Source organism: Macrotis lagotis, unplaced genomic scaffold, assembly GCF_037893015.1.
Source record: "Macrotis lagotis isolate mMagLag1 unplaced genomic scaffold, bilby.v1.9.chrom.fasta BILBYCTG135, whole genome shotgun sequence".
In the NCBI taxonomy this organism is placed as follows: Eukaryota; Metazoa; Chordata; class Mammalia; order Peramelemorphia; family Peramelidae; genus Macrotis; species Macrotis lagotis.
The window spans coordinates 90,297-347,864 of record NW_027422042.1 but is presented as its reverse complement, the minus strand read 5'-3'; the positions used below and the strand labels follow the sequence as shown (position 1 = coordinate 347,864).

Here is a 257,568-nt window from a genome sequence, read left to right as displayed (position 1 = left end):
CCCTCTGACCCTCCCTCCTTGTGTGTGCTGCTCTGCCCCTCCCTCTCGTGATGCTCTGCCCCTCCCCCTGACCCTCCCTGTGTGTTCGGCTCTGCCCCTCCCTCTGCGTACTGCTCTGCCCCTCCCGCTGCCCCTCCCTCTCTCTGGGTATTCCTCTGACCCTCCCCATGCCCCTCTCTCCCCTGGGTATTCGTCTGCCCCTCCCCATGACCCTCCCTCACTCCCCTTTGGTGCTACTCTGACCCTCCCTCTGCCCGCTGCTCTGCCCCTCCCCATGATCGTCCCTACCTGTGTGTGCTGCTCTGCCCCTCCCTGTGAGTGATGCTCTGCCCCTCCCCCTGACCCTCCCTCCCCTGGGTATTCGTCCGCCCCTCCCCTTGCCCCTCTCTCCCGGTTTGTGCTGCTCTGCCACTCCCTCTGCGTGATGATCTGCCCCTGCCCCTGGCCCTCCCTCACTCTGGTTCTTCCTCTGACACTCCCCATGCCCCTCCCTTCCTCCGGGTGTTCCTCTTCCCCTCCCCATCACCTCTCTTCCTCTGGGTGTTCCTCTGACCCTCCCCATGACCCTCCCTCACTCTGCGTGATGCTCTGCCCCTCCCCATTCCCCTCCCTCACTCTGGGTATTCGTCTGCCCCTTCCGTTGCCCCTCCCTCCCTGTATGTGCTGCTCTGCCCCTCCCTTTGCGTGCTGCACTGCCCCTCCCCCTGACCCTCCCTCTGGGTGTTCTTCTGCCCCACCCCATGCCCCTCCCTCTCTCTGGGTATTCCTCTGCCCCTCCCCATGCCCCTCCCTCCCTCTGGGTGTTCCTATGCCCCTCTCCATGCCCCTCCCTCCCTTTGGTGCTACTCTGACCCTCCCTCTGCCTGCTTCTCTGCCCCTCCCGCTGACCATCCCTCCCTCTGGGTGTTCCTCTGCCCCTCCCCATGCCCCTCCTTTCCCTTGGGTGTTCCTCTGACCCTCCCCATGCCCCTCCCTTCCTGCATGTGCTGCTCTGCCCCTCCCCCTGACCCTCCCTCCCTCTGGGTTTTCCTCTGCCCCTCCCTGTGCCCCTCCTTCACTGTGGGTATTCCTCTGCCCTTCCCACTAACCCCCCTCACTCTGGGAATTCCTCTGGCCCTCCCCATGCCCCTCCCTCCCTCTGGGTGTTCCTCTGACCATCCCCAGGTCCCTCCCTCAGCTGGGTATTGGTCTGCCCCACCCCTTGCACCTCCCTCTGTGTGCTGTTCTTCCCCTCCCTCTGCGTGCTGCTCTGCCCCTCCCGCTGCCCCTCCCTCTCTCTGGGTATTCCTGTGACCCTCCCCATGCCCCTCCCTCCCCTGGGTATTCGTCTGCCCCTCCCCTTGCCCCTCCCTCCCTGTACGTGCTGCTCTGCCCCTCCCTCTTCGTGCTGCCCTGCCCCTCCCCCTGCCCCTCCCTCTGGGTCTTCTTCTGCCCCTCCCCATGCCCCTCCCTCCCTCTGGGTGTTCCTCTGACCATCCCCAGGTCCCTCTCTCAGCTGGGTATTGGTCTGCCCCACCCCTTGCCCCTCCCTCTGTGTGCTGTTCTTCCCCTCCCTCTGCGTGCTGCTCTGCCCCTACCGCTGCCCCTCCCTCTCTCTGGGTATTCCTCTGACCCTCCCAATGCCCCTCCCTCCCCTGGGTATTCGTCTGCCCCTCCCCTTGCCCCTCCCTCTCTGTACGTGCTGCTCTGCCCCTCCCTTTGCGTGCTGCCCTGCCCCTCCCCCTGCCCCTCCCTACCTCTGGGTGTTCCTCTGCCCCTCCCCATGCCCCTCCCTCGCTTTGGTGCTACTGTGACCCTCCCTCTGCATGCTACTCTGCCCCTCCCCATGATCCTCCCTCCCTGTGTGTGCTGCACTGCCCCTCCCTGTGAGTGATGCTCTGCCCCTCCCACTGCCCCTCCCTCCCTCTGGGTGTTCCTCTGCCCCTCCCCATGCCCCTCCCTCCCTCTGGGTGTTTATCTACCTCTCCCCCAGCCTCTCCCTCCTTCTGGGTATTCCTCTGCCCTTCCCTCTGACCCTCCCTCCCTCTGCGTGCTGTTCTGCCCCTCCCCCTGACCCTCCCTCCCTGTGTGTTCGGCTCTGCCCCACCCTCTGCGTGCTGCTCTGCCCCTCCCGCTGCCCCTCCCTCCCTGTGTGTGCTGCTCTGCCCCTCCCTCTGCGTGCTGCTCTGCCCCTCCCGCTGCCCCTCCCTCCCTCTGGGTGTTCCTCTGCCCCTCCCCATGTCCGTCCCTCCTCTGGGTATTGGTCTGCCCCTCCCCTTGCACCTCCCTCCCTGTGTGTGCTGTACTTCCCCTCCCTCTGCGTGATGCTCTGCCCCGCCCCCTGACCCTCCCTCTCTCTGGGTGTTCCTCTGCCCCTCCCCATGCCCCTCCTTCTCTCTCCGTGATGCTCTGCTCCTCCCCATGCCCCTCCCTCATTCTGGGTATTCGTCTGCCCCTTCCGTTGCCACTCCCTCCCTGTGTGTTCTGCTTTGCTCCTCCCTCTGTGTGCTGCTCTGACCCTCCCCCTGACCCTCCCTCCCTGTGAGTGATGCTCTGCCCCTCCCACTACCCCTCCCTCTGAGTGTTCCTCTGCGCCTCCCCATGCCCCTCCCTCCCTCTGGGTGTTCCTCTGCCCTTCCCCATGCCCCTCCCTCCCTTTGGTGCTACTCTGACCCTCCCTCTGCGCACTGCTCTGCCCCTCCCCGTGATCCTCCCTAACTCTGCATGCTGCTCTGCCCCTCCCCGTGATCCTCCCTCCCTGTGTGTGCTGCTCTGCCCCTCCCTGTGAGTGATGCTCTGCCCCTCCCACTGGCCCTCCCACCTCGAGGTGTTCCTCTGCCCCTCCCCATGCCCCTCCCTCCCTCTGGGTATTCTTCTTCCCCTCCCCTTGTCCCTCCCTCCATGTGAGTGCTACTCTGCCCCTCCCTCTGCATGATGCTCTGCCCCTCTCCCTGACCCTGCCTCCCTCTGGGTCTTCCTCTGTCCCTCCCCGTGCCCCTCCCTCACTGTGTGTATTCCTCTTCCCTTCCCTCTGACCCTAGCTCCCTCTTAGTGCTGTTCTGCCCCTCCCGCTGCCCCTCCCTACCTCTGGGTTTTCCTGTGCCCCTGCCCATGCCCCTCCCTCTGGGTGTTCCTCTGCCCCTCCCGATGCCCCTCCCTCCCTTTGGTCCTACTCTGCCCCTCCCTGTGATCCACCCTCCCTGTGTGTGCTGCTCTGCCCCTCCCTGTGAGTGATGCTGTTCCCCTCCCATTGCCCCTCCCTCCTTCTGGGTGTTCCTCTGCCCCTCCCCATGCCCCTCCCTCCCTCTGGGTATTCTTCTGACCCTCCCCATATCCCTCCCTCCCTGTGAGTGCTACTCTGCCCCTCCCTCTGCATGATGCTCTGCCCCTCCCCATGACCCTCCCTCCCTCTGGGTGTTCCTCTACCTCTCCACCAGCCTCTCCCTCCTTCTGGGTATTTCTCTGCCCTTCCCTCTGCCACTGCCTCCCTCTGCTGCTGTTCTGCCCCTCCCCCTGACCCTCCCTACTTCTGGTGGTTACTCTGCCCTTCCCCCTGTCCTTCCCTCCCTGTGTGTGCTGCTCTGCCCCTCCCTCTCGTGATGCTCTGACCCTCCCCCTGACCCTCCCTCCCTGTGTGTTCGGCTCTGCCCCACCCTCTGCGTGCTGCTCTGCCCCTCCCGCTGCCCCTCCCTCTCTCTGGGTATTCGTCTGCCCCTCCCCTTGCCCCTCCCTCCCTGTACGTGCTGCTCTGTCCCTCCCTCTGTGTGCTGCCCTGCCCCTCCCCCTGCCCCTCCCTCTGGGTGTCCTTCTGCCCCTCCCCATGCCCCTCTCTCCCTCTGGGTGTTCCTCTGACCATCCCCAGGTCCCTCCTTCAGCTGGGTATTGCTCTGCCCCACCCCTTGCCCCTCCCTCTGTGTGCTGTTCTTCCGCTCACTCTCCGTGATGCTCTGACCCCGCCCCTGACCCTCCCTCCCTCTGGGTGTTCCTCTGCCCCTCCCCATGCCCCTCCCTCCCTCTGGGTGTTCCTCTGCCCCTCCCCATGCCCCTCCCTCCCTCTGGTGCTACTCTGACCCTCCCTCTGCGCACTGCTCTGCCCCTCCCAGTGATCCTCCCTACCTCTGTGTGCTCCTCTGCCTCTCGCTGTGAGTGATGCTCTGCCCCTCCCCCTGACCCTCCTTCCCTCTGGGTGTTCCTTTGCCCCTCCCCATGCCCCTCCCTCCCTCTGGGTGTTCCTGTGCCCCTCCCCATGCCATTCCCTCCCTTTGGTGCTACTCTGACCCTCCCTCTGCCTGCTGCTCTGCCCCTCCCTATGCCCTTCCCTCCCTCTGGGTATTCCTCTGCCCCTCCCCTTGTCCCTCCCTCCCTGTGAGTGCTACTCTGCCCCTCCCTCTGCGGGATGCTCTGCCCTTCCCCATGACCTTGCCTCCCTCTGGGTCTTCCTCTATCCCTCCCTGTGCCCCTCCATCACTGTGGGTATTCTTCTGCCCTTCCCTCTGACCCTCCCTCCCTCTGCGTGCTGTTCTGCCCCTCCCTCTGCGCCTCCCTCCCTGTGTGTTCTGCTCTGCCCCCCCTCTGCGTGCTGCTCTGCCCCTCCCCCTGACCCTCCCTCCCTGTGAGTGCTGCTCTGCCCCTCCCCCTGACCCTCCCTGCCTCTGGGTCTTCCTCTGCCCCTCCATGTGCCCCTACCTCACTGTGGGTATTCCTCTGCCATTCCCTCTGACCCTCCCTCCCTCTGCGTGCTGTTCTGCCCCTCCCCATGTCCCTCCCTCACTCTGGGTATTCGTCTGCCCCTTCCGTTGCCCCTCCCTCCCTGTATGTGCTGCTCTGCCCCTCCCTTTGTGTGCTGCACTGCCCCTCCCCCTGACCCTCCCTCTGGGTGTTTTTCTGCCCCACCCCATGCCCCTCCCTCCCTCTGGGTGTTCCTCTGACCCTCCCCATGTCCGTCCCTCCTCTGGGTATTGGTCTAACCCACCCCTTGCCCCTCCCGCCCTGTGTGTGCTGTTCTTTCCCTCCCTCTGCGTGATGCTCTGCCCCACCACTGACCCTCCCTCTCTCTGGGTATTCCTCTGCCCCTCCCCATGCCCCTCCCTCTCTCTGGGTGCTGCTCTGCCCCTCCCCATGCACTTCCCTCCCTTTGGTGCTACTCTGACCCTCCCTCTTCGTGCTGCTCTGCCCCTCCCACTGACCCTCCCTCCCTCTGGGTGTTCCTCTGACCATCCCCATGCCCCTCCCTCCCCTGGGTATTCCTCTGCCCCTCCCCATGCCCCTCCCTCACTCTGGGTCTTCCTCTGCCCCTCCCTGTGCCCCTCCCTCACTGTGGGTATTCCTCTGCCATTCCCTCTGACCCTCCCTCCCTCTGCGTGCTGTTCTGCCCCTCCCCATGCCCCTCCCTCACTCTGGGTATTCGTCTGCCCCTTCCGTTGCCCCTCCCTCCCTGTATGTGCTGCTCTGCCCCTCCCTTTGTGTGCTGCACTGCCCCTCCCCCTGCCCCTCCCTCTGGGTGTTTTTCCGCCCCACCCCATGCCCCTCCCTCCCTCTGGGTGTTCCTCTGACCCTCCCCATGTCCGTCCCTCCTCTGGGTATTGGTCTAACCCACCCCTTGCCCCTCCCGCCCTGTGTGTGCTGTTCTTTCCCTCCCTCTGCGTGATGCTCTGCCCCACCACTGACCCTCCCTCTCTCTGGGTATTCCTCTGCCCCTCCCCATGCCCCTCCCTCACTCTGGGTATTCGTCTGCCCCTCCCGTTGCCCCTCCCTCCCTGTATGTGCTGCTCTTCCCCTCCCTCTGGGTTTTCTTCTGCCCCTCCCCATGCCCCTCCCTCCCTCTGGGTGTTCCTCTGACCATCCTCAGGTCCCTCCCTCAGCTGGGTATTGGTCTGCCCCACCCCTTGCCCCTCCCTCTGTGTGCTGTTCTTCCCCTCCCTCTGCGTGCTCTTCTGCCCCTCCCCCTGACCCTCCCTCCCTCTGGGTGTTCCTCTGCCCCTCCCCATGCCCCTCCCTCACTTTGGTGCTACTCTGACCCTCCCTCTGCGCACTGCTCTGCCCCTCCCCGTGATCCTCCCTACCTCTGCATGCTGCTCTGCCCCTCCCCGTGATCCTCCCTCCCTGTGTGTGCTGCTCTGCCCCTCCCTGTGAGTGATGCTCTGCCCCTCCCACTGGCCCTCCCACCTCTGGGTGTTCCTCTGCCCCTCCCCATGCCCCTCCCTCCCTCTGGGTATTCCTCTTCCCCTCCCCTTGTCCCTCCCTCCCTGTGAGTGCTACTCTGCCCCTCCCTCTGCATGATGCTCTGCCCCTCTCCCTGACCCTGCCTCCCTCTGGGTCTTCCTCTGTCCCTCCCCGTGCCCCTCCCTCACTGTGTGTATTCCTCTTCCCTTCCCTCTGACCCTAGCTCCCTTTGCATGCTGCCCTGCCCCTCCCCCTGCCCCTCCCTCTGGGTGTTCTTCTGCCCCTCCCTATGCCCCTCCCTCCCTCTGGGTGTTCCTCTGACCATCCCCAGGTCCCACCCTCAGCTGGGTATTGGTCTGCCCCACCCCTTGCCCCTCCCTCTGTGTGCTGTTCTTCCCCTCCCTCTGCGTGATGCTCTGCCCCGCCCCCTGACCCTCCCTCCCTTTGGTGCTACTCTGACCCTCCCTCTGGGCGCTGCTCTGCCCCACCCCGTGAACCTCCCTACCTGTGTGTGCTGCTCTGCCCCTCCCTGTGAGTGATGCTCTGCCCCTCCCCCTGACCCTCCCTCCCTCTGGGTGTTCCTTTGCCCCTCCCCATGACCCTCCCTCTGGGTATTCCTCTTCCCCTCCCCTTTTCCCTCCATCCCTGTGAGTGCTACTCTGCTCCTCCCTCTGCATGATGCTCAACCCCTCCCCCTGACCCTCCTTCCCTCTGGGTCTTCCTCTGTCCCTTTCCTGCCTCTCTCTCACTGTGGGTATTCCTCTGCCCTTTCCTCCGACCCTCTCTCACTCTTCCTGCTGTTCTGCCCCTCCCCCGGCTCCCCCCTCCCTCTTGGATTTCCTCAGACCTACCCCAGTTCCCCTTCCCTGTGTGTGCTGCTTTACCCCTCCCTCAGCCCCTCCCTCCCTGTGTGTGCTGCTCTGCCCCTCCCTGTGAGTGATGCTCTGCCCCTCCCCCTGACCCTCCCTCACTCTGGGTGTTCCTCTTCCCCTCCCCATTCCCCTCCCTCACTCTGGGTGTTCCTCTGCCCTTCCCTCTGACCCTCCTTCCTTCTGAGTGCTGCTCTGCCCCTCCCCCTGCCCCTCCCTCCCTCTGAGTCTTCCTCTGTCCCTCACGGTGCCCGTCCCTCACTGTAGGTATTCCTCTGCCCCTCCCCTTGTCCCTCCCTCCCTGTGAGTGCTGCTCTGCCCCTCCCTCTGCATGATGCTCTGCCCCTCCCCCGACCCTCCCTCCCTCTGGGTGTTCCTCTGCCCCTCCCCATGCCCCTCTCTTCCTCTGGTTGTTCCTCTGACCCTCCCCATGCCCCTCCCATCCTCTGGGTGTTCCTCCGACCCTCCCCATGCCCCTCCCTCCCCTGGGTATTCATCTGCCTCTCCCCTTGCCCCTCCCTCACTGTGTGTGCTGCTCTGCCCGTCCCTCTGGGTGATGCTCTGCCCCTCCCCCTGACCTCACTTCCCTTGTGTGCTGTTCTGCCCCTCCACCTGCCCCTCCCTTCCTTTGGTGCTGCTCTGCCCCTCCCCGTGACACTACCTACCTCTGGGTGCTGCTCTGCCCCTCCCTCTGCGAGATGCTCTGCCCCTCCCCCTGCCCCTCCCTCCCTCTGGGTGTTCCTCTGCCCTTCCCCATTCCCCACCCTAACTCTGCTTGTTCCTCTGCCCTTCCCTCTGCCCCTCCCTCCCTCTGGGTTCTGCTCTGATTCCTACCCCTGACCCTCCCTCCCTCTGGGTGCATCTCTGTCCCTCCCCCGGCTCCCCCCTCCCTCTGGGAGTTCCTCAGCCCTCCCCCTGTTCCCCTTCCCTGTGTGTGCTGCTCATTCCCTCCCCCTGCCCCTCCCTCCCTGTGTGTCCTGCTCTGCCCCTCCCTCTGTGTGTTGCTGTGCCCCTTCCCCTGACCCTCCCTCCCCGTGTGTGCTGCTCTGTCCCTCCCTGTGCGTGCTGCTCTGCCCCTCCCCCTGCCCCTCCCTCCCTCTAGGTGTTCCTCTGCCCCTCCCCATTCCCCACCCTCACTCTGGGTGGTCCTCTGCTCTTCCCTCTGACCCTCCCTCCCTCTGTGTGTTGCTCTGCCGCTCCCCCTTACCCTCCCTCCCTCTGGGTGTTACTCTGCCCTTCCCTCTGTCCCTCCCTCCCTTTGCGTGCTGCTCTGCCCCTCCCCATGCCCCTACCTCCCTCTGACATGATAGGGCACCTTTGTTTCATGAGGAGGCAGCTGACAGGAGTTTCCTTTTGGAAACTCTTCTTCCCGGCTATTTCAAGGAAACAGTCGTTGTCTAGTGCCTGTGCCCCAAGTGTTTGGAGCTTTGATGAGAACAAACCTTCCCCAAAAGTCTGACCAAGTGGAATTCTCTTCATTGGCACCTTTGGGGAGTTCTCCATGCCCACTGCTTGATCAGTCTTGCTAGGGTCAACTTGCATAGGATGTGGAGGAGACAGTGATCCCAGATGGACCAGGAGAAGTGGGAGCCTCTGTCCAAATCGGCGAACAAGAAGCAGGGCTCCTGTCCAAGCCAGCCATGCAGTAAAGGGAGGCAGACTTCCATCCAGAAGGCAACTGGGATAATCTGTAGACCTCACTCTCATATAAAGATGGTTTCTCCATTGCTGGTGGAGTTGTGAATGGATCCAAACTTTCTGGAGAGCAATATGGAACTATGCCCAAAGAGCATTAAAACTGTCCATCACCTTTGAGCCAGCAATTTCAATTCTAGGTCTATATTTAGAAGAAATTGTAAAAAATGGGAAAAATCCTACATGTTCCAAAATATTCATAGCAGCCCTTTTTGTGGAGGCAAAGTATTGGAAATGAAGGGGATGCCCATCCATTGAGGAATGGCTCAAAATGTTGTGGTGCATGAATACTATGGAATATTGTTGTTCTATAAGAAACCATTCACGGTCGGTCTCTAGAGAAGCATGGAACGACTTAGCGGGTCTGATGCTGAGCAAAGTGGGCAAAACCGAGAGAACATCAACAACGTTATGAGATGGAAAACCTTGAAGGAGCAGCTCCTCTTGGCAGTTCAGAGAGCTAGCACAACTGTATTTGACTGGCTATGGACAATATTTTTCCCAACCAGAGAAAGAAATACACACACAAAGACACACACACACACACACACACACACACACACACACTCACACAAGGCTTAAGAATCTGATGAACACTTTATAAATATTATCTCTCATGTATCTCTTGCCCTGAATCCTAATTCCTCATGCCAAAATTACTAATTTGTAAATATGTTTTTCAAAGTAAATATGTATGTAAAATGCTAACCCGCCTGTTTCCAGCTGAATGGAGGGGGGAGGGGAGGAAGGGTGGAGGGAAATTTTGTAACTTGTAAATTTGCTTGTGCATATGGATGAAATTAAATAAATAAATTAAAAATAAATCAAACAATTAAAATAAAGGTGGCATCTCTGGGGACTTCCAGGACACACAAATCTCTTAGGCGGCTACAGTGAGTAAAGTGAGGTCACCCTGATTTCTGGACCTGTCACTGTCTTGGTTTAAAACAAACCTGCGTCTAGCCAACGTCAGGAAATGCACCTCATTAATTGTGACCGGATCCTCATCTCAAAATGGACATTCCTTTCTAAAATCTAGGACATCATTGACACATGAAGAGGATGTGACCAAAAAAAGGTCTGATGTTCAGCATAAAAATCACTACAATTAGTGAAGAAGTAATAGATGGGTTTTAATGCAGGGTTTCATCTGTTTACATTTTGTAAAATGAGATGTTTAGGGAAAAGACTGAAACAAAAATGAAAAGTAAATGTATTTCACCTGACTTTCCTATGGAAACTACAATCTTAAGATGACTAATTCCTCCAGTCCAGGGACCTCCATGACACCTTTGAAGAATTTTGTGAGTCCCTGGGAGGGAGGGATGAAAGGGTTTTCCCTTTTCTCCAAACCTCTCCTTTTGTTTTCCCAGATACTGGAGGGTGTTCTGGGGGTTGCATGTTGGTGATGTGATCAGCCAGCTCATGATCCTGGGAATTGCATCAAAGACTCCCCTTTCCCCCCATTCATGCCCCAGGGATTCTGTTTTCATTTCCAAACAGATGGCCTGCCACCCTGGAACCTCACTACCCTAAGGGAGGAAATGTTATTCCCTCAGTCCACTCTGGAAGGCTGCTCCCAGTTGGAGTTCCTGCCTTAGGGATGGAGAGATGCAGGCCCCAGGAGGATGGCGCTGTACTCTAGGGCCTTCTGTCTCACTCTGTTTCTATCTGTTTGTTCCTCTCTCTTTTTCTTTCTTCTTCCAGTCCAAAGCAGGAGAGTAAAGGGGTGGCACCTAGGTGGCTCAGTGAATAGAGTACAGACCCTCTAGTCAGGAAGGTCTGAGTTCAAATCCAATCTCAGACACTTAATAATTGTCCAGCTGTGTGACCTCAGACAAGTCACTTAAACCTATTCCCTTAAATAAAAAAAATTTTTAATTACAAAAAAAAAGTGTAAGGGGGAGGGCAGAGATGAAAGCAGCCTCAGGATGCTGAGCTCAGTCTTCTGGTCTAGAGGGGAAATCAAGGACAGAATGATGACTGGGAGCCAGGCAGGGACCCCTACAGGAGCATGGCAAGGGAGATCTTGAACTTATCAGGATGATTTCTGTGGCTGCCTCAGTTTCCCCTAGCATCACTTACGCTGCTTCCAGAATTCAGAATTGTTGATTTAAAGGCTTGGTGGGGAAGGAGGGGAGAGTCAGGGAAAGGACAGTGTACAGGAGAAGGGATGGGGGGGCTCCAGAATCCAGCATGTGTCTCCTCTTGAATTCATTCCATCAGGAATTCTGGGAAGGCTTAGTTGTGTTCAGGGGGCATGGATCCCCTAGGCCCCCCATGAGCACCTGGGGGTAGGCCCGCTGCCAGGGGCGAGGGGGAAATGGCTCTGACTGCAGATGTGGGGCGGGGAGGAATAACATGGAGGAGGAGGGAGATGGGAGCAGAATGGCATGGTGTCCCTTGGTGGTTCCAAACCTGTCCCTGGGCGGGGGGGGGATTAGAGTCGAGACCCGAGGTCCGGAGGACAGAATATCCCCGGAGAGGGGGATTCCAGGGGAGGAAGGAGCCTGAACCCACCTTGTATAGAAGTCCCCCGTCCACATTGCCACTGTCCCAGGGACAGATGCTCCATGACCTTGGGGTGCCCTGGCCTGCAAATCCTTAGAGCACAGGCAGGACTTGGGAGCTGACCATGTGTTAGGTGCTGGGGAGCCAGGGGAGCAGGTGGGGGAAGGGGGCGCAGGAGGAAATACCTTGGTGCCAGCAGGGACCCTCCAGCCGCACCTGGTACCAGATTGCAGAGCTATCTGAGCAGAAACAGAAGAAACAGAGGAAATGATTCTCCAGCTTTCCCCCATGGGAGACCAATCACCACCCATACCTCACTCATCTCCATTTCTAGGCTGTGCCCTTTAAGCGATAATGGAGAGGGGACAAGTCTGGGATTCCATTCTCCTTCTGATAAATGGGTATTCAACTGTGTGGAAGAATAGGGGCAAGAGCCAGTTCTGAGGGGAAGACCCCGCTCCTGCTCCGGGGCATTGGGGGCTGATCCCATGATTGGGCGGGAGGACAGGAGAGAGCAGTGATCTCCAGACAGCACCCAGTGCCTTTTTCTGAAGTGTCTTCTCATCTGCCAGCAACACTCCAGAGTCACAGCAGCCTGTGAGGGAGTCATCCACAGACCCAGAAAGAATCCCACCATTGTTCTCCTAGGGTTGGGGACCCAGAGAACCCTATAACAGGGGGCTGTCCAGATTCTGTGACCGGTCCAAGCAGTAGCAAAGGTTTGTGGGAGGACTCAGGGAGGAGGACCTCCCCCCACCTCCTGTTGAGATAACTTAGTACTGACCACATCTTCTAAGATGGGGCCTGACCCAGCGACTCCTGGGAGCTGTCCCTGTGGCATGGTATGGACAGCAGCCCCTGGGGGCCACCTGGAAGTGAGCAGCTGCACCCAGAACCAACCCTGGCATCACTTGCTGAGAGCAGGCAGGGCATTTCTGTATCTCTCATTACCCTCCCCCGAACTCATAGTTTTAGCTTGATCTTCATATAAAGTGATTGGAATTTTTGAGTGACCCAGTGTGTGTCTTCAGTGAATGACTGAAGGAATCAATAAAGGATGAATGAATGCAAGATTCCCTGATGGAGGTCAAAGGTAGAACTCTGGGGAAAGCAGTAAAGGTGACAGAAAGGCAGACTGTCCTGACACCAAAGAGTCGGAAATTGTCATGGGGTATCAAAAAATTAGGGGTGGTGACAGGAGTGACAGAGTTCCTGGGATCCTGAGGGGGGGACATGGTATACCAGAGGCCATTGACTCCTCTTTTGTGTCATTACTACTGTAAAATTATATCCGGGGCAGAGGCGGACCCATTTCACAGCATCAGCGACTTTGGGGCTAAAACCTTCCTTCACTGGGTCTTCAGTAGCTGTTTCTGGAGCATTTCTGATTGCAATAGAGGCAAGTCTCACCCACACCAAGACAGGAAATGATTGAACCCTTCCAGGCCCTTTATTTGGTCAGGAGAAGGGGCCCCACTACAGAAGTAGTTCATGCCAAACTGTTTAGTTGTCCTTCTAATTTGCTTCATCTCCTGTCCCTAAGAAGACAGAGTGACTCTCTTTGATAATGATGTGCATTGGCCTGCAATCACGGAGACTCCCAGCAGGACTTGGGCTCGCAGGATATCCTAGTTCCTGGGGTGGGTAATGGGGTAGCCAGGATATGAGGTAACGGATCACAACTCTCAGGGGGAAGAAGAGGGGACAATAAACACTGAACAGAAGAATTAACCAAAATGGTATGAAAGGAGACTTCGGGGCGAGGGAGATAGTAATATCCAGCATCACCAGGACAGTCTTCCAGATTCAGGAAGGTTGTACCTGAGCAGGTCTATGAAGTCCTGAATGAGTCTCTATCTCCATCATCATCACCATGTAGCCCAACTCACTTTAAGCATTTCTGTAGTAGTTGGTGTTAGGGAAGGGGGTATGAGGGAGAGTAGACTGAGAGGACTTTTCCTTCAGGCTTACCTAGGACTTCTGCTCTTCTTGAAAACAAGTTGTCTTTGCCAATCTCCTCACCTGCTTCCTCAATTGCAGGTGAGGCCCATTATGACCCTGAAGTGCTATGGCCTGCAACTGGGCAAAGCATCAGCCTCCTAGGTTGTGCCAGCTCTGGTACAGCCAGGAAAACTAGAAACACTTGGTGCCTATGCTATGAGAGCTATCACTTGATATGAGGAATGAAGAGAGGAAGGGGAGGAATTTGATAGAAACTGGCCTGATCCCCCAAGAGTCATGCATCATCATAAGCATGAAACCCTTTGCGTCCCCCTCTCCCCAGCATCTGTCAGTCCATAGGCCCAAACATGTAGTCTGGGGCTGTTGGGTTGCCTCCTGGTATTACCCACACAGTGGGAACTCGAGGTTGGTCCATCCTATTTCATGTGACCGTTCTGGGGATCTTCCAGAAAACCCAGGAATAAGAGCCATCATGTTTAGAGTCTAGGGGATGCTCAATCCCTAGAGAAACATTCCATTGCCACTATTGCCACTCCTCTGGGCTGGGGAACAAGCTCCAAAACGAATCCTTGTCCAATTCTGTCACCTAAAACAAAGCAGAGGGTGCTCACTGTCTACCCAGGATGTATGATCAGGGGCATCCTGGATCCCTGAGTGTCCAGTGAGGATGCCATCCTTAGGACCTGCACTCCTGCTGTCCCTCTGGCATTGTGACCTGCTCCCTAAGCAGCAGGTTGAAAAGAAGGAAGAAAATTAGAAAGAGGACTAAAAGGTAATAAAGGAGGAGAGAGATAATGGAAAAAAAATAAAAAAGGAAGAATGAAAGACAAAATGGAAGGGCAAAAGAAATGAATTCTTGGGTTCTTCCTCCATTATCTGAAGGACAAAAACCTAAATTGGACCCAGAATGGACAGATTGGACTAAGAGGGGGTTGTTTCCTCCATAAGGGGAGTGAATTCCAACTCTACAGAGGGACTCAGAAAACATCAATCCAATCCAGGCATAGCACAGACTCCCTGGGAGGTAGTGGAGGGTGAGGGGATGTGTGGGAGAGGTGGAGAAGCAGCCTGTCCCCAAACAGCTAGTGAAGACCCAGAAATGGAAGGTTTCAGACTCAAAATCTGACTGTGTGAAATGGACCCTCCTCTGTCCTGGGGATATTTTACCAGGAGATATGACACTTTGCAGTAGAAGAGGCCTCTCCTTAGGACCCCAGGAGCTCCCCTCGAACTGTAGCTGTCACTGCCCCAACTTATTCTCCATGAGAATTTCAGATTCTTTGGCACCAGGACAGTGACTTCTGCCACCCCACTGCCTGGCCCAGGACTCTTCCCATTGACCCACTTTAGTGATTCCTTCATTCATTCAGTCCTTTGTTGATTCCTTCACTCATTCAGTAAGACACACACACACACACACACACACACACACACACAAACACACACACACACACACACACACACACACACACACACACACACACACTCATGCAGAAATGCTGGAAAGTCATTTTTATTTGGTCATCATTAGATGAGGATCATCTGGAGGATGAAAATTACTGAAGGAAAGACCAAGGGATCTGAGGGTTACTTCGGCCATTGGCTAGTTCCACCTGGCCCCCATGGGCAGTTCACCTCACCCCTATTACAGCTCCCAGAAATCTCTGAAACAGGCCTCTTTCTCCTCCCTGGATCCTCTTTGCCACTAGTTGTTATCAGGGTTCTCTGACCCTCTCCTCCAGGCACTGGTCCCTTCAAGACTGATTTCGTTGGTTCCTCTTCTGGTTCTGTGGTGGCCTTCCTCATAGGGTGACTTGACTCCGGACTACAAGGAAAGGGAGAAAGTGAATGGCTGAACAAGGAACCTGGCTCTAATGTGGCCAAGAAGAGGCTATGCAGAGGGAAGAGGAAGATTCATACCTGGGCAGGAATATGAGCAGACCTTGCTCTGAAGAGAGCTCTCTATTCCCAGGGACATTCCAGGGATGTAGATGATGCTGGGATGGTAGTCAGGAGAGAAGTTGAAAACTCTCATAAATGCTCCTGTTGGAGTCCAGGATGGGAGTATGCCTGGCCTAGGCCAAATTCCTCTTTATATCTCCCCCAGTCAATCACTGAACAATAGGCCTGACCTTACAACATTCTGGGATGCCATTGGAGATTTGCATCTTCTCTCCTCACATCACTGGGTCCTTACTGTCCTCCTTGCCACCCTGGGGTCTATGGTGACCAGCCCCTGTAGAGGGTCTTTTAAATCCCTGGATCAGCTCATGTCCCTCCTTTCCCTTCAGTCAAAAGGTAGAATCTATTATTTTTAAAAGTCACTTGGCATTTTAATGTAGGCAACATAAGTCTACAAAGAGAGATTAAAAGCAATTGTGGTATTAAATTTATAGACAGATTTGGTTCTCAAATTCAATCGTGTTTGGTTGTCTATGCTGAATAAAAATGCAACCATTCATGATAAAGAATTAAAAAAGCAAAGGGATAGACATTTTGAAACCAACAGTCAACATTTTTTGCAATGAATAAGCATATGAAACATTCTAACTTAAAGAAACTACAAAAGGAGAATGTCCACTTTGCATTCTATTTGACATTATTCTAGAAATGTTACTTAAGGCATGATAGAAACAGTAAAGCAATGATCACTAAGACGGAATCATCACTAGTATCGCTTACCGTTGCAGAGTGTAAGATGTGTTGCTAGAAAATCCAAAAGTGCTGACCAAACCCACCCCCAAAACAGGGGAATGATGAAAATATAAAATAGAATATGTAATATCACCTAAATAATCTGTATTTTTATATATTGCCAATCAAGAATTCATGAAAAGATAAATATCATTTCAAGTAGTGACAAGACCATTTCATATACAGACACACACACACACACACACACACACACACACACGCACACACGCACATACACAAACGCTCATATAAAGGCCTGTGATGTCTTTGGTGAAAGGAACTCTGAGTAAGGAAACACCCCTCAACGACAGTGATTGGCAATGATTCTAGACTTTGTCGCTTTTATAGAGACCAAAATAGCCTATAGCAATCTACTAATGGTACATATCAATATTTTACCTTGTCAACTTCATAAAAAATATTTACAAAGATAATGAGAAAATGGTTGTGACCAAAATCTTTTAGAGGGGGTAGGATACGCCTGACAACTAGTGAAATAAAAAGTAAAGAATGTCTTGATGGAAAGATAAAAATAGATTGGAACATTTTGAATTTTCAGGTACTTGGAGGACATACAGGGCACAATTGTGAATCATATGTTTTTTCCCTATTAAAACAAAAAAGTAATAAATATTTGGAAATAATGCTAGCAAAGATGATAATTGAAACCACCAGAATGAAAGATACTTTCAAAAAAGGAGATAGAAGGGAGGAAAGGGAAAGTGGGGGGTAGGGGTGGGAGGAAGTAACAATAAAACAGCTAAGGGGGAAAGAGATAATGGAGAGCTTGGAAGCTGTGATAGTTTATACAATTTTCTCTATGTTCATCATACTTATGGTTTTTTAGAGGAAAAGAATTTTATATCACATTCATAGAACCCAATTTCTTTAGCCATTTTCCAGTTTCCCAGCTACTCTCATTTTTTAATCATCTTTGCCCATTTGTTATATATCAGGTAAAATGTCACATTGGTTTTACTTGCATTTCTCTTATTTGTGGTTTGGAACACTTCTTTCATGTGGTTGTTAATATTTTTCAGATCTTTTGAGAATTATTCATAGTTTGACCACTGAGAAAATGGCTTTCTGTTCTCCACTTCTGTTAGTTGGTTAGCAACCTTGAGTATCAAATGTTTATCAGCAAAATAAGATATAAAATATTTTCCTTGCTTTTATCATTGTTTCTTTCTCTTGCTTGGATTAAGAATGAATTACTATCTCTATCTCCAAATGGCAAATGATTGTCTTTCAATTCTTTTATGTCATGATTTATTTGCTTACATTGAGAGTAGAATTATAAAGGTGAATCAAGTTGGCATCTTTTTTAGAGGGCACTGAGTAAGAGTTAGAAAACTGATTCTATCCTTTTACCTAAACTCCCATTATCAAAGAATTAGGCAAATGTATAAAGGTCTATCTGTGCAATACTATTTTAATTGCTTATCTTTGCTATTGAAAAACTGGAAAGAATTTACGTTTGAAATGGTGGAGGAATGATTGAGCAATCTGTTCTGAGTGGAAAACGCTTTATCGAACACTTATTATGTGCTAGCAGGTTATGTGCCAGAGATACAAATACAAGAAGGAAGACAGTTCCTTCCCATAAAGAGTAGACAATTGATGAAGGGCCATGAAAGAGTGCAAGGGCCAGGCATATGGTTAGGAGAGTCGTGGCTCAAGTGATGTATGTGATGGTTTCAGAAACAAGGATGTAAATGAGAAGGGAGGAAGTGTGAATGCCAGTCAGATCCTGAACTGCCATATGGTATAAGGAAGTCAGCCTCATATTATTATGCTATTGCAAAGGGTAAAAAGAAGAAATAGAACACATATGGCTTCAAAATAAAACTCTATTGCGAAGAAAGCAGAAGCAGAGATGCATATACCCATACACACACCTACATAGACACACACAGACTTAGACACTTCTAGAGGATATATCTTTTCTGGTCAAATTTTTTCCCTGCTCTTATTCCTTTTTGTTTTCCACAGGGAAGCATGATCTCTTTCACTTGCTTCCATTTAAGGTGGACCAAAGGATAATTCTTGGCTTATTGATTGGTAAACTACTGTTATCTTCTGCTTACATTTTTCTAGAATTTTTGTGCCCTTATTCTGATTGGTTATCTCTCAGGAACAGAACCTGGCTAGGCTCTGTCCCAGTCCCGGGGCTAAACCAATGATCATGGTGAGGGGATTGGGGAGAAAAGTGACCCATTCTCTTGTTACTTACTGGGCCAGCCGTGGCAACCATTGTAGAAGAAAGTCCTGCAGATTGTGTGATGTTCTTACAAGGCATTTCATGGAGATCTTGGAGTCTATCCTGGACACCTGTTTTTTCTGAAGATGGCATAAGAGTAAAAGAGCCACTTGACATACTTTGAAAGACAGCATCTCGTAATTCTTCTCCAAGTTCCATAGACTCTTCTGACTGCCCCCCAGGGATTGCTCCTGTGCTGCCACGTGCCCCACTTGACTTGTTTTCATAGAAATAGTCACTCTGCTCATCATCAGCTTGTCTTCCCTGATCACTGGCAAACAAACCATCATCAGTGCTGCTGAGGCTGCTTATGTCACTGTCACTCAAGATGGCATCTGAACCTTTTTGTTCCGCATATTCCATGGTATCCTGATTGACTGGGACCAAGTCTTCCCTTTTACTCACCATTGCACCATCTTGGATTTTCAGTCTTGGTCTAGAGCTGTTTAATTTTCTTTTGCGTTTGTTGTTACTGAACTCCTGGTGTTGGTAAGATTTCCAGTCAATGTCCATTTCTTGTTCTCCATCTTCAGGTTGTTGAGTCAGAGTCAGTGGGGTAGATACTTCAGATGGTTGATCTATTTCCATGCAGGTTACCTTTCTTCTTCTACGATGAGCTCTTTTAGCTATATTATCTACAGCAGGATGTGACACATGCCAGAAAGAGCATTCACCTGTAATATTATCTAGGCTGAATGATGACCTTGGTTTTGGTATGAACATGTAGTCATCAGAATCACTGTGATCTTTCTGCTCCGTCTTCTTCTTCCTCTTTATCTTCTTCTTCTTCTTCTTTTTCTTCTTCTTCTTCTCCCTCTTGTTCTTCTTCTTCTTCACCCACTGAATCTTCTCCTTCTGGCTCTTTCCCAATTCCTCTAAAGTGGAATCGGAACCATCACTTAAACAGGGGCCTGTCTCCGACGGAGGATGTGTATTATCTGATCGCCGCGTTTTCCTCTTCCTTTTCCTTGGGGGGCTTTGTGGTGGACAAGCCATACTTTGGGAGTGATCTCCTGGGTCGGCTAATCCTCCTTCGGTTTGTTTCAAGCTTTCATGTAGGGCTGAGAGGAGATCAGGAACCAGTTCTTCCATGGTTCAGCTAAAATGGCAGCTGGGCGTGGCTGGAACTCTAATCCATTGTCTCCAGAAAGCCGGAAATTTAAAGAAATACCGGCACTTTAATGTGAGGCTCAGGCTCCAGCGAACTCTCCGGGTCCAACTCCGGCTCCAGGTTCTGGGATCTGGCAACAGAACAAGAAGACCTTCTGCCGTATAGGTGGAGCATTTATAGAGGGGTCTCCGGAAGCAGCGGCTTAACCTACGATTTAGTTTTTAAAATAGGTTCCCTAGGGCCCCCTTGTCCCTAAAACGAGGACAAGAAATAATAGTGGAACCAGTTGGGAAGCATGAACTAAAAGGCTGCCATCCTGAAATGTGAGCTTCTGTTCTGGGACAGGGCCCAGGGACGGGTCTCAAGTGGGTTCTACCTGAAAAAGACCAAGGGTCCCTAGAGACATTAACATCATCCTTTGAATGAATGAAGCAATTTCTCCGCGTAAATCCCTGGCAAGAATAGATGGGAGAGGAGATGAGAGAGAGAGGAGACAGAAAGACAGAGAGAGAGAGAGACAGACACATTGATATTCTCTTGAAACTTCCAGGTCATACTAACACAGCCTTCATTAATGGCAGACATGATGAGAGATGGTGTCCACATTCCTCACCACCACCATCATCATCATATCCTGCCTACCTGCCAACAAGCATAGAGTAAAAAGCTGTGGGACTGGCAGTAGACCCACGACCCCAGAACACAAGGCCTGCTTTCCTCGGAGTCCTCAGTCTTCATTCAAGAAATTAGAGCAGGGTCCAGCTGTCCCCACCAAGTGTCACCTAGAGAGAGGTCAGGGAAAAAGCCAGTCCACTTGAAAGGGCACAAACCCCTGTGTGGGACGGTAAGAGGGGCCAGTAGGTGACAGGACAGTCACGTTTCTACAACCCTAAATCCACCCCTGAGCAGCACAGCACAGGGTTATCCATTTTCATCCAAGGAAACTTGCCTGAAATAACTTGGAGCCATTATTTTAAGATATGGATTCCATCTCAAGGGCCTCAGACTTCCAGAGGACACTGATCCATAGGTGCTTGCAGAGCCTGGAGGCCTGCAGCCCTGACTTCAGCACTTGGGAGTGTCCAGACTTCAACCAACCCTGACGTCCTCCCTCTTCTCCAGATCATCCTCGATTATTGGGACCGACCTCTATCGAACATTGCATCTGACTAGCTCAAAATCCACGAAATCCATTGGTTTATGATGCCAGAGCAAAAGGATGAGGCTAGACCAAAATCCATGGAATCCATTTTTTATGATGCCAGAGCAAAAAGGATGAGCCAATTAATGAAAGGCAGTTGAACATTTCAGTGGAGAAAACACTATGCCTGGGGTCAGGAAGACCTGAATCTAAATCCATCTTCAGACCCTTCTTAGTTGTTTCACCTTGAATAAAAATTGTCATTTAACTTCCCTCTGCCTCAGTTCACTGGAGACAGAACTAGCAAAGCATTTCAATATCTTTGCCAAGGAAATTCCCTGTACTATGGTCCACAGGATTACAAAGAGATGGAAACAACATCAACACCACTCAGTTTAATGAATTATTCAAACACACAGACACAAACACAAACACACATACAAAACCAAAGTTAGCTTAGATTTCTTTTTATGTAAAATAGGGGATTCAATTTGTAAATGGTTTTAACCCTTATTAAAGCATTTTTAAACAATTAGAAATCAGGCAGAAAGAGTCCATGAACTTCTCTTTGTCTACCTTCCATTTTATCTTTGCAAAATGCCCAAAGACAGAAATTCATCAAGAAAGGAACTGTAAAGAGAAAGACAAAAGAGTTAAAGCATATAAGACTTTGTCTATGGTATCCATGACCTCAATACCATTTTCATCCCCAAGGTCTGGCCTCCACTTCAACTTTTAAGGATTCTACCAGCCTGTAATTGATTGGGAGAATATCAGTTACTCTTTAACTAAACCATGTCATTCTTGAAGGCTTACAGAAAGTAGAATGGTTCATCTGCCCGGGTTTTGCTAGCCACAAACTCCCTTTTTTATAGCTGTCCTGAGTGAGCCTGGAGCTTGTTGCTGTCCAGCAAGCCCCCTACTGAGCAAGGAGCTGCCTTGGTGAGCACACTGCTGTCCCTTGAATCTGTCCTGCCAGCCTGGCTGTTTTGGGGACTCATCCTTTGGGGGGATGGCATGCAGGTCCTAGAGACATAAAATATTTTAATTCATTCCTTGACTTTTATAGACCCTCTAGCAAAGGGGAAAAGGAAATCTCTGGGGCTGCTGGTCGCCTCCAGGAGGAAGAGTTTTGGTCCAAAAGCTCAGGAAGAGTCTGACACTGCTGAGTAACTGAACAAGAACTGTAAGAGAAGAAAGGGAAGTGCTGACATTGAAGCAGCTCAGCATCTGGACCCTCAATTTCTTATTCCTATAGTTGGGGAGAGGGGAATTGGGGAAGCCTACAGGACAGCTGGTAGGTGAACAGTGACCCCCCTGGTATGAATACTGAAAAAGGGGCAATGATGTCTCTGCCTCATGCACACCCTTTTGCAAGGACCCCTTACAAGTGAAGGTAGTGGGGAATAATTACTGGTTTCTATTCTTTCCTTGAATTCAGTGTCAGCAATTGTTGTTCCTTTGGGAGATGTGTGGAGGGGTCCTACTTGTTCCATGTGAATCAGGTGCAGAGTGGTCTCCTGGTCCAACCCCAGTGGGAATTTCTCCTTTGGAAGGTGGAAGAGCAAGATCAGAGGTAAGGTGGCAGGTAGAAGAGGGGAGTATCAGGATTCAAAATGTTGGAGCTGGGGAAAGCCTGGTCAGCCTGAAGGTGGTGGAGGAGGTGCCTGGGGTAGGTATTATGGAGGTGTGGGCATGCAGGGTAGGGGGATCAGAATGATCAGGGAGGGTTGGGGTTATGGGGTAGGGAGGTGGAGGCACTGAGGATAAAGATCTCTGGGATACATCTTGCCCACTTGCCTCCTGTGCCAGTCTACTCACCTGCTTCCACCATTTCAGATAAGGTCCATCTTTGTCCATTAGGTTCCATGCCCTGTATCCAGTGAGACTATTAGCCTGCAATGGGTCCCCAGCTTGTACCAGTCACTGCGCTAGGCTCTTGTACAGGCAGAAAAACCACAAATACTTAGTCCCTCTCCTATCGGTGGTATCACCTGATGTGACGAATGGAGTGATGATGGTAAAGAGAAGAATTAGATAGAACCCGCCCTGGTCCCCCACACCATAAACAAGAAGCACCTTAGACCCCCCCTCTCCCCCACAGCTGCCAGGCCATTGAATAGAACACGTAGCCTGGGGCTTTTAAGCTGTCCCCTTCTATTGCTCACACAGTGCAAACTCTTGTTTGATACGTTCTCTTTTATGTGACCATTCTGTGGATTTCCCAGAAAATCTGGAAATAATAGAGTCTAGTGAATATTTGACCAATAGAAAAAGCTTTCAGGCAGCACTTCTGATTCTGTGGCCTTCCTGTCACTCCTCTGAACTGCGGAACAAGCATCAAAATGAGTCCTTGTCCAATTTCAGGCACCCAGAACAAAGCAGAGGGAGCTCCTTGTTCACTCAGGCCATGTCATCAGGGACATCCTGGATTCCTGAGTCCAATGAGGAAGCCATCCCTAGGAACAGCTCTCCAGGTGACACTCAGTCCTTGTGACCTGCTGCCTGACCAGCAGTGGGAGCTGCTATGAACCTAAACATCCCTGATACTCCTTTTCTCCTGGGGCAAATCCTTACAACAAAACTACCTCTTTGACTTTTTTGCTAAAATAATCAATTCCAATATTTGTTTTATACCTTTGAACCCAAGGTAGGAAGAATTAAAGACATTTCATTTTCCTACATTCACTGGTATCAGATAAAAGGTGCTGTAGAACAAGGATTATTAGGGAAACAAATGGAAGAAAAGAGAAAATATAAAAAATTCGTAATTATTTTAACAGTGTTTTCCTGTAATAATCATGATCTAGAGATTACCATCCCCAAAATGTTATTCACTACTTTTTAACAAATTTCTCTTAGGGTTTCTCTGCATTGGAAGGCTTTCTCATTGGATCAAACCAAACACTCCTAATGTGAGAGAAAGCAATGTGTTCTGGGGGTCTCAGAGGTGGGTTGAACAAAGTTCTTCCATGGATTAACCCCCTCCCCCAAAGCAACATTACCCTCATCCCTGCCCGTGTCACATCTGCATAGATACTTTAATTTGCCACCTTACAATCAGCACCTCCTGTCCCAGCATTTGAAAGCTCCCTTCTCTGATGGAGAAGATGCCACCCCCACTTTCTCCCACCCTTTAAACTTTCCTGTCCAGCCTGACCCTAGTTTTCCTGCTGCTTCTTTGGCTGGTGAGAAGCTGGCCTCTCAGATTCTTTGTTTTTTATACTGGCTCTACTAGGAATGTTGGGGGAAGGCCTGGGATTTAAAAAGACTTTGGCCACCTGGCCGCCCCTACTATTATGATTATTTTATTTTATTTTGTGGTTTTTTCTTGGTTTTGTAGGGCAGTGGGGTTGGGGTGGCTTGCCCAGGGTCGCACAGCTGGGTGATTTTGGGGTTTCTGGGGCCAGATTTGGGCTTGGCTGCTCCTGACTCCAGGCCCGGTGCTCTGTCCAGTGTGCCACTCAGCTGCTTCTATTATTTATTATTATTATTATTATTATTATTATTTATTTTTTCCTCTTTCCTTTACTTTATTGCTCATGAGGTTCTATATTTGGGGGGAGGCAGTATTATGTTTACTCTTAAACAAGAATATTTTTATAATGTAATAATAAAAAAACATTTGTACAAAACTAAAATAAATATAAATTAAAAAGAAGTAGAAAAATAGAAGTCTGTGGTCTCTCAGTTTACTGTCCCTGCAGTTGGGGAGTGTGTGTGCGGGGGCATCAAGTAGGTTAGCTAGGGAGGGAAAGAGAGGCCTTGACCACCTACCTGGGTGCTCTGGGCGGTCTTTGACTGTCACATGGATGCTCGTGGTTCAGAATCCACTCACTGGTTTAACTTCAGGGAGAACAGTTTGTGGCCCTCAGAATTGGGGGTTTACTGGATTAATTCATTCTGTCATGAGCTCAGGGTAGCCTTTGCTCCACCCCAATGAGGAGTCTGGGTATTTCTCACCCCAGCCATGGGAATGCACAAGATTAAATGGATCCTTCAGCAAGTGAGGGACAAACCCCAGCAGAGAGATGGCAGGGATGGGTGGGGCATACGCAGGATTCAGAAAGGAAGAGGGGACCACTTCCTTGGTTTGGATTCACCAGGTTCAGGGTGATGGATGAGCAGATGCAACAGATGTTATATGGGCCTGGGGGTTCATGGGGTCAGGAGGCATGAACTGTATGGGGTGGTGGAGGTGGAGGCAGTGGAGAAGAAGGAAGGAGGAAGCCATCTGCCTCCTCATACTGCCTTGTGACCATCTCATTTCTATCCTCCTTAACCTTTTATCCTCTCCATCCTTGACTTGGATATACCTTAACTTGGAAGCAGTCAGACTGGGATACCCAGAAATCTAGAATCCCATTTACACTAAGGTGACTCTTTGCTTAATGGGGGGGGACGGAAGGGTAGATGGAATCACAGCTGATCCAGAAGGAGGAGATGAGAATTCCTCTTAGAGCAAAAGACCCTTTCAACCCTGGGCCAAATGGGCAGGGTTTCTGCTTCAGGAAGGTGGAGCCTGAGCAGAACCATGAAGGCAGGGAATGACTCTAGGCCAACATCATCAACATGCAACCCAACTCCCACACTGTGCCCAGCCAGGGCAAGTCCTATTTTGGGGCTTGGGAAGGACAGAGAGATCTCTTGCTTTCCACATTTGAAAAATGTTGTTTCAGTTTGCTGGGAGATCAGCAGACATGTCTGATTTGCAGGGAAGTCATGGCCGACCCTCCACCCCCCACGCATCATGGAGGCCCATAAACTGGTTGTAGGTGAGGTCTAGGAGAGCACATTCATCTCAATTGTCATTAAAAATTTGGTTTTCTGAAGATAAAAAAGGACTTATTGGGAGTTTGGAAATTAGACATTTGAGGAAATAGAGGCTTCTCTGAACTCTGACATCACTCTCTCTCTAGGGATGAGATAGTGGCAACGTCACCTGACTGTCCTCATGGATGGACCAAACTCAGACGGCAATCAGGGAAGGATGCCAAGTGTAGCCTGGATTTGGCCACTGGTCTGCCCTATGTGAGAGCAGGTCCTCACTGGTGTCGTGTCTGAGGAGGGGGAGGAGGGTGTGGATACAGAAGAGGGAGGGATTTCAGACAAGTCAGATCAAGCCCCTCCCTCCATAGAGGCCTAAGCATGAAGGATGGTTTGAGGGGTGGGTGTTTCACCAAAAAGATTGATCAGGTACCTCCTGGAGCTCTTAGTGTAAAGACCAAAGCCATCCCTAGGTCTGTTTCTCAAGTCCAAGGGATCATGGAATTTTTTCAGACAATGGAAATCTGCAGCATTGATTGCAGTTCTCCTGCCTAGATCTCCATCCATCCCAACACTAGCCCTGCCTTGACAAACATCCATGACATGACTAGAGAGGTGTCAGTCTGAAAGGAGAGGAGACGGGAAGTTTATTGAAGAATTTGTCCTTAATGCAACCAGAAATTGGGTTTTGACATAGTTTTATCATTTGTATCATTTCTGGTAAAGAAGGGGCAACAATTTCGATATGGAGTTTTTAACCCCTTACAAGAGGAATCCAAGGAATTTTGTTTCTCCTTTCAAGGCCAACAAAAGTCCAGAGAAATGGAGTTTTTGTAGAAATTGCTCAAATTACAGGGAAAAGGGATGATATTTTAAGGAAAAAAATATTTGAATCACCCTGTCCTATGATATGGAGTTTGCTGTCAGACATTGCTCACCTTCTCTCTCTGGGTGTCTCTCCGTGTCCCTCTGTGTGTCAGTATGCCCCTCTGGGTCTGACTGTGTGTTCCTCAATATGTCTGTCTGTGTGTCCCTGTTTCTCCCTGCATACACCTGGCATCTATGTGCCCAATACAGGCTGATGGTCTCACTGGTTGCTGGGCATGGCACCACATGGTCAAAGCTGGACCTTACCTAGACTTGTAGCAGCAGGTGAGAAGACTGGCAGAGCCTGCACAGGGACAAGACTTGATCCTGCTCCCTTCATCCTCACTGCCTCCTTCTCCCCACCCTCGTACCCCTATCTCTCCTTGATCATTCTGCTCTTCTGACCTGCCCCCAATACAAAATCTCCTCAAGGATCTCCTCTAGCCCTTTCAGACTTATGGACCCCAAATAAAATTCCCTACCCTCTAATCCTACCCACGGTCCACCCCTCGCCTCTAGCTCACATCTGCACTTCCCCCTCCTCTTCCTGAAATAGATCTTCTGTCTGGGACAGGTTCACAAATGGGGAGCCAGGATGTCCGCCCAAGTCTCCCCAGCAGAGGAACCCTAAATTCTTCTCACAATTAATTCCTGACAGAATGGATTGGAGAACAGAATCCAGCTTTTGTCTCCTCTTGGATTCATTCCATCTGGAATTCTGGAAAGGCTTCTTTGTGTCTCGTGGGGGAGGGGGTGGATCCCCTTGGCCCACCATGAGCACCTGCAGGGCAGATCCACTGCCTGGCAGTAGGAGGAAACAACTCTGAGAGGAGATGGGGTGGCCAAGGAGGAATATTGAGGGAGGGGGAGGGGGATAGGAACAGAATGTCGGGAGGGGGACTGTTGTTGTTTCTGAACCTGTGTCTTGAGGTTGAGGCACAATGGATGTGCAAGTTAGGGAAAACAGAATGGCCCTGGAGATAGGGATTCCGGGGGAGGAACGATCCTGAACCTGCCTTGCCCAAACACCCACCCTCCCACCCCTCCCCATCATCACAACCCCGGGCCAGATACTCTTTGACCTTGCAGTGTCATGGCCTGCAAGCCCTTAGAGCACAGGCATGACCTGGGAGCAGGTGGAAATACCTTGGTGCTCATCAGATCTAGGCTAACTGGCATGAAAAGCTATCTCAGGCCAGAGGAAGGTATTACTATTCAGCCACACCTGGGCAAGTAGGTGCCAGACTGAAGGGGCACCTGAGCAGAAATAGGGGGAAAAAAGCAGGAAATAATTCTCCAGCTTCCCTCCATCAAGTGACCCAACCACCTGCCCATATCTCCCGTCTCTTTCCTAGCTTGTGGCCTTAAAGTCCTAGTGAAGAGGGGGCAAGGCTGGCCTTCTGATGCATAGAAATGTGGGCATAGGCACATTATTGTAAAATTTTTTATTGGACACATCTCTTCATTTACCTGTGACACTATCTAAAACAATTAGCTAAACTTGCCGTGAGAACTTTTTGACCATCAAAGGGTCGACTGTGGAAAACATGGAGAAATATCATATTTTTTACGTCATCCCACGAAGGGGAGGCCTCCATGTCGTTTTTTTTTTTTTTAGGTTGTTGCAAGGCAAAGGGGGTTAAGCGGCTTGCCAAAGGCCACACAGCTAGGTAATTATTAAGTTTCTGAGACCCGATTTGAACCCAGGTACTCCTGACTCCAGGGCCTGTGCTTTATCCACTATGCCACCTAGCCTCCTGAGACCACCATGTCTTGAAGGCGTACTTTCATCTTTCCCTGTGGTTGTTGATATTGTTTTAGATTCTGTGTCTCATTGCTTGCTCTACAATCCAGCCCTTTTTTTGTGTCCTGCATGCTTTGCTGGTGTAAAATCAAATGGTCTTGATATGGATTACAGTCTGTGGGGAAATTAGTCTAATACTCAGAACCCCACTAAAGGAACCCCCTGCTGTGAAAAGGCCAGTGTTGTGTGAATTGTGTGTTTATGTATACTTCTCTGCACCCATGTAGTTTTGGACGGTGGTGGATCTCTCAGCCTTCATGCACTGTTTCTCCACCATGTTCCATTCCCTACTTTTAAAATTGGTTGTGTAAGGATGTTCAGGAACTTGTCATTGAACCCATGATTGGACACTCTGCTGTGAGCTGTTTTCCTTGACCACCATTTATGTTGCACATTCATTTCACTTCGCCTTGGTGTCCATATCATGTTCTTTGGGCCTTTTCCTTTCTTTCCTTTTGTCCCAAAGATAACTTTCTTGCCTTAGTTAAAATTGGCTGAGTCACAAATCCTCTTCTAACCATCTCCACCAAGTCACAGTTACTGTGAATATTTTTGATGCTTTATACCTTGAAATTGCTTTGAGGCTTTGGGTTTACCCTCCTTTTTGTCTACCCCATGTAGGAAAAGGAAAGTTAAGGAACCTATGGTGAAAGATTTCCCAGGTCTGACCCCAGTCCTGGACCAACCCCCTACCATGAGTGTATGTTCAAAATGGAATATTTGCTTCAGCTTTATCATGTCTACTTTCAACCCTATCAGGTCTTCTTTTCTAAAACCTTCCTTCCCCCAATCAAACATACAAATACATAGATAAATTTCCATGATTCCAGACTTGAAAGGTTTGTAGCCCTAATGCTGTGAAAATGCCCCAAGTTTGCAATGGGGGTATCAACTTCTTCCTTTGGGATTCTTTTTGGGGAGATTCAATCCTGTTGCTTCTGTTTGCTTTGGATTCCTGCTTGCATGTAGGATTCAAGACATCCATGGAACATTATCAGAGGTTCATATCCAATAGTTAATTTGCACATTCTTGGTATGACCACATTACTCCACAGTGAGATTTCTGATTGTACATCCCGCTCCTTTTCCCTGGGAATTCAATTTGGGCCATTAGGGCCTCTGGCTAAAAGAGCTTCTAGAACATGAACAGCTGAATGGGAAAAACCTGGTGAGAAGTAACAGATTTTGTACGTTATTCAGGGAAAGGGAGGCCTCTGGGTTTTGGGGGGATCCTTCCATTTTTGGTTTTTCTTGTGTGTGTTGTTGTAGCTATTGCTTCTCCTTGCTTAGTCTAAATGCCACTGCATTCAGGGCTCCCAAATGCTTTGCTAGTATACCATGGAACGGTTTTGGTCTGGAATATAGTGTATGGACAGATTAATCTGGTTCTATGGAACCCTTTAAAGGAACCCCCTGCTTTGAATGAGCAAAGGATGGGTGAATTGCATGTTTTTCGACCCTTATCTGGTAGTTATTTTTGAAGGTGGTGTATCTTTCAGCCTTCCTGCATTCTGTTTCCACCTTGCTCCATTCCCTGTTCTTCAGACTGCTTCTGTATGAATTTTCAGTAACTTGAACTCGAGTCTATGATTGGAGTCCCTAATCTTAATACTTGCTACAATGGGGGTTTGTGCCTTAGATTCATCCTGTTTTTGTTAGTTTCAGCCTGATCCGGTATTCTGTTCTAACACCTTCTTACTTCTAGGCCCAGAGCCAGGGCTCAGGGGGTGGAGCCAGGTTCAGGGTCAGGGTGTTGAACCAGAGCTTGGGGGGTGGCGAGTGGAGTTTAGGGCTGGGTGGGCGTGCCAGGGCTGGGGGCCAAGACAATAACTTCCTCTATTATTTTGTCTGATGAGTCAAAGACTATTTCACAAAGGCCCAGGAAGAGGCAGGTAGGGGGTGCTGCAGGGAATACAACTCTGGCCCCGTAGTCTGCAGGCCCTGATTTCAAATTCGCATTTGAATACTTAATCCTCATTGCCAGTGGGGGCCATGCACTTAGCACCTCGGCTTCGGAGGAGATCTCTCACCCCCAGAAGTGATCTGAATCTGCCCTGAGAGGTAGCACCGAGCTTTGCTAAACTATTTGCACTGATGAGCTTTAGGGTTTCAGTTGCCTCTAGATGGGTACCAAGTGCACCTGCTCAGCCTGTAAAATGGGTAATCCCTCCTTATTCTCAGATTCCAGATCTGCCCCTGCTGTCATTCCTTCAGAAGGCAGGTCCATGTTCTCCTCAACCATTCTCAGCATTTGGCTTTCCAAAGTAACACTGAGCACAGCCATGTCACTTCTAGCCACCCTCAGGGTCCCTCTGCTAATAAAAGAGACTTCAGCAAAGGACTGTGGGAAGACTATAGGCTTTGGGAGTTCCCAAAGGAAAAGGTTCAAAACCAGGCTTTTCAACAGACTATTTCCTCTCTTACAGTTTTTCTCCTCACATGTCAATGTGAAGATTTGGAATTGAAAGGGAGCATCCACCTAGGAGGTCATCAGATCTGACCTAATTTTACAGGTGAACACCAACTAGAACAATATCCTCCACTGATATTCTAGTACACATCAAAGGTTCAATGCTAATATTGGAGAGATCGTCTACCCTGGACATGCTAGAGAACCATTCTGCCACACTTTTCAAACTTTACCTTTTTCATTTTTTTAATGTTCCCAAAGGTTAGGGAATGGGAGTGATCCAAACCAGTGATTTTATCCCTACAGGCATCTCCCTATAGGGAAAATTTGCTTAAAGTAGTTGATCAGGAAATTGCATGCAATATCCTTAATTTTGATGAGTTTAGCTCTCAGAGAGGGTGCCATGCCTTGTTTGGAGTTGCAGAGACAGGATGGGCCAAAGTCACATTCCCCCGAGTTGTTCCTGATTCCAAAGCAGACCCTTTAGCTACTATAACAGACTCCTTAAATCATTTTATCAGAATGGAGGAACTGTAGATATTTCCTGCCTATGGCCCTTTTAGGAATCACATAGAAAGCTCATGTGAATGACGAGTCGTTTGTCATCAGCTGTTCCCTTGTTTAGATAACTCCCTCCAGATAAACTCCTTACCTCCTCAGCATCCTTAGTTACCTTTCCTCTCAAATTAGAGGGCTGGAGGGTGTAGCCTACTCTAGGAATATCAAGGAACCTATGGCAGTAGCTTTTCTTACCTTCTTTGCTCCCATTGCTTTCAGCATCCTTTTGTGTATTATCTTTCCTTATTAGACTGTAAGCTCCTCAAGGGCAGGGAATAACTCTCCTTTTCTTATTTTTATCCTCAGCACTCAGCACTGTCTCTGCCACATAGAAGAACCCTAAAACACCCATATGGATCGTTTACTATCATTCAGGCCTTGTGATCAGAATGATTCTGTAAAGGCAAGTGAGTAGGAGGCTTTGCACAGCATCCCCCTTATTACAATAAACATAATTGTGAAAGTCGTGCCCCCAATCAATGGGTTGGGTATGGTCCTCTCTGATACCAAAGGAAGGCTGGGAATGGGCTACTGACTAGAATTGACCCATATCCACATGTTTGTTATTTGCAGGATTAAAAAATCCATCTCTTTTCAAATCGGTATTAACTGAGAGAAATGGACTAAACCATAGGTACAGAATTCTGATCACAAAAGGCAAAGGATACTGAAATCTCAGTTTAGTCTCTCACACTATAGAGGAGGATTAACCTGGAGTCCATGAATTTGACTTTTAAAATATAGTTCAATGGCTCCATTTTAGTATAATTGACTTCCTTTATAATGCCAAGTATTAGATTTTACCCGCATAGCCATGACTCTGAGAAGGGCTCCATTAATCTCACCAGACTCCCCAGGGGTTTAGGACCCCCAAAAGGTACAGAATCTCTACTTTAGTAGATTGCTCAATAATTTAATATACTTGTGATCTCATCAATGTGAGAATTTCCTCCAGATCTCAACTCATAATGTGCTAATGACTCTTAGCCATTTTATAGAGCAGGTTTATTGTATGACCAAAAGCTAAAGTGGGACCATGGAATGGAGAGAAAAAGGAAGTGATTTGGAGTTGGAAGGATTTAAATTCTAGCTACAAAACATACATTGTGATTTGGGTTCAGGTGTTTTCTGTGTGCCTTAGTTTCCTCATTTGTAAAATGAAGAATTTAAACCAATTCAATAAGCATATGTTAATCCAGGAATTATGCTAGATGCCAGCTTTCGATGCCATTCTTCTCCCCTAGTTCTCTTGATACCTAGCATGCTACTCTTACACCATTTTATTTCAGGAACCTCACTGAGTATCTGTGAAGCTCTTATGTGCCAAGGTCCTGGGTGAGACTCTGGGATTTAAAGACAACAGTGACATTGGCTCTGCCTTCAAGGAACTTACATTGTGATATGGAGACAAATTGAATGTAAATTTATACCTAATAAAAACAAGATGACAAGAAGGCATTTGTATGCATTTTTGTCAACCTCTCCTTGGTTGAACTCTAGAAGGGAGGTAAGAACAATGAGAAGGGAGACCAAGTCACTAGGCTTAAGAATAAAGAGATTCTTAGGAAACATGGAGAGACCACTTTCAATTCAGTAGTAAAAGCAGATACTAGCTTGTAATGGGGTGAGAAGAGAATGATGAAGTGGGGGAAACCAGGGGTTAGAAGGGCCATCAAATTTTCTTTGAGCTTTCTTCATTGATGAGTGTGTATTTACAGATACTAATCTTATCTACCAGGGGTAGCCATTTAAATAAACATTTAGTAAGTGTCTACTAAGTTTCAGGCACTGGTCTTCAAGATGGGGGATACAAAAAAAGCAAAAGATATGATAGAATGCTATTCTGTGATAAGAAGTGAAGAACAGGATGCTTTCAGTAAAACCTGGGAAGACTTACATGAGCTGATACAATGGAAAATGTTCTATATACAAAGTAACAGCACTGTTGGATAATGATCAGCAGTGAATGACCTACCTTTTCTCAGCAGTACTATGACCCAAGGCAACTTGGAAGGACTTATGGTAAAGAATACTATCCATGACCAAATCAGAGCTGATGGTGTCTGAATACAGAGTGAAGTTTACCTTTTTAAATTTTATTTCTCTTGAGGTTTCTCTTTTTTGGGGGGGAGGGGAAGCTTGGGTTGCTTTCACAATATGACTTATGTTTTATATGACTACACATTTTTATTTATTTGTTTTTACTTAAAGATTTTGAGCTTTACAATTTTTTACCCTACTCTTAATTACCTCCCCCCACCCCACACAAGGCAATTTGTCAGTCTTTACATTGTTTTCATGCTATACATTGATCCAAACTGAATGTGATATTCTTTTTTTTTTAGATTTTTTTGCAAGGAAATGGGGTCAAGTAGCTTGCCCAAAGCCACATGGCTAGGTAATTATTAAGTGTCTGAGGCCAGATTTATTCAGGTACTCCTGACTCCAGGGTGCTCTATGCACTGTGTCACCTAACCACCCCTCAATGTGATATCCTTAAGGAAGAAACAAAGTATAAGATATATCAAGATCACACAATAAAATATCAGTATTTTTTTCTAAATTAAAGGGAAAAGTCCTTGGTCTTTTTTCCAACTCCACAGTTCTTTCTCTGGATACAAGTGGTATTCTCCATTGCAGACAGCCCCAAATTGTCCCTGATTGTTGCACTGATGATAGACTCGTTCATCCCAATATTGATCATCTCCCCAATGTTGCTATTAGGGTATACAAACTTTTTCTGGTTCTGCTCATCTCATTTAGCATCAGTTCATGCAAATCCCTCAAGACTTCCCTGAATTCCCATCCCTCCTGGTCTCTAATAGAACAGTAGTGGTCCATGACATACATATACCACAGTTTGTTCAGCCATTCCCCAACTGAAGGACATTTACTTGATTTCCCAACCTTTGCCACCACAAACAGGGCTGCTATGAATAAGTTTGTACAAGTGAGGTTTTTACCCTTTTTCATCATCTCTTCAGGGTACAGACTCAGTAGTGGTATTGCTGGATCAAAGGGTATGCACATTTTTGTTGCCCTTTGGGAGCACTTCTAAATTTCTCTCCAGACAGGCTGGTTGAGTTCACAGCTCCACCAGCAATGCAATAGTATGATTAGACATTTTTGATCTATATCAAATGCTAGCTTGCAATGGGGTGAGAAGAGAATGAGGGATGAGGAAGCGGAGGAAATCAGTGGTTAGAAGGGCCAAAGTTTCTTTGAGCTTTCTTCATTGTTGAGTGTGCATTTACAGACACTAATCTTATCTACTAGGACTAGTCATTTAAATAAACATTTATCAAGCACCTACTAAGTTGCTTTCTCAGTGAGGGAGAACAGGGAGGGGAGATGGGAGAGAATTCAGAACTCAAAGTTTGAAAAATGATTATTAAAACTTGTTCTTACGTGTAACTGGGGGTAAATAAAAAGACATAAAAAAGCACATGGTAGTCCAGGCCTTCATGGAACTCACAATCTAATGGAAGGGGGCGATATTCAAAGATAATTTTCTAACAAATCCATGGTATTAAACAACAGTGATGACAACAACCATATATCACAATGTCTCTATGAGCCACAGATTTTTACCACACATGTTCAAGGCTCTCTGTACCATAACTTTGGATTACTCTTCATTACATTGTGATTTCTCTCTTCTCTTACAATGGAGACTGTTTTTTGTAGAGAGTCACTTGTGCTGTTCTCATGGAATCAAAAGTGAGTTGTCAGCTCTGATTAAAGAAGGTGCTTCCTCTGAGTTTATATGTCCATTATAAACATATGATAGTGCACACATATGCACACACACATATCCAAATCCAAAGCAAGGATGGAAATGATATAAAATATGCATATACATATGGATGATTGTTGAAAAACTTTTATAACATATAATTGGAAAAAGAAAAATTCAAAAAGGAAAAAGATTCATGCTAGATATTCTGCTAACATTTGGGCAGATTCACCTGACTAGTGCTTAGTGGTCTCAGGGGAAATTCAGGATAGAGATCCAGCTAAGATTTGAGCTGATTCACCTGGCCAGGGCTTAATGGTCTTAAGACTGATCTTGAGGGGCAGTGATTATTGAGCTGCATCGGGAACTGGTGAACTTGGCTTCTCATGCCAGCTTCTGACCTGAGTGAACACAGACTAGTCTCTGAATCTCAGTTTCTTCCTCTGCAAAACAATGGTCTTAGACTGGAGGTTCTTCCTAATGAAAGCTGGGACATTTCCACCTCTAAGAGACACTCCCACCCATCTGAGCCTCTGTGATTCTTTGTCCATCATGCAAATCTGGATAAATGAAAGAGTGAAGAATGAACTTTAAATAAATGTAAATTCATACTTATTACCAAATCCTTCCTATGATGACTAACTATTTAACATCACTGTGTGCTTTCTACCTTGCCTTGTATCACCATAAAATCATTGTTAAAAAAAAACATAAAAAAATGTTTCATGTGATCCCAAAATGGCAAGGCCAGAACAAACAGAGCTCATCAGTGTTGTTTATGACTTCAGACCCAGCACTTTATATATAGCCCAGGTGCTTGGCCATATATTTATTGCTGCATGACCAGCCTCCAAGAGGTTGAACAGGGGATCATATTATTATACAGCTGGCTACAGGGTGGTTCATGTTATTATACAATTGTGCAATCATTGAATGACTTAATATGTTTCAGGCCTGATGCTAAGTGCTTTACCTAAGTCCATCCTCATAACAACCCCATGAGGTAAGTGGTTGTCCCTACTTCACAGGTAAAGAATTTGAGCCAAACAGAGATCAAGTGATTTGCTCAATTTGTGTCCATCTAAGGCCATATTTGAACTAAGGGCTTTGTCACTCCGAGTCCAGCATTCAGGCCACTGTGTTACCTCACTGCCTAGGATGACTTAGGCCAACAGTTCTCAAAGACTGGCTACACAGTCGTGGAGAGAGTGCCCTGCACTGATAAATGACAAAGGTCAAGCTGAGGTCTGACTTCCTCCCAACTATATCCCAAGGATGTCATTTAATCAATGTCTGGGAAAATTCTTAATGATCCTCAGAGGCCATCCTGTCTAATCTGACTTGGAGAAGAAACTCCTCTAAGTTATCCAGGACAAGGACTCCTGTAACCTTGATTTGAAGCTTTCTAACAAAGAGGATTCAGTATGGTACAGTGTCAAGAACACTGGCCTGAGAATCTGAGGTTTGGGGTTCAATTCCTTTTATATTTTCTACTTGTGTGGTCTTTTCTAAGTTATATAAAAATATAACTTTCAATCTCATCCATAAATCCCAATCCAATAAATATTAGGCCAGGCACCATGCTAATTGTTCTCCTGACTGGTCTCCTTCCAAACACAGTCCGAGGCATGCTTTCTAGAGAAGGCTCATCCCAGCCTACTACTAATGCCTTCCTGCTGAAATTACTCTTCCTCCATTTATACTGTACATGATTTGTATGGGCAATTATTTTCACACTGTCAACAGCATTGGCTTATGAGCTCCTTAAGGGCAGGGACTGTTATTGAATTTATTTGGGTCTCCAGGCCTTATCACAGTGCCTGGAAATGCTGGGGGACCAACTGACTTCACCTACAAAGGTCCCAGTTTCTTCATCTTTGAAATGATAGGACTGAACTAAATGTCTTCTAAACTAAATGTCTTCTAAGGTCGCTTTCAGTTCAAAGCCTTTGGCCCTACCAAGGCAGCCTACTCACCTAAATGTGAAGTGGGAAATCTTTGCTTTATGAAAAGCTCTCTCTCTTTACCTTCCACACAGGTTTTCTAGTTCTCCTCTTGATGGACAAGCAGAACAAAAGTAAGACATCTTCCACATGAGGGCCTTTTCAGTTCTTCAGACACAGGTCCATTAAGTCATCTATTCTCGACCCTTACCACCAGAAGCAATCTAACCACACACTGCATGAGAATGAGATCCATCATTGTTCTAGATGCTTGATTCCTTCCAAGATTATCAAAGTAACTCTTAAAATTGGTTTTAGAATCAAACACAATAGTCCAGAAAAGGGTCTGACAAGTTAGAGCATGATGAGGCCATCATCTGCCTTTCCTAAGAGAGTATAGGACAGCATTTGTTTTTCTAGTTACCAATTCATACTGTGGATTGACTCTGAGTTTACTGTGCCAGCTTTGTGGATCTATTTCCCTTCTTCCTACCTGTGTATTTCCAATAATATATGCTTCCATTTGCTCCCTTTTCTTGAGCTTCAATGAAATCCTCTCCACTGTGATGCCACAAACAAATTTATGTATCTCCTAATTAGCATATGAATTTCCTAACATAACTGAGCATCATAAATATACATATGTATGTGTATTTGTGTATATGCACAGCTAGGTGGTACAGTAGATAGAATACTGGCCTTGGAGTCAAGAGGATGGGAGCCTCAGCACTTGACACTTACTAACTGTGTGACCTTGGGCAAGTCACTTCACCCTAATTGCCTCACATCCAGGGCCATCTCCAGTCTTCCTGATTCATATGTGGCCAGTACACCCAGATGGTTCCACAGGAGAAAGTGAGGCCGGGGACTTAGCACAGTACCCCCTAACTCCAATCAAAATCATGTGCTTGTCCTGGCATCACCTCCCTTATGTCGGTCCTGTTCAGGTATGATGGACAAGCATCACCATCAAGTATGGATGTGTTTATGGGTATTGTATATGTGTATATATGTGTATTGTATATATAAACACATATGTATATATGCATAAATATATTTATGTGTGTTTATGTATATACATACATATATGTATATACATACATATATGTCTGTATATCTTGTTCCTGTTGTCTAGCTTGGTCCTTCCATAGCAATATTCTACTCCCTCAATGAGAGCCTAGGAAGCATCAGATTCAAACTGTTAGTCTTTGCACACACATGTGTGAAGTTGTAGGTTTTAATGCTGGTTCTCTGCCTTAACAAATTCTCAGGGCCCAATATAGTATTATGGATTCAGTTCTTAGCTTTCCAAATGGCTTTTAATGCATATGTCTGTGAATCCAAGGGACATTTTCTAAAGAAATGGAATAATTCAGGCAATTGATTCCGAGTTTATCATCAGTTAATGAGGAGAAAAGTCAAATTTTAGAAGACAACACTTCCCTTCTTAGTGTATTCATAACAGCCAAAGAAAAATGGGATCTTTCCACATTTGTCTCTTATTATTTCCCCCTACCCTACTCACATTTTGCTCAGGATTGATCATTTGATCAAAAGTACTATTGTTTTTATGAAAGGTATGACAATATACATATCATCATATCTCTCCATCTGTCTGTCTATATAAGGGCAGCTAGATGGTGTTGAAAAGGATAGAGTGCCCAGCCTAGAGTGCAGAATCTCATCTTCCTGAGTTCAAATCTGGCCTAAAACACTTATTCTGTGGGACTCTGGGCAAGGCACTTCACCCTATTTACCTGAGCTTCCTCATCTAAAATTGAGCTGGAGAAGGAAAAGGTAATGTATCTCTGCCAACAGCAACATACATACATAGATATGTATATGTCATACGTATATCTCTGAGGTAAGGAAGCCTCCCTTTGACCAGATTAGGAAGGAAATGAAAGTAAGCCTGAACAAGGTCTCCAAATTCAACCCTTCCATGGTCAAAAAGGTCTCAAAGCAAGAGGTACTAATCCATAAAATGAAGCCATAGGTAACAGAAGCTGAATGTAAATCATGAAATTCCACCATGGAGCTAAGTGGTTGGACTGAGTAGCCCCGATTAGTATTTCAGTCAAGAAACACTGATAATACCCCATGGCTGCCATTGACCCCCAGACCATATCTTATTCTAGAGGAAAAGCAAGCCATAGGCCTGAATTCTATAAAAAGGAGGCCTAGGAAAGCAAGGGCAAAAGTGCTACCACAATTGCAATCAAGGAACAGTCAGTCACAATAGGGGGCTACCTAGGTTCCCCAGTTCTCGACATCAGAAATTTAACCGTGGATTTTCTGTGGTGTTGGGAAAGTGTTTTGGATTAGAGGGATGAAGGTGTTAGAACAGAATACTCCAACAATAGGATACTAGCAAAAACAGGATGAATCTAAAGAAAAAATCCAGATGTCTAGCAAGAACTCACAGGAGGGTGTCTTCCCTGGACTGGAGTCTAAATCTGGAACATCTGTTACCAGATTGTCTTTTAACTTTAGATTGCTTTACTTGATATGATAAAGAGAAACACAACAAGGATGTGCCGATCTAAAACGAGAGAGAGAGAGAGAGAGAGAGAGAGAGAGAGAGAGAGAGAGAGAGAGAGAGATAGAGAGAGAATCAAAAATTACCAAAAGCACTGCACCTTGGTACAGATATTTCAAGAGCATCTCTGGATTGGGGAATGTGAAATGATCTAAGATATTGATCTTGACTATGGGATGGGAAAAAAGGACACCAAAGGAAATGAAAGAGAAATCTGCAAAGTAAAAAGGGCCCGACCAGGACCTCAATTTTATGTTCCTAAAATCCACGTACAAACAATCTGGAGACAGGAAATGAGACATGGAATAGAAGGGAGGCAAGAATTCTGGTAGATTCTCCAGCCTCAAAAATAGCCATGGTGCAGATAAATGTACAAAAAAAAAAATTCCCCCAGGATTGGATCTTTCACAGCAGGGGGTCCCTTAATAGGTTCCCCAAAGATCCCACACATTTGTCTTCAGACTGCAGGGCATGCCAAGGCCATTCCATTCTACACCAGCAAAGCAGGGGTACCTGAATGGACTGGAATGCAGATCAAGTAACAAAAAACAGACTTGACAACAACAAAAACCCAAACACAAAAGTATTTCTCCAAGACATGGAGGCCTCCATTGGAATGAATTAGATAGAAAAATACAGTAATCCTGAACAGGGTCTCCACATTCCACCCTTCCAAAGTCAAGAAGTTCTCACTGGAAGAATAGTTAATCCCTCAGAATGAAACCATAAGTAAAAGAAGAGGAAGGTGAAAAGAGAAATCTCACCATGGAGCAAAGTGGTCGTATGAATGAAGGAACTAAACATACTTTGCTCAAGAACCACTGATAATATTCTAGGGCTTACAAGAACCCCATAGATCATACATTAATCTAATGGGATCAAAAGCAATAGAATTTGAATTCCCCAAAAAGGAGGCCCATGAAAGGAAGGGGATGATGTTGTCATAAGTGCAATGAAGGTATAATGAGTAACAGTGGGAGTGCTATAAAGATTCTCTAGTCCTGACCAGCTGAAATTTACTTGTGGACTTTCTTTGGAGTTGGGAAAATGTATTGTATTAGAGGGAAGAAGGTATTAGAAAGGAATATCCAGTGAGGATGATAGTAGCAAAAGTAGGATGGATCTGAATGAAGAAAAAAACACTTCTAGGAAGCACCCACAGTGCTACCACGACTGCAGTATAGATCTGGTAAACCTGTCACTTCATTGTCTTTGAACTTCATATTGCCTTAGATGGAATGACAAAGAGGAAACCAATCAGGATGCTCCAAATCAAAATCCAAGACAGAGTATTAAAAAGTACCAGAACTGTGATTTGGTCTAGATTGTTCAAGAAGCACCTCTCAGTTGGGGAATTTAAGCAGACCAAAGAAATTTATCTGTACAATGGGATGGAAAGAAGGAAAAGGCCAAAAGAATCTGAGATGGACACTAAAAAGTAAAGAGGAATATGCAAAGATAAAGGCATCCTTGAAAAATGGGTCACAGCTAGGGGGCCAAATCAGGGATTCACCTAAATGTTGCCTAAAATCTATGGACAAACAATCTGAAGGCCAGGGAATAGGACATGGTGGAGAAAGAATGGAAGAATGCCAGCAGAATCACAACCCTCAAAAATAACTCTGCTGCAGATGAATGCACATAAAGAAATAATTCACCTAGTATTGGGTCTTTCACAATAGGGGATCCTTCTACTGTGTTCCACAAAAACTATACAATTCTATCCACAGACTGCATGACAGGCAAAGGTCATCCCATTGTACACAAGAAAATCATGATGCATGTGATGATGATGATGATGATGATGATTGTCTTTCATTCTCAAAGAAGACTATCACATTAGGGAGGTGATGCCATGGCAAACACATGTGAGGGGTATGCTGTGCTAAGTCACCAGTTTCACTTTCTCTTCCAGAGGCTTCTAGGTCTATGGGCACATATGAATCAGGACAACTGGAGATGACCCTGAATGTGTAGCCATCAGGGTTAAATAACTTGCCAAGGTAACACAGCTAGTGTGTATTAAGTGTCTGTGGCTGGATTCAAACTCCCATCCTTCTGACTCTGAGGCCAGTGTTCTAGTAACTGCACCCTCTACAAGAATGGACTGGAAAGTAGACCAAGTAGCAAGAAATGGAATCTTTAATAAAAATAGCAAAAATAACAACAAAAAAAAGTGATAAACCCGAACAGCTTCTCCACATTCAAACCTTCCATGGTCAAAAAGATATCACCGCAGGAGAAGTTAATTTGCCCAAAATAAAGTCACAAGTAAAAGAAGTGAAAACCAATGCAAGAAATCCCAGCATGCCATAAAGAGATTATTCCAAGAAGGTCCAAATAGTACTATGTTCAAGAACCGCTGATAATATTATATGGCCTCCATGAGTTTCATAGACCATGCCTGATTCTAAATGGAACATGAGTAATAGGTCAGAATCCCCCCAAAAGGAAGCCTCAGATATAAGGGACAAGGTGATACCAAAATTGCAAATACACTGCAGTCAGTCAAAGCAGGAGGGTCATAAAGGTTCTCTAGTCCCTAACCACTGAGACTTATCTATGGATTTTATTTTGTGTGGGGAAGGTGGTTGGGATTAGAAGTAAGAAGGTGTTAGAAAAGAATACCTGATAAGGTTGAAACTAGCAAAAACAGGATGAATCTAAGGTAGAAACCCACACTATAGCAATTATTCAGATTAGCTACTCCAATCATAGACTGGAGTTCAAATTACGGAAAAATCATACACAAGCAGTCTGAAGGGCAGGGAATGGAAGAGGGTAGAGACAGAATGCAGGAAGACTGAAAGATACACTGCCTTCAACAATAACTACCAGATAAGGGTCTAAACAGGAACAATTCAACCACCATTTGCTCATTCACAGCAGGGGGTTCCTTTAAAATATTCCATAGAACCAGATAAATCTGTCCATAGACTGTATCCCAGACCAAAGCCGTTCCATGGTATATCAGCAAAGCACTTGAGATTCTTGAATGCACTGGCACTAAGTAAGGAGAAGCAGTAGGTACAATAAAATGCACAACAACATGCACAACAAAAACCAAAAATGAAAGTATCCCCCCCCCCCAAACCCAGAGGCCTCCCTTTCTCTGAGAATGGACAAAATCTGTTACTTCTTACCAGGTTTTTCCCCATTCAGCTTTTGATAGTCTAGAAGCTCTTTGGGCCAGAGACCCTAATGGCCCAAATTAAATTCCCAGGGAAAAGGAGTGGAGTGTACAATCAGAAATCTCTCTGTGGAGTAATGTGGACATACCAAGAACATGCAAATGAACCATTGGGTATGAACCACTGATAATGTTCCATGGTTGTCATGAATCCCTCATGCAAGCAGCAATCCAAAGCAAACAGAAGCAATAGGATTGAATCTAACCAAAAAGAGTCCCAAAGGAAGAAGAAGTTGATACCACCATTGCAAACTTGGGGCATTTTCACAGCATTAGGGCTACAAACCTTTCAAGTCTGGAATCATGGAAATTTATCTATGGATTTGAATGTTGGATTGGAGGAAGGAAGGTTTTAGAAAAGAAGACCTCATAGGGTTGAAAGCAGACATGATTAAACTGAAGCAAATATTCCATCTTGATTATAGACTCAAGGTAGGGGGGTGGTCCAAGACTGGGGCACACCTGGGAAATCCTTAACCATAGGTTCCATTACTTTCCTTTTCGTACATGGGGTTGACAAAAAGGAGGGTAAACACAAAGCCTCGAAGCAATTTCATGGTATAAAATATCAAAAACATTCACAGTAACTTTGACTGGGTTGAGATGGTTCGAGGAGGATTTGTGACTCGGCCAATTTTAACTAGGGCAAAAAAGTTATCTCTGAGACAAAAGGAAAGAAAGGAAAAGGCCAAAAGAACATGATATGGACACCAAGGCAAAGTGAGAAGGAATCTGCAACCCAAATGGTGGTAAAGGAAATTAGCTCACAGCAGAGGGTCCAATCATGGATTCAATGACAAATTCCTGAACATCCTTACACAACCAATCTTAAAAGTAGGGAATGGAACATGGTGGAGAAACAGTGCATGAAGGCTGAGAGATCCACCACCGTCCAAAACTACATGGGTGCAGAGAAGTATACATAAACACACAATTCAGACAACACTGGCCTTTTCACAGCAGGGGGTTCCTTTAGTGGGGTTCTGAGTATTAGACTAATTTACCCCAGACTGTATACCATATCAAGACCATTTGATTTTATACCCTCAAAGCATGCAGGACACATGAAAGGACTGGATTGTAGAGCAAGCAATGAGACACAGAATCCAAAACAATATCAACAACCAAAGGGAAAGATGAAAGTACGCCTTCAAGACATAGAGGCCTCCCATTCATGGGATGACATATAAAAATATGATATTTCTCCATGTTTTCAACAGTCAACCTTGTGATGCTCAAAAAGAACTCATGGCAAGATTGGCTAATTGTCTTAAATAATGTCACAGGTAAATGAAGAGATGTGTCTAATACGAAATTCTACCCTAGATTATTGTGGATGCATCAAAAATGCCAAAAAATATATTCATTAGGAAACACTGAAAATAATCCTTGGTTCTCATGTATTCAACAGACCAAGCATGAATCAGGTAGACACAGGATGAGGGCCACAAAGATTCTCAAGTCCCAAATACAGGAAATCTCTGTACAGGTTGTGTTGAGTGCGGCATATATATATATATATATATATATATATATATATATATATATATATATATATGTGTGTGTGTGTGTGTGTATGTGTGTATACATATATATACACACATATATATATATATGTGTGTATGTGTGTATACATATATATACACATATATATATATGATGAGAGGTAAGAAGATTTTTGAACAGAATATCTAATATGATTGCAGCTGGAAAGACAGGATGAATCTGAATAAAACATCCTCTTATGAGGACAAATTCACAGTAGGGGGTCTTCCCTGGACTGTGGACTGGATCTTGGGAATCAGTCATAAGATTTTCTTTGATTTTCCTATTGCCCAAGATGCAATGACAAATAGCACAGCAACCACAACCTGAAGCTGATTCAAAGTAGAGAGTATCAGAAAGTATCACTGTAACTGGGACTTTGTAGAGAAATTGAAAGGAGAATCTTCGACTTGTCCAATTTTAACTGAGCCAAGAAATATATCTTTGGAACAGAATAGAAGAAAAGAAAATGCCAAAATAACAGGATATGGACTCAAGTGCAAACTGCAGAGGAATCTGCAACATAAAATATGCCCAAGGAAAAGAGTTTTCAGGAGGGGGTATGGCTTCCAACCATGGGCTCAAGGTCAGGGACCCTAAAATCCCTGCACAATCAAATAGAAGAGCAGGAAATGGAACATGGTGGAGAAAAAATGCATGCAGGGTAAGATCCTCCATCCTTAAAAGTAACATGGGTGCAGATAAGTGTACATAAACCCACAATTGAAACAACACTGGGCTTTTCACAGGAGGGGGTCCCTTTAATGGATTCCAGAGAACCAGACTAATGGCTCCACACACTTTATCCAGTATCAAGACCATTTGATTTTACACCGGCAGAGCATGCAGAATACCTGAATTCACTGGATTGCAGCACAAGCAATAAGAAACAGAAGCTACAACAACACCAACATTTAAAAGGAAACATGAAAGTTTTCCTTCTCAGACATAAAGGCCTACCCTTTATTGCATGACATAAAAAATCATGTAATTTCTCCAAGGTTTCCACATTCAATGCTTTCAAGAAGTTGTCACGGTCAATTTGGCTCATTGCCCTAAAAATATCAAAAGCAAATGAAGAGGTTATGTCCAACAAAAAAATTAATCATGCATGCAGCATTAACATTATGGCAATAACGTCAAAATAATACATTGGTTAGGACAACTGATAATATTCCTTGGTCCTCAAGTATCCTATAGACCCAACATGAATATAGAGGGGGAAAGGCACAATAGGGCTAAATCTCATAAAAAGAAAAACTTCAAGAAAAAAAGATATTGATAGCCCAATCACAATCTTGCACCAGGTAGTCACATCAGGGCCACAAAGCTTCTCAAGATGTGAACACTAGAAATTTATCTATGCAGTTTGTTGTTTTCAGTTTGTATACTGAATCAGAGATAAGAGATATTTAGGACAGAATATCTGATATGGGTGAAAATAATTAGACAGGAAGAATCTGAAGGAAATATCCCCCATGAGGATTTATTCCTAGCAGGGGGGGCCTTCCCGGGACAGTTGATGAGATCTGGGGAATCTTTAATGAGATTTCCTTGATGTTCCCACTGCCCATATTTCAATGACAAATAGTATCACAAGACATTAGTATTTAGGACAGAAAGGAAGTAAGGAACAGGCCAAGAGAACAGTACTAGCACACCAATGAGAATGAAGAAGAATCTTCAACATAAATGGTGCCCAAGAAAAATAGTCCATAGTAGGGGGTTCAATCAAGGACTCCAGTTAAAGTTGTCTGTAATCTGTATACAATCAGTCAGAAAAGCAGAGAATGGAACATGGTAGAGAAAGAATGCATGAAGGCTGAGAAATCCTCCACCTTAAAAGGCAGCACGCGTACAAGAAGTTTAATAAACACAGAATTCTCCCAACATTGCCCTTTTCACAGCAGGGGATCCCATTATTGGATTCCAGAGAACCAGATTAATCTCTCCACAGATGTCATCTTGCATCAAGACCATTCGATTTTACACCAGCAAAGCAAATGGAATAGTGGAATTCACCAGACTGTGGGACAAGCAATGGGAAATAGCATCTACAACAAAATCAAGAATAAAAAGAAAACATGGAAATATTCATCCAAGACATGGAGGCTTCTCCTTCAAGGGATTACATACAAAAACATGGCATTTCTCCACAGCTTTCCACAATCCACCCTTTGATGGATGAGGAGTTTTCATGGCAAGATTGTGTTATTGTCCTATATATTGTCACAGGTAAATAAAGAGGTATGGCCAAGAAGAAATTTGACCATGGTGTAATGAGCTTGAAGCAAGAACGCCAAAATAATACACTGGTTATGAAACACAGATAATATTCCTGGTTCTCATATGTCCTAAAGAGCAAACATGAATCTAGAGCGAAAGAGAACAATAGGACTGAATACCTGAAAAAGGGCGACTTGGAAAGAAGAGGAGATTGAGAGCATAATTGCAACCTTGAATCAGGTAGTCACAGCATCAGGGCCGCAAAGCTTCTCAAGTCCTGAAAACAGGAAATTACTGTACAGATTGTGTTGTGTGTGGCATGTATATTGGATCAGATGGAAGAAGGTTTTGGAATAGAAGATCTGATATGGTTGAACCTGGACAGAAAGGAAGAATCAGAATCAAATTCCCTACTATGAGGATGAATTCACAGTAGTAGGTCTGCCATGGACTATTGACAAGATCTGGGGAATCTTTAACCTGATTTTCTGTGACTTTCACATTGCCTATTTTGTGATGATAAACAGAATCACAAACACAAGGTCCTAAAACAGATTAAGGCAGAGAGCATCAAAAAACTATAACCTGGACTGTGAGTTTGTAGAGATTTTTAAAAGAAGATCTTTGACTTGGCTAATTTAAACTGGCCAAAGAAATTTATCTTTAGGGCAGAAAGGAAGAAAGCAATTGACCAAAATAACAGGACATGGCCATCAAGGAAAAATGAAGAGGAATCCTCAATAGCAATGGTGGCCATGAGTAATACTTCACAGTAGGGAGTCCAATCACGGTCTGAAGTGCAATTTCCCCAAAATCCCTACACAACCACTCTGAAGAGAATGGAATGGGACCTGATGGAGAAAAAAAGGCATGAAGGCTGAGAGATCCTCTAACTTCAAAATAACATGGATGCAGAAAAGTATACATGAAGACAAAATTCACAAAGCATTGTCCTTTTTTTAAGTAGGGAATCCTTTATACGATTCCATAAATCCAGAGTAATCTCTCCACAGACGTTATCCCATATCAAGACCATTTGATTTCATTCAGGATATATGAATTCACTGGATTGTGAGGCAAGCAATTAGAAATAAAATCTTCAACAACATTAATGATCAAAAGGAAATATGAAAGTATTCATCCAAGATACGGAAGTCTTCCCCTCATTGGATGACATAAAGAAATACTGCATTTCTCCACAGGTTTACACCTTCAACCCTTTCATGGTTGAGAAGTTCTCATGGCAAGATTGATATTATTTAAGTAAATTAGCCAAAGGTAAATGAATAGATGTGTCCAATAAGAAATTCTGAAATAATGTGCTTGCAGCCAGAATGTCAAAAGAATACACTGGTTATGAATCACTAAAAATAATCCTTGGTTCTCATGTATCCAATGGAACAAAAAAGAATCTAGAGGGAAAAGGCATAATAGACTGTATCCCAGAAAAAAAGGGCTTTGAAAGAAGGGGAAATTGATAACACAATTGCAATCTTGAATCATGCAGTTACAGCTTCAGGGACACAAAGGTTCTCAAGTCCAGAATAGAGGAAATTTCTGTATACATTATGTTGAATGGAACATGTGCAATGGATTAGAGGTAAGAAGATTTTTGAACAGAATATCTAGTATGGTTGAAACAGAAAGGACAAGATGAACATGAAGGAAATAACCCTACTGGGAGTACAAATTCATAGCAGGGGGTCTTCTCTGGACTATTTTTGAGGTCTGGGAAATGCTTATCCAGATTTTGTTTTGATTGTCACCTTGCCCATGTTTCAATGACAAACAGTATCCCAACTACAAGGCACCAAATCAGATTCAAGGAAGATAGATAGTATCAAAAAAGTATCACCCAAACTGTCAATTTGTAAAGAATATTAAAGGTGGACATTTGACATGGAAAATGTTAATTGACCCAAGAAATTTATATTCAGGGGTGAAATGAAGACAGGAACAGGGCAAATGAACAGGAAATGGACACGAAGACAAAGTGAAGAGGAATATTCTACATAAATAGTACACATGGAAAAAGTGTTCCCAGTAGGGGGTCCACTTTTGGACACAAGTACAAGTTGCCTAAAATCCCTACACAACCACTCTGAGGAGCAGGGAATGGAACATGGTGGAGAAAGAAAGCATGAAGGCTGCAGGATCCACCATCTGCAAAAGTAACTTGGGTGCAGATAAGTGTATATAAAAACACAATTCATGAAATATTGGTCTTTTCACAATAGGGTGTCCCTTTAGTAGATTCCAGAGAAACAGGATAATGTCTCCATAGACTGTCACCTATATCAAGACTATGCCATTATATACCAGGAAAGCAGAAGTCATACGTGAATGACCTGAATTTTTGAACAATCAATGAGAAATGGAATCTCCACCAACAACAACAAAAGGAATACATGAATGTATTCATCCAAGACATGGAAGAAGACCCTTCATTGCATTACATGTGAAAATAAGCTAGTTGTCCACATGATTTCCACATTCAACTATTTCCTGGTCAATAGGTTCTCACAACAAGATTGGCTAATGGTCCAAAATAAATCACAGGTAAAAGAAGGTCTCTGTCTAAGAAGAAATGCTATTATGGAATAATGTCATTGTACTTTGAACACCAAAATAAAGCAGTGGTTATGATCCATTGCTAAAATTTATCTCTTTCTAAAGAATTCTACTGACCAAGCATGGATCTAGAGGGAAAAGGAACAAAAGGATGTAATCCCCCAAAAGGAAAGCCTTGGAAAGAAAGGGAAATTGATACCACATATGCAGTCCTGTTTCAGGTAGTCAGAGCATCAAGGCCAAAAAGCATATCAAGTACTGAAGACTAGAAATTTGTCTACAGCTTTTCTTGCAGGGGGTATGCATATTGGATAAGAGGTAAAATGGTTTTGGAACAGAAAATCTGATATGGTTCAAACTGGAGAGTCAGGATGAATCTGAAGGAAATAAATCCCTAGGATGACAAAATGACAGCAAGGGGGCTTCTCTGATTTTTGAGAAGGTGTGGGAAACCTTGAATAACAATTGCTTTGTTTTTTTTTTTTATATTTTTTGCAAAGTAGTGGGATGAAGTGACTTTCCCAAGGTCACAAAGCTAGATAATTATTAAGTGTCTGAGGCTGGATTTGAAGTCAGATCTTCCTGACTCCAGTGCCAGTATTCTGTTCACTAAACCACCTGATGCTCCCCAGATTTGCTTTATTTTCACATTGCCTGTCTTGCTTTGACGCAATGGCAAGAATCACAACCACAAAGCACCAAAGCAGATTCAGGCAGGAAGTATCAAAAACTATCACAAGATGTATAAATTGCCTAGATTTTAAAAGGAGGATCTTAGTCTTGGCTGAATTTTACTGATCACAGATATGTATCTTTAGGACTGAAAGGAAGGAAGAAAGTTAAAGGTCAAAAGAACATGAGATGGACATCAAGGCAAAGTTAAGAGGAGGAATTGTCTCCATAAATGGTGCCCCAAAATAATAGCTTATAGTAGGGGGTCCAATCATGGACTCAACTTCAAGTTCCCTAAAATCCCTACAGAAACAATCTGAAGAGAAGGGAATGGGACCTGGTGGAGAAAAAATACATGAAGACTGAGAGAATCATCACTCTCAATATTAACATGGGAGCAGGTAAGAGTACATAAACAAAAAATTCAGACAAAATTGACCTTTTCAAAGCAGGTGGTCCCTTTGATGGATTCCAGAGAACCAAAAACATCTCTCCACAGACTTCATCTCACATCAAGAGCATTCAATTTTACAACAGCAAAGCCTGTGGTATATCTGAATTCACGGTACTGTGAGATTAATAATGAGTAATAGAATCTACAACATCAACATTAAAAAGGAAACATGAAAGTTTTTACCTAAGACGTGGAGCCCAGTTCATGTGGGTAGATGCATTTCTTTGCAGGGCATGGCAGCTCAAATAAAAATGGGAGTTCACCAGGGTAATGGGTGGAGCAGAGGAAGGTTTTTCATTCATCTTTCATCCTCAATGCTTTGCCCATCCTCAATGCTTTGCCCTCTCACCCTAACCCTCGATCCCACCTGAGTCATTCTAGTGCCCAAACACCAATCCCACTGAACCACCCTTCTTACTACATAATATAGAGAGCTCCTCAGCACATTTGGACAGGCCAATCCATATCAGAACTCTGAATCCTTCCCCACTCTCCCTTTCTTCCAATTCCTGAGCTCCATCCTTCATCTTCCAAGAGGGTCCCTCACTCTGTAGCAGGTCAAACAGGCTACTCTGAAGGTACAGAGGTAGGGGTGAGGAAGATGCACACCACATGTCTCCCCATTCAGGAGAATGACAATGACTTCCCACAATTTGTGATGGAATGAATTTAAGAGGAACACACAATGCAGAGCCACACAGATTCTGGAGGCCCCCTCGCCCCTTTTCCATAGTTATAACCAGGGATAGATGCTCCAAAGTGGCTATCCATGGGACAGTATCAATTTGAGCCCAGGAATCCTCAGCCATAAGTTCAGGATCACCTTTTCCAAACTTATAGTAGTCTACCTAACAGCCATCATTAATGGTTCCCCCATGGCCCACCAAGGTGTGGACTGCAAGGGAAGGGTCCCAACCCAGAGACTGTTCTTTCATAGCCCTTCCCTTTATTGTCCTAGGAAGGACAACATGAAAAGTATGGCAGTATGACTATGAAAGCAGAAAAAAGCAGCTGCCTGGGGGCTGCCTATCACTCCTTAAATGAGAAAACCAACACTGGGGCTAGTATGGGCAGGAAGTATAAAGGGGGGCATACTCAGCATCAGACAAGAAGGCAACCAGTCCAGCAGGCATGTTCCTCCCTCCAAGCCCAAAGTCTAGAGAAAGGCTGAAGGAGGATGGAAAATCACAGCCTTAGGGATGACTATGAGCTTGGGATTTTGGTTCTCATAGAACAACTTTGGTCGCATTCCAAATTCATTTTCGTTCCCATTTCCCCTTCTTTTTCTAATAATCCTGTTTTCTTGGAATTTTTATATGAACCATTGAATGTGATATATGAAAGTATATATCAGAAAAAATGTAACTGTTAATAAAGGGTTACAAATTGAAGGGGTATTCTTGTGGCAAGGATTTGATTAGAGAGTCATTCCAAGCCTGGCACCACAGCCCAGAGCCATCTGGGTCTTTATCCAAAGCTGGAAGGGGGAGGTCACAATAACTACGAGAAGCCTGGAGAGCAGGTCCTAGGGATGGTAGGGGGCCCCAGCACATCCCGGATCACATGTCCTAAGGGAAACACCCTTTGTCTGCTTAGCTACAGGTGGCTGTTATGGACCAGGGTCTTACTTACCTCTTTTAGCCTTGTCCCCCAGGTCAGAGGAGTGAATGCAGGAATGGAGGAAGGTTCCAGAGTCAGATGTACTGCCTGAAGGTTTTTTCTTAGTAAAAGTTCCCAGTAGACCAATGACTCTCCATTGATCAAAGTTCTTGATTGATACCTTGTCTCTGTAATCCTTTTCACTCATTATTTGTGGAGACCCCCCATGATAGTCACCAAGTATTTCTGGTTTTCCTGCAACCCCCAGTACCTATCACAAGCACTAGCACCTCCTGGAAGCCCAATCCTTGTTGATGGTCTCAGAGATTGCAGGATATGGCACCTCATATTCAAAGATGGACCTTACCTGTAGCAGCAGCAGGTGACAAGACAAAGGCTGGGAGGCAAGATGTATTCCTGCTTCCTTCATCCTCACAGCTACCCAGTAGGAGCAGCTATGTTATACAGTGGTTAGAGCACTGGCCCTGCAGACAGGAGGACTCGAGTTCAAATCTGCCCTCAGACACTTAATTGCCTAGCTGGGTGACCTTGAGCAAGTCACTTAACCCCATTGCCTGAAATAAAAGAAAAATATTTTAAAATGTCAAGCTCCACACTGGGGAGACACTGCCTGGGGAGTCATGGGAGAAGAGGGGAGTGGAGAGGGTTTGTGCGAGGGTCAACATCTTGTGAAATGACCAAGTTGAATTCAAATATACCTTGAAATGCCCATAATACCTTGCCTCCTGGAAGATGAGAAAGAAGGTCAAGACTTGTTAAAGAAAATGTTCCATTTCTTCGCAATCTACAAACAGCACCACAAGCACTAGAGAAATGCTTCCTAAGTAGGGAAGACTCCGGCTTTCTGCTGAATGTGATCCCATATCAAGGTTATCATAGGAATACCATTATAATGTATACTCCTTATTATATTGCTTTGAATGCTTCTTTGACATGTTCCAAGTATTGTCTTTCTCCTGAAGTTTTTATACGATACCATTGTATATAGACAAATGAAACATCTTTGATTCTTCCACCTTACAGTTAAAATTATTTGAAAACATTCAAGCTATTATTAAAGCAAACAAACTCTAAGGGTATTTTTTAAAAGAATTGGATTAGAGTCTCACCTTCATCCTGCCATCACAGACCAGTGACAACAGGATATTTACGTTGATGTCACCCATTGCTGAACAGGGGGAGGTCACAGGGAGTGGAAGCAGGTCCTAAGGATGGCCTTCGCTTTGCAAACTGAGGGTTTCAGGGTGTCCTAAATCATGTGACCTGAGGACAACTCCGCTTCTCTCCCATTAACGACAGAGAGGTGGCTAGGGTTGAGGATCCTCCTTCCTTATTTGAGGCTTGATCCCCAGGTCAGAGGAGTGCCAACAGTAATACAGGAAGGCCCCAGAATCACAAAGGGTGTCTGAAGGCTAAATTTCAGGAATGAGTATCCACTAGATTTTGGTAATGATGCCTCTTATTCCCAGGTTTTAGAAAGTTCAACAAATAGTAGTACTGAAACAGGAATTTATATTCTGAGAAATAAGGGGAAGAGACCAAAAGACCCAAGTTACAGGTGATGCAGGGGTGTTGGTAGATTATGCCAAGTCTTATCAGGTTGTCCCTGGATACAAAGCCTCACATCATTCTGAACCTGAGCATTCCAAATTCTGTAGGGCCAAGTCCCATCCCTCACCAATACTCAATGACCACTGGCACAAGGACCATGGAACTAACTCTAGTTCTCTGAGACCTGATTGTTGTACAACACCCACATGCATAAATGAGGGAAAATCACTGGTTACAAGGGGTCATTGTCTTAGGGGCAGCCAGGTGATGCAATGACTAGAGTTCCAGGCCTGAAGTGGGTAATTTTTTTTTTATGAAATTAAATCAAGTTTCAGAAAATGACAATTTATGCCATCCTAGACAAGTCCTCTACCTCTGTTTGCCTCATTTTTCCAGCCATAAAAGGAAGTAGAGATGGAAATGCCAAACTGGTGCAGGCTATCTGCCAAGAAAACCTAAAATGAACTCTGGAGGAGGACAGGACTGAAAAATGAGTGACCAACCAGAGCGGGACTGTCTTCCACATCTCTACCAACCACAACTAACAATCAGCTTGTACAAACCAACAAGATTCCAAGATTCCATCAGAGGCACCAAGTGCAGCCCACGCATCCTGCTTTTGACCCAGGTGTGGCAGTTACCTTGTCAAGATAAAGCTCTTGAGGATAAGACCCAGTCACCCTAGCTGCCTGTGAGCCAACAGACACAGAGGGGAAAGGCAAACCAGAGCAGCAGAAGCAGGAAAGAACATTGGGGAGCCCAGCTCATCAGATCTCATACTGTACCTGTCATCTGCCAGAGGGCATGATGGGGAGAGCCCAGGAAACTACAAGAGGCCTTAGGAAGATGAATACATTCTCTGGTGCCACCACCCTGATTCAGGGACAGAACCCCAATGGGATGCAGTCTTTAATGTTCCACTGTCCCACAGAGGGAGAGACACAGAGATCCATAGTGACTCACAAACAGATCAAGAGTGGCACACATTCAAACCCAGAGGGACACACACACAGACCCAGAGGGACATTCACACACACGCACACACATTCAAACACACTCAGAGAGACCCAGGGTATAGATTGAGGTCCCAAAAGCAAGGTCTGGTACCCAAAATCTTTGTCTCTTTCCCATGATTCAACCATAATTCTGAATATAATTTTATCACCAGAAACATTAAAGTAGGGACCTGGCATCTGCTTTGTTGCTCCACCCCAAAAAGCATGGGACATCTCCATGGCAAGGGGGTAATAAAACCACCCATTGGTGAGATCATGCCCCACCCCCATTGGAATGTAAGTTCCTTGCAGGAAGGAACAGGCTTCCTTTTACATCAGTATCTTCAATGCTGAGCCCAGTGATTAGCACCTGGAAAGTGTAAGTAATACAGGCTTCCTTCACTGTTCCATTCATTCAATGAGTCACCCAGATCCTCTGCCCTGGGAGGGTTTGTCTTCCTCCAGTCAGATCCCACATCACCCTCACATTCTGGGATGGAGGAAATTGCAGCTTCTTAGGCCACCCTGTCCTTCCTGCCATGGCCTGGTTCAAGTCCTTGGGGTGTTGGCAGGCCCCTCTAAGGGATCTCATTTCTAAAAGCTATAGCCTCTAGCATTCAAGGAAGAAGAAGGGCAGAGACTTAAGCTGGTCAAGGGACCTGACTTTCAGTTTGCATTCCCAGGGTGGGGATTAAAGGGGGCTCAAGGTTTGCCAGAACTAGGGAAAGGACCCTGGATGAGGCCATTGAATATGAGATGTGGTTAGGAAGTAGGCCTCTCTCCATGTACTGTCACTTCATGTTCAAAGCCTGGAATTAAGTGGAACAAAGTGGGTTTCATGTCATCAGAGCCTCAAAATTTTCTACCCTGATCTCCAGCCTTATGATATCCCCAGGTGCTCAAGAAAAGGATCCCAGAAAACATCCACTTGGGGCAACTCTGTGTCTATCACCCCTTCCAAAGGAGGTCCTGCTGCTGAGTTCACTGGTACATGTCAAGCAGAGTAGCCCCAAAATACCAGACCCAATCTCCTGGGGTCACATATTGAGGGAAGCTGAGGGTTCATTCTCTTGCAGATTTGATCTAAGGCCCTTTTATTCCCATTCTCAGATATAGTCAGGGCTGTCTTTCTAGGTAATTGGGCCTCTAAAGTTTAGGATCACAATAAGAAGAGAATATTTGCACCACAGAGGGGGGTCTGATGAGGAGTGTAAAATCCCATCATTCCTGAATGTTTGTCCACATCTTCATCTTCCTCCTCTTCCTCCTCCTCCACCTCTTCTTTCCCCCTACCACTCCCTGCCATGATCCAAGGGGCAACTAATCACACATACCATGGCCCACACCAGCCCCACATTCAATTTCTTTCCTTATCAGCACTTGGTCCCAACTCTGTCTTGGTCCCTTTACCTTTGAGGACAGCTTGATGTCACCGGCATCTGAGCCCCAAGGGAAGAATTTGGAATTTTGGTCAGGGCTGAGAAGGCCCAGGGTATCCTGACAGGCCCAATGCCAGAGGCTCTCTGCTTCTCTTCTAGTGATCATTAATCTTTCAGAAAACTAAGCTTGGAAGACAATCTCTTGCTGACTGTTCTCCCTCACCTGAAATTCAACTTTTGGAGACTCCACAGCACATGGAAGGCAAGAGAGGGTCTGGCCCAGAACCAGCAGTTTTTCCTCTTCAGGCAGAAGGAAAAGGCCCATGTTTCAGAGGCAGAGAGAGAGAGATGTAGCCTCCAGGCTACCATCAGGTGAGAAATCCTGCTCAGGGCCTGCCCCTAGTTGAGGAGGATGGGAATGGAGGTGGAAGGACATCCTGTTCCATTTGGTATTCTCCTTTGCAGACAGCCCCAAATTGTCCCTCATTGTTGCACTGATGGAATGAGCAAGTCAATCAAGGTTGATCATCACCCCCATGTTGCGGTTAGGGTGTACAGTGTTTTTCTGGTTATGCTCATCTCACTCAGCATCAGTCTGTGCAAATCCCTCCAGGCTTCCCTGAAATCCTGTCTCTCCCGGTTTCTAATAAAACAATAGTTTTCCATGACATACATAGAGCACAGTTTGCTAAGCCATTCCCCAATTGAAGGACACTTACTTGATTTCCAATTCTTAAACTGACAGATCACACCTGTCCCTGGTAAAAAATCCTTAAATCCTTCTAATCCTTAGCAATGATGATTGTGATAGCTGCACATCCTTGCAATACAAAACAAGGAAATTATTGAACTTTCAATCTCTATTTGATTATGAGAAGGTTCCACATTTCAGATTATTTTGTGACAAGCAGTTTACATGAAATTTTGACTTCCTTTTTCATGTTGCCCTGGGATGACAGTAATTCTTTCCCCCCCAAGAAGCATCTGATTCAGGAGCATCTCTGATGAGTCCACATCCTGTGACAGCAGGATATAATGGTCTTGGGCTCTAGCAAGACCTGATTTTAAATAATCAGACACTTACCAGATGTGTGACCCTGGCCAAGTCACTTCCTTTCCATAAATTTCTATTTTAGAACCTTCTTTCTTGGCCGATTGCAAAGACAAAATGAGGGAGGATTTCTAAAGGCTTTAGCACTTAGTTGCCACATAGTAGCAGCTTTGGAAGTTTTTATTAGGTGTCAAGGGGACAGTCCTGGGGGACCTTACAGAGTCACAGGAGTCACTGCCCTGAGTTCTGAGCTTGTCAGTGTGGAGGCTGTGAACAAGCCTCACCTCCATTCCCTGGAGCTCTGCCTCAGCCACCGTGTGCGCCCTTTCCCCTCAAAAATCATCTAAAAGATGCTGACATTACCACAAGCTGGGGTCTGCCTGGGGAAGGAGCTGTAGAATCTTTGCTTGGGGGCGGGAGAGTGGGGTTCCTGCTTGTTTACTAGTTTTTTTTCTCCTACAAAAGAAAGACATTAAGAAATCACATTTACTTCCTTCTATATTACTGAGGAAAATGCCACCAGGTAGATTTTCAGGAAACAACAAAACCTTCCTACAATCCAAGAGTGAATAAATTGAAGAGAAAGCAATCCAATAACACCCTAATTCTGGAGAGAATTGCCCTTTGAGTTAAGCCAAAGTATGGCTCCCGCACAATGAGCACACATGTGACAGTGTCAAAATAGGACCAGAAATGGGCGGGCAGAAGGCCAAGGTATCTCAGTCCACTCCAAACAGCCATACTTGATGGTCAGCTCCCCACTTCCACCCCCCCTAACTGAAGGAACAACAAGCTGAGGGGCCAGACCCTGAGATTGCATAAATCACAGCAATTCCCCCAACTATTAGCACAATTCGCATAAAGTTAATTAGGGGGTGGGTGGGAGGGTGGTATTTGCCACCAGCTCAAAGAGAAGAAGCAAAACTGTGCCCAGTGGAGCAAAGAAGGATGAAAAGGTCGGGGTAGCATATTCTTCTGGAGAATAGGGAAATCCCAAACCACAGGGAGGTGTGCTGGGGGAGGAGAGAGATTGAATATAAAGACAAATTTATAGTGTTTTCCCAGACTCATTAGTGGCTGGGTTGAGCATAGAGGGTTTTTTTTTGGGGGGGGGAGGGATGAATGCTGGATGGATACCTAGGTAAGTTCTGTAAAGCTCTGAGACCCATAGAACAAATTGCTTTCTCAAATTAGAGGAAAAAACGTGGTTTGGGCAACAAACAAAGCCCAATCAGCCTTAGCCCACAGATTCCCAAAGAGAAAAATAAGAGACTGTGTTGGGTATGGAGGACAGCACCAGGGTTATAACAATTATGGAAAACTCTAATTAAACATATTCTCTATGAATTCCATTTCTTTCACTTTTGCTTCACTCCTTTCCATAAGAATTTTCTTTCTCTTGGGAGTTTTTGTATAATAGCATTAAGTATGACAACAAAAAAAGAGAATTTTTGTTGCAAGGATTCTGTCAGTCTCATCTTCAGCCAGGTATCATAGACAAATGAGGCATCTTAGATCCATCGAGGCATCTTAGATCCATCGAGGCATCTTAGATCAAGCGAGGCATCTTAGATCAAGCGAGGCATCTTAGATCAAGCGAGGCATCTTAGATCAAGCGTCATCAGGGATCCATAGGTTGATGTCATCCATTACTGGACAAGGGAGAGGTCACTATACCAGCAAGATACCTGGAGAGCCTGTCTGTAGAGTCCTATTCTGGCATCTTACAATCTTGCTCACGCAAGCATTGGAGGGACAGGAGAAAAGTACTCCATCCAGATCTCCAAGTAATCCAATGATTTACCAGAATAAAAGTGCTTAAATACCTTTCCAGTCTCTAATCCACTCCCACTTCCATGGTACTTACTAGAACAAGGCTCAGATGTTCAAAGACACCAGGTGAAGGTAATTCACAATGTTCCCATACACAACAGTTCCCAACATGTGTCCTAGGGACGGCTTCCCCACTAGACACTGAGGGTTCCAGTATGTCCCAGGTTACATATCCAAAAGGAAACCCATCCTCCCCCTCCTTAGCTACAGGTGGCTGCTATGGACCCAGGTCCTCTTCCCCATGTGGAAGTTTGTTCCTTAGGTCAGAGAAGTGACTATAGGAATACGGTCCTAGAATCATAAGGAAAGGCTCAAAGTTAGCTCTTAGGGCAGGTTTCTAATAGATTTTAGGAATGATGACTCTCATTCCCAGGTTTTCTGAAAAATTCCAAGAATGATCACATCAAAGAGAATGGACCAAATAAAACTGCACTGTGTGGGCAATAGCAGGAGGAGTCCCAAAGGTAGTGGGTTATAGGTGCTGTTGTAATCCCTGGCAGCTGGTGGAGAGTGGAGGGATTCAGCTGATGGTGATTTAGACCTATGGCAGGATCAGCCCAGGTCCTGACAGGTTCCCATGGATTAAACATGAAACCGCACCTCACTCTGAGCCTGAGCCTTCCAGATTCCTGGAGGGACAGCTCCCAACTTTCATCACTACTCATCCAAGGAGAATTGGCACTAGAACGTTTGAAAGAATAGCAGTTCCATATACCTTCCTTGGTGTTCAGTGTCCACAGTCTTCAAGGAGTGGAAAAAAAAAAAACATTGCTAAGAGGGGCCTACCTTACTCCCCTGCACTAGCCACAACTAAATGCCTTCTGCTTAGAAGCAGCACTTTCTCCTCTTCTCCCAGAAAATCTAGGTCTCATTTCTCAAATGCAGAAAAAAATCACAGTCCTCCTTCCAAGAGCCCCAATTGCTATTGAATGACCAAGGTACAGTGGGGAGAGAGGGGGAGGGGTGGGCTGTATGATACTAATGTCATTTCATGACTTCATGGCTCTTCTCAGGCACCACCTTCCTGAACCTGGGTGACTGCCCATGTGCCCCAGGATATTACAGCCTCATGTGACCCTGGTGTCATCTTCCTTTCCATTTTGTTTATATAAGTAGGGGACCCCAGTATTTATATAATATCACCCCCATCGTTTCCCTCTGAGTATAGTAACCAGTTGATTCTGATTTTCCAGCTTCCCCAATGCCCCTCACAGGGCCTGGCACAATCTAGATACCCAAGTCATGCTGGTGCTCTCACTGATGGCAGGTTATGGAAACTCAAGGTCAAAGATGAGCCTTACCTGTAATTGTGGCAGCAGGAGTGCAGCCTGGCATAGAAGGCAGGATGGTGAAATGAATTGTAGCTTCCCTCACCCTTACTGCCCCTACCTTCCCCACTCTCATAACTCCAAACTTTCTTGGACAATCTGCCCTTCTGAACATGCAAAATAAGTCAGTCGAAATAATGGTGGACTTTGAACTCAAATATCTCTGTTCCTATCAGAGTGGGATAATCACAATGGCTATGTCACCTGACTGTCCTCAAAGGTAGAATGAACCAATTAAGCCCAAAAGGTAACAAAAATGTGTATACCCTTTGATCCAGCAATAACATTTCTGGGTAGAAATCCTGAAGAGATAGTGGAAAAGGATAAAAATATCACTTGTATAAAAATATTCACAGCAGCCCTGTTTGTGGTGGCAAAGAATTGAAAATTAAGTAAATGTCCTTCAATTGGGGAATGGCCTAATACACTGTGGTATATGTATATCATGGAACACTATTGTTCTATTAGAAACCAGGAGGGATGAGAATTCAGGGAAGTGTGGAGGGATGTGCATGAACTGAGGCTGAGTGAGATGAGCAGAACTAGAAAAACACTGTGCACGCTAATAGCAACATTGGGGCGATGATCAACCATGATGAACCTGCTCATTCCATCAGTGCAACAACCAGGGACAATTTGGGGCTGTCTGCAATGGAGAATAACATCGATATCCAGAGGAAGAACTGTGGACTTTGAACAAAGACCAAAGACTTTTATTTTTAATTTAGAAAACAAAAGCTATCTTATTATGTAATTTTGCTATCTCTTATACTTTATTTTTCTTCCTTATGGAGATGATTTCTCTCATCACATTCAACTTAGATCAATGTATACCATGGAAACAATGTAAAGACTAACACTCTGCCCTCTGTGGGGGGTGAGGAAAGGGAAGCAAGATTAGGGGGAAAATTGTAAAACTGAAAATAAATAAAATCTTTATAAAAAAAAGATAGAATGAACCAAATCCAAGTTGCAATAAGAGAAGAAAATCCAACGTCACCTTGCTATGGATACTGGTCTGTTCTTTGTGAGAGCAGGCCCTCACCTGTGTGGTGTCAGAGGAGGAGGGAGTAGAACAGAAGAGGGAGGGATTTCATGCAGACATGGTCAGGCCCTGCTCTGGAAAGCAACCCTCTCTTTCTGGAGTCCTAAGCATTAAGGATAGTTGGAGAACTGGGTATTCACTCTCTCTTACCTGGAGCTGTTGTTATAAAGACAGTAGCCATCCCCAAGACTCCAAGTTTCCCAAGGCCCCAGGATAGTGACATACTTGGAAAAGATAGAGACCTGCAGCCTTGACTTCAGGGTTTGTATCTATCCAATGAAGCCTGGCCTCCAGCTTCCTCTCTGGATCTTCCTCAGGAATTCTGATCATCTCGTTTCCAATACTAGATGTGATATGCTACTGATCTATGACATCAACAGAGATATACTTCAGCATGAAAGGGGTGTAGTGAATTTTATTTACTGAAGGGTTTTTTATATAAAACACACAAAAAAGATTTTGGGGCATTCTTTCAAAACTCTTTGATAATATAGTTTTCGGGACATTTGGTTGTTTTGCCCCTTACAGAAGGAATCCAAGTTACCTTGTTTGTTTTTCTTCCATGTGCTATACAAAGAAAACAAGAGAAAGGGGATTTTGTGGAAATTGCTCAAATTAGGTTGAAAAGGAAGATATGGTAAGTATGACAATATTGAATGAATCTGCCCTATGATAGGGAGATCCCTGTCAAACCTTGCTCCGACATGCCCAAGCCTCAACCTCTCCTTAAGGACCAGTGAGTTGGAGAGGCCTTGGGGGTGGGCAAGATCTTTCTCCTAGAGGGAAAGGCCCTTTCTTCTGATCCGGATGTTCTTCTGATCTTGCAGATGGTTTGGAAGTTGCCTCACTCTCTTTTTCTCACAACCCCTGCCTTAATATTCCCAAAATGAATCCATTAAACTGGACCCCCATCCAGACAGTTTATATTAAAGGGGTATGATACCATGATTCCATCAGCCTCCCTGAAGGAATTGGAAAGTTCACTTCCCAAATGGAAAACAAAGATTTTAAAGTTCCTCCCTACTGGTCCCCACAATACAGTCTGAAGGACATAGTATAGTTGGAGGCTGGCTTTGGAGGGCACATTTACAAAGCAGGACAGTGAGGATGGAACAAGGAGTAAAGTCATTCCCTGGCTTCATGTTCCAGATCATGCACCTCTTCCTTAGAAGCCCCCTTGGTAGCAGGGTCTTCTGCCCTCTGAGCTGGCCTCCTTGACACCCAACCTAGATCCTGTGGAGATGGTTCACTCTTCCTCCTTAGACTGTGAGCTTCCAGGATTCAGGTTATAAGCCTTTCTGGCTTTGCTGGGCTGCCGTGCACCTAGCACCAGGATCCCAGTGGCTAAGTAATGACTGTCTGTTTTCAGGCTTCCAGCATCCTCATTATTTCCAACCCTACTCCTATTGGCCCTGAATCCATACTGGCTCTCCTACCAGCCTGGTCCTAGGACCCCAAAACCCCAGGGACTCCCACCCCTCCTCCATCACCTTCTGGCTGATCTCTGGGTCTCAGGCTCTGTGTCTATCTGTGTGTCCCTCTGTCTCTAATGCTCTCTCTCTCTCTCTCTCTCTCTCTCTCTCTCTCTCACACACACACACACACACACACACACACAGACAATTGCACAAAGATTCTTGCACCATCATTTTTCTCTGGGTGTGTAAGAGCAAGTAGTTGAGGAAGACCTTGCCCAACTCTCCTTCCAATGGCTTTTAGGGAGACAACATAGAGGTCCCTTAACTCCTGATGGAATGCATTAATGAGAAAAATCCAGAAATAGCCCAATGCCTGAGCATCCACCCCCTTTTGACTCTAGTCCCACCGAAGATATCTAGAGATGGGTCAGTGGGTGCTTCTGATCCAGAGATAAAATTAGTCCAGAAATAGTGAGGGAGAATTTCAAGGCCTCACATTTGAAAAGATTATTTGTGCATTGTTTGGTACCTGCAGAGGGACAGAAAGTTGAAAGTAGACAGGACCCTGAACCTGCTGCATTCAGTCTCTGGCCTTTCTCTTCCTATTCTAATATGTGTTTGGAGGAACCCCATAGAGCTCATTCATCAGTATTTATATCTAGACTCCTAGTGATCTTGTCAATAGCCAACAAGCTGTTGGACTCAGAATTAATTGGAGGCGGGTAAATGGACTGGGTTGCCTTTGGTTGCTTGCCAACTTCCTTTAATGACCCTGACTTTTCGCAAAATATTAGAATATAAGTCATTTATCATGGCTTAATTCTTTATTGTTGTTCATTCCTGCTGACATTTCTGTTTGTCTTCACTCCTTTGAAGTACAAAGTTTTTTCTGCTACTCTTGTCTTATCAGGAATGCTTACAAGTCCTCTAGTTCATTAAATGAAATATACCTATTTGCTCCTATAGCATAATACTTAGTTTTACCAAATATTATTCTTGGCTGTTAACTCATATAGTTTGCCTTATGGAATATAATACTTTAAATATTCTGCACATTTTTAGTGATGGTTGTTACATTATGTGTGAAGTTCACTGTGGATCCTTGGTAATGCAATATTTTGGCTTTGACTCTGAAACTCTGGATTTTGAATGAGGTGTTTCTGGGAGTTTTTCATTTTGGGATTTCTTTCATGCGGTGACTGGTGGATTCTTTGTATTTCCACTTTAGCCCTCTGAATCTAAGAGGTGTGGGCAACCGTCTTCTAAGGTTTCCTAAAATATAATATCTAAGTTTTGGGTTTTTGTAACCATAGTGTTTAGATAGTCAAATAATTCTTTTTCCCCTTCGTTTTTGCAAGGCAATGGTGTTAAGTGACTTGTCCGTGGTCACACAGCTAGGTATTTATTAAGTGTCTGAGGACAGATTTGAACTCAGGTTCTCCTGACTCCAGAGCTAGTGCCTGCTCTATGTACTGCATCACCTAATTGCCCCTAGTCAAATAACTCTTAAACATTTTCTTTTGTCAATCTCTTTACATGTCTGTTGTTTTTGCGAAGTAATGCCTTACATTTTCTTCTATATTTTTAAGCTTTTATTTGGTTTTAATATTTCTTGTTGCTTCATGATGTCACTGGCTTCTATTTGGTCTATTCTAATGAGAGTTTGTTGCTTGGACAAGGTTTTAAACTTCGTGCCAAGCTGTTAATTCCCTTTCCAATTCTTTCTTCCATAGCTCTCATTGCTTTTTGACAATTTTTTCCTCCAGATATCTTATTTATTTCGCTTTATTTTTAAAGGGGTATTCTTTTGTTTTGAAAATTGTTATTTTTTACAATTACATGTAAAGACAATGTTCAACATTCATTTTTGTGTGATTTTGGGTATCTTCACTTTTTGCTTCTTACCTTTCATTTTCCCTCCCCAAAACATCAAGTGATCTGATATGTTCTAGATGTACAATCATATTAAACATTTTCCCAAATTAACCATGCTTTGAAAGAAGAATTACAACAAAAAGGGAAAAACAAGCAAGAACATTTTTTTAAATGAAAATAGTCTCCTTTTGGTCAGCATTCAGACTGCATAATTCTTTCTCTGAATGTGGATGGCATTTTCCATCAGAAGTCATTTAAAATTGTCTTTTTTTCTTTTTTTTTCTTTTTGCAAGTCAAACCGGGTTAAGTGGCTTGCCCAACCAAGGCCACACAGCTAGGTAATTATTAAGTGTCTGAGACCAGATTTGATCCCATGTACTCCTGACTCCAAGGCTTGTGCTTTATCCACTATGCCACCTAGCTGCCCTTTAGAATTGTCTTTCATCACTGAATTTCAACATTCATTTTCTCTAAGGTTTTGTGTTCCACATTTTTTTCCCTCCCTCCTTTTCTTCCCCCCTCCCTAGACAGCAAGTGATCTGATATAGGTTTTACCCATTTCATTTAATGTGTCATTATATTCTTATGAAAACAATTGTATTTTACAGAAATACATATTACAAAATTATTCTAGAAAAATTAAATATAATTCAAATTTAATGTAAATTTCAAAACAAAATTTGTTGTCCCATTTATAAGCTGTTTTACTTCTTCCTGGGATCTTACATGACCCTCCTCCCTCCTCTTGTAGCTTTAGTTCCCTTAGACTATGGCCTGCTTCAGTGCCACCTCTTTTTGTTTTAATATTAATTTAATATTAATTTAATATTCCAGGTTTGTGAAATGGTAGTTTTTACCAATCTTTGTTTTGCAAGGTTTTGAGTTTTACATTTTTACATTTTACATTTTTCTATCTCCCTTCCTCCCCCACCCCTCCAATAACAGAAACCCAACTGATATTGGCTCTACATTTATAACTAGGTTGGTGCCTCAGAATTGGGGGATTTCTGACTTAGGTTCGCTCCTTGAATTCATTCCATCAGGAACTATAGAAAGACTTTGTTATTTACCTGTATAGGAAGATGGATGTGGAGGGGAGGGTCAGGGTGGTACTCACCCCCCACCAGACTCCTGCAGAGTGGCCCCACTGTCCAGCACGAGAGTCAAAGGTGGCTTCAGGAGGAGGGGGGAGGAGCCCAGCAAAGAGATGGAAGAGAGGGGTGGGGCATATACAGGATTCTGAAGGGAGGGTTGGTACAAAATAAGTCAGTCGAAAAAATGGTGGACTTTGAACTCAAATATCTCTGCTCCTGTCAGTGGGATAATCATAATGGCTATGTCACCTAACTGTACTCAAAGATAGAATGAACCAATTAAGCCCAAAAGGCAACAAAAATGTGTATACCCTTTGATCCAGGAATAACACTTCTGGGTAGAAATCCTGAGGAGATGATGAAAAGGGGTAAAACATCACTTGTACAAAAATATTCATAGCAGCCCTGTTTGTGGTGGCAAAGAACTGAAAATTAAGTAAATGTCCTTCACTTGGGGAATGGCTTAATACACGGTGATATATATATATATATATATATATATATATATATATATATATATATATATGTCATGGAACACTATTGTTCTATTAGAAACCAGGAGGGATGGGAATTCAGGGAAGCCTGGAGGGATGTGCATGACCTGATGCTGAGTGAGTTGAGCAGAACCAGAAAAACACTGTGCACATTAACAGCAACATTGGGGTCGATGTTCAACCATGATGGACTTGCTTATTCCATCAGTGCAACAACCAGGGACAATTTTGGGCTGTCTGCAGTGGAGAATTCCATCTGTATCCAGAGGAAGAACTGTAGACTTTGAACAAAGACCAAAGACTTTTACCTTTAATTTAGAAAACAAAAGCTATATTATTATGTAATTTTTCTATCTCCTATAATTTATTTTTCTTCCTTATGGAGATGATTTCTCTCATCACATTCAACTTAGATCAATGTATACCATGGAAACAATGTAAAGACTAACACAATCCAAGTTGCAATAAGAAAAGAAAATCCAATGTCACCTTGCTGTGGATACTGGTCTGTTCTGTGTGAGAGCAGGCCCTCACCTGTGTAGTGTCAAAGGAGGAGGAGGGAGTAGAACAGAAGAGGTAGGGATTTCATGTAGGCATGATCAGGCCCTGCTCTGGAACTCCCCCTCTTTTTCTGGAGGCCTAAGTATTAAGGATGGTTGGAGAACTGGGTATTAACTCTCTCTTACCTGGAGCTGTTGTTATTAAGACAGTAGCCATCCCCAAGACTCCAAGTTTCCCAAGGCCCCAGGATAGTGACATACTTGTAAAAGGTAGAGGCCTGCAGCCTTCACTTCAGGGTTTGTATCTATCCAACGAAGCCTGGCCTCCTCTATGGATTTTCCTCAGGAATTCTGATCATCTCATTTCTAATACTAGATGTGACATGCTACTGATCTATGATATCACCAGAGATATACATCAGCATGAAGGGGGTGTAGTGAATTTTATTTACTGTAAGATTTTTATACAAAACACACAAAAAAGATTTTGGGGCATTCTTTCAAAACTCTTTGATAATATCATTTTTGGGACATTTGGTTGTTTTGCCCCTTACAGAAGGAATCCAAGTTATCTTGTTTGTTTTTCTTTCATGTGCTATACAAAGAAAACAAGAGAAAGGGGATTTTGTGGAAATTGCTCAAATTAGGTTGAAAAGGAAGATATGGTAAGTATGACAATATTTGAATGAATCTGCCCTATGATATGGAGATCCCTGTCAAACCTTGCTCCGACATGCCCAAGCCTCAACCTCTCCTTAAGGACCAGTGAGTTGGAGAGGCCTTGGGGGTGGGCAAGATCTTTCTCCTAGAGGGAAAGGCCCTTTCTTCTGATCCGGATGTTCTTCTGATCTTGCAGATGGTTTGGAAGTTGCCTCACTCTCTTTTTCTCACAACCCCTGCCTTAATTTTCCCAAAATGAATCCATTAAACTGGACCCCCATCCATACTGACTCTCCTACCAGCCTGGTCCTAGGATCCCAAAACCCCAGGGACTCCCACCCCTCCTCCATCACCTTCTGGCTGATCTCTGGGTCTCAGTGTCTGTGTCTATCTGTGTGTCCCTCTGTCTCTAATGCTCACACACACACACACACACACACACACACACACACACAAAGATACAGAAACAGACACATATACACACATACAGACAAATGCACACAGACTCTTGCACCATCATTTTTCTCTGGGTGTATAAGAGCAAGTAGTTGAGGAAGACCTTGCCCAATTCTCCTTCCAGTGGCTTTTAGGGAGACAACATAGAGTTCCCTTAACTCCTTACGGAATGCATTAATGAGAAAAATCCAGAAATAGCCCAATGCCTGAGCATCCACCCCCTTTTGACTCTAGTCCCACCGAAGATATCTAGAGATGGGTCAGTGGGCACTTCTGATCCAGAGATAAAATTAGTCCAGAAATAGTGAGGGAGAATTTCAAGGCCTCACATTTGAAAAGATTATTTGTGCATTGTTTGGTACCTGAAGAGGGACAGAAAGCTGAGAGTAGACAGGACCCTGAACCTGCTGCATTCAGTCTCTGGCCTTTCTCTTCCTATTCTGCCAGTGGCTGTGTTTTTGTGAGAAAATGTCTGAGACTTTATTTAAAATCAGTGTCGCTGGACCCCAGGATCAGTACTGTCTCTACTGCATCAACTGCTGTCACAGGCTGGGGGCAAGGGTCATGTGAACTCAACAGAGACACACCTGACCCATATGTTTCTGGGGAGAAAGGCACACCCATCGTCCTAGGGACATGTGATGAAGCAAAGCAAAAGTTCTAACTACTTGTCATAAATCTGTAATGGGACACCTTCTCATGATCAGTTAAAGGGACTGAAGGGGTCTGTTTGGGTGGGGTCTCTATTTTGGTGAGAAGAAGACTTACCTCTATTGCGATCACTAATGTTCCAGAAACAGCTTCTGAAGCCCCAGAGAAGGGACTGATTAGACCCAACGTCTCTGACACTGGGAAATGGGTCAACCTCTGGCATGGGTATGATTTTACCAATAGAAATGACAATAAAATGGAGCCGATATCTTCTGCTCCACTGCTACCCCTCAGAACCCAGAAGCTCTCCACCACCCCTTTTTTTCTCACCCCGCCTGGGAATTACAGTTTATTTGCGGTAATGACAGTGATTTGTCTTGCACCTCAGTCTCTGACCCAGAGATCTGTCCATTGACCTCCTTCAATGAATCCTTCACTCAGTCCTTTGTTGATTCCTTCAGTCGCTAACTAAAGACACACACTGGTACACTTAGGTTTTTGGTCTTTTGGTTTTTTTTTATTGGTATTTTGCAAAGCAATGGATTTAAATGATTTGCCCAAGGGCACAGCTAAGTATGTAGCAAGTGTCTGGGGCTGGATTTGAACTTAGATTCTCCTTACTCCAAGGCCAGTACTCTATCCATTGGACCAGCAGCCGTTGCCCCTGAGAAGTTACAGTCACTTTCTATGAGGATCATCATAAAGTAAGCCCCTATGACAGAGCTGAAGAGTGATGAGAGATACAGAAATATCCTTGCCTGCTCTCAGCAAGTGACACAAGGGTTGGTGACTGGGGCAGCTGCTCACTTCCAGGTAGACTGCAGGGGCTGATGTCCATGCTGCAGAGTCAGCAGCTAGGAGGCTCTGGATCAGGACCCATCTCAGATGGCATGGTGAGCAATAAGTCGCCACAAAGTGGGGGCTTGCTAGATTCCGCCTCCCTGGGTCTTCCTGCAAACCCTCTTTGCTACTGCCCAGGCCCAAGATCCGGGCAGCCCCTTGTTCCTTGGTCCTCTGGGCAATCCACCCTAGGAGAATGATTGGTGGGATTCTTTCTGTGTCTGCTGGGATTCTGGAGTGCTTACTTTCAGATGAGATTTTTCAGAAAACTTCACTGGCCAATAACTGAAGATCCCTGCCCTCCCCTTTCCTCCCCTTGCAGCCAATCATGGGATCAGCTCACCAGGCCCTGGGGCAGCAGGGAGGAAGGGAGAGAGGGATTCCCCTCAGAACCTGCACTTCCTTTCCTTCACAGTTTAAGGTCTATTTCTCAGAAGGACAATGGAAGGCCAGCCTTGCCTCCCTCCACTAGGCCTTAAAGGGCAGAGACTAGGAAATCGAGGGGAGCTATTCGCAAGTGGTTGGGCTACATGGTGGGGGAACCTGAGGAGTCATTTCCTGATTTGTTTTTCCTCTTTCTGCTCAGCTACCTCTTTAATTTGGTACCTTCTTGCCCAGGTTTGGCTGGATGGTAGCTCCGCCTTCCACCCTGAGACAGCACCATGCCAGTTACCCTAGCACTTATGGGCCCCAAGGTATTGACTCCTGCACTCCCTTCTCCCCCATTGGTCCTCCTTGGCTCCCCAGCACCTAACACATGGTCAGCTCCCAGGTCCTGCCTGTGCTCTAAGGGCTTGCAGGCCAGGGCACCCCAAGGTCAGGGAGCATCTGTCCAAGGGACTGAGAAGAGGAGGGGGGAGGGGACTTACAGGTGAGGTGGATTCAGGTTCCTTCCTCTCCTGGAATCCGCCTCCAGGGCCATTCTGTTCTCCCAACCTCTCTCCTGGACTCTATGCCTCCCTCCAGAGACAGCTTAGGAAAGACAAAGGGCTCCCCAATATTCTGCTCCCATCCCTCTCCCTCACATGCTCTTCCTCCCCGGCCCCTCCTGTGTCCAGTCAGACATATTTTCCCTCCTCATGCCAGGCACCCGCAGGTGCTCATGGGGGGGCTGTGTGAATTCACCCCCCCTATTAACATGAAAGCCTTTCCAGAATTCCTGATGGGATGAATCCCAGAGGAGACACAAAAGATGGATTCTTGAGTTCACCGCCCCAATGGCTGGTATCTCTTCCCTGCCTCCAGCTCCTCCCATGCTTTAAAGATTAAGTCTGGCTTCCTGATGCAGTTTTAGTTCCCCTAGAGGGGAAACTGAGTCACCCCTAGAATTTCCATTGTAGAAGTTCAAAGTCTCCCTTGCCCTGCTCCCCTAGGGGTCCCTTCCCAACCCCCAGACATCACTCTTTCCTTGATTTCCCCTCTGGACCAGAAGACTGAGCTCAGCATCCTGAAGCTGCTTTCATCTCTGCCCTCCCCCGTCCTCTCCTGCTGTGGGCTGGATGAAGAAAGAAAAAGAAAAAGAAAGAGGGAGAGAGAGACAGAGACACAGAGACAGAGACAGAGATAGAGGACTCTAGAATGTAAGCACCACCTGCATCTCCCCATTGCAAAGGCAGGAACTCCAACTGGGAGCAGCCTCCGAGGCTGGAATGAGGGGATGACATTTCCTCCCTTAGGGAACTGAGGTTCTAGCCTAGCAGGCCACCTGCTTGGAAATGAAAACAGACTCCCTGGGGAGTGAATGGGGAGGGTGGAAGGGGAGTCTTCGATGTAATTCCCAGGTTCATAAGCTGACTGAACACATCACCAACACGCAACCCCCAGAACACCCTCCATCTTCTGGGAAAACAACAGAGAAGTCTGGGGAACAGGGCAGGCCCTCTCATCCCACCCCACCAAGAACAGAAGAAATCCTTCATGGGTACAATGGAGCTTCCAAGACTGGGGAAATGACAGTCGTCTCAGGATCGGGGTTATTTGCTTTTCATCTTTTTTCAATTGTTTCCTACAACATCTATAGAAAAAAGCTACACCTTCTGCTTGATCAGTAGTGTCATCAGATGGGGCTTTTCCCATGGAGCTGAATGTTGATTTTCAGGGATGTCACAGATTTCAGCAAGGAATGCCTGTTCTTAGAGGAGGAGCAGGTCACATTTACTGAGGGACTGGCCATGAGGTTGGCTGGCAGCGGGCTTGTTTTAAGTCAGAACACTGTCAGGTGTTCACAGAGGTACACACCAAAAGACCCAGAGGGACACACAGAAATGAGCTGGACACATAGAAAGATCCAAAGGGACTGAAAGACCAGATGGCTCACACAGAACCATGGAACACAAAGCTGGACCCAGATGGACAAACTGATGGACAGACAGACCCAGAGACATGCAGACAGACAAGGAAGGCCACAAAGATAGATCCAGGGGATACACAGACAGTCCCAGAGGGACAGACATACTCAGAGAGGCAGGCAGACAGAAGCAGAAGGACACACAGACAGTCAAGGATGGACACACAGACAGACACACTGAGGAATACAGAGACACTGAGGGACACACACAGATCCACAGTGTCCTGGACACACAAAACGACTGGGACTCACAGATGTATGCAGTGTTGTTCCTCTGAGTCTGGGTGTCTTTCTGTGTCTTTCTGTTCCTCTCTGGTCATCCCTCTGAGTCTGTCTGAGTGTTTGTCCTTTTCTCTTTGTGTCCCCTGAATCTCTCTCTCTCTCTCTCTCTCTCTCTCTCTCTCTCTCTCTCTCTCTCTCTCTCTCTCTCCCTCTTTTTCCCTCTGTCTGATGTTGAAATATATCTTTTCACATAACCAGAAAAAGGAAATTGTTCCCCCACAGAAGCCCCCAAAATGTTGAAAAACAAAAACAAATGCCACTATTCCTCTCCTACACCAAAAACCTAATGTGGTTTAGGGTATCCCTTTAGAACCAAGTATTTCTGAATGGATTTTTCCCCTTGAATTCCTTTTGCAAAAAACTCTGGGGAGGTTTTTTTTTCGTATTCCTGTTGAGGAGTTGGATCCGCTCAACACCCCTTAAGCATATGAAGGAAAGGCTTCTAAATGGGGAAGGGAGATCTGTGGAGAGAGCCAGGCTGGAGCTCAGGGCAAATTGTTGGGAGAGGATGTTGGTCTTTCTGCAAGTGTCACTCCAGGTGGGGGATACCTGTCTGAAGAGGGCGACCAGTCAGAAGTGGGATAGCAGTCTGTGGCAGTATGTGGTGTTTATTTCTCTCTCAGGGAAGAAAAAACAAGAGCAAGCAGAGGCCCCTGGGCATCCACTGTTTCCAGAAAGTAGTCCTAGAGTATAAATTTGAAGGAAGTCATAGCCAAACTGTGCAGTTTCCTCTCCATCATGAAGCCAAAAACAACCCAACTCACTGCTAGCCCCAGCTTCTAACCCTAGCTAGCAATATATAGACATGGAAATTGGGGGAGGGGGGATGCAGTTGCTTTCTATAGCAAAGAAATGGAAAAGTTTCCTACTGAGGAAACGAAAATGCTAGTTACAAGGGAAAGTACTCTTTGCTGCCCGGTCAATGGCTTGTGTGAAGTTCCTTAGAAGCAGCTTTGCAAATGGAGAGAAGAAAATGGCAATCTTGAGATTCTTGTGGTCACATTTTCAAAAGGAAATGATTCCTACAGGAAAATAAAAAGGGATGTTTGGGATTTGGCATTTCCAGATACAAGAGTCACCTGAACTTAAACATTTCTATTCCAAAACAGATTTGGAGGCAAGGCTATCTGGTTGCCCTTAGAGCTACAGGGAACCAAATAAAGGAGCTAGAATATCAGCTGAGCAATAACAGGAATCCCAATGGAAACCCAATATAGACAATGTCCAACCATTGCAGAGCAGATTGGGCATGTGAGGAAAAGGGATGTTGTGGATTATAATGTGAATGCAGTGGAATTGGGAATTGTGGACCTTTCTTATCAGGTCCTTTCCATTATAACAAATCTCCCTCCCAGGGATGATGGGTGCAGAGACTCTCTTCCCCTGCAGAGCTGACATGATAGGGCACCTTTGTTTCATGAGGAGGCAGCTGACAGGAGTTTCCTTTTGGAAACTCTTCTTCCCGGCTGTTTCAAGGAAACAGTCTTTGTCTAGTGCCTGTCCCCCAAATATTTGGAGCTTTGATGAGAACCAACCTTCCCCAAAGGTCTGACCAAGTGGAATTCTCTTCATTGGCACCTTTGGGGAGTTCTCCATGCCCACTATTTGATCAGTCTTGCTAGGGTCAACTTGCATAGGATGTGGAGGAGACAGTGATCCCAGATGGACCAGGAGAAGTGGGAGCCTCTGTCCAAATCAGTGAACAAGAAGCAGGGCTCCTGTCCAAGCCAGCCATGCAGTAAAGGGAGGCAGACTTCCATCCAGAAGGCAACTGGGATAATCTGTAGACCTCACTCTCATATAAAGATGGTTTCTCCATTGCTGGTGGAGTTGTGAATGGATCCAAACTTTCTGGAGAGCAATATGGAACTATGCCCAAAGAGCATTAAAACTGTCCATCACCTTTGAGCCAGCAATTTCAATTCTAGGTCTATATTTAGAAGAAATTGTAAAAAATGGGAAAATGCTACATGTTCCAAAATATTCATAGCAGCCCTTTTTGTGGAGGCAAAGTATTGGAAATGAAGGGGATGCCCATCCATTGAGGAATGGCTCAAAATGTTGTGGTGCATGAATACTATGGAATATTGTTGTTCTATAAGAAACCATTCACGGTCGGTCTCTAGAGAAGCATGGAACGACTTAGCGGGTCTGATGCTGAGCAAAGTGGGCAAAACCGAGAGAACATCAACAACGTTATGAGATGGAAAACCTTGAAGGAGCAGCTCCTCTTGGCAGTTCAGAGAGCTAGCACAACTGTATTTGACTGGCTATGGACAATATTTTTCCCAACCAGAGAAAGAAATACACACACACACACACACACACACACACACACACACACACACACTCACACAAGGCTTAAGAATCTGATGAACACTTTATAAATATTATCTCTCATGTATCTCTTGCCCTGAATCCTAATTCCTCATGCCAAATTTACTAATTTGTAAATATGTTTTTTCAAAGTAAATATGTATGTAAAATGCTAACCCGCCTGTTTCCAGCTGAGGGGAGGGGGGAGGGGAGGAAGGGGGGAGGGAAATTTTGTAACTTGTAAATTTGCTTGTGCATATGGATGAAATTAAATAAATAAATTAAAAATAAATCAATCAATTAAAATAAAGGTGGCATCTCTGGGGACTTCCAGGAGACACAAATCTCTTAGGCGGCTACAGTGAGTAAAGTGAGGTCACCCTGATTTCTGGACCTGTCACTGTCTTGGTTTAAACCAAAACTGCTTCTAGCCAACGTCAGGAAATGTACCTCATTAATTGTGACCGGATCTTCATCTCAAAATGGACATTCCTTACTAAAATCTAGGACATCATTGACACATGAAGACGATGTGACCAAAAAAGGTCTGACGTTCAGCATAAAAATCACTACAATTAGTGAAGAAGTAATAGATGGGTTTTAATGCAGGGTTTCATCTGTTTACATTTTGTAAAATGAGATGTTTAGGGAAAAGACTGAAACAAAATGAAAAGTAAACGTATTTCACCTGACTTTCCTATGGAAACTACAATCTTAAGATGACTAATTCCTCCAGCCCAGGGACCTCCATGCCACCTTTGAAGAATTTTGTGAGTCCCTGGGAGGGAGGGATGAAAGGGTTTTCCCTTTTCTCCAAACCTCTCCTTTTGTTTTCCCAGATACTGGAGGGTGTTCTGGGGGTTGCATGTTGGTGATGTGATCAGCCAGCTCATGATCCTGGGAATTGCATCAAAGACTCCCCTTTCCCCCCATTCATGCCCCAGGGATTCTGTTTTCATTTCCAAGCAGATGGCCTGCCACCCTGGAACCTCACTACCCTAAGGGAGGAAATGTCATTACCTCAGTCCACTCTGGAAGGCTGCTCCCAGTTGGAGTTCCTGCCTTAGGGATGGGGAGATGCAGGCCCCAGGAGGATGGCGCTGTACTCTAGGGCCTTCTGTCTCACTCTCTGTTTCTATCTGTTTGTTCCTCTCTCTTTTTCTTTCTTCTTCCAGTCCAAAGCAGGAGAGTAAAGGGGGGGGCAGCTAGGTGGCTCAGTGAATAGAGTACAGGCCCTCTAGTCAGGAGGGTCTGTGTTCAAATCCAGTCTCAGACACTTAATAATTGTCCAGCTGTGTGACCTCAGACAAGTCACTTAAACCTGTTCCCTTAAATAAAAACATTTAATTACAAAAAAAAAGTGTAAGGGGGAGGGCAGAGATGAAAGCAGCCTCAGGATGTTGAGCTCAGTCTTCTGGTCTAGAGGGGAAATCAAGGACAGAATGATGACTGGGAGCCAGGCAGGGACCCCTACAGGAGCATGGCAAGGGAGATCTTGAACTTAGGATGATTTCTGTGGCTGCCTCAGTTTCCCCTAGCATCATTTACGCTGCTTCAAGAATTCAGAATTGCTGATTTAAAGGCTTGGGGGGAAGGAGGGGAGAGTCAGGAAAAGGACAGTGTACAGGAGAAGGGATAGGGGGGCTCCAGAATCCAGCATGTGTCTCCTCTTGAATTCATTCCATCAGGAATTCTGGGAAGGCTTAGTTGTGTTCAGGGGGCATGGATGCCCTAGGCACCCCATGAGCACCTGGGGGTAGGCCCGCTGCCAGGGGCGAGGGGGAAATGGCTCTGACTGCAGATGTGGGGCGGGGAGGAATAACATGGAGGAGGAGGGAGATGGGAGCAGAATGGCATGGTGTCCCTTGGTGGTTCCAAACGTGTCCCTGGGCGGGGGGGGGGGGGGATTAGAGTCGAGACCCGAGGTCCGGAGGACAGAATATCCCCGGAGAGGGGGATTCCAGGGGAGGAAGGAGCCTGAACCCACCTTGTATAGAAGTCCCCCGTCCCCATTGCCACTGTCCCAGGGACAGATGCTCCATGACCTTGGGGTGCCCTGGCCTGCAAATCCTTAGAGCACAGGCAGGACTTGGGAGCTGACCATGTGTTAGGTGCTGGGGAGCCAGGGGAGCAGGTGGGGGAAGGGGGCGCAGGTGGAAATACCTTGGGGCCAGCAGGGACCCTCCAGCCGCACCTGGTACCAGATTGCAGAGCTATCTGAGCAGAAAGAGAAGAAACAGAGGAAATGATTCTCCAGCTTTCCCCCATGGGAGACCAATCACCACCCATACCTCACTCATCTCCATTTCTAGGCTGTGCCCTTTAAGCGATAATGGAGAGGGGACAAGTTCGGGATTCCATTCTCCTTCTGATAAATGGGTATTCAACTGTGTGGAAGAATAGGGGCAAGAGCCAGTTCTGAGGGGAAGACCCCGCTCCTGCTCCGGGGCATTGGGGGCTAATCCCATGATTGGGCGGGAGGACAGGAGAGAGCAGTGATCTCCAGACAGCACCCAGTGCCTTTTTCTGAAGTGTCTTCTCATCTGCCAGCAACACTCCAGAGTCACAGCAGCCTGTGAGGGAGTCATCCACAGACCCAGAAGGAATCCCACCATTGTTGTCCTAGGGTTGGGGACCCAGAGGACCCTACAACAGGGGGCTGTCCAGATTCTGTGACCGGTCCAACCAGTAGCAAAGGAGGTTTGTGGGAGGACTCAGGGAGGAGGACCGCCCCCCACCTCCTGTTGAGATAACTTAGTACTGACCACATCTTCTAAGATGGGGCCTGACCCAGCGACTCCTGGGAGCTGTCCCTGTGGCATGGTATGGACAGCAGCCCCTGGGGGCCACCTGGAAGTGAGCAGCTGCACCCAGAACCAACCCTGGCATCACTTGCTGAGAGCAGGCAGGGCATTTCTGTATCTCTCATTACCCTCCCCCTAACTCATAGTTTTAGCTTGATCTTCATATAAAGTGATTGGAATTTTTGAGTGACCCAGTGTGTGTCTTCAGTGAATGACTGAAGGAATCAATAAAGGATGAATGAATGCAAGATTCCCTGATGGAGGTCAAAGGTAGAACTCTGGGGAAAGCAGTAAAGGTGACAGAAAGGCAGACTGTCCTGACACCAAAGAGTCAGAAATTGTCATGGGGTATCAAAAAATTAGGGGTGGTGACAGGAGTGACAGAGTTCCTGGGATCCTGAGGCGGGGGGCACGGTATACCAGAGGCTATTGACTCCTCTTTTGTGTCATTACTACTGTAAAATTATATCTGGGGCAGAGGCGGACCCATTTCACAGCATCAGGGACTTTGGGGCTAAAACCTTCCTTGACTGGGTCTTCAGTAGCTGTTTCTGGAGCATTTCTGATTGCAATAGAGGCAAGTCTCACCCACACCAAGACAGGAAATGATTGAACCCTTCCAGGCCCTTTATTTGGTCAGGAGAAGGGGCCCCACTACAGAAGTAGTTCATGCCAAACTGTTTAGGTGTCCTTCTGATTTGCTTCATCTCCTGTCCCTAAGAAGACAGAGTGACTCTCTTTGATAATGATGTGCATTGGCCTGCAATCACGGAGACTCCCAGCAGGACTTGGGCTCGCAGGATATCCTAGTTCCTGGGGTGGGTAATGGGGTAGCCAGGATATGAGGTAACGGATCACAACTCTCAGGGGGAAGAAGAGGGGACAATAAACACTGAACAGAAGAATTAACCAAAATGGTATGAAAGGAGACTTCGGGGCGAGGGAGATAGTAATATCCAGCATCACCAGGACAGTCTTCCAGATTCAGGAAGGTTGTACCTGAGCAGGTCTATGAAGTCCTGAATGAGTCTCTATCTCCATCATCATCACCATGTAGCCCAACTCACTTTAAGCATTTCTGTAGTAGTTGGTGTTAGGGAAGGGGGTATGAGGGAGAGTAGACTGAGAGGACTTTTCCTTCAGGCTTACCTAGGACTTCTGCTCTTCTTGAAAACAAGTTGTCTTTGCCAATCTCCTCACTTGCTTCCTCAATTGCAGGTGAGGCTCATCTTTGACCCTGAAGTGCTATGGCCTGCAACTGGGCAAAGCATCAGCCTCCTAGGTTGTGCCAGCTCTGGTACAGCCAGGAAAACTAGAAACACTTGGTGCCTATGCTGTGAGTGCTATCACTTGATATGAGGAATGAAGAGAGGAAGGTAAAGTATAAATTGGGGAGCAATTTGATAGAAACTGGCCTGATTCCCCAAGAGTCATGCATCATCATGAGCATGAAACCCTTTGGGTCCCCCTCTCCCCGATATCTGTCAGTCCATAGGCCAGAACATGTAGGCTGGGGCTGTTGGGTTGCCTCCTGGTATTGCCCACACAGTGGGAACTCGAGGTTGGTCCATCCTTTTTCATGTGACCGTTCTGGGGATCTTCCAGAAAACCCAGGAATAAGAGCCATCATGTTTAGAGTCTAGGGGATGCTCAATCCCTAGAGAAAGATTCCATTGCCACTATTGCCACACCTCTGGGCTGGGGAACAAGCTCCAAAAAGAATCCTTGTCCAATTCTGTCACCTAAAACAAAGCAGAGGGTGCTCACTGTCTACCCAGGATGTGTGATCAGGGGCATCCTGGATCCCTGAGTGTCCAGTGGGGATGCTATCCTTAGGCCCTGCACTCCTGCTGTCCCTCTGGCATTGTGACCTGCTCCCTAAGCAGCAATGCGTGCTATCAATTTAAACATCCCAGATATCACTGGTCTCTGGTGCAAATCCTGGCAACAGAAATAAGCTATGGTTCAGGAGAATCTCTGAGGAGTCCAAACGACCATTGTCCACAGCCTGTGACAGCAGTTGATGCAGTAGACAGAGTACTGGTCCAGGAGCCCAGCAATGTTGATTTGAAATCAAGTGTTAGAAACTTACCAGCTGTGTGACCCTGTTCAAGTCATTCACCTTCACTTCCCTCCACTTGAAACTGGGAATTAAAATAGCACCTTCTTCCTTGGGCTCTTGTGAAGATGGAATGAGATAATAGTTCTAAAGCCTTCAGACCTCAGTCGGCTCTTGGTAGGAGCCATGACATTTGAAGCTATTATTCTTCAAGAGGACAGTCCTGGGAGTCTTACAGAGGCCCAACAGTGGCTGACTTGGTTTCTGGACTTATCAGCGTCCAGGTTATGAACAAGCCTGGCCACCAGTCCCTGGAGCTTTCCCTCAGCCATTGGGTGACCCCTCTCCCCTCACAAATCATCTGAAAGGTGCTTATATCACCGAACAGTGAGAAGGAAGGTGTAACATTTCGAACTGGGGGGGGGCTGTGAAGATTATGTGGGGGTTTACATTCCACAAGCATGTGAAGGGAGGATTGGTTGTTTACATTACAAAGACTAGGGTCTGCCTATATTATAGTCTGTGGGCAGATGCTGAGGTGAAAGATTTAACCTCCATTTCACCAAAAACTGATGAGATTACACCACCTGTTTCTGAGTCAGCCTAGTCTTTTTTTTCTTTAGGAAGATTTTCTTTATCTTGAGTTTTACAATTCTTCCCCCAATGTGGCTTCCCTCCCCCCATCCCCCACAGAAGACAGTCTGCCAGTCCTTCCCCTGTTTCCATGTAATGAGAGAGAAATCAGATCCTTAAGGAAGAAAAACAAAGTATAAGAGCTGGGAAAATTACCTAATAAGGTCACTTTTTAAAAAATTTAATGTAATAGTCTGTGGTCTTTGTTCAATGCCATGGCTCTTTCTCTGGATACAGATGGAATTCTCCATGGCAGAGAGCCCCAAATGCTCCCTCCTGGTTGCACTGATGAGATGAGCGAGTCCATCAAGGATGGTCATTGCACCTAGTAAGTCAGCCTCCTCTTGGATTTCTCCTTTGGGAATGTTCTTGGAGATGTAGCTGATCTTGCTCATTAGTATAATGAGCAGAGCAGGGGGATGTATAGGTACCCATGTACCAAATTGAAATTGCCATGCCAGCCTATGAGTGGCATGCAGGGGCAGGAACAAAGCCTTTCCACATGCATGAAAGATCTTACATCTGGGATCCCCCCCCTCCCACTATGAGCGAGGTATGCCATTTTGTAAAGTTATCTTAATTAAAAAAACATCGTAATCACTGTGGACTAAGTATTCATGAGCTATTTATGAATGGGGCAGAGAGGGGAATTCTATTTGTGGGCAGATCATCTAGTCATCTTCCTGCAAGAACAGATGAACGACTTGGCTTGATTACAAGGGAAAGCCTTCTTAGTCAACTAACAACCAACTGGAGAAATCATTACAGGAGATGTTGAGGACAGACCTGAGGATGCCAAGGGTCTGGAGCTCATGGCTACGATAGTCAATGTCTGCCAAAGTAGACTTCAATTCAACTCTCTTTTGTTTCGCTTTTCAGCTCTCTAACAAAATTCGTTCTGTTGCCATTTTTGGAATAAAGACAAAAAATTTCTTGGATTCTTCCTGCTCCATATGAAAAAGTTTAAAAACATTTCAAAAAAAGAGTCTATTGTTTTAAATAAAATAAACCAAAGGTAGTTGTTTTTGGCATGTCATTCAATAAACTAATAGAGAAAATGTTGCAATTTCTGACACTGTGGATTGGGGCAAAAATAAGTGACGGCTGCTCAGGTCACAAAGCTAGAAATTGTCTGAGGATGGATCTGAACTCAGGTCTTCATGAGTGCAGCCTTGTGTTTTCTCCATCAACTGCTTTACACCGAATAGCTTGCCTTTTATTTTAGCCTCAACCTTATGTTCTACCATCACCAACCAGAGAATTCATGGATTGTTAGCCAGCCATGTGAGATGCTTGCTAGGGGGCAGGTCACAATGACTGAGGGAGATCTAGAGATGGGCCTGGAGGCTAGTGGTGTTGGAAACCTGGACTACTCCTCAAGTGCCCTTAGGAGGTACAGGATGATCTATTCCTCTGTCTTTCCCAACCCCAAAGAATAACAGCAAAATCTTCCCAGAATACATGATGGAATGAATTCAAGAGGAGAAAACCCAGGATCCTGGAGGGACAACCCCACCTGGACCCCCTTTAAATGAAGGGATATATACATGAGTTAGTTATTGCAGAAGGGTCAGGAAAAGCTCTAGAAACTCTAGGTAGAACATTCCTCCTCACTGAAGTGGGTCTCAGCCTGACTCCTGACCACACTTGTGTCCCTGATGATCACAACCAGAAGAGGGATAGAGATTTGAATCTCAGGGGCAGACACTCTTGGAATCTCTATTTCCTCAAGTACTCCTACTTTCTTTATGGTATGTGGGTATATAAAAAAAGGAAAAAAAGGAAGGTTGCAAAGTAGGAAGAAAATTAGAAAGAGGACTAAAAGGTAATAAAGGAGGAGAGAGATAATGGAAGAAAAAAGCAAAAAGGAGGAATGAAAGACAAAATGGAAGGGCAAAAGAAATGAATCCTTGGGATCTTCCTCCATTATCTCAAGGACAAAAACCTAAATTGTACCCAGAATGGACAGATTGGACGAAGAGAGGGTTGTTTCCTCCATAAGTGGAGTGAATCCCAACTCTACAGAGGGACTCAGAAAACATCAATCCAATCCAGTCATAGCACAGACTCCCTGGGAGGTAGTGGAGGGTGAGGGGATGTGTGGGAGAGATGGAGAAGCAGCCTGTCCCCAAACAGGTACTGAAGACCCAGAGAAGGAAGGTTTTAGAGTCAAAATCTGACTGTGTGAAATGGATCCTCCTCTGTCCTGGGGATATTTTACCAGGAGAGATGTCACTTCACAGTACAAGAGGCCTCTCATTAGGACCCCAGGAGTTCCCCTGGAACTGTAGCTGTCACTGCCCCAACTTATTCTCCATGAGAATTTCAGAATCTTTGGGGCCAGGACAGTGACTTCTGCCACCCCACTGCCTGGCCCAGGACTCTTCCCATTGACCCACTTTAGTGATTCCTCTATTCATTCAGTCCTTTGTTGATTCCTTCACTCATTCAATAAGACACACACACACACACACACACACACACACAAACACGCAGAAACACTGGAAAGTCATTTTTATTTGGTCATCATCAGATGAGAATCATCTGGAGGAGGAACTTTACTGAAGGAAAGACCAATGGATCTGAGGGTTACTTAGGCCATTGGCTAGTTCCACCTGGCCCCCAGGGGCAGTTCACCTCACCCCTATGACAGCTCCCAGAAATCTCTGAAACAGGCCTCTTTCTCCTCCCTGGATCCTCTTTGCCACTAGTTGTATCAGGCAGGAACTTACAAGGGTTCTCTGACCCTCTCCAGGCACCGGTCCCTTCAAGACTGATTTCGTTGGCTCCTCTTCTGGTTCTGTGGTAGCCTTCCTCATAGGGTGACTTGACTCCGGACTACAAGGAAAGGGAGAAAGTGAATGGCTGAACAAGGAACCTGGCTCTAATGTGGCCAAGAAGAGGCTATGCAGAGGGAGGAGGAAGATTCATACTTGGGCAGGAATATGAGCAGACCTTGCTCTGAAGAGAGCTCTCTATTCCCAGGGACATTCCAGGGATGTAGATGATGCTGGGATGGTAGTCAGGAGAGAAGTTGAAAACTCTCATAAATGCTCCTGTTGGAGTCCAGGCTGGGAGTATGCCTGGCCTAGGCCAAATTCCTCTTTATATCTCCCCCAGTCAATAACCCAACAATAGGCCTGACCTTACAACATTCTGGGATGCCATTGGAGATTTGCATCTTCTCTCCTCACATCACTGGGTCCTTACTGTCCTCCTTGCCACCCTGGGGTCTATGGTGACCAGCCCCTGTAGAGGGTCTTTTAAATCCCTGGATCAGCTCATGTCCCTCCTTTCCCTTCAGTCAAAAGGTAGAATCTATTATTTTTAAAAGTCACTTGGCATTTTAATGTAGGTAACATAAGTCTACAAAGAGAGATTAAAAGCAATTGTGGTATTAAATTTATAGACAGATTTGGCTCTCAAATTCAATCGTGTTTGGTTGTCTATGCTGAATAAAAATGCAACCATTCATGATAAAGAATTAAAAAAGCAAAGGGATAGACATTTTGAAACCAACACTCAACATTTTTTGCAATGAATAAGCATATGAAACATTCTAACTTAATCAAACTACAAAAGGAAATTGTCCACTTTGCATTCTATATGACATAATTCTAGAATTGTTACTTATGGCATGATAGAAACAGTAAAAGAAGGATCACTAAGACTGAATCACTAGTATTATTTACCTTTGCAGAGCATAAGATGTGTTGCAAGAAAATCCAAAAGTGCTGACCAAATCCACCCCCAAAACAAGGGAATGATAAAAATATAAAATAGAATATATAATATCACCTAAATAATTTCTATTTTATATATTGTCAATGAAGAATTCATGGAAAGAAAAATATCATTTCAAGCAATGGCAAGACCATTTCATACACACACACACACAGACATATAAAGGCCTGCGATTTCTTTGGTGAAAGGAACTCTGAGTAAGGAAATACCCTTCAACGACAGAGATTGGCAATGATTCTACACTTTGTCGCTTTTATAAGAGACCAAAATAGCCTATAGCAATCTACTAATGGTACATATCAATATTTTAACTTATCAACTTCATAAATAATATTTACAAAGATAATAACAAAATGGTTGTGACCAAAATCTTGTAGATGGTTAGGATACCCCTGACAACTAGTGAACTAAAAAGTAAAGAATGTATTGATGGAGAGATAAAAATAGATGGGAACATTTTGAATTTTCAGGTGCTTTCAGGACATACAGGGCATAACTGTGAATGTTATTTTTTTCCTAATAAAAGAAAAGTGATAAAGATTTGGAAATAATGCTAGCAGAGATGATAATTGAAATCACAAGAATGAGAGATATTAACAAAAAAGGAGATAGAAGGGAGGAAAGGGAAAGTGGGGGGGTAGGGGTGGGAGGAAGTAACAATAAAACAGCTAAGGGGGAATGAGATAATGGAAAGCTTGGAAGCTGTGATAGTTTATAAAATTTTCTCTGTTCATCATACTTATGGGTTTTTTAGAGAAAAGAATTTTATATCACATTCATAGAACCCAATTTCTTTATCCATTTTCCAGTTTCCCAGCTACTCTCATTTTTTAATCATCTTTGCCAATTTGTTAGGTATCAGGTATAATATCAGATTGGTTTTAAGTGCATTTCTCTTATCTGTGGTTTGGAACACATCTTTCATGTGGTTGTTAATATTTTGCAGATCTTTTGAGAATTATTCATATTTTTGACCACTGAGAAAATGGCTTTCTGTTCTCCACTTCTGTTAGTTGGTTAGCAACCTTGAGTATCAAATCTTTATCAGCAACATGAGATATAAAATATTTTCCTTGCTTTTATCGTTGTCTCTTTCTCTTGCTTGGATTAAGAATGAATTACTATCTCTGTCACCAAATGGCAAATAATTGTCTTCCAATTCTTTTATGTCATGATTTGCTTACCTTGTGAGTAGAATTATAAAAGGTGAATAAAGTTGGCATCTTTTTTAGAGGGCACTCAGTAAGAGTTAGAAAACTGATTCTATCCTTTAACCTAAAATCCCATTATCAAAGAATTAGGCAAATGTATAAAGGTCTATCTGTGCAATACTATTTTAATTGCTTATCTTTGCTATTGAAAAACTGGAAAGAATTTATATTTGAAATGGTGGAGGAATGATTGAGCAATCTATTTTGAGTGGAAAACCCTTTATTGAGCACTAATTATGTGCTAGCAGGCTATGTGCCAGAGATACAAATACAAGAAGCAAGATGGTTCCTTCCCTTAAGGAGTAGACAATTGATGAAGGGCCATAAAAGTGTGCAAGGGCCAGTCTTATGGTGAGGAGAGTCGTGGCTCAAGTGATGCATGTGAGGGTTTCAGAAAGAAGGATGTAAATGAGAAGGGAGGAAGTGTGAATGCCAGTCAGATCCTGAACTGCCATATGGTATAAGGAAGTCAGCCTCATATTATTATGCTATTGCAAAGGGTAAAAAGAAGAAATAGAACACATATGGCTTCAAAATAAAACTCTATTGTGAAGAAAGCGGAAGCAGAGATGCATATACCAATATACACACCTAGACACACACAGACTTAGACACTTCTAGAGGACAGATCTTTTCTGGTCAAGTTTTTTCCTGCTCTTATTCCTTTTTGCTCTCCACAGGGAAGCACTATCTCTTTCACTTGATTCCAGGAATAATTCTTGGCTTATTGATTGGTAAACTACTGTTATCTTCTGCTTACAGTTTTCACAGAATTATTGTGCCCTCATTCTGATTCGTTATCTCTCAGGAACAGAACCTGGCTAGGCTCTGTCCTGGTTCCAGGGCTAAACCAATGATCATGGTGAGGGGATTGGGGAGAAAAGTGACCCATTCTCTTGTTACTTACTGGGCCAGCCGTGGCAACCATTGTAGAAGAAAGTCCTTCAGACTGTGTGATGTGCTTAGAAGGCATTTCATGGAGATGTATGAGTCTATCCTGGAAACCTCTTTTGTCTGAAGATGGCATAAGAGTAAAAGAGCCACTTGACATACATTGAAAGACAGCATCTCGTAATTCTTCTCCGAGTTCCATAGACTCTTCTGACTGCCCCCCAGGGATTGCTCCTGTGTTGCCACGTGCCCCACTTGACTTGTTTTCATAGAAATAGTCACTCTGCTCATCATCAGCTTGTCTTCCCTGATCACTGGCAAACCAACCATCATCAGTGCTGCTGAGGCTGCTTACGTCACTGTCACTCAAGATGGCATCTGAACCTTTTTGTTCCTCATATTCCATGGCATCCTGATTGAATGGAACCATTGCACAATTTTGGATTTTCAGTCTTGGTCCAGAGATGTTTAATTTTCTTTTCTGTTTGTTGTTACCGAACTCCTGGTGTTGGTAAGATCTCCAGTCAATATCCATTTCTTGTTCTCCATCTTCAGGCTGTTCAGTCAGAGTCAGTGGGGTAGATATTTCAGATGGTTGATCTATTTCCATGCAGGTTACCTTTCTTCTTCTATGATGAGCTCTTTTACCTAAATTATCTACAGCAAGATGTGACACATGCCAGAAAGAGCATTCACCCATAATACTATCTAGGCTGAATGATGACCTTGGTTTTGGTAAGAGCATGTAGTCATCAGAGTCACTGTGATCTTTCTGCTCCGTCTTCTTCACCCACTGAATCTTCTCCTTCTGGCTCTTTCCCAATTCCTCTAAAGTGGAATCGGAACCATCACTTAAACAGGGGCCTGTCTCCGATGGAGGATGTGTATTATCTGATCGCCGCGTTTTCCTCTTCCTTTTCCTTGGGGGGCTTTGTGGTGGACAAGCCATACTTTGGGAGTGATCTCCTGGGTCGGCTAATCCTCCTTCGGTTTGTTTCAAGCTTTCATGTAGGGCTGAGAGGAGATCAGGAACCAGTTCTTCCATGGTTCAGCTAAAATGGCAGCTGGGCGTGGCTGGAACTCTAATCCATTGTCTCCAGAAAGCCAGAAATTTAAAGAAATACCGGCACTTTAATGTGAGGCTCAGGCTCCAGCGAACTCTCCGGGTCCAACTCCGGCTCCAGGTTCTGGGATCTGGCAACAGAACAAGAAGACCTTCTGCCGTATAGGTGGAGCATTTATAGAGGGGTCTCCGGAAGCAGCGGCTTAACCTACGATTTAGTTTTTAAAATAGGTTCCCTAGGGCCCCCTTGTCCCTAAAACGAGGACAAGAAATAATAGTGGAACCGGTTGGGAAGCATGAACTAAAAGGCTGCCATCCTGAAATGTGAGCTTCTGTTCTGGGACAGGGCCCAGGGACGGGTCTCAAGTGGGTTCTACCTGAAAAAGACCAAGGGTCCCTAGAGACATTAACGTCATCCCTTGAATGAATGAAGCAATTTCTCCGCGTAAATCCCTGGCAAGAATAGGTGGGAGAGGAGATGAGAGAAAGAGGGAGACAAAAAGACAGACAGACAGAGAGAGAGAGAGAGAGAGAGAGAGAGAGAGAGACACAGACACATTGATATTCTCTTGAAACTTCCAGGTCATACTAACACAGTCTTCATTAATGGCAGACATGATGAGAGATGGTGTCCACATTCCTCACCACCACCATCATCATCATATCCTGCCTACCTGCCAACAAGCATAGAGTAAAAAGCTGTGGGACTGGCAGTAGACCCACGACCCCAGAACACAAGGCCTGCTTTCCTCGGAGTCCTCAGTCTTCATTCAAGAAATTAGAGCAGGGTCCAGCTGTCCCCACCAAGTGTCACCTAGAGAGAGGTCAGGGAAAAAGCCAGTCCACTTCAAAGGGCACAAACCCCTGTGTGGGACAGTAAGACGGGCCAGTAGGTGACAGGACAGTCACGTTTCTACAACCCTAAATCCACCCCTGAGCAGCCCAGCACAGGGTTATCCATTTTCATCCAAGGAAACTTGCCTGAAATAACTTGGAGCCATTATTTTAAGATATGGATTCCATCTCAAGGGCCTCAGACTTCCAGAGGACACTGGTCCATAGGTGCTTGCAGAGCCTGGAGGGCTGCAGCCCTGACTTCAGCACTTGGGAGTGTCCAGACTTCAACCAACCCTGAAGTCCACCCTCTTCTCCAGATCATCCTCGATTATTGGGACCGACCTCTATCGAACATTGCATCTGACTAGCTCAAAATCCATGAAATCCATTGGTTTATGATGCCAGAGCAAAAGGATGAGGCTAGACCAAAATCCATGGAATCCATTTTTTATGATGCCAGAGCAAAAAGGATGAGCCAATTAATGAAAGGCAGTTGAACATTTCAGTGGAGAAAACACTATGCCTGGGGTCAGGAAGACCTGAATCTAAATCCATCTTCAGACCCTTCTTAGTTGTTTCACCTTGAATAAAAATTGTCATTTAACTTCCCTCTGCCTCAGTTCACTGGAGACAGAACTAGCAAAGCATTTCAATATCTTTGCCAAGGAAATTCCTTGTACTATGGTCCACAGGATTACAAAGAGATGGAAACAACATCAACACCACTCAGTTTAATGAATTATTCAAACACACAGACACAAACACAAACACACATACAAAACCAAAGTTAGCTTAGATTTCTTTTTATGTAAAATAGGGGATTCAATTTGTAAATGGTTTTAACCCTTATTAAAGCATTTTTAAACAATTAGAAATCAGGCAGAAAGAGTCCATGAACTTCTCTTTGTCTACCTTCCATTTTATCTTTGCAAAATGCCCAAAGACAGAAATTCATCAAGGAAGGAACTGTAAAGAGAAAGACAAAAGAGTTAAAGCATATAAGACTTTGTCTATGGTATCCATGACCTCAATACCATTTTCATCCCCAAGGTCTGGCCTCCACTTCAACTTTTAAGGATTCTACCAGCCTGTAATTGGTTGGGAGAATATCAGTTACTCTTTAACTAAACCATGTCATTCTTGAAGGCTTACAGAAAGTAGAATGGTTCATCTGCCCGGGTTTTGCTAGCCACAAACTCCCTTTTTTATAGCTGTCCTGAGTGAGCCTGGAGCTTGTTGCTGTCCAGCAAGCCCCCTACTGAGCAAGGAGCTGCCTTGGTGAGCACACTGCTGTCCCTTGAATCTGTCCTGCCAGCCTGGCTGTTTTGGGGACTCATCCTTTGGGGGGATGGCATGCAGGTCCTAGAGACATAAAATATTTTAATTCATTCCTTGACTTTTATAGACCCTCTAGCAAAGGGGAAAAGGAAATCTCTGGGGCTGCTGGTCGCCTCCAGGAGGAAGAGTTTTGGTCCAAAAGCTCAGGAAGAGTCTGACACTGCTGAGTAACTGAACAAGAACTGTAAGAGAAGAAAGGGAAGTGCTGACATTGAAGCAGCTCAGCATCTGGACCCTCAATTTATTATTCCTATAGTTGGGGAGAGGGGAATTGGGGAAGCCTACAGGACAGCTGGTAGGTGAACAGTGACCCCCCTGGTATGAATACTGAAAAAGGGGCAATGATGTCTCTGCCCCATGCACACCCTTTTGCAAGGACCCCTTACAAGTGAAGGTAGTGGGGAATAATTACTGGTTTCTATTCTTTCCTTGAATTCAGTGTCAGCAATTGTTGTTCCTTTGGGAGATGTGTGGAGGGGTCCTACTTGTTCCATGTGAATCAGGTGCAGAGTGGTCTCCTGGTCCAACCCCAGTGGGAATTTCTCCTTTGGAAGGTGGAAGAGCAAGATCAGAGGTAAGGTGGCAGGTAGAAGAGGGGAGTATCAGGATTCAAAATGTTGGAGCTGGGGAAAGCCTGGTCAGCCTGAAGGTGGTGGAGGAGGTGCCTGGGGTAGGTATTATGGAGGTGTGGGCATGCAGGGTAGGGGGATCAGAATGATCAGGGAGGGTTGGGGTTATGGGGTAGGGAGGTGGAGGCACTGAGGATAAAGATCTCTGGGATACATCTTGCCCACTTGCCTCCTGTGCCAGTCTACTCACCTGCTTCCACCATTTCAGATAAGGTCCATCTTTGTCCATTAGGTTCCATGCCCTGTATCCAGTGAGACTATTAGCCTGCAATGGGTCCCCAGCTTGTACCAGTCACTGCGCTAGGCTCTTGTACAGGCAGAAAAACCACAAATACTTAGTCCCTCTCCTATCGGTGGTATCACCTGATGTGACGAATGGAGTGATGATGGTAAAGAGAAGAATTAGATAGAACCCGCCCTGGTCCCCCACACCATCAACAAGAAGCACCTTAGACCCCCCCTCTCCCCCACAGCTGCCAGGCCATTGAATAGAACACGTAGCCTGGGGCTTTTAAGCTGTCCCCTTCTATTGCTCACACAGTGCAAACTCTTGTTTGATACGTTCTCTTTTATGTGACCATTCTGTGGATTTCCCAGAAAATCTGGAAATAATAGAGTCTAGTGAATATTTGACCAATAGAAAAAGCTTTCAGGCAGCACTTCTGATTCTGTGGCCTTCCTGTCACTCCTCTGAACTGCGGAACAAGCATCAAAATGAGTCCTTGTCCAATTTCAGGCACCCAGAACAAAGCAGAGGGAGCTCCTTGTTCACTCAGGCCATGTCATCAGGGACATCCTGGATTCCTGAGTCCAATGAGGAAGCCATCCCTAGGAACAGCTCTCCAGGTGACACTCAGTCCTTGTGACCTGCTGCCTGACCAGCAGTGGGAGCTGCTATGAACCTAAACATCCCTGATACTCCTTTTCTCCTGGGGCAAATCCTTACAACAAAACTACCTCTCTGACTTTTTTGCTAAAATAATCAATTTAAATAATCAATTTAAAATAATCAATTTAAAATAATCAACCTTTGAACCCAAGGTAGGAAGAATTAAAGACATTTCATTTTCCTACATTCACTGGTATCAGATAAAAGGTGATGTAGAACAAGGATTATTAGGGAAACAAATGGAAGAAAAGAGAAAATATAAAAAATTCGGAATTATTTTAACAGTGTTTTCCTGTAATAATCATGATCTAGAGATTACCATCCCCAAAATGTTATTCACTACTTTTTAACAAATTTCTCTTAGGGTTTCTCTGCATTGGAAGGCTTTTTTGTTGGATCAAACCAAACACTCCTAATGTGAGAGAAAGCAATGTGTTCTGGGGGTCTCAGAGGTGGGTTGAACATAGGTCTTCCATGGATTCACCCCCTCCCCCAAAGCAACATTACCCTTATCCCTGCCCGTGGCACATCTGCATAGATACTTTAATTTGTTACCTTACAATCAGCACCTCCTGTCCCAGGGTTTGAAAGCTCCCTTCTCTGATGGAGAAGATGCCACCCCCACTTTCTCCCACCCTTTAAACTTTCCTGTCCAGCCTGACCCTAGTTTTCCTGCTGCTTCTTTGGCTGGTGAGAAGCTGGCCTCTCAGATTCTTTGTTTTTTATACTGGCTCTACTAGGAATGTTGGGGGAAGGCCTGGGATTTAAAAAGACTTTGGCCACCTGGCCGCCCCTACTATTATGATTATTTTATTTTATTTTGTGGTTTTTTCTTGGTTTTGTAGGGCAGTGGGGTTGGGGTGGCTTGCCCAGGGTCGCACAGCTGGGTGATTTTGGGGTTTCTGGGGCCAGATTTGGGCTTGGCTGCTCCTGACTCCAGGCCCGGTGCTCTGTCCAGTGTGCCACTCAGCTGCTTCTATTATTTATTATTATTATTATTATTATTATTATTATTATTATTATTTAATTCTTCCTCTTTCCTTTACTTTATTGCTCATGAGGTTCTATATTTGGGGGGGGGAGGCAGTATTATGTTTACTCTTAAACAAGAATATTTTTATAATGTAATAATAAAACAACATTTGTACAAAACTAAAATAAATATAAATTAAAAAGAAGTAGAAAAATAGAAGTCTGTGGTCTCTCAGTTTACTGTCCCTGCAGTTGGGGAGTGTGTGTGCGGGGGCATCAAGTAGGTTAGCTAGGGAGGGAAAGAGAGGCTTTGACCACCTACTTGGGTGCTCTGGGCGGTCTTTGACTGTCACATGGATGCTCGTGGTTCAGAATCCACTCACTGGTTTAACTTCAGGGAGAACAGTTTGTGGCCCTCAGAATTGGGGGTTTACTGGATTAATTCATTCTGTCATGAGCTCAGGGTAGCCTTTGCTCCACCCCAATGAGGAGTCTGGGTATTTCTCACCCCAGCCATGGGAATGCACAAGATTAAATGGATGCTTCAGCAAGTGAGGGACAAACCCCAGCAGAGAGATGGCAGGGATGGGTGGGGCATACGCAGGATTCAGAAGGGAAGAGGGGACCACTTCCTTGGTTTGGATTCACCAGGTTCAGGGTGATGGATGAGCAGATGCAACAGGTGTTATATGGGCCTGGGGGTTCATGGGGTCAGGAGGCATGAACTGTATGGGGTGGTGCAGGTGGAGGCAGTGGAGAAGAAGGAAGGAGGAAGCCATCTGCCTCCTCATACTGCCTTGTGACCACCTCATTTCTATCCACCTTAACCTTTTATCCTCTCCATCCTTGACTTAGATATACTTTAACTTGGAAGCAGTCAGACTGAGATACCCAGAAATCTAGAAATCTAGAATCCCATTTACGCTAAGGTGACTCTTTGCTTAATGGGGGGGGGGGGAGAAACGAATAGGCCAAAAGAACAGGACATGGACACCAAGACAGAATGTAGAGGAATCTTCAACATAAATGCTGCCCATGAAAAACAGTTCACAGTAGGGGGTACAATCATGGGCTCAAGTTCCCTAAAATGCCTACATAACCAGTAGCAATGGAACATGGTGGAGAAAGAATGCAAGAGGACTGAGAGGTCCTCCACCATCAAAAGTAACATGGGTGCAGGGAAGTGTACATAAACACATAATCCACACAACCCTGGCATTTACTCAGCAAGGGGTCCCTTTCTAGGATTCCAGAGAACCAGACTAGTCTCTCCACAGGCTTTATTTTGGATCAAGACCATTCGATTTTACACCAGAGAAGCATGCAGAATCCCTGAATCCTCTGTACCATAGAAAGAGCACCAAGAAATGACAATCTGCAAGAACATCTGCTTCAAAAAGAATACACAAATGCATTAATTCATTAATTAGAGGCCTCCCCTCCACTGATGACAGACTAAAACACGTTATTTCTCCAAAGGTTTCCACATTAAACCCTTTCATGGTCTCATGGAAAGGTTGGATAATAGCACAAAATAATTCCACAGGTAAAGAAGAGGTCTAACCAAAATGTATTCCACTGTGGTGTAATGTGGTTATACCAGGAACATCAAAATAAGAGATTGGTTAGGAATCACTGATTATGTTCCTTGTTTCTCATGAATGTTACAGACTAAGCATGAATCTAGAAGAAAAGGGAGCAATAGGCCTGAATCCCCCCCCCCCCAAAAAGGAAGACATCCTTGGGAAGGGGAAATTAATGCCTCAATTGCACACTTGATTCAGGTAGTTACAGCACTGGGGTCACAAAGATTCTCAAACTCTGAACCCTTGAAATTTTCAGTTGGATATTGTTATGTATGGAATTTATATTTTATCAGAGGAAAGAAGGTTTTCGAACAGAATATATGATATAGTTAAAAATAGAAGGACAGGTTGAGCCTGAAGGAAATTCCCCCTCATATGTGGAGGAATTCACAGCAGGGGGTCTTCCCTGGACTGTGGACTGGATCTTGGGAATCAGTCACAAAATTTTCTTTGACTTTCCTATTGCCCAAGATGTGCTGACAAACAGCACAGCAACCACAACCTGAAGCCGATTCAAAGTAGAGAGTATCACAAAGTACCACTGTAACTGGGACTTTGTAGAGAAATCAAAAGGAGAATCTTCGACTTGGCCAATTTTAACTGAGCCAAGAAATATACCTTTGGAACAGAATAGAAGAAAAGAAAATGCCAAAAGAACAGGATATGGACACCAGTGCAAACTGCAGAGGAATCTGCAACATAAATTATGCCCAAGGAAAAGAGTTCACAGGAGTGGTAGGAGTTCCAACCATAGGCTCAAGGTGAGGGACCCTAAAATCCCTGCACAATCAGTTAGAAGAGCAGGAAATGGAACATGGTGGAGAAAAAAGTGCATGCATGGTAAGAAATCCTCTATCTTTAAAAGTAACATGGGTGCAGATAAGTGTACATAAAACCATGATTCAAACAACACTGGCCTTTTCACAGCAGGGAGTCCATTTAATGGATTCCAGAGAACCAGACTAATGCCTCCACACACTTTATCCAGTATCAAGACCATTTGATTTTACAAGAGCAGAGCATGCAGAATACCTGAATCTAATGGATTGCAGCACAAGCAATAAGAAACAGAATCTACAACACCAACATTAAAAAGGAAACATGAAAATTTCCTTTCTAAGACATGAAAGCCTCCCCTTCATTGGATCATATACAAAATCAGGGTATTTCTCCAAGTTTTCCACATTCAATGCTTTCAAGAAGTTGTCACGGTCAATTTGGCTCATTGCCCTAAAAATATCAAAAGTAAATGAAGAGGTATGTCCAACAGGAAATGCAGCATTAACCTTATGGCAATAACATCAAAATAATACATTGGTTAGGACAACTGATGATATTCCTTGGTCCTCAAGTATCCTACAGACCCAACATGAATATAGAGGGGGAAAGGCACAATAGGGCTAAATCTCATAAAAAGAAAGACTTCAAGAAAAAGATTGATAGCCCAATCGCAATCTTCTACCAGGTAGTCACATCAGGGCCACAAAGCTTCTCAAGACATGAACACTAGAAATTTATCTGTGGAGTTTGTTGGGTTCAGTTTTTACATTGAATCAGAGATAAGAAATATTTAGGACAGAATATCTGATATGGTTGAAAATAATTAGACAGGAAGAATCTGAAGGAAATATCCCACATGAGGATTAATTCCTAGCAGGGGGGCCTTCCCTGGACTATTGATGAGATCTGGGGAATCTTTAATGAGATTTCCTTGATGTTCACACTGCCCATGTTTCAATGACAAACAGTGTCACAAGACATTTATCTTTAGGGCAGAAAGGAAGCAAGAAATGGGCCAAGAGAACAGGACTAGGACACCAATGAGAATGAAGAAGAATTTTAAACAAAAATGGTGCCCAAGAAAAATAGTCCATAGTAGGGGGTTCAATCAAGGACTCCAGTTAAAATTGTCTGTAATCTGTATACAATCAGTCAGAAAAGCAGAGAATGGAACATGGTAGAGAAAGAATGCATGAAGGCTGAGAAATCCTCCACCTTAAAAGGCAGCACGGGTACAAGAAGTTTAATAAACACAGAATTCTCCCAACATTGCCCTTTTCACAGCAGGGGATCCCATTATTGGATTCCAGAGAACCAGATTATTCTTGCCACAGAAGTTATCTTGCATCAAGACCATTCGATTTTACACCAGCAAAGCAAATGGAATACTGGAATTCACTGAACTGTGGGACAAGCAATGGGAAATAGCATCTAGAACAAAATCAAGAATAAAAAGAAAACATGGAAATATTCATCCAAGACATGGAGGCTTCTCCTTCAAGGGATTACATACAAAAACATGGCATTTCTCCACAGCTTTCAAAAATCCATCCTTTCATTGATGAGTAGTTTTCATGGCAAGATTGGTTTATAGTCCTAAATATTGTCACAGGTAAATAAAGAGGTATGTCCAAGAAGAAATTCGACCATGCTCTAATGAGCTTGAAGCAAGAATGGCAAAATCATACACTGGTTACGAAACACAAATAATATTCCTGGTTCTCATATGTCCTAAAAACCAAAGAAGAAGCTAGAGGGAAAGGGAACAATAGGATTGAATCCCTGAAAAAGGACGACTTGGAAAGAAGAGGAAATTGAGAGCATAATTGCAATCTTGAATCAGGTAGTCACAGCATCAGGTCCACAAAGCTTCTCAAGTCCTGAAAACAGGAAATTACTGTATAGTCTGTGTTGTGTGTGGCATGTATATTGGATCCATGTAAGAAGGTTTTGGAACAGAAGATCTGATATGGCTGAACCTGGAAAGAAAAGATGAATCAGAAGCAAATACCCTCCTATGAGGATGAATTCACAGCAGTGGGTCTGCCCTGGACTTTTGACAAGATCTGGGGAATCTTTAACCTGATTTTCTGTGACTTTCACATTGCCCATTTTGTGATGCCAAACAGTATCACAAACACAAGGTCCTAAAGCAGATTAAGGCAGAGAGCATCAAAAAACTATCACCTGGACTGTGAGTTTGTAGAGATTTTTAAAAAAGTATCTTCGACTTGGCTAATTTAAACTGACCAAAGAAATTTATCTTTAGGGCAGAAAGGAAGAAAGCAATTGACCAAAAGAATAGAACATGGCCATCAATGCAAAATGAAGAGGAATCCTCAATATCAATGGTGCCCATGAATAATACTTCACAATAGGGAGTCCAATCATGGTCCCAAGTGGAATTTCCCCAAAACCCCTACACAACCACTCTGAAGAGAATGGAATCTGACCTGATGGAGAAAAAAGACATGAAGGTTGAGAGATCCTCAAACTTCAAAATAACATGGATGCAGAAATGTATACATGAACACAAAATTCACAAAGCATTGGTCTTTTTAAAGTAGGGAATCCTTTATACGATTCCAGAAAACCAGAGTAATCTCTCCACAGATTTTATCCCATATCAAGACCATTTGATTGCAGAATATATGAATTCACTGGAATGTGAGACAAGCAATTAGAGATAAAATCTTCAACAACATTAATGACTAATAGCAAATATGAAAGTATTTATCCAAGACATGGCAGTCTTCCCTGCATTGGATGAAATAAAGAAATATTGTATTTCTCCACAGGTTTACACATTCAACCCTTTCATGGTTGAGAATCTCTCATGGCAAGATTGATTTTAATTAAGTAAATTAGCCAAAGGTAAATGAATAGATGTGTCCAATAAGAAATTCTGAAATAATGTGCTTGCAGCCAGAATGTCAAATAATACACTGGTTATGAAACACTAATAACAATCCTTGGTTCTCACATATCCAACAGAATAAAAAAGAATCTAGAGGGAAAAGGCATAATAGACTGGATCCCAGAAAAAAGGGCTTTGAAAGAAGGGGAAATTGATAACACAATTGCAATCTTGAATCATGCAGTTACAGCTTCAGGGACACAAATGTTCTCAAATCCTGAACAGAGGAAATTTCTGTACACATTATGTTGAATGGAACATGGATAATGGATGAGATTTAAGATTTTTAAACATAATATATAGTATGGTTGAAACTGAAAGGACAGGATGAACATAAAGGAAATACCCTACTATGAGTACAAATTCACAACAGGGGGTCTTCTCTGGACTATTTTTGAAGTCTGGGGAATGTTTAATCAGATTTTGTTTTGATTGTCACCTTGCCCATGTTTCAATGACAGTGTCCCAACTACAAGGCCCCAAAGCCGATTCAAGGAAGATAGATAGTATCAAAAAAGTATCACCCAAACTGTCAATTTGTAAAGAATGTTAAAGGTGGATATTTGACATGGAAAATGTTAACTGACCCAAGAAATTTATATTCAGGGCCGAAATGAAGACAGGAACAGGGCAAACAAACAGGAAGTGGACAGAAAAACAAAACGAAGAGGAATATTCTACATAAATAGTACACATGGAAAAGTGTTCCCAGTAGGGTGTCCACTTTTGGACACAAGTACAAGCTGCCTAAAATCCCTACACAACCACTGTGAGGAGCAGGAAATGGAACATGGTGGAGAAAGAAAGCATGAAGGCTGCAGGATCCACCATCTGCAAAAGTAACTTGGGTGCAGATAAGTGTACATAAAAACACAATTCATGAAATATTGGTCTTTTCACAGTAGGGTGTCCCAATAGTAGATTCCAGAGAAACAGGATAATCTCTCCATAGACTGTAACCCATATCAAGACTATTCTACTATATACCAGGAAAGCAGAAGTGATACCTGAATGACCTGAATTTTTGAACAATCAGTGAGAAATGGAATCTCCACCATGAGCAACACAAAGAACACAGGAAACATTCATCCAAGACATGGAAGACGACCCTTCATTGCATTACATGTGAAAATAAGCTAGTTGTCCACATGATTTCCACATTCAACTATTTCCTGGTCAATAGGTTCTCACAACAAGATTGGCTAATGGTCCAAAATAAATCACAGGTAAAAGAAGCTCTCTGTCTAAGAAGAAATGCTATTATGGAATAATGTTGCTGTACCTTGAACATCAAAATAAAGCAGTGGTTATGATCCACTGCTAAAATTTTTTGGTTCTAATGAATTCTACTGACTAAGCATGGATCTAGAGGGAAAAGGAACAAAAGGATGTAATCCCCCAAAAGGAAAGCCTTGGTAAGAAAGGGAAATTGATACCACACGTGCAGTCTAGTTTCAGGTAGTCAGAGCATCAAGGACAAAAAGCATATCAAGTACTGAAGACTAGAAATTTGTCTACAGCTTATCTTGCAGGGGCTATGCATATCAGATCAGAAGTAAAATGGTTTTGGAACAGAATATCTGATATGGTTCAAACTGGAGAGTCAGGATGAATCTGAAGGAAATAAATACCTAGGATGAGAAAATGACAGCAAGGGGTCTTCTCTGATTTTTGAGAAGGTGTGGGAAACCTTGAAGCATATTTGCTTTGTTTTTTTTTATATTTTTTGCAAGGCAATAGGATGAAGTGACTTTCCCAAGGTCACAAAGCTAGATAACTATTAAGTGTCTCAGGCTGGATTTGAACTCAGGTCTTCCTGACTCCAGGGCCGGTATTCTGTTCACTACACCACCTGACCCTCTCCAGATTTGCTTTATTTTCACATTGCCTGTCTTGCCTTGACGCAACGGAAAGAATTGCAACCACAAAGCACCAAAGCAGATTCAGGCAGGAAGTAGCAAAAACTATCACAGGAAGTATAAATTGCAGAGATTTTAAAAGGAAGATATTAGACTTGGCTAATTTTTACTGATCTCAGAAATGTATCTTTAGGACAGAAAGGAAGAAGAAAGGTAAAGGTCAAAAGGACAGGAGATGGACATCAAGGCAAAGTTAAGAAGAGGAATTGTCTCCATAAATGGTGCCCAAAAATAATAGCTTATAGTAGGGGGTCCAATCAGGGACTCAACTTCAAGTTCCCTAAAATCCCTACAGAAACAATCTGAAGAGAAGGGAATGGGACCTGGTTGAGAAAAATACATGAAGACTGAGAGATCCACCACTCTCAATATTAACATGGGAGCAGATAGGAGTACATAAGTGAAAAATTCAGGCAAAATTGACCTTTTCAAAGCAGGTAGTCCCTTTTATGGATTCCAGAGAAGCAGAAACATCTCTCCACAGACTTCATCCCACATAAAGAGCATTCAATTTTACCACAGCAAAGCCTGTGGAATATCTGAATTCACGGTACTGTGAGACAAATAATGAATACTAGAATCTACAACAACATAAACATTAAAAGGGAAACATGGAAATTTTTATCTAAGACATAGAGCCAAGTTCATGTGGGTGGATGCATTTCTTTGCAGGACATGGCAGCTCAAATAAAAATGGGAGTTCACCAGGGTATTGGGTGGAGCAGAGGAACGTTTTTTCATGCATCTTTCATCCTCACTGCTTTGCCCTCTCACTCTACCCCTCGATCCCACCTGAGTCATTCTAGTGCCCAAACACCAATCCCACTGAACCACCCTTTTTACTACATAATATAGAAAGCTCCTCAGCACATTCTACGGGCCAATCAATATCAGAACTCTGAATCCTTCCCCAGTCTTCCTTTCCTCCCATTCCTGAGCTCCATCCTTCATCTTCCAAGAGTGTCCCTCATTTTGGAGCAGGTCAAGGAGGCTACTCTGAAGGTACAGACATAGTGGTGAGGAAGATGCACACCACCTGTCTGCCCATTCAGGAGAATGACAATGCCTTCCCACAATTTGTAACAGAACGAATTTAAGAGGAACACACAATCCAGGGTCACACAGATTCTGAAGGCCCCGTTGCCCCTTTTCCATAGTTACAACCAGGGATAGATCCTCTAAAGTGGCTATCCATGGGACAGTGTCAATATGAGCCCAGGAATCCCCAGCCAGAAGTTCAGGATCACCTTTTCCAAATTTATAGTAGTCCACCTAACAACCATCATTAATGGTTCCCCCATGGCCCACCAAGGTGTGGACTGCAAGGGAAGGGTCCCAACTCAGAGACTGTTCTTTCATAGCCCTTCCCTTCATTGGCCTAGAAAGGAAAACATGAAAACTATAAAAGAATGAGCATGAAAAGTAGTAAAAAGCAGCTGCCTGGGTCTGCTTATCACTGCTTAAATGGGAAAACCAACACTGGGGCTAGTATGGGCAGGAAGTACAAAGGGGGGCATAATCACCATCAGACAAGAAGGCAACCAGTCCAACAGGGATTCTCCTCTATCCATGCCCAAAGTCTATAGAAAGGCTGCAGGAAGATGGAAAAACACAGCCTTAGATGTTGGGAGCCAGGTTCTCTAAGCTGTTTGACACAGTTGCAGCAAGAAGACTCAAGGCAGTCCCACTGCCTGATGGAACAACATTTCCTTCTTCAATATATATAGGGATTTCAGGCATATCAATATTTATAGGTTTATTATTGATTATAATATTTACTCACCCTAATACTGGAATGACTATAAAGGAAGGATTTCAGAAAAATTCCTTGAATAAAACAGATTGTAAACACTGTCCAAAGTTAACAGGACTGCCTCTCCCTGAAGCGTACAAAAGGCTTCAACATTATGAAATCTCTGGAAACCCCAGCACTGGAAATTCCAAGGAGATACCAGAATATATACAGGGAAAACAGATACAAGATGGATCAGATAGAATTCCAGGGAAATTAATAGTTTTGTCCCCCTTATCATACACAGGAATATATGAAAAAGATTTTGAGAAATTAGTTAGTACTGGTGACTGATATGTGAACTCCAGCAGCCTTAATTTCATGGGAAAGAATAAAAAAGTCACAGAAACTGTGGTTTCTACCAACAAGGGCAGAAAGAAAAAGTGGTTATTATAAGAGTTAACGGATGGGTGTACAAGCATAAAGACCCTCACTACAAACTGTTAAGGAAGTGTATCAAAAAACATTACCTACAAAAAAAATATAAAAAAACTTTCCATTAAAAGAATTGCTTAATTAATAACTCTAAATGAATTAACAATTATACAATATACAATAAATAAGGTAACAGACAGGTTAAGGCCATCATGGTCTGAGTAGGGATAAGAAATTAATTAACTATATGATTATTACTTAAACTTGTAATCACATCATTAAAACTTGTAACCATATGAACTATATGATTGTTGATAAAAATTGTACACTCTTGTAACCAAGGAAATGATCTCAGCTTGCTTGAAGCATACATGATTCTGAGACTATAAACATAAATCCAAGCAGCTGACAGTCAGTCAACCTGCTCCTGCCTTTACCCTCTTGTTGACTGAACTCATTTCGCCTCCTGCGGAGGCTGGACCCCTTCACTGAAGGATGACCATGATCTCGGGATCTTGGTTCTCATAGAACAACTTTAGTCGAATTCATTCCAAATTCATTTTCTTTCCCATTTCCTCTTCTTTTTTGAATAATTGTGTTTTCTTGGAATTTTTATATAAACCATTGAATGTGATATATGAAAGTATATATCAGAAAAAAAGGAACTCTTAATAAAGGATTACAAATCAAAGGGGTATTTTGTGGCAAGGATTTGATTAGAGAGTCATTCCAAGCCTGGCACTGCAGCCCAGAGTCATCTGGGTCTTTATCCAATGCTGGAAGGGGGAGGTCACAGTAATTAAGAGACACCTGGAGAGCAGGTCCTAGGGATGGTAGGGAGCCCCAGCACATCCCGGATCACATGTCCTAAGGGAAACTCACCCTTTCTCTGTTTAGCTACAGGTGTCTGTTATGAACCAGGGTCCTACTTACCTCTTTGAGGCTTGTCCTCCAGTCGGAGGAGTGGATGCAGGAATGGAGGAAGGTTCCAGAGTCAGATGTACTGCCTGAAGGTTTTTTCTTAGTAAAAGTTCCCAGTAGACCAATGACTCTCCATTGATCAAAGTTCTTGATACTTTGTCTCTGTACTTTTCCCTCATTTGTGGAGACCCAACAAGATAGTCACCAAGTATTTCTGGTTTTCCTGCAACCCCCAGTGCCCATCACAGGCACTAGCACCTCCTGGAAGCCCAATCCTTACTGATGGTCTCAGAGATTGCAGGATATGGCATCTCATGTACAAAGATGGACCTTGCCTGTAGCAGCAGCAGGTGAGAAGACAAAGACTAGGTGGAAAGATGTATTACTGCTTCCTTCATCCTCACAGCTACCCCTTCCACTACTCTCATACCCCTTCCCTACTTGGCCATTTTTTATTCTTATTTGCCCAAACAGTCTCCCCCATAACACCTGCCCATCGGTTCTCCTAGGATAGAGACAAAGTTAGTCCAGAAATCACTAGGCAGAAGTCCAGAGTTTCCCATTTCATACCCACCTCAATATGTCCCTTACCAAATCCCAGCAGTCCTGGACAATCCCTCTCCAGTTGCAGATCCAACCACCTGAGGGTCTGGACACCAAGCTGCTTAAACCTTAACCCTTCCCTTCAAACTCCTAGGAGAGGCTGTATGTACTCAAAATTATAAAAGAACCCCTGGGGTCTATTGGCTACCACCAAGGGGGGAACCACCAAAACTGGGGCCTGGTCTAACCAAGTGGGGGTTCTGGCTGAAAAAACCCAAGGTCCATAGGAGCAGCTAGGTTATGCAGTGGTTAGAGCACTGGCCCTGCAGACAGGAGGACCCGAGTTCAAATCTGCCCTCAGACACTTAATTGCCTAGCTGGGTGACCTTGAGCAAGTCACTTAACCTCATTGCCTGAAATAAAAGAAAAATATTTTAAAATGTCAAGCTCCACACTGGGGAGATACTGCCTGGGGAGACACTGCCTGGGGAGTCATGGGAGAAGAGGGGAGTGGAGAGGGTTTGTGCTGGGGTCAACATCTTGGGAAATGACCAAGTTGAATTCAAATATACCTTGAAATGCCCATAATACCTTGCCTCCTGGAAGATGAGAAAGAAGGTCATGACTTGTTAAAGAAAATGTTCCATTTCTTCGCAATCTACAAACAGCACCACAAGCACTAGAGAAATGCTTCCTAAGTAGGGAAGACTGCGGCTTTCTGCTAATGTGATCCCATATTAAGGTTATCATGGGAACACTGTTATAATGTATACTCCTTATTATATTGCCTTGAACGTTTCTTTGACATGTTCCAAATATCGTCTTTCTCCTAAAGTTTTTATACAATACCGTTGTATATAGACAAATGAAACATCTTTGATTCTTCCACCTTATAGTTAAAATTATTTGAAAACATTCAAGCTATTATTAAAGCAAACAAACTCTAAGGGTATTTTTTTTAAAAGAATTGGATTAGAATCTCACCTTCATCCTTCCATCACAGACCAGTGACAACAGGATCTTTAGGTTGATGTCACCCATTGCTGAACAGGGGGAGGTCGCAGGGAGTGGAAAGCAGGTCCTAAGGATGGCCTTCGCTTTGCAAACTGAGGGTTCCAGGGTGTCCTAAATCATGTGACCTGAGGACAACTCCGCTTCTCTCCCATTAGTGACAGAGAGGTGGCTAGGGTTGAGGATCCTCCTTCCTTCTTTGAGGCTTGCTCCCCAGGTCAGAGGAGTGCCAACAGGAATACAGGAAGGCCCCAGAATCACAAAGGGTGTCTGAAGGCTAACTTCCAGGAATGAGTGTCCACTAGATTTTGGTAATGATGCCTTTTATTCAGAGGTTTTAGAAAGTTCAACAAATAATAGCACCCAAACAGGAATTTATATTTTGAGAAATAAGGCAAGGAGACCAAAGGACCCAAGTTACGGGTGATGCAGGGTGATGTTGGTAGACTATGCCAGGTCCTATCAGGTTGCCCCGGGATATGCCTCATCATTCTGAACCTGAGCATTCCAAATTCTGTAGGGCCAAGTCCCATCCCTCACCAATACTCAATCAATGACCACTGGCACAAGGACCTTGGAATTAATTCTAGTTCTATGAGACCTGACTGCTGTACAACACCCACATGCATCAATGAGGGAAAATCACTGGTTACAAGGGGTCATTGTCTTAGGGGCAACCAGGTGATGCAATAACTGTAGTTCCAGTCCTGGAGTTGGTAAATTTTTTTATGAGATTAAATCAAGATTCAGAAAATGACCAGTTGTGCATTCCTAGACAAGTCCTCTACCTCTGTTTGTCTCGTTTTTCCATCCATAAAAGGAAGTAGAGATGGAAATGTCAAACTTGTGCAGCCTATCTGCCAAGAAAACCTAAAATGAACTCTGGAGGAGGACAGGACTGAAAAATGAGTGACCAACCAGAGCGGGACTGTCTTCCTCATCTCTACCAACCACAACTAACAATCAGCTCATATAAACCAACAAGATTCCAAGATTCCATCAGAGGCACCAATTGCAGCCCACCCATCCTGCTTCTAACCCAGATGTGACAGTTACCTTGTCAAGAATTACCTCTTGTGGAGAAGACCCAGTCACCCTAGCTGCCTGTGAGCCAACAGACACAGAGGGAAAGGCAAGCCAGAGCAGCAGAAGCAGGAAAGAACATTGGGGAGCCCAGCTCATCAGATCTCATACTGTACCTGTCATCTGCCAGAGGGCATGATGGGGAGAGCCCAGGACACTACAAGAGGCCTTAGGAAGATGAATGCATTCTCTGGTGCCCCCACCCTCATTCAGGGACAGAACCCCAAGGGGATCCAGTCTTTAATGTTCCACTGACCCACAGAGGGAGAGACACAGATCTATAGGGAATCAAAAACAAATCAAGAGTGGCACACATTCAAACCCAGAGGGACACACACAGCACACACAGACACAGAGGGACATTCACACACACACATAAACACAGAGTCAGAGAGACCCAGGGTATAGAATGAGGTCTCAGAAAAATAAGGGCTTATGCCCAAAATGTTATTGAACTTTCAATCTCTATTTGATTTTGATAAGGTTCCACATTTCAGATTATTTTGTGACAAGCAGTTTACATGAAATTTTGACTTCCTTTTTCATGTTGCCCTGGGATGACAGTAATTCTTTCCCTCCCAAGAAGCATCTGATTCAGGAGCATCTCTGATGAGTCCACATCCTGTGACAGCAGGATACAATGGCCTTGGGCTCTAGCAAGACCTGATTTTAAATAATCAGACACTTACAGGTGTAAACCTGGCCAAGTCACTTCCCTTCCATAAATTGCTATTTTAGCTCCTTCTTTCTTGGCCTATTGCAAAGACAAAATGAGGGAGGATTTCTGAAGCCTTTAGCACTCAGTTGCCACATAGTAGCAGCTTTGGAAGTTTTTATTAGGGGTTAAGGGGACAGTCCTGGGGGTCTTACAGAGTCAGAGGAGTCACTGCCTTGAATTCTGAGCTTGTCAGTGTGGAGGCTGTGAACAAGGCTCACCTCCATTCGCTGGAGCTCTGCCTCGGCCCACCGTGTGCACCCTTTCCCCTCAAAAATCATCTAAAAGATGCTGACATTACCACAAGCTGAGGTCTGCCCGGGGAAGGAGCTGTAGAATCTTTGCTTGGGGGCGGGAGAGTGGGGTTCCTGCTTGTTTACTAGTTTTTTTCTCCTACAAAAGAAAGACATTAAGAAATCACATTTACTTCCTTCTATATTACTGAGGAAAATGCCACCAGATAGATTTTCAGGAAACAACAAATCCTTCTTACAGTTCCAGAGTGAATAAATTGAAGAGAAAGCAATCCAATAACACCCTAATTCTGGAGAGAATTGCCCTTTAAGTTAATCCAAAGTGTGCCTCTGGCACAATGAGCACACATGTGACAGTGTTAAAGTCGGACCAGAAATGGGCGGGCAGAAGGCGAAGGTATCTCAGTCCACTCCAAGAAGCCATGCTTGATGGTCAGCTCCCCACTTCCACCCCCCTAACTGCAGGAACAACAAGCTAAGGGGCCAGAACCTGAGACTGCATGAATCACAGCCCTTCCGCCAACTGTTAGCACAATTTGAATAAAGTTATTTAGGGGGTGGGTGGGAGGGTGGTATTTGCCACCAGCCCAAAGAGAAGCAAAACTGTGCCCAGTCCAGCAACGAAGCATTAAATGTTGGGGGTAGCATATTCTTCTGGAGAATAGGAAAATCCCAAACCACAGGGAGGTGTGCTGGGGAGGAGAGGGACTGAATTTAAATACAAATTACAGTGTTTTTCCCAGACTCATTAGTGGCTGGCTTAAGCAAAGTGGGGTTTTTGGGGGGGCAGGGAAGAATGCTGCATAGACACCTAGGTAAGTTCTGTACAGCTCTGACACCCACAGAACAAATTACTTTCTCAAATAAGAGAGAAAAAACTGGTTTGGGCAAAAAACAAAGCCCAATCAGCCTTAGCCCAACAGATTCCCAAAGAGAAAAATAAGAGACTGTGTTGGGTATGGAGGACAGCACCAGAGTTATAACAATCATGACTATCAGAGAAAAACTCTACTTAAACATATGCTCTATGAATTCCATTTCTTTCACTTTTGCTTCACTTCTTTCTGTAAGAATTTCCTTTCTCTTCGGAGTTTTTGTATAATAGAATTAAGTATATGACAACTAATAAAAAAAGAGAATTTTTGTTACAAGTTTGCTGTTAAAGTCTCATCTTCAGCCCTCCATCTTAGATAAGTGACATCAGCGATACTTAGATTGATATCATCCTTTTCTGGACAAGGGAGAGGTCACCATGCTAGAAAAATACCTGGAGAGCTTGTCTGGAGAGGCTTATTCTGGCCTCTTACAATCTTCCTCAGCAAGCATTGGAGGGACAGGAGACAAGCACTGCAAAGGAAAGAAGTGCTCCTTCAAGATCTCCAAGTAATCCAATGATTTACCAGAATAAAAGTGCTTAAATACCTTTCCAGTCTCTAATCCACTCCCACTCCCATGGTACTTACTAGAACAAGTGTCAGATGTTCAAAGACACCAGGTGAAGGTAATTCACAATGTTCCCATACACAACAGCTCCCAATACTGTCCTAGGGAAGGCTTCCCCACTAGACACTGAGGGTTCCAGTATGTCCCAGGTTACATATCCAAAAGGAAACCCATCCTCCCCCTCCTTAGCTACAGGTGGCTGCTATGGACCCAGGTCCTCTTCCCCATGTAGAAGTTTGTTCCTTAAGTCAGAGAAGTGACTATCGGAATAAGGTCCTAGCATCATAAGGAAAGGCTCAAAGTTAGCTCTTAGGGCAGCTTTCTACTAGATTCTAGGAATGATGACTCTCATTCCCCGGTTTTCTGAAAAATTCCAAGAATGATCACATCAAAGAGAATGGACCAAATAAAACTTTCCACTGTGTGGGCAATAGCAGGAGGAGTCCCAAAGGTAGTGGGTTATAGATGCTGTTGTAATCCCTGGCAACTGGTGGAGAGTGGAGGGATTCAGGGAATCCCGGCTGATGGTGATTTAGGCCTATCGCAGGATCAGCCCAGGTCCTGACAGGTTCCCATGGATTAAAAATGAAACCGCACCTCACTCTGAGCCTGAGCCTTCCAGAGTCCTGGAGGGACAGCTCCCAACTCTCATCACTACTCATCCAAGGAGAATTGGCACTAGAACGTTTGAAAGAATAGCAGTTCCATGTACCTTCCTTGGTGTTCAGTGTCCACAGTCTTCAAGGAGTGGAATAAAAAACATTGCAAAGAGGGGCCTACCTTACTCCCCTGCACTAGCCACAACTACTGACCAAATGCCTTTTCCTTAGACCCAGCACGTTATCCTCTTCTGCCAGAAAAGTTAGGTCTCATTTATCAAATGCAGAAAAAAAATCACAGTCCTTCCAAGAGCCCCAATTGCTATTGAACGACCAAGGCACAGTGGGGGGGGGGGGAGGGGGGTATATGATACTAATGTCATTTCATGACTTCATGGCTCTTCTCAGGCACCACCTTCCTGAACCTGGGTGACTGCCCATGTACCCCAGGATATTACAGCCTCATGCAACCCTGGTGTCATCTTTCTTTCCATTTTCTTTAGATAAGTAGGGGACCCCAGTATTTATACAATATCACTCCCATCTTTTCCCTCTGAGTATAGTGACCAGTGGATTCTGATTTTCCAGCTTCTCCAATGCCCCTCACAGGGCCTGGCACATCCTAGATACCCAAGTCATGCTGGTGCTCTCACTGATGGCAGGTTATGGAATCTTAAGGTCAAAGATGAGCCTTACCTGTAATTGTGGCAGCAGGAGTGCAGACTGGCATAGAAGGCAGGATGGTGAGATGAATTGCAGCTTCCCTCATCCTTACTGCCCCTACCACCCCCACTCTCATAACTCCAACTCTTCTTGGACATCCTGCCCTTCTGAACATGCATGCCCCCACCTCAATAATACCTGCCTCATGGACCTCCTTCAGCACCTTCAGCCTGTCCAATCCAAAGAAACATATGCCCCGACTCCAGCATTCTGAATCCTGGGGCTCTCCACTACTCCCTGTCATCTTACCTCTGTGCTTGCTGCTCCACAACCCAAAGTAGTCATTCACACTGGGGCAGGACCATGAGAACATTATGCAGCTGCATCAGTGTGGAACAAAAAAGGTCACTTTCCCACATCCACCTTCCTGTAGAAACAACAAAGTTTGAACCCCCTTCTGAATCCTGTATGTGCTCCAGCCTACCCTGCCATCTGTCTGCTGGCCTATGCCCCCCATTTCTTTTCTTCTTTTAGGTTTTTGTAAGGAAAATGTGGTTAAGTGGCTTGCCCAAGGCCACACAGCTAGGTAATTATTAAGTGTCTGAGGCAGGATTTGAACTCAGGCACTCCTGACTCAAGATACAGTGCTTTTTTCACTGCGCCACTGAGCCACCACTGTCCCCCATTTCTTGAAGCAGCCATTTACTCTTGTGGATAGTGGGGCTACTCTTCATGTCCATGGCTGGGGTGAGATGCACCCTGACCCCCCTCAGGTCCCCCATCTGGGGAACACCAAAGCCATCCCTCTGTTCATGACAGCATGTATAGAAAACAATCCTGTAACAGCCCAATTCTGAGGATCATGCCCCTTTGGCCCTGAAGTTAACGCACCCTATGTGTACTGCACAGTAGCTATCCATGACACAATCAAAAGTAGTCCAGAAATCCCCAGGCAGAAGGTCAAGGTTTTCTTCTCCCTTCCTAACAATGGTTTCTCCCCAACTCCACCACCACCCTCCTCCAGCTACAGGCACAACAAGCCGAGGGGCCAGACCCTGACACTTCTTAAATCCCTGGCCTTGCACAGTACAGCCTGCATTAAAAAGGAAAGTGGGCCTGCTTCTCACCAGCCAGGAGAAGCAGCAAAACTAGGGCCCAGCTGGGCAGGAAGGATTACAGGGTGGGAGGGAGTGGGGGAAGGATTCTCTCCATCAGAAAAGGGAGCTTCCAAACAGGGGGCAGGGGGTGCCGATTCTAAGGTGATAAATTAGAGGTTCTATACAAATGAACTGGGGGCAGGGGTAATGGTAGTGGCTTTGGGGACGGGTGACTGCTTGGCAGAAGATCTAAGTTAAATACAACTCTGAAACCCCCAGAACACATTGCTTTCTCACACATCAGGAAAAGGCTTGGTTTGATCAAAAGACAAAGCTTTCCCTTTCCCATACACAGACTCCCATTAAGAGGGTAGTGCCCTTATCAGAGGAAAACATTGTTGAAATATATTCCCAATGAATTATATTTTCTTTCCATTTTGTTTCATTTCTTTTAATAAAATTCATTTATCTGGAATTTTTATAGAAAAGCATTGAATATAGATAAAATGGAATTTCTTGTATTGTTCCAGGCTAGAGTACAAAAATATAAGACAAAAATTTGAATTTATTACTTTAGGAGAATAATCAAGGGATATTTTTTTCACAGTTTTGCATCACAACTCAGTGATATCAAGGAAGTTCAGGTTGATCGCATCCATGGCTGGTTAGGGAGCAGGTCATAATGACTGAGGGACACATGGAGAGCAGGTGCTAGGGATGGCTTCCCCATTGGACACTGAGGAATCCAGGATGTCCCAGATCACTTGTCCCGAGTAAGCAATGAGCTCCCTCTCCTTGGTTCTGGATGACTGAATTGGACAAAGATTCTTCTTGAGACTTGTACTCCAGTTCAGAGGAGTGGCAATTAGGAGTGCAGGAAATCATGGAATCAGAAGTATTGCCTGAAGGTTTTCTCTAGGGGTTGAGTATCCACTAGACTCTAGAAATGATGACTCTTATTTCCAGATTTTCTGGAAGAACCACAGAAAGGTCACATAAAAGAGAATGGACCACACAAGAGTTCTCACTGTGTGAGCAATACCAGGAGGCAGCACAAAAACCCCAAACTGCATTTTGGACTATGGTCTGGAAGCTGTGGGGGAGCGGGGGACCTAAGGGGATTCCTGCTGGTGAGGATGTATTGCTATTAGGGGACCAGGACAGGTTCTGTCACATACACAGGTTTTACCCAGCTCCCAACACTGTCCACCCAGAAGCCCTATTGGGATAGAAAGTGGAAATGGTGCCCCTTTAATCCTTCCTGCCCAGTTCAGTTGGTTCTTCTCCTTAGCTTGGGTGGCAAGCAGGCCCTAGGGATTTGAACATTTTAAAATTTATGATTTTACTTTTTATAGAGTTTTTGTTAGAGGAGGAAAATGACAGTGTCTGGGGCAGCTGGTCATCTCCAACAGGAGAAGCATTGGTCCACAAGCTCAGAAAGAGCCTAGAACACTACTGACCTGAACAACTGTAAGAGAGTAAAGGGAAGGACTGAGATTGAAGCAGGCTCAGGATCTGGACCCTCAGCTGATTGATCCTACAGGTGGTGGGGCTGGGGGCTGGGGAACCACACAGAACAGCTGGTAGAGGGGCAGGAACCTCTGCCTGGTAATTTCTGGGTAAGCTTTGACTTTGTTCCAAATGTGCTCATGGTACAGGAGCTTCCTCTTGGTTTAATTGGGGTGTGGAAGGGCACGGTCTTTCAGAATTGGGGGTTTTCTGACTTAGGTTCGCTTCTTGAATTCATTCCATCAGAAACTATGGAAAGACTTTGTTGTTTCCCTGTATAGGAAGATGGATGTGGAGGGTCAGGGTGGCACTCACCCCCCACCAGAATCCTGCAGAGTGGCCCCACTGTCCAGCACCAGAGTCAAAGGTGGCTTCAGGAGGAGGGGGGAGGAGCCCAGCAGAGAGATGGAAGAGAGGGTTGGGGCACATACAGGATTCTGAAGGGAGGGTTGGTACAAAATAAGTCAGTCGAAAAAATAGTGGACTTTGAACTCAAATATCTCTGCTCCTGTCAGAGTGGCATAATCATAATGGCTATGTCACCTGACTGTCCTCAAAGAAAGAAAGAACCAATTAAGACCAAAAAGGCAACAAAAATGTGTATAACCTTTGATCCAGGAATAACACTTCTGGGTAGAAATCCTGAAGAGATGATGAAAAAGGCTAAAAACATCATTTGTACAAAAATATTCATAGCAGCCCTGTTTGTGGTGGCAAAGAATTGAAAATTAAGTAAATGTCCTTCAGTTGGGGAATGGCTTAATACACTGTGATATATGTATGTCATGGAACACTATTGTTCTATTAGAAACCAGGAGGGATGGGAATTCAGGGAAGCCTGGAGGGATTTGCATGAACTGATGCTGAGTGAGATGAGCAGAACCACTACTTACTGCAACGCTTTCCTCCATTACTAAACACTCAAACTTCTCCACACCTGGAATCCAACTTTCTTAGTCAAATAGAACAAACAATACAGATAACATCCCCACCTCCGAAGGAAGCTGAAACCTCCTTCCTGGAAGCTGTGTCTCCCTCCAAGTTGGGGGCCAAGAAGATTCCCTAAATGCACACAGCCGGCATATAACCAATGCTACTCAAGGCTCAAGTTGGGGAGGGGGGAGGTGGGAAGCAGGAGTGTGTCTTAGATAGTCCTTGTTAGCAGGCTACTCAGTCGATGGGGTCTCCTGGCATTCACCTAATTCTGCCTTTACATGCTCTGATTGGTTTGCAACTTCCCTCATAGCTTGGGCAATAGCAAAGAGGGTGTGCAGGAAGGCCCAGGCAGGAGGAATCTAGCAGCCCCCACTTTGTGGCAACTCATTGCTCACCATTCCATCTGAGATGAGTCCTTATCCAGAGGCTTCTGGGAGCTGACCCTGCAGCATGGACAGCAGCCCGTGGGGGATACCTGGAAGTGAGCAGCTGCCCCAGTCACCAACCCTTGTGTCATTTGCTGAGAGCAGGCAAGGATATTTCTGTATCTCTCATAACTCTTCAGCTCTGTCATAGGGGCTTACTTTATGATGATCCTCATATAAAGTGACTAACTTTTCAGGGGCAACAGCTGTGAATCCAATGGATAGAGTGCTGGCCTTGGATTAAGGAGAATCTAAATTCAAATCTAGCCCCAGACACTTGCTACATACTTAGCTGTGTCCTTGGGCAAGTCATTTAAGCCCATTGCTTTGCAAAATACAAATAAAAAACCAAAAACCTAAGTGTACCAGTGTATGTCTTTAGTTAGTGACTGAAGGAATCAACAAAGACTGAATGAATGAGGGATTCACTGAAGGAGGTCAATGGACAGATCTCTGGGTCAGAGATTGAGGAGACCGAGAAATCACTGTCCTTGCCCCAATGAATCTATAATTTCCCGGGGGGGGGGTGAGAAAAAAGAAGGGGTGGTGGAGAGCTTCTGGGTTCTGAGGGGCAGCAGTGGAGCAGAAGCTATTGGCTCCATTTTAATGTCATCTCTAGTGGTAAATCATACCCAGGCCAGAGGTTGACCCATTTCCCAGTATCAGAGACTTTGGGTCTAAACACTCCCTTCTCTGGGGCTTCAGAAGCTGTTTCTGGAATGTTAATGATCGCAATAGAGGAAAGTCTTCTCACCAAAATAGAGACCCCACCCAAAGGGACCCCTTCAGTCCCTTTAACTAATCATGAGAAGGCATCCCGTTACAGATTTATGACAAGTAGAAGAACTTTTGCTTTGCTTCATCACATGTCCCTAAGACGATGGTGTGCCTTTCTCTCCAGAAACATGGGTCAGGTGTGTCTCTGCTGAGTTCACATGACCCTTGCCCCCAGCCTGTGACAGCAGTTGATGCAGTAGAGACAGTACTGATCCTGGCTGGCTTTGGAGGGCACATTTAGAAAGCAGGACAGTGAGGATGGAACAAGGAGTAGTCATTCCCTGGCTTCATGTTCCAGCTCATGCACCTCTTCCTAAGAAGCCCCCTGGGTAGCAGGGTCTTCTGCCCCTTTGAGCTGGCCTCCCTGACACCCAACCTAGATCCTGTGGAGATGGTTCACTCTTCCTCCTTAGACTGTGAGCTTCCAGGATTCAGGGTATAAACCTTTCTGGCTTTGCTGGGCTGTGGTGCACCTAGCACCAGGATCCCAGTGGCTAAGTAATAACTGTCTGTTTTCAGGCTTCCAGCATCCTCATTATTGCCAACCCTAACCCCCATTGGCCCTGAATCCATACTGACTCTCCTACCACCCTGGTCCTGGGACCACTAAACCCCAGGGACTCCCACCCCTCCTCCATCAACTTCTGGCTGATCTCTGGGTCTCAGTGTCTGTGTCTGTGTGTCCCTCTGTCTCTAATGCTCACACACACACACACACACACACACACACACACACACACACAAATGCACACAGACTCGTGCACCGTCATTTTTTTCTGGGTGTGTAATTGTAAGTAGTTGAGGAGGACCTTAACCAATTCCCCTTCAAGTGGCTCCTAGGGAAACAACATAGAGTTCCCTTAACTCCTGACAGAATGGATTAATGAGGAGAAAAATCCAGAAATAGCTCAATACCTGAGCACCCACCCCATTTTGACTCTAGTCCCACTGAAGGGATCTAGAGATGGGTCAGTGGGCGCTTCTGATCCAGAGATAAAATTAGTCCAGAAATAGTGAGGGAGAAGCTCAAGGCCTCACATTTGAAAAGATTATTTGTGCATTGTTTGGTACCTGCAGAGGGACAGAAAGCTGAGAATAGACAGGACCCTGAACCTGATGAATTCAGTCTCTGGCCTTTCTCTTCCTATTCTGCCAGTGGCTGTGTTTTTGTGAGAAAATGTCTGAGACTTTATTTAAAATCAGTGTTGCTGGACCCCAGGATCAGTACTTGGTATCACTTAGCAAACCACGTACAGTGGGGAGATACAGGAAGCAACATCTACCGAGTAAACACAAAATTCTTAGGTTCCCCCTGATGTGGGATGGTTTTTTGAAAGATGAGCTTGAGAAGAGTGTGGATCAGTCATCAAAAAGCTGCACACAAGTGCCAATTCACGAATTTGAAGCCCACCGGATTCTCTCTGGGCAAGCGGTCACCCCTGACTAAAATCAATGTGCCATCAATGTGCCAGCCCTCAAGTCTGGCTGATTTGGTGTGTGGACTACGTGTCCTGTCAGTCTCGGTGCATAGAAAGAGCAGGGACAATTAGGAGAAGTCAGGGCTGCCCAGAACTGCAAGGGACAATATACCACCACTCTTTGCTACCTGCAGGCCAAGCCAGCTTGGACAGTCTACCCTGAGGAAAGGATTGTTTTTGTCAGGAAAGGAGTGGGGATCACTTGATGGAGTAGGAATGGGGAGACTGAAGGGTCTCTTCCCACCAACTGCTGAAACACTTATTTCCCTCTCCAAAGCTTTGGCAGCATTTTGAGTCACCCTCATAACAGGTCAGAAAGGGGATATTTGCTACTTGCCAGCTCCACCTCACGGCCATGGCCCATTTCATTCAGGGATGTGATTGGGGAGGGAAAGAAAATCAGACAAGTTCAGTGGAACCCAGAAAGAATACCTGAATGAGGGGGCTGGGACCCTACCTTCACGCCACTGCCTTTGCCGCCAACTTGAGTGACTGTGGCCCTTTCTGCTCTACATCTCTAAGGCCTTCTTTAAAAAATGGAGCATGGAGGGCTTCCCGTAGTGCAATGCGAGAGGATCAGATATGTAAGAGACTGTGAAAATGTCAGGTAAATGGGAGAGGAGAGGGCTGCTGAGAGAAGCAGGTCTCCCACTCTGGCCTCTTTCAGGGCTGCCCCTGCTTCCCTTTATCCTAGGGGGCAGAAGAGGCTCCTTCCTTTCTATCCTTGGATGCATTTCAGGTAGGGAGTCTCTGAGGGGCTCCTGAGAGAAGCGGGCCTCGGGTCTTATCCTTCTCCATCCAGAGGGGGGATGGACAAGCTCCTTGCATCTAGGAGGGGCAGATTCCTAGAAAGATCTTCTCGGGGCACTAACATCATATTGTAGTGGTTTTAGGTGGAACTTGAGCAGGACAACTTGCTGTCTTGTCCTGTCTCAGGCGGTTGAGGTCTTTACCAAGGGGTCATTGAGCCTCTAGTATAACTAGGAATGGGGGGTGTTTCTGTATCAGTTGGGATTATATATTGTATGGCATTGAATTTTATTGTGCTTTTATATCTTATTATACCACATTACATTATTGCAGTATGTATTATGCCAGTCTGAAGGAAAGCCAGGGTTTCCCCTCCCTGGGCCTTGGTTTACCCAGTAAAAGATGGAGGCTTTCCTATATGTCTTCCTGAGGCCCTGCCCAGCCCTAATGATATCTTGAACAGTGGGCAGAGAACACTTCTACCGCTCCCCTCACCTCCTCCTGCTCCTTCCCCTCCCTCTGGGTGCTGCTCTGCCCCTCCCCCTGATCTTCCCCCTCCCTCTGGTTGTTCCTCTGCCTCTCCCCCTGGTACCACTCCCTCTGGGTGCTGCTCTGCCCCTCCCTCCCACTCTGGGCCCTTTCAGGGCTGTTCTGCTTCCCTTCAACCCTAGGGGGCAGAAGAGCCTCAGGCCTTTCCAATCTTGGATGCTTTGAGGGAGGGAGTCACTGAGGGGCTCCTGAGAGAAGTGTGCCTCAGTTCTCATTCTTTTTGGTCTTTGGGAAGGACATAGGGGATTAACCCCCCCCCCACAAAGAGCTGGGAAGGTTCTGGTGTCACAGGGTAGTAGAACCCCAGAAGCACCCTCTAGGGGCATTGGAGCCATTTTGGATGGGTTTTAACCGGGGATTGACTATGAGGTGCTGACTGAGGCCTCTCAGGTTTGGTCAAGGCCTTTACCAAGTGGCCATCTCATCCTTAGTCCAATGTGGAACAGGGAGGGGAGGTTTATGTACTCAGTAGAGAGACTTGTAATAATAAATCACATTATCATAGGATGTGTTGTAGTATATTGTAGAATAATGTTACACCATTTTTACATTTGATATAAGATATTGCAACAATATTATATTGTGTATCATATACGATATTCTCTATTATGTTAAACATTTTGTTAAACAAATGATATTTACTGAAGGACTAAGCCTGCTACATTAAGGTGACTCCTAGAGACAGTAGTAGTAATGCTATTTATTAATGAATATGAACTTGATAAAGTGATCCCTGGATTACCCTAGAGATCAGGGTGACAGGGGACCCACCACTGAGTTAGGTGACCCCTTCTCTATTATTGGCCTAGAGGGAAGGCACTATGAGACTCAGACCAGGCTCTTAGCTACCTACTCACTTTCTACCGGGCACCCTTATTATTCCCCCCAGTCATCCACCTCATTAGCTTGCTGACAATAGCCCCCTAAAATGACCATGAACCTGCTGGGCCCTTAGACCATACAGGAGTCTTTGAGAGTGTCCTTCCAGGGAGGCTCAAGGTAAGAAGGGACAGGCTTCTCCTTCTGTACCACAAACCAAAACACCCTCATTATTTTCAATATATGCAACTAAAGGTGGACAGAACATTGGTGTAAACATCACAAAAAAATGAGTTCTGGCCCCAGTGCTGCAATTAATGATCTATAGGAAATCAAGGGTAATATTTATTACACTCAGTTCATGGCAGGGTGGTTTGATTAATGGACATCTAGGAGTTGAAAATATAGAATCACTTGTGCCTTCTCAGAACATGGCTATCCCCCAGCAAAAAGTCTGTTCCCCCAAGGGCCAAGAGTGCTTTACTTTTCTATTTGGGCTTAGGGATCCCAGTGCCTGGCCCAGAGTCGGCAACATTCACAGGCAGATTTTGTCATCCACAAGGAGAGTGTACATTCATGACCACAGCCACCTGTGTAGACTCTCAGTCTGGTAACCACTCTAGGGCAAGAGAGGTTCCTCTTATGACTCTCCTGGTTTTGGCAATAATCCCATTCATTCACCTCTTTGTCTGCTTTTGTTCCAGGTTGGTCCACGATAAAGACTTGGCTGGGAGAAGAATCCAAATGCAAGTTCCCCATCCGTATTAAAGCCCAGGTGTGTTGGGTGGTAACACCTGGACCCCAGGGCCCTTGGTGTCTGTAACCATCCAGAGCCCTGTTCTGACCAGGCCTCCCTCCCCTCCTTCCCACCCATCGCTAGTTCTCTGCTTTGGAGAGAGGCTCTGGGTCAGTTCCAGGCCCAGCCTGAGTCCAGCTCCAGTTTGGGCTCCTGGCTTTGCCCCAGAGGCATGCACGTCTCTCTGAGCCCAGCCCTGCCCCTTCTCACTGCCTCTGGAGGGGATCAGTCAATGTGAGTATCCTGAGGGAAGGGACCCATATGGATTGTGTGAGGCCCTTCTCCAGAGAGGGAGGGTTTCTGTGGCCATTGGGACCGTGGCAGGCCTTCTTTTTGGTCCTGGTCCCCAGTGCCAATCTCGGAAGCAAATGCTAAATTGTACTTGGACGTTAATCCCAAAGCCTCATGTGAGGGTGCCTTGCTTCCCCCCTCCCCTGGGTAAACATTTCATTTCTCCTTTTTCCCTAGCTTAACCATCAGCAAGCCCAGGGGAAGAAGAAAGGGAACGGACCAGGCTGTTCTTCCCCTCTACAGTGGACCAGACACTGTGCTAAAGTCATATACAATGATCTCACGATCCTAGGAGGCAACTGCTATTCTTATTTCCATTTGACAATGGAGCAAAGTGAGGCAGATAGGTGAAACGGCTTTGCCAGGGTCCCAGCTAAGAATCATGGAGGCCAACTCTCAACTCAAGTCATCCGTTGGGTTCACTTCTATTGTTTTTGAATTTAGAGATAATAGTGTTTAACCCAGCAGTGAGGGAATGGCCCTCCCTGGCCCTTGGCACATCTTCTTTCCCCAGATGGTCAATTCAATATATATTGCCCTTTATTTGTGAAGTGATACCTACCACTACTCATACCCCCCAAGGAAAGAGGGGATTGTACAAACCTAGAGATGTGAGCACACTATCTAAACCTTTGACCATTTGTCAATTGGGGAATGGCTTTTTGCTTTAAAAATATGACTCAATTCTCTGTATGTTTTAGAAATGAGTCCTTTGTCAGGAACATTAATTGCAAAGATTGTTTCCCAGTTTATTACATTTCTTTTGAACAGTGATTTTAACTGTGCAAAAAGCTTTTTAATTTAGTGCAAATGAAATCATCTAGTCTGTTTCTAGTGATGTTCTCCATCTCTTCCTTAGTCATAAACTGCTTCCCTTTTCCATACGTCTGTCAAGTAAACTAGTCCTTAATCTTCCACTTTGCTTATAGTATTGTTTTTTACGTCTAAATGCTGTATCCATTTGGTTGTTATCTTGGTTTAGGTGTAGTATAAGTTTCTTCCATACTAACTTCCAATTTTCCCAACAGTTTTTATCAATGAGAGAGAGTTTTTATCCCAATAGCTGGACTCTTTAGGTATATCAAATGGCAGATTACTATAATCATTTCCTGCTATTGCATTAAGATTACTCCACTGGTCTACCACTTTCTTTCTTAGTTAATACCAGACAGTTTTGATGACTGATGCTTTATAATATAATTTTTATTATATAAATATATATAATTATATAAATTTTTATTATATAAATATAATTTTAGATCGGGTAGGGCTAAGCCACCTTCTTTTGAACATTTTTCCATTTAATCCCTGGAAATTTCTTACTTTTTATTTCTCAAAATGGATTTCCTTACAACTTTTTCAAACTCATTAAGAGTAATTTTTTGGAATTTTTATTGTTAGGGCACTAAATACATAGTTTAGTTTTGGTAGAATTGTTATTTTTATCATATTAACTCTATCCATGAAAAGTTGATGTTTGCCCAGTTATTTAAATCTGATTTAATTTGTGTGAGAAGTGTTTTATAGTTTTTTTTTCAGAAAATTTCTGAGTCTGCCTTGGCAAATAGTCTCCCAGGTATTTTATATTGTCTGGGGTTACTTTGAATGGGATTTCTCTTTCTAACTCTTCCTGCTGTGTCTTGCTAGTCATATAAAAATTTGAGGGTTTATGAGGGTTTATTTTATATCATGCAGCTTTGCTAAAATTGCTAATTGTTTCCAGTGGATTTTTTGGATGATTTCTCGGGATTCTCTAGGTAGACCATCATGTCATCTGCAAAGAGTGAGAGTTTTGTCTCTTCCCTACCAATTCTAATTCCTTCAATTTCTTTTTCTTCTCTAATTGCTGAAGCTAACATTTGTAATACGATATTGAAGATTAGTTGTGATAATGGGCACCCTTGTTTCACCCTAAACTTTTTAGGAATGCCTCTAGCCTCTTTCCATTGAAGATATTGCTTGTTTATGGATTCAGATTCATACTACTTATTATTCTAAGGAACAGTCCATTTATTCCTACAATCTCTAGTGTTTTTATTAGGAATGGGCACTGTATTTTTTAAAAGTTTTTTCAGCAACTATTGATATGGTCATATAATTTCTGATACGTTTGTTGATGATATAATTGAGTATACTAACCGTTTTCCTAATACTGAACCAACCGTGTATTCCTGGGATAAATCCTACATGATCATAATGTATTACCAGTGACAACTTGTTGTAATAGTTTTACTAAAATTTTGTTTCAGATTTTGGTATCTGTATTCATCAAGGATGTAGGTCTATAATTTTCTTTCTCTGTTTTAATTTTCCCTGATTTAGGTATCTCACCATATTGTTGTCATCGAAAGAGGTAGAGTTCCATCTTTTCCTATTTTTCCAATGAGTTTATATAAAATTGGAACCAATTGTTCCTTAAATGTTTGGTAAAATTCACTTGTGAATCCATGAGGCCTTAGAAATTTTTTCTTAGGGAGTTCAATGATGGCTTTTTGAATTTCTTTTTCTGAGATAGGGTTGTTTAGTTATTTAATCTTCTCTTCATTTAACCTGGGCAACTTATATTTTTGTAAATATTTGATCATTTCAACTACATTGTCAAATTTATTGGAATAGAGTTGGGCAAAATAATTCTGAATTATTACTTTAATGTCCTCCTCATTGGTGGTGAGGTCACCTTTTCCTTTTATGATACTAACAATTTGGCTTATTCTTTCTTTCTTTTAATCAAATTGACCAGAGGTTTATCTATTTTATTGGTTTTTCATAAAACCAACTCTAGGATTTATTTATAAATTCAGTACTTTTTGCTTTTGATTTTAATAATTTCTCCTTTAATTTTTAGAATTTCTAATTCGGTATTGAATTAGGCATTTATAATTTGTTCTTTCTCTAACTTTTTTAGTTGCATATTTAGTTCCTTGCTTTCCACTTTCTCTAATTTATTCATGTAAGCATTAAAATATATTTTATATGCCCTGACAGCTTCTTTGAGTGAATCCCATAGGATTTGGTATATTGTTTCATTATTGTCATTATCTAGGGTAAAATAATTAATTATTTCTATAATTTGTTGTTTGATTCACTCATACTTTAAAATGATGTATTTCAGTTTCCAATTAGTTCTTCTTCTATATCTCCCTGTCCCAATATTGCATATCATTTTTATTGCATTGTGATCTGAGAAAGATGTATTCATTATTTCTGTCTTTCTGCAGTTGATCATTAGGTTTTTATGCCCTGCTACATGGTCAGTTTTTTTTTTAAGTGCCATGTACTACAGAGGAAAAAAAGGTATATTCCTTTTTATCCCCATTCACTTTCCTCCATAAGTCTATCACATCTAATTTTTTGAACTATCTATTTACCTCCATAACTTCTTTCTTGTTTATTTTATTATTAGATTATCTATACCTGAGGCCTGGAGATTGAGGTCTCCCACTAGTAGAATATTGCTGTTTATGTCTTCCTGTAGTTCTTTTAGTTTCTACTCTAAGAATTTAGATGCTATCCCATTGGTTGCATACATATTCAGTATTGAAATCACTTTGTCTATGGTCCCTTTTAGGAGGATATAGTTTCCTGCCTTATCTCTTTTAATGCTATATATCTTTGCAGCTGCTTTGTCTGAGATAAGGATTGCTACCCCTGCTTTTTTATATCAGCTGAAGCAAAATATATTTTGCCCCAATCTTTTACCTTTACACTATGTGTATCTCTCTGCTTCACATGAGTTTCTTGTAAGCAGCATATTGTAGGATTCTGGTTTTTAATTAACTCTACTATTGGCTTACCTTGTAAGGGAGAATTCATCCTATTCACATTCAAAGTTTTAATTACTAACTCTTTATTGCCTTCCATGCTATATTTCCTGTGCTTGTATTTTTCTATCTTCCCACCCTTATCCATATTCCTCAGTATTTTGTTTCTGAATACTACCCCCTTCAGTGTGTTTGCCCCCCTATATCCGCCCCTCCCCTTTCTTTCCCCTTTCCATTTTTCTCTTTTCCTTCCATTCCTTCTTTTAGATTCCTCTGTTCCCCCCTGTCTCTTTTCCTCCCTCCCCTTTCCTCCTTTTAATACTTGAAAGGTAAGATTTTTTTTAAGTTAACTGAGTATGTGTGTAAGTTAACCTTAAGCCAAGTATTAAGAGAAGAAGGTGCAGGTGTTTCTCATCTACTCCCTTCTTCCCCTCTATTACCATAGGCCTTTAGGACCTCTTAATGTAATAAGATTTACCCTATTCAATCCACTCCCTCCTTTCGTCTTCTTCCTGTCCCCCTTTTTAAGGAGGAGGTGTGTTTAAATCATACTATCTGAGTCATAGAAAATTCTGTGTATCCATCATTTGCAGCTAAGCATATTCTATCTAATAGTGATACAACTCTTGAGAGTTATTAGAGTCTTTCTCCCAAGTAGGGTTATTGCCAGTTTTATTACATTGGATGTAAGTCTCATGGATTAGTCAAGAGTATTCATCACTTCTGGCCAGGTTTATTCTCTCTGTTAGAGTTACAGTTCTCAAGATTTATGAGAATCCTTTTCCCCATGCTGGGATTCAGCCAGTTTCAACATATTGGATAACAGTTTTTTTCTTTTACTGCCCAACCCTTTTTTACCTTTTCATGTGTCTCTTGAACCTCCTGTTTGATGTCCAAATTTTGTATTTAGCTCTGGTCTTTTCATCAGGAATTTTTGGAATTCTTCCATTTCCTTAAATGTCCATATTTTTCTCTGGAAGAGAAGGCTCAGCTTTGCAGGATAGTGGATTCTTGGGTGCATTACAAGCTCCCTTGCTCTTCAAAATTTCTCAATCCAGGCCCTTCGATCCCTTAATGTTGATGCAGCCAGTTCCTGTGTAATCCTTACTGTGGCGCCTTGATATTTAAATTGTTTCTTTCTGGCTGCTTGCAGGATTTTCTCTTTTATTTGATAGTTCTGGGATTTGGTCACAACATTTCTTGGTGTTTTCATTTTAGGATTTTTTTCTGGAGGTGATCAATGTATTCTTTCAATTACTACTTTGCCTCCTGGTTCTATGATAGCAGGACAATTTTCCATCACTAGATTCTGTAATATTAAGTCCAGGCTTTTGTTCTCTTCAATGTTTTCAGGATGTCCAATAATTCTCAGGATGCCCCTCCTCGATGTATGTTTGAGGTCAGTGGTTTTGCTGATGAGGTATTTTATATTTTCTTCTATTTTTCTATTTTTTGGTTTTGTTTAACAGGCTCTTGCTGTCTCAAGAAGTCATTAGTTTCTGCAGACTCCATTCTTTTTTCTAGGGAGAAGTTTTCTTCATTAACCTTATGCAACTCCGTTTCCAATTGGTCAATTCTACTTTTGAAAGAGCTTTCCATTTGACCAATTGAGGTTTTGAGAGAATAATTATCTTTTTGCATTTGTCCAATTGAGGATCAGAGAGATTTATTCTCATTTTGTATTTTTCCAATAGAATTTTCTAAGGATTTGTTTTCTTGTTGCAAGGTATTAATTAACTCTCCCAAATTTTCCAGTTGATTTTTAAACAATTTCCTTATTTCTACAAGGAAGTCTTTCTGTTCTGATGACTGGATCCTATTCTCCTCAGAGTTTCTAGGTCTCTCTGAGTTAGGGTGTTCTCCTTCCAAGAATTTTTTATGTATCGATCTTTCTGCTGACCCTTTTTCATTTTGCTAAGACCTTGAGTTGGGGAGGGGCTGGTTCACACGGGTTTGGGATTGCTATAGGCTTTATTCACTGAGTGCAATTTCTCTGGCTATCCAGTAGGAGGTGCTGGTTGCTTTCTCTGCCATGTCTGTGACCTTGATTGAGGCCTTCTCCCTTAGCTTGAAGAGAGCCATTGAAGCTACTGAATCCTTTTGCCTTAGATCAATGGTGGGCTTTACCCTGGGGTGAGGCCATTCCTCTCCCTATTGTCAGCTGGGCTGGTTCTTCTGCTCACATACCTGTGCCTGAGGCAGAAATAGTCTGTAATTGTTTGTTCTGGGAGGAGGCCTCAGCAGCAATGGAGGTGTGGACTCAGAGTTCCTCATACCAGAGGAGCCCAGGGATGGTGTCCAGGGTTCTCCTGCACTGGAACTCTTCCCCCAGCCCTGTCTGCAAGCTCCAGAGGATCAGGGACAACACCAGTGCCTCTGCTCCCTAAGTAAATTCAGCTCCTGCAATCTAGCCCCACAGCTTATCCAGCAGGTCCTTCTCTCAGGCCCTCACACTCTCTGGCTCCAATTCAGCTACTAATCTGGCTGATCTGCGGATGATCAGCCCTCTGGGCCCAGACTCACCCGCTGAGATTTGCCCAAGCCTGGTGTGGGAGTCAAATCCTGAGGTAGATGTTCTTTCTCCTGGCTTTTCTTTCTGGCTTTTGTGGGTTGGATTTTTGTTAAGAAGTTTGTTTATATGATAGGTGCAGAAAGATCAGGAGATTTTAGAACTGTGTCTGTCTTCTCTATGCCATCTTTCCCGGAAGTCCAGTGTCTATTTTTCCAAATCTGTTTCTCAATCAGTGTCTTTGAACCTCTCAATCTCTCTTATCTTTTTCATTCCATTTTCTAAGTCTTGTTTTCTAAATTTGTCTATCATATCAGTGTCAACCTCTGAATCTCCCTTGTCTCTTTTATTCTCTATACTCTCTCAATCTCTTTTTCTAAGTCTTTCTCTCAATCTGTCACTTTATAAACTATCCTTGTCTCTTGTCTCTTCCAATCTCTGAATTGTCTGTCTCTTTTTTTCTAAATCTCTCTCTGTGTTAATTTCAATCTTTCTGCCTCTCTTCTCTTTCAACCTCTTTATTCCCTCAGTTTCTTTTTTCCCAATCTGTCTCTCAGTCTCTCTTTTTTTCTTTTTCTTTTTTTTTAGATTTTTGCAAGGCAAATGGGGTTAAGTGGCTTGCCCAAGGCCACACAGCTAAGTGATTATTAAGTGTCTGAGAGCAGATTTGATCCCAGGTACTCCTGACTCCAAGGCCGGTGCTTTATCCACTACGCCACCTAGCCGCCCTCTCAGTCTCTTTCAACCCTCATTCCCTTTTGTCTCTTTCATTCTCTGTTTCTTTTAAAACTTTTTATCTAAATCTGTCAATTTGAGCCTCTCAATCTCTGTTGTCTCTTTCATTCTTTCTATTTTCTCAGTCTTTTTCTCTAATTTTGTCTATCAACCTATCAATTTCAACTTCTCAATCTCTCTTTTCTCTTTCAGTCTCTATATACTCACAGTCTATTTTTGTCATGTATCTTTTCATCATACTCGTTCAAACCCTCATTCCCTTTTGACTCTTTCATTCTCTGTTCTCTCTCAGGCTTTTTAATAGATATATGTCTCTATACACCTCTCAATCTCTCTTTTGTCTTTCATTCTCTGTAATTTCTCAGTCTATTTTCTGAATTTGTCTATGAACATGTCAGTGTCAATGTCTCAAACTCTCTTGTCTCTTTTATTCTCTATACTCTCTGTCAATTCTTGTAAATCTCTCCCTTTAAACATTTTCTTTCAAACCCTCATTCCCTTTTGACTCTTTCATTCTAGGTTCTCTCTGTCTTTTTATTGAAATATGGTTTTTTTCAGTCTCTCATACTCTCTTGTCTCTTTTAGTCTCTATAGTCTCACGATCCCTTTTTCTAAGTCTACCTCTCACTCTGTGGCTTCCAAACTATCCTTGTCTCTTGTCTCTATCAGTCTGAACTGTCTCGGTCTCTTTTTTCTAAATCTATCTCTCAACATATCAATTTCAAACTCTTATTGTCGTCTCTTTCAACCTCTCAATTCTCAGTCTCTTTTTTTCTAAATCTGTCTCTCAAACTGTCTCTTTCAAACCCCACTTCCCATTTGTCTCTTTCATTCTCTGTTCTCCGTTTTTCATCTTAATCTTTCTCTTTCAACCTCTCAGTCTCTCTTGTTTCTTACATTCTTTCTATTTTTTCAGTCAGTTTTTCTAAATTTTTCTACCTACCTGACAATGTCAACCTCTTACTTTCTCTTCTTTTTGTAAGTCTCAATACTCTCTCAGTCTATTTTGTAAACATCTGTCTCTCAAACTGTCTCTTTCAACTCCTAAATCCCCTTTTTCTCTTTCATTCTCTGTTCTCTCACAGATTTTTGCCTAAATCTGTCTCTTTATACCCCTCAATCTCTCTTGTCTATATCACTCTCTCTATTTTCTCAGTCTATGTTCTGAATTTGTTGATGAACATGTCAATATCAACCTCTCAAGCTCTCTTGTCTTTTTTAGTCTCTATACTCTCTCAGTCTATTTTTCTAAATCTCTCTCTTAAACATTCTCTTTCAAACCCTCATTCCCTTTTGACACTTTCATTCTCTTCACTCTGTCTTTTTATTGAAATATGTTTCTTGCAGACTTTCAATCTCTTGTCTCTTTTATCTCTATACTCTCTCAATCTGTTTTTATAACTCTGTCTCTCACTCTCTCTTTCCTTGTTTCTCAGTCCTAATTGTCTCAGTCTCTTTTTTTCTGAATCTATCTCTCAACGTTTGCATTTCAAACTCTCAGTGTCAGTTCTCTTTCAACCTCTTTATTCTCTCACTCTTTTTTCTAAATCTGTCTCTCAAACTTTCTCTTTCAAACCCCATTCCCTTTTGTGTCTTTCATTCACTTTTCCCTTACACTTTATACCTAAATCTGTCACTTTCATCCTCTCAGTCACTCTTGCCTCATCTTCTCTCTATGTTCTCACTCAATTTTTCTGAAATTGTCTATCATCAGTGCTCCGTCCACTGTGCCACCTTGCTGCAGCTATTGTTATTATAATTATTTTTGAATTTAATTTTTTCTCTTTACTTTATTGTGCTTGTGGGTCTATATTTTTTGAGGGAGGGGTATTATGGGTAATCTTGAACAAGAATATTTATGTAATGTATAAAAAACATCATTTGTACAAAAATAAGAATAAATAAATAAATAAATTGGAAAGAAATAGTATGTTTCAACCCCTCATTTCCTTTTGCTGCTTTCATTCTCCGTTCTCTCTCAGTCTTTTTATCTCAGTCTGTCTCTTTCACCCTCTCAGTTTCCCCTTTCACTTTCATTCACTGCCTATTCTCAGGCTATTTTTCTAAATTTGTCTATCAACATGTCATTGTCAACCTCTCAAGCACAATCGTCTCTTTCAGTCTCTATACATTCTCAGGCTCCTTTTCTAAGTCTGTCTCTCAGTCTGCTTCTTCAACCTATCAGTGTCTCTTGTTTCTTTCAATCTCTGAACACCCTCAGTCTCTATTTTCTAAATCTATGTCTCAATGTGTCATTTTCAACCTCTCAATCTCTCTTGTCTCTGTTAGTCTCAATACTCTGTCAGTCTAGTTCTTGAAATATGCCTCTCAAACTGTCTCTTTCAACCCCCTAATTCCCATTATTCACTTTCATTCTCTGTTCTATCTCAGGCTTTTTATCTAAATCTGTCTCTTTGAACCTATCATTCTCTCTTGTCTCTTACATTCTTTTTATTTTCTCAATTTTTCTAAACGTTTCTACCTACCTGACAATGTCAACCTCTCAGTCTCTCTTGTCTTTTTCGTCGTCTCTATGTTTTCAACTATTATGTGGAATTTGTCTATAATCAGGTCCATGTCAACCACTCAATCTCATTCATCTCTTTCAGTCTCTATACTCTCTCAGTCTCTTTTTCTAAATCTGTTTCTTTCAATCTCTCAGTGTCTCTTGTCTCTTTCACACTTTCTACTTTCTAAGTCTATTTTTCTAAATTTCTCTATGAACAGTTCAATGTCACCCTCTCAATTTCTCTTGTCTCTTTCAACCTCTCGATTCTCTGTCTATTTTTATAAATCTATCTCTCAAACTGTCTTTCAAACCCTCATTCCCTTTTTTCTCTGTCATTCCTTTGTTGTCTCTCAGTTTTTTATCTAAATCCTTCTCTTTAATCCTCTGAATCACTCTTGTCTCCCCTTTTAATACTTGAATGTTGACTGAGTATGTGTAGTTTGACTTTAACCCAAGTTTGATGAGAAGATTCAGGTGTTTCTCATCTGCTCCCTTCTTCCCCTCTTACCATAGGTTTTTTGTACCTCTTAGTGTAATGAGTTTTACCCCATTCAAGCCCCTCCCTCTTCCAGTCTCTTTCCTGTCCCCCTTTTTAAGGAGATAGTGTTTTTTAGATCATTCTATGTAAGTCATAGAAAATTATGAGTGTCTGTCCCTTCTAATTCAGTATATTCTATTGAATAGAGTCAAAATTCCTGAGAGTTATTAGGGTCTTTCTCCCAAGTGGGGTTAAAGCTAGTTACATCTCTTTAGATAGCAGTCTCATGGATAGGTCATCAATATCCATCATTTCTGGCTAGGTATATTCTCTCTGTTAGAGTTACAATTCTCAAGATTTATGAGAATCTTTTTCCGCCCATGGTGGGATATAGCCAGTTTCAATTTACTGGATAGCATTTTTTCCCTTTTACTGCCACCCCGCTTTTTTTTACTTTTTCATGTGTCTCTTGAAACTTCTGTTTGATGTCCAAATTTTCTGTTTAGCTCTGGTCTTTTTATCAGAAATTTTTGGAATTCTTCCATTTCGTTAAATGTCCATCTTTTTCCCTGGAAGAGAAGGCGCAGCTTTTCAGGAAAGTAGATTTTTGGCTGCATTCCAAGCTCCCTTGCTCTTTGAGGCCATTCGATCCCATAATGTTGATGCAGCTAGGTCCTGCGTGGCTCCTTGATATTTAATTTTTTTCTTTCTGGCTGCTTGCAGGATTTTGTTTTTATCTGATAGTTCTGGGGTTTGGCCACAACATTCTTTGGTGTTTTCCTTTTAGGATCTTTTTCTGGTGGAGATCGATGTACTCTTTCAATAACTACTTTGCCCTCTGATTCCATGATATCAGGACAGTTTTCCAATACTAGATCCTGTGATATTAAGTCCAGGCTTTTTTTTTTCTCTTCAATGTTTTCAGGAAGTCCTATAATTTTCAGGTTGCCCCTCCTTGATCCATTTTTGAGGTCAGTGGTTTTGTTGATGAGGTATTTTACATTTTCTTCTATTTTTTCTATTTTTTGATTTTGTTTAACTGAATCTTGCTCTCTCATGGAGTCATTAGTTTCTGTTGGAGTGCATTCTTTTTTGGAGGGAGGAGTTTTCTTCATTAACCTTTTGCAACTCCTTTTCCAGTTGGTCAATTCTACTTTTGAAAGAGCTTTCCATTTGAACAATTGAGGTTTTGAGAGAATTATTTTCTTTTTGCATTTGGCCAATTGAGGATCTGAGAGAATTATTCTCATTTTGTATTTGTCCAATTGTTGATGTGAGAGATTTATTTGCCTTTTGTATTTGTCCAATTGTACTTTCTAAGGTTTTGTTTTCTTATTGCAAGGTATTAATTCTCTCTCCCAAATTTTTAAGCTCATTCCTTATTTCTTAAATGAAGTCTTTCTGTGCTGAAGACCAGATAGTATTCTCCTCAGAGGTTCTAGATCTTTCTGAGTTAGGGTCTTTCCCTTCCAAGAATTTTTCTATCGATCCACCTATCTGCTGACCCTTCTTCATTTTGCTAAGACCTTGAGTTGGGGAGGGACTGGTTTCCAGGGGCTTGGGATAGGTAAATGCTTTATTCACTGAGTGCAGTTTCTCTGGCTGGCCAGTAGTAGATGTTGGTTGCTTTCTCTGGAGTGTCTGTGACTTTGATTGAGACCTTCTCCTTTTGCTTGAAGGGAGGAGATGGAGCTATTAAATTCTTTTGCTTTCAATCAATGGTAGGCTTTACCCTGGCCTGAGGTCATTGCTCAGCTGGGCTGGTTCTTCTGTTCACACACCTGGGCCTGAGGCAGAAGTAGTTTGCATTTGTTTGCTCTGGGAAGAGGTCTGAGCTGTAATGGGACTCAGACCAGAGGAGCCCAGGCATGGTGTCTGAAGCCTTCCTGCTCCAGAACTCTGCCTTCAGCCCTGTCTGCAAGCTGCCAGGGGATAGCACTCCCTAGCTGACTGAAGCCCCTGCCTTCTAGCTGCATTGCTGATCCAGCAGGTCTGGCCCTCGGGCCCTCAAGACTCTTGGCTCCAATTCAGCTGTAAATCTGTTTGATCCCTGGTGATCATCCCTCTCAGCTCAGAGTCACTCACCCGCCCAAATTTGGCCAATGCTGCTGCTGGAGACAAATCCTGAGGTAGATGTTCTTTCTCCTGGCTTTTCTTTCTGGGTTTTGTGGGTTAGATTTCTTTTAAGAGGTTTTTTCATGTGATAGATGGGGAAAGATCAGGAGACTTTAGAACTGTGCCTGTCTTCTCTTTGCCATCATGGCTGGAAGACCAAAATGGATTTCAGGCTTGCCTGTGCTTAATGGCCCAGCTGACTTTAAGGTCGCCACTGGCCCTCTCCACACTTCACCCTCCTTTTCTGTAAATAGAAGGGCTTTGACAAACAACGAGGTCTCCCTGGGTTCTGAATCTTGAGCAAGCCTCTCCCTTTGCCTGGCCTTAGTTTCCTGCCCTGAAAAGATGGAGGCTTTGTGTGGGTACACAGGGTATTCTAACAGCCCTGACACAAATCATTTCCAAGTAAAGCGCCACTTGGACAATCTCAAGAGCTGGCTTACCACACTGAGAGGTAAGGTGCGCCAGAGTTCTGGGGAGCTGGATATTCCACCCCATAGCCCAAGGGCACTAGACACAGTTGTGTCTTATCACCTCTTCCATAAAGTACCCCCTTATCCTGTAACGCAAGATGTTGACCTTCCTTTGCTTGTGCACTCCCCCATTCCCTTGTTATGCTTTGTTCTATGCCTGAAGACCTAGCAGTATATATGTAATAGCTAAGCAGTAATCCAACTGAGTGGGAGGCATAAGGCAGCAGTGGCTTGACTCCTGATTCTCAGCTCCCTTCTGGAAGGGAGGTCAGTGCTGTGAGCCCCAAGGAAGCAAGCTACAACAGCTTGGCCGCTGGTCCTTCTGAAGCCTGTCCCAGGCCACGCAAACTGCATTTTCCCAATGGGGGCAGGGCCGTACATTTGTCCCCCTCCTCCTCCCCACTCCCCTCCCCCTCCTCCCTTCTTCCCCACTCCACGTCTTGTCCTCCTCCCCTCCTGCCCTCCTCCACCTCCCTCCTCCCTTCTCTCTCCTCCCCCCTCCCATCCCCGTCTTCCCCTCCACCTCTCCTGTTCCTGTGCCCCTCTGCTTCCCTTTCCCCAGAGGGCAGAGCAGGCTCCTTCCATTTGGGCTCGGGGGCCTTTAAGGCCGGGCATCTCTGGGGGCCCCTGGCACAGGCAGGCCTCATTTCTCCTCCTTCTCCATCCTGCAGGGACAGGCAAGGGTCTTGGGGCTGGGGGGCGGGCAAGGGTTTTGGGGCTGGGGGGATGGGCAAGGGTCTTGGGGTTGGGGGGCAGCGCCCCAGAAAGAGCCCGTAGGGGCACGGTGGATGCCTTGTGCCGTTCTGGCCAGAATGTGAATGTGGGGGCGCCTTGGCCTCCCCGGAAGGTGCCCATGTCCCCAGGGGTCTCTCGGCCCAAGTCCCCCCAGGAAGTGGGTTGGGGAGGCGGTCTCTACAGAGTGGGCCGCATGTTTCCACGTGTACTCTGATGTGCATGCGTGTCACATGCTTTCTCATGTGAGGTCATCCTCATGTTCTAGTGGTTCTGATCATAGGCTCGGTCACGTGACACAGTCATGCATGATTTCCTGTCACGTGTCAGGGCTTCCCTGTCTGGCCTCAGAGTCCTCCGCTGCAGCGAGGAGGCTTCCCTCGTGCTCCTGCTGAGGCCCCGCCCAGCACGGCCGCCATCTTGAACCATCCGGGGTGGAGCCGCCTCTCCTTGGCCTCCCCTCCACTTCATGCCTGTTTCCGTGCCCCTCCCCCCGACAAACGTCCCCTCCCCCACCTACCTGCTTCCCTGTTCCTCCCACATTGCAGCTCCCTCCCCCCTCTGTCTGCAGGGTTCCTGGCCCCTGCCCCCGCTCTTCCGGCCCCTATCTGCTCATTTCCTGTTTCCCATTGTTGCTAGGGGATGAAGACGTGCCTTCCTTTCCTGGACTGAAGAGGCGCTTTTCTCTCTAGGGGAGGAAGAGGCTTCTTCAATTCCAGGCCGGAAGAGTGTCGTTTGTTTCAGGGCGGACACACGTGAGGCCAGGCCTGGCTGCGGCTCCGCACACAGGTAGGTCCTTCTTCATTTACTTCTGTAACCTCCGGGTGGGGGTGGAGCCATGGCCGTGCTGCTGGGGGGCAGAGCCACAACCCTGGGGTTGGGGGGCGGGGCCACCATCTTGGGGTTGGTGGCGGAGCCACGGGCCTGGGTTTGGGGGGGCGGAGCCACATCCCTGGGACTTGGGGGGGTGTGAGCCACCGCCCTGGGCTGGGGGGCTGCAGCCCCGGAAGGAGCCGCGGGCGCTCCGGGAGCCATGTTGCGCCCCTCTGAGCGGAACGTGGCTGGCAGCCTCGGGCGCCCGGGCCGGGGGCGCCGTTCCGAGGGGCCCTGCCGCCCGCGGGCCCGCCCGAAGGGGCTGCGGAGGGCGCCACGGGGAGCCCGTGTCCGTGCCGGGTGTCCGTGCCGTGTGTCCGTGCCGGGTGTCCGTGCCCGGTGTGCCGCGTGTGTCGGGGCTACAAGGCGGATCTCTACACTGTGTGAGTGATCACGCGAGCTCACGCCACGCTCACGTGTGGAATGCCATGCCGGTAGCCGTCCGTCAGGCGGTCAGGGTTCCGCGGCCTCAGTTTCCCCTTGTGAAAGCCGAGGCTTCTCGTGGTCTTGCTGAGGCCCCGCCCAGCGCGGCCGCCATGTCGTCCCGTGGGGCAGGGCCGCGGCCGCCATCTTGGCCCGTGGACAAGGGCCCGTCCTCCCCTTCCCCCGGCCCCCGCCCCTCCCCCTTCCTGCCCCCCCTTCCTCTCGGGCCAGAGCCCTTTCCGGCAGGGCGGGGCGCCTCCGAGGGCTCCGGACACGGGCAGGCCCCGCTTTTCTGTCCTCTGACCTCTGGGGGAGCAAAGGCCTTGGGGGGCAGAGCCCCACACACAGCCTCCAGGGGTCCTGAAGCCACTGCGAACGTGGGGTGCACAGGAGGCGCCGCCTCCAGCCTCTCTGGCCCGGCCGGGCCTCCGCATGGGCCCCGTCGCCCCGGATCGGATCTGGACTGGGGGGGGGGGGGATCACTGTGCCGCATTCCTCAACAGCTTGTAGTCTCTGACGATTTATGGATTTGTTACACAGGAATTTAAACTGAAAATACATATTGTTCTGCATTGCATGATATTATGTCGTTTTATATTATATTTTACGTCAATGTGAAGGAGGGCCAAGGTTTCCCCTCCCTGGACTCAGTTTCCTCCCCTGTAAAAGCTGTTCCCCTAGTTGTCCTGGGGAGGCCCCTCCCAGCCCTAAATGCATGTGGCCCAATGGGGATAGCGCAGCACCTCTGCCCCCTCGCCCTCACTCTGGGTTTTCCTTGTCCCCTCCTCCTCTTCCCTCCCTTCTTCCTCCCCCTGGGTCTTTCTCTGTCCCTCCCCCTCCCTCTAAATGCTCTCCCCCCCAACCCTCCCTTGCTCTCTTCCAGCCTCTTCCTGCGCCCCCCCTGCTTCCCTTTATCCTAGAGGACAGAACAGGCTCCTTCCATTCCTTGCTTGGAAGCCTTTGAGGCAGTGAATCTCTAACCACTCCTGACACAGGTAGGCCTCATTTTTCATCCTCATGTTTTCCTACGGAGGACAGGGGGACCCCAGAAAAGACTGCAGGGTCAGTGATGCCATTTTACATGTGTTTTAACTGGGAATTGAGTCCAAGGTGCTTCCCAGGCTTCTCAAGCAGAAGGCCTTTACTGTTGGGCCATCTGGCTCCTACTCCAAGGAAGGAATTGGAGTGGGGGGAGAAGCTTCTACAGAACATTATGAATAAAATAACTATTGTATTTGATGAGAAAATTTTGAGCTTACCTGATTTATGGAAGCATAAATTGAGATTCTGTTAATTAATGAAGGTAATCAATTATCCTACAGCTCAGGAACATTATATTGAAATAATTTAAGTGGCATGCCAGGAGGTGACCTACAAAAGAAGGATGACCACTTAATAACATGATGACACTCCCCAAGAACGAAACTACCAGTCCCTCTCCTAAATTTTGTGAACCCAACAACTAAGCTTTTTATTAAAAAAAAACTAAGCATCCCCCACCCCCCAGCAGACATTCCTTATGGTCTCTGTCATTTCCCTCACTGACTGGCTACATGACCTGTTCTTTAGAAACCAGGCAATTAGCAGGCCAAGACATCCTGTCCTGCTCCCCAGCCATCACTTGAATAAAGGCAAATGGCAGAGATGTCTAGAATTGGCAAGGGAGGATTTTCTGTATGCAAAACCAAAGCCACACTAACTTGCAAGAAGAATCACCCTAACAGCCAAGTCTACTGACTTACCCCCAGTTTCCCCTACTGGACTTGCATTTCTAAATCAAAATGATGTTTGCCACCCAGGTCCTGGTGAAAACCCATTTCTTATCAGCTAAAGAGTTCTCTTTCCAGATCATCGGCACAAACATCAATTGTCTTTTAAAAGCTTCCCCTTTGGTAAGTACAACCATAAAAATGAAGCAGCAGCATAGGACTCCTGTAGGCCTCTGTAAGTTGGGGATAAGACACCACCCTTCCCTGTCCTTCACCCTTACTTCTCACCACAAATACCCCAAGGATTTCTTAGGGGAAAAAGGAAACACTCCACTCAGGGCAATGCTCTCCTCTCATGTTTTGCCCATCTTTGTAAGGGCAGGGTGGTGGGCTTCTATGTGTCACCGTGTCTTCGTTCTAACTCTACTTTCTCCTTGCACAACAATCTCAAGACCACCTTTGGATTACACACACACACACACATACACACACACACACACACACACACACACACACACACACACACACAAACTAGGCTATTCCTGAAGGTCTTAGGGCACATTTAAGCTCTAAGAACTTCAGATACAAAAACACTATAAACTGTAAAAAAAATTCCTTTGAACTTTTCAAGCTTCTCTCATACCTATTTTGTTTTCTAAATTTTGAATACTTTATTTTTCAGTTGACATATCAGGCACTCTCTGTCACCATACATTGTATTTAACAGTCTTTGGATGCTACTTTCTCACATTTGTTTCTAGGGAAAGGGGATTGTCTTGCTGGGCTACCTCAGGTCCCTAATCTGACTTTCTCACATTGTGTTTCTTGTGGAATCATGCGAAACCTGTCATGTATACACCAAAACTGTGGTCTTTGGATTATCTTCAGGTTACGATTGCACACAGAATTTTTTCAGTACATGAGATTTTAGAAAATTTGGAAGTAAACTTAACCTCTAGCTCACAATGATGGTTATATTGAATTTTCACAAGAAACATACCAATATTTTACAAATTAAAATGACCTTTCCCATGTTTTCCCAAAGGTTGAGACATTAGCAGGTTCAATCAGCTTTTTCATTACATTCGTGTATTTTTTTGTGTTGATATGTCCTTCTTTATCATTTGCTAAGATCCAGGAGCTTCTGCCCAAGCAAAGGGGACAAGGATCCTGCACCCATTCTCCAGGATGAGTGATAGCATTGAAATTCTAATTGATCCTGCTGATTACAACCCAGAAGAAACTGGGGAAAAGGCAGTCCCTGGTCAAAGTAAGACAGCAGAGAAAGAAGTCAAAGAGCTCCCCAAGGAAATGGGATTCTTGAGAATGACATTTCCAATGGTGCGGCCTGCAGCCACTCAGTCTAATGATATCCAGAACATAAACGAAGAGCTCCCAGGGGCAGCAGCTGCTGATGACAGAGAAGCTCCCATATTACTCGGCCTGATGGTTGAAATGATTTGGGACCATCCTAAAGTTTTCGTGGGACTCAGGTCACATCGGAAAAAATATACCAGGAAAGGCCTGCTGTATCGCAAAGGTATTGATTTGTGTGATTGCCTACAGATAGAATGTTCGGGGTGCTTGAAGCCATGCCGCAGCTGTAACTCAAAAAAATGTGGGCCTACGTGTCGCCGGAATCGCAAATGGGTGTACACCAGGATTGAGGATCAGTTTGGTAACCTGATCCGTACATTTCCATTTCCAATTCGTAAATAAGATCCTGGCAACACTTGGCTCCCTTTCTTTTGCAGGGCTTCCATCAATCTTTATATTATTATTCTTTTTATTTTAATATACTTTGGGGCTTAGGCAAAGAGTTGAAATGGTCTTAAGAGTCAAGTCAACTGATCATTCCAGTGTTAAGGAATAACATCGTTTCCTTGAAGATACCATCATTTGAAGAAATTCTTTTTTGTTAAACAGAATAAGCCATTTGTTCCCTATCATCTTTCCACCTTCAGTTATCACTACAGCCCAGTTTAGATTAGTTTAAAATTTTGCAAAGCAAAAAGGAGCCTCATTTTCAAAAGCCAGGAGTTTATTCTTTTTTCATGTTGACTTTAAAGCTTAATAGTAAAAACTAACCAAACCAAGTGAAACCTCCATTGAATGTGATAATCAGATCCTGTCCACCCTATGGGGTCAAATACATGGTTTAAAGAGTTACGATTGTTGCGATCTTGTTGTAGTATGGATTCTTACTGACATCTCCAATATAACCTTTTCTATTGAGTCATCATAGCAAATTCTTAAGCTATGTAGATGTCTTCATAGACAAAATGGAGGAAATATTGTGTGTGTGATAGCACTGAAAGCAAATAAAAACTATTAAGTCAAAATTGGTTTTTAATCTCACATTATTCCCTTGAATTCGGAATCCAAGCAGGGCTCTGGGCAACCATACTCAGTGGGGGTACCTGTGCACACAGGTGCTCCCTACAAATTGGATAAAGGTAAGAAAAATACATCCAAAAAACCACATGTAGGGTCTTGATAAGTTAGACATGACTGCAAATGAGTGATGAAAATTACAGGGAGTCAGGTGGCACAAGGGTCAACTGTGGTTGGCGTTAGGAAGACTCATATTCTTGAGCTCAAATTTGTACTTAGATACTTACTAGCAGTGTGACCCTGGGCAAGTCACTTAACAATGCTAGTCCCACTTTCCTCATCTGTACAATGAACTGGAGAAGGAAATGGAAAACCACTCCAGGATCTTTGACACGAAAACCTCAAACGGGGTCACAAAGAGCCGGATGCAACCAAGAAAAAAGACGAATAAAATGAAGAAAGATCCACATCTGGAGGGCAGACAGTTGCATGTCACCTAGAGGGCTACATGAACCTTACCCCTAAAGCCAGAACATGGAGTTCTTATCCTGGGGACTTGCCATAACTAGGAGGACTCTGCCTCATTAAAGTTTTGCTGCTTAGGGTGTGGCCTTCAAGACTACAGCACATTTCCCTGTAATTGCTTACAGAGCCTGAGAGAAGGGATAGAAATGGAATTTTTAATGGTCAGCAAATTCAGTTGCCTTTAGGCAGACTGGATGGTTGGTCGGTCTCCTATCCTCTCCTCCCATTTAATTAGTGTCTGCGAGCATCATCAGAAATGGGACTGCAATGGTGTTCTCTGACCCACTCTTACAGTCTCCTGGAGGAGTCTCAGGCAGCGACATCCTTGTCTGCTGTTATGATTATAGCTCCCAAAAAATTTCATGAGAACTAGTTTCCTTAATATTTTTAAGAGCCACATGTGTCCCTAAATCATATATGTCTAGTTAATGTTGGCTTTTAGCTCCAAGTTTCAGAGGCTGGCAAGGCTGCTACGTGAGTTCACATCCATTTCTTCCTCCATGACTCATGCTCTTCCAACTTGGGGTGAGAACACTGTGTGTTGAGAAAGGCTTCTTCTGAAATGACAGAATATCCAAAGTCTGGATACATACCCTCTATTACCTCTTTCTAGTCTTGGGGTCACTATAAGAAGGAATTTCTAAAATGGAGTTAAATTACTGAGCAGCCCCGGTTGGATGGAGTGGCTCAGCCTGGACACATTGCCATATATATAGATCATTACAGGGTAACCTTTGAAATCACGTCAGGGCAGCTAGAGAACCAGGGAATACAAAAAATGGGAGGAACCTTAGAGTCTATAGTTCAAAAAATAACATCGAATGTCAAGAGTTGGAATGAACTTCAAGCAGTAACTAACAGCTGTAGAGGGACTTTCAAACCAAGGTGGTTAGGGCTGGAAAAAACCTTAGAGCATACCATGTCATCATTTGTTTAACACAGAATGTTAAAAATGAAGAGGACTCTAGAACATAGGAAATTAAAATTGAGCAGGATCTCAGAACAGAGAAAGTAAGCTATGGGAAGGACCTTAAACAAAAGGTTGTTAGAATTATCAGGGGAACTTTAGAAGAGAAGAGTAGGACTTGATATTAGAACACAGAACCTTTGGGATCAAGGCCAAGCTTTTCATTTCCCAATCAAATCAGTCTCATTCCTGCCATCACCAATTCTTTGATGGTGATGTCCCCTTTAGGGGAACTGAAGGACACAGATATTGATTTGGATCTCGTTTGCTTATCTAACCAATCCTGCGTGTGTGCTGTCAATTTAAGACTGTGGTTGGGGTTTTGCCAGAAATATAGGTTCAGGAGGACTTTCCTCCTTAAAAGTGGAAATGCAGGGAGAGTTTGGAAGTCCAACTGCATCTTCTTACTTCTAAGAAGGAACTTTCAAAGTATGCAGCTGGTCCTCATGGCCAAAATTCAAATTCTTCTTACAGCTAAGAGGGGAAGAGTAGCTCATCACTGTTCCATGTAAGCATCATCACATTTAAATCATAGGAACCCAGGTAAAACTGTCAAATTCCCACTCTTGTTCCCCAAGTCCACTCCTCCCAGGCACACTCTACTGAAGTGCTAGGGTCTTCTACGGAAAAAGCAGACGTGGTAGGAGAACTGAATTTTGTTCATTGGCCATTAACTTCCTGGGTGACCTAGGGCAAGTTATTTCCCCTTTGTAGGCTGAGATTTCCTTCTCTGTAAGAGAAGTGGGTTGAAACCTTGAAGGACTTGTTCATTCCTTCAGTGCAACAACCAGGGAAAATTTTGGTCTATCTGCAATGGAGAATACCATCTGCATCCAGAGAGAGAATTATGGACCATGAACAAAGACCAAAGACTATTACTGTCAAATTAGGAAAAAAATAAACGTTATTATGTAATTTTGCACTCTCATACTTAAAGATATGATTTCTCTGTCATCACATTCAGCTGAGATCATTGTATAACATGAAACCAATGTAAAGACTAACAGAATGCCTTCTGTGGGGGGTGGGAGGAAGGAAGCAAGAATAGGGGAATAATAGCAAAACTCAAAATAAAATAATATTTCTTTATAAATAAAAGATAAATTGACATAGATGATTTATAAGGCCCTTTCCAGCTCTCAAATTCTATTTTTGTTAAGAACTAGAATTTCTTTGAGGTTTGCAAAGCATTTTTGCAAATATCTCATTTGATGCCCACAATTTTCCTGTGTGGTAGGTGCTATTACTATCATCATTTTAAATATGAAATAAATACAATATGAAATAAACCCTCATAAATCCTTGACATTTGTATATATGACTATCAAGATACAACAGGAAAAGCTAGAAAGAGAAATTCCATTCAAAGTATTCTCAGACAATATAAAATACCTGGGAGGCCAAGGAAGACTAAGAAACTTTTTGAAAACAATTGTAAAACACTTCTCCCACAAATTAAATCACATTTAAATAGTTGTGCAAATATCAACTGCTCATGGACAGGACAAGCTAATATAATAAAAATGACAATTCTAACAAACAAATTCTAACTAAACTACCTGTATAGTGCCTTACCAATAAAAATTACAAAAAATTACTTTAATGAATTAAAAAACATATTTAAATTCCTTTGGAGAAATAAAAAGTCAAGAAATTCCAAGGATTTAATGAAAAAAGTACAAAAGAAGGTGGCTTAGCCCTACCTGATCTAAAATCATATTATAAAGCATCAGTCATCAAAGCTGTCTGGTATTGGCTAAGAAACAGAGTGGTGGACCAGTGGAACAGACAAGGTGTAATAGCAGGAAATGATTACAGTAATCTGCTGTTTGACAAACCCAAAGACTCCAGCTATTGGGATAAAAACACCCTTTTTCAAAAAAAAACTGGAAAAATTGAAAGTTAGTATGGAAGAAACTTCGATTACACCAACACCTCACACCCTTAACCAAGATAAGATCCAAATGGATACAGGATTTAGACATAACAAACAATACTATAGGCAAACTAGAGGATCAAGGACTAATTTACCTGTCGGATCTATGGAAAAGGGAGCAGTTTATGACTAAGGAAGAGATGGAGAACATCTCCAAAAACAGACTAGATAATTTCGATTACATTAAATTAAAAACCTTTTGCACAGACAAAACCAGTGTAACCAAGATCAAAAGAAATGTTGTAAACTGGAAAACAATCTTTACAATTAATATTTCTGACAAAGTACTCAATTCTAAAATATGCAGAGAACTGAGTCATATTTTTTAAAAGCCATTTCCCAATTGAATAGTGATCAAATGATATGCAAAGGCAACTTACGGATGACATCTAAGCAATCCATAGCCATATGAAAAATTGCTCTAAATCATTACTTATTAGAGAAATGCAAATTAAAGCTTCTCTGAGGTACCACCTCACACTTCTCAGACTGGCCAATATGACCAGAAAAGATAATGATCATAGTTGGAGGGGTTGTCATTAGTGCAGTGTGAGTTGAGATCTGCATCACTGGAGAAAATCCTCACCTTGATGATATTATAAGTCTATTATAGTATTGAGCTATGTACTAAAGTAGAGCATCTGTACCTTTTGGGGGTCTTGGACCCCTGGGGAGTCTGGTGAGATTAATGGAGACCTTCTCAGAATCACGGTTATGTGGGTAAAATCTAATACTTGGGGGTATAAAGGAAGTCAATTATACTAAAATGGGGTCATCGAACTATTTTTTAAAAGACAAATTCCTGTACTCCAGGTTAAGTCTCCTCACTAGCATGAGATACCAAAATGAGACTTCGGTATCCTTTGCATTTTGTGATCAGGATCTATGCCTATTGTTTAGTACATTTCTGTTAGTTAATACCACTTTGAAAAGAGATGGATTTTTTAATCTTACACATAACAAGCATGTGGATATGGGTCAATACTAATCAATAGACCACTCCCAGCCTTCCTTTGGTATTAGAGAGGACCATAACACCCAACCCAGTGATTGGGGGCACGACTTTGCCCAATTATGTTTATTATAATGAGGGGGATGCTGTGCAAAGCCTCCTACTCGCTTGCCTTTACAGAATCATTTCGATCACATGGCCTGATGGATAGGAAACAGACCACAAAGATTTTTTTAGAGTTCTTCTATGTGACAAAAGCAATGCTGAGTGCTGAGGATAAAAATAAGAAAAAGAGAGCGATTTCCTGCCCTTGAGGAACTTACAGTCTAATAAGGAAAGAAAATACCCAAAAGGATACTAAAAGGGATGGGAGCGATGAAGGTAAAAGAAGCTACTGCCAGAGGTTCCTTGATATTCCTGGAGTAAGTTCCACCCTCCAGCCCTCTAATAAGTGGGGAGAGGTAACTGAGGATGCTGAGGAGGTATGGAGTTTATCTGGAGGGAGGCACATAAACCAAGTTAACAGCGGATGACAAATGACTCATCATTCTTATGAGATTTCTAAAAGGGCCACAGGCAGGAAATATCTACAATTCCTGCTTTCTGATAATATGATTTCAAAAGTCTATTATTGTAGCTAGAGTCAGCTTTGGAATCAGGAACATGATGGAGTAATGTGATTTTAGTCCATCCTGACTCTACAACTCCACACAAGTCACGGAACCTCTCAGAGAGCTAAACTGATGAAGTGTAAGGATATTACATACAATTTCCTGATTGACAACTTTAAGGAAGGTTTCCGTGCAGGGAGTTGCCTGTAAGGATAAAATCACAGGTTTGATCACTCCCATTCCCTTATCTTTGGGAACATTAAAAAAATGAAAAGATAAAGTTTGAAAAGTCTGGCAGAATGGTTCTCTAGCATGTCCAGGGTAGACAATCTCTCTCCAATATTAGAATTGAAGCTTTGATGTGTACTAGAATATCAGTGGAGGATGTTGGTCTAGTTGGTGTTCAACTGTAAAATTAGGAGGTCAGATCTGATGACCTCCTGGATAGATGCTTCCTTTCAATTCCAAATCTTCACCTTGACATGTGAGGATAACGACTTTAAGAGAGGAAATAGGCTGTTGAAGGGCCTGGTTTTGAACCTTTTCATTTGGGGACTCCTAAGGCCTATATTATTCCGACAATACTTTGCTGAAGTCTATCTTATTAGTGAGAGGGACCCTAACTGGCTAGAAGTGACATGGCTGTGCTTGGCATTACTGTGGAAAACCTACTCTTGTGAATGGTTAAGGAGAAAATACACCTGCCTTCTGAAGTAATGCCAGCAGGGGGATAGATCTATAATTTGAGAATAATGAGGGATTTCCCATTTTAAAGACAGAGTAGGCACACTTGATGCCCATCTAGAGGCAACTGAAACCCTAAGCATCATCAGTACAAATAGTTTAGGAAAGGTTGATCCTACCTCTTAGAGCAGATTCAGATCACTTCTGTTGGTTAGAGATCTCCTCCTAAGCCTTTCTTTTCAAGGCAGAGGGCCTGAGTGAATTGCCCACACTGCTAATATGTATTAAGTATCTGAGGTTGAACTCAAGTCTTCTAGACTCCAGGACCAGTGCTCTATTCACTGCTGTGCCACCTAACCGCCCCTTCCTATTCCTTTTAAAAGATTTTCTTTGACTCATCAGAAAACGTAGTAGATGACATTATTGGCTCATAAATGGAAAACTGTCAATTTTGGAAATGTCAGTCCAAGACTATATACTTTCATGAAGTTTCATCTCTTTTGTCATTTCTTAGAGGTCAATAATATTTCATTACTTTCACATACTGCAGCCATTCTCAGTTGGATAGAAACCCCCTTACTTCCTAGTTCTTTCACACTACAAAAAGGAAAGCTATAAATTTTTGGTTTTGTACTTATGGATCCTTTTCTTCTTCCTTGATTTCCTTAGGTCATAGCTAAGCCTAGTATTGATATAGATAGGTCATTAATATGCACATTTTCATGACATTGGTGGTCTATTTCCAAATAACTTTTCAGAATACCTAGATCAATTCCTGGTTGCACTAAAAATGTATGTCTGCCTGTTGTCCAGCAGCCTCTCCAGCAAAAAGAAGAGAAATCCTAACTGGATAGAATACAAACAAGTAGCCTTCATCAGGCTTGAAAATTAGTAAAAACACGTTGTATTTTATTAGAATTCATAAGAATCCTAGAAGATGGGTGATGAATATTATCCCCATCTTAACTGATGAGAAAGCTGAGGCTCAGAAAGGTGAAGCAATTAGCTCATCCTTGGTGTCACAGCTACTAAGTGTCAGAGGTGAGCTATGAATCAAGATCTTCCTGATGCCAAGTCCAACACTCTGTCTACTCTATTATGATTGCCTCTCAAAAATCTTGTTGTCTAGGACATCAAAGCTGGCAGACCATTACCCTTGTTTTAAAGATAGAGACCCATAGGTGTTAAATGATTTCTCACACTTGGAGTCAGTGGCAAGACAGATCAGACCTAGAGTCTTTGGGCTCCCACGTCTGGTAGTGTCACTATTGTAGCAGGTCCCATCTTCTTGGGGTTCATATCATGAGTCTCATGAGTTTAGAAAGCTGCCATTCAGAACCCCTGATAGGTCAGCATCACACAAGTTATGGACTAAACTGTCATCTGTGGATAAATTTGATGGTATAAAAAGAGACTCTGGATTTGTATGAAACCTACTTTAAAAAAAACCAGCACCACCCGGTTAAAGTTTTTTAAAGTCTATTTTTAATCTGAGCTTAACAAGCTACATAAAATAAACATTTCCATATACATAGAACAGAACCAGAAAAAGAAACGGGATTTCTATTCCATAGACTTACTTTTGTTTTTTAATTACATAACAAATTCAACCTATAGCTTTGAAAGCTGTCCAGCTTGACTAATCCTTCTGTTCTTGTCTGTACATTTTTAAAAACTATGCCTTTACAACCCTCTTTTCTTTATTTTCTTTATTCTCCTTATATTTTTAAGCTATCTGTCACTATTCTCCCTCTTTTGCCCCTCTATCCTCACTGGAAAAGAAAAATGACAAACCAAAGCCTTTATTTAAAAAAAAAAATTGTAGGCAAGCAAAACAAATATCCACATTGCCCAGGTCTAAAAGATGTATTTCTTCTTCTGAATCTTGGATCCATAACTCTTTGACTAGAAATGTATATCATGCTTCATCATCATCATCAGTGCACTGGAATGATGGTTGGTCATTGTATTTCTCTGATTCTTAAGTTTTTTTTTAAATTGATTGCATTTATAATTCTACTTCAGCAAAAATGTTTCTATTTCTGTTCACTTCACTTTGCATCAGGTCATGTAAGTCTTTCCAATTTTCTCTAAAACCATCATTTTGTCATTTCTTAGAGTATAATATTATTCCATTATTTCACATACTGCAACCATTCCCAAATGAATGGATATCCCCTTAGTTTCTAGTTCTTTGACTCTACAAAAAAGAGTTTTTGTTTTTGTACTTATGAATCTTTTTTATTCTTTCTTGACTTTCCTTGGGTTATATCTAAGTTCAGTATTGCTATAGATAGGTAAATGCCCATTTTCGTGACATTGGGGGCTTAATTGAAAATAATTTTTCAAAGTAAACCAATTCATGACTTCACCAAAAATGCATTTGAGTGCATGTTGCCCAGCAATTCCTCCAACAATTATATTTTTTCTTTTTTTAAATCTTTTTTCTTAAGATTTTTATTTTATTTTATTTTATTTTTCTCCAGTTAGATGCAAAACCACGTTCTAACACTCATTTTTTAACTTTGAGTTACATACACTTTCCCTTTTCAGTTACAGGCAAAACCAAGTTCCAATAATCAGTTTTTAAGCTCTGAGTTCCAAATTCTCTCCATTTACCCCACCCCACTCCTCATCATTGAGAAAGCAAGTTATTTGTTGGAGGTAAAAACATCATGATAATGGTCATGTTGTTAAAGTAAATATATCCCCCCTCCCCAAAAAGAGAGATGTCAAGTAAAATCTGTGCTTAAGTCTGTATAAAGACACCATCAGCTCTGCCTTTGGGGATGAAATAGTATTCTTTATCATAAGTCCTTCAGAGCTGGGAAAAGATTAAGTCATTAAGAGCTCATCATCCTGTAGTAATTGCTGTTACTTGCTCATGGAAGTTCTTCCAAGTTTTATACTGAGAGCATCCTGTTCATCATTTCTTACAACAGAATAGTATTCCATCATAGTCACAAATCAAAATTTGTTCAGCCATTCTCCAACTGATGGGCATCTCCTCTATTTTCAGTTCCTTGCCTCAGAAAAGAACTGCTATAAATATTCTTCTAGCTGTAGATCCTTTTCCTTCCTGTTTTTCATCTCTTCTGGAATATAGACCAGGTAGGGGCATAACTTGGTCAAAGGGTCTTATAGCCCTGGGTTGAGAGCTTTGGGAGCAGCTGCCTCTGCTGCTGATTGAATGGCTTCTGAACCTATGCCTGGTCTGTGATGCTGAAGCCTGTGCCCCTCTCTGGGCAGGCTCTGGGCTGAGAGGTGTGGAAACTGCCATCACTACCACTGACCCAGTCACCCCGCAGTTGTTCCTAGATGGCTGAGGCTGGTTCATTGTAGCATGGCCACGCTACTCTTCAGTTCCTCTCTCACCTGAGGCCAGCAGACCTCTTCCCCAGGATGTTCCAAGTTGCCTTGGACTGGAAAATTTTTTCACTTGTCTTTTTGTTTAGAGTTATTATTCAAAGGTATTTGGAGTGGTTTGGGGAAGAGCTTGGGTGAGTGCTTGCCTGCTCTCCACCATCTTTGTTTTTGACATCTTTGGCAATCAGTCTGATATGTATGAAGTAGAATTTCAGAATTACTTTAATTTGAATATATAAACTTAATATTAAGGAAGGAAAGAGGAATTTTGGGGTGATTTCTTATCCTCCAAAGTCACACTCAGGGTCAGTGGCAGCATGGAAACAAACCCTTAAACTTCAAATTCCCAATCTCTTCTCAAATCTTACTTTATAAAAAATAGAAAGCAATAACCCAAGGCCTGCAGCCCTGATTTTTACAGTTCTGTGAATCTTTTCTGTAAAAGAAGGGAGACAAGTTTGATTTGGAGTTTTTAAACCTTTACAACAGAAATCCAAGTAATTTTGCTTCTTCTTTTGCAGGTTACACAAAAGTCAGAAGAAAACCTATTGTTTTGGAAACTTCAAATTAAAGCAAAATAATTTTAAGAGTTAAAATATTTAAATGAACCTACCCATGAGAGGAGTTCCCTGCCAGAACTGCTCCAAAGTGCCCAAGCCTCATCCTCTCTTTGGGGACCAGTGAGTTGGAGAGGCCTTGGGGAGTGGGGAAGATCTTTCCCCCTGAAGTCCAGCAATGGGCTAAGGGGAAGGGGACTAGGGAGAAGTAGCTTGCCTTAGGGAAGAAATAGGCCTTGCTTCTTGTACCCCCTTGTAGCTACTACAAGCATGACAAGGGGAGGGGTGCTGCCTTCACATGAGAGTGCAAGAAATGGCTTGTTGCTTTCAAGGTATTTAAGTCTTTGTTTTGATTTTTGAGGAGTGATTTGTGTACTACCCAAGGCTATTATACTAGGAAAGTCTGAATTGAAGCAGTCTCAGGGTCCACCCGCTCAGCTGACTGCTTCTGCAATTGGGGGAATGTGGGGGAATCATCAAGGAGGGCTGCTAGTCAGGAACGAGAGGCTTTGATCTTCTGCCTGGGAATTTCTGGGCTAACATTCACTCTGTCACATGGATGCTCATTGGGCAGGACAACCATTTGTATAACTTGGGTGCAAAGGGGTATGGCCCGGTAGAATTGAAGCTTTATTGGATTGCTTTCTTTTCTTCAATTCTTTCTTCCATGAACTGTGGGAAAGCTTTGTTGTTCCCCTGGATGAGGAGCCAGGGTTCCCACCCCCACCCATGGACATGCAGAGTAGCCACCTGGCCAGCACAAGAGCAGCCAGGTTGCTTTCAGAGGTGGGGGAGGGATTCCAGCAGAAAGATGCCAGGGAGGGGGTCTGCCTGGACCCAGACACAGTCCAGACTCAACCCAGCCTGGGGGGAGGTGACACAGGCCTAATCTGGCTTCGCATTGGTCAGCTTTAAGGAGTTCCAGAAGCAAGTGGGACAAGTATTAAGGGGCTGGGGGGTCTATGGAGTCAGGGGAGCAAAAGGACCTAACCCGGACAGACTGGTAGGGTTACGGGAGGTGGAAGCAATGAGGGAAAAGGAAGCAGTAATCTACCCCCAATTTCTTCTTTAACCCCTTGACTTGCCCATACTTGACTTGATGGTGACATGACTTAGAAGTGAGACCAGTATACCCAAGAAATCTAGAAACAGTTGTCCTTACCCTCAGGGGACTCATCAACTAATGGTGGAGAAAATAAGGGAAGGCAGATAGACTCACAATGGATTTGGCAAGATGAAATGTGACCTCAGAGGAGAAGGTGGTACTGACATTCAGGGCTTCATCCTGCTTCAGGAAGGTGGGGCCTGAGCAGAACCATGAAGTCAGGGAATGACTCTAGACTGACCTCCCTCTGTGCTAAGCCAGGAAATCCCTGTTTGGGCGCTTGGGGAGTTCAAAGAGCTCTCATAATTTTCTGCATCTGAGAAATGAAAGTTACACTTTCTGGGAGAACAGCAGAAGGTTCTGGCTTTCAGGGAAAGCCCTTTCTCCCCGGTCTACCATGCACCACGGTGACCCATAAAGTAGGGTTGAAGTTGGGTTATAGGAGAGAACTTTTATCCTTAGATTTTCTTCTAAGTTTAATATTCTGAAAAATAAACTGGATATAAAGAGAGGTATCCTGATATGAGACATTTGAGGGAATAATGAGTTCTCTGAGCTCAAACATCTCTATTTTCAGGGGGATGAGATGATGGCAATGTCACCTGATGGATCAAAGCAAATTTGCAATAATAGCAAGTAGACCAATGTGACCCTGATGTGGCCACTGTTCTGTCCTCTTTTGGAGCACGTCCTTACCTGTGTGATGTCTGAGGAAGATGAAGATATGGATGTACAGAGTGAGAGATTTCAGACAAATCTGATCAGGCCCCTCCCAGGAAACAGCCCCTACAGTCCCTGCTTTTATTGAGGTCTCAGATGTAAGGATGGTCAGAGAGGGTGGACTCATCTTTCACCAAAAAGAATGACCAGGCCCTACCTGGAGCTTTTAGTATAAAGACAGAGGCCAAAGGGCCTTGGTATGCTTTCAGAGGGTAGAGGTCTTCAGCATGGAATTCAGGATTTGTCTGTATCTGGCCTTCAGCCAAGCTTGCCCTCTGGTCTCTCTTTTGGATCTCCCTCAGGAATTTGGACAACCCCCTCCCCAACACAAGTCTCGACTTGCTACTGCAGATGCATGATATCCCTAGAGAGACACATAAGCCTAATAGGAGAAGTTTTCCAGTCTGATTAATTTAAAACTTTCTGGCAAAGCACAAAACATTTTTGGCTTACTTGTAAACTCTCTGCTTGTATAGTTCCTGGGAAAAGACAGGGATAAGTTTGATTTGGGACTTTTTACCCCTTACAAGAGCTGGGCCAAAGAAAGGTCTATTGGAGCCATCTTCATGGGCACCTCCAGGAAGCTGTCTTTGCCCAGTTCTGCAGTAGAAGAATAAGTTTATTCAGGCCTCCTTTTTGGAAGCTTTATAAAGAAAACAGCTTACCAAAGGGCTGGCCATGTGGAAACGTCTTCCTATGATTCTTTGGGATGTCAGCCATGCCGAACATCACATCAGAGATGGGTGGCTTTTCATCCAGAGCACTGGATGTGGAACAACCTGCAGCCCTCACGATAATGGTTGAAAAGCATCCTGAGGGATTCAGGATGGAATGGGACAGCAGGTTTTGTGGGATGTGGGGAGGGAGGGTGGAGGCATAAGACCCTGACTTCTCAGATGGTGCCTGTTCAGGACCAAGTCAAGCTTGGGCTGTGGAGGTAATTTTTACATAGTACCAGTGAATGTAGATAAATGAGATGTCTTTGGTTCTTTCACCTGGTGCATAAAAGTATGGCAAAAAGTGAATTTATTAGGAAAGTAAAAAAATTCTAAGGAGGATTTTTGGCCACCTTTTAATTAAAGACTCACCCTTCAGCCTGGCACCACAGACCATTGACCCCAGAGATCTTTAGTAAGATATCACCCATTGCTGACAGCAGGAGGTCACTGTGCCTGAGGGACACATGGAGACCAGTCCTAGGGAAGGTACAGGTCTAACCACTGGCAGCTCATGGGGAGGGTAGCCACTTAGGTGATCCCTGTTGATGGAAATGCAGGGCTATGGGGGATCAGGTCAGGTTCTGCAGGTTTCCCTTGTTCAAAACAAAGCCTCAACTCATTCTGAGCCTGAGCATTCCAGAGTCCTGGGGGGGGGAGGGCAGCTCCCATCTCTTCCTAATAGCTAGACGAGGATGATTGGCACTAGAACCTTGGAGTTAGAGGAGTTCCATGAATCTTTGGTGTACAGTGTCCACAGTCATCAAGGAGGGGAAAAAAACCATTTCTTATAAGGGCCTCCTTTCCTCCCCTCCATGATACACAACTGCTGACCAACTGTATTTTCTTCAGAAACAACCATTTCTCCACCACTCTCCAAAAGTGTAGGAATCATTTTTCAGATTCAGAAAGCAAACTCAGTCTCTCTCTCTCCCAAGAACCCAACTGGCTATTGCACTGCCTAGGCTCAATGGGGGAGGGGGTGGGCTGAATGATGTTGATGATTATACAGAGTCTGTCATATACCTTATGGTTTTGCTCAGGTACCACATTCCTCTATCTGGATGACTACCCAGCTGCCCCTAGATATTAGTGCCTCCTGCATCTCTGCTGTCTCTTCACATTTTCAGACCAGTTCAGAACTCCAGTATTTATATTTAATCATCCTCTCCTCCTTCCCCCCAGAGAGCAGTGAATAGTTATTTCCAGTTTTTCTAGCTGCCCCATTATCCATCAGAGGGACTGTCACATCCTGGGAGCCAACTCATGCTGGAAGCATCATTGGTTGCAATGGTACTTCCTCGTCAAAGATGTGCCTTACCTGGGATTGTGGCAGATGGTGAGTAGAGTGGCATAGGAGGCAGGGTGGCAAGATGTATTCCTGTCCCTTTGTCTACACTACTTCCTCCTCTCCCAGTTTGATTACCCCAACCCTCCTTGACCATTCTGCTCTCCTGATCCTAACTGCCCACACCTCCATATTACCTACCCCAGGGGCCTCCTCCAGGCTGACCAATCCAAAGTAAGTCTTTTCCCCACTCCAGGATTCTGAATCTGGATGTGCCCTACCCTTTTCTGCCATCTTACTTCTGACCTAGATCCTCCTTGGGCTAGACAATGAGAGCAGTCTGCAGCTGCATCTGGGAACAAGGAAAGCTCTCTCCCCACATCTCCCCTCTTATGAGACCAAAATCACCTTCCCCAAATTGGTGACAGACTGAATTCAAGAGGAGAATCAAATCAGAAATACCCCAATTCTGAAATATTACCCTCCCCCCGCCTTCACTTAAACCAAGTGGTGGGTCCTGCCAAGAGGGTGTACATAGAGAGGTACCGTTAATCCAGAAATTACTAGGCATGAGTTCAAGATTTCCTGTTTAGTATTCACAAAAGGGGGTGGGTGTGCCTGCAGGGTTTCCCCAGCCCCACTCTCACCCACTGCAGGCACAAGAAGCTGAGGGTCCCTATCCTGAGCCTGCTGCAACTTCAGTCCTTCCCTTTACTCTTTTACAGCTGTTCATTTCTTCACCAGTGTCAGACTCTTCCTGGGCTTGTGGACCAAAGCTCTTCCTCCTGGAGGTGACCAGTGGCTCCAGAGATTTCCTTTTCTTCCTCTTCTACTGGGGGCTACATAAAAAGTCAAGAACTAAATCACAAATATACTTCAATCCCACGGGCTTCCTTGCCACCCCAAGGAGAAGCCCCCAAGTCTGCCAGACAATTGTATTTCTATTTAGGATAGAGCTTTTGGAACGGGAGTGCTGGATTCTCTGTATAAGGTACTCTCAAGTTTTTTTTATCAAACTAATCAGTTGGGAAGTTCAGTTGTAATCGTATTGGGATTTTAAATGTGTCATGGATGGGATTGGATTCTGAGAATTTGGGTAAAGAGGCAGAAGTGTAAAGATCATGGGATATTCATTTTGCTCCTGTTCTAAGGGAAATGAGATGTTTAACAGAAGAATCTTATGATTAATGAATATTAACAATGGTTATAAAAATAACAATGAACAAATTAACAATTTAATTTTAAAGAAGTCAAGAAAGTGGACTTCTCACTTGGTGACTGCAGGCAGCCAATGGGGGGGTTCTGACTGATGCTGTAAGGTAACTTATTGATGGATAAAATGCATTTCTCAGTTATGTGATATTCTTTTGTAACTGCAAAGAGATTATATTTGCAACATTTGGATATCTATTGTGAATATGTTATTTAGATACTGTATTGTCAAAGCCTGGGACCACTGCTTACAGGGGGCTACCTTCCTCCCCTCCATGACACACAGCTAATGACCAACTGCATTTCCCTCAGAAATAGCCCTTCCTTCACCACTCCCCAAAATTTTAGGACTCGTTTCTCAGATGCAGAAAGCAAACTCTGTCTCTCCCCCACCCAGGATCCCAAATTGCTATTGCACTGCCTGGGCATGTGGGGGGGGGGGTTTGGGCTGCATGATAATGATGATGATGGTAGAAATTCATTCAGTCAAATTGTGGTTTTGTTGCAGGTACCACATTCCTGAATCTGGATGACAACCCAGCTACCCCTAGATATTAGTGCTTCCTGCACCCCTGATGTCTCTTCACATTGTTAAACCAGTTCAGAACCCCAATTTTATATTTAATCACCTCTCCTCTTTTCCCCCAGAGAGCAATGACTAGTTATTTCCAGTTTTTCTAGCAGTCCCATTATCCATCAGAGAGACTGTTACATCCTGGGAGCCCAAGTCATCCTGGAAGTCTCATTGGCTGCCATAGCACTTCCTAGTACCTTTACCTGGAATTATGGCAGAAGGTGAGTAGACTGGCATAGGAGGCAGGGTGGCAAGATGTATTCCTGTCCTTTTGTCATCACTACTTCCTCCTCTCCCAGCCTGATTACCCTAACCCTCCTTAGCCATTCTGCTCTTCTGATTCTGACTGCCCACAATTTCATAATACCTACCCCAGGGGCCTCCTCTAGCACCTTGAGGCTGACCAATCCAAAGTAAGTCTTTCCCCAACTCCAGGAATGTGAATCCTGATGTACCCCACCCTTCTCTGCCACCTTACCTCTGACCTTGTTCTTCTACTTTCCAAAAGAGCCATTCACACTGGGGTTGGACCATGAGAGCACTCTGCAGCTGCATCACAGGGAACGAGAAAGGACCATTCCCCACAGCTCTCTCCTATGGGAACAACTAAGTCTTCCCACCATTGCTTATGGACTGAATTTAATAGGAAAATAGAATTCAGGAATACTTATGTTCTGGAGGTTTGCGGCCCACTGCCCTCAGTTAAACCAACTGGTAGGTCCTACCAAGAGGGTGTAATTGGACAGAGGTAACGTTAATCCAGATATCACCAGACAGAAGTTCAAAGTTTTCTGTTCAGGATTCCCCCCAGGGGGTCCTACCCACTTGCCAGTTTTTTTACAGGTTTTCCCAACCAGTCACTCATCAACTGTACAGATGACAAAGTGAGGTTCACTATCCTGAGCCTGCTTCAATCTCAGCCCTTTCCTTGACTCTCTTACAGTTGTCGTTCAGTTATTCAGTAGAATCAGACTCTTCCTCAGGCTGTGGACCAAACCTTCTCTTGCTCAAAGCCAGTAGCCCCTAAGGATTTTCCTTTTACTCTCCTACTAGCAGCTCTACAGACAATTACATTTAAAGTTTGAATTTTTGAATTTTTAAATTCCTAGTGTCTGTTTGCTATCACCCACAGGAGCAAACCCAAAAGTGGGTCCAGAGGGCAAGAAGGATTAATGTGGCAGCACTATCTGGATCAGAGAAGGTCGCTCCTAGCCCAGAGCAAGTCTGACTGGACAGTTACAAGCTCCAGGCTCACTAGAGACTTTTGCCTTAACTACTCGCTTTATGATTCTTGATGATAATTTAACAGAACTTTATGGGGTGCTGTGGAAGAACTCATTCCTCTCTTCTCTTTTCTCTATCCTCTCCTGCCTTCCCATAGCCTCTCCATTTCTCTTTCCTCTCCTGTCTCTTCTCCCCTTCCCCTCTTCTCTAGTCCACTCCTCTAAGTGTCCTCTCCTCCCTTCTCTCTTCTTTCTGTCTTCTCTCCACTCTTTCTCCCTCATGCCTTCTCCTCTCTCCTCTCCTCTCCTCTCCTCTCCTCTCCTCTCCTCTCCTCTCCTCTCCTCTCCTCTCCTCTCCTCTCCTCTCCTCTTCTCTCCTCTCCTCTCTCTTTCTCTCTCTCTCTCTCTCTCTCTCTCTCTCTCTCTCTCTCTCTCTCTCTCTGCTCCCCTTTCCTTTTCTCTCCTGTCTCTACTCTTCTCTCATATTGGTTCCATATGTATGTATGTATGTATGTATGTATGTATGTATGTATGTATGTATTTTGTATATAAATATACTTCTCTCTCTCCCTCCTCCCTTCTAAATCCTGTCTTTTCTTTCCTCTCTTCTCACCTTTCTTATACATCCTCCGTCTCCCTTGTCCTCTACAGTCCACTACTTTTACCGTTTGGTCTTAAATTGATAGACTGAAGCATTTCACACTAACATCACCCAGGTCAACTTTCCAACAGACATTAAAAACTGAAATATTAAGATACAGCTTGACCAGGAAGCAGGGACCCAGTGAGGACCCCAAAATGCCCTTGTGCTGGCTATCTTTGCAGAGACCAACAATGTTCTAGGCAAGATGAGGTGGAATGCCCTTCTTAAGTCATCACCAAGGACAGTACTGTTGAACATCTTTGCAGGAATTTGGAGAACCTGGGTGGAGGGCATTTCTCTACCCTTCCCCCTTGATCAGGAAGAAAAGTAATATACCTGTACCTGAATGCACACACACACACACACACACACACACACACAAACACACACACACTCAAACATACACATGGAAAGCAAGCTGAAAGGGAAAGAACACAACAGGAGCAGAGTCTGAGGAAAATTTTTCCCTGAAACAGTGTTTGGATTGCAATATGAATAGGGGACAGGTGGCCCAAAGGCTCTGCTCCTCACTTCCCCCCAGCAGACACACTGTTGCTGACAACACTGACTCCCATTTGAGCCTCCCTCCTCTCCAGGTCTATCACCTTGTATGACTGTGTTGTAGTTAATTCAAGGGTGGTCAGTGTACTTTGGGTGATTGGTGAAGGATGATGCCATGGACCACGCTATAACTCCAGGGAGGTGGAGGTGGTCAGAGCCCTTTCCACCCCTTCTCTCCTGGATAAGAAATTTCAGGCAGAATCTGGCCTCTCTGCCTTTATACAGTCTCAACACCAAGTTCTTAGAACTTTCTAGAAGGCCCTGCGATCACAGCCTTTCAGGGAGATTTAAAGAAAAACATTTCTCAGAAAAGAACCAAAAAGGAAATTGTGTGGGAGGGATGCCAGGATCACTCTGGCTCCACATGAAATCTGACATGACTATCTCTACTCCCTCAGGAATGGGACCTGGTGAAGCTTAGACAAACAGTGGATGAGAGTTTTTTTTTTGTCAGTAACAGATAATTGAAGGACTCCCAGGATAAACAGGGTCCAGGGGATGGTCTAAGTTCTGGCAGCAGGTGGGTAGATGGGGGAGCTCAGGAGTAAATGGTGGTTATGATGATAAAGCAAAACAGTTTCAGAATTTCAACAGGATAGATCAGAACTCTACCCTTTTATGAATCCTCAAATCTTTTCAATCCTTAGTATTAATGATAGTGATAGTCAAGTTCAGTCACCAACATCATAGATCCAGGGAATTACTGAACTGTTAAAATCCCTTTTTTCATTATGTAAAGGGGTCTCATTAAATAATTCTTGGATCATGAAACATGTAGAAATATTTTGGCTTGTTAAAGCATGTGTCCCTAAGTATAATGGTATTTGTGACTCATTTCTGAAGCTAAGGAGCACCTTTGTTGATTTAAAATGACAGCTGTCCTTGGCTTTCTGGGGGATGGGGGTGCTGGCATTTTAGGGGGTAAATATTGAACATGGGATTTAGAAAACTGCATTTAAACCTGGTCTCCAACTTAGCATCTCTGCACAATGTGTGTGTGTGTGTGTGTGTGTGTGTGTGTGTGTGTGTGTGTGACACTTTGGTCCTACAAGAGCTCCCCGCCCCCGCTGGGTTAAAAGCTCCCTTCCTGATGAATGAAATGGAAAGCTCTTAGACCAACCTCCCCACCCTGTCCAGACTGGGCCTAGTTTGAGTTATTGTCCTTGGGATGGCAGTAAGTAGGCTCCAGGGATTCTTTGGTTTCTGTGTCATAAATAAGTAAATAATAAAGGTCCATAAATCATATTCACAAAGCTTCTCTTCAGTCTTCCATGACGCCACAGTGAAGTCCGGGAGTTTTAAATGTGCCCAGGCTTATTATCTACCCAGATGCAGAGCAGACAAGAAGTCTGCAGGGTCATATCTCACCAACTGAAAACAGCTTGGACTTTCTCAGGCCATGAATCATCAATCCCAAAGGATGTCTCAGCCAACTGTCACTGAGTATAAGAAGTAGTCTGAGATCAGCTTGAACAGTCCACATCCTCTTCTGGAGTTCTCCATCATTTTGCTCACAGGTTCCAACTCTCACTGGTCCATTTTGGCGCATTATTTCCCATACAGGGAACCTGGAATTCAGTAGCCAGAATTATTTTCAAAAATATTTCTTTTGCAGATGTTTTGAATACTGAAAAAGTGCAAGAGACTCCTTCTCCTCAGACCTTGGAATTGATCAGTTCATTGCCCCAACTTATTTTTGTGAGAGTTCCCTGAAGAGAGCTCAACATGGCCTCCCTTTGGAGTGAGGATCAGTCTCATCAGATCTTTAGAAAGGAATGCCTGCGTGCTCCAACCAGTAGGCAAACATTGTCTCCCAGAGGCACCCCTGGAGCAGGCTCCAGCAATGATCCATGTGGGGCATCTCTGGGACCACGATCCCTTCCAAGAAAATGCTTTCATCCTGAGGCTAATGCTAATCATCATTAAGGTGATGCAGAGCTGCCCCCTGATGCTAGAAGTAAAGAACATGACATGAAAACCTAAGCCAACAGCATCCTTGGGATATTTGCTGAGGCAAATTAAGGTTACATTTCCAGTGACTGGCATCTTTGTAATGGGCACCCTGTTTTGCAGATCATTCAATAAAATGTTTGACAGGGTTCAGAAACAGTGTTTTCGTCTTTATACTTTATGACACATAAGACCTGACTCCAAAGTAATACTTAATGTTTAGGAACTCAGTGATGTCAGGGTTTGTTCCAATGGAAGGGGCTGATAAGTCCTGCCTAAAGCCTCCAACACCCTTACTTCCTCCTCCTCCTCATCTTCCTCATCCCCTAATACAAATCAGATGAGACCAGCTCATACCATGGTTTCTACATCAGTTTTCCATTGCATTCTTTGTGTCAGTCACCTATGCCAAAATTGGGTTGGTCCCCCCCATCTTTGAGGAAAGCCAGATGTCACTGCCATTCTGTCCTCTTGGGAACAGGAATATTCAAATCAGGTTTCAGAGAGCCCCAGTTTATAGTGACATTCCCTAATAGAAACCCGTTTTGCCCTATTTTCTAAGGTTGGTGATGATAATCAAATCTACTGGAAAGACAGTCTCTATATTGCTTTCATCTGCTCCACGCACATCCAGTACTCTTAAGGATTTGTCTAATCTATGAAGAAATGAGATCAAAGGGTTTTCCCTTTCCTCAAACCAGACGTTCCAGAAACTGAAACAGGTTCTAGGACTTGTAGAACAGTGCCAACCTCAGTCCAGTTATTGGCTAAGGAATTGCCCTCTCCCCAAATCCACTTCCTACCAGTCAACTCTCCCCAGGGTTCTTGGTTCAGCTGGGACTCTGTCAGGCCCCAGAGAGACCCCTTGCTGTGCTGGACGCTGACCCCCAATGCAGAAAATGGCCCCCTCTGAGTCCACCCTGTCCTGCCTGCCTCCTGTTCTTTTCCTTGTTCATGGAATAGTGGCTGCTGCTTCTCTGGAATATTTTGTTTTATTTTGCTTTGATTCAGGCTTCAGCAGGGGCGTAGTGGGAAGGTCAGAGATTTCTGCAGGAGCAGGGTCCTGACCCTCAGCTTTCTCTGCCTAGGATGGAGCAGGGAACATAATCATGGACTCAAGGTTGGCAGATGTGGGGGAATGGCACCCTGAGCTAGTTATAGAATGTGGCCCCCTGTCCTTGTACCTGTTGGTTCCTAGTCCTTTTTCCAGTTTATACCTGTGAGTCCATATCCAGACACCCCTTGGATCTAGTAGGGTGGGGTGTAGTGCACACCTACAGAACTGGTGTTTTCTCCTGGTGAATTCATGCAGTCCTAATTATAGAAAGCTTTCTTGTTCCCTTGGGTGGGAAGCAGAGTGATGGGGCTAGTGGAGGGTGGCAGCTAAGAGAGTAGAGGAGCCTCTGCTACTCCCCATTTCCTTGGCCTGATGGTGAAAATCTACTCCAGAAGAGTTGAGTCGGTGTGAGACTGTAGAAAGGAGGTATGGAGGCAGGAGTGGGGGATGGGGGAGATCCCTTAGTGTGAAGGTACTAGAGGAGGCTAACTGATTTGATGTGGTGCATATAGGGCATGGCATCACCTAGACGCAAGGTAAGGAGGGCTGGTAGTTAGAGACAAATGAATGATGGAAGCCTCCATATACCTCATCCCTCCTTCTTCCACCTTCTCTTAGTCAGTCCCAGGAGCTGGTGACCACTGACTTGAGGTGATAAGTCTAACAGGAAATGAAGCCACTAAACGTGACTGACCCACCCCCCACCCCAGTCTCAGCTTGGCCTAGCTTGATTCATAAGCATCATCAGGACTGGGAGATGGGCACCGGAAGCCCTTTGTCTATCTAAGCAGGGAAATTCCAGGGGGTCAGATGGTAGCCAGACTCCACCCTGGACTCTGAACTGGATTCTCTGTAGATCTTTAAGTTGGTAGTGGGCTGTTGATAGACTTAGTAAAATCAGAGGAAGAGGACTGGTCCCATGGAATTAGAACCAGGTTGCTACTTCACCAAATTCATTTTCTCCTCTGCCTTTCCATTCCAGATCCATGGCAGCCTGTAAAGAAGCAGACCATAGGCCCAGTAGTCATCCCACAAATCATTTTACTAGAGAGGAGTACCTAGATAACACAGTAACTGCAGGCTGTACAGAATGGGTAGCTGATCTAACCAGTGGCAAAGAGGGTTTACCAGATGATCCAAGGAGAAGCATTCCAGCAGCATTCCCTTTGGGGTGAGTGAGGGGCTCAGTGCTCACCATACTTTCTGAGATGAGGCCTGATCCAGAGACTTCTGGGAGTTGAGGGCTGGTGAGCAGCCCCTGGGCACAGCTGGTAGTGAGCAGCTGCCCCAGTAAACTTTGGGGCAGTAATCTGCTAAGAGCAGGCAAAGGTATTTCTGTGTCTCTCATCATCCTCCAGCTCTGTCATAGGTACATCCTTTATTGGGATTATCAATAAAAGTGACTGAATCTTATCAGTGTCCCTGTGTGTGTCTTTAGTGAATGAGTAAAGGAATCCAAGGACTGTGAGTGAAGGAATCACAGGACTGAAGGATTCGCTGAAGGAGGGCAATGGACAGAGCTCTGGGTCAGGGACTGAGGTTCCAGAGACATCATTGTCCATGCCCCAAAGAATCTGAGATTCTCATGGGGAAGAGAAAAATGGGGTGGTGAGGTACAAAGCATGGAGAGCTCCCTGGGTTCTGATGAGGTGGAAGTAGACCAAAGGCTGCTGGTTCTTTTTAAATGATATTTCACCAGGTAAAATCATCCCAGGACAGAGGTGGACCCATTTCAGTGTCAGAGACTTTGGGTCTAAAACCTTCTTTCTCTGGGTCTTCAGAAGCAGTTTCTGGAGCACTGGGTGGAGCTGTGGTCAGGCTGCTTCTCCACCTCTCCAACACATCCCCTCACCCTGCATCACCTACCAGGGAGTCTGTGCTAGGCCTGGACTTGGATGATGTCCTGTGCTGATAGAGACCCCTCCTAGTCCACTCGGTCCAGTCTGGATCCAATTTTGGTTTTTGGCTTTGAGATAATGGGAAGCAGGCACCAAGGATTCATTTCGCCCTCTTCTTTCCTTCTGTTTTCTCTTTCATTCAGTTTCTTTCTTTTTTCTGCCATTAGCTCTTCTTTTTCTTTTCTTTCCTCGATCTTAGTCTTTCTTCTTTTTCTCTTTTGTCTTTCATACTTATTCTTTTAATCCCATTCTATTCTTCTAGCTTCCTTCCTTTTTTTCCTCCTTTCCTTTTACATACAGGCATACATATATAAAGGACATCTGTGAGAGGAAGCCTAGAGATTTCTTTTCCGGAAACTCAGATTTCTATCCTTACACTGTGAGTGATTATCAGGGACCCAAGTGTGGTTAGGAGCCAGGTTGAGACTCCACGCAGTAAGAGGGTCTGCCCAAACTGGCAGCTTCTAGGGTTCTGGCTGACCACTACAACAACTTGCTTGTGTCCTTCAATTTAAGTAGGGTGAAGTTGGGAATATCTTCCCAGAATTGTGACATTTTTTCCTTTTGAATTCACTCCACTAGGAATTCTGGAAAGGTTTATCTATTTCTCCTGGAGGGATAGGGAAGGTAAAGGAATAAATCCGATTCTACCACCCTCTCCCTCCCCCTGGACAACTATGGAGAAAAGCAAGTGCCTGGCCCCAGTGTGCAACTGTTTCTACATGAGATGAGGGAGGGCATACCCAGGAGGAATATAGTGGAAGGAATGGGGGTGGCTCTGTGGGGAGGAAGACAGCCTGAATCCACCTTCCCCAGACTTCCTTCCTCCTCTCTCCCAGTTACAGATACTCCTTGACTTGGAGGTAGCATATCACACAAGGACAGACACCCCTTTCAGGTCTGTAGGTTACCTGCTGGCGAAGAGGGGGCAAGGAAGAGAAGAAAGAGAAGCTGCTTGCCCTAAGGCACTCCTCTAAAAACAGCAATAATGCATAGGAGGTGACTGAAGAGTAGAAACAAAGACATCCAGAGGGGTGCTTTCCCACAAAAACACTGCCAGAGGCAGAATAGGAAGAGGAAGGGAAGAGACTGAATGTAGCAAGATCAAGGTCCTAATACTCAGGTTCCAGTCCCTCAGCAAGGATCAGAGGGGACACAAGAGGGGCTGGGAAGGGGAGCGCAGACACACTAATAAAATATTCAAATATGAGACCTTGAAACTTTCCCTATCGATTTCTGAACTAATCTGGCCTCTATAATGTAAGATCCTGAGTTCTGAAACCTATGAACTTTTGCCTAAATTCTGCTCCTAACTTTCTGCCTGGTCATCTATCGGACCATGCAATGGGGGAACCTCCCCGAGGACCTGCATTCAATGATAACACGCCACACTATCTCAAGAAACCAGCAGATGCTTGGAAATTCCCTACTGAACAATATATAAGGTCTCTCCTCACTTTACTTGGGGTTCCAGGATCCTAGCCCTGTCCTAGGATGGAACCCTAGCTCGAGCTAGTTTAATAAACTCTTGCTATTGCATCTCCATCGTGTTGAGTGCCTCTTTTCTGTAATTGGGGACTTTTTTCGGACCTTAACAATAACGGAAGTACCTGCTGCACAATAACAATTAAGTCTTGGGTGGGGAAAGAGGGTGAAAAAAGGGCAGAATGCTCACCTATTGATTTGTTTCTGGATTTCCTCCTCCACCTTAATCCATGATGTCAGGAATTATGGAAACTCTATTTAATCTTCTGAGGAGACAGGAGAGTGGATCAAGGAACCTCCTCCTGAACTAATACCCTCTTCACACACAGAGAAATGCTGCCACCAGCTTATGTGTGAATGTGCGTGTGTGTATGAGTGTGTGAGACAGACAGCCAGAGACAGAGACTGAAACCAGGAAAAGAATCAGCCAGTAGGTGATGGAGAAGGGGTAGGAGTGGGGGTTGCTGGGGTTTGGGGACACAGAGTCAAGATGGAATCAGGGATAAGGAAGGGGGAGGGTTAGAAACAATGAGGATGCTGGAAGTCTGAAAACCTCAAGCAAGACCCCCCCCATCCACCCCTAGCTGCTCATTCTTAACTAAACTGGCCTTTTTTTCTGCCAGCAGAGACCACAATCACTGCTTGCACTGTGAGTGTCTCCCAGTGCTGGGTCCTAGGGAGCCCAATAAAGCCAGGAAAGCTTGGACCCTGAATGTTGGAGGGTCAGAGTTTAAGGAGGAGGAGAGAACCAACTACATGTGATCTAGAGAGTTCAGCACAGAGGGCAGAAAGCCCTAGTGCCCAGCGGGCACCAGGGCAGTCCTGCTTCTAGAAGAAGGAGCATCAGTTGGAACATGAAGTCAGGGAATGACTCTGCTCCCTTTTCCATCCTCACCATCTTGTTTCCTCACCCTCACATGTCCCCCCCAAACTGCCCTCCAACTCTACAAGGCCTTCCACTTTGTATTCTAGGGGCTGGTGGGAGGGAATTTAAAGACGTTGTTTTCCACTTGGTAAGTGAACTTTCCAACTCCTCAGGGGACTGATGGGATACTGAGTGACCACCCACTTAATGCAGTCTGCCTGGACTGGGTCCTCTTAGTAGACTGGTTTGGGGAAATAGGGCAGGGGTTGTGAGAGAATCAAAATAAGTGAATATCCAGAACATAATTAACTTCCTGCAAGAACAGCAGAAATAGTGGACAAAGACAGCAGACCCCAAGGGAAAAGATCTTTCCTCCTAGCAAGGCCTCTGCATCTCCCTGGTCCCCATAGAGAGATGAAGCCTTGTCGGTGCAAGACAGGACAGGGGATTCTTTATCATGGAATAGATTTATTCAAAGATGATCCTTCCTATCTTCCTTTTCACTATAATTTGAGCAGTTTCCACAACCATTATCGTTCTGTTGACTTTTTTTGCATGACCTGTGAAAAGCGAAGAGACAAAATTGCTTGGATTTCTCTTGTAAAAAGTTAAAAATATGGATTCATACTTTTCCCCTTTTTTCCAGGAATGATAGTTTTAAAAACATATCTAAGTTGTAGCAAGTCACACTCAGGGTTTGGTATTGTATGGGTCAAAATTCCTGAGGGAGATCTAGAGAGGAGACTGGAGGCTAGGTATGGTTGGACAAATACAAACCCTGAAATCAGGGCTGCAGGCCTCTCCCTCTGAAAGTATCCCATGTTTCACTGGCCTTGGGAAACAGAATCCTAGGATGGCTTCTGTCTTTATACTTAGAGCTCCAGGTGGTACCTGATTATTCTTTTTGGTTAAAGACCCACCTCCCCAAGCACCCTTGATGCTTAGGTCTCAAGGAACAGAGACCTGTGTGAAATCAATCCCTCTTATGCATCCACAACCTCTGTTATAAAGGAGTGAAAGAAAAACCTAGTAGAGTGAGAGAAAATTGTAAATTTTCTTCAGGAACCTTGAAATTGTCACAGGGGGTGTGTGGGTTAATACTCAGTTACCTAGTTGTGCAAACTCAGTTGCATTAGGTCAAGATCTCTAGGTCACTCTTGACTGGTTGAGAACCAGTTTTGGGTTTGTCATCTCTGGAATGGGATTAGGAAATCTCTCCCAGTTTTCTGATTGGCTGGGCCATTCCCACTTTGTAATGGATTCCCTAAGGGCCCCCCTCCACACCCTGTGAAGAACAACATCCTACATCCCTCCTCAAACACTATACAGGTGAGGGCCTGCTCTCACATAGACCAGTAAAGAGAAGATTCCTTTCCTAATTATATTTGGCATTTGTTCCATTTTATCTTTGATTACATTAGGTGGCATTACCAGCATCATCTCTCCATACCGATCTATATTTGAGTTCAGAGAAATCACTCACTATTTCCTCAAATGTCTAATTTTAAAACTCCTCCCATTACGTTCTATTAACATTTTATCAGAAAATGAAGCTTGGAATAAAATCTTGAGATTAAGATCCTCTCCTACACCCCATCCACAACTTAACTTTAGGGGCATCCATGATTTGTGGTGGGCTAGAGAGAGGGGGTTTTCCTCCAAATCAGAACCTTCTGTGGCTCTCCCAGAAAGTTTAATGCTTTTCCCTGCTGCAGAAAGTTATGAGAGCCCTCGCTCCTCCCTAAACCCCTAAACTGTGATTGCCCTAGCTAGGTACAGTTGGGGTTAGGGCTCCATGAAGATGATGGCCCAGAGTCATTCCCTGACTTGCTGGTTCTCCTCGGGTCCCTACTTCCTAGATCAGGATGACTGACTGCCCAGCTGGTCCTGGATGTTAGGGCCTTCTTCCCAGAGACAACCTCTCATTTCTTCCCAAATCAGTTGTGCATTCCTTCTCCCTCCCCCCACATATCCCCACCTAGGGAAACAAAATTATCTCCCCACAGTTCCTGATTGAATGAATTCCAGAGGAGAAAGCAATCCAGTAATACTATGACTCTGGTGAGCCTGGCCCATTCCCCTCTCCCCTCCCAAGTTATACTAAGGGTGAGTCCTGTACAATGAGTATCCCTGTGACAGTCAAAGGTAGGCCAGAAATTCCCAGGCAAAAGGTCACGGTCTACCTTCTCCTACCTAGTGGCCCTCTGGAATGATCCCTCCACCCTATTCCAACTTCTGGTACAGCGACTGGAGGGGTTGGACCCTGAGACTTTTTTTGTTAAATTTGTTTTTAAAGTTATTTTTTTAGTTTGAATTTTACAATTTTTGCCCTCATCTCTCTTCCCACCCCCCACCTCCCACAGAAGGCAGTCTGTTAGTTTTTACTCTGAGACTGTTTTAAACAAAAAAGCATCTGGGGGCTTGCTTGCCACCAGCTAAAGAAGCAGAAGCAAAACGGGGACCAGAGTGGGCAAGGAGGATTAAAGAGTGGAAAATTAGGGGTGGGGTAGCACATCTCCATCAGAAAGGGAGTTTTCAATCCCTGGCACAATGGGGACTGGTAGGGGGCCAGCTTGAGGGCAGAAGGCTTTTTTCTTTTTTTCTTTAGGACAAGAATCCTGGTCAGGAGCCCTAGCTAAATTCACCACACCTTTGAGGCCCCCAGAACACATTGCTGTCTCAATGATCAGGAAATATCTTGGTCAAACATAAAGCCCCCCCATCCCCATCCCCAGATCCCCAAAGAGGAGAGAACTGCTCTGAAAGAATGTGGAGGAGGGGGTGTGGTGAAAACAATCTCTAGGTCATTGGTACCAATTAATTATATTATTTCCCTGTTGTTTCCTCTTTCTCCTGGCATTTTCAGATAGTACCACTGAATGTGGACAAATGAAATGTCTGTGGCTCTTCCAGCTGGTGCAGAAAAAGTATGACAGAAAAAAATTACATCTATTAAGTAAGAAAAAGCAAAGGGGGACATTTTTGGCCATGTTTTCAGAAAGCTTCAGCCTGGCATCCTAGGCCAGAGACAGCAGAGATCTGTAGGTTGATGTCACCCATTGCTGGCAGCAGAAAGTCACTGTGCCTGTGGGACACCTGGAGAGCAGGCCCTAGGGATGGCTTCCCCATTGGACACTGAGGGCTCCAGTGATTCAGGGGAAAGAGGAAGGGAATTGTGAATGCAGAACTTGAGTGGAAATGTTTTTGACTACTGCCTCCTGTGGAGATGTAAATTGACTAGAAGTCCAGAATTATAATTGTAACAGAAGCAATTGTCATTTTTTAAAACCTGCTTGGGGTGGAGACCCCCCCCCAATTGTTAATGCAGCATTGATTCATTGTTTAATGTAAAATTTGGATCCTGATCTCCTTGGGCTTTACCCCCTACCTAATTCTGGGTCCAGTATAGGGGATGGGAGTTCCCCTTGCCCTCTGAATGAGAGGCAAGACATAAAAACCTGGGTTGGACCCTGGTTCAGGGTCACCTCAGTCTTCTCTGAAAATGGCCAGCTAACACTGCTTGACTGTTCTTTTCTTTCTTCTCTCTCTCTCTCTCTCTCTCTCTCTCTCTCTCTGGCTGTCTCGCTCTCTTTCGCTCTCACTCTTGCTCTCTTGCTCTTTCTGTGTCTTGTAACCTTTTTAATAAATTTTTGTTTTATTTCCACCGATGCTTTCCTGATGCTGGAATAATGATTCCTCATAGGCAGATCCGAACACAAGTAGCCAGCAGCTATACCAGGATGTCCCAGATCACTTGTCCTCAGTAAGCATAGATCTCCCTCTCCTTTGCTGCTTTGTGTTTGATTTGGACAAGGATCCTGCTCCTTCCTTGAGTTTCAATTCCCAGGTCATAGATGTGACTACAAGAAGGGAGGGATATCCCAGAATCATATGTACTGTCTGAAATTTCTCTCTTAGGAACAATTCTGACTTGACTCTATGAATGTTGGCTTTTCTCCCCATGGTTTCTGGAAGATCCAAAGAATGGTCACATTACAAAGAATGGATTAAACACAGCTTAGGCTATAATAGGAGACTCAAAGGAAGGTGGAGGTCTAACCACTACCCCTGGTTGCAAACAAAGACTCAACCTCATTCTGAGCCTGAGTGTTCCAGAGTTCTGGAGGGGAAGACAGCTCCCATCTCTTCTCAACAGGCAGACAAGGAGCATTGGCACTATGTTGGGAGCCAGGGTTTCTAAGCTGTTTGATACCGTAGCAGCAGGAAGCCTCAAGGCAGTCACACTGCCTGATGGAACAACATTTCCTTCTTCAATATATATAGGGATTCCATGTATACCCATGGTCTATTATTGATTGCAAAACTTACTCATCCTAATAGTGGAATGACTATAAAGGAAGGATTTCAGAGAAATTCCTTGAATAAAACAGATTGTGAACTTTGTCCAAATTTAACTGGACTGCCTCTCCCTGAGACATACAAAAGGCTTCAACATTATGAAATCTTTGGAAGATATAGCACTGGGAGTTCCAGGCAGATGTCACAATATATACAGGGAAGCCAGATACAAGATGGGTCAGATAGAATTCCAGGGAAATTAACAGTTTTGCCCCCTTTATAATACACAGGAATATATGATAAAAATGGTGAAAGAATAGTTAGTATAGGTAACCAATATGTGAACTCTAACAGCCTTAGTTTATTGGGAAAGAATAAAAAGTCATAGAAACTGTAGCGTCTACCAACAAGGGCTGAAAGGAAAATTGGTTATTGAAGGAGTCAACGGACAGGTGGACAAACATAACTACCCTCACTATAGGTTGTCAAGGGAGCATATCGAAAACATTACATATGCGGTACAAAAACATAGAAGCATTCCATTAAACAAATTATATCAAGATTATTATCAGGAAAGTTCTGTTTAATTAATAACTTTCCTATGCAGCAACAAACTAGGCAACAGGCAGGGTGAGGTCATCACGGTCTGAGCAGGGACAAGAAAATTAACTACATGATTGATAATCACACTTGTAACCACTACATGATCACACTTGTAACCAACTGAACTATATGATTGATGATGAAAATTGTACACTTTTGTAACCAAAGAAATGATTTTAGTTTGCTTGTTTCATATGATTCTAAGACTATAAAAATAAATCTAAGCAGCTGACAGTCAGTCAACCTGCTCCTGCCTATACCCACTTGTTGACTCAACTCATTTCGCCGACTCTATCCCTCCTGTCAGGTTCCAAGGACCCCGCGGTGGCTGGACCCCCGCAGCACTAGAACCTTGGAATAACAAGATTTCCATGAGACTTCCTTGCTGTACAGTGCCCACAGATATCAAGTAGGGGAATGAATCCTTACTGACAGGGCTGCCCCTCCTCCCCTCCACCAATCACAACTACTGATCCACTCATTTCTCAGATGCAGGAAGAAATCCCAGTCCCCTTCCCCCAAGACCCCAAAATACTATTGCACTGCCTAGGTGCATTGCTGGGAGGAAGAATTTGAGCAGTTTCATCATGGTGAAGGTATAGAGTCACTAAGAGACTACATGTTCCTTCTCTGGCACCACCTTTCTGAAGTTGGATGACTGCCCAGCTACCCTTTAATATTAGGGCCTCCTGAGCCCCTGATGTTTCCTTTCTTTATATATTTACACCAGTTGGGAACCTCAGTATTTATACTTAATCACTCTTCCCTCCTTCCCCCCTAAAGGCAGTGATCTGTTATTTCTGGTTTTTCTCGCTGCCCTATTACCCATCCCAGGGACATTCATATCCTGGGATGCCAAATCATAGCGGGGTCTCACTGGTTGCAGGACAATGCACCTTATAATAAAAGATGGGCCTTACCTGGAGTTATGGCAGCAGGTGGGTAGACTGGTAATAGGAGGCAGGGTGGCAAGATGTATTGCTGCTTCCTTCATCGTGACTCCCTCCACCTCTCCCACCCTCATCACCCCCACTCTCATTGGCCATTTTGGTCTCCTAATCCTGCCTTCCCACATCACCATAGTACTTACTACAGGAGCCTCCTCACCTCCAGGATGACCAATCCAGAGTAAGGCTTTCCTCAACCCCAGTTTTGTGAATCCTTATGCTTCCCACTCCTCTCTGCCATCTTACCTCTGTGCTTGTTCCTCTACCTCCCAAAGGAGCCATTCACACTGGGGATGGACCATAAGACCACTCTGCAGCTGCATCTGGGAACAAGGAGGGCTCCCTCCCCACAGCGCTCTCCCATGGGAGCAACAGTCTTCCCACAATTACTGACAGACTAAATTCAAGAGAAGAATAGATTCCAGAAATACCCATTCTGGAGGGCTCCCCTCCCCCCACTTCTTCCAAGTGGTGGGTCCTGCCAAATGAGTGTACATGGCTCAGAGGCAACATTAAGCTGGAAATTGCCAGGCAGAAGGTCAAGGTCTCCTGTTCAGGGTTCAAATCAGGGGCTCCTGCCCACCTACCAGTGGTCAGGACAACAAGCTGAGGGTTCTTATTCTGAGCCTGTGTCAAACTCAGTCCTTCCCTTTTCTCTCTTACAGTTGCTGCTGTTCAGTTATTCAGTTATTAGACTCTTCCTCAGGTTGTAGACTGAACCTTATCCACTGGTCAAGACCAGCAGCCCACAATGATTTTCTTTTTTCTCTTCTCCTAACAATTCCATAAACAATTAAATGACTAAATTAACAAAAAAAAACTTTTAAATTCTTAGAGCCTGCTTACTATAACTCAAAAGTGGGGCCAGACTGGCAGGACACAGCCAAGGGGCAGCATTGTTCCCACCAGCCAAGGTAGCTCCTCTGTCAGCACAGGTCTGGCTGGAGCAGGAGCAAGCTCCAAGCTCACTATGGACTCCCTGGGGAGTGATGGAGGCAGGGAGAGTGGAGAAGTATTGGGGAGGTGGGGGAAAGCTGAGCAGATGATCCATTAAACCTTCTGCAATGGCACAATGATGGACTGGGTTGATTAAAAAGGAAAGAGTTCTTATGTCATCTAACGTCAAATTGGAACAATTCTTATAGTAAGAAGTGGAGGGTGGACCTTGGGGATGGATGACAGTGCAGATCATGGCTACTAGGCAAAGTCTGGTAAAATATATTTTATAATTCTATTGTCTTTCCCTTTCCAGCTCATTCTTTTATAGATTTCTTTCTTTTGGTAATATTTAAATGATATAATTGAAGATAGAGACTAAGGAAATTTGGGGATTTTTTTTGCTTGATATCAAAAAGCTTAAAAAGCATTTCAGCATTTTTTCAATCATTCACAAAATAGAAGCAACTATGTTACATTAAAAAAGACATCAAAGGTATTTTCACAGTGGTTCCTTCTCAAGATGATCCCTGGAGACCTAGAGGGACTTCTTGGCCCCACTTGTAACACTGTCTATATCAGGGAATTAGGGGAGATGGAAATTACTGGGGATGTGAAAACCTGACCCCTTTCACCCAGCAGGGGAGTCTTGCCCTTTCAGCAGGTCTGCCTTCTTCCCTGACCTATGGGTGACAATTGGTGGGGATGACTGGAGTCTGCTCTATGGGAGTTGTTTCCTTAGATAGATGGCTAAGGGCTGATAGGAAAACAAGACTTGTGTTTTGCAGGGCTTCCCATAGATTTTCCCTATAGTCTTGTGGGGAGTCACTTTTCAGGACTTTGTGGGGATAGGATAATCGTAATAGTATGACTACACATTTTTTATCTATATCAAATAACTTGCTTTCTCAGTGAGGGAGAAAAGGGTGGGAGATGGGAGAGAATTCAGAACTCAAAGTTTAAAAATGAATATTAAAACTTGTTCTTATATATAACTGGGGGAAAATAAAATAAAGAACATAAAAAGGAAAAGATAGTCCAGCCCCTCAAGGAACTCACAATCTAATGGAAGGGGAAGATTTTCAAAGATAATTTTCTAACAAATTCATGGTATTAAACAGCAGTGATAACAACAACCATATATCACAATTTCTCTATGAGCCACAGAGTTTTACCAAACATTCTCAAGCCTCTCTGCATCATAACCTTGAATTAATCTTCATCACATTGTGATTTCTCTCTTATGTTAAAATGGAGACTTTTCTTTGTAGAGAAAGACACTTGTACTGCTCAAAAGGAATCAAAGGTGACTTGTCAGCACTGATTAAAGAAGGTGCTGCCTCTGAATTTATATGTCTGTTATAAACATGTGATAGTGTGGGCAGTGCTCACACACATATCCAAATCCAAAGCAAGGAAGGAAATGATATAACTTAAAAATATGCATATACATATGGATGAATTTTGAAAAACTTTCATAACATATAATTGGAAAAATAAAATAAAATAAAAATTGAATTAAAAAAGATTCAGGCTAGAGATTCTCCTAACATTTGGGTCAATTCACCTGGCCTGTTCTTAGTGGTCTCAGGGGAAATTCAGGATAGTGATCCAGCTAATGTTTGAGGTGATTCACCTGGCTAGTGCTTAATGGACTTAAGACTGATCCTAAGGGACAGTGGTTAGTGAGCTGCATCAGGAACTGGCCAACATGGTTTCTCATGCCGGCTTCTGACACTTTATATTTGAGTGAACACAGACAAGTCTCTGAATCTCAGTTTCTTCTTCTACAAAACAATGATCTTAGCCTTGAGGTTCTTCACAATGAAAGCTTGGATACTTCCACCTCTAAGTGACACTCCCACCCATCAGAGCCTCCATGATTCTTTGTACATCATGCAAATGTGGATAAATCAAACAGGGAAGAATGAACTTTAAAAAAAATGTAAATTCATACTTATGTCCTTTGAATGCTAACTTTTACTATTTAACATCAGTGTGTACTTTCCTACTTGCCTTGTATGATCATAAAATCATTGTTAAAAGACATAAAAATGCTTCATGTGACCCCAAAATGTCAAGGTCAGAAAGAAATGAGCTGATCAGTGTTGTTTATTACTTCAGACTTTGTATGTAGCCCAGGTCTTTGGCTAAATGTTTATTGCTACAGGACCAGCCTCCAAGAGGTTGAACAGGGGATCATATTAAACAGTTGGCTACAGGGTGGTTCATGTTATTATTCAATTGTGCAATCACTGAAGGACCTAATATTTTTCAGGTACTAGGCTAAGTGCTTTACCTCAGGCCATCCTCACAACAACCCCATGAGGTAAGTTGTTGTCCTTCCTTCACAGGTAAAGAAAATAAGCCAAACAGAGATCGAATGATTTGCTCAATTTGTGTCCATCTGAGGCCATATTTGAACACAGGTCTTTGTCACTCCGAATCCAGCATTCATTCCATTGTGTTACCTCACTGCCTAGGATGACCTAGGCCAACAGTTGTCAAAGACTGGCTACAGAACCATGGAGAGAATGCCTTGCACAGATAAAATGACAGAGGTCAAGCTGAGGCCTGACTTTCTCCCAACTATGAACCAAGGATGTTAGCAAATCAATGCCTGGGAAAATTGGTATGGTTCCTTAGAGGTCATGATGTCTAATATGACTTGAAGAAGAAACTCCTCCAAGTTATCCAGGCCAAGGACTCCTGTAACCTTGGTTTGAAGCTTTCTAATGAAGGGTGATTCAGTATGGTACAGTGTCAAGAACAGTGGCCTGAAAATCTGAGGTTTGGGGATCAATTCCTTACTTTTATATTTTCTACTTGTGTGCTCTTGGCTAGGTTATATAAAAATATGACTTTCAATCTCATCCAAAACTCCCAATCCAATAAAGATTGGGCTAGGCTCTGTGCTAAGGGCTCTCCTGACTGGTCTCCTTCTAAAGAAGGCTCGTCCCAGCCTACTACTAATGCCTTCCTGCTGAAATTACTCTTCTTCCATTTATACTGTACACAATTTGTACGGGCAATTATTTTCACACTGTCAACCCCATTGGCATATGAGCTCCTTAAGGGCATGGACTGTTATTGCCTTTATTTTGGTTTCTAGTACTTATCACAATGCCTGGAAATGCTAGTGGATCAATTGAATTCCACTATTAAGGTCCAAGTTTCTTCATCTTTGAAATCATAGGGCTGGACTAAGGGTCCTCTAAGGTCTATTTCAACTCAAAGCCTTTGGCCTACCAAAACAGCCTACTCACCTAAATGTGAAGTGGGAAGTCTTTGCTTTATGAAGAGCTCTCTCTACCTTCCACCCAGGTTTTATAGTTCTCCTCTTGATGGACAAGCAGAACAAGAGTAACATCTTCCACATGGGGGCCTTTTCAGTTCTTCAGACCCAGGTCCATTAAGTCATCTATTCTCGACCCTTACCACCAGAACCAATCTAACCACACACTGCATGAGAATGAGATCCATCATTGTTCTAGATGCTTGAATCCTTCCAAAATGTTCAATGTACCTCTTAAAATTGGTTTTAGAATCAAACACAATAGTGCAGAAAAGGGTCTGACAAGTTAGGGCATGGTGAGGCCATCATCTGCCTTTCCTAAGAGAGTATAGGACAGCATTTGTTTTTCTAATTACCAACTCATACTGTTGACTGATTCTGAGCTTACAGTGCTAGCTTTGTGGATCTATTTCCCTTCTTCCAACCAGTATATTTCCACGATAATATGCTTCCATTTTCTCCCTTTCCTTGAGCTTCAATGAAATCCTCTCCACTGAGATGCCACCCACAACCTTATGGATCTCCTAACATAAGTGACCATCATATGTATATATACATATATATATATATATATATATATATATATATATATATATATATATATACACATATGTATGTGTGTCTGTGTATATGAACAGCTAGGTGGTACAGTAGATAGAATACTGGCCTTGGAGTAAAGAGGATGGGAGTTTGAATCCAGTCTCAGCACTTGAGACATACTAACTGTGTAACCAAGGACAAGTCATTTCACCCTGATTGCCTCACATCCAGGGCCATCTTCTGTCATCCTGATTCATATCTGGCTAGTACACCCAGATGGTTCTGGAGGAGAAAGTGAGGCCGGGGACTTAGCACAGCACCTCTTCACTCTAATCCAAATCATGTGCTTGTCCTGGCATCACATCCCTGATGTCGGTCCTGTTTTGGAATGACAGACAAACATCATCATCAGGTATGGATGTGTTTATGGGTAGCTATAGGTGTATTGCATATATAAACACACATGTATATATGAATATATACATATACATGTGTGTATGTATATATATATATATATATATATATATATATATATATATATATATATATATTATGTCTGTATATCTTCTTACTGTTGTCTAGCTTGGTCCTTCCATAGGAATATTCCCATCTTTCAGTGTTAACCTCGGTGACATCAGATTAACACTGGTAGCCTTTGTTCACACAAATGTAAAGCTGTGGGTTTTAATGCTTGTTCTCTGCTTTAACAATTTCTCAGGCCCCAATATAGTGTTAAGGATACAATTCTTAGCTGTCCATATGGCTTTTAATGCATATATCTGCGAATCCAAGGACACTTTTCTAAAGAACTGGAGCAATTCAGACATGTGATTCCCAGTTTACCATCAGTTAATGAGGAGCAAAGTCAAAGTTCTAGAAGATAAGCCCTCTCTTCTCAGTGGATTTATAACAGCCAAGGAAATATGGGATCTTTCAACATTAGCTCTTCTTATTCCCCCTACCCTACTCATATTTTCTTCATGATTGATAATCTCATCAAAAGGACGATTGTTTGGGGGCAGTTAGGTGGTGCAGTGGATAAAACACTGGCTCTGGAGTCAGGAGTACCTGGGTTCAAATCCAGTCTCAGACACTTAATAATTACCTAGCTGTGTGGCCTTGGGTAAGCCACTTACCCCCATTAGCCTTGCAAAAACCTAAAAAAAGTACTATTGTTTTTATGAAAGATATGACAATATGCATATGATCATGTTGCTCTATCTCCATCTATATATCTATCTGTTTGTCTATATAAGGGCAGCTAGATGGTGCTGGAGAGGACAGAGTGCCAAGCCTAGAGTGAAGAAGCTTATCTTACTGAGTTCAAATCTGGCCTAAAACACTTATTATCTGTGGGACTCTGCGCAAGTCACTTCACCTTATTTGCCTTAGCTTCCTCATCTAAAATGGAGCTGGAGAAGGAAAAGGTAGTTATGTCAATATCTCTGCCAACAGCAACATATGTACATTCATTTGTATATGGCATATGTAATTCTCCAAGGTAAGGAAGCCTTCCTTTGACTGGATTAAGAAGGAAATGAAAGTTAGCCTGAACAAGGTCTCCACATGCAACCCTTCCATGGTCAAGAAGGTCTCAAAGCAAGAGGTGCTAATCCACAAAATGAAGCCATTGGTAAAAGAAGCTGAATGTAAATCATGAAATCCCACCACAGAGCAAAGTGGTTGGCCTGAGTAGCCCCAGTTAGTATTTCAGTCAAGAAACACTGATAATACCCCATGGCTGCCATTGACCCCCAGACCATATTTTATTCTAGAGGAAAAACAAGCCATAGGCCTGAATCCTATAAAAAGGAGGCCTAGGAAAGCAAGGGGGAAAGTGCTATCACAATTGCAACCAAGGAACAGTCAGTCACAATAGGGGGGCTACCTAGGTTCATAAGTTTTGGACACAAGAAATATATCCATGGATTTTCTGTGGAGTTGGGAAAGTGTTTTGGATTAGAGGGAAGAAGATGTTCGAACAGAGTTCCCCATCAATGTGATACTAGCAAAAACAGGATGAATCTGAAGAAAAAAATCCAGATGTCCAGCAAGAACTCACAGGAGGGGGTCTTTCCTGGACTGGAGTCTAAATCTAGAAAATCTGTTAACAGATTATCTTTGAACTTCAGATTGCCTTACTTGAGATGATAAAGAGAAACACAACAAGGATGCACCAAATCTAAAACCGAGAGAGAGAGAATATCAAAAAGGACCAAAATAACTGCTCCTTGGTATAGATATTTCAAGAGCATCTCTAGATAGGGGAATGTGAACTGATCTAAGGCATTGATCTTGACTATGGGATGGAAAGAAGGACACCAAGGAAAATGAAAGAAAAATCTGCAAAGTAAAAAGAAGCCCAGGTAAAACAATTCACTACAGGGGCCCCAACCAGGACCTCAATTTTATGTTTCCTAAAATCCACATACAAACAATCTGGAGACAGAAAATGAGACATGGAAGAGAAGGGATGCAAGAATTCTGGTAGTTTCACCACCCACAAAAATAACCATGGTGCAGATAAATGTACAAAAAAACACAATTCTCCCAGGATTGGAACTTTCACAGCAGGGGGGCCTTTTAATAGGTTCCCCAAAGATCACACAAATCTATCCATGGACTGCAGGGCATTCCAAGGCAATTTCATTCTACACCAGCAAAGCAGGGGTACCTGAATGGACTTGAATGTAGATCAAGTAACAAAAAACAGACTTGACAACAACAAAAAACCAAACACAAACGTCTTTCTCCAAGACATGGAGGCCTTCCTTTGAATGAATTGCATAGAAAAATACAGTAATCCTGAACAGGTTCTCCACATTCAACCCTTCCAATGTTAAGAAGGTCTCTCTGAGGGGCAGCTAGGTGGCGCGGTAGATAGATCACTGGCCCTGGTGTCAGTAGTACCTGAGTTCAAATCCAACCTCAGACTCTTAAGAATTACCTAGCTGTGTGGCCTTGGGCAAGCCACTTCATCCTATTGCCTTGCAAAAACCTCAAAAAAATGAAACCATTAGTAAAAGAAGAGGAAGGTCAAAAGAGAAATCTCAACATGGAGCAAAGTGATTGTATGAATGAAGGCCCTAAAAATACTTTGGTCAAGAAATATTGATAATATTCTAGGGCTTACAAGAGCCCCACAGACCATACATTAATCTAGAGGGATCAAAAGCAATAAAATTTTAATTCCCCAATAAGTAGGCCTACGAAAGGAAGGGGAAGGTGATATCACAATTGCAATGAAGGTATAAGGAGTAACATTGGGAGTGTTATGAAGCTTCTGTAGTCCTGAACAGATGAAATTTATTTGTGGATTTTCTTAGGAGTTGGGAAAATGTTTTGTACTGGAGGGAAGAAGGTATTAGAAAGGAATATCCAACGAGGATGATAGTAGCAAAAGCAGGATGTATCTGAACGAAGAAAAAAACACTTCTAGAAAGAACCCACTGTGCTTCCAGGACTGCAGTATAGATGTGGAAAATGTGTCACTAGATTGTCTTTGAACTTCATATTGCCTTAGATGGAATGACAAAGACGAAGTCAACCAGAATGCCCCAAATCTAAATCCAAGGTAGAGTATTAAAATATACACGGGAGACCTGTGACTTGATCTAGATTGTTCAAGAAGCATCTCTGAGTTGGGGCATTTCACCTTACCAAGGAAATTTATCTGTACAATGGGATGGAAAGAAGGAAAATGTAAAAGAACCTGACATGGACACCAAGGCAAATTAAAGAGGAATCTGCAAAGCAAATGGCACACAAAGAGATTCACAGCAGGGGCCCAACTAGAGACTCAATCCACATTCCCTAAAATTCATGGACTAATGGGGTGAATACCTTTGAATGGGACATGGAGGGGAAGGGATGGAAGAAGGCCAGCAGAACCACAACCATCAAAAATAAGTCTGTTGCTGATTAAATGTACATAAAGAAACAATTCCCCCAGTGTTGGATCATTCACAGATGTGGTTCCCTATAATGGGTTCCACAAAAACAATGCATTTGCAATGACTATCCAAAAACTGCATGAGATACCAAGGTCATTCCAATGTAAACCAGCAAAGCATGAGGGGTACTATAATGGATAGTTTTGTAGACCAAGCAAAGAGAAATGGAATCTACAACAGTAACAACAAACAAATGAAAAGTGAAAGTATGTTTCCAAGACATAGAGGCCCCCCTTCTACTGCCTTAGGTAGGAAAGCAGAGGAAGCCTAAACAGGTCCTCTACATTCAAACATTACATGGTCATAGAGATCTCACTGCAAGACGTGTTATGCCTCCAAACTGAAACCTTAAGTAAATGAAGAATGTCGAAGAAGAAAACCCACTGTGGAGCACAAGGGTTCTACCAAGTAGGTCCAAATAGTATTTTGGTAAAGAAACACTGATAATATTCTTTGTCATCCATGAGTCCCACAGACCCAGGGCTTATCCTAGATGGAACACAAACAATAGGCTGGAATGTACCCCAAAAGGAAACTTGGGAAAGGAAGGGAAAGATGACATCACAAGTGCAATCAAGGTGCAGGCAGTCACAGCGGGGGGGGGGGGGGGAACGACAAGCTACTCTAGTTCTGAACTCTTGAAATTTCTCTATGTAAATGCTTTGCTTTTGGGAAAGTGTTTAAGGTTAGAGGTAAGAAGATATTAGAAGAGAATAGCTGATAAGGCTGACACTAGCAATGAGGATGAATCTGAAGCAAAAATCTCACAAGAACTCACAATAGGTAGTTCTATCTGGACTACAGTATAGATCTGGAAAACTTGTCACCAAATTATCTTTGAACTTCATATTACCTTAGATGGAATGACAACGAGGAAGCCAACCAGGATGCTCCAAATACCTCACTCAAAATAAAATCCATAGATAATTCTCAGTGGTTAGGGACTAGAGAACCTTTGTGACCCTCCTGCTTGGACTCACTGCAGCATATTTGCAATTGTGGTATCACCTTTTCCCTCATTTCTGAGGCTTCCTTTTTTGGAGATTCAGTCCTATCACTCATATTCCTTCTAGATTCAGGCATGGTCTGTGAAACTCATGGAGGCCATTTAATACTATCAGTTTTTCTTGAACATAGTACTATTTGGATCTTCTTGGTATAATCTCTTTATGCCATCCTGGGATTTCTTGCATTATTTTTTCACTTCTTTTACTTGTGATTTATTTTGGGAAAATTCACTTCTCTTGCAGTGATATCTTTTTGACAATGGAAGGTTTGAATTTGGAGAAGCTGTTCAGGTTTATCATGTTTTTTGTTGCTGTTATTGTTGCTGTCGTTATTAAAGATTCTATTTCTTGTTACTTGGTCTACTTTCCAGCCCATTCTTGTACAGAGTGCAGTGGCTAGAACCCTAGCCTCACAGTCAGAAGGATGGGAGTTTGAATCCAGCCTCAAACACTTAATACACACTAGCTGTGTGACCTTGGCAAGTTATTTAACCCTGATTGCTCCACATCCATGGTCATCTCCAGTTGTCCTGTTCATATCTGGCCATAGACCTAGAAGGCTCTGGAGGAGAAAGTGAGACTGGTGACGTAGCACAGCACACCCCTTGCTGAAATCCAATTCATGTGTTTGCCATGGAATCACCTCCCTAATGTTATAGTCTTCTTTGAGAATGAAGGACAAACATCATCATCATCATCATATGCATCATGCTTTTCTATTATGCATTCTGTGGATAGAATTGTATACCTTTTGTGGAACCCAGTAAAAGGATCCCCCTGCTCTGAAAGATCCAATACTAGGTGAATTATTTCTTTATGATGCATTCATCTGCAACAGAGTTATTTTTGAGGGTTGTGATTCTGCTGGAATTCTTGCATTCTTTCTCCAGCATGTTCCATTCCCTGGTCTTCAGATTGTTTGTCCATAGATTTTAGGCAACATTTAGGTGAATCCCTGATTTGGCCCCCTAGCTGTGACCCATTTTTCATGGATGCCATTATCTTTGCATATTCCTCTTTAATTTACCTTAGTGTCCATCTCAGATTCTTTTGGCCTTTTCCTTCTTTCCATTCAATTGTACAGATAAATTTATCTGATCAGGTTAAATTCCCCAACTCAGAGATGCTTCTTGAACAATGTATACCAAATCACAGTTCTTCTGGTACTTTTTAATACTCTACCTTGGATTTTGATTTGGAGCATCCTGATTGGCTTCCTCTTTGTCATTCCATGTAAGGCCATATGAAGTTCGGAGACAATCTGGTGACAGGTTTTCCAGATCTATACTGCAGTCCAGATAGAACCACCTACTGTGAGTTCTTGTGGGGTTTTGCTTCAGATTCGTCCTCATTGCTAGTGTCAGCCTTATCAGCTATTCTCTTCTAATACCTTCTTCCCTGTCATCTTAAACACTTTCTGGGCAGCAAAGCATTTACATAGAGAAATTTCAGGAGTTCAGGACTAGAGAAGCTTGTTAACTCCCCTGTTACTGTCTATACCTTGAATGCACTTGTGATAACATCTTCCCTTTCCTTCCCCATGTTTCCTTTTGGGGGACATTGCAGCCTATTGCTTGTGTTCCATCTAGGATAAGCCATGCTCTGTGGGACTCATGAATGACATAGAATATTATCAGTGTTTCTTTACCAAAGTACTATTTGGACCTACTTGGTACAAGCCTTGTGCTCCACAGTAGGTTTTCTTCTTCAACATTCTTCATTTACTTAAGGTTTCAATTTGGAGGCATAACACGTCTTGCAGTGAGATCTCCATGACCATGGCAGGTTTGAATGTAGAGGACCTGTTTTACACTTCCTCTGCTTTCCTACCTAATGCTGTAGAAGGGGGGCCTCTGTGTCTTGGAAACATACTTTCATTTTTCATTTGTTTGTTGTTACTGTTGTAGATTCCATTTCTCTTTGCTTGGTCTACAGAACTATCCATTAAGGTACGCCCATGCTTTGCTAGTTTACAATGAAATGGCCTTGGTATGTCATGCAGGTTTTGGATAATCTTTGCAAATGCATAGTGTTTGTGGAACCCAGTATAGGGAACCCCATCTGTGAATGATCCAACACTGCGTGAATTGTTTCTTTATGTATCCAAGCTTTCATTATGAAGAACCTCAACTCTAAGACCATTGTTTTTCAGAGGAATAAACTGAGATTCAGAGACTTGTCTGTGTTCACTCAGATATAAAATGTCAGATGCTGTCATGAGAAGGATGTATAAACTTAGAGGCAGCACCTTCCTTTAATCACAGGACAACTTTGATTCCTTGTGTGTAGTACCAATGACTTTCTCTACAAAGAAAAGCCTCCATTCTAAAAGAAGAGAGAAATCACAATGTAATGAAGAGTAATTCAAGGTTATGATGCACAGAGGCTTGAGAATGTGTGGTAAAAATCTGTGGTTCAAAGAGACTTTGTGATATATAATTGTTTTCATCATTGTTGTTAAATACCATGGAATTGTTAGAAAATTATCTTTGAAAAGCTCCCCCTTCTATTAGATTGTGAGTTCCTTGAGGGCCTGGACTATCTTTTGCTTTTTTATGTCCTTTATTTTATTTTCCCACAGTTACATGTAAGAACAAGTTTTAATATTCACTTTTAAAACTTTGAGTTCTGAATTCTCTCCCATCTTCCCACCCTGTTATTCCTCACTGAGAAAGCAAGTTATTTGATGCAGATCAAAAATGTGTAGTCATTCTATTACGTTGTTGATGGAGCTGTAAACTCATTCAACCTTTGTGGAGAGCAATTGGGAACTACACCAAAAGGGCAACAAAAATGTGCATACCCTTTGATCCAGCAATAACACTGCTGGATCTATACCCTGAAGAGATGATGAAAAAGGGTAAAAACATCACTTGTACAAAAATTTTCATAGCAGCCCTGTTTGTGGTAGTAAAGAATTGTAAATCAAGTAAATGTCCTTCAATTGGGGAATGGCTTAGCAAACTGTGGTATATGAATGTCATGGAACGCTATTGTTGTATTAGAAACCGGGAGGCATGGGAATTCTGGAAAACCTGGAGGAATTTGCATGAATTGATGCTGAGTGAGATGAGCAGAAGCAGAAAAACATTGTACACCCTAACAGCAACATGGGTGGACTCGCTCATTCCATCTGTGCAAAAATCAGGGACAATTTGGGGCTATCTGCAATGGAGAATACCACTTGTATCCAGAGAAAGAACTATGGAGTTTGAACAAAGACCAAGGTCTATTACCTTTAATTTAGAAAAAAATACTGATATCTTATTGTCTGATTTTGCTATCTCTTATAATTTATGTTTCTTCCTTAGCGATATGATTTCCCAGTCATCACATTCAATTTGGATCAATTTACAAAATGGAAACCATGTAAAGAATGACAAATTGACTTCTGTTGGGGGTGGGTGGAGGGAAGTAAGATTAGGGGGAAAATTATAAAACTCAAAATAAATAAAATATTTAAGTAAATAAATAAATAAAAATGTGTAGTCATGCAAAACATCACCATAAGTCATATTGTGAAAGCAAACCAAGCTTCCGCTCCATCAACAAAAGAGAAACTTCAAGAAAAATAAAGTTTAAAAAAGTATACTTCACTCTGTATTCAGACACCATCAGCTCTGTCTTTGGTGATGGGTAGTATTCTTTACTATAAGTCCTTCCAAGCTGCCTTGGGTCATAGCATTGCTGAGAAAAGGTAGGTCATTCACTGCTGATCATTATCCAACAATGCTGTTACTTTGTATATAGAACATTTTCCATTGCATCAGCTCATGTAAGTCTTTCCAGGTTTTACTGAAAGCATCCTGTTCATCATTTCTTGTTGCAGAATAGCATTCCATCATATCTTTTGCTTTTTTGCATCCCCCATCTTGAAGACCAGTGCCTGAAACTTAGTAGGTGCTTACTAAGTGTTTATTTAAATGACTACCCCTGGTAGATATGATTAGTGTCTGTAAATGCACACCCATCAATGAAGAAAGCTCAAAGAAACTTTGGTGGCCCTTCTAACCACTGGTTTTCCCCAACCACTGGTTTCCCCCACTTCCTCACTCCTCATTCTCTTCTTACCCCGTTGCAAACTACCATCTGCTTCTTCTACTGAACTGAAAGTGGTCTCTCCATGATTCCTAAGAATCTCTTTATCCTTAAACCTAGTGACTTGGTCTTGGTTCTCATTGTTCTTAGTCCCCTCCTAGAGTTGAACCAATGAGAGTCTGACAAAAATGCATACAAATGCCTTCTAGTCCTCTTGTTTTTATTAGGTATATACTTATTTATATTCAAGTTGTCTCCCTATAAGAATGTAAGCTCTCAGGGGCGGCTGGGTGGTGTAGTGGATAAAGCACAGGCCCTGGAGTCAGGAGTACCTGGGTTTGAATCCAGTCACAGACACTTAATTACCTAGCTGTGTGGCCTTGGGCAAGCCACTTAACCCCGTTTGCCTTGCAAAAAAACCTAAAAAAAAAAGAATGTAAGCTCATTGGAGACAGAGCCAATGTCATTGTTACCTTTAAATCACAGAATCTCACCCAGTACCTTGGCACATAAGAACTTTACAGATACTCAGTGAGGTTCCTAAAATGAAATGGTTTCAGAGTAGCATGCTAGGTATCAAGAGAACTAGGGGAGAAGAATGTCAAAGAAAGCCAGCATCTAGCATAATGCCTGGATTAATATATGCTTATTGAATTGGTTCAACTTCTTCATTTTACAAATGAGGAAACTGAGGCACACAGAGACTGCCTGAACCCAAATCACAATGTATGTATTGCAGCTAGAATTTACATCGTTCCAACTCCAAATCGATTCCTTTGTCTCCATGTCATGGCCTCTCTTTAGCTTTTGGTCATACGATAAACCTGCTCTATAAAATAGCTAAGATTCATTAGCACAGGTTTGAGTTGAGATCTGCATCACTGGAGGAAATTCTCACATTGATGAGATCAGACGTCCATTCAAGTATTGAGCAATATACTAAAGTATAGGTTCTGTACATTTTGGGGGTCCTGGACCCCTGGGGAGTCTGGTGAGATTAATAGAGCCCTTCTCAGAGTCATGGTTATGTGGGTAAAATCTAATCCTTGGGATTATAAAGGAAGTCAATTATACTAAAATGGAGTTAGCAGACTGTTTTAAAAGTCAAATTCATGGACTCCAGGCTCCGCCTCTTCTCTAGAGTGAGATAAGGAATTGAGACTTCCATATCCTTTGCATTTTGTGATGAGGATCTACACCTATTGTTTACTATATTTGTGTTAGTTAATACCGATTTGAAAAGACGTCGATTTTTTAATCCTGCAAATAAAAGGCATGTGGATATGGGTCAATACTAATCAGTAGACCATTCCCAGCCTGCCTTTGGTCTCAGAGCGGACCATGCCACCCAACCCAGCGATTGGGGGTACGACTTTGCACAGTTATGTTTATTATAATGTGGGAAATGATGTGCAAAACCTCCTACTTGCCTTTACAGAATCTTTCTGATCATATGACCTGATTGATAGGAAACAGATTATAAAGAGTTTTTAGGTTCCTTCTATGTGGCAGAGACAGTGCTGAGTGCTGAGGATAAAAATAAGAAAAAGAGAGTTATTCCTTGCCCTTGAGGAGCTTACAGTCTAATAAGGAAAGACAATACACAAAAGAATGCTGAAAGGGATGGGAGTGATGAAGCTAAGAGAAGCTACTGCCAGAGGTTCCTTGATATTTCTGGAGTAGACCCCACCCTCCAACCCTCTAATTTGAGGGGAGAGGTAACTGAGGATGCTGAGGAGGTAAGGAGTTTAGCTGGAGGGAGGCCTAACAAGGGAACATGTGATGACAAATGACTCATCATTCACATGTGCTTTCTATGTGATTTCTAAGAGGGCCATAGGCAGCAAATATCTACAGTTCCTGCTTTCTGATCATATGATGTAAGGAGTCTGTTATAGTAGCTAAAGAGTCCGCTTAGGAATCAGGAACATCTCCAGGCAATGTGACTTTGGTCCATCTGGACTCTGCCTCTCCTCATAAGGCATGGCACCTCACTGAGTGCTAAACTGATCACATTTAAGGATATTACATACAATTTTCTGATGGACAACTTTGAGGAAAGTTTCCACGCAGGGAGTTGTCTGTAGGGATAAAATCACTGGTTTGGATCACACCCATTCCCTTATATTTGGGAATATTAAAAAAATGAAAAGATAAATTTTTAAAAGTCTGTCAGAATGGTTTGCTAGCATGTCCATGGTAGGCTATCTCTCTCTAATATTAGAATTGAACCTTTCTTGTGTACTAGAATATCAGTGCAGGATGTTGGTCTAGTTGGTGTTCACCTGTCACCTTAGGAGGTCAGATCTGATGACCTCCTGGATGGATGCTTCCTTTCAATTCCAAATCTTCACTTTGACATGTGAGGAGAAAGATTGTAAGAGAGGCAATAGGCTGTTGAAGAACCTGGTTTTGACCATGTTCTTTGGGGATACCCAAGGCCTATAGTCTTCCCATAATACTTTGCTGAAGTCTCTCCTATTAGCAGAGGGACCCTACAGTGGCTAGAAGTGACATGGCTGTGCTCAGTGTTACTTTGGAAAACCTAATGCTGAGAATGGTTGAGGAGAACATGGACCTGCCTTCTGAAGGAATGCCAGCGGGGGAAGATCTGGAATGTGAGAATAAGGAGGGATTTCACATTTTACTGGCAGAGCAGGCGCACTTGGTGCCCATCTAGAGGCAACTGAAACCCTAAAGCTCATCAGTGCAAACAGTTTAGCAAAGCTTGGTGCTACCTCTCAGGGCAGATTCTGATCACTTCTTGGGGTGAGAGATCTCCTCTGAAGCCGAAGGGCTGAGTGCATGGCCCCCACTACCAATGAGGATTAAAGTATCCGAGGGCAAATTTGAACTCAAGCCCTGCAGACTCCGGGGCTGTGGCTCTATTCACTGCAGCGCCCCCTAAAGTAGAGTAAGTTATTGGCTTGGCCCCCAGCCCTGGCACGCCCACCCAGCCCCAGCCCCAGCCCCAGCCCTGGCTCATCCCCGGAGCAACAGCTACACCTCCAAATCCCGACTGGCTCCATGAACCCCGACTGACCCCGCGAGCCCCATGTCACCCCGCCCCCAAGCCAGGGCTCCCCTTGCCCTGTGGCCAGAAGCAATTGGGTCTTCTGAAACCTCCCCGGGGCCCCATCTCCTGAGGAAGGCTTCTTTGACCTCCTGAGTTAGTTTCAGAGCACCCATATGGATGACCAGTGCTGCCCTCTGGAAGAGGGTCAGGTTAGAGCAGCCGAGGCGAACCCCCCAACTTCCACCCTGTAGGAACGAATATCTCAGTCATCCCTGATGGCCTCCCCTCAAACAAAGGAGTTTTTTGACCTGATTGCAGCTCCCAGAGGCACTGGTTGTATGCCCGGCCTGCCAGTGTGGGCAGTCTGCCAGGCCTTTGGACCACCCATAATATCTTGGGGCACCTTCGTGGGGAGGGGGATGCTCAGGAGCCTGGAGATGAATTCTTCAACATGCTTATTCAGTGCCAGTCCTCCAGAATAGATGAGCAGTGCTGTGCCCCACACAGTGCCCCGTGGTCCCCTCATGCCAAATGAAAAGCTCCTCAGCCTCCTCCAGAGGGTACAGGCAAAGCAGATGGACAAACAGTGAGTGGATCTTGCCTCAGGCCAGGAGCAGGAGGAAGTGACAGCCAACACGTGGTCAGATACCATGCAGCAATGCCAACCCAACACCATCTAAGTCTCCTCCCCTTAAGAGCACCCCTGGATAGGTGCAGTCAGAACACACTTATGTATCCCTGAAGCCTCACCTAGGATCTGGGGAAAGAGAGACCTTCTTATCTTCTTCTACCTGTCTCCAGGCACTAGGGGAAACCATCAACCATGTGCAGATCCTAGAGGGTGTCTTCTTCCATGGGGACCCCTTGCTGAACCAGACACTGTCTGCACAGTGGAGAAAATGGCCACCTCTTAGGCCACACAGCCCAGTCTGGTCTCAATTAAATGGTTCTTAACCTTGGGGTGATGCTAACTGAGCCCCAGGGAATTTCTAGTGTCATTGTTGTTTTTGGTTCCACACAATGTGTCTTCCTGATTCACTCTCTGTCTCTGTCTCTCTCCCCCTTGCCTCCCCAAAAGTACCTGCTTAAAGGTGAAGTAGGACAGTTATTGCAGAAAACAAGAATGTGCAGGGCAGGGTGAGCTGGGAATTCCTTCCTCAACCATCCCTGACGACTCCAGGGCTGAAAGTCTTTACAGGAATTTGGAGAGCACAAGCGTATGGCAATCCCTAGCTCCTGCCCCTCTCTCCACGTATGAAGAGACCCACTGGCTTCTGTAAATCAAGATGAAATGGAGAGAACTCAGAATAAGACCAAGGACAGAGGATATTCATTGGTTCTAACCAACAACGATGGGGCCACTCGAATAAGGTGCAGTTGTCCCAAAGGTTCTGCCCCTCACTAGCTCCCAGCTTACACTCTGCTGCTGACAACAGTGATTCACACTTGAGCCTCCCAGCCTTATATGTCTCCACTGCTGGTGACCCAGCAGGTCCAAGACTGGTCACTGTAACTTAGGCAATGACATGGACCACCCTACAGCTCTGGGTTCATGACCATGATCAGAGGCTTACCCAGCATTTCTTTCTTGGGGCAAGGATCTCAGGCAGAGTTTGGCCCCCTCGTCTTCAGACAACCTTCAAGCCCAGCTTGGACACTTTTCTAGAGCTCTTGAAATCATGACCTTCCCAGAGGAATTGGATAAAAAGTTTTCTCAAAGAAGGGACAAAAAGGAGGATTTGTGGGGGGTGGGGTAAGGGAAGTCAGGATAACTGGGCCTTCACATGAAATGTCACTTGACCATCTCTTCTTCCACAAGGACAGGATGAGAATGGGACCTGGTGCTGCTTAAAGGTGCCCTGGACCAGAGAAGAGTTTGCTGTGTGTCAGTGAAAGATAATTGAAGAATCCAGAGCAAACTGGCTCTAGGAGCTAGTCTAACTTCCTGCAGCAGGTGGGGAGAGGGGGGAGCTCAGGAGATAATGGTGATGATAATAAAGCAGGAGGGTTAGGAAAATTTTAACAAGACAGATCATACCCTTGCTCAGGAGCAAAACTGTTCAGATCAGGTTTCATACAGATCACAATTTATCCTGACGTTCCCCAAAGAAACCCTTTCATTTTATTCTATTTTTTGATGGTGATGATGGTGATGATACTCAAATCTGACAAGCTTGATATTATTTTCATTTGGGCCTCGCACCTCCATCCTTTTCCGCATTTGTCTAGTCTGTAATGACTTGGGAACAATGGCTTTCCCCCTTTCCCCAAACTTGACTCTTTTTAACTGATCTGTAATGACTTGGTATCAATGGTTTTCCCCAAACCTGACACTTTTTAACTAATCTGTAATGACTTGGGATCAATTGTTTCCCCCTTTCCCCAAACCTGACCCTTTTTCTGCTTTTCCAGAAATTGCAACAGGTTCTAGGGCTTGAAGGGCATGACACTTAGGTCATTGGCTGAGGAATTGCCCTCTTCCCAAATGCCCTTCCTACCCTTCATCTCTCTGTAGGGGAACTGTATTCAGTTGGGACTATGTAAGGTTCCAGGGAGACCTCCTACTATGCTGGACAGTGACCCCCCATATGGGGAGAATGGCCCCCTCTGAGTGTACCCTACCCAATGAATTTCCAATTCTTTTCCATCTTCCTGAAATAGTGTCAACTGCTTTTCCATGGTGTTTTGTGTTATTTTGTTTGTATAAAACATTCAGCAGGAGAGGAGGGGGAAGGGCAGAGCTTTCAACAGAAGTAGAGTCCTGAACATCAGCTTTCTCTGCCTACAATGGGGGCCATCATCAGGGGCATCCTGAGCTGTTTAGAAAACATGGATCCTTGAACTTGTCCCTGGTGGTCCCAAGGGTGACCTTTTTCCAGTATATATCCACTAGTCCATGTACAGACTGCTTGAGTTAAGTAGAGTGGGGTGCAGGGTAACCCTCCAAAATTTGTGTTTTCTTTTTGTTATTTCATCCATAATTATGGAAAGTTTTATTGTTTCCCTGCATGGGGAGACAGAGGTAAGAGTATAATGGAGGGTGGTCAGTGGGAGAGTGGAGGTGCCTCTGCCACTCCACATTTGCTTGACCTGATGGTAAAATACTGCTCCACACTGGGTGAGCACCAGGGAGACTCATGAGGGGATTTACAGGGGTAGGAGTGGTATGGAGGGATACATGGGTCTTCTGTCTCTGTCTCTGTCTGTCTCTCTCCCTCTTGCCTCCTCAAATGTCATTGTTAAAGAGGAAGGGGGACAGTTATTGCCGAGAAGAACAAGAATGTGTTGGACAAGATGAGCTGGGAAGTCCTTCGTCCTTCATCACTCAGGACTCCTGGGCTTTGCAGGAATTTGGAGAATAGAGGGGAATGGCAATCCCTAGCTCCTACTTCTCTCTTCAGGAGCATAAGTAATAACCATCTGGGAAACTGAACATATGTTAAAAAAAAAGATGAAATGGAAAAATGGCATATGAGCAGGACCAATGGAAATTCTACTGCCCTAAAAAGTGGCTACAGGCTACATGACCAAGGAGCATATGGTCCGAAGGCTCCACCCCTCACCAGCCACCAGCAGACCCTTTGCTGAAGACAAATCATGGTCCATCATCTTGTATATCTCCCTGCAGGTAGCCCAGCAGATCCAAGGCTGATCCCTGTACTTTGGGGATTCGTGAAGGGTGATGCAATGGACCACCCTATGGCCTAATGATGGTGGAGGTGACCAGAGCCCTCCCTACCCCCTCAGTCTTGTGGCAAAGATTTCAGGCAGTCTGGCCCCAAGGCCTTCAGATAATCTCCAAGCCGAGTTCTGAGGCCTTTCTAGAGGGTTCTGTAATCATGGTCTTCTAGAAGGATTTGGAGGAAATGATACTTCAGTGAAGGACCAGAAAGGAAGTTGTGTGTGTGTGTGTGTGTGTGTGTGTGTGTGTGTGTGGGCGGGGGAGCCAGGATAATCTGGGCTCCAATGAACTTGACTTGATCATCTGTGCTTGCACAGGCATAGGATGAGAATGGGACCTTGTGGTGCTCAGAGTTACATGGACCAAAGAAGAGTTTATCCTGTGTCATTGATGGAGAATAGAAAGACTCTGTGGGTAAACAGTATCCAGGGGCAAGTCTAACTTCTGGCAGCAGGTTGGGGGAGTTCAGGAGATTATAGTGGTGGTGGTGGTGGTGGTGATCAGGCAGGGGGGTTTGGGAATTTTAACAGGACAGTGTAGACTTCTCTCTAGTAACAAATTCTTCCTTCCTTCTAATTCCTAACACTATTGATTGTGAAAGAGGGAAGCCTTGGGACTACTGGGGAGAAGCCATCAGGGAATGACTGCACTCTTTCAGTCCCTTTACTTGTTTGTGTCAAGGTACTGCATTATAGGATTACTTGGTGGCAAGCAGGAGAGATGATCCCTAGGATGACTGTGTGTATAACTCTCTTGCCCTCAGAAGCATGGGGTCTGGAGCATCTCTGAAGAGGTAAAATGACAATTGTCCTCAGCTGTGCCAGGAGAGAGTCTAGTAAGACCTGATTTTAAATTAAATTAAGTATCAGTCACATATCCACTGTGTTATCCTGAGTAAGTCACTAAGTACTGTTTGACTCAGTTTTCTCATCTGTAAAATTAAGAAATTGAGTACCAGTTGCCTCTCTTTGACAGGAAAACCACATATGGCATCACAAGGAATTGACACACAACTGAACTGTAAACACTTAATTAAACTTTGACCATAATCAGCATGATCTCTAGGTCATTGTCATCCACAAGCCTGTGACTCTCAATCCCCCCTTTTAAGAAATTGTAGAGTCCCTGGTGGGATGGACTAAGAGCACTTTCCTTTTCCCCAATGTGGGCCTGGGTTCTGTCTTTCCAGAAAGGGCAGAAGGGCTGAACTCAGTCAGGGCCCCTGCCCAGGGGTTGCCCCTTCCCTAATCCTCCCCCAGGAGTCTGTGTTGAGCAGGACTGTGTCTGGGTCCAGGCAGACCCCCTGCTGGGCTGGTCATTCCCTTCACTGATGGAGAAGGTGCCTTCTCTGAGTCCATCTTGTCCAGTGTGTTCCCAGTTCTGACTCTTGGCCTTGGGATGCTGGGAGGCAGACCCAAGGGAGGCTTTCTCACAAAAACACAGGAATGCGCAGAAGAGGAAGAAGAAGGACAGAGACTGAGTCAAGAAAGTTCCTGTACTTAAGTGGGGATCTTTAGGACATGATGGCTGCTGAGAAGGGGTACATAGATACACAGATAATCGTTTCAGATATGAGGCCTTGAACATCTCCCTGAAATATTTCTGGACTAACTGGACTGTGGAACACAAGCAGCCACTGACCTATCCCCAGAAGTCCAGAAGGGCTGTTGGGAACATCCTGAGACACTTCCTCCATCTCACTGTGGAGTTTCCAGTTCCAGTCAGACAAACTAGTCACTGAACATACCTTCCCTGCATTGGAGTGTCTCTGAATTTTCTGGGTTGGAGCAGGACTTAGAGACATCTGTGAAGAGAAGACCTGGGCCCAGAATGTCCTTAGAATCTCCACTAAATATAAAATCTGTAGAAGGTTGGAAGAAAGGTTTGGCAAGGAAAGCAAGTCTATATGGAAAAGACCCTTAATCCTACTGGTGGTTTTAACTCCTAAGTAGGGAATGGGGCTTGGGGGTAGGAGGGGGAGATGACAGGGATCTCCCTGTCATGGAGTAGCTTTAACACTTAATTCTGGTTGCTTTTTTACTTGTTAAATCATTTTCCTCACAATTCTTTTTGCTGTACTTTATTACATTTGGTTCTAGATGTTTGGGTTGTAATTTTTCAGGTTTTCTTTGTTTTTTGTTTTTTTCTTTTGGTGAAAATTCATCAATGAATAAACTTGGAAAAATCTCCTTGATCCATCTGGCATCATTCTCCATTGACAGCAGGGATCGGGGGCAGTTCGGTCCTGTTGATGGATAAGGGCAAGGGAATCACTGAGGGAGATACAGAGGGGAGGCTGGGGTCAACCTCCCCTAGAACCAGGATAGAGACAAGGCCAGATGTCAGTGTTTGAGATATCCCCTCATCCTGACTAATCCTAGCACAACCTCTTGTCCCTAGGAAGCCTGAGTCCTCTGGGACAGTAAGCTCATTTCAGGGTGAGGTCTGCAATCCTACGATTCCACAGATGCCAGGGATGAACATCTCCCTACATCTGCTTTGACTCTTCCACACTGTTATAGGAGACGGCCTAGATCCTGTGACTGGTCCAACTAGGGGCAATGAGGGATTGCTGGAGGACCAAGGAAGGGAGACTCAGCTACTACTCCTTTAGGGGACTCAGTGCTCACTATACCTTCTTAGATGGGGCCTGATCCAAAGGCTTCTGGGTATTGTCCCTATGGTGTGGTGAACAGCCCTTGGTGACCAGCTGGTAGTGAGCAGCTGCCCCAATAACCTTTGGGTCACTTTCTGAGAGCAGACAATGGCATTTCTGGATCACTCATCATCTTCCCATTCTGTTATAGTGGCTTTGAACACCATATTTGATCATCAAATAAATTGATTCAAACTTTTCACTGCACCTGTGGGTGTCTCTAGTGAATAGATGAATCAAATCTTGGTTACTGCCTCCTGCTGTGTATAGACGTGTGTGATAATAACTCAGGGTACAGAGGAAAAAGTCAGTCGACCATTCTCTCAAAAATTTAATTCTCCTTGGAGAGATGACACTAAGGTATGGTTTTAGTTTCAGATAAAGGGGTCTAATAGTCCTTAGGACACAGCAGAAAAGGTAATATTGTTTCTTTAAAATTATTTCTACTGCTTTTATTGGTTTGTTCTGAGTTGCTAACCATTTGACATTGCCTAAGATTGTGGGGTTCCGAATTTCCTTTACTGTGTCATTAGTACCTGGATCTGAACCTCCTACAAGAGCCATGATCAAGCTACTTCTTCACAGTGCTGATTTGCTATGATGATATTTAAGACTTCTGGCTTGCTCCTAGTGCCCAGGTCCACGTCAGTCTCCATCAGTGTCTGTCTGTCTCATCTCCTTGGAATGGGAGTGGGAGAATCATCAGGGATACCAGGGTGGCTAGAAGACGGGCAGGGACAGTTATGTTTCTGGATTTTGGCTCCTCTGGAATTCATTCAGTTGGGAATTCTGGGAAGGCTTTGGAGAGTTTGGAAAGTAGCAGGAAGGGAGGGTGGGACAGACTCAGATGCCCATGAACATCTACATAGAGAGCTCACCTGGAGCCTGACTCTAGTGGGAATAATTTCCACAAGAGGTGGGGGGTGGCATACCCAGGAAGGAGATGTAGGATTTAGTGGGGCTAAAGTGATGGAGGGGGTGGTCATTGTAAAGGTGCCCCTTAAAGTGGGACAGGTGAAATGGAAGGAGTAGCAAAGGCAGGGCAGAATGGCCACAGAGAGCAGGGGATGAATGCAGTGAAGAAAAGGCAGCCCAGGCCAATCATCTACCCCAACTCTGCCTACAGAGCCCTAGCCAGTGGTAACCATTTGGTGGCTTGAAGTATAAGAGTTGGGGGGCTGCCGATTGTTTTCTGAGTCTGAAAAATGAGCATTAAACATTCAGAAAGTGCTGATGATAAAAAGAAATCTCTCCCAATCATTCAATGAACTGTGGATATTCATAAAGGATAAATAGGAAGGGGTTAACCTTTGACATGTGTTTTCCCAGATCATTTTCTGATGAAAAAATTTCTCATTAAAAACCCGACAATTAGATATAAACCTGACAAACATCTCTGTTCCCATGGAAATTGTTGTCCTCAAAGATTCAGGGGACTAAAAGGAGTTTGGACACCAGCTGGGTAACAATGGAAGTCATCCTCATGTAAACCTCCTAAAGACATCAATCTCCCTTGTATGACCAGGTGGGCATGTTTGGGATTTTGGACAGGTCCCATTAGGTCAGTCTCCTAGAACTTCCATGAGACCCTAAATATTTGCTCATTTCTTAAGGGATACATCTTCTCTTTCATCGACAATAAAGACACACTCCCAATCTCCTCAGTCTTTCAGTCACTTCATATTCGATGGCCCTGTGACAGGGCTGGGGGATGATGAACAATAAAGGATTTCATAGGCCTGAGTGCTTCATCTTCTGCCATAGGGGTGATGGTCTCTTTGTCTCTCTTCTTCCTGTTACCTCTCATTGGGGGTCAGCTCTGTCTCATAACTACCACAGTTGCCAGTAGCTTATCCATCCAGGCTTCTGTTCTGGATTGCTTCTTCCTGAGTGGTTCAAGAAAATGGTATTTGACCAGAGCTTGCACCAGCCAAACAGCCTGGAGATCGGGATACCCTTTGTGGAAGCTTTGATGAGAACTAAATTCACCCAAAGAGATAGCCATGTAGATCCCTCTTACTATATCTCTCAGGGATGCCCTTCTTGTTATCATCTGGCACAGGACCAGTCTATACACCACCTATAAGAGAAAGCTATTGACCTATAATCTGCAATGAACCAAGGGAACTACACAAGAATCACAGTAGAGGAAGGTGAATTTTCATCCAGAGAGTCAGGGTGGAACTACCTGTAATTCTCCTTACAAAAGCAGACAACAGGTTCTGTGGGGTGTGGGGAGGATGGAGGCTTTTAGCCCTGATTTCCGTGTTCAGGACTGAGTCAAGTTTGGAGTCTTAGTGCCAATCTCTCTCAAGAGCTGCAACCTGTGCCCCTCTCTGGTAAAGGGTCCAACATATTGAAAGCTCATGACAACACTGGCCCAGTATGTCAGCTCCAGAGATGAAACTTTAAAAATAAAACTCACTTTGGGGGCAGCTAGGTGACATAGTGGATAGAGCACCAGCCCTGGAGTCAGAAGGACCTGAGTTCAAACCCGATCCTCAGATACTTGAGAATTACCTAGCTGTATGACCTTGGGCAAGTCACTTAACCCCCATTGTCTTACAAAAACCAAAAAAAATTTAAAAATTACTTTTGATTTCTTTTGGTGTAAAATAGTTGCTTTTTAAAACTTCATTTGACTCTGTGTTGAGTTATTATTTAACAATGTGCCTGCATAATATGTTACATGAAACAGTAGCAGAAAGAAAACTTTTCTGGAAACATCTGAAGTCAAAATGGAATGAACTAGAATTTAGATGTTCTTCTTTTAGCAGACTTTGATGGTCCCCGTATCATTGGGATCCTCTGCCTTCTGACCTCTACTCTGTATGCCATTTTCATAAGTCTAGGGCAGTTGGCAGTGAGAGATTTTCTATTTTCCCCAAACCACCAAACCAGATCTGTCTTCTGCCCACCCCAAAAGTATAATGTATAATGTATAGACAATGTAGAAAGTATAATGTAGCTTCTGGCCTAGTGGAGGGTCAATATGGTGGTGGTAGCCTGACCCTCTTGACACATACTGAACTCTTTCTCCCCACAGGGGATCTTGCTCTTTCTGATGACCTGGCTTCTTCTCTGTCCTGTGAGTGGCAACTGGTGGGGATGGCTGGACTCCTCTCAGTGGGTGGAATTTCCCTAAAAGATGACCACAGATCAGACTTCTTCCAAATAACAAATCTAGAAATCTTTCTCAAACTTAGCACTAGTGATAACACTGAGGGGCATGTTTTATTTTCACCAACAATAAAGATACAAGTCTTTGAACCCTTTCTATCCATTTAGTTGATGATGTGAAGGCTTCACTATTAGGTAACTGTAGGATAACAAGCAATAGGGGTCCATTTTTGACGTGGTTCAGCAAGTGTCCCTAGAACGATGGTCCCTAGAATGAAGCACGCTGGTCAGGAACATCTCTGGTGTGTCAAAATGGAAGTTGCCTCTAGTCTGTGACAGTTTGGTAATGCAGTGATTAGATCATTGGGTTTTGAATCAGATCACCTGAATTTCAATTGAGTCTCAAACTTAACAGTCCTATGATTCTGGGCAAGACATTTAACTTCAGTTTGTTTTCTCAACTGTAATATGGGAGTCCCGATCTTGGTGTGAGGATCAGAGAAAACTTTTAGGAGTATGCCTGATGCATAGTATAGAGTTTAAAAACTGTAGTCATCAGGTATCTAGATGCCACAGGATCCTGGGGTGCTTGCAGAGGCTAGAATGCTGAAGCCCTCACTTCTGGATTTGTCTCTATCCAAGTGGGGTTCCAGTCACCTCTTCAACATCTTCAACCAATTTGACCTGCCCGCCTGAATGAAAAACACGCTTAAATGTGCTGGCATCACAAGAGCAGGATGCCCATTGAGGGGAAGAATCTGTAATAAAGGTACAACTTTGAAGAGCAAAGTATTTTCCCCTCCTAAATGTAATACACTAAGAAATTTCATTTCAAAGCATTTTATATTATTATAAAAAATGCAATCCAAAAGGGAGATATTTTCAGAGAAATGACTAAAGCTAAAGGAAGAAAGAACAATTGCAGTTGGAATATATGTTAGCTGCCTTTGCTTATGAAAATCATGATCTCAAGATCATTGCCATCCTTAAGCACCTTTTAAGGCCTTCTGGTGGGGTAGGAAGAGAAGGCTTTCCCTTTTCACCAAACCAAACATTTCTTCTCCCCTCCCAGAAGTGTTTGGTTTTCTGAGGGGTGGCAAGCCAATGTAGAGCTCAGAGAGGTCATGTGTCCAAGAATTACTCCCCTCCCCAAACTCTCTCCCTGCAAAATGCCATCACTCTGTAGGGAGCCTGTGTTAATCCTTCACCATGTCTAGGTCTTAGCAGAACCCCTGCTGGGCTGGAAGTTCCCTTCTCTGAGAGAGTGATGAGCAACCCTGTTGATCTATGCTGCCCACAGATCTGTCTCTCAAACTGTCTCTTTCAACTTCTCAGTCTCTCATCTCATTGAGGCTCTATATCATTCTCTTTTTCTAAATCTGTCTCTCAATCAGTCTCTTTCACCCTTTCAGTGTCTCTTGTCTCTGTCAACCTCTTTCAACAGTCTTCTAGCTTTCCCAAACCAATGTTTTTCCTTTAATAGCCTATCTCTCTTCCCAAAAAAGGTGAAATTCAATGATGCCAGGGATAATAATAATAATAGTTAACATTTATGAAGTCCTTACAATGTAAGTGTCCATTACAATTATTATCTCTTCTGATCCTCACAGCAACCCTGGGAGCTTCAGATGAGAAACTAGTCAAAATTGAAGTCCCCCTCCCCCAATGGATTCTAATACATGAAAAGCAAAATGTAATCCGAGAAATGTGGAAAACAAAGAAAGTTACCTTTCCCTAGCAACATAACTCACCTAGCCCATAATTTTCCTTTCAACGTACTACAATTCACTCACAAAAATACACCAAAAAGTGATCTAGGAATGTCTCAGTATCCTCAGCTTTAAAACAGGGCTGATGATAATAGTAGCTACCCTGAATGGTTGCTATGGAGCTCAGGAAGAGATCTCCCAATTAAAGAGCTTTGAAAATGCTGGTCATTATTATGAAAACCTTAGCTATTATTATTTAATGTTGCTACAGTGAGGTCCAATGGGTGAAGTCCAATGGGGTCTTAGAAAAGAGACAGAGGAAGCAAGTCATAACTTCTGTTTTACTGTCCTCAACTAGAAAACTGGGGAGCTGCTTTTGGGGGGATAGAGCAGCATTGTATACAATGTAGAACCAAAGAAGTTTGGAGCCACAAGGGACCTTAGAGCTCCTGGGAAATTCTTTGGTTCTCCTATCATCTCACACTTTTATTCTGCTCCCTTCCACTACTAAGACAAACATGAACCAATTGAATCACAGAGTCAAGCAAAGGCCCCTACCATTTTCTCTTCAGATTCAGAATCAGTTCCCTTTTCAGATCTGCAAGTTTTAGGAGGAGGTTTCAGTTGAAAAGTGAGTTGTTTTTCTGAAATTTTCAAGAACAAACAATATCGGGAGATGACAATGTTAACAGGAACAGCAAGAGAAATATACTCATTTGACTCATAAAAAAGAAGTAAATTGAAAGTTAAAAAAAATCACTTAGCTGTGTGAGCCTGGTCAAGTCACTTGACCCTGTTTGCTTCAATTTTGTCATCTATAAAATGCGTTGGAGAAGTAATCTTCGCCCAGAGGGCCCCAAATGGAATAAGGAAGAGTATGATTCAACTGAAAGCACCAGACCCAGCTCAGGGGGCCTAAAGGCACCCACCTTTGAAGTAGAATCTCCCACAAGGAAATGTACTCTTTGAGGGCAGGAACTGGGTTACCACCCCTAATAATTAATTTTTTGTCATTCTTTCCAAAAAAATTAGATCACAGAAATCAGAATTTTAATTAATTCAAAATCAATAATGTTCAGTATATTCCAACAATCTAGAATCTACTGTGTAGTTGATAATAATCCAAAGTTAAAGAACATGATTAAAATACATAAATTCTGATTTCTATTTATGTAAATCAGGCAGGCTCTTAGAAAATCACAGTTAGCATTTTTATAAATTCATGTTTGATTAGTAGTTGTAAAAATGTTAGTATTAATGCAACATGAAGAGATCAAACGCTGGCAAACAAGTGGCTGAGGTCAGGAGCCATCTATTTTTTGAATCTATATCTCTAACACCTGGTACAACATTTTTCTCATTGGAGGCACTGCCCCCATTGCTAGCCCATAGCAGAGGAGTACCGTTAGGACCACCAATGCTGAGCAGATGCACCAGAGAAGTCAAAGAAAGGAAAGAAATACCTCATCTAAGCAAGCAGGCAGGCCATAAGCAGTTATTAAGCACCAGAGGGTCCAAAGAATAGCAAAGAGACAAATTCTGCTCTTGCAGAATTTCCACATTGCCACATTTCTTCTGTTAGAAAAGACCTAGAAAAATAGAACTAGAAGCCCATCAATGCCTGATGATTGTCCTGGTACAGTCATTTCCTCCTTCTGTATGCCACTACCTCTCAAAGTCTGTTGAAGTAAGGAACAGCTAAATAAATTGTAGGCATCAAGGTGGAAGCTACAGTGGATAAAGCACAAGATCTGAAGTCAGGAAGATTCCTCATCCTGAGTTCAAATTTAGCCTCAGACATTTCCTAGGTGTGTGACCCTGGATAAGTCACTCTGCTTGCCTCAGTTTCCTCATCTGTCAAATGATTTGGAGAAGGAAAATGGCAAACCACTCCAGTATCTCTGCCAAGAAAATACCAAATAGGGTCAAGAATTGAAGACAAAAAAAAACCAAACAGCAACAAAAAATTGTGAGACATGAATGTAAATGTAAAGGAAGAGCACCATTTAATTGGAAACAAAAATTAGAATTAATATGACTAGAAAGAGAAGACTTGCTAGCAAAAGGTCATAAATATTTATTAAATACTAGAAATTGTTAAACTGGGGAAACAGAAAGTGGCAAAAGACAGTCCCTGCCCTCAAGGCATTAACAATTAAAGAGAGAGACAACTGGCAAACAAAGCAAGCTGTGTCCTGGACAAATGGGAAATAATTAACAGAGGGAAGGCACTGAAACTAACAGGGATTGGGAAAGGTTTCCAGTGAGAGATGAACAAAAATAATAATGGAAATCAAAAGTACAGTAGGAAGCATTTGAATGCAGTGTAGTTATAATAAGCAACCAAGCTGCTCTTTTCTTGGTGGAGGTGAGGCACCATGGGAATGGAAAAGATGATCCACCTTCAGACACAAGATAGGTTGGCTTTGCTGAACTCTTTGGCACTTCGTCTTTCTTGATATTTGTTAGCAAAGGTAATTTGTTGGATAAAGTAGGTAAGTGAGGAACTGCAGGGAAATGACAATAATACCCCAAAATGACGTATTCCTCCTTGTGAAAAACTTTTGAGTAGCCACGATCTAACTGTACACATTAAAAAAGTTTAGTGTAGTTTTGTTTTCAACAAATTGGAAAAGTAACTCTAAGAAGCATAATGGGGGTAATGGATCATCTAGATAGGCAAGAAGACCTGGATTCAAATCCTACCTCAGATACATCCATGGCCATGTGACTTTGGAGAAATCACCTTCACAATGCCCAAGACCATCCCATAAGGCTCCATAGTTGTAGCAGACTTGCACTGGCAGAAGGAAGTTTCTCAAAAGGGATATTCCCATCCAGGAACCTGGCCAATGGGGTTGAGGGTGTGAGGAATATAGGGTGTTGGTCTTCACAGGGTGTGGAGGGGAGCCCTTTGGGAATCCATTACATAGGGGGAACGGCCCAGTCAATCACAAGGCTGGAAGATTTTTCCTAATCCCATTCCAAATTTAGCAAACCCCAAACCAGTTCTCAGTCTGTCAAGAGTGACCTAGAGATCTTGACCTAATGCTACTGAGTTTGAGCAATTAGGTAACTGAATATTAACCCACACACCCCTGTGACGATTTGGGTTCTTTAGCATATCATGTGTTGCATGATGTGGGGGGGGTCAAATAAGGGGCATGTCATGGAATAGGTGGATCTCTTAGATTGTAACTCAAACTCTGAGAGCCTATGAACATCCAAGAGGGAGGGGAAAGAGTTTCTGAAGACCATAAATTACTTGACTTTCAAGACCAATTGGTGCCTCATGCCTAGGTGAGGTACCCATACTTTGTAAGGTGTATCTTGCAAGGTTCATGAATAAAATATACAATTTTCACTCACTCAAGCAGGTTTTTCTTTTAATTCATTTATAAAAAGGGACAGAAAAAAATTTCATACAAAGATTTTTTTTGACCCAGTAATTTCTGAAACTTTTCAGTGTGGAAGAATACGGAACCCTTGGGGTCTAATACTATTTCTAAAGTGAAGGACAATGGGGAAAGCAGGCCCCACAGGTTCCAATTCCTTAGAAATGGAAAAGTGAAATTCAGTTTTCCAATTTCATAATACTAAAAATTGCCACCTTCCTCAGGCAAGACTATAAACATACACTCAGGAACTTTGACTCAAGGAAAAAGGAAAAGTCTTAATCCAACAAAGCAATTTGACTCAAGGAGCTTTTGCAAACTTTTCAGAAGTAGCTGAAAACCCCCTGATGGTTCTGGATCTGGGATCAGGAGAGACCAAGTTTCCCTTAATAAACTTGCATTCACTTCCCAAACTATTTGTTTAAACCTATCAGGTAAACTTGGTCTCCCAAAATATGTATGTTGTTTCCAATCAAGTTGTAGATTGGGGGTGCCATGCAAATGGAGGGACATGGCACCTAGAGGAGGAACTCAGGAAAAGGAGAACTCAAGAAATCAAGGACACAGAAGGGGGGGGACAAGACACCATGATTATAATCCCAATTTGATAGGCTAAAAAGCAGTGCTTTGAACCTCAAGTTCAAGGCCCAGTAGCCCCCCTCCCACATGATGTACCCCCTTCCTAGAAGAGAGGAAATGAAGCTTGGAGGAGAAAGTGGCCCACTGGTTTTCACTTAGCTGTGTATCTTAGCTGCTAGATAAATGCTGATGAGTGGGATAAAGTCTGAGATTTCTTCAGTAGAATATTATAGATTGGAGAATAGTTAACTATGTGCCCCTCCTCCCTTGACAAAGCAACATCTGGGATATTGGTGAAGAGTCAACTGGCCCCACCATATCTGCTGAAGTCCAGGATGACGTTTCAATTCCTGGGTCTGAAGAGACAATCTAGTTTCGGTTTGAATTTTATGCTCTTTTCCCTAGATTAGTTTTCCAGTCTAGATTGTAAGACCACATTCCTCATTAACAAGGGTGGGTCAGTGGGGGGCGGGAATTCAGTTAGGATAAATGTGATTCTTGGGCCTTTTGCTTTTGCCTCAATCTCTGTAATTAATTGTGGCCCGTTCCTCGAGAAACGAATAAAGCTTTCTCTTCATACCTTGAGAGATCTCTGAAATTTATTTAAGTGGCATTTGTCCCACACACTGATAATAATGACAAAAATTTTTTTCCAGTATCTAAATAGGAAAAAAATACAAGCCCTAATGTGGTATGGTAAACTTTTAAATTTTATCTTTAAATATTTCAACTAGCCAGAGGCTGCAACGTAGGGTCATCATCATTTTAAAGATCAGGAGCCTTTCTTTTTACCTCTCTTTTTCTGTTCTGGTCAGTTCATTTTGTGCCTCTAAGTTTCAGTTTCCCCATCTGTGAAATGGGGATAAGAATCTATGCACTACCAAACTCACAGAGCCATATTAAGGAAGTGCTTTAAAAACCTTAAAATCCTACAGACACAGGCATTATTGTTTTTTTCTGGATATTTCTGTTCCTAAAAACACCCTCTCTAATAGGGCAACTTCACCTCCCAAGAAAACACATCCCAGAAGCAAGAATGCTTCCAAAATCTGTAATCAGTCAAGACAAGCCAGAAGTCTCTGAAGCTTCTATAACACTGACTTATTCCTCATGTGCTCAAACCCAGCCCATTTACTCTTATTTTGTACATAATTCTAACAGTTTTATTTAGCAGATTTCCGAGAACAAGTAAAAAGGAACAAATAAAAGGGGGGGAGAACAAGAACCAGAAAAAGCATTCATAAGAAAGCAAAAAGCTCATAGAGCATATAACAGAACCTGACTCAACCTTAGTTTCCTCAATAAAATGGAGATAATAAAAAGCACCTACCTTTGCTAGTGGAGGTAAAGACCAAATGAGATAGAAAATCGAGTTGAAAACCTTAAAAGTACTAAGGAAAAAACTAGTGAGCCATTATTGTTATTATTATTCAAAGGTTCTACCAAGATAATCCCGGAGGGCAGAGGGTAAATGGGGCATTAAATTTCCCCCTACAGTAGAGAGGCCAATAATAACCCTCCTCTTTATTGGATAGTCTCCAGGACCAAGGCAGGTAAAAGAGGGAGAAAATCATTGGTCCACCTCAAGTAAAGCTATGGACAGGATGGAAGGTATGAAAACTGAAAACTAAGCCTTTGGGGACACCCTGCATATCATCATTGTCAATAATAAAGATTATTCTTTTCTTTTCTTTTTATTCAGGAAGCTATTACAGGTGAAACACAGAATTTACAGTCAGGAAGACCTGAGTTTGAATTCTGCCTCAGACCTTTACTAGTTGTGGAACAGAACTTGGGCAGATTTCTTAACTTCTCTGCATAGTTTCTGCCTCTCTAAAATGAGGGATTTTAGCACCTACTACAGAGGGTCATTGTGGGGCTCAAATGAGTTACTGTACTGTAAAGTGCTCTGTAAACTTTAAGGTGCTCTGCAAAACTCTAGCTATTATTTTCTGTGATTTCCTTTGTGTGGATTCTCCCTCTGCCATTGCAAATTACAGCCCTTTAGTAGAGAAAATGGTCTTCTAGAATTACTGAACCCAGGGGGCAGCTAGGTGGCTCAGTGGATAGAGCACAGGCCCTTGGGTCAGGAATACCTGAGTTCAAATCTGCCCTCAAACACTTGATGCTTATTATCTGTGTACCCTTCGACAAGTCACTCAACCCCATTGCCCCCCCCCAAAGAAGTTCTGCACTTAAAAAAATTCCCCACCCTGAGGTCAACCTTGTTCATTAACCCTCTCTTCAAACAAGGCTATAGTCTTCCTTAGACAGCTGACAGCTACAACTGACACTATGGTCCACCCACCAAAGCTTGGGAAGGCCCAGCCTAGGATGTCCTCATATAGAACTGCTCCAGCTTTCCTAATGCAATGTTTCTGTCCTAGTCCCCTCCAAATATCCTCCCCGCGGGGCCCTCTACTGAGTCTTCAAATTGGGCCATTAGTGAAGTTAAATCGCCCTATTTTCCTTTCCCCCATCCTTCATCTATCTCTTGTTATCCTTTACACATCTGGTGCCCAAAGTCATCATGGTTAATATGCTGCAGGCTACTTACACCCAGTACACAATTCTCTGGGTCTGCACACCCACATGCAACATAATATTACACATACCCGATGTCCCAAAAGTCTAATTGCAGTTGAAAACCTTTTTTTGCAAGAATCAGGTGAAGTGACTTGCCCAAGGTCACAGAGCTAGGCAATTATTAAGTGTCTGAGGCCATATTTGAACTCAGGTCCTCCTGATTCCAGGGTGGGTGCTGTGTCCACTGTGCCACCTAGCTGCCCCAGCAGGCTAATTTTCAAGTTTGCACCCTTAACAGAAAAAAGGTTTCCCACCCCTGCTTTTGGACCTTCACTCACAGAAAGTCAATTTTTGCTTCCCTGTCTTCCTAAAGAGAGACAACACTACAAGGAATTTCTTCCAAATCCTGAGAAATTGCCCCAGCACTTTGTATAATGAGGAAAAGTTAGAAGTGGCTGAATAAAAAGTACTAGATGAATGGGAGAGGTTGTTATTATACAGTAGAAATGACAAATATGAGGAATTCAGAGATTATATAGGATCCATCAACAGGTAACAACTACAAAGCAATACCATCATTCCTGACCTCATGGAACTTGCAGTCTATTAGGGGAGAACATATGGATATATATAAGTAGATTACAGAAAAAAGAAAATCTTTACAAAGCATTTGGCTGTCACTCATAGTGGGGTGCCACTCACAGTGGGAGGGCCTCAGGAAAGTCCTAATGGGAAAGGGAATATGCAGGAACATAATTTCTATGTTGATATAAATGAAAACATCACTATAAAAGAAAATGAATCATAAGTAAGGGTGGGGGGAACCAAGGCACTAAAGAATAGAGAATGAAATTGTATCTCAAATCATGGGAGCAGGTGAAGTGGGCATTATGGTATACAGGGGCACAGTTATAATATACATATCATATAGTTTTCTTTATTAATTTTATTTTTGGTCATAAAGGAGGGTTTGATCTAGATAGGGAAGGAAGTGATTGTAATAGCAATGTAAAAGAACCCAATAAAATTTATATTAAAAAATTACAATGCAAATTGCCTTGAATCGGGGAGTGGAAATTACTGTTACTCTCCCTTGTCAGACTTTTCTAGTGCCTCACAGACCCATTAACGCTGGAAGCCATTGGGGGGGGGGGGAGAAGGTTACATTTAGAATCAGAGAGTTCTGGTTCCCAATTCTATTGAATTATACCTGTCAGTCCCTCAAATCACCTACTTCAGTAAGGCTTGGGCCTAAAGTATAAAGTGTAAAATTACCTCAGCAGGTTATTGTGAGATCAGCACACTAGACAGTATATAAGGGGGTGCCCCGGCTAGGCCTGGCACTAGTTTGCTTTTAAAGTAAGCTTGTAATGCTTGGTAGTAATTCAGTAAGCTCACTTCTCTCTCTATGTGTATTGATAGATATTTCTGTATAATACATATCTATATATTTGTATATACTTATACAAATATGTGTATATACACACACCCACATGCATACATAGATAATTAAGAGTCCTCTGACTTTCTATACCACTTAGTAACCTCTGTATTGTTAATCTAAACTCATCTCCCTAGATTTACTCCCTTTTGATCCATCATACAGTACAAATTTAAGTAGCCAATAAACTGGTCTCCCTGACCCCTTGCAGGTCTCTATTCTGACTCTGTTATTCTTTTTTAGAATGGGGCTAGAAATCCTGTGTCAGGCCAAGAATGATCTCAACCAAAAACTTCCAGTAGTGAGGGTGGTAGAGCTGTTTCCAGACCATCCTCACCATGAGAGCAAAGTGGAAGAAAAAGTGTTTGTGTCACATGAAGCAGAAGAAGAGAAAAATGAGACAGTGATCTAAGTAAAGCTTCCGCAACAAGATGGACTGCCATACTCCCTAACAAGTCGCAACGTCATAAAATCTTACCACTCATTATTTGCAAACAATTTGATATAATTTCTAATTTAATTCAGGTCATAGCATGTCATCCCCTGACAGAATAATTTTCATCATTGCTACCAGATACTTTTACCACCTTTAACTTAAGGAAGATCATTTGCATAAAACTAAAATCAAGTTACCCAAATAAGTTAATGCAATTAGACTGTTAATACAACCAGCAATCAAGAAATTTCATTGGTACTGAGCACAGTCTAGGAACTAGGAGAATAAAATCTTGTAGCTGTTCAAAAAATGTCTCTGAGTGTTTCTTTTTCTTAACTATTTTAAGATTTTATTCAACCCCAAGATTGTGTTTTTCAACTAAGTCCCAAATGAATTCCAAGGTCCTTTTTCAGAATTCCACAGACATAATGTGATACGTTTTAAAAGCACATGCAATCCACAGCTACACCTTCAAGCTCAGAACTGGGGGGGTAGGAGGGACACTGGAGACTCAGCAACTTAGTCCATCCCATAACATCTCTTATACTCTTAATAGTAGATGGCCCAACCTGGGCCATGATTTCACAGGGGTCATCACCCTAATCAGTTTCTACACATTGATCCTAGGTCTAGACTTCTGGAACCAAACAGTTCAGTTCTTAGATTTTATATTGAGTTTTACAATTTTCCCCCTATTCTTGCTTCCCTCCCTCAACCCCCACAGAAGACAGTCTGTTAGTCTTTATGTTGTTTCCATGGTATACAAAACAGTTCAGTTCTTAATGAATTCTTGTGGCTATGATAACCATGAACAATATTTCTCACCCCTAAAGCTGAGGAGTTGAGTTAGAATTTGCCTTTTTGCCATTTACCCCTTCTGAGTCCTTCAAGGATTGCAGAACTCTAAAGTTAAGAGACCCCAAGGTTCATATTACAATCTTGATACCAGTAAGATCTCTGTCCCCTGTGTTCTCATCTGTAGTGCTCTCAAGGCCCCTTCCAGTTTGAACGCTGACCATCAGGAATCTGCCCCCAGTTTCACCAGGGAAAATATTAAATAGCCTTTCCTCCTTCTTGATCATAACTTTTCACATTTATTGTGAGGTCTAAGGAGGCTTCCAGCAGTCACAACTGGATAGCAGGCCTACTTAGAACATTATCATTTGTTCTGTTTTATCCTTAGTCCTTTATGTTTGTAAAGTTCATTGAAGCCTCCTGATGTTACATTTAGAATTGCAAGTACGTAGAGTTGGGGGAGGGAGAGAAATAGGGTGGTAGTGCCAAAAAATGGAATTAATTTTAATGATAGTTATTTAATAATATTTTAATGATGTTAAATAATTTTTTGTATTGTCATCTTCTTAATTTCCCCTTTTGTTGTTCAATGGTGTCTAATTCTTTGTGATTCCATTTTGGGGTTTTTTTTGTCAGAAGTAAAGACACTGGCATAGTTTTCTTCTCCACCCCATTTTACAGATGAGGAAACAGGCAAACAGGATAAATGGGTCATGGTCACACAGCTATTAGTAAGGGTCAGAGGTGCTGGACAAACTCTGGAAGACAAGTCTCCCTGACTTCAAGCTGAGGCCAAAACTATTCCTGCAGGTTCCCTTATCTCTCTCCTTTTCACATCTTCTCCATAATCAACCCTGTTCAGATGGGCAATTCATGTCCTTCTGGCCACCCCGGTATCTCTGGACATTTGCTAGACTCTAAATTTCCCATAAAACGAGTTAAAATACAACTATACCAGGTGTTGGTGATGTGTCAAGGACAAGTATAGGACAATTCCCCTCCCTATCTTTTTCTGGACCCTTCTCCTTCACCTTAGACACTGCAGCCCAAGATTAATATCACTTTTTTGTTATTTTTTGGCAGAGGCATCTAGTTTATGATTAAACTTCATAATGAGCTTGCAGGCAAAATGCACAAATTTTTTCCCTCTTTTAATTTAACACAAACATATTTAGCCATGTTTTCTCCCCTGACCAAGAAATGGCAGTTATTTTTTTAACCTTTCAAAGTTGACGACTTCACATTTTATTCAGCTCCTAGTGGGCAATTCCCCTGACTACTTCCTATCTTCTGAGAAAATAAATAATCAGTGCAAACACTCTGTTGTTAAACATAATTAAGACTTCAACTGTGAACTCATCCAACCTTTCAGGAAAGCAATTTGGAATTATGCCCAAAGGGCAATAAAAATGTACATACCCTTTGATCCAGTAATACCACTACTGGGTCTATACCCTGAAGACATGATGAAAAAGGGTAAAAACATCACTTGGACAAAAATTTTAATAGCAGCCCTGTTTGTGGTGGCAAAAAAATTGGGAATCAAGTAAATGTCCTTCAGTTGGGGAATGGCTTAGCAAACTGTGGTATATGTATGTCATGGAACACTATTGTTCTATTAGAAACTAGAAGGGATGAGAATTCAGGGAAGCCTGGAGGGATTTGCATGAACTGATGCTGAGCGACATGAGCAGAACCAGAAAAACACTGTACAACATGGGGGTGATGATCAACCTTGATGGACTTGCTAATTCCATCAGTGCAACAGTCAGGGACAAGTTTGCGCTGTCTGCAATGGAGAATACCATCTGTATCCAGAGAAAGCACTGTGCAGTTGGAACAAAGACCATGGACTATTCCCTTTAATAGGAAAAACACTGACCCCTTATTGTCTGATCTTGTTATCTCTTATACTTCATGTTTCTTCCTTAAGGATATGATTTCTCTCTCATCACACTCAATCAATGTACAACAAGGAAACAAAGTAAAGACTGACAAATTGCTTTTTGTGGGGGGGGAGTGAATTAAGATTGGGGGAAAAAATTGTAAAAGTCAAAATAAATAGAATCTTTAGTTAAAAAAAGAAATGTCTCCTTTCTTTCAATCTCTCTATTTTCTCAGTCTATTTTTCTAAATCGGTCTTTCAACCTGTCTCAACCTCTCAATTTCTCTTCTCTCTTTCAATCTCTGTAATCTGTCTCTTTTCCTAAATCTCAAACTGTCTTTTTCAACCTCTCAATCTCTCCAGTCTCTCATTCTCTTTCCTCTTAGCCTTTTGTTCTAAATCTATCTCTTTCAACCTCTGAATGTCTCCTCTCTTTCAATCTCTCTATTCCCTCAGTCTATTTTTCTAAATATGTGTTTCAACCTGACTCAACTTCTCAAACTCTATTGTCTCTTTCAAACTGTACCCTCAGTCTCTTTTTCTAAATCACTCTCAATCTGTCTCTTTCAACCTCTCATTCTCTTGTCTCAAACTCTGTACTCTGTCTCTCAATTTTTCTACATCTCTCTCAATCTCTTGTCTCTTAAAACATTTCACTTTCTCTTGTCTTTCATATCTGTTCTTTCTCCATCTCTGTCTCTCCTAATATCTCTTGCTCAGTCCCTCTCTCTATCTTCCTTTCTCTCTTTCTCCCAATATCTGCCTCCCAATCTCTCTTTCTTTGCTCTCTATCTCTGTCTCCCTTTATCTCAGTGTTTCTCCTACAACACACACACACACACACACACACACACACACACACACACACACACTCATACAGACACCATGGACACACACAGGCACACACACATATACCCCCTCAAAATCTCCTAAACTTCCTTAGGCTCCCCTGCCAAGTATACAGGCCTTAGACAAGAGCCAAAAAGAGGAGAGGAAAGCCTTTATAGAAGACTGGGCCCTTTCTCCTTCTCCCCTCATGTCTAAGCTGGGATCCTGTGTTTGTCTGCTCAGGAACAGGTAACTCCTGCTTATTAAATCCCTTATCTTAAGGAAATTAAGATGCCAAATTCCCTGCAATGTGCTTTATCTGCATTTCCAGAAATATCGTATGCCTCAGGGGGAAAAGGTCAGTGAACAGCACTCATTATCAGGAATGGAAAATTGGAAGAGAAATTCTCCCATCCAGGCCTGCTATGAAATGGAGTTTTGACCCAAGAATAATAAATTACCGCTGTGTTTTATCACATACTTAAAACACACTTTGACTGCTGGAAAGCAAAGGGGGGCTGGTTGAACACGATTAGGATACCCAATGGGAAAACAATGCTCCACGATGCCTTCCTGCAGTTCTGGTCTGGCCTGGTCTTAAGACAGACTTTCCAGATCTGAAAGAGTAGAAGGGGACTCCAATGTCATCCAGTCCAGCCAATTCCCCAGAATCCTTGAGGGCCTTCATTTGAATAGTCTGAGTGATGGAGCTCACACTGCCTCCCACAGCAGCTTAGGTTATTGCTAGATAGCTCCAGGAGCTTGATCCAGAACCTGCCTTCCCTAGAATTTAAAACACATCTGTCCTCAGGTTGAGCCACTGAGGCTAATAAGGATGATGGCAACAGCTGATGTTTGAATAATACATTGAGATTTGCAGAGAACTTGATGGGCATTTTCTTGTTTGATCCTTACAACTCCCCTCCCCCAATACCCCCTCCACCTGATTCTGGAATTCCAACCTACCCATTGCCTCTCTGCTTCCTCCCATGTGACATCATTCTTGTTTTTCCTTTTTAAATAGATTTTTATTCATATCTCTTGATCTCTATTGCCTAGATTTTCCCCTCTGTCCTACTTTCCCCCCTCTCTGAGAGTCATTATTATGTATGACAATTTTAAAAGAAAAAGAGTAAAGGAAAAAATCAGCCAAATCAGCCAATACTACAACAAGAAATTATGTCACATGCAATATTCTCTACTCATGTATCCTCCTCTCCCTATGAATTATCCTGTAAAGGTCATTTCTCATGAGAATTCTGATCTCCCAGTCCCTAATGGCTTTGTCTACCTCAAACCTCTCAGAGTGATCAGATTGCATTTATCTCTCTTAAGAATCTGTTTACAAATAAAATCATAAATCAAGAAAAAAAAGAATCTGTTTACTCTTTTCTCTTAGAAATCTTGGCGTATATGGACTATGAATTCCAAGAGGTCAAGAATTATATCATATAGACTTTGAACCTTCCTCTAGTGCCAAGTCTCAGCACTCAAGAGGCAATAGTTGGTCCACTAGATAGAGTGATGGGCTTGGAGGAAGGAAGTCTTCAGCTAAAATCCTGCCTGAGGCACCTCAAGTTGGAAGACTCTGGGCAAGACACAACCTCTCTGAGACTCCTATGTCAAATGGGGATGATAACAGTCCCTACCTTACAGGGCTCTTATCTGGCTCTGGGAAGATAAGGAAACTAAGACTAAGCTAAGTAACTTGCTGGGTGTCACACTGCAAGGAAGTACATCAGAGCTGGGATTTGAGATAGATTTTCCTGACTCCACATACTTGATCCCAACACCTCTTGTCTCTATCTTTGGTACACTGGAATGCTCCTCATTCTTCTTTCACAAGTCAGACCTTCAGATATGTAAAGATTACTTATGACACTGCTGCCCTAGATTGGCCCATTCATTTGGCCTTGGGTGGTATGGCCTCAAATCCCTTCAACAAAGATGTCATCTTAGCTTGTCTCTTTTTTGTCAGTCTCTCCTCAAAGATAGAGTGCCAACCATGACCCACATGTAAATATGGTATGCACAAACATAAAAGTACAACTTTTACCTGACTGTTGGCCACCACGGAGGTGGGGGATGGAAGGGAGGATGGCAGAAAAATGTGGAACTCCTAAATTTGCAAATGGATGAATGTTGAAAAACTAACATTACATGTAAATGGAAAAAATAAAATAGAATTTCAATGAAAGAAAACACATAGTGCCCTCAGTTGAACAGAATTCTCCAAACTTAACAAGGACACAATTATTCTTCCAACTAAGAAGAACTAGGTTGAATTTGTGACTGTTTCTTATATCTTGTGTAACTTTGGAAAAGTCTTTTCATTGGGCCTCTGTTTCCCCCTCTATAAGGAAAGGGAGTTGATCTGAGGTCCTCTCTGTTCTGGATCTTATAACCCTATAGATCATGTGATTCTGAAAGGCCATGGTTTAAAAAGCCAGGAGTAGGGATGATGGGTGCATAGAGGATCACACTGAAAATGATGTGGACTGTACTTTGTCACAAGAAACAAGCAGCCATGGCAACGCGTCTCTCATCTTTTTTTTTTTTTTTTTTTTTGGAACATTGATTCTTTTTTTTAATTTAATTTAATTTATTTTGAGTTTTACAATTTTTCCCCTAATCTTATTTTCCTCCCCACCCCCCCCAGAATGCAATTTGCCAGTATTTACATTGTTTCCATGGTATACATTGATCCAAATTGAGTGTGATGAGAGAGAAATCATATTCTCAAAGAAGAAACATAAAGTATAAGAGATAGCAAGATCAGACAATAAGATAGCAGGTTTTTCTTCTAAATTAAAGGGAATAGTCCTTGAATTTCGTTCAAACCCCATGGTTCTTTATGTGGATATGGATGGTATTCTCCATTGCAGATAGCCCAAAATTGTCCCTGATTGTTGCACTGAAAGGAATGAGCAAGTCCATCAAGGTTGATCATTGTACCCATGTTGCTCTTAGGGTGCACAGTGTATTTCTGGTTCTGGCTCACACACACCAGGGTCCCTATCAATCCCACATTCAGATTCCTTCCCTTAGCAGCAGTTGCTCCCAACTCTGCCTTGGTCCCTTTACCTTTGAGGACAAACTGATGTCATTGGCATCTGACCCCTATGGGAAGAGATTCAAGGAACAGGAATTCTAGTCAGGGACCAGAGAGAACACAGGTTATCCTGAAAGGACCAATGCCAGAGGCTCTCTGCTTATTCCCCCCAGCTGAACCTCACCTTTTGGGGCCTCCACAGCACATGGAAGGCTGGGGAGGGAGGGCCTGACCTAGAACCAGCCAGAAGGTAAAAGGCCCGTGTTTCACAGGCAGAGAGAAGCAGCCCCCAGGTTCTCAGCAGGTGAGAAATCCTATCCCAGGCCTGCCCCCAGTTGAGGAGGATGGGAATGGAGGCAGTAGAACATGGTGTTCCCTTTGGTCATTGCCCTTAATAAGTTCTGGACCTACCCCCCTTTCCATTCACACATCTATTTTGTCCAAATAAAAATGTTTAGAAGTTAGAACTTGTGGGTCAAATGAGAGAGAACCTTGCCTCCTGTAACAAACAATGAGGCCATTCTCCATCAACTCCCCCTTAACACCTAAACCCCCAATTTTCCAGGGTTCTCTGTAGGCAGGGACTGGATGCGGCTGCATGAGGATAAGAATGGTAGAAGGTCATTCCCTGATACCTTTCATGTTCCTGTTCAGGTTCCACCTTAATAAGGGACAATTATGGCAGGACCCAAGTATGGACTTAATCCCCTGAGAATACCTCCCATGTCATCTTGTACAGATCACTGTCATCCTTTTTTTTTAACTGTTTCTACTCAGGTACCCCCTTCATCCTGTTACCTGCTTACCCATGTGTGCCATTAGAGCAGCACCTTTCCTGCCCTGTGATAGCTTGCCATTTTGATTTACTGGATCTGGTGAAGACCAAGATATTTCCATCTGCTTTCCCCCTCCCCCACCTGCTTCTGTGGCTCCCCAGCCCCTAACAAATGGTCAGCGCCCGGGTCCTGCCTGTGCTCTAAGGACTTACAGGCCATAGCATCCCAAGGTCAAGGAGCATCTGTCCTGGGACAGTGACAATGGGGGGGGGAGTCTAGGCAAGGTGGATTCAGGCTCCTTCCTCCCCGGGAATCCCCCCCACCCAAGGGACATTCTGTCATCCTACCTCGAACCTCGACTCCAGCCCCCTCCCTTGAGGGACAAGTTCAGAACCACCAACAGCCCCCCCACCAACATTGCACTCGCTCTACCTGCCCCTCTTGGGACATTTCTCCTCAGCCTACACCCACTTGCCAATCTCCCCTTGAAGACATTTTCTTCTCATGCCAGGCACCCGATCTGTCTAGAAGGAGCTCCTGGGGGCCCAGGGGATCCGTCCCCCTCCCCCACACCGGGAGACCAACAAAGCCTTCCCAGAGTTCTTGATGTGATGAATCCAAGAGGAGACAAGAGATGGATTCTGGACTCCTCCCTCCCACTCCATGGCCTCATGCATCCAGGTGGGAATAGTGGGAAGGGCAGAGAGCTCTTATCCTTGTAACCAAGTCAGGCTGGCCTTGAACCCTGGAGCAAGGGGAAGGGGTCACCCTCTAGCAGTTCCCGCCTCCCCACCCCCATCACTCCCAGGGAGTCCCAAGTGAGCTTGCTTGTCGCTGTCCAGACAGACTGGTGCTGACCGAGGAACCGCGTTCCCTAGTGGGCCCAGTGCTGCCCCTGGCCTCTATCCTGCCAGCCTGGCCTACTTAGGGGCATCTCCCTGGGGCTGGCAAGCAGGCCCGTGGGATTGATCTTTATTTGTAATTGAATCCTTGACTTTTTATAGAGCCGCTAGTAGAAGAGGAAAGGAAATCCCTGGGGCTGCCAGTCACCTCTAGGAGGAAGAGGAGGTATGGTCCTGAGGCTCAGGAAGTCTCTGACACTGCTGACCCACTGAACAGCAGCTGTAAGAGACTAAAGGGAAAGGCTCCGATAGGGCCCCTCAGCTTGTTGTCCCTAGAGTTGGGGTGAGTGGGGGTGGGGAAGCCTAGAGGAGAGCTGGTAGGTGAGCAAGGACCCCCTGATGTGAATACTGAACAGGAGACTGCATTTCTGGGTTCATGTTTCCTCTGACCTATGTACACCTTTTTTAGCAGGGCCCACTACTTGCTTTAAGTGGATGGTGGTGCTCCAGAACCCCAGTATTTTTGCATTCTATTTTCCCCTTGAATTCAGTCTGCCAGCAATTGTAGGAGGGCTTTGTTGTTCCCATGGGACAAGAACTTTGGGTGCTGGCCTTCCTTGTTCCTTCTGATGCAGCCACAGACCTGTCTCATAGTCCAGACCGAGTGTGAATGGCTACTTTGGCAAGTGGGAGCCAGTGAAGAAGAGGTCAGCAACCATTCCTTCAGGAAGCTCAGTACTCACCACAACTTCATAACTTGGCCCAAATCCATCACCTACTAGTGACCTTTCTTTGAATAAAACACGGCGGGCATAACTACCACATTTCAAGGGTAGGAGGCCCTCAGTTCCTCGTATCCTTGTGACAATTACTAAGACGAGTCACTGGGCTTTATGCATCACTCAGAGTCCTATAGCTTTATTGCAAGGCTTCCCATTTGTGTGATCATTAAGGGAACTGAAAGACCTTGAAGTGTCAATGTGTTTCTATACTGAATCAAAGATCGAATCAATGACAATATTGACTACATATTTTATGAGCAAAAGCCTCGATGGAGCTTGAGAAGACAGAGGGAAAAGTGAGGCCATCTTACAGATCATAATTTTCCCTGGAGTTTTTAAGGGGTAGTTTTACCTGCCATTCTGTTTGAGAGGTCCCGTGGTCCTTACTAGCAAGGTACATGAAAACATGATTTGAAAAAAAAAGTTCTGATGATGACAGACATTTCTGAGATTGACTTCTTTGACAAGAACAAACAGTTTGAGCCTAAGAAATATTCTTTGTGGGAGGGGGAAGATTCGAGAAGTGATGGCAGGTCCTACCAGAGCTGTTATCCAGCTTCATCTGCACAATGTTTCTTCCCATGGTGGTTTCTGGGGCCTCTACCAGGTCCCAGGCCCCAGTTCCCAGGTCCTGGAATTCTTCTACCAAGGTCTGAGGGGAGATGGCAATCATGGTTGTGGTTGTAGACTGACCTGCATGGAGCTTGTTGGCCCCTCTCTCCCCCAGGGTGTTGCTGCTTCACCCAGGCTGGCTTCTTCAATGTCTGCAGGTTGCATGAGGTGGTCATGGCTGGTCTCTTCTCTATGATGACTCTGACAGTGGGTTGAAAGATGCACAGGTGGTCTGGGGGCTGCTGTCATTCTCCAGGCTCTTATTTATATGCTTGTTGGTGGCAACTGATTAAAAGTTGTTGCTGTTGAAGAAGATAGACACCATTTGTTCTATTAAATTCATTTATTTTGGGGGGAGGCTAGGTGGTGCAGTGGATAGAGCACCGGGCCTGGAGTCAAGAGTACCTAAGTTCAAATAAGGCCTCAGACACTTAATAATTACCTAACAGTGTGGCCTTGGGCAAGCCACTTAACCCCATTACCTTGCAAAAACTAAAAAGAAAACATTTATTTATTCCCATTCTAGGTAATGATAGTTTTCAAAGATCATTTTTCTAAAGTTTTCTCCCTTCCATCTTTCCCTCCTGTGAAGTAAGATGGAAAGTAATCTGATAAATGTTAGAGGTGCACAATCATATTACACATATTCTATATTAGCTTCCTCTCTCTCTGTCTCTCTCTCTCTGTCTCTGTCTCTCTCTCTTTCCCTTCCTCCCATACATTCTCTCCATCTTCACTTTTCCAGTATTCCTACTTCTCCTTCTTCTACTAAAGTGTTGGTCACTGTCAGTTGGATCAGGATCACAATTTGATATAATAACAGGAGTAAAAATGCTAGTAAAGAAGGAACAGTAGTATCTGCTTTCCTCCTGGACCCCAATCATCACAAAACCCCTTCATTTGGATCACAGTGAGAACCTCCCCTAAGTGTGATCTCCCCAATGAAATCTTATGATAGTAGGGAACCACAAAGGTCTCACCTTTCTATTTGTATCCCCAGATGTTGGGACAGAGCTGTGTTCATAGAAAAGCTTTTAGAAATCATCCATCTGTTCTTGCAGTCAACCTCTCTTTTCTACAATGAAGTCAACAGCTACTTCATGGGGTGGATGGGGGAGCCCAGCTGGAAGCTGGCAGGGAAGTGTTGGGAAAGGACATGATTAAGAATGAGTAGGCCTCTGGCACAGTCTTGCTTTAGATAGGTTAGCCTGAAGGTGCCAGAGACCACCTGATGGGCAGATGCTAATGGAGTTACTGTTTGGGCAGATAAGGAAAAAAACATGGCTAATTAGGGATAAGGTATGAGAGTAGGGGAAGGGATAGCTGTGAGGATGAAGGAAGCAGGAATACATTGTGCCGCCCAACCTTTACTATATCTTCTCATATGGTGCCACTACTCGAGGAAGGCCCATCTTTGACCATGAGGTGCCATAGCCCATAACCTATGAGACCATCAGCATGGATTGGGCTCCCAGGAAGAGCCAGTCCCTGTGCTGGGCAATGTGGACTGCAGGTAAACGAGAAATACTTGGTCCCTCTAATGCAGGTATCCACAAATAATGAGGGGAAAGGAGAACAGAAGCAAAGTATCACTCCTAGGGTGCATTGGTCATCTAAACAATTAGGCCAGAGCCTAGGATAGCTTTCTGCATCTGAGAAAAGGTCCTTAACTTGGGTCCTTTGGTATCTTCCACTTATTTCTCAGAATATAAATTCCGGTTTGGGTGCTACCATTTGTTGTGACCATTTGTTGAACTTTCTAAAACCTGGAAATAAGAGGCATCATTACCAAAATCTAGTGGACATTCATTCCTAAAAGTTAGCCTTCAGAAACCCTTTGTAATTCTGGAGCCTTCCTCCATTCCTGTCGGCACTCCTCTGACCTGGGGAGCAAGCCTCAAAGAAGGAAGGAGGATCCTCAACTTTAGCCACTTCCTGTCACTAATGGGAGAGAAGCTGAGTTGTCCTCAGGTCACATGATTGAGGACACCCTGGAACCCTCAATTTGCAAAGGGAAGGCCACCCTTAGGAACTGCTTTCAACTCCCTGTGACCTCCCCCTGTTCAGCAATGGGTGACATCAACCTAAAGATCCTGATGTCACAGGTCTGTGATGGCAAGCTGAAGATAAGACTCTAATCCAATTCTTTTCAAAAAAATATACTTAGAGTTTGTTTGCTTTAATAATAGCTTGAATTTTTTTCAAATAATTTTAACTCTAAGGTGGAAGAATCAAAGATGTTTCATTTGTCTATATGCAATGACATTGTATAAAAACTCCAGAAGAAAGATGATATTTGGAACAAGTCAAAGAAACGTTTAAGGCAATATAATAAGGAGTAGATTTTATAACAGTATTCCCATGCTAACTGTGATATAGGATTGTGTTCAGCACAAAGCCGCAGTCTTCCCCTAATTGGGAAGCATTTCTCTAGTGCTTGTGGTGCTATTTGAAGATTGCTAAGAAATGGAACCTTTTCTTTAACAAACGTTGACCTTCTTTCTCATCTTCCAGGAGGCAAGGTATTCTGGGGGATTTCAAGGTTTATTTGAATTCAACTAAGTCATTTCCCAAGATGTTGACCCCAGCACAAACCCTCTCCACTCCGCTCTTCTCCAATGACTCCCCAAGATGTGTCTCCCCAGTGTGGAGCTTGACTTTTTAATTTTTTTTCTTTTATTGAAGTCGATGGGGTTAAATGACTTGCTCAAGGTCACCCAGCTAGGCAATGAAGTGTCTGAGGGCAGATTTGAACTCAGATCCTCCTGACTCCAGGGCCAGTGTTCTCACCACTGCATAAGCTAGCTGCTCCTATAGAGCTTGGCTTTTTTTCAGCCAGAACCCCCCCCCCTTGGCTAGACTGGGCCCCAGTTTGTGTGGTTCCCCCTTGGTGGTGGTGAGTAGACCCCTGGGATTCTTTTATAATTTTGAGTGCAGCCTCTTCTAGGAGTTTAAAGGGAAGGGTTAAGGTTTAAGCAGCTCAGTGTCCAGACCCTCAGCTTGTTGGATCTGCAGCTGGAGAGAGATTTTCCACGACTGCTGGGATTTGGTAAGGGACACATTGAGGTGGGTATGAAATGGGAAACTGGACTTCTGCCTAGTGATTTCTGGACTAACATTGTCTCTGTCCTAGGAGACCTGATGGGCAGGCGTTATGGGGGAGACTGTTGGAGCAAATAAGAATAAAAAATGGCCAAGTAGGGATGGGGTAGGAGAGTAGTGGAAGGGGTAGCTGTGAGGATGAAGAAAGCAGGAATACATCTTGCCACCCAGCCTTTGTCTTCTCACCTGCTGCTGCTACAGGTAAGGTCCATCTTTGAATATGAGGTGCCATATCCTGCAACCTCTGAGACCATCAGCAAGGATTGGGCTTCCAGGAGGTGCTAGTGCCTGTGATAGGCACTGGGGGTTGCAGGAAAACCAGAAATACTTGGTACCTATCTTGAGGGGTCTCCACAATTAATGAGGGAAAAGGAGTACAGAGACAATGTATCAATCAAGTACTTTGAGCAATGGAGAGTCATTGGTCTACTGGGAACCTTTACTAAGAAAAAACCTTGAGGCAGTACATCTGACTCTGGTACCTTCCTCCATTCCTGCATCCACTTCTCCGACCTGGGGAACAAGCCTCAAAGAGATAGGTAAGACCCTGGTCCATAACAGCCACCTGTAGCTAAGCAGAGAAAGGGTGAGTTTCCCTGAGGACATGTGATCTGGGATGTGCTGGGGCCCCCTACCATCCCTAGGACCTGCTCTCCAGGTGTCTCTTAGTTATTGTGACCTCCCCTTGCCAGCAATGTATAAAGACCCAGATGGCTCTGGGCTGTGGTGCCAGGCTTGGAATGACTCTCTAGTCAAATCCTTGCCACAAAAATACCCCTTTCATTTGTAATCCTTTATTAATGGTTGCATTGATACTGATATATACTTTCATATATCACATTCAATGATTTATATAAAAATTCCAAGAAAACAGGATTATTAGAAAAAGAATGGAAAATGGGAAAGAAAATGAATTTGGAATGAATTCGAACAAAGTTGTTCTATGAGAACCAATATCCCAAACTCATGGTCATCCCTAAGGCTGTGTTTTTCCATCCTCCTTCAGCGTTTCTATAGCCTTTGGGCTTTGAGAGAGGAGAATCCCTGCTGGACTGGTTGCCTTCTTGTCTGATGGTTAGTATGCCCCCCTTTATACTTCCTGCCCATACTAGCCAAGTATTGGTTTTCCCATTTAAGGAGTGATAAGCAGACCCAGGCAGCTGCTTTTTACTACTTTTCATACACATTCTTTAATAGTTTTCATGTTTTCCTTTCTAGGCCAATGATGGGAAGGGCTATGAAAGAACAGTCTCTGGGTTAGGATCCTTCCCTTGTGTTCCACACCTTCTTTCGCCATGGGGGAACCATTAATGATGGCTGTTAGGTGGACTACTATAAGTTTGGAAAAGGTGATCCTGACCTTCTGGCTGTGGATTCCTGGGCTCGTATTGACACTGTCCTATGGATAGCCACTTTGGAGGATCTATCCCTGGTTATAACTATGGAAAAAGGGGCAAGGGGGCATCCAGAATCTGTGTGGCTCTGCATTGTGTGTTCCTCTTAAATTCATTCTGTCACAAATTGTGGGAAGTCATTGTCATTCTCCTGAATGGGGAGACATGTAGTGTGCATCTTCCTCACCCCTACCTCTGTACCTTCAGAGTAGCCTATTTGACCTGCTCCAGAGTGAGGGATACTCTTGGAAGATGAAGGATGGAGCTCAGGAATTGGAAGAAAGGGAGAGTGGGGAAGGATTCAGAGTTCTGATATGGATTGGCCTGTCCAAATGTGCTGAGGAGCTCTCTATATTATGTAGTAAAAAGGGTGGTTCAGTGGGATTGGTGTTTGGGCACTAGAATGACTCAGGTGGGATCGAGGGGGTAGGGTGAGAGGGCAAAGCATTAAGGATGAAAGATGCATAAAAAACATTCCTCTGCTCCACCCATTACCCTGGTGAACTCCCATTTTTATTTGAGCTGCCATGTCCTGCAAAGAAATGCATCCACCCACATGAACTGGGCTCCAAGTCTTAGATAAAAACTTTCATGTTTCTTTTTTAATGTTTATGTTGTTGTAGATTCTATTACTCATTATTTGTCTCACAGTACCGTGAATTCAGATATACCACAGGCTTTGCTAGTGTAAAATCAAATGCTCTTGATGTGGAATGAAGTCTGTGGAGAGATGTTTCTGGTTCTCTGGAATCCATCAAAGGGACCACCTGCTTTGAAAAGGTCAATTTTGTCTGAATTTTTTGCCTATGTACTCTTATCTGCTCCCATGTCAATTTTGAGAGTGATGATTCTCTCAGTCTTCATGTATTTTTTCTCCACCAGGTCCCATCCCCTTCTCTTCAGAGTGTTTCTGTAGGGATTTTAGGGATCTTGAAGTTGAGTCCCTGAATGGACTCCCTACTGTGAGTCATTATTCTTGGTCACCATTTATGGAGACAATTCCTCATAACTTTGCCTTGATGTCCATGTCCTGTTCTTTTGACTTTTACCTTTCTTCCTTCCTTTCAATCGTAAAGATACATTTTTGAGATCAGCAAAAATTAACCAAGGCTAAGATCCTCCTTTTAAAATCTCTGCAATTTATACTTCCTGTGATAGTTTTTGATACTTCCTGCCTGAATCTGCTTTGGTGCTTTGTGGTTGTTCTTCTTGCCGTTGTGTCAAGGCAAGACAGACAATGTGAAAATAAAGCCAATCTGGGATGAGTCAGGTGGTGTAGTGAGCAGAACACTGGCCCTGGAGTCAGGAAGACTTGACTTCAAATCCAGCCTCAGACTCTTAATAATTACCTAGCTTTGTGAACTTGGGAAAGTAACTTCATCCCACTGCCTTGGAAAAAATATAAAAAAAACCAAAGCAATTGTGTTTCAGGGTTTCCCACACCTCAAAAAACAGAGAAGACCCCTTGCTGTCATTTTGTCATCCTAGGGATTTATTTCGTCAGATTCATCCTGATTCTCCAGTTTGAACCATATCAGATATTCTGTTCTAAAACCATTTTACCTCTTATGCAATATGCATACCCCCTGCAAGAAAAGCTGTAGACAAATTTCTAGTCTTCAGTACTTGATATACTTTTTGGACTTGATGCTCTGACTACCTGAAACAAGACTGCACATGTGGTATCAATTTCCCTTTCTTTCCAAGGCTTTCCTTTTGGGGGATTACATCCTTTTGTTCCTTTTCCCTCTAGATCCATGCTTGGTCAGTAGAATTCATTAGAACCAAGAAATTTTAGCAGTGGATCATAACCACTGCTTTATTTTGATGTTCAAGGTACAACAACATTATTCCATAATAGCATTTCTTCTTAGACAGAGACCTTCTTTTACCTGTGATTTATTTTGGACCATTAGCCAATCTTGTTGTGAGAACCTATTGACCAGGAAATAGTTGAATGTGGAAATCATGTGGACAACTAGCTTATTTTCACATGTAATGCAATGAAGGGTCGTCTTCCATGTCTTGGATGAATACTGTCATGTGTTCTTTTTGTTGTTGATGGTGGAGTTTACATTTCTCATTGATTGTTCAAAAATTCAGGTCATTCAGGTATGACTTCTGCTTTGCTGGTACATAATGGAATAGTCTTGATATGGGCTACAGTCTTTGGAGAGATTATCCTGTTTCTCTGGAATCTACTAAAGGGACCCCATGCTGTGAAAAGACCAATATTTCCTGAATTGTGTTTTTATGTACACTTATCTGCACCCAAGTTACTTTTGCAGATGGTGCATCCTGCAGCCTTCATGCTTTCTTTCTCCACCATGTTCCATTTCCTGCTCCTCAGAGTGGTTGTGTAGGGATTTTAGACAACTTGAACATGTGTCCAAAAGTGGACCCCCTACTGGGAACACTTTCTGTGTGTACTATTTTCGTAGCATATTCCTCTTCACTTTGTCTTCGTGTCCATTTCCTGTACATTTGTCCTGTTCCTGTCTTCATTTCAGCCCTGAATATAAATTTCTTGGGTCAGTTAAAATTTTCCATGTCAAATGTCCACCTTTAACATTCTTTACAAATTGAAAGTTTGGGTGATACTTTTTGATACTATCTAGCTTCCTTGATTCTGCTTTGGGGCCATGTAGTTGGAATACTGTTTGTCATTGAAACATGGACAACATGAAAATCAAAAGAAAATCTGGATAAGCATTCCCCATACTTCAACAATAGTCCAGTGAAGACCCCCTGCTGTGAATTTGTACTCATAGTAGGGTATTTCCTTCATGTTCATCCTGTCTTTTCAGTTTCAACCATACTATATGTTCTGTTCAAAAATATTCTTACCTCTCATCCATTGTACGTGTTCCACTCAACATAATGTGTACACAAATTTCCTCTCTTCAGGACTTGAGAAACTTTGTGTCCCTGAAACTATAACTGCATGATTCAAGATTGAAGTTGTGCTATCAATTTCTCCTTCTTTCAAAACATTTCTTATTCAGGGATCCAGTCTATTATTCCTTTTTCCTCTACATTCTTTTTTGTTCTGTTGGATACATGAGAACTAAGGATTATTGTCAGTGCTTCATAACCAGTATATTCTTTTGACATTCTGGCTGCAAGCACATTATTTCAGAATTTCTTATTGGACACATCTATTCATTTACCTTTGATATTATTTAAGAAAATTAGCCAATCTTGGACTGAGAACTCAACCATGAAAGGTTTGAATGTGTAAACCTGGGGAGAAATACAATATTTCTTTATTTCATCCAATGCAGGGAAGACTGCCATGTCTTGGATAAATACTTTCATATTTCCTTTTAGTTGTTAATGTTGTTGAAGATTTTATTTCTAATTGCTTGTCTCACAATCCATTGAATTTGTATATTCTGCATGCAATCAAATGGTCTTGATATGGGATAAAGTCTGTGGAGAGATTACTCTGGTTTTCTGGAATCGTATAAAGAATTCCCTACTTTAAAAAGGCCAATGCTTTTTGAATTTTGTGTTTATGTATACTTTTCTGTATCCATGTTATTTTTGAAATTGGAGGATCTCTCAGCCTTCATGCCTTTTTTCTCCACCATGTCCCATTTCATTCTCTTCAGACTGGTTGTGTAGGGATTTTGGGGAAATTGCACTTGAGACTGTGATTGGACCCCCTACTGTGAAGTATTATTCATGGGCACCATTTATGTTTTGGATTCATCTTCATTTTGCCTTGATGGCCATGTCCTCTTCTTTTGGTCAATTGCTTTCTTACTTTCTGCCCTAAAGATAAATTTCTTTGCTCACTTTAAATTAGCCAAGTAGAAGAACCTCCTTTAAAAATCTCTACAAATTAACAATCCAGGTGATAGATTTTTGATGCTCTCTGCCTTAAATCTGATTTAGGGCCTTGTGTTTGTGATACTGTTTGGCATCACAAAATGCGCAATGTGAAAGTCACAGAAAATCAGGTTAAAGATTCCCCAGATCTTGTCAATAGTCCAGCGCAGAACCCCTGCTGTGAATTCATCCTCATAGGAGGGCATTTGTTTGTGATTCATGCTTTCTTTCCAGGTTCAACCGTATCAGATCTTCTATTCAAAAATTTTCTCACATCTGATCCAATATACATGCCACACACAACACAGTCTATACAGTAATTTCCTGTTTTCAGGACTTGAGAAGCTTTGTGGCCCTAAATCTGTGACTACCTGATTCAAGATTGCAATTTTGCTCTCAATTTCCTCTACTCTCGAAGTCTTCCTTTTTCAGGGATTCAATCCTATTGTTCCCTTTCCCTCTAGATTCATGTTTGGTTTTTAGCACATATGAGAACCAGGAATATTATCTGTGTTTCATAACCAGTGTATTATTTTGACATTCTTGCTTCAAGCTCATTACAGCATGGTCAAATTTCTTCTTGGTCATACCTCTTTATTTACCTGTGACAATATTTAGAACAATAAGCCTATCTTGCCATGAAAACTCCTCATCCATGAAAGGGTTGAATGTGGAAAGCTGTGGAGAAATGCCATGATTTTGTATGTAATCCCTTGAAAGGGAAGCCTCAGTGTCTTGGATGAATATTTCCATGTTTTCTTTTTATTCTTGATTTTGTTGTAGATGCTATTTCCCATTGCTTGTCCCACAGTCCAGTGAATTCCGGTATTCCGTTTGCTGTGCTAGTATAAAATTGAATGATCTTGATGAGAGATAATGTCTGTGGAGAGATTAATCTGGTTATCTGGAATCCAATTATGGGATCCCCTGCTGTAAAAAGGACAGTGTTGGTTGAATTCTGTGTTTATTTACACTTCTTTGCACCCATGCTGCGTTTTAAGATGGAGGATTTCTCAGCCTTCATGCATTCTTTCTCTACCATGTTCCATTCTCTGCTTTACTGACTGATTGCATACAGATTATAGAGAACTTTAACTGGAGTACTTGATTGAACCCCCTACTATGGACTATTTTTCTTGGGCACCATTTATGTTGAAGATCCCTCTTCATTCTCATTGGTGTCCTAGTCCTGTTCTTTTAGCCTGTTCCTTGCTTCCTTTATGCCCTAACGATAAATTTCCTGTAATACTGTTTGTCATTGAAATATGGGCAGTGTGAAAATCAAGGAAATCTCTTTAAAGATTCCCCAGATCTCATCAACAGTCCAGGGAAGGCCCCCCTACTATGAATTTATCCTCATGGGGGGTATTTCCTTCAGATTCTTCCTGTCTTCCTAGTTTCAACCACATCAGATGTTCTGTTCTAAATATTTTATGTCTTTGATCCAATATACAGACTGAACACAACAAACTCCAGAGATAAATTTCTAGTGTTCATGTCCTGAGAAACCTGGTGGCCCTGATGCTGTGACTACCTGGTGCAAGATTGCGATTGGGCTATCACTATCCTTTTCTCTTCAAGTCTTTCTTTTTATGAGATTTAACTCTATTGTTCCTTTCCCCCACTATATTCAAGTTTGTTCTGTAGGATACATGCGTACCAAGGAATATTATCAATTTTCCTAACCAATTGTATTATTTTGATGTTATTGCCAGAAGGACAATGCTGCATGCATGGTTGAATTTCTTTTTGGACATACCTCTTCATTTACCTTTGATATTTTTTAGGGCAATGAGCCAATTTGACCAGAACAATTTCTTGAAAGCATTGAATGTGGAAACCTTCGAGAAATACCATGGTTTTGTATGTCATCCAATGAAGGGGAGGCCTTCATGTCTTAGAAGGAAAACTTTCATGTTTCCTTTTTTATGTTGATGTTGTCATAGATTCTGATTTTTATTGCTTGTGCAGCAATCCAGTGAATTCAGGTATTCTGCAGGCTCTGCTGGTGTAAAATCAAATGGTCTTGATACTGGATAAAGTGTGTGGAGCAATTAGTCTGTTTTTCTGGAAGCCATTAAAGGGACCCCCTGCTGTGAAAAGGCCAGCATTGTTTGAATTGTGGGTTTATGTACACTTATCTGCATCCATGTTACTTTTAAAGATGGAGGACCTCTTAAATTTCTTGCATTTTTTTCTCCACCATGTTCCATTTCCTGCTCTTCTAAATGATTGTGCAGGGATTTTAGCGTCTCTGAACTTGAGCCCATGGTTGGAACCCCTACTGTGAACTCTTTTATTTGGGCATATTTTATGTTGCAGATTCCTCTGCAGTTTTCAATGGAGTCCATATCCTGTTCTTTTGGCCTTTTCTTTTTTCTATTCTGGTCCAAAGATATATTTCTTGGCTTAGTTAAAATTGGCCAAGTCGAAGATTCTCCATTCGATTTCTCTACAAAGTCCCAGTTACAGTGGTACTTTGTGATACTCTCTACTTTGAATCGGCTTCAGGTTGTGGTTGCTGTGCTGTTTGTTATTGCATCTTTGGCAATATGAAAGTCAAAGAAAATCTTGTGACTGATTCCTAAGATCCAGTCCACAGTCCACGGAAGACCCCCTGCTGTGAATTCCTCCACATATGAGGGGGCATTTCCTTCAGACTGTACCTGTTCTTCTATTTTTTACTATATCATATATTCTTTTCAAAAACCTTCTTTTCTCTGATAAAATATACATTCCATACACAACACAATCCAACTGAAAATTTTAAGGGTTCAAAGCTTTAGAATCCTTTGTGACCCTAGTGCTGTAACTAACTGCATCAAGTGTGTAACTGAGGCATCAATTTCCCCTTCCCAAGGATGTCTTTCTTTTGGGGGGGGATTCAGGCCTATTTCTCCCATTCCCTCTAGATTAATGCTTAGTCTGTAAGATTCATGAGAACCAAGGAACACAATCAGTGATTCCTAACCAATCTATTGTTTTGATGTTCCTGGTACAACCACATTATTACACAGTGGAACTTATTTCTGGAAAGACCTCTTCTTTTACCTGTGGAATTATTTTGTGCTATTATCCAACCTTTCCACAAGACCTTGAAAGGGTTGAATGTGGCAACCTTTGGAGAAATACCATGTTTCTGTCTGTCATCAGTGGAGGGGAGGCCTCTAATTCATGAATGAATGCATTTGTGTATTCTTTTTGGTACAGATGTTCTTGTAGATTCTCATTTCTCGGTGCTCTTTCTATGGTACAGTGGATTCATGTATTCTGCATGCTTATCTGCTGTAAAATGGAATGGCCTTGATCCAGAATAAAGCCTGTGGAGAGACTAGTCTGGTTCTCTGGAATCCTATAAAGGGACCCTTGCTGGATGAGTGAATGCCAGGGTTGTGTGAATTATGTGTTTATGTACGCTTCTTTGCACCCATCTTACTTTTGATGGTACAGGACCTCTCAGTCTTTTTGCATTCTTTCTCCACCATGTTCCATTGCTACTGCTTTTGTAGGGATTTTAGGGAACTTGAGTCCATGATTGTACCCCCTACTGTGAAATGTTTTTCATGGGCAGCATGTATGTTGAAGATTCCTCTACATTCTTTCTTGGTGTCCATGTCCTGTTCTTTTGGCCTGTTCCTTTCTTCCTTTCTGTCCTAAAGAAAAATTTCTTGGGTCAATTAAAATTTTTCACATCGAAGATCCCTCTTTAAAATTCTCCACAAATTCACAGTCTGGGTGATACATTTTGATGCTGTCTGTCTTGAATCTGCTTTGGGGCCTTGTATTTGGGATACTGTTTGTTATTGAAACATGGGCAATGTGAAAATCAAAGCAAAATCTGGTTAAGAATTCCACAGATCTCATCAACAGGCTAGGGAAGACCCCCCCCCACACTGTGAATTTGTCCTCATAAGAGGATATTTTATTCAGATTCATCCTGTCTTTCCAGTTTCAACCATATTAGATATTCTGTTCAAAAATCTTCTTACCTCTCATCATATATATATATATATATATATATATATATATATATATATATGTGTGTGTGTGTGTGTGTGTGTGTGTGTGTGTGTGTGTGTGTGTGTATGCCAACCTCAACACAACCTGTACAGAGATTTCCTATGTCCGGTACTTGAGAAGCTTTGTGGCCCTGATGCTGTGTCTACCTGATTCAAGTTTGCAATTGTGGCATCAATTTTCTCTCCTTTAGAAGTCCTTCTTTTTAGGAGATTCAGTCCTATTATACCCTCTAGATTCATGCTTAGTCTGTTGGATACATGAGAACCAAGGATTATTATCAGTGTTTCATAACGAGTATATTTTTTGGTGTTCTTGCTGCATTCACAATACTCTAGGGCAGAATTTCTTATTGGACACACACGTCTCTTCATTTACCTGTGACATTATTTAAGACAATTAGCCAATCTTGCCATGAGGACTTCTTGACCATCAAAAGGTTGACTGTGGAAAACATGGAGAAATATCATATTTTTATATGTCATCCAATGAAGGGGAGGCTCACATGTCTTGAATGAATATATTCATCTTTCCCTTTGGTTGATATTGTTTTAGATTCTGTGTCTCATTACTTGCTCTACAGTCTAGTCCTTTCATGTGTCCTGCATGCTTTGCTGGTGTAAAATCAAATGGTCTTGATGTAGAATACAGTCTGTGTAGAAATTAGTCTAATACTCAGAACCCCACTAAAGGAACCCCCTGCTGTGAAAAGGCCAGTGTTGTGTGAATTATGTGTTTATGTACACTTCTCTCCACCCATGTAATTTTTGAAGGTTGTGGATCTCTTAGTCTTCATGCATTGTTTCTCTACCATGTTCCATTCCCTGCTTTTAAGATTGGTTATATAAGGATGTTCAGCAAGTTGTCATTGAACCCATGATTAGACCCACTGCTGTGAACTATTTTCCTTCACCACCATTTAGGTTGCAGATTCCTCTTCACTTTACCTTGGTGTCCATATCATGTTCTTTTGGCCTTTTCCTTTCTTTCCTTTTGTCCCAAAGATAACTTTCTTGTCTTAGTTAAAATTGGCCAAGTCACAAATACTCCTTGAACCATCTCCAGCAAGTCACAGTTACTGTGAATGTTTTTGATACTTTATACCTTGAACTTGCTTTGAGGCAGGGCAACAAAAATGTGCATACCGTTTGACCCAGCAATACCACTACTCAGTCTATATCCTGAAAGATGAAGAAAAAGGGTAAAAACATTACTTGTACAAAAATATTTATAGCAGCCCTGTTTCTGGTGGTGAAGAATTGGAAATCAAGTAAATGTCCTTCAATTGGGGAGTGGCCACTCAGTCCAACCACTTTGCTCCATGGTGGGATTTCTTGATTTACATTGAGCTTCTTTTACCTATGGCTTCATTTTGTGGATTAGCACCTCTTGCTTTGAGACCTTCTTGAGCATGGATGAGTTGAATGTGGAGACCTTGTTTAGGCTTACTTTCATTTCCTTCCTAATCCAGTCAAAGGGTGGCTTCCTTACCTCAGAGACATGTGTATGACATTTACATATGTATGTATGTATGTATGTTGCTGTTGGTAGAGATACTGACATAGTTAAATTTACCTTCTCCAGCTCCATTTTAGATGAGGAAACTGAGGTAAATAGGGTGAAGTGCCTTGCCCAGAGTCCCACAGATAGTAAGTGTTTTAGGTCAGATTTGAATTCAGGAAGATGAGCTTCTTCACCCTAGGATTGGCACTCTATCCTCTCCAACACCATCTAGCTGCCCTTATATAGACAGACAAATAGATATATAGATAGAGACAGATAGAGAGATATGATGATATGTATATTGTCATACCTTTCATAAAAACAATAGTACTTTTGATCAGATTATCAAGCCTGAGCAAAATGTGAATAGGGTAGGGGGAATAAGAAGAGGTAAATGTTGAAAGATCCCATATTTCCTTGGCTGTTATAAATACACTGAAAAGAGCGATGTTGTCGTCTAAAATTTGATTTTTCTTCTCATTGATTGATGGTAAACTGGGAATCAATTGCCTGAATTGTTGCATTTCTTTAGAAAATATCCCTCAGATGCACAGACATATGCATTAAAAGCCATATGAACAGGTAAGAACTGAATCCATAATACTATATTGGGTCCTGAGAATTTGTTACAGCAGAGAACCAGTATTAAAACCTACAGCTTCACATATGTGTGTGCAAAAACTAACAGTTTGAATCTGACGCCTTCTAGGTTCTCATTGAGAGAGTGGAATATTGCTATGGAAGCACCAAGCTAGACAAAAGTAACAAGAAATATAGAAATAATGTATATATACATATATATATATATATGCATGGATATAAACACACATAAATGTATATGCATATATACATATGTGTTTATATGTGCAATACACATATAGCTACCCATAAACACATCCATACATGATGGTGATGCTTGTCCATCATACCTGAAAAGGACTGACATCAGGGAGGTGATGCCAGGACAAGCACATGATTTGGATTGGAGTTAGGGGGTGCTGTGCTAACTCCCCGGCCTCACTTTCTCCTGCAGAACCATCTGGGTGTACTGGCCACATATGAATCAGGAAGACTGGAGATGGCCCCGGATGTGAGGCAATTAAGGTGAAGTGACTTGCCCAAAGTCACACACTTAGTAAGTATCAAGTGCTGAGGCTGGATTCAAACTCCCATCCTCTTGACTGCAAGGCCAGTATTCTATCTACTGTACCACCTAGCTGTGCATCTACACCAACACACATACATATGTATATATATGATGCTCACTTATGTTAGGAGATCCATAAGCTAATTAGGAGATCCATAAGTTTGTGGGTGGCATCGCAGTGGAGAGGATTTCATTGAAGCTCAAGAAAAGGGAGCAAATGGAAGCATGTGATCTTGGAAATATACTGGTTGGAAGAAGGGAAATAGATCCACAAAGCTGGCACTGTGAGCTCAGAGTCAATCCACAGTATGAGTTGGTAATTAGAAAAACAAATGTTGTCCTATACTCTCTTAGGAAAGGCAAATGATTGCCTCACCATGCCCTAACTTGTCAGACCCTTTTCTAGAGTATTGTGTTTGATTCTAAAACCAATTTTAAGAGTTACTTTGATAATCCTGGAAGGATTCAAGCATCTAGAACAATGATGGATCTCATTCTCATGCAGTGTGAGGTTGGATTGGTTCTGGTGGTAAGGGTTGAGAAAAGATGAGCTAATGGACCCGGGTCTGAAGAACTGAAAAGACCCTCATGTGGACGATATCTTGCTCTTGTTCTGCTTGTCCATTGAGAGGAGAACTAGAAAACCTGGGTAGAAGGTAAAGAGAGAGAGCTTTTCATAAAGCAAAGATTTCTCACCTCACATTTAGGTGAGTAGGCTGCTTTGGTAGGGCCAAAGGCTTTGAGTTGAAACAGACCTTAGAGGACACTTAGTTCAGTCCTATCATTTCGAAGATGAAGAAACTGGGACCTTTGTATTTGAAGTCAGTTGGTCCCCCAGCATTTCCAGGTACTGTGATAAGGACTGGAGACCCAAATAAAGTCAATAACAGTCCCTGCCCTTAAGGAGCTCATAGGCCAATGGGTTTGACAGTGTGAAAATAATTGCCCATACAAATTGTGTACAGTATAAATGGAGGAAGAGTAATTTCAGCAGGAAGGCATTAGTAGTAGGCTGGGATGAGCCTTCTCTAGAAAGCATGCCTTGGATTGTGTTTCGAAGGAGACCAGTCAGGAGAACAATGAGCATGATGTCTGGCCTAATATTTATTGGATTGGGATTTTTGGATGAGATTGAAAGTTATATTTTTATATGACTTAGAAAAGACCACACAAATAGAAAATATAAAAGTAAGGAATTGAACCCCAAACCTCAGATTCTCAGGCCAGTGTTCTTGACACTGTACCATACTGAAGCCCCTTTGTTAGAAAGCTTCAAACAAAGGTTACATGAGTCCTTATCCTGGATAACTTAGTGGAGTTTCTTCTTCAAGTCAGATTAGACAGGATGACCTCTGAGGATCCTTACTAATTTTCACAGGAATTGATTTATTGACATCCTTGGTTTATAGCTGGGAGGAAGTCAGGCCTCAGCTTGACCTCTGTCATTTATCAATGCAGGACACTCTCTCCACAGCTCTACTGCCAGTCTTTGACAACTGTTGGCCTAAGTCATCCTAGGCAATGAGGTAACACAGTGGATTGTATGCCAGACTTGGAGTGACAAAGACCTGAGTTCAATTATGTCCTTAGATGGACACAAATTGAGCAAATCACTTGATCTCTGTTTGACTCACTTTCTTTAACTTTGAAGTAGGGACAACCACTTACCTCATGGGGTTGTTATGAGGATGGACTGAGGTAAAGCATTGAGCATCAGGCCTGAAACATATTAAGTCCTTCAATGACTGCACAATTGTACAATAACATGAACCACCCTGTAGCCAACTGCATAATAATATGATCCCCTGTTCAACCTCTTTGAGTTGGTCCTACAGCAATAAATACATTGCCAAGGACCTGGGCCATACAAAGTGCTGGGTCTGAAGTCATAAACAGCACTGATGAGCTCATTTTTTCTGGCCTTGCCATTTTCTGGTCACATGAAGCATTTTTATGTATTTTAACAATGATTTTATGGTGATACAAGGCAAGGGGGAAAGTACACATTGATTTTAAATAGTAAAAGTCATCATTCGAATCACTTGGTAAGAAGTATGAATTTACATTTTTTCAAAGTTCATTCTTCAATTTATCCAGATTTGCATGATATACAAAGAATCATGGAGGTGCTGATGGATGGGAGTGTCTCTTACAGGTGGAAGTATCCCAGCTTTCTTATGAAGAACATCAAGTTTAAGACCATTGTTTGGCAGAGGAAGAAACTGAGATTCAGAGACTTGTCTGTGTTCACTCAGGTATAAAGTGTCAGAAGTCGGCATGAGAAGCCAAGTTTACCAATTCCTGATGCAGCTCGCTAATCACTGCCCCTTAGGATCCGTCTTAAGACCATTAAGCCCTGACCAGGTGAATCAGCTCAAAACTTAGCTGGATCTCTATCCTGAATTTCCCCTGAGACCACTAAGCACTGGTCAGGTGAATCTGCCCAAATGTTAGCAGAATCTCTAGCCTGTATCTTTTTCTTTTTTTATTTTTCTTTTATTTTTTTCCAATTATATGTTATAAAAGTTTTTCAACAATCATCTGTTTGAATATGCATATTTTTAAGTTATATCATTTCCATCCTTGCTTTGGATTTGGCTATGTGTGTGTGCACATGCGTGCACTATCATATGTTTATAATGGACATATAATCTCAGAGGAAGCACCTTCTTTAATCAGAGCTGACAACTCACCTTTGATTCCATGTGAACAGCACAAGTGACTTTCTCTACAAAAAACAGTCTCCGTTGTAAGAGAAGAGAGAAATCACAATGTAATGAAGGGTAATCCAAAGTTATGATGCGGAGAGCCTTGAGCATGTGTGGTAAAAATCTGTGGCTCATAGAGACATTGTGATATATGGTTGTTGTCATCACTGTTGTTTAATACCATGGATATGTTGGAAAATTATATTTGAAAATCTCCCCCTTCCCTTAGATTGTGAGTTACATGAGGGCCTGGACTATCATCTGCTTTTTTATGTCCCTTATTTTATTTTCTCCCAATTATATGTAAGAACAAGTTTTAATAATCATTTTTCAAACTTTGAGTTCTGAATTCTCTCCCATCTCCCCACCCTGTTCTCCCTCACTGAGAAAGCAACTTAGTAGGCTCTTGATAAATGTTTATTTAAATGACTAGCCCTGGTAGATAAGATTAGTGTCTGTAAATGCACACTCAACAATAAAGAAAGCTCAAAGAAACTTTGGTGGCCCTTCTAACCACTGATTTCCTCCACTTCCTTACCCATCATTATCTTCTCACCCCATTGCAAACTAGCATTTGATATAGATCAAAAATGTGTAATCATACTATTACATTGCTGGTGGAGCTGTGAACTCAAGCAACCTTTCTGGGGAGAAATTTAGAACTGCTCCCAAAGGGCAACAAAAATGTGCATACCCTTTGATCCAGCAATACCACTACTAGGTTTATACTCTGAAGAGATGATGAAAAAAGGTAAAAACCTTATTTATACAAACATATTCATAGCAGCCCTGTTTGTGGTGGCAAAGGTTGGGAAATCATGTAAATGTCCTTCATTTGGGGAATGGCTTAACAAACTGTGGTATATGTATGTCACAGACCACTACTGTTCTATTAGAAACCAGCAGGGATGGGAATTCAGGGAAGCCTGGAGGGATTTGCATAAACTGATGCTGAGTGAGATGAGCAGAACCAGAAAAAGATTGTACATCCTAACAGCGAGATGGGGGTGATGATCAATCTTGATAGACTCGCTCATTCCATCAGTGTAACAATCAGGGACAATTTGGAGTTGTCTGCAATGGAGAATACCACTTGTATCCAGGGAAAGAATTGTAGAGTTTGAACAAAGACCAAGGACTATTGCCTTTAATTTAGAAAAAATATTGATATCTTATTGTCTGATCTTGCTATCTCTTATACTTTATGTTTCTTCTTTAAGGATATCACATTGAGAAGCGGCTAGGTGGCTCAGTGGATAGAGTACTGGCCCTGGAGTCAGGAATGCCTGAGTTCAAATCCAGCCTCAGACATTTAATAATTACCTAGCCGTGTGGCTTTGGGCACGCCACTTGACCCCATTGCCTTGCAAAAAAACTGAAAAAAAAAGGATATCACATTCAATTTGGATCAATGTATACCATGAAAACAATGTAAAGACTGAGAAATTGCTTTCTGTGTGGGGTGGGGGGAGGTAATTAAGAGTAGGGTAAAAATTGTAAAGCTCAAAATAAATTAAATCTTTAAGTAAAAGAAATAAACAAATAAAAATGTGTAGTCATACAAAACATCACCATAAGTCATATTGTGAAAGCTACCCAAGCTTCCCCTCCCCGCCCAAAAAAAGAGCAACCTCAAGAAAAATAAAATTTAAAAAGGTAAATGTCACTTTGTATTCAGACACCATCAGCTCTGATTTGGTGATAGTATTCTTTACCATAAGTCCTTCCAAGCTGCCTTGGGTCATAGTATTGCTGAGAAAAGGTAGGTCATTCACTGCTGATCATTATCCAACAATGCTGTTACTTTGTATATAGAACATTTTCCATTGCATCAGCTCATGTAAGTCTTTCCAGGTTTTACTGAAAGCATCCTGTTCTTCACTTCTTATCACAGAATAGCATTCTATCATATCTTTTGCTTTTTTTGTATCCCCCAACTTGAAGACCAGTGCCTGAAACTTAGTAGGTGCTTACTAAATGTTTATTTAAATGACTAGCCCTGGTAGATCTGATTAGTGTCTGTAAATGCACACTCAACAATGAAGAAAGCTCAAAGAAACTTTGATGGCCCTTCTAACCCCTGGTTTCCCCCCACTTCATCATTCTTTTCTCACTCCATTACAGGCCAGTATCTGCTTTTACTACTGAACTGAAAGTGGTCTTTCCATGGTTCCTAAGAATTTCTTTATTCTTAAGCGTGGTGCCGTGGTCGCGGTTCTCATTGTTCTTACCTCCCTTCTAGAATTGAACCAATGAAAGTTTGACAAAAATGCACACAGATGCCTTCTAGTTTTCTTGTTTTTATTAGGTATAAATTTATTTATATTCAATTTGTCTCCCTATCAGAATGTAAGTTCATTGAAGGCAGAGCCAATGTCATTGTTATTTTTAAATCCCAGAATCTCACCCAGTACCTTGGCACCTAAGAGCTTCACAGATACTCAGTGAGGTTCCTAAAATGAAATGGCATAAGAATAGCATGCTATGTATCAGGAGAACTAGGGAAGAAGAATGACATAGAAAGCCGGCATCTAGCATAATTCCTGGATTAACATATATTTATTGAATTGGTTTAACTTCTTCATTTTACAAATGAGGAAACTAAGGCACACAGAGAACACCTGAACCCAAATCACAATGTATGTTTTGTAGCTAGAATTTAAATCCTTCCAACTCTGAATCACTTTCATTGTCTCCATACCATGGTCCCTCTTTAGCTTTTGGTCATACAATAAACCTGCTCTATAAAATAGCTAAGAGTCATTAGAGCAGGTATGAGTTGAGATCTGCATTACTGGAGGAAATTCTCATGTTGATGAGATCAAAAGTCCATTAAAGTATTGAACAATTTATTGAGGTAGAGGTTCTGTACGTTTTGGGGGTCCTGGACCCCTGGGGAGTCTGGTGAGATTAGTGGAGCCCTTCTCAGAATCATGGTTATGTGGGTAAAATCTAATTCTTGGGATTATAAAGGAAGTAAATTATACTAAAATGGAGCTAGCAAACTATATTTTAAAAGTCAAATTCCTGGACTCCAGGCTCTGCCTCCTCTCTAGAGTGAGATACAGAACTGAGACTTCAGTATCCTTTGCATTTTGTCATCAGGATTCTAAGCCTATAGTTTAGTACATTTCTCTTAGTTAATCCCATTTTGAAAAAGAGATGGATTTTTTTTAATCCTGCAAATAACAAACATGTGGATATGGGTCAATACTAATCAGTAGACCATTCCCAGCATGCCTTTGGTATCAGAGAGGACCATACCACCCAACCCAGTGATTGGGGGCACGACTTTCACAATTTTGTTTATTGTAATAAGGGGGATGCTCTATATAGCATCCTACTCACTTGCCTTTACAGAATCATTCTGATTGCAAGGCCTGAATTATAGGAAACAGGTCATAAAGATTTTTAAAGGTTCTTCTATGTGGCAAACACAGTGCTCAGTGCTGAGGATAAAAATAAGAAATAGTTATTCCTTGCCCTTGAGGAGCTTACAGTCTAATTAATGAAAGACAATACTCAAAAGGATGATGAAAGGGATGGGAGTGATGAAGGTAAGAGAAGCTGCTGCCAGAGGTTCCTTGATATTCCTGGAGTAGGCTCCACCCTCTAGCCCTCTAACTTGAGGGGAGAGGTAACTGAGGATGCTGAGGAGGTAAGGAGTCTATTTGGAGAGAGGCATCTAAACAAGGGAACAGCTGATGACAAATGACTCGTCATTCACATGAGCTTTCTATGTGATTTCTAAAAGGGCCATGGGCAGGAAATATCTACAGTTTCTGCTTTCTGATCATATGATTTAAGGAGTCTGATATAGTAGCTAAAGAGTCCTCTTTGAAATCAGGAACATCTCAGGGCAATGTGACTTTGGCCCATCCTGACTCTGCAACTCCACACAAGTCATGGAACTCCTCAGAGAGCTAAACTGATCAAGCGTAAGGATATTAAATACAATTTGCTGATCGACAACTTAAAGGAAAGTTTCCATGCAAGGAGTTGCCTGTAGAGATAAAATGACTGGTTTGGATCACTCCCATTCCCTTGTCCTTGGGAACATTAAAAAAATGAAAAGATAAAGTTTGAAAACTCTGGCAGAATTGTTCTCTAGCATGTCCAGGGTAGAAAAATCTCTCTCCAATATCAGAACTGAACCTCTGATGTGTACTAGAATATCAGTGGAGGATGTTGATCTAGTCGGTGTCCCCTGTAAAATTAGGAGGTCAGATCTGATGACCTCCTGGATGCATGTTTCCTTTCAATTCCAAATCTTCACTTTGACATGTGAGGATAAAGACTTTAAGAGAGGAAATAATCTGCCCAAGAGTCTGGTTTTGAACCTTTTCATGTGGGGACTCCCAAGGCCTATAGTCTTCCCACAATACTTTGCCTAAGTCTATCTTATTAGCAAGAGGAATCCTACCAGTGAATAGAAGTGACATGACTGTGATTGGTGTTACTTTGGAAAACCTAATGCTGTGAATGGTTTAGGAGAAAATGGACCTGCTTTCTGAAGGAATGCCAATAGGGGGAATAGATCTATAATTTGAGAATAATGAGGGATTCTCCATTTTAAAGACGGAGTAGGCACATTTGGTGAGCATCTAGAGGCAATTGAAACCCTAAAGATCATCAGTACAAATAGTTTAGCAATAGTTGGTGCTACCTCTCAAGACAGATTCAGATCACTTCTGGTGGTAAGAGATCTCCTCCTAAGCCTTTTTTTCAAGGCTGAGGGCCTGAGTGAATTGCTCACACTGGTAATATGTATTAAGCATCTGAGGTCGAAATTTAACTCAAGTCTTCCAGACTCCAGGACCAGTGCTCTGTTCACTGCAGCAGAACCTAACTGCCCCTTCCTAGGCTTTTTAAAAAAATTTTCTTTGACTCATCTGACAACATAGTAGATGAAGTTATTTGCTCATAAATGGAAAACTATTTGTCAGTTTTGGAAATGTCAGCCTGGTACTATGTACTTTCATGAAGTTTCATCTCTTTTGTCATTTCTTAGAGGTCAATAATATTTCATTACCTTCACATACTGCAGCCATTCTCAGGTGGAAAGAAACCCCCTTAGTTCTTAGCTCTTTGACACTATGAAAAGAGAAGCTAAAAATATTTATTTTTGTACTTATGGATCTTTTTCTTATTCCTTGATTTCGATTTCCTTAGGTCCTAGCTAAGCCTAGTATTGATATAGATGGGTCAATAAATATGCACATTTTCATGACATTGGGGACCTATTTCCAAATAATTTTTCAGAATAGCTAGATCAATTCCTGGTTCCACTGAAAATGCATCAATCTGCCTATTATCCAGCAGGCATGCCAGCAAAACAAATAGAAATCCTAAATGGATAGAATACTAACAAATAGCCTTCATCAAGCTTGAAAATTAGTAAAACACTTTGTATCTTGTTAGAATTCATAAGAACCCTAGAAGGTGGGTGACGAGTATTATCCCCATCTTACAGATAAGAAAGCTGAGGCTCAGAAAGGTGAAGCGATTTGCTCATCTTTGGTATCACAGCTACTAAGTGTCAGAGGTGAGATGTGAGTCAAGATCTTCCTGATGCCAAGTCCAACACTCTGTCTACTCCATTATGATTGCCTCTCCAAAATCTTGTCTAGTACATCAAAGCTGGCAGAACATTCCCCTTGTTTTAAAGAGAGAAGCCCATAGGTGGTACATGATTTCTCACACTTTTAGTCAGTAGAAAGACAGATCTTAATTAGAGTCTTTGGGCTCCCAAGTCTGGTAGTGTCACTATTGTAGCATGTCCCATCTTCTTGGGGGTTCATAGCATGAGTCTCATGAGTTTAGAAAGTTGCCATTCAGAACCCCTGACAGATCAGCATCAGACACGTTATGGTCTAAACTGTCATCTGTGGATAAATTTGAAGGTATAAAAAGAGAGTCTGGATTTATGTGAAACTGACTTTAAAAAAATAACACCCAGTTAAAGTTTTCTTTTAATGTCTATTTTTATTCTGAGCTTAACAAACTAGATAAAATGAACATTTCCATATACATAGAACAGAAACGGAAAAAGAAACAGGATTTCTATTACATATACTTACTGTTGTTTTTTAATTACATTACAAATTTAACCTATAGCTTTCAAAGTTGTCCAGCTTGACTGATCCTTTTGTTCTCATGTGTACATTTTTAAAAGATGCCTTAACAACCCTCTTTTCTTTATTGTCTTTATATTTTTAAGCCATCTGTCCCTATTCTCCCTCTTTTTCCCCTCTGTCCTCATTGGAAAAAGAAAAATGACAAACCGAAGCCTTTATTTAAAAAAAAATTTGTGTAGGCAAGCAAAACAAATATTCACATTGCCCAGGTCTAAAAGATGTATTTCTTCTTCTGAATCTTGGATCCATAACTCTTTGACAACAAATGTATATCATGCTTCACCATCAGTGCTCTGGAATGTTGGTTGTTCATTGTATGTCTCTGATGCTTACATTTTTCCAAATTATTTGCATTTATAATGCTGTCACTGCAAAAAATGTTCCTGCTTCTGTTCACTTCACTTTGCATCAGTGCATCTAAGTCTTTCCAATATTCTCTAAAACCAGCTGTTTTGTCATTTCGTAGAGTATAATATTCCATTACCTTCACATACTGCAGCCATTCCCAGATGAATGGGTATCCCCTTAGTTTCTATTCCTTTGACACTAAAGAAAGAGAAGTTATAAATGTTTTTGTACTTACGAATCTTTTTTTCTTCTTTCGTGAATTTCCTTGGAATATATCTAAGGTCAATATTGATACAAATGGGTCAATGCCCATTTGTGTGACATGGCGGCCTTATTGCAACTAATTTGTCAAAGCAAACTGATTCATGGCTCCACCAAAAATGCATTTGAGTGTGTGATGTCCAGCAATTCTTCCAACCATTATAATGTTTCTTTTTTTAATCTTTTTTCTTAAGATTTGAATTTTATTTTATTTTATTTTTCTCCGGTTAGATGCAAAACCAAGTTCTAACATTCATTTTTTTTAACTCTGAGTTGCATACTCTTTCCCTTTTCAGTTACATCCAAAACCAAGTTCCAATATTCAGTTTTTAAACTTTGAGTTCCAAATTCTCTCACTTTTCAGTTATTTTGCAAATCCAAGTTCCAACATTTCATTTTTTTAACTTTGCATTCCAAATTCTCTCTCTTTTCCCCACCCCACTCCCCATCATTAAAAAAGCAAGTTATTTGATATAGGTAAAAACATCATCATAATGGTCATGTTGTTAAAGTAAACATATCCCCCTTCCCCCAAAAAGAGAGATGTCAAGAAAAATCTATGGTTAAGTCTGTATAAAGACACCATCAGTTCCATCTTTGGGGATGAATAGTATTTTTTATCATAAGTCTGTCAGAATTGGGAAAAGATTAAGTCATTCACAGCTGATCCTCCTGTAGTCATTGCTGTTACTTGTTCATGGAAGTCCTTCCAAGTTTTATGCTGAGAGCATCCTATTCATCATTTCTTTTAAAAGAATAGTATTCCATCATAGTCACAAATCACAATTTGTTCAGGCATTCTGAAATCTACAAACTGATGGGCATTTCCTCAATTTTCAGTTCCTTGCCACAGACAAGAACTGCTATAAATATCCTTCTAGTTATAGATCCTTTTCATTCCTGTTTTTCATCTCTTCTGGAATATAGACCTGGTGTTATCATTACTAGGTCAAAGGGCCGGCCGGCATGGTTTTGTATGTCTGGGTTGAGAGCTTTGGAAGCAGCTGCCTCTGCTGCTGATTCAGTGGCTTCTGAGCCTAATCCTGGTCTGTGCTTCTGAAGCCTGTCCCCCTCTCTGGGCAGTCTCTGGGCTGAGAGGTGTGGAAACTTCCATCACAACAACTGACCCAGTCACCCCACAGTTGTTCCTAGATGGCTGAGCCTAGTTCACTGCAGCATGGCCATGATACTCTTGAGTTCCTCTCTCACCTGAGGCCAGCAGACCCTTTCCCCAGGATATTCCAAGTTGTCTTTGACTGGAAAATTTTTTCACTTGTCTTTTTGGTTAAAGCTATTATTCAAAGGTATTTGGAGTGGTTTGGAGGTGAACTTGTGTGAGTGTTTGCCTTCTCTGTACCATCTTATTTTTGTCATTTTTGTCAATTAATCTGATATGTATGAAGAAGAATTTAAGAATAACTTTAATTTGAATTTCTCTAATTAGAGATTTTTATCATTTTTTCATATGTATTGATAACTTATATTCCTTTCTAAACTGTCTTTCATATCCTTAGATCACTTATCTTATTGTGGGAATGGCTCTTGTCCCATTAAAGTGATTCAGTTCCAAGGGGCAAGTAGGTGGTGCAGTGAATAGAGCACCAGCCCTGGAGTTAGGAGCACCTGAGTTCTAATCCTACCTCAGACACTTAGTAATTAGCTAGCTGTGTGGCCTTGGGCAAGCTACTTAACTCCATTGCCTTGCAGTAACCAAAAAAATAAAAAACTAAATAGCTTCATTTCCTCATATATCTGGATATGAGACCCTTATCTGAGGAAACTGTAATAATTTTCACCCAGTTACTTGTTTCCCTTCTCATTTTAAATCTATTGGTTTTGTGTGAGTAAAATATTTTAATTTTATGAAATTTCGGTTGTGCTTTTTTATCTCCTGGTATCTTCTCTCTCCCTTCTTTGGCCAGAAGTTCTTCCCCTGTCCAGAAATCTAAAAGCTATTTTCTTCAAAAAGTACCCCTGTAGCTGGGACTTTGGAGAGAAATTTAAAGGAGGATCTTTGACTTGGCCAATTTTAACTAAGCCAAGAAAATTATCTTTGGGACAAAATAGAAGAAAATAAAAGGCCAAAAGAACAGGATATGGACAAGAGTGCAAACTGCAGAGGAATCTGCAACATAAGATATGCCCAAGGAAAACAGTTCACAGTGGTGGTTCTAACCATGGGCTCAAGTTCAGGGACCCTAAAATCCCTTCACGAACAGTTAGAAGAGCAGGAAATGGAACATGGTGGAGAGAAAAAATGCATGAAGGGTAAGAGATTCTCCATCTTTAAAAGTAACATGGGTGCAGATAAGTGTACATAAACCCACAATTCAAACACCACTGACCTTTTCACAGCAGGGGGTTCCTTTAATGGATTCCAGAGAACCAGACTAATGCCTCCACACACTTTATCCAGTATCAAGATCATTTGATTTTACGCCAGCAGAGCATGCAGAATACCTGAAACCACTGGATTGCAGCACAAGCAATAAGAAACAAAATCTACAAGAACATCAATACCAACGAGGAAGCATCAAGTTTTCATGTAACACATGAAGGCATCCCTTTCATTGGGTGACATACAAAAGTATGATATTTCTCCAAGGTTTCCACATTCAACACTTTCAAGAAGTTCTCACTGGCAAATTGGCTAATAGCCCTAAAAATGTCACAGGTAACTAAAGAGGTATGTCCAACAAGAAATTCAACCATGCATGCAGCCCAATCGCAATCTTATACCAGGTAGTCACAGCATCAGGGCCACAAAGTTTCTCAGGACCTGAACACTAGAAATTTATCTCTGGAGTTTGTTGTGTTCAGTTTGTATATTGGATCAAAGACATAAAATATTTAGAACAGAACATCTGATACGGTTGAAACTAGGAAGACAGGAAGAATCTGAAGGAAATACCCCCCCATGAGGATTAATTCATAGAAGGGGGGGGGCCTTCCCTGGACTGTTGATGAGTTCTGGGGAACTTTTAACGAGATTTCCTTGATTTTCACACTGGCCATATTTCAATGACAAACAGTATTACAGGAAATTTATCATTAGGGCAGAAAGGAAGCAAGGAACAGGCTAAAAGAACAGGACTAGGACACCAATGAGAATGAAGAGGGATCTTCAACATAAATAGTGCCCAAGAAAAATAGTCCATAGTAGAGGGTTCAGTCAAGGACTCAAGTTAAAGTTGCCTATAATCTGTATGCAATCAGTCAGTAAAGCAGAGAATGGAACATGGTGGAGAAAGAATGCATGAAGGCTGAGAAATCCTCCACCTTAAAGGGCAGCATTGATGCAAAAAGTGTAAATAAACACAGAATTCACTCAACATTGGCCTTTTCAGAGCAGGGGGTCTTGTTATTGAATTCCAGAGAACCAGATTAATCTCTCCACAGACATTATTCTGCATCAAGACCATTAGATTTTACACTAGCAAATCAAGTGGAATACCGGAATTCACTGGACTGTTGAACAAACAATGAGAAATAGCATCTACAACAAAATCAAGAATAAAAAGAAAACATGGAAATATTCATCCGAGACATGGAGGCTTTCCCTTCAAGGTATTACATAAAAAATTGCATTTCTCCACAGCTTTCCACATTCAACCCTTTCATGGATGAGGAGTTTTCATGGCAAGATAGGCTTATTGTTCTAAATATTGTCACAGGTAAATAAAGAGGTATGACCAAGAAGAAATTCAACCATGCTGTAATGAGCTTGAAGCAAAAACGTCAAAATAATACATTGGTTATGAAACACAGATAATATTCCTGGTTCTCCTATGCCCTAAAGACCAAATATGAATCTAGAGAGGGAAAGGGAACAATAGGACTGAATCCCTGAAAAAGGAAGACTTCGAGAGAAGAGGAAATTGAGAGAACAACTGCAATCTTGAATCAGGTCTTCACAGTATCAGGGCCACAAAGCTTCTCAAGTCCTGAAAACAGGAAATTACTGTACAGACTGTGTTGTGTGTGGCATGTATATTGGATCAAATGTAAGAAGGTTTTGGAATAGAAGATCTGATATGGTTGAACCTGGAAAGAAAGGATGAAGGTTGAATTCACAGCAAGGGTTCTGCCCTGGACTATTGACAAGATCTGGGGAATCTTTAACCCGATTTTCTGTGACTTTCACATTGCCCATTTTGTGATGCCAAACAGAAGCACAACCGCAAGGCCCTAATGCAGATTTAAGGCAGAGAGCATCGAAAAGTATCACCTGGATTGTGAATTTGTAGAGATTTTTAAAGAAGGATTGGCTTGGCTAATTTAAAGTGACCCAAGAAAGTTATCTTTAGGGCAGAAAGGAAGAAAGCAATTGACTAAAAGAACAGGATATGGCCATCAAAGCAAAAATGAAGAGGAATCCTCAATATAACTGGTGCCCATGAATAATACTTCACAGTAGGGGGTCCAATCAAGGTCTCAAGTTCAATTTTGCTAAAATCCCTATTCAATCAGTCTGAAGAGAAGGGAATGGGACCTGGTGGAGAAAAAAAGTCATAACGACTGAGAGATCCATGACCTTCAAAAATAACATGGGTGGAGAAAAGTATACATAAACACAAAATTCACAAAACATTGGGCTTTTGGGGCACGGAGCCAAGATGGCGACAAAAGTGGATCCTGTCCTAGGTGCTCTCTCATAAATCTTTGAAACTAAGGACTCTAAATTTTCGAGAGACAGAACCCACAGAGGGACCCAATGAGGCAGTTCTCCTACTCAAGGTAACCTGGAAAAGAGCAGAAAGGCTCTGCTCCCGGGGGTTGGAGGTGCGGCCCACCAGATGGGTGGCCCAGCAGAGTGAAAGAACTTCAGCCTCCCGGAGGCAGCTCCAGGGTACTGAGAGCCACAGCTCACAGCAGCTGGGGCAGTTTCCTGACCTAAGTGCCGGGGACCAACGGGCACAAATTGGGGGAACATCCAGGGTACCTCTGCCAGAGGGAGCACATGAAGCCCAGCCCTGAGGGCACACAGAAAGCTACTTGGTCACTGCATTCCAGATCCAGGAAATAGAAGCAGGTTGAGTCAGTAAGCAGGAGCCCCCAGGGCATGAGTCCATTGAACCTAGGAAGGGGAATGAAGAGAGAGAAACTGCAGAGCTCTGTCCTCTGCCCCTGGAACAGGACTCTGGGGCTCTGACCACATTCAGATCATGATCGCAGTCCAGGCCCCCCCATAGAACAGCAGGGCCCACACCTCAGCCCCATGCCAGAGCGGGTGAGCTTGTGGTCATTTACAGACCAGGAGGGAGGACAGAGCCTCATACACTGAGACCCTTGTGGGAGTGTCCCAAAAGCTCAGGAAGCACCCCAAAATAGGCTTAGACTGGGAAAATAAGCAAGCAGAGAAAAAAAGAGAAACATCATTGAGAAAAACATTATATATGAAGCCAAGAAGGATCAATATACTCAGTCTGAAGATGAGGAAGCCCAAGCTCCTGCATCTAAAGACTCCAAGAAAAATAGAAATTGGGCTCAGGCTATGACAGAGCTCAAAAAAGACTTTGAAAATCAAATGAGGGAGCACATTTATTATTATTATTATTATTTTTTGGGGGGGTGCAGTGCAAATGGGTCTGGGTGGCCCACCTGAGGCAGCATAGCTGGGGGATCGTTGGCTGTCTGAGGCCAGATTTGGACCCAGTTGCTCCTGGCTCCAGGGCCAATGCTCTGTCTGCAACTTAGCCACCCCTACTATTATTACTATTTTATTTTATTTAGGGTTTTTTTTTTTGGTTTTTGCAGGGCAGTGGGGTTTGGGTGGCTTGCATATCACATGGCTGGGTGATTGTTGGGTGTACGGGGCCAGATGTGGGCTCGGGTGCTCATGACTCCAGAGCTGGTGCTCTGTCCACTGCGCCACCTGGCCATACCTACAATTATTACTATTATTTTTTTTAATTTTATTTTTTTTCTCTCCCCTTTACTTTATTGATCAAGTGAGTCTATATTTTTGGGGGGAGAGGGTATTTTGTTTACTCTTAAACAAGAATATTTTAATGTATAAAAAACATTTGTACAAAATGAGAATAAATAAATATTAAATATCAATTTGGATCAATGTAGACCATGGAAACAATTTAAAGACTGGCAAATTGCCTTTGGGGGGGGTGGGAAGTAAGATTGGGGAAAATTGTAAAACTAAAAATAAATAAAATTTTAAAAAACAAAAAAAAAATTAAAAATTAAATAAAACATTGGTCTTTTTAACGTAGGGAATCCTACTTTAAAGTAATCTCTCCACAGACTTTATCACATATCAAGATTATTTGATTTCATGCAGAATACATGAAGTCACTGGATTGTGAGACGAGCAATTAGAAATAAAATCTACAACAACATTAACGACCAAAATGAAACATGAAAGTATTCATCCAAGACATGAATTTGAACTCAGGTCTTCCTGACTCCAGGGCTACTGCACTGTCCACTGCACCACGTGACTCTCCCCAGGTTTGCTTTAATTTTCACATTGTCTGTCTTGCCTTGACGCAACAGCAAGAATCACAACCACAAAGCACCAAAGCAGATTCAGGCAGGGAAGTATCAAAAACTATCACAGGAAGTATAAATTGCAGGGATTTTAAAAGGAGGATCCTAGCCTTGGCTAAGTTTTACTGATCTCAAAAATGTATCTTTAGGATTGAAAAGAAGGAAGAAAGGTCAAGGTCAAAAGAACAGGACATGGACATCAAGGCAAAGTGAAGTGGAATTGTCTCCATAAATGGTGCCCAAGAATAATAGCTCACAGTAGGGGGTCCAATCAGGGACTCAATTTCAAGATCCCTAAAATCCCTACAGAAACACTCTGAAGAGAAGGGAATGGGACCTGGTGGAGAAAAATACATGAAGACTGAGAAATCTACCACTCTCAATATTAACATGGGTGCAGACCAGTCTACATAAGTAAAAAATTCACACAACATTGGCCTTTTCAAAGCAGGGAGTCGCTTTACTGGATTACAGAGAACCCGAAACATCTCTCCACAGACTTTAGCCCACATCAAGAGTATTTGATTTTACACCAGCAAAGCCTGTGGTATATCTGAATTTACGGGACAGTGAGACAAACAATGATAAATAGAATCGAAAACAACATCAACATTAAAAAGGCAACAGGAAAGTTTTCCTTTTAGACATGGAGCCTAATTCATGTTGGTGGATGCATTGCTTCCCAGGACATGGCAGCTCAAATAAAAATGGGAGTTCACCAGGGTAATGGGTGGAGTAGGGGAATGTTTTTCATGAATCCTTCATCCTCACTACTTTGACCTCTAACCCTACCCTTACATCCCACCTCAGTCATTCTACTGCCCTAAATACCCATCCCACTGAACCAGCCTTTTTACTACATAATATAGAGATCTCACCACATTTGGACAGACCAATTCATATCAGTACTCTGACTCCTTCCCCACTCTCCCTTTCCTCCAATTCCTGAGCTCCATCCTTCATCTTCCAAGAGTGTCCCTCACTCTGGAGCAGGTCAAAGAGGCTACTCTGCAGGTACAGAGGTAGGGATGAGGAAGATCCATACCCCATGTCTCCCCATTCAGGAGAATAACAATGCCTTCCTACAATTTGTGACAGAATGAATTTAAGAGGAACACAATCCAGAGCCACACAGATTCTAGAGGCATCCTTGCCCCTTTTCCATAGTTATAAACAGGGATAGATCCTCTAAAGTGGTTATCCATGGGACAGTGTCAATGTGAGCCCAGGAATCCCCAGCCAGAAGTTCAGTATCTCCTTTTCCAAACTGATATTAGCCCACTTAATAGCCATCATTAATGCTTCCTCCATGGCCCACCAAGGTGTGGACCTCAAGGGAAGGGTCCCAACATAGATACTGCTCTTTCATAGCCATTCCCTTCATTGTCCTGGAAAGTAAAACATGAAAACTATGACAGTATGAGTATGAAAAGAAGTAAAAAGCAGCTGCCTGGGTCCACTTATCACTCCTTAAATGGGAAAAACAACACTGGGGTTACTATGGGCAGGAAGGATAAAACGGGGCATACTCACCATCAGACAAGAAGGCAACCAGTCCAGCGGGGATTCTCCCTAGAAGGAGCCAGGCAGAAGTCATTCCAGACTCCCTGGGGAGAAAAGAGGACAAAGAGGAGGGGACAGGTTTTGAGGAGAGGGTAAATCCTGGGCAAATGAGCACAGTTCAGTAAAGTCTTGAAACCACAAGAACCCATGATTGTTCAGAATATCACACAAAAGGTCTGATGTGACCAACGAGAAAAAACATTTTGCTCTTCTCTCTCCAAGTCCATAGTCTAGAGAAAGGCTGAAGGAGGATGAAAAAACACAGCCTTAGGGATGACCATGATATCGAGATCTTGGTTCTCATAGAACAACTGGAGTTGAATTAATTCCAAATTCATTTTATTTCCCATTTTCCCCTTCTTTTTCTAATAATTCTGTTTTCTTGGAATTTTTATATAAACGATTGAATGCGATATATGAAAGTATGTATCAGAAAAAAATGCAACTGTTAAGAAAAGATAACAAATCAAAGGGGTATTTTGTGGCAAAGATTTGAATAGAGACTCAATCCAAACCTGGCACCACAGCCTAGAGCCATCTGGGTCTTTATCCATTGTTGGATGGGTGAGGTCACATTGACTAAAAGAAACCTGGAGAACAGGTCCTAGGGATGGTAGGGGGCCCCAGCATATCCTAGATCACATGTCCTGAGGGAAACTCACCCTTTCTATGCTTAGCTACAGGTGGCTGTTATGGACCAGGGTCTTACCTATCTCTTTGAAGCTTGTTCCCCAGGTCAGAGGAGTGGATGCAGGAATGGAGGAAGGTACCAGAGTCAGATGTACTGCCTGAAGGTTTTCCCTTAATGAAAGTTCCCAGGAGAGCAATGACTCCACTGATCGAAGTTCTTGTTTAATATTTTGTCTCTGTTCTCCTTTACCCTCATAATTTGTGGAGATCCCCCAAGATAGGCACCAAGTATTTCTGTTTTACCTGCAACCCCCAATGCCCATCACAGGCACTAGCACCTCCTGGAAGCCCAATCCTTGCTGATGGTATCAGAGGTTGCAGGATATGAAACCCCATGTTCAAAGATGGACCTTACCTGTAGCAGCAGCAGGTTAGAAGGCATAAAGTCTGGGTGGCAAGATGTATTCCTGCTTCCTTCATCCTCGAAGCTACCCCTTCCCTACTTGGCGATTGTTTATTCTTATCTGCCCCAACAGTCTCCCCCATAACACCTGCCCATCAACTCTCCTAGGACAGAGACAATGTTAGTCCAGAAATCACTAGGCAGATGTCCAAGGTTTCCCATTTCATACCCACCTCAATGTGTCGCTCACCAAATCCCAGGCAGTCCTTGACAATCCTTCTCCAGCTGCAGATACAACAAGCTGAGGGTCTGGACACTGAGCTGCTTAAACCTTAACCCTGCCCTTCAAACTCCTAGGAGAGTTTGCACTCAAAATTATAAAAGAACCCCAGGGATGTACTTGCCATCACCAAGGATCAAGCAAAGAAACTGGGGCTCAGTCTAGCCAAGTGGGGGGTCTGGCTGGAAAAAGCCAAGCTCCATAAGAGCAGCTAGGTTATGCAGTGGTTAGAACATCAGCCCTGGAGTCAGGAGGACCTGAATTCAAATCTGCCCTCACACTTAATTACCTAGCTGTGTGACCTTGAGCAAATCACTTAATCACATTGCCTTAAATAAATGAAAAAAATTTTAAAAAGTCAAGTTACACACTGGGGAGACACTTCTTAGGGAGTCATGGGGGAAGTGGGGAGCAGAGAGGGTTTGGGCTGGGGTCAACATCTTGGGAAATGACTTAGTTGAATTCAAATAAACCTTGAATCCCCCCATAATACCTTGCCTCCTGGAAGATGAGAAAGAAGGTCAAGGTTTGTTAAAGAAAAGGTTCAATTTCTTAGCAATCTGCAAATAGCACCACAAGCACTAGAGAAATTCTTCCTAATTAGGGAAGACTGTGGTTTTGTGCTGAATGCAATCCCATATCAAGGTTATCATGGGAATACTGTTATAAAGTCTACTCATCATATTGCCTTGACCTTTTCTTTGACATGTTCCAAATATCGTCTTTCTCCTGGAGTTTTTATACAATGTCATTGCATATAGACAAATGAAACATTTTGATTCTTCTACCTTAGGGTTAAAATTATTTGAAAAATATTCAAGCTATTATTAAAGCAAACAATCTCTAAGGGTATTTTTGTGGAAAGGATTGGATTAGAGCCCACCTTCAGCCTGCCATCACAGACCTGTGACATCAGGATCTTTAGGTTGATGTCACCCATTGCTGAATAGGGGGAGGTCACAGGGAGTGGGAAGCAGGTCCTAAGGATGGCCTTCCCTTTGCAAACTGAGGGTTCCAGGGTGTCCTAACTCATGTGACCTGAAGACAACTCAGCTTCTCTCCCCTTAGTGACAGGGAAGTGGCTAAAGTTAAGGATCCTACTTCCTTATTTGAGGCTTGCTCCCCAAGTCAGAGGAGTGCCAACAGGAATGGAGGAAGGCCCCAGAATCACAAAGGGTGTCTGAAGGCTAACTTTTAGGAATGAGTGTTCACTAGATTTTGGTAATGATGCCTCTTCTTCCCAGGTTTTAGAAAGTTCAACAAATGGTCACAACAAATAGTAGCACCCAAATAAGAATTTATATTCTGAGAACTATGTGGAAGAGACCAAAGGACCCAAGTTACAGATGATGCAGCAGTGTTGGTGGACTATGCCAGGTCATATCAGATTGCCCCTGGATAAAAAGATTCACATCATTCTGAACCTGAGCATTCCAAATTCTATAGGGCCAAATCCCATCACTCATCAATACTCAGTCAATGACCATTGGCACAAGAAACTTGGAATTAGTTCTATGAGACTTCCTTGTTGTACAACACCCAAATCCATCAGTAAGGGAAAACCATTGGTTACAAGAGGTCATTGTCTTAGGGGCAGCCAGGTGATGTAATGACTAGGGTCCCAGGCCTGAAGTTAGTAAATTTTTTATGAGATTAAATCAAGTTTCAGAAAATGACCAGTTGTGTGATCCTAGACAATTCCTCTTTCTCTTTTTGCCTCATTTTTTTCATTCATAAAAGGAAATAGAGATGGAAATGCCAAATTGGTGCAGGGTGTCTGCCAAGAAAAGCTAAAATGAGTTCTGGTGGAGGAGGAGGACAGAACTAAAAAATGACTGACCAACCAGAGGGGGACTGTCTTCCTCATTTCTACCAACCACAACTGCTAATCAGCTCATACACACAAATAAGATCCCAACATTCCATCAGAGGCACCAAGTGCAGCCCACCCATCCTACTTCTGACCGAGGTGTGACAATTACCTTGTCAAGAATTACCTCTTGTGGAGAAGACCCAGTCACCCTAGCTACCTGTGAGCCAACAGACACAGAGGGGACAGGCAAGCCAGACCATCAGAAGCAGCACGAGACATTGTGGAGGCCAGCTCATCAGGTCATATACTTTGCCTGTCATCTTCCAGAGGACATGATGGGGAGAGCCCAGGACACTATTCAAGAGGCCTTGGGAAGATGGATGCATTCTCTGGTGCCCCTACCCTGATTCAGGGACAGAACCCCAATGGGATGCAGTCTTTAATGTTCCACTGACCTACAGAGGAATACACAGAGAAATCCATAGGGACTCACAGACAGATCAAGAGTGATATACATACAAACCCAGACAAACACACATACAGACCCAGAGGGACATACACACACACACACACACACACACACACACACACACACACACACACAAAGACACGCAGAGAGACCCAGGAGATAGAGTGAGGCCTCAGAAAAACAAGGTCTTGTCCCCAAAATCTTTGTCTCTTTCCTGGGATTCAACCATATTTCTGAATATAATTTTATCACCAGAAACATTAAAGTAGTACATAGAATCTGCTTTGTTGCTCTACCCCAAGGAGCATGGGACATCTCCATTGCAAGGGCAACTAAAACCACCCATTGGTGAGATCACGCCCCACCCCCCATTGGAATGTAAGTTCCTTGCAGGAAGGGTCAGGCTTCCTTTTACAACAGTATACTCAATGCTGAGCCCAGTGATTAGCACCTGGAAAGCACAAGGAATAGAGGCTTCCTTCATTGTTCCATTCATTCAATGAGTCACCCAGATCCTCTCCCCTGGGAGGGTTTGTCTTCCTCCAGTCAGATCCCACATCACCCTCACATTCTGGGATGGAGGAAATGGTAGCTTCTTAGGCCACCCTGTCCTTCCTGCCATGGCCTGGTTCAAGTCCGTGGGGTGTTGGCAGGCCCCTCTAAGGGATCTCATTTCTAACAGCTATAGCCTGTAGCATTCAAGGAAGAAGAAGGGCAGAGACTTAAGCTGGACAATGGACCTGACTTTCAGTTTGCATTCCCTGGATGGGGATTAAAGGGGGCTCAAGGTTTGCCAGAACTAGGTAAAGAACCCTGGATGAGGCCATTGGATATGAGATGTGGTTAGGAAGTAGGCCTCTTTCCATGTACTGTCACTTCATGTCCAGACCCTGGAATGAAGTAGAAGAAGGTGGGTTTCATGTCGTCAGAGCCTCAAAATTGTCTACTGTGATCCCCAGGCTTATGATTTCCCCAGGTGCTCAGGAAAAGGGTCCCAGCAAACATCCACTTGGGGCAGCTCTGTGTCTATCACCCCTTCCAAAGTAGGTCCTGCTGCTGAGTTCACTGGTACATGTCAAGCAGAGTAGCCCCAAAATACCAGACCCAATTTCCTGGGGTCACATATTGAGGGAAGCCAAGGGTTTATTCTCTTGCAGGTTTGATCTAAGGCCCTTTTATTCCCATTCTCAGATATAGTCAGGGCTGTCTTTCTAGGTAAGTGGGCCTCTAAAGTTTAGGATCAAAATAAGAAGAGAATATTTGCACCACAGACGGGGTATGATGAGAGGAGTAAAATCCCATCACTCCTGAATGTTTGTCCACATCTTCATCTTCCTCCTCTTCCTCCTCCTCCACCTCTTCTTTCCCCCTACCAGTCCCTGTGATGATCCAGGGGGCAACTAATCACACACACCAGGGCCCACATCAGCCCCACATTCAGTTTCTTTCCTTATCAGCACTTGGTCCCAACTTTGTCTTGGTCCCTTTACCTTTGAGGACAGCTTGATGTCACTGACATCTGAGCCCCAAGGGAAGAACTTGGAATTCTGTTCAGGGCTGAGAAGGCCCAGGGTATCCTGACAGGCCCAATACCAGTGGCTCTCTGCCTCTCTTCTCATGATCATAAATCTTTCCTAAAATTAAGCCTGGGGGACAGTCTCTTGCTCACTGTTCTCCCTCACCTGAACTTCACCTTTTTGGGGCCTCCACAGCACATGGAAGGCAGGGGAGGGAGGGCCTGCCCCAGAACCAGCAGTTTTTCCTCTTCAACCAGAAAGAATAGGCCCATGTTTCAGAGGCTCAGAGAGATGTAGCCTCCAGGCTCCCATCAGGTGAGAAATCCTGCTCAGGGCTTGCCCCAACTTGAGGAGGATGGGAATGGAGGTGGGAGGTAATTGTGTTCCATTTGGTCATTGCCCTTTGAGTTCTGGTCCCACACCCCATTTTCCATTCATGCGTATGTTTTTCAAATAAAAAAATGTGATCTTTCAAAGTTAGAACTTGTGGGTCAGAGGAAAGAGAACCTTACCTGTTACAGAAAAAAACAGATGAGGTCATCCTCCATCAACTCTCTCTTATGCCTGATCCCCCAATTTTATAGGATTCTGGTTAGGCAGGGGGTGGTATGAGGTATGAGGATTGCATGAGGATGAGGATGTCCTTCCCTGACTAGTTTCTTGTTCCTGCTCAGGTTCTACCTTGAAACAGGACAATTATGGCCGGACCTTCAGAAAGACTTCTCCCCTGAAAACACCACCCATGTCAAATTGTACAGATCAATGTCACCCCTTTACTCATACCTTGTTGCCTGCTTTTCTCCTACTTGTGGTTGAGCACCTACAGAGGAAGTTCCAAGTGTTTCTGGTTGTCCTGGGTTCCCCAGCATCCATCACTGCTACTGGAACATTCTGGTAGCCCAATACCTGGTGAGGGTTTTACTGCTAGCCAGGCCATGGCAGCTCAGATCGGAAATGGGAAGTAGCAAGCTTGTGGGGATGGGGGAAGGAGGAGCTTGGTGTTTTCATGCTTCCTTTATCCTTACTCATTTGACCTCCAACCCCATCCTTTCATCCCTTCATTATCTTTCTACTCCTCTACCTCACCTATGACCCTTTAGTCCGTCCATCCCATCCCACACCCACCATTACACCTGCCCCCAAACTTCCTCCAGCATCTTCCGAGTGACCAATCCCCACCAAGACTGCATTACTTCCCCTTCTGAATCCTGTTCCACTCTGCCTTTCCTTTCCTAAGCTCCCTCCTCTTCACTCTCAAGCTACACAATGAGGTTACTTGGATGAAACACAGGTGGGAGGTGAGGAAGGCCCACTCCCCATGTCTCCCCCTCCAGGAGAACAACAATGCCTTTCCAAAATTTGTGACAGAATGAATTTAAAAGGAACACAGAATCTACATTAACAGATTCTAGAGGACCGCCCTCCAACTTTTCCCTGGATATAAGAAGGGCTATGTCATCCAAACTGGGTATCCATGGGGTAGCATCATGGTTAGGCCTCGAATAACCAGCCAGACGTTCAAGATCTCCATTTCCATACTTATATTAGCCCATCTGCCAGGATCACTAATGGTTCCCCCCATGACCCACCAAGGTGAGGAAAGCAAGAAGACTGCTCAATAAGAGTTTCCCAATACTTTCCTAGAATTTGCTGTATTAAAAGAAATAAAAAGTAGCTATCTGGGGGCCCGCTTGCCACTCAATAAATGGGAAGACCAAAACTGGGCCCCACTGGGCAGGAAGGAAATGGGGGGAATTTTCTCCATCAGAGTAGGGAGCATCCAGAGCAGCAGGAGTTCTTCTTGGAAGCAGCAAGCCTGAAGGCTCAAATACAGCCTCTCTGGGAGAGATGGAATAAGAGTGAAGGGAGCAGGGTTTGGCAAGAAGGGTAAGTCCTGAGCACTTGGGCTCAGTTCAACACAATTTTGAGAACCCCCCCAGAACACGACTGCCAGAAGATCAGAAAAAAAGGCTGATTTGACCAAATAGAGAAATGCTGAAGGAGGAGGGGAAAACAGGGCCATGTGGATGACCTTGATCTTGACATCTAGGAAAACTCTGGGAAGATTGATTCCAAATTCATTTTCTTTGCGTTTTTCCCCTTCTTTACCAAAAAATCCAAAAAAAAATCCTATTTCTCTTAAAATTTTTGTATAAACCATTGAATTGAGATATGAAAATATAGATCAGAAAAATACAACTATTAATAAAGGAACAAAAATCAAAAGGGTATTTTTTGTGGCAAGGATTTGATTAGAGAATCATACTCAGTCTGGCACCATAGTCCAATGACATCTGGATCATTATCCATTCCTGGATGGGGGAGGTCATGGTGACAGAAGGACAGCTGAAGAGAAGGTCCTAGGGCTGGTAGGGCATCCCAACACATCCTAGATCATATGTCCTGAGGGAAACTCACCCTTTCTCTGCTTAGCTACAGGTGGCTGTTATGGACCATGGCCCTACTTCTCTCTTTGATGTTTGTTCCCCAGGTCAGAAGAGTGGCTGCAGGAATGGAGGAAGGTCTCAGAGTCACACATTCTGCCTGAAGGTTTTCTCTTCATAAGGGTTCCCAGGAGAGCAATGACTTTGCATTGATCAAAGTTCTAGAAAGGTCCAAAGAATTTTTACACCCGAGAGAATGGAACAAAGAGTATCCACTGTGTGCATAATAACCAGAAGAGGCCCAAAGGAAGCAGGCTAAAGGTGATGGTCTATCATTGGGCAGGCATAGAGGAGAGGGAGGCTCAGGGGATCCCTGCTGATGATGATCCAAGGATATGGGGGGATGGGGACTGTCAAATTGCCAAGTTTACAAACAAAATCTTCCCTCATCCTGAGCCCAAGCATTTCAGAGTCTTGGGAGGGGTACAGCTCCCACCTCTCCCCAACAGTCAGACAAGGATCGATGACAATGGAACCTTGGAGTCACAGGACATCCATCAGCCTTCTTTGGTGGACATTGCCCACAGTTATCAAGGAGAGCAAAACCCATTGCTTACAGGGGCCTACTTTCTTCACCCTTCAGGACTCAGAATTACTGAGCAACAGCCTTTCCCTAGTACCAACACTTTTTCCTCATCTCCCAGAATATTTTGGGGTCTTTTCTCAGATGCAGAAAGCTATCCTAGCCTCTGGCCTAGTTGTTTATATGACCAGTTGCACCCCAGGAGTGATACTTTGCTTCTGTTCTCTTTTCCCCTCATTATTTGTCGAGACTCGCAATATAGGGACAAAGTATTTATGGTTTACCTTCAATCCGCAGCACTCAGCACAGGGACTGCCACTTTCTGGGAGCCCAAACCATGCTGATGGTCTCAAAGGTTATGGGATATGCACCTCATGGTCAAAGATGGGCCTTCCTGGAACAGTGGCACCATACGAGAAGACATAGTAAAGGTTGGGCAACAAGTTGTATTCCTGCTTCCTTCATCCTCACAGCTATCCCTTCCCCTACTCTTGTACCCCATCCCTACTTGGCCATGTTTTTTATTATCTGCCCAAACAGTATCCCTATTATCACCTGCCCATTGATTGGTCTCTGGCACCTTCAGGCTGACCTATCTAAAACAAGACTGTGCCAGAGGCCTACTCATTTTGAATCCTGTCCTTCCCCAACTCTTCTCTGCCAACTCCCACCTGGGATCCCCCATCCACCTCATGAAGTAGCTGTTGACTTCATTCTAGAAAAGAGACTATTTTGCAGATGAAAATATCAGGATTTAGGATGTTCCTCCCCACAAATATCTCCACCCAGGGGATCAACAAATTCCTCCTCCCCCTGCTCCAGAGAGTAAAAATTCAAAAGGACAAAACAATCCAGAAATAAAGTGATTCTGGAGGAAGAGGCCCTATCCTTTACCTAGTCAAATGAAGTGTTGGATCCTACAAAATAGGTGTAGGTGGGAAAAAGTCAATGTTAGTCCAGAAGTTGCTAGTCATTTCATATCCACCTCAATGCATCTCTTACCAACTCCCAGCATTCCATGATGATCCCTGTCCAACTGCAGACCCAACAAGCTGAGGATCTGGACACTGAACTACTGAATCTTAACTTCCCTTCAGTCTCCTAGGAGAGGCTGCAATGAAAATTATGGAAGAACCCCTGGGGTCTATTTGCCACTGAAACTGGGGCCCAGTCTGGCCCAGCAGGGGGTATGGCTAGACAGAGACAGGCTCCAGAGAGGGGAAACACTTCCTGGGGAGGCATAGGGGAAGGGGGGGGGAGAAGGTTGGGGTTGGGGTAAACACCCTGGGACAATCACAGCTGAGTTCAAGGAAAGCTTGAAGCCCCCTTAGGACTTTTGCCTTCTGGAAGATAGGAAAGAAGGCTTAGATTTGTTAAAGAAAATGTTCTAATTCTTAGTTACCTACAAATACCACCCCAAACCCTAGAGAAATGCTTACTAAGGAGCAGAAGACTGTAACTCTGTAGTGGACATGAGCTTATATCAAGCTTATCATGGGAATACTGTTGCAAAAGGGATTCCTTATTAATGATATTGGCTTTACCTTTTCCTTTGCATGTTCCTTAAAATCCTCTTTGGAATTTTTATACAAGGCCATTGCATACAGATAAAGTAAATAGCTTGAATTCTTCCACCTTAGGGATAAAAATAATCTGAAATTAACTGAAATGATGGTAGAAGCAAAAAATAAACCAAAGGGATATTTTTTGTGGGGAGGATTTGCTTAAAGGCCCATCTTCACCTGGCATCAGAAGCCAGGGATATCAGGGATCTATAGGTTGATAACTCCCATTGCTGAACAGGGGGCAGGTCATAGAGACTGAGGCTCACCTGGAGAGTAGGTCCTAGGGATGGCTTCCCCATTGGAAACTGAGAGATCCAGAATGTCCTAGACGACATGTCCTAAGGGCAACTCAGCGTCTCTCTCCTTAACTACAAGGAGGCCACTGTGGATAAGAATTCTACTCCCTTCTTTGAGGCTTTATGGAGTAGCTACAGGAATGGAGGAAGGTCAAAGAATCTCAAAGAGTGTCTGAAGGCTGACTTTTAGGCCTGAGTGTCTTGGTGATGATGCTTCTTATTCCCAGGGTTTAGAAAGTCCAAAGAATGGTCACAACAAATAGTGGGAGCTAAACAAGAATTCCCACACTACAGTCAATAACAGGAGGAGGTCAAAGGACCTGAGCTACAGGTGATGTTCTAACAGGCGGCAGCTGTAGGGGAGAAGGAAAGAGCTCAGGGGATTCCTGCTGCCTGTGATGCACCATAGGTGGTGGACCATGCCAGGTCCTGACAGGTTGTGCTTGGTTACATACAAAGCCTCACATCATTCTGAACCTGGGCATTCTTAATTCTGGAGGGTTGGGTCCCATGTCTCACCAATAGCCAGTCAATTACCATTGGCACAAGAGCTAGTCCTGTGAGACTTCCTTGCAGTACCCCCATCCCTCAGTCTGGGGGAAAGTCATTGGTAAATGGGGCCATTGTTTTAGGGGCAACCAGGTGATATAATGACTAGAGTTCCAGAACCGAAGATGATGGCCTATGAAATTAAACCAAGCCTCAGAAAATGCCTAGCTGTGTGATCCTGGGCAAGTCATTTACCTCTGTTTGCCTCAGGTTTTCATCCATGAATGAAGCTAGAGATGGAAATGACAAACTGGTGCAGTACGTCAGCTAAGGAAAACTAAAATGAATTCTGGTCAAGTAGGCCAGACCTGAAAAATGACTGACCCCCAAGAGGGACTGTCTTTGTGATCTCTACCAACCACAACTACCAACCAGCTCGTCCACTCCAAGATCCCAAGAGCCCTTCAGAGGCACCAAGTGCAGCCCACCAATCCTGCTTCTGCCCCATCGATGACAGTCACCTCGGTAACAATTAGCTCTTGTGAAGAAGACCTGGACATCCTAGGCAGCTGTCAGCCAGCTGACACAGAGGGGCCAGGCAGGCAAGTCCAGTGGAAGCAGCAAGGGATGTTGGGGAAGTCAGAAGGGCCCAGGGCACTTACTCCAGAGGCCTTGGGAAGATGAATGAATTCTCCTGGTATCTCCCATCCTCATTTAGGGACAAAACGCTTGTATAATGCAACCTCCCATATTCCAGCAACCCAGAGAGACACAGAGAGGCCCAGAAGGACACACAGATAGACCCAGAGGTAAACATGATCAGACTGACAGACTCGGGGGACACAGACAGACTTGCAGAGGGACACACAGACAGGGACTCAGAGGGGGACACATAGACAGACACACAGGGGGACACACAGAAGAAAGACACACAGGGTTACACAGAAAGACACTCAGAGGGACACACAGACAGACAAGCAGAGACATACAGACATTCACACACAGAGGGACATACAGAGAGGAACACACACACAGACTCCGAGATGATGCATCTGAGGACCCAGAAAAGCATGTTCTTGTCCTCAAATTTTTATTTCTTTCCACATTTCAAAATATAATTTTTCTTAACGGAAACATTAAAGCAGAGACTTTACTGCTTTGCCCCAAGGACCATGGGACATCTCCATGGGAAGGGCAGTTAAAACCACCCATTGGTAGGATCATGCCCCATGCCCACTGGAATATTAAGCTCCTTGAGGGAAAGGTCAGTCTTGCTTTAGCAGTTTGTATCCTCATTGCTGAGTCCAATGATTTGCTGCTAGAAAGGGTAAGGAATACAGGCTTCCTTCATTGTTTCATTCATTCAATGAGTCACCCAGATCCTCTGCCCTGGGAGGGTTTGTCTTCCTCCAGTCAGACCCCCCCCCCCAAACACTGGGACAGAGGCTCACATTCTGGGATGGAGGAAATGGCAGCACTTTAGGCCACCCTGCCCTGCCCTGCTGGTCTGGTTCAAGTCCTTGGGGTGTTGTCAGGCAGCTCTAAGGGATCCAATTTCTAACAGCTAGAGACTGTAGCATCTGAGGAAGAGGAAGGGCAGAGACTTAAGCTGGTCAAGGGACCCTACTGTCAGCTCACCTTCACATGATGGGGGTCATAGGGAGGCAAAGGGTTACTAAGACTAAGACAAGGACCGCCAGATGAGACGATAGGATATGGGATCCGGGAAGGAACTAGGCCTCTCTCCATGTACTGGCGCTTCCTGTCCAGATCTCCAGGATTAAATGGAGGGAGCTGGATTTAGTCTCATCAGAGCAAAAAATAGTAGGCCCTGATGCCCAGGTTTATTGGTCACTTCAAACAGTTGGCAGAGATGCTTTCCTCAGGTGTTCAGAAAGTGAGTCCCAGAAAACATCCCTTTGGGACAACTCTGTGTCCACCACCCTTTCCAAATGAGATCCTGCATTTGAAGTCACTGGTACTTGTCAGTGAGTTGAGGCAGAGCTGCCCCCAAACACCAGGTGGGTAAATTCTGAGCTCCCTGGGGAAGTTCCTGCAGGAAGTCAAGGGTTTGCCTAGATAATTCATCTTACTGCGATCTGGTGTAAGATCCCCTTTGCTCATATTCTCAAATACAGTCACTGACAGATTGCAGAATTCCTATGCATGTGGGGGTTTTCTAGGTAAGTAGGCCTCAACACAATAAGAGAGGTTTTATACAAGAGAGGGCCTCTGTTGAGAGGGGTGTATGATCGGCATCACCCCTGAAGGCTTCCCCACATCTTCATCTCCCTTGTTCTCCCTCTCCTTCCCCCACCAATCTTGGCCACCAACCAGGGGGCCTCTGCTCACACACACCAGGGCCCACATCAGCCCCACATTCAGATTCCGTTGCTTATTGGCATTAAGTCCCAACTCTGCCTTAGTCCCTTTATCTTTGAGGACAACCTGATGTCATTGGCACCCTAGCCCTATGGGAAGAGCTTCAAGGTACAAGAATTCTAGTTAGCGTCCAGACAGGGCCCAGGTTATCCTGAAAGGCCCAATGCCAGAGGCTCTCTGTTTTCTCTGTGACAAGATTCTTTCAGAAACTATGTTGGGGAAACAATCTCTTGATCACTGATCTCCCCAATCTGAGTCTCACCTTTTTGGGGTGAGATCATGGAAGGCAGAGGAAAGAGGCCTTGCCACAGAACCAGCAATTGTACCTTTTCTGCCAGAAGGTACAAGATCCCTATTTCAGAGGCAGAGAGAGATGCATACCCCAGGCTCTCAGCAGATAAGAAATCCTCTCCAGGCCCTGACCCCAACTTGAAGATGAGAATG

At 43.6% G+C, this 257,568-nt stretch overlaps 1 protein-coding gene, 1 long non-coding RNA gene and 1 pseudogene across 2 annotated transcripts; 1 reads left to right on the top strand and 2 right to left on the bottom strand.

The window, feature by feature from the left end:
• Nucleotides 1-14,719: 14,719 nt before the first annotated feature.
• LOC141504120 (G patch domain-containing protein 2-like) lies at nt 14,720-79,711 on the bottom strand. Its single transcript, XM_074208955.1, is given in 10 exon segments — nt 14,720-15,003; nt 18,106-18,901; nt 18,974-19,373; nt 50,157-50,238; nt 52,396-52,454; nt 55,167-55,271; nt 75,565-75,618; nt 75,915-76,023; nt 77,661-77,803; nt 79,684-79,711. Coding segments are annotated over 10 exon segments (1,896 nt in total). The 3' UTR covers nt 14,720-14,883.
• A 4,886-nt stretch (nt 79,712-84,597) lies between these two features.
• Nucleotides 84,598-129,934, bottom strand: LOC141504119 (G patch domain-containing protein 2 pseudogene; annotated as a pseudogene).
• A 523-nt stretch (nt 129,935-130,457) lies between these two features.
• On the top strand, nt 130,458-135,098 carry LOC141504121 (uncharacterized). The gene is made up of 4 exons (XR_012473208.1): nt 130,458-130,600; nt 131,991-132,102; nt 132,907-132,999; nt 133,949-135,098. It is a non-coding gene; the product is annotated as an uncharacterized LOC141504121 (long non-coding RNA).
• Nucleotides 135,099-257,568: the final 122,470 nt, after the last annotated feature.